Source organism: Pongo abelii, chromosome 18 (genome assembly GCF_028885655.2).
Source record: "Pongo abelii isolate AG06213 chromosome 18, NHGRI_mPonAbe1-v2.0_pri, whole genome shotgun sequence".
In the NCBI taxonomy this organism is placed as follows: Eukaryota; Metazoa; Chordata; class Mammalia; order Primates; family Hominidae; genus Pongo; species Pongo abelii.
This window is the reverse complement of record NC_072003.2, coordinates 76,662,417-76,950,774: the sequence shown is the minus strand read 5'-3', so window position 1 is coordinate 76,950,774 and position 288,358 is coordinate 76,662,417. Positions and strand designations below refer to the sequence as shown.

Sequence of the window (288,358 nt, the reverse complement as noted above, 5' to 3'; positions counted from 1 at the left end):
TGAACACGTGCTGGGATAAACGTGATTCCTGTCTTGCTAACCTGAGTGGCCCTGCAGCAGGAGCCAGGCCTGGTGCATCCCTGCATTCCACACTGTTGCCTGCCTGACCTGTGCAAAGTCTGTGACAAGAACTCTCACCCTCCAATGGGGCTGAATGCGTTTGACTCAAGTAGGAATTATTACAGACAGAAATCATCACATAATTACAAACAAGAACTCTAATTGCGATCATCTGACCACTTTTTGACATCTATCTTTCCGTTCATTCATAGATGTGTTGCCCAGTCAGATAAAATGAAACAAAGACAAAGGAGGCTGCTGGTGTTCTCACCAGAGCCGGGAAGACAGGCTCTTGCTCTAGGCGTGTTTATAAATTTAAAAATATTTCAGATGCTTTTGTGATGCTGCTTATTCTGGTTCAGTGCTCAGGGGGAATGTGTGAGGGGGGATGGCCTTCCGTCTCATGGGACTGCAGGATTACGGGGGCACTTCACTCTGCCAGAGGGGAAACACGGCTGCACTGCGGAAAGGACTCGATTCAAACATTAACCGAAAACAGCAACAACAGAGTGTTTTTTGAGTATGGTCTAGTGGTTCTTCGTGCTGTATTAAGTACATTCCATCCATGAATAGCTAATGCTGACACTATTCTAAAAAGCAGATAATTTTGGTTCTACTTGACTAATGAATAGCAAATTATGAAAGGATAGTGGCTGGAGAGGCCACGGAGGATGCTCAAGAGGGATCACAAGACTCAAGGTGACAAAGCTGGGGTTGGAACTTGCATTTCTATGCTGCTCAAGCCACCACTTTTTCCAGCACTCTTTAGAGACCTCAAAAGCTGCCTTTCTATGTATATAGGCATTGATGCATTTATCTCTCATTGATCATTTTTACTATTAAATAAACACTTTTTTATATTATAAATACTTTTTTTATTAAATATATTTCATATCCAGCATTATTTAGTGCAGGATTCCTCAAAATGTGGTCCATGAGACAACTACATCGAAACTCCATGAGGAGCTTGTCAAAAATGTCAATTCCTAGACTTCAGATCTTCTGAAACAACTCTGGGGGTGGGGCCAGAGCTTTAAAAACAAGCTCTGTGGTTGATGCAAATTCTTACTGAACTTTGAGAACTTCTGCTCTAGGGAAGTATGCAGGACTTGGAATCAGAGGGCTTGTCTAGTGTCAGTTCTGGGATGTTCTAGCTGGTTAATCTTCAGCAAATCAAAGCCTCAGCTGTAAAATGGGTAGCTTCCCACTTCACATGGTTGCTGTTAGGATAATAAGAGAAAATATAGCGAGGAGCCTGCTATCCCTGAGAAATCGAGCATCTCACAATTCTAAACATATAGGAGAAAGAAGTGCATGTCAGAGTGTCATGAGGCTGGGAATGGTGGCTGAAATGGAAGGATTGCTTGAGCCCTGGAGCTTAAGAGCAGCCCGGGCAACATAGTGAGACTCATCTCTACACAAAATAAAAAAAAAAAAATAGCTAGGCAGACCCGTCTGTACACAAAACAAAAAAATTAGCTATGCATGGCAGTGCACGCCTGTAGTCCTAGCTACCTGGGAGGCTGAGGTGGGAGGATTGCTTGAACCCAGGACATTGAGGCTGCAGTGAGCCATAATCACGACACTGCACTGCAGCCTGGGCAACAGAGTGAGACCTTGTCTGATAAAGAATATCATAATACTGTCATGTTGCACTTTTCTCATCAGATGACAGCAAGCTTTTGATGTGACTTTATACAACCACACATAGTACCATGGAATTGAAATATATCGTCGAGGCTTTTGTGCTAAGAAAAACAAAATTGAGATGAAAATGGAAAAGCTAGGAGGAGTGGTGATGGTTAACAGCATAGGTTCTAAATCAGGGTTTCTTGGCCTCTGTACTATTGATATTTAGAGTCCAGTAATTCTGTGTTGTGTTGGGGGCTGTCCTGAGTATGACAGGTTGTGTAGCAGCATCGCTGGCCTCCATCCACTAGATGCTAGGAACACCTCCTTCCCAGTTGTGACAACCAAAAATGTGTCTAGGCATTGCCAAATGTTCCCCGGTGGAAGAATTGGTCCTGGTTAAGAACTGCTGTTCTTAAGGAAGATGAATGGGTTCAGTTCCTGGCTCTACCATTGATTGTCAGTGTGAACTTGGAAAACGTGTTTAACCCCCAAAGCCTCGGTTTTCTTAGCTATAAAATGGAAAAGGATGATATTCTAAGTCCCTACCCTGCTGAGTTGTCATTAGGATTACGTGAGAAAGCACACCTCAAAAGTGTTGCAAAATTCTTGGCTCTATGCTGTGCGTGTGTGTGTGTGTGTGTGCATGTGCGCTTGCTCATAGGAGCAAGTGTGTGCGTGTCTGTATGTGTGTGTGGTTTAATAAATCTTAAAGCTTTGTCAGACTTTAAAGCTTTGAAAAACCCACTCCTCCTTTTCTTCCTTTTTGCAGAAACGGTTATTCAAAATGTGACAGTTCTTCAGGTCAGAAGTGAACTGACAATGTTATTATTAAGATGTGGACACTGAAATTGAGCTGAATCAGATATATTTTACCCTAGAACCAGCTAACTGTTGACACCTGATGTTCTACAGAACACAGCTACAGAAATTTAAATGAATTAAATTAAATCAGACTCTGAAAGAAAATCAGAGTTTCAGCTCCCAAAGCATCTCTTACGGGGTGCTCGTGAAACTCTGTCTATGGCAGCTTTAGTGACCCACCTGCGCAGACACCACTCGGGTCTCGGCTTTTCTTCAGGCTACAGTGAAAATAATTCATTTCTTCTCAACGTGAACTTGCTGGTTGGACCCATAGTCAGGGTTGAGACTGAGGAGGTGTTTGGTTTAGCTCTCCCCTGGTCTGGCTGCTTGAACACAATCTGTAGATGGCTGGTCTTTCAAGAGCATGGGAGGTTTTTAACATTTGGGACAAATTAACCAGTTTGACAAAAGCAAAACAGTTCCCCTCTTAAGATGAAGTGTTCCTTAAGTGCCTATACGATTTCCAGCCCAGCCTGGATGTGTCTACTCCCCTGTCTGCTCTGAAGGGGCACTGGAACCCAATGTGTGAGCAGAATAATGAGACACGGTGGTTCTCCTGTGGGCCGGGCTCTGCAGAGCTGAGTGACGAGTCCATGATAACAATCTCAGTGGAGTCTGAACTTGGCCTGAACCCGGCGCTTTCCGCCTTCCTCACCCTTACTTGGGATGACTTTGGTGTCCCCTTCTCCAGTCTCCACACTACCAAGCATTTGAATACTTTCTCTTTTATTATTTCTCCTTCAACAATAACCATAATATGTGACTTGATAGTTTCCTGGCATAGGCCCAGTTTTCATGAATACTAATCAGTCACCCAAATCCTTTCTTTCAGAATCTCTCTTCTGTGTTCAGGGAATGTTGCATCTTGCCTGCAGTGGGAATGAACGTTATAAGAAATCAGGTTGATGAATGCCTGCTTCCCTCAAACTGGAGTGCCTTCCCATAGCGGCAGGACCATCTGCCAGTCACCTACCCTTTGATTAAATACTTCCAAACATGGGAAGCTCACTACTTTATAAGGTGATGTGTTCTATTCCCTTGGGGGACAGCATCAACTGCTGTTCTCTGCTGTGGCAGCCCAGTGGTATCCTTTCTAACAGGTATCAGCATCCGCAACTATTTATTTGTTCATTCGTTGATGATCTGGGCTCCCCCTTCCTGCAATAGTTGTAAGCTCCATGAAGACAGAGAACTTCTTGATCTGCTGTGCATTTGGATCTGCTGTTGTTCTCCTTGAATATGAGCTGAACCAAAAGATGAATAAGTGAATGAAATAGTTTACTTTCTGAGCCAGATCTCCTGGTGGGCAGAATTTATGTCTATTTTACCCCCAGCATTTAGCGTGGGGGCTAAGACAGAGTTAATACTATGATGTGGTAGAAAGAACACAGAGATTTGAGGTCAGACCTGTGTTTAAAAATCCTACCTATTCCACTTGCAAGGGCCTTAGGTAATTAGTATTTCTATGTTGTAACTGCTTCAATCTGTAAAATAAATGTAACTATAGCACAGCACCCAATTCACATGTTGTGAAGATTAAGATTTTTTTAAAGTACTTAGCAGTGCCTGGCACATAGTAGGTGATCAACAAATATGATTTCAATTGCATTGAGAAGGCCAGATGATTCTTACTAGCGTGGCCAGAAAAGACAAGGGGTAGGAGTATGGTTCATCTGTCTGTCTCCTCCAAGCCTGCCTCTGTGTCTTTCCAGAGGTGAGCAAAATGAAATGACCTGTTAATTTGTTCTTGGAAGCCACTTTAGTGTATCAGGTGTCTCCAGAAGAGCATCCACAATGAGGTGGCATCAATACAGGAGACCCTTTGCTTTGGTCAATGGCCCCCATGTAGTTTGTAGTATAATTGATTTCAAATGTGCATTTATTTTTCTTTCCCTCCAACTTGTGGCTGCTTGGATTTTTAAACTTTTTATTCCCCCAAATGTGCCTGGATGTTGGATATCATACAAATGCAACCTCTCTCTCCCATCTCTCCCTCCCTTCCTCCCGCCCTCTCCCTCTCTACCTCCCGCCCTCTGCCTCTCAGATTTGTCTGTCACTATCCTAAATTAGGAACAAATCAAAATCAGTTTAAATCTCCCAACTTAATAAACACCAGATCCCCCAAATGTCAGAGAGTCTAGTCTTTTGCAAAGTCTTTAACTTGTGGCTCATACTTGAGACTAAGGAAAAAAGTGGTAAATGACATGAAATAAAGAGGGGGGTGTTATAGAAGCAGATGGGTTACTCACTAGGCCAAGAATGTTAGGACAAGTGGTCTGGGGCCAATCTCTACCACACGGCTGGACCATGTACAAGCCTTCTGGTCTCTGAGGACTCTGCCAGGGGTCTTGAGTTCTGATTAGGACAGCCTAGACTTCTGCGTTATCATGAGTGGTTAGCTGTGCAGCAACAGGAATAGTCTTCACTAAGATGTTTCCAAGTCATAACAGAATGTCAGCTTTTCAGGCCCCAAGAAAACCATCTATGTCTTCATTTTGCAAAACTACTTAGCAATTTTGACCATGATTTGTATCATATCCAAATGATACTTCTTTTTTTTTTGTACTTGGTTTTATTCATGGAAAGACCTTTTAAAGTATGAGGGTTAGGAGAAAGGATATTGGATTGGGAGTTGATTCTAGGTCTGGATTATCCATAAACTTATTATGGGTCTTAAATCACTTAGTGCTTCTGAACCTTCCTTTCTTCATCTGTGATCTGAGGAAGGCCTCAGGTGAGTTGCTTAAAATTGTGGTCTGTGCAACATTGGGAGGTTTCTAAATATGGGGGCTCTTTACCCTCCAGCTGCACCCCACCCAGATCTACTTCACCATGATCAGATGGTGAACAGATATCCACATCTAACCCCTGGCACCTGCTGAATATGAGACTTTATGTGGCAAAGGAGACTTTGCAAATGCAGCTAAGAATTTTGACAAGGGGAGATAAGTCTGGGTTATCCAGGTGCTTTTGGTGTAATTGTTCCTTATAATAGTGAGGGAGAGAGTCAGGGTAAGAGAAGGAGACATGATTGAGGAAGCAGGGTGAACGATTTGAAGGTAGGAAAAAGGGTCATGAACCCAGGAATACAAGTGGCCGTCTAGATGCTGGGAAAGGCAAGAAAACGAATTCTTCTCTAGAGACTCCAGAAGGAACGCAGACCTGCTGACACCTTGATTTTAGGACTTCTGACCTCCAAATAATACATTTGTGTTGTTGTCAGCCACTAAGTTTGTAGTATTTGTTACCATAGGAAGCAAGTATACCCGCCTGTATTTGATTTACAGATTGAGTTTGTTTGTTGTTGTTGTTTTTTAAGTAAGATTTCATCTGAGGAAGGATTTCAGTGATAGAAAATGTTTGAGAACAGATCCCTAAGTTCATTTCAGTTTGAAATGACTGTGATCGGCCAGGCACAGTGGCTCATGCCTATAATCCCAGCACTTTGGGAGCTGAGGCGGATGGATCACCTGAGGTCAGGAGTTTGAGACCAGTCTGGCCAACAAGGTGAAACCCTGTCTCTACTAAAAATACAAAAAAATTAGCCAGGCATGGTGGTGGGTCCTGTAATCTCAGCTACTTGGGTGGCTGAGGCAGGAGAATCACTTGAACCCGAGAGGCGGAGGTTGCAGTGAGCTGAGATTGCGCCACTGCACTCCAGCCTGGGCGACAAGAGTGAGACTCCGTCTCAACAACAAAAAAAGGAAATGACTGTGATCTTCTTAATATCAAAAGACAGCTCTGGGGATAAAGAATGTGAATGCTTGCAGCCTTCGTGGGGAATGGCACGACATTCTCCAATAGTCAAACCTGCTTTGTCACATCCTCCTCCATCACATCTAGTAAGCTCTCCATGAGACTGCAAGCTCCAGGGGAGCAGGGCCACTCTTTTTTGTTCACCATAGGCTCGTCCTATTGTAGATGCTCAGTAACTATTCTTGGAATAAGGATAAATAAATGAGTAAAGGGCCACTGGCCCTGGTAAAAATGAAAATGGTACGGCTACTGTGGAAGACGGTTTGGCAGATTCTAACAAAACTACACATTGTCTCACCATGCACTCCAGCTATCCATCTCCTTGGTATTTACCTAATTGAGTTGAAAACTTACATCCACACAACCAACGTTTGTAATAGCTTTATTCGTAATTGTCCAAACTTGGAAGCAACCAAGAAGTCCTTCGGTAGATGAATGGATACATAAACTTTGGTACATCCAGACAATGGAATAATATTCAGCACTAAAAGAAAATCAGCTAATGAGCCATGAAAATATAAGTGAAAACCTTAAATACGTACACTAAGTGAAACAAACCAACTGGAAAAGGCCATATACTGTATGATTTCAACTATTCTGAAAAAACCAAAACCATGGAGATTGTAAAAATATTGCCGGGTGCGGTGGCTCACACCTGTAATCCCAGCACTTTGGAAGGCCAAGGTGGGTGTATCACGAGGTCAAGAGATCGAAACCATCTTGGCCAACATGGTGAAACTGTGTCTCTACTAAAAATACAAAAATTAGCCAGGCATGGTGGCATGTGCCTCTAGTCCCAGCTACTTGGGAGGCTGAGGTAGGAGAGTCGCTTGAACCCAGGAGGCGGAGGTTGCAGTTAGCCGCGATTGCACCACTGCACTCCAGCCTGGTGACAGAGCAAGACTCCATTAAAATAAATAAATAAATAAATAAATAAATAAATAAATAAAATCAGCGGTTACCGGGAGTTAGGGAGAAGGGACGACTAGGTGGAGCACAGAGGATTTTTAGGGCAGTAAAACTCTTCTGTATGATACTACAGTAGCGAATACATGGTATTGTCCATTTGTCCAAACACATACACTACAACACCAAGAGGGAAACCTGATGTAAACTGTGGGCTTTGGGTGATCATGATGTGTCAGTGCAGACTCACCAATTGTAACTGATGTATCACTGTGGTAGGGGATGTTGATAGTGAGGAAGGTTGTGTGTGTGGGAAGGTATATGGGAAATCTCTACTTCCTGTTCCATTTTGCTGTGAATCTGAAAGTGCTTTTAAAAAACGAAGTCTATAAAAATTTTTAAAGACCACTGGTCTATCTGCAATTTTTCTATGTAGGCTATGCTTTGCAAAGACTACCCTAAAAGGAAATTCTCTTCCCAATTCTCTTGCCTCTCTGAGCAACTCAACTCCTCCTCCCCTCCCCCAACTCCTCCTTCCTCCTTTTTTTTTGTATTTTTAGTAAAGATGGGGTTTTGCCATGTTGCCCAGGCTGGTCTCGAACTCCTGATTTCAAGCAATCCACCTACCTCGGCCTCCCAAAGTGCCGGGATTACAGGCATGAGCCACTGAGGCCGGCCAACTCCTTCTTCTTATGAAGATTTTTCTGTCTTTCTCTCTTCTACCACCTCGCCTGTGCTGTGTGCTATATCCATCATCCCCAATACCCCCTGAGCTAACCTCAACCCTGGCACTAATCCCTGCTGCCCTGTCATTGTCAACACTTATTCATGTGACCTATTGGGCTGTGAGTCCCTGGGGGGCTACGCATGGCCTTCATTTCTGCATTCCTAAGGTTTAGCATGGTTCCTCTCTCACACACACCCTCGGCAGGGCTCAGCACATATTTATTGGCCAAATGATTGAGGTTTAAAGACCTGCAAGTATTTTGCAGTGTCTGGTCCAGCTTTGCCAAAACTTTCCTCTCTTTCTCTCCCAAATGTCCAATTCTCTTCTATAATTATTTTCCTCACATTTCTTTCGTTATTCCAGTTGTATCTGTGTCAGATTGTCTTCTCTTCCAGTACTGAGGTGAAAAGTACTGATTTCTGTTCTAAGTCTCCAACTTTCAAGAGTCTTGAAAACATTAATATGGGTATTTCAAAAAGTATGTATGGTAAATGTGTTAGGCTTGGTATTTAAATTAATATTCACAACTTTCCTCACTAGCACTGGGCTTTCTCAATTTCCTTTTTATTTTTATGAATTGCATTTGCAACTGTAAGATTATCAAATTCTTCTTGAATATGGTATAAATACATGAATATATAATAAAGACATGCCAGTTCCCTCTTTGTAATGAGTGACTGGGGGCAAACTGTGAGAATGTAATGCCGTAGAATAGTTCAAGAAGTTGGCAGAGTCTGACAAAGGGGGAAACCCCACTTGTAAAGAGTCAGTGGGATATAAGATATAACTCTCTAAATGAGCAGGTGGGCCTGTCCCTGAGGGTAGGGGGCAGGGCTTCTTATCTCATAGCACCTCTTTCTTTTTTAAAAAAAATAATTTCAACTTTCATTTTCAATTCAGAGGCGGTACATGTGCAGGTTTGTTACATGGATATGTTGCATGTTGCTGAGGTTTGGGGTACAAATGATCCTATTACCCACATAGTGAACATAATACCCAGTAGTTCATTTTTCAGGCCTTTTCTCCCTCCCTCTCTCCCTCCCTCCATCCATCCCTCCATCCCTCCATCCCTCACTCTTTCTCTTTCCCCTTTCTTTTATTCCCAGTAGCTATTGTTCCCATCTTTATGTCCATGTGTACCCAATGTTTAGCTCCCACTTATAAGTGAGAACATGTAATATTTGACTTTCTGTTTCTGTGTTAATTAGCTTAGGACAATGGCCTCGAGCTGCATCCATGTTGCTGCAAAGGACATGATTTTGTTCATTTTTTATGGCTGCATAGTATTCCATGGTGTATGCATACATACCACGTTTTCTTTATTCAGTCCACTGTTGAACAGCACCTGGGTTGATTTCATGTCTTTACTGCGTGAATTGATAGCACCTCTTTCATCCTTTCCCAGATGCTTAACTTTGCAGCAAAGGCAGATATTCGATCATCTCCACTCTTTTCCCCTAGTTGATACGCAAATATCCTTTGAAGGTATGGCAGGAAATGATGACCGGTCGTAATACCTTAATGTGACACTTCATTCATTACTTCTCCTCCAGAAGATGAAGTCAAATGTATAGAGAGGATAAGTAAGGGTCTTGGAGAGAAGAATTGGGGAAAGAGTCTAGAAGGGATAGAAAAGATCAGAGGAGAATTTGAGGAAGCAAAGATTAAGAAACATTGATTTCCATTAATAATATTTCATTCTAAGGTTCCAGGATGCTATTGACAAATTAAAACCTCCTGTTCCTGTTGTTCAGAGGTATCACAGAATCTGAAATGTAGACTGCAATGAGGAATGAGTCTGGCACATGCAAAATGGCTGGGATGGCCCTTCTCACATTGTGGTTTCCATACCACAATGGTGAGGAACTATGGAAGGAATTGAGATGTGAAACTTGGAGCACCCCCAGAGGGTGGGGACACAAGTACTCTGGGTCCAGACAGTTCATTTCTGACACTTAGGGGAGAGAGCAGATGTGCAGGGTGTGACCCCAGAAAACAGAACTGGTCCAGTGGGAGTTGGTTAGAGGAAAGTGGATTCCAGGTCCTCATAAGGAATGAATTTTTGCTATGGGAGGATGATGGGTGCCCATTACTGGGTGTGTCCAGGCAGAGGCACAGGAAATGGCTATCTGAGTGGAAGTTAGAGTAGAGACCCTCTGACAGCCCTTCTAATTATAGGACCTCACGAAGGTGGCTCTGGGCAGGGTCCTGAGGACAGAACTCAAATTCATTTCCAGAAACTGTACTTCTCTGGGTCATGACAAAGCCTTAGCAAATATTAACTTGAACATATTTCTAGGCTAGGTAAAGCTTAATTTCAATTCTGGCTCCTCCAATGATCATGCAAGCATCTTTGAGGAACTGAGGCCCAGGAAGGTTAAACAACTTTCCTGTGTAAAACAGGGGAAAGACTATTGTCAGGTTAAATAAGACAAAATGTATACCATGCTTGGCATATAGTAGACCCCCAAGCAATGTCGGTTTTCTCATGTGCATGACCTCAGAACACCAGTTGTCTGCATTGAGCATTTGTGTGACTGTCTCCTTAGTGAATCTTACTTGGATCACAAACTAGAAAGGGCTTCATCCTTTTAATAAGGTTTCCTGGGCTGCAGGATTGGAGGTGGAAACGAGTGAGTGAGTTGTCATCTCAACCCAGCACAACAGCCTCAAGCAAGTAGCTCTTCGTTGCCTGCTGTTCTTTATTCACATGACAGTGCTCATGTAAGGTTGTTTGTCCCCCAAATATCTTCGCATTATCTTAATGTGGTTCTGCAAATTACTAATTGCTATTACTCTAAAATATCAAGAAATCAGAAGGAACCTCTAGATAATGTTCTATTCTGGTGAGATTTATCTATCTTAACTCTATTTACCAGGTTAGAAAAATAGACTTAAACATTTAAAATCTATTTTCAACAGAACAAAGGGCTGAGAAAATTTTTTCTGGTAAATATACTTGAATCCTTTTTCAGTTGAAAACTTTCATATCTACCTGTCTAGCTTTATATCTGTGTGCCTTTCTGTCTGTCTCTCTCTCTTGCCTTATTCCAGAAGTAACAAAAATTGACCATTTCTATTGCTTTTAGAAGTATGCTTTCTGTCCGGACTCAAGGGCATAGCACAGAAGCAGCTTTAAAATATCTTTAACCAAAGGTTAAGACAAATTTGTTGTCATATTTCCATCTAATTTCTTATAAAGATTGAATACTAATATTTTGGTTGGTTGGATTTTTTTTAATTACATAAAATTACACTGGACTTGAAAGCCCTTTAATAAAATGTTTCTTCCACTAGATATATAAATGCTTTTAAAGTCTGAATATGCAAATATTAAAAATGAATATCATCTTTTATTTTCTAACTATTCCATCCAGGAAAATTTGAGGAGGTCCTTAACTTTGCTTCCTCCCCTGTCGTCAAATATTACTTTCCATGCTACAGCACTTGAAGATTTTTACCTTCTGTTTAGCAGTTTAAATTCAACTAACTATCTTAATATTTAGAGATTTGTAAGTAAATTATTTAAAAGAAACTGGGAAAAGGAAGCAGTGATCACTAACCATCACACGGAGTCAGTCATGTTTAATTAATTGTGCCTTTCTTCTTTCAAAGTAGGGCTGAGAGAGAGAGAGAGAGAGAGAAATGCTGAGGCCATAGTTATCTCTGGGTTTTAAAAGGCATATGATAGTCATTGAGAAAATCAGAAAAATATGCCTTGATTATCATACATTGAGCCAAGGAGTTGATATCCAAAATGGGCCACAAGTAACTGGAGGTGTCTGATCAACAGGGAGAACACAAAAACACTCACTTTGAGCAATGTAAGAGGGATTAGAGCATCTGACGGGATATTGGACCAGGTAGACCTGTCATCTTTCCTCCATTCCTAAGATCCTGTGAAAATAATCCAGGTACCAGAATTCTCAGATAGGACCAAAAAAAAAGAAAAAAAAAAAGGTGGTTGACCCTCACAACAACAACAGTTCTTCAGTCTTTTAGAATTTTATTAGCTTAATTCTGGCCAGTTATTTTTTATAGCTTTCATGAATCTAATTCAAAACACGTTGAGAAGCCAAATCTTTGCTGGGCTTGAGAATGTAACTAATAAAAAGGCAAATACACCAAGGTTGCCAAACACTGCAAAAGAGAAGTATATGACACCAGCTCTAATGTGAGAAATTGTAGAGCCTTATTTTTGTTCTCCTTTTGATAGGAAACATAAGGGTTTTTTCATGCTCTTGGAAAAGGGCCCTTGCAATGCTTAGTAATGACTTTAAAAATATCATTATTATCAAATGAGAAGAAACTTCATGTCGTGGCAATGAACTAGGTATAATCCAAGCACTGCCTTTTTTCTCTGGGGACCTCCATGCAAGGCGATGTCTCTCACATTTAATGTCCTTTGGCAGCCAGCGAAACCTCAAATGCTGTTGAAAGACCCAAACCTCACATCACGGTCCCCAAGTGATGCTGAGATCGTGCAGGTGGTCACAGAAGAGCAGTCATGAGGGCCACTGTGGGCAGACCTCTTTCAAAGCGATGGAGTAAGAAACGTCCTCTTCACCTTCATTGTTCAGTGTCTCCTTAGAAAAAATCTGCCTCAGTCAATGTACACATGGACAAGTAAGCCAGTGTCCCCTTCCTGGAAGAAGTTAGCAGATGTCTGACAGAGAATCCACCTCTCCACTCTGTTTGCAAAGTGATAGCTTTGCCAAGTGAGCAATGGTTCCTCTAGTTTACCCACGTAAGTGAGATGCATTAAGCATATTCACAATAGAATTTTATGTTAAAAAATATAGTTTTGCGGATTTGAATGCCCTTCACGTAGCTGATATACAATAAATACATGTTGGATCCTGTTTCCTTGTTGAACTTTCTGGTATTTTGGGAATGATCCTGGGCCATCTGGAGAACTGCAAATAACTTTCTACTCTAGGCAAATCTCCTCACCCTGGCCTCTTGAGTCATCACCTCTCCAGATCATCCTTTAACCTCTTGTACCTGCCTTCCTCCTTCTACAGATAGGGCTTTCTCTATGTGCCTCTCCTTCTACCTGGAATCCTCCTCTTTTTCTCTTCACCTGGTCAACTCCTTGCATCCTTCAGATCTAAGCTCAACCATCAATTGTGCAGGAGTCTCTCCTCTCCTCCCTATTAAATCCATACACTGCGCTCCAGGAACACCATGTTCCTCTCCCCCCCCCTTTTTTTTTTTGAGACGGAGTCTCGCTCTGTCGCCCAGGCTGGAGTGCAGTGGTGAGATCTCTGCTCACTGCAAGCTCCACCTCCCAGGTTCTCACTGTTCTCCTGCCTCAGCCTCCTGAGTAGCTGGGACCACAGGCGCCTGCCACCACGCCCGGCTAATTTTTTGTATTTTTAGTAGAGACGGGGTTTCACCATGTTAGCCAGGAGAGTCTCGATCTCCTGACCTCGTGATCCACCCGTCTCGGCCTCCCAAAGTGCTGGGATTACAGTTGTGAGCCACCGCGCCCAGCCATTCCTCTCCTTTTTAAGCACTTAGTGTTGTTCTAATTTTCCATTCATCCGGGTGATTACTGGTTAATGGGTGTAACTTCAACCACATAGTAATTGACATGAGAGCTTGTGTCTCCTTGCATAGCTTATTTCCAACTTCTCTTGCAGTGTTCAGCATATCCTGAAGCTCAGTGAAAACTTGCCAAATGAGTGAATGAATGGGGTAATGAATGAATTTGCTCTAGTCCAGCTCTGCCACTGTCATTAAAGGGTTGATGCACACTTCTCTGGGCTCCAGTTTTATTCATAAAAAGGGGATAAGAATACCTACACTGTCTACCTTATAGGATTTTTATTAGAATTATATAAAATAGTACACAACATTTGGCATATTATAGGAACTCAGATATTGGCTGACATAAGTGCATGAATTTGAAAACATTTGGCAACATCTCACATTTGTGACATACCTTATATTTTATATTTTTTCTTGATGCAAAACACATCTCATCCTCAATCATCCTATTTTTCCCACTACAATTTCATTGCTCAATATTTTTCTCTCAAAGCCTCCATGTCTATTAGGCCTGGCCTTATAGTAATAATAATATCTTACATTTATATATGTCTTTAAAGTATATAAATTGTTTGGCAGCCCTATTTAACATCTCCATCAACTGTAGGATGCATTTAAAACATGTAGCATATTCATACAATAGAATATTATACAACCATGAGAACAACTGATTAAAGCTACTCACAACAATTTGGATGAATCTGAGAAACGGGAGTGAAGGAAGGGGACACAAATTATATTGCGTGATCCCTTTTCTGTAAAGAAAGAAGTGCAACTAATTTTCAGTAGTCACCTCAGGATAGTGGTTGCCTTTGCTGGAGCGAGGGATTGGAAGGGGACACAGGGAGCTTCAGGGTCATGTTTTGCTTTTTGATGTTGTTGCTGGTTACATGTGTAAATTCAGTACAGGGAAACTCACCAAGCCATGCACTTGTTAAAGGCACACTCTCTACATGTATATTTTACGTCCATGAAAACTTTGTAAATTGCTTTTCTGTACATGACTTTATGTAATTTCTACTTCAACCCTGGGAGATTTGACAAGGCAAGTATTTTTTATTTCATTTTAGAGAAGAAGAAAATGATACTTGGAGAGTAGATGCTTTCACAAAGCTTACATTTGTAGCACATGTTATCACTGCGATTGAAACCCAGGTGTTCTTAGTCTAGAACTCTTTCTCCCAGACTATCTTATCCTCAGTAGGTAACGAAATACCATTTAAGTGTGCACATCTCTCAGAGGCCCATAAGGAGTGGAGTGAATGATGAAAAACTTAGGTGACTGCTGAGGGTCTAATCTTGGCTCGCGAAAGCTTACTGATACCCCAAAGCCCACCATGTTGATAGCCATCTGCTTGGTTGTCCCACATTTCTAGCTGAGATAGAATAAAGAGATTTATCATGGAGGGCTCTCCTCCTTGTACCATCTCCCACATTGGCTGCCAATTGCTGTTTAGGGAGATGCAAATGTATCCCAAAGGCTGAGGCAATGACAATGAGGACATATGCAGAATAAGATACAATTGAGCAGATGTTAAGCAGCTGGAATCCTCCTTAGCATATCCAGTCAGGTCCCAGATGAACTGATTCTCCATTTGTGTTCTTTGGTTCAGCACCCCATGTGCTAATCTTTGCAATGGGACGGCAGAGCAGAGCCCTGGCTCACACCTCATCACAGAGGCCTTAATGAAGGAGAAGAGATTTAGCAAGGCTCTTTAAAGACACAAGGGGCTTGGTGGTTGACAGGAAGAAAGAGGTTCCAGATGTAAATACGCTACAGGAGTGGCCTGAGTTCACGGGAAAGCTGATGATTCCATGGATTCACAGGCACATAAAGGAACAAAGAGTGATATGAGAAGTTTGTTTCTGAAGATGGAAAATGTATGAAGATAGAAAATGAGATTATATTTTAAGGTGCAGAGCTTGAGCCTATCAACTGCAGGCTGGATCTCGAGTCCTCCTAACTTCCAGACCAGTGCTTTCTGTTCTAATCACCTGCTGTGTGACCACAAGCAAGTGATTCCATCTCTCTGACCACAAATCTGGTGGTTGTATACTTGAGCTTGTGGTCATGCCTCTGGTGGAGTTTGACAATGCAGCCTAGCAACCAAAGCCTATTTGTGGATAAGGAACAGAAAAACAAGTTAGAGAGATCATAAAAATATGTTCCATTGTAGAAAAAAAATAAAGAACATTCAACACTTTCCTTAACAAAAACAATGGATATGTACCTCAAAATATTTGACAGATTACGTCTAAATAGAATCCTTATTAAAGATAAATGTGTGGCATTCTTTTAAGTCCCTCTTTTTAGGAATTGAAATGATTTTTATTTCTTTTTGTGTTGCTTCATTTTCTTACTATTTTCTAAAGTTGCATTGTGTCATGGGACTTGACTTGGACCCATGTTTTTTGTGTGTTGGCTTTGCTGAAGAGGAATATTTCTTGTTTTTTTGAAAATTGAGGTTTTCTGAAATCTGGTTTTATTTCTCAATAAAAACACAAAAATTCATATTTTGATTTTATTTTCTTATGTATCTGCTGGTTCTTCATGGGTGTTAATAAAAAGTACCCTATGTAATAAAGAAAAATGCACTATGCCCCTTGCAGAGATTCACTAATCAGAGTTTGTATTCCTTTCACGCAAATATTCCAACATGCCACGTTTTCAACATATTTAGAGCAGCCCAGCACACATTTGTAGACATTCATCTTATATTTCGAGTAGGATGCCTTCGCTCTCGCCCTTAAGTCTTGCATAGCTCCAAGCTTATGTTTTTACCTCTGGATGGCTTCAATCAGCATGATAGACATGAAGGCACCGGCTGTTGAAAGTGGGTTCTCCTCTGCTGGACTACTGCTTACTTTGGCTTTATCTCTCCCGTGCAATCTCATATTTTATTAAGTGCATAATTTTCTATCAGCTTCAGACACCAGAGTCACCAACTGAGAAAAAAGCTGGGAGGCCAGTCTTTGACAGTGGTAAATTTCATTGTGCTTTAAAAAACCCCAACCAACACACACCATATGCTGCCATCGGAAGGAAGACTTATTTCATGGTTTAGACTTTATGGCCTTAGATTTCAGCATGACATGAGTGATGTGGAAGGGAAGTACATTTGGATGATAAGATGAGGATAATTTGTACTGGGAAATTATTCACAATTGTGATAAATAATCCCTGGCACACAATAACAGAAAATCTCAACCCTTGAACTGAATTATATATGTTTGTGTCTCATAAACAAGGTAGAAAATACATTTTTTCAACTGCTGTGTTTGCAAAGTCCTCTCACTTCCAAGTACCCTCGTTAATAATCATAAAGCAGCACATTTCCAAGCTCAGAATCACATTAATCTCTCCACACGTGACCCGATCGTGCACTTTGGGGAGAATGGATGGGATGCAGTTGCCTTTGTGTGTACTATGTGTTTTTTGTCATTTTCCTGGTGGCTGGCTTGGAAATGCAGTCTGGGAGAATGATGGAGAAACCAGGAAGATAAAAAATGAATGTTGCAAGAAAATTGGACTTTTTGTGGTTAATCACTAAAACAATGATGGAATGAAAAGATAAGGGTGTTTTTCCCCCCCTTCCCTTCCTACATATCAGAGAAGGTGAGAAGGGAATGATGTTTCTGTTCTTACTCACAAACCTTACCATCATATCTGGAAAAGTTAGTGGGGAGACATAACAGGACTTTTTTTTTTTTTTGAAAGCCTTTGCTTATAAATGCTATAGAGTTGGCTTTTCTAAGAAGGGGAGGTTATCCAAGGGTTGGCAGACAGGGGAATGCCTAAATGCAAGAAAGAATGTGAAGGTTCTTCAAGAAGCAGAGGGGGGTAGAAGTGGGAAAGAGAATGGTGGAGTGAAGCAGAGGAAAGATAAGATGAACAGGCAAAGTAGGCTTGTGCCTCCCATCAGGGCTGCCCCTGGAAGAGAATGGACCTTGGATGGTACATGGAGACTGTTACATCAGTGGAGGTTGGATACTACGTTTGGAGCCTTGATTGCTTTTAGGCTTCAGGTCAGTAGAGAAGTCTGCTGAGAGGAGTCTTTCTGTTGGGTCCTGCTGTGCTGTACTGCTTATAGATGAGGAGTGCCCAACAGGAGCATGGGTGACCTAGCAGATGCAGCAGCAGTGATACTGGAAACCATCACAATGGATCACGAGCAGGCTCCAAACATGTCTTCTTAGCACCTCCTATACCCTGTCCCTCTTCCACCAGGGCAGCTCTGCTTCTTTCTGCTTATTATTTGAAGGTGCTGTATAAGACTTTAAAGAAGGGATCCTTTAAATAAATACCAACATTTGGAAGGCATTGATTGAGTTCAACCTCTGTATTTATCGGAGATAAAAAATGAGTCCTAAAAAGGTTATTTCCCCTCCATACAGTAGGTGAAGGGAATACAAAGCCACTGAAGTATCCTCAGAATAACACAAAGGGGTGGGAAGAGAGGCATGGGAGGGACAGGTGATGCTGTTTTGACCCCGTACAGGTTATCATGGGGACCAAATGAGATCAAGTGTCCAAAATCACTTAGTACACAATCAAGCTTTGTTACTTCTGCTGCTTACCTGAGTAAAATCATCCATATGTATTTATTAATCACTTACAACAATGTTATATAATCTGTTTTGCGTGACAACAAAAATGGTTGTGATGAAATTCACATTTCAGGACACTTATGATGGAATGCTTTCAAGTTAAATTCTACAATCTGACATAAAAAGAAATACTGTCTGGAGCTCAGTGCAAAAAGGAAGATAGTTTGGTTTTATAGAAAGAGTTCACCTGTGCTATAGAGGGCAAGCAAAGTATCAGGTAACCACGGGAGGAGAGGAGGGTTTGAGTCAAGTGCTGAAAATTTGCTAAGGTTTGGCTAGAATCTGGAATCTTTGAACTAGAAGAAGGTCTGGGGACCTCTAGTCCAACTTGTATGCAACTGTAGGACATTCCTGGGTGTGATCATATGGGAATTCTCTGCTTGAGCCTTTTAGGGAACCTAGGTGATGATATTGCTGGGTACCATGCTAGGTTCTTCCCTTTTATAAAAGGCAACCTTATGAAGCAATGATTATCTCCATTTCATAGGAGGACAAAGGTCAGGGATGTTCAGTGACCTGTTGGGTTTGGCTAAGCTGTAAGGTTAAGTTTTGCAAGAAGAGCTGAGAAGTTAGGAGTTGATACTTTGGAATCAGACAGGGCTGCATTTAAATCCTGGTTTTGCTACTACATAGTTAGACAATTTACATAGCCCCTCTGAGCTTCAGTTTCCTGGTGTGTAAAATGGGTATGATCATCATAAATCCTGCACAGAGTTATGAGAATTAGAGTTAGTAGACAATGTTGTAAAGCACTTAGAAAAGTATGTGGCATGTTAAGGGCTTGACAAATAATGTGTTTCCGCTCTCATGGACAGAAAAGAAAGAAACATAGACTGGAGGCTACCGATTCATATGTGGCTTTGAGGAGGGAAGTGCCATTATAAGAAACAAGATTTGGTTTTAAATGCTAAGTCTGAATGTCAAAGCTTGACTCTTGCCCACAGTAATGAGCTTGCATTTGTCTGTATGTTTTGCTCAAGGTTTCTCAAGTCCAGCACTATGGATATTTGGGGCTGGATAAATTCTTTCTTAGAGGGGTTTGCAGGGGTGGAGGCTGTCCTGTGCATTATAGTATATTTAGCAACATCCTTGGCCTCTGCCCATTAGATGCCGGCAGTACATACCCCAACCCCCATGACAATCAATACCGTCTCCAGACATTGTCGAGTGTTCCCAGGGAACAGAACTGACCCTGGCTGAGAACCATTTGTCTATCCATTGCCTCTGTTCCTTCTACTGCAGCAGTCCATGTAGCTCCCCTGTGAGCATTTTGGCCCAGACTCTCCTAGCAGCTCACAGCTGGAAAGTCCTTGCACAGCTTCCCCAGGAATATACAATAACTCAACCCAAGACTGTCTTTTTTCCCTTAATTCCCATGATTGCACAGTGTTGCTTTTCAGTTTTCAACTCTGGGAATTTATCTTTTCTCACTCGCCAAAGCCACAGCTGAGAGCAAGCAGCAGAAACTGATTAACACTGTCTGTCCAGGCTGAAGCTATTGAACAATTACAAGGTATATATGTCCCGAGTACAGTCTGAACTTACTATATGACCCCAGTTAAAGACAACATGGTTTGTATTTTTTACTATACGAATTTCGTAGGGACTATTTTTCTTCATTTTGTTTTCTTTTTCAGCTATTAGAAAAACTAACATTCTTTGTCTTCATGTCCTCTTGTTCTTCTTTTTGTGTCATTTAAAATAATCACTGGGAATTTCAGTGAGGGGTTAGGGAGGTTTTTAAAGAGCCCACCTGGTTTAGACATGTCTGTGTGGATGTTGAGCACAGTCTGGTTCTCAGGGGCATGAGGCATACCCTTTAAGATCAGGTTCCTGGTCTTGGTGGGAAGAAGAAAACCTGGATGGATATACATTTGGGGAAGAGCTGGGGGGCCTTAATATTAGTTAAGCACCAAACTAAGCCTCTCACTCTGTTGTCTTACTCATCCCTCACAGGGTATTATGTGAAATGGAAATGATAGTAATTTATACTATAGAGAAAGTGAATAAGGCTCAGATAGAGAGATTCACTGACCCTATATTACACAATTTATAATCCCAGCTGGGATTCAACCGCATGCTCTCTGATGCCAAAGCCTGTACTCTTTGCAACAATCAACAGGACCTCTACAGAGATGAAGGCTGATGTATTAGGATTTTATCCAGCCTGTTCTCACCCTTCCTTTCCTTTCCTTGATCCCTAATAGCATGCAAATTCTGAAATCTATGGTATATTCCTCTGTATACTCCCGCAAGAGGACCAAGTAGAGATTTTGGCTAAATCACAGGAAGTTTGCAAATGACCAGGTAGGCAGGTCAAACCTTGCCTCATCTTGACTGACTTGCTGTCCTGCAGCTTCCAGATTTACTGATAATGGGTGGCCAGGAGAGGTGCAGAGGCTGGACAGATAGAAAATCAAGGATTTGAATACTTGCAATGTGAATCCAGGTCTACATGACCCTTGGGGAATTATCTTAGTTTGCTCATCTTTGAAATGGGAAAGATGATCCTACTTTGTAAGTTGGGAGAGCACCCAGGAGAAAGCTCCATAAATGGCTGTCTCCTTCTGCTCCACCTCCTTATTATGATGAGGCGTCTTTACAGGTTTCTCCACCCACCTCTTCACACCTGCAGCCTGAACCTCAGCCCTGAAGGCCAGGGATGATGTATTTCTTCCTCACTGCATCAATACTATTTGAAGTCCCATCAATGACTCTAGATGCTTCCAAAAAGTAGGCTCTTTTTCCATGACTCGCTGCCCTCTCAACCTCTGTCCCCTTCCAAGTTTGGGGCACCCTGTCTCTCCCAAGATCAGCAACTACTTCTCCAAGCTTTCCCCCTCCCTCTGCTTCCTGTTTGTAGCAGCCTCGTGTACTCTATTAGGTGAGCTCCTACAAACACCACATTGTCTCCCCTTTCTTGAGACTTGGGGCAGTCAAAAGAGATACTGACCATTGCTTCTTTTTTCTTTTTATTCACATTTGAATGAACAAACAAACCTGTTTGTTTTATGACAGTGACCACAGACAACAGAGAAGAAATCATGTCTCCTGATGCAAACATGATATGGTCAGATACGGCTTGACCAAGAAATGTTTCCAACTTATTTTTATTTAATAGAACAGACATTTCAAAATGTAGCATATTCTCTTTTTCAGGCACTGTTCTAAGCACCTGATGCATTTTAACTCATGTCATCTTCATAAGAAAGCCAAAGAAGTAAGCTCTTTGATTGTCTCCATTTTACAGGTGAGGAAATAGGTGTGAGAGGTGAAATACCTTGCCTGAGGAAACAGCTCTAACTGGAACTGACTCCTAAGTCTATGATTTTAACCTCTATGCATATGTAAGCCTTGTGAAGATAGTTCTATGAAAAGTCCATAACAACATACAACCCGTTAATTTAGTACCAGATGTAAAATGTGATTTAACTGCCTTATTGAAAAGAATAAACTTGCATGAAATTGAGACCTGACTGTTCTATTTCTAGGAAATTGTCCTTCTTGATGTGTTTGAGCCAGGTCTGAGAACAATTAGAACTTGCAGACTCCCACTGAAGTCCCATTTAGCTCCGTGTGTCTGGGGGAGGAAACCAAGGCAGCTCATAGCAATAACTTCATTGAGTTGTTACCCTTTTGATACCTTTCTATTCATGAGGCTTGCAATGGAAGGAGAGAACTCTGTTTCCCTGCCTTCCTCATTCCCTCACCTCCCCAAAAACACACACCCACCACCACTGCCATGTCCTTTATTTCTCTACTCTTTTTTTTTTTTTAATGGAGTCTAGCTCTTGTCGCCCAGGCTAGAGTGCAGTGGCACAATCTCGGCTTACTGCAACCTCTGCCTCCCAGGTTCAAGCTTCTCCTGCCTCAGCCTCCTGAGTAGCTGGGTTTACAGGCGCCCGCCAACACACCTGGCTAATTTTTGTACTTTTAGTAGAGAAGGGGTTTCACCATGTTGACCAGGCTGGTCTCGAACTCCTGATCTCAGGTGATCCACCCGCCTCGGCCTCCCAAAGTGCTGGGATTACAGGCATGAGCCACCGCGCCTGGTCTATTTCTCTACTCTTTCTCCTTTACTCTGCCTGGATGGACACGGCCGAACAGATTCATGAGTTTTGTCTGTGGATTTCATTAGTTGGTCATTTACTAAACTCTCAAATCTCCCAAATAAAATTTATTAGAATTAAATGATTAAACATAAAACAAAATTATAAAACATTTATTTATTCTTATTTTAGAAATGATACTGTTTCCCCCCCAAAACTCATTTAAGTGTTTGGGGGAAAAAAGAATTCAAAGAGAGAACAAAAATTAACCATAGTCCAACCAATCAGAAACATTCACTGCTAACAGTTGGGAGTGAAGTGTTCTCCCAATCCCTAGAATTTCTCTCTCTCTCCCCCACAACTCGCTCTCTCTCTCTCTCTCTCCGTGTGGATTGTACAATTTTAATCAGTATCCTATTGTGTATGCTGGTTTGAATCCTGATTTTTTTCATCCAACTTTTTATCAATAGCTATTTCTCATTTCACGAAATAGTCTGTTAAAACATCGTCTTGGATGGCCTACCCGATGAACCATAATGTTTAAACGATTGCTTTACTTATTAGATGTCTAGATTGTTTCCCATGTTTACACCAAAATAATAAACATTTTTCTACATATGTCTCCGTCTGAGTTTTTTCCCCTTTCTTTGTCTGTGTAAATATTTTTGTTACAAAAAGATTTAAGTTTAACTTTCTTAGGATAGATAGATTTGAGAAAAGCAAGGGACATGAGTTTTTTTTGAAAGATTTTATGCATGTTATAAAATTTTTTTTTCTGGATAATTTCTATCAGTTTGCATTCTTATGAAAAGAGAATGACAGTATCTGTTCCAGTCTTCTTTTGCCCAAACTGACCATTTCAACTTTTAAAAGCTTAGTTTATTTGACAAGTAAAAAAGAAAATCTCATTTCAATTTTTATTTTCTAAAAAATTGGAGATTTTGAGGCTCTTGTTATCAATTTTGATGAGTACATTTTCTAGTTTACCTATAGTTGTATTCATTAATTTCAACATGTTTTCAGGTAGGAAAATTGACCAATGATCCTTCATAATGAATTTTAAAATACCTATGCCAAAGAGCATCTTGGTGAAATTTAGAAACAGTCTGTTTGTCACCTTTTTGAAAATGCTCTAAGTTAGATATTGTAACTTCTGTGTTGATACTGTCACATGTCTGAGGAAATGGATATATCTCCCTTCCTTGTGCCTGTTTGTCTTTTCAGTTTATTTTCTTGAAGACTTCCTTAACCTTATTGTAGACTCTTATGGGGATAGACAGTCATACTTTTTAATTTCCCAAGGCATTTTTTGTTCTCTGTTGGTTTTTTGGTGCATTTTAAACCTATTTTTATTTTTATCTTTTAACTTTTAAATTCAGGGATACAAGTGCAGGTCCGTTACATACAAAAATTTCATGACAAAGACACCGAAAGCAATTAAAACAAAAGCAAAAATTGACAAATGGGGTCGAATTAAAGTAAAGAGCACCTGCACAGCTGATGAAACTACCAATAGATTAAATAGACAACATGCAGAATGGGAGAACATTTTTGCAAACCGCATCTGACAAAGGTCTAATATCTAGCATCTATTAGGATCTTAAACAAATTTTATGCATGTTTTATTAATATTCTAGTTTTAAATCTCACAGAAACCTTAACAAGAATTTGCTTTTAAAATTCCCTTTTGTTCTCTGCATTATCTGTTTTCCCCAGGGTCATTTCTTTTTCTATTTTATTTATCTTCTCTAATTTTTGAGAATATGGAACACTTTTCTCAACTATCTAATGATTAAAATTTAATATCAATTTAAAGTTCTGGGTATCAGGGTGAGGTGATCATTCAGTGAGTAGCCATCACACTGGGGAGTGCTAGATACTATAAAGTGAACAAAAATAAGGTTTTCTGTAGGGAAGGATGACATCTGTACATAGAATTTAAATTAAGGTCTCTTTCCATCACCCATCCCTCCATTTTCAAACTATTTATTCCTCCAGCTCTTAATGATACTTGGTATTTACAGGTCCCAAGACTGCACAAGGTTCTGTTAGGCTAAAGCTTTCCTCTTAGGCAGGTGCCCCATTGACATATCTGAGCTATAGCTTCTTTCACCCTGCACAGCAGATGTCCCTGGTCCCTAGACTCAGACCCATTCAGCCTCATCACTGATGTTGGTTGTTGACAGTTTGTGTAGTTTTGGACTCAGTTCACACTGATGGTGACTCACCTTTAGCATGAGTAATGGGACTTGCATTTTTTTTTTCCCAGAGTTTCTCATTGTTTGCAGATGCAACAGGTGCTACTGATTAAGGGCAAGAAGCTTTTGAATTCATGAGAATTAATGTCACCACAGACAGACTCAACCAAATGGGGGATGAGAGTAAATGGATTGATACTTCTCTTGGCCAATCCTTGGGTAGGCAATTTATTCTATGCCATTCTAAAAAAGATCTGGGTAAGATCGAGTTTCAAGTGTCCTTAGTGGTGACCTTGATGACTTTCATGACACTGTTAATATGGGCTTTCTTCTTCCCCCAACTTTTCCTGGGTGCTCACTCCTGCTCCCTGGGACTTCAACTGCCTCAATCCTTGTCCCAAACCTTACTGTCAGGGGAAACCTCAATAATTACTGTTCTATCCTCTCTTTTCTTTGTTTCCATATGTTTTCCCAAGGACTCCTCTCCCGTTCTCTTCTTTTTGTGGAAACATTTAGGAACAATGTTTACTATGATTTTGTTGTAAACTCAGCAAGGAGAGTTTTGAATATAAATGTTATTAAATCTATTAATATTTTCTTTCTACATTTAAAAATTGCTTTTGAGTTTAGAACATATGTCACTGTTCACCTATTACAGATACAGGATTTATGTCCGTTTCTGTAGGGGAAACAAATATATAGAATTCACTTTGTTTGACTCAGAAAATGTTGTTTGAATTAATCAATATACTCTCAATGTCTTTCAGCCAAAGACTGTTGGAAACATAGCTGTATCAACAAAGTTGGGTTTACTAACTTGCTGTGATGAGGGTGAATGCACATCATACAAAACTGTGGGTTTTCTCAGAAGTTGCTTGAAAAGACTTATAGGCTTGTGTTGGGTTATTTGGGGGAGGCTTCAAGGAAGTGGTCTTTACCCTGGATTGGATGCTCTCAGGATGGAAGGTAATTCTGCGATTGGTTTTTATTTTATTTTATTTTTTAATTTTTTCATCCATAGTAAGGTTTTATTCAGTGATTTTTTTCGTTTTTTTAAAAAATTTAAGTTCTAGGATACATGTGCACAATGTGCAGGTTAGTTCAATTCCCACCTATGAGTGAGAACATGCACTGTTTGGTTTTCTGCCTTTGTGATAGTTTGCTGTGAATGATGGTTTCCAACTTCATCCAGGTCCCTGCAAAGGACATGAACTCATCCATTTTTTATGGCTGCATAGTATTCCATGGTGTATATGTGCCACATTTTCTTAATCCAGTCTATCATTGATGGACATTTGGTTGGTTCCAAGTCTTTGCTATTGTGATTAGTGCCGCAATAAACATACGTGTGCACGTGTCTTTATAGCAGCATGATTTATAATCCTTTGGGTATATACCCAGTAATGGGACTGCTGGGTCAAATGGTATTTCTAGTTCTAGATTCTTGAGGAATCGCCACACTGTCTTCCACAATGGTTGAATTAATTTACACTCCCACCGACAGTGTAAAAGCATTTCTATTACTCCACATCCTCTCCAATATCTGTTGTTTCCTGACTTTTTAATGATCAGCATTCTAACTGGCGTGAGATGGTATCTCATTGTGGTTTTGATTTGCATTTCTCTCATGATCAGTGATGATGAGCATTTTTTCATGTATCTGTTGGCTGCATAAATGTCTTTTTTGAGAAGTGTCTGTTCATATCCTTTGCCCACTTTTTGATGGGGTTTTTTTTCTTGTAAATTTAAGTTCCTTGTAGATTCTGGATATTAGGCCTTTGTCAGATGGGTAGATTGCAAAAATTGTCTCCCATTCTGTAGGTTACCTGTTCACTCTGATGGTAGTTTGTTTTGCCATGCAGAAGCTATTTAGTTTAATTAGATCCTATTTGTCAATTTTGGCTTTTGTTGCCATTGCTTTTGTGTTTTAGACATGAAGTCCTTGCCCATGCCTATGTCCTGAATGGTATTGCCTAGGTTTTCTTCTAGGGTTTTTATGGCTTTAGGTCTAACATTTAAGTCTGTAATCCATTTTGAATTAATTTTTGTATAAGGTGTAAGGAAGGGATCCAGTTTCAGCCTTCTACATATAGCTAGCCAGTTTTCCCAACACCATTTATTAAATAGGGAATCTTTTCCCCATTTCTTGTTTTTGTCAGGTTTGTCAAAGATCAGGTGGTTGTAGATGTGCGGTGTTATTTCTGAGGCCTCTGTTCTATTCCATTGATCTATATGTCTGTTTTAGTACCAGTACCATGCTGTTTTGGTTACTGTAGCCTTGTAGTACAGTGTGAAGTCAGGTAGCATGATGCCTCCAGCTTTTTTCTTTTTGTTTAGGATTGTCTTGGCAACGCAGGCTCTTTTTTGGTTCCATATGATCTTTAAAGTAGTTTTTTCCAATTCTGTGAAGAAAGTCATTGGTGTCTTGATGCGGATGGCATTGAATCTATAAATTACCTTGGGTGGTATGGCCATTTTCACGATATTGATTCTTCCTATCCATGAGAATGGAATGTTCTTCCATTTGCTTGTGTCCTCCTTTATTTCACTAAGCAGTGGTTTGTACTTCTCCTTGAAGAGGTCCTTCACATCCCTTGTAAGTTGGATTCCTAGGTATTTATTCTCTTTGAAGCAGTTGTGAATGGGAGTTAACTCATGATTTGGCTGTTTGTCTATTATTGATGTATAGGAATGCTTGTGATTTTTGCACATTGATTTTGTATCCTGAGACTTTGCTGAAGTTGTGGATCAGCTTAAGGAGATTTTGGGCTGAGATGATGGGGTTTTCTAAATATACAATCATGTCGTCTGCAAACAGGGACAATTTGACTTCCTCTTTTCCTAATTGAATATCCTTTATTTCTTTCCCTTGCCTGATTGCCCCAGCCAGAACTTCCAACACTATGTTGAATAGGAGTGGTGAGAGAGGGCATCCCTGTCTTGTGCCAGTTTTCAAAGGGAATGCTTCCAGTGTTTGCCCATTCATTATGATATTGGCTGTGGGTTTGTCATAAATAGCTCTTATTATTTTGAGATATGTTCCATCAATACCTAGCTTGTTGAAAGTTTTAGCATGACAGGCTGTTGAATTTTGTTGAAGGCCTTTTCTGCATCTATTGAGATAATCATGTGGGTTTTGTCGTTGGTTCTGTTTATGTGATGGATTACATTTATTGATTTGCGTATGTTGAACCAGCCTTGCTGGGGATGAAGCCAACTTGATCATGGTGGATAAGCTTTTTGATGTGCTGCTGGATTCGGTTTGCCAGTATTTTATTGAGGATTTTCGCATTGATGTTCATCAGGGATATTGGTCTAAAATTCTCTTTTTTTGTTGTGTCTCTGCCAGGCTTTGGTATCAGGATAATGCTGGCCTCATAAAATGAGTTAGGGAGGATTCCCTCTTTTTCTGTTGATTGGAATAGTTTCAGGAGGAATGGTACCATTTCCTCTTTGTACCTCTGGTAGAATTCAGCTGTGAATCCATCTGGTCCTGGACTTTTTTTGGTTGGTAGGCTATTAATTATTGCCTCAATTTCAGAGCCTGTTATTTGTCTATTCAGAGATTCAACTTCTTCCTGGTTTAGTCTTGGGTGGGTGTATGTGTCCAGGAATTTATCCATTTCTTCTAGATTTTCTAGTTTATTTGCATAGAGGTGTTTATAGTATTCTCTGATGGTAGTTTGTATTTCTGTGGGATCAGTGATGATAGCCCCTGTATCTTTTTTTATTGCATCTGTTTGATTCTTCTCTCTTTTCTTCTTTATTAGTCTTGCTCGTGGTCTATCGATTTTGTTTAACTTTTCAAAAAACTAGCTCCTGGATTCACTGATTTTTTTGAAGGGTTTTTTGTGTCTCTATCTCCTTCAGTTCTGCTCTGAACTTAGTTATTTCTTGCCTTCTGCTAGCTTTTGAATGTGTTTGCTCTTGCTTCTCTAGTTCTTTTAATTGTGATATTAGGGTGCTGATTTTAGATCTTTCTCGCTTTCTCTTGTGGGCATTTAGTGCTATAAATTTCCCTCTACACACTGCTTTAAATGTGTCCCAGAGATTCTGGTATGTTGTGTCTTTGTTCTCATTGATTTCAAAGAACATCTTTATTTCTGCCTTCATTTCGTTATTTACCCAGTAGTCATTCAGGAGCAGATTGTTCAGTTTCCATGTAGTTGTGCGGTTTTGAATGAGTTTCTTAATTCTGAGTTCTAGTTTGATTGCCTTGTGATCTGAGAGACAGTTTGTTGTGATTTCTGTTCTTTTACATTTACTGAGGAGTGCTTTACTTCCAATTATGTGGTCAATTTTAGAATAAGTGTGATGTGGTGCTGAGAAGAATGTATATTCTGTTGATGTGGGGTGGAGAGTTCTGTAGATGTGTGTTAGGTCCGCTTGGTGCAGAGCTGCGTTCAAGTTCTGGATATCCTTGTTAACCTTCTGTCTCGTTGATCGGTCTAATATTGACAGTGGGGTGTTAAAGTCTCCCATCATTATTGTGGGGGACTCTAAGTCTCTTTGTAGGTCTCTAAGGACTTGCTTTATGAATCTGAGTGCTCCTGTAGTGGTTGCATATATATTTAGGATAGTTAGCTCTTCTTGTTGAATTGATCCCTTTACCATTATGTAATGGCCTTCTTTGTCTCTTTTGATCTTTCATGGTTTAAAGTCTGTTTTATCAGAGACTAGGATTGCAACCCCTCCTAATTTTTGGTTTTCCATTTGCTTGGTAGATCTTCCTCCATCCCTTTATTTTCAGCCTATGTGTGTCTCTGCACGTGAGATGGGTTTCCTGAATACAGTACACTGATGGGTCTTGACTCTTTATCCAATTTGCCAATCTGTGTATTTTAATTGGTACATTTAGCCCATTTACACTTAAGATTAATATTGTTATGTGTGAATTTGATCCTGTCATTATGACGTTAGCTGGTTATTTTGCCCGTTAATTGATGCATTTTCTTCCTAGCATTGATAGTCGTTACAATTTGGCATGTTTTTGCAGTGGCTGGTACCAGTTGTTCCTTTCCATGTTTAGTGCTTCCTTCAGGAGCTCTTATAAGGCAGGCCTGGTGGTGACAAAATTTCTCAGCATTTGCTTGTCTGTAAAGGATTTTATTTCTCCTTCAATTATGAAGCTTAGTTTGGCTGGATATGAAATTCTGGGTTGAAAATTCTTTTCTTTAAGAATGTTGAATATTAGCACCTACTCTCTTCTGGCTCATAGGGTTTCTGCTGAGAGATCTGCTGTTAGCCTGATGGGCTTCCCTTTGTGGGTAACCTGACCTTTCTCTCTGGCTGCCCTTAACATGTTTTCTTTCATTTCAACCTTGGTGAATCTGACAATTATGTTTCTTGAGGTTGCTCTTCTCGAGGAGTATCTTTGTGGTGTTCTCTGTGTTTCCTGAATTCCAGTGTTGGCCTGCCTTACTAGGCTGGGGAAGTTCTCCTGGATAATATCCTGCAAAGTGTTTTCCAACTTGGTTCCATTCTCCCCGTCACTTTCAGGTACACCAATCAAACGTAGATTTGGTCTTTTCACATAGTCCCATATTTCTTGGAGGCTTTGATTATTTCTGTTTACTCTTTTTTCTCTAAACTTGTTGTCTTGCTTTATTTCATTCATTTGATCTTCAGTCACTGATACCCTTTCTTCCACTTGATCAAATCGGCTATTGAAGCTTGTGCATTCATCACGAAGTTCTCGTGCCATGGTTTTCAGCTCCATCAGGTCATTTAAGGACTTCTGTATACTCTTTATTCTAGTTAGCCATTCGTCTAATCTTTTTTCAAGGTTTTTAGCTTCCTTGCGATGGCTTAGAACATGCTCCTTTAGCTCAGAGAAATTTGTTATTACTGACCTTCCGAAGCCTACTTCTGTCAACTCATCAAAGTCATTCTCCATCCAGCTTTGTTCCACTGCTGGCAAGGAGCTACAATCCTTTGGAAGAGAAGAGGTGCTCTAGTTTTTAGAGTTTTCAGCTTTTCTGCTCTAGTTTCTCCCCATCTTTATGGTTTTATCTACCTTTGGTCTTTGATGTTGGTGACCTACAAATGGGATTTTGGTGTGGATGTCCTTTTTGTTGACGTTGATGCTATTCCTTTCTGTTTGTTAGTTTTCCTTCTAACAGTCAGGTCCCTCAGCTGCAGGTCTGTTGGAGTTTTCTGGAGGTCCACTCCGGACCCTGTTTGGGTATCACCAGCAGAGGCTGCAGAACAGCAAATATTGCAAAACAGCCAATATTGCTGCCTGATCCTTCCTCTGGAAGCTTTGTCCCAGAGGGGCACCTGGCTGTATGAGGTGCCTGTCGGCCCCTACTGGGAGGTGTCTGCCAGTTAGGCTACACGGGGGTCAGGGAACCACTTGAGGAGGCAGTCTCTCTATTCTCAGAGCTCAAATGCCATGCTGGGAGAACCACTGCTCTCTTCAGAGCTGTCAGACAGGGACATTTAAGTCTGCAGAAGTTTCTGCTGCCTTTTGTTCAGTTATGCCCTGCTTACAGAGGTGGAGTCTATAGAGGTAGTAGGCCTTGCTGAGCTGTGATGGGCTCTGCCCAGTTCAAGCTTCCTGGCCGCTTTGTTTACCTACTTAAGCCTCAGCAGTGGTGGACACCCTTCCCCCCCACCAGTTGCAGCCTTGCAGGTCCATCTCAGACTGCTGCACTAGCAGTAAGCAAGGCTCCGTGGGCGTGGGACCTGCTGAGCCAGGTACAGGGAAAGATCTCCTAGTCTGCTGGTTGCTAAGACCTTGGGAAAAGTGCAGTATTGGGGTAGAAGTATCCCATTTTTCCAGGTACAGTCTGTCAGGACTTCCCTTGGTAGGAAAGGGAAATCCCCTGACCCCTTGTGCTTCCTGAGCGAGGTGACACCTCACCCTGCTTCGGCTCACCCTGCATGGGCTACACCCGCTGTCCAACCAGTCCCGATGGGATGAACCAGGTACTTCAGTTGGAAATGCAGAAATCGCCCATCTTCTGTGTCAATCATGCTGGGAGCTGCAGACCAAAGCTATTCCTACTTGGCCATCTTGGAATGACTGGTTATTTTATTAATTCCTATCTAGAAGGCAAGTAGAACAAAGCGTAGCATAATAATAACTTGTATTAGTCAGGAAAGGATGTTGTTTGGTCTTTTAAATTAATTATTATTATTATTGGAGAATATACTTTTATCTTTCTCAGGCATGAGTGTGGACTGGTCTTATCTTCGTCTTGCTCTTTCATTATCATTTTCTCATGATGGTCTTTCTTAATGTTAGTGTTCTGTGAAATCATTTTACAGGAAAGCATCACAACCTAGCTACGCATACTGGGTACTTCTTACCAATGCCAAGGCTTGGCTAATAGAGCCAGACCAGTCCCTGGCTGTCAACACCTCTTTCTCTTTCTCAGCCTTAATGAAAGCTCTTCACAAACTGTGATGTGATGTAATTTCCATGCAGTTTTGCTGGGGCAGTAGTTTATCGTTGATGTTAATGGGCTTTAGAGTCTATTACATTTGGGCTTTGACCCCAGCTTTGCCACTTGTTAAATGTCTTATTCACTACATTATATTCTCTCAGGCTATTCTAGCCCGTGTAAATGGTGATCATTGTCTTTATAGAAGCCTTATGTATAATAGTAATATTGCTATAATAGAATATTGCTATAATAGAATACGTAATTCCTGTAATAGGATACATAAAGTATCTGGAAGATCCTTTAATCCCTAAAAAGTAAAAACACAATATGTGTTCTCTTTCCATCCTTTTCTTTCTCAGTTTTGTTAAGAACATTCTCCTCAAAGACCATTGTCCATAAAGACCCTACCAGCACCTGAAGGACTATGAATACACCTCACCCACCCATCCAGAAACTCGAGTGAATGTGCTCTCCTGTCCCTACCACCACCAGCCCCATTCATCTTCCCCTCTGTCTTGCTCTTATGGCTGGTTTTCACTCTGACACATAGTTGGAAGGCTGAGATCTTTTTTTTCCCTTAACTCAGATTTGTACTACATATGAAATGTTTTGGATCATATTTTTTTTCTTTTTCTTTACAAAGCTGGTAATAATTCATCCTGTACTTGCAACAATGGAAAAATTGATAGAAATTTTAGAAGCTGCAAAAAAAAAAAAAAAAAAACCCAAATAGAGTCTACAGCGTTCTCTCAAAATAATGAAATTGTGACAATAATGTGTTATATTTAACTTTAAGCAGCGATTTCTTGGGCATGATTCTGGCTAATTAAAAAAATACAGAAGGGTTTAGAAAAATGGGTGGGATCCTACAGTTGTAGGATGGAATTTAAGAACACAGTTCACATATAGACCAAAGCTGCTTTGATACTTGCTTTAGTTTGGGCTCCCATTGAAGCAGACACTGAGCAGGAATTTAAGTAGAAGAAATTTACTAGGGAGAGGAAAGAAATACCAGTGGAGGTGTGGGCAGGTGAGATAGAAAAAGGAAGGCAGCTAATAACAGACATGTTTTCAAGGCAGTAACTCCTGTGACCACTGGATGTTAGTCTTGCTTGGGAACTGAGGCCAATGTAGAACAAACACCTCCATGTGTCTCTCCTATGAATGAGGAAGTCAGGGTATTTATTCATTAACTCTCGCCAGTCATTGGCTGGGGGATGTTCCCAATGGGATTTGTTTCCTTGTACTTCTGACTTCCCACACTTACAGGTGGGCAGGTATATTGGGCTTCAGCAGCTGAAGAAGGTCCTGAGGCAGACCAGGCATGGTGGCTTGCGCCTGTAATCCTAACACTTTGGGAGGCTGAGGCAGGTGGATCAGTGGATATCAAGAGCTCAAGACCAGCCTGGCCAACATGGTGAAACCCCTTCTCTACTAAAAATACAAAAATTAGCCAGGCACGGTGGTGCACACCTGTAATCCCAGCTACTCAGGAGGCTGAGGCAGGAGAATTGCTTGAACCCAGGAAGGCAGAGGTTGCAGTGAGCCAAGATTGTGCCACTGCACTACAGCCTGGGGGACAGAGCTGGGCTCCATCTCAAAACAAACAAACAAACAAACAAACAAACAAAAAAGGAATCCTAAGACAGAACCGATTGAGCACTTTAGCGATGAGAATATATGACTGGGCACTCATAGCTACAATCCTGATCACAATTTAAATTTGAAGTTACATATGTACCCTGGTCTGAATATTTGCATGCCCCCAAAATTCGTGTGTTGCAATCTAATCACCAATGTGATAGTAATAGAAGGCAGGGCCTTTTGGGAGATAATTAGGTCATGAGGGCAGAACTATTATGAATGAGATTAGCTTTCTTATAAAATAGGCCCAAGGGAGCTTGTTTGCATCTTCTACCATGGGAGGACACAGCAAGAAGTTAGTGGTCTGCAGCCCAGGAGAGGGCCTTCACTAGAGCTCATCCAATGCTGGCACTCTGATCTTGGGCTTTCAGCCTCTAGGACTGTATAAAATAAGTTTCTGTCACTTATAGGCCACCTGGTCTATGGTATTATAGTAGCCCAAGCTGACTAAGACAATGTGACTTAACAGACTTGCCCTTATTTTTAATGGCAAACGACTTTCGGAAGTATAGTTTCAGACAGCAGCATAGATTAGTGAGAAAGACATTAAGATACGAACTCAGGCAGGCTTGTTTCCAGTTTCTCATGGTGACTGTCTTGCTTGACTTCTTTGGGCCCTGGTTCCCTTCCGCAGTCATAAGCAATGATCAAATGAGGTTACCAAACCCAGCATGGGGTAAGATGTTTCGTAGGCACTCAGGAAATTGAAATTCACTTTTCATTTTCTTCTCTATACAGAAAGTTTATTTGGCCCCACTTGCTTTCAGAAATTAGTCGAGAGGAAACCAAAGGAAAAAATAGAGTTTGAAGAAATGACTTTTACGTACGTTGGTTGTATTGTATCGTTGCTACTTCCATCAGCAGTGCAGAGAAGAAGTCTAGGTGTCTGGAGCTGACACACAATGTACCATTGTCTCTCACTGCCACTGGTTCTAACTGCCATGGAATAGAAGCCAGTGATTGTGTGGGACTTCCTTTGTTCATTAGTATCTTCTAATTATTGAAATAAAATATATGCTTTTCTACTACTGAAATCTGTTCTAATCAGGTGCCCTCAAAGGTAACTTCACACCCATCAAAGCTAGAGAAACTGTTAGCTCTGTTTGGCCTTTGCAAATGTTTCTCTCTCTCTCTTTTTTTTTTCTTTTTTTGAAACGGAGTCTCACTTTGTCACCCAGGTGCTGGATTGCAGTGGCACAATCTCTGCTCACTGCAACCTCTGCCTCCTGGGTTCAAGTGATTCTTCAGCCTCAGCCTCCCGAGTAGCTGGAATTACAGGTGCATGCCACCACGCCTAGCTAATTTTTGTGTATTTACTAGAGACGGGGTTTTGCCACGTTGGCCAGGCTGGTCTCAAACTCCTGGTCTCAAGTGATCTGCCTGCCTCGGCCTCCCAAAGTGGTGGGATTACAGGCATGAGCTGCCACACCTGGCCTGCAAATGTTTCTTAATGGACGTTCGTCTTCTTTGTTTCTATGTCACTTGAGAGATCATGAACTCTTAGCCAAAGATACCCTCTATTACTACTACTATTATTGCTACCAATACTAATAAATACTGTGAGAATGACTATGACGATATTGCCTATTACTACTTTACTGTTACTACTATTAATATTGCTGCTACAAAACAGCTACTACTACTATTATATTATTACTACTTAATGCTACTGCTATTATTGTTGCTGCTGTTGTCACTAGCACTACTACTGCTGATGCTACTGCTGATAGTTTTGCTACCAATTCCAGTTGCTATAATGTTGTCAGTACAGTGCCTGCCTGGGAGATCTCATAAATAGCATATGCAATTGTTTCTGTGCTTAGCATATTTATCTTCGTGACAATGCCACGAAGCATGCACTGTTTTTGCTCCATTTTACAGGTAAAATCCTAAGGCTGAGAGATGTAAACTATCTTGTCTACTGCCAAGAGTTACAATCATAATTTGATTTTAGATCTGCTGGACACCCATGCCTAGCTCCTACCTACTACCCTCTATGGTTCTTTTTGAACACTCCCTCCCATATTTCATTTTTTTGCAGAAGGTCAGGCTGCATGAGTGTAACACAGGAGGACTGAGTATACTAAGATGGATGCTGGTGATGTGATTCCATAAAATTTTAAAGTCAGTTAACAAAGCAACATGGGAATAAGTAGAGCACACACCTTAAAAGTGTGATGTGGGCCATGCACGGTGGCTCATGACTGTAATGCTAGCACTTTGGGAGGCCAAGGCAGGTGGATCACAAAGTCAGGAGATCGAGACCATCCTGGCCAACATGGGGAAACCCTATCTCTACTAAAAATACAAAAATTAGTTGGGCATGGTGGCACACGCCTGTAGTCCCAGCTACTTGGGAGGCTGAGGCAGGAGAATCGCTTGAACCCGGGAGGCAGAGGTTCCAGTGAGCTGAGATTGCACCACTGCACTCCAGTCTGGCGACAGAGTGAGACTTGTCTCAAAAAAAAGAAAAAAAAAGAGTCACAATCATAATTTGATTTTAGATCTACTTGACACCCATGCTTAGCTCCTACCTACTACTGTCTGTGGTTCTTTTTGAACACTCCCTCCCATATTTCATTTCTTTGCAGATGGTCAGGCTGCATGAGTGTAACACAGGAGGACTGAGTATACTAAGACGGATGCTAGTGATGTGATTCCATAAAATTTTATACTCAGTTAACAAAGCAACATGGGAATAAGGAGACCACACAGCTTAAAAGCATGATGTGGGTCATGTGCAGTGGCTCACACCTGTAATCCCAGCACTTTGGGAGGCCGAGGCAGACAGATCACAGGGTCAGGAGATTGAGACCATCTTGGCCAACATGGTGAAACCCTGTCTCTACTAAAAATACAAAAATTATCTGGGTGTGGTGGCACCACCTGTAGTCCCAGCTACTTGGGAGGCTGAGGCAGGAGAATTTCTTGAACCCAGGAGGCGGAGGTTGCAGTGAGCTGAGATTGTACCACTGCACTCCAGTTGGCGACAGAGCAAGACTCCATCTCAAATAAACAAAAAAAACATGATAAAGCATGATGTATGCATAACACTGTATTTCCTTGGACAAATCTCCTAACCTCTCTGAACCTCAGGTTTCCAGATCTATCATGTTAAAATAACAGTAATACCTCATTTCCAGAGTTGTTCTGAGGACTGGGAGGATGGTCTCTTTGTGAAAGCCTTTTGTAAATTGTAAGCATTTTCAATCATAAGTTATTATTACTCTAACCAATTTGGAGGCCGTGTGATGACTAGACAAAGAAGACAAGTAAAGCTAATAAATAAAAGCAATTAAGCAGTAATTTAAAACCAATTATTTTATTTTTGCCACTTTGTTTATTGTTCCAAGGCCAATTGTCACATGAAAAATATTTAGGGAAACTGTCATTTGACATTCCTGGTGGTCATGTGTAGAGTGAGGATGACTAAATGAGGCAGAAAAAGTGCTGCATCTTTGTTTCCAATTCCTGACTTCTCTCATTCCACATTTCACTGGGGTGAGGTTGTCTGGTCTCATCCAATACTCTATTCTACTGGTTTCTTCCTACTCTGGGGAAGGGAATAAGGCTCAGGGTTGGGCTTTGACTCTTTCCTTTCCCCAACCTCCTTGTATTGAAGACTTTTAATGCTTAAGAAAGATCAGGAAGGGTAAGAGTCAAAGCTCCTGGTATTTCTCATGCTTTTCATAACTAATCATGATTCATTGAATGAATAAATAAATAGGTCTTGGGTTTTTCCTTTAAGAAGGGACTTAATTACCTCTTTGTTCCACTATTAAACAACCTTATATTACCTGGTTAAGTGCATATATAGCATCTAAAGAGTGTATAATATAGTCATTTATTTTAAGTTCATTTGTTTTTGTTGTTGTTATTTGAGACGGGGTCTCACTCTGTTGCCCAGGCTAAAGTGCAGTGGTGCAATCTTGGTTCACTGCTATCTCCGCCTCCCAGATTCAAGCGATTCTCATGCCTCAGACTCCCAAGTAGCTGGGATTACAGACGCCCGCCACCACACTGAGTTAATTTATTTTTGTATTTTTAGTAGAGACATGTTTTCTCCATGTTTGCCAAACTGGTCTTGAACTCCTGGCCTCATGTGTTCTGCCTGCCTCAGCCTCCCAAAGTGCTGGAATTACAAGCCTGAGCCACAGTGCCTGGCCTTATTTCAAGTTCAGATCCTATCCTCTATTACAGAATCTTTGTTGTGACGGGTGAAAGAATGGCTCCTGCACTGTCTTCAATTGTCCCAACCCCACCCTTCAATGGAAATGCATCACATGACATGGATTTCAGCGCTGACCGTCTTCTCCCGATAGTCAGTAGACAAACTATTCCAAAACATCCTAACTACTCTCTTCCTTTTACTTCATGGCTACTTGGGCCAGTCCTCCACTTTGCTCCTCTTCTCAGAGTCCCACTTCTGGATGAGTTATCTATCATTCTGCTCCACTTCGGATACGGCTCAGTTGGGGTGGGAAGTAAGACCTATGGTCATCTTCATCAAGTGCGGGATCCAACTGGAATGCCAAGACTAATTCTTGCTGAGCACACCTGCTTTTCCTTTTTGAGTGAAAGGAATAATTTGTTTGTTTCTATCTTAGTTATTTGTATTACTTTCTTCACTATTCCTTGAACCTAGATTTTGTCTTTTTTTTTGGTCTTTTTTCTTTTTCTTTTTTTCTTGATATAGGGTCATGCTCTGTCACCAAGACTGGGTTGCAGTGGTGCCCTCACAGCTCACTACAGCCTTGACTTCCCAGGCTCAAGCCTGGAAAGACAGCTTCCTCAGTCTCCTGAGTAGCTGGGACTACAGGCATGCACCACCATATCCAGCTAATTTTTGTATTTTTTGTAGAGATGGAATCTTGAAATGTTGTCCAGGCTGGTTTTGAACTCCTGGCCTCAAGCAATCCTTTCATCTTGGCCTCTCAAAATGCTGGGATTACATGTTTGAGCCACCATGCCTGGCCCTAGATTGTATCTAATGAAAAATGCATGTTGAAGTTCGAAGAAGTTTAGTTACTAGAACATAGTATTTGAAAATTATTTGCTCAATGAAGAAATAACAGTGTAGATGAAATCTTAGCAGTGAAGGTTCAGAACTTCAGCAATTTCCATAAAGAGGAAGCTTTTCATCCGTGTTTCCATCCCTGATAATGACTTTATCAACCCAAGTCATCTTAGTAATGTTTGAGTAATTTTGTATTTTGCTGAATTCAAATCATGATTGAGTAAAATGAAGAAGCAATTCCAACTTTCTTAACATAGTATAGCTGGCCGCATTATTCTTAGAACAGATGTATTTCTGTTAGACATGATAATGTGTGGCTATGGGTCATATTTGGAGATTTAAATTTGTTTTCTGATTCCTGTCTACAGAAAGTGAACCACCAATAAATGGAGTTTGGCCACCACAAAAATGTTCTTTATGGAGTTCAGAGGCAGAACCTCATCCAGGAGTGAATTGACAATGATCTCATCTGACAGATGGACTTAGGCGTGTGTTATATCCAGCCCTGAGATCCTTTTAATACGTTTTTTTCTGCGTCATAGAAAGGTAGGCCCTGATCTTTCACCATCCCATTGTGTTCTACGTATATCCAGTCAAGCAGATATTTAATCATCGAACTAGAATTTTACGTTAAATTGTTGCGGCTCTGGCTTTTTTTAAAAGAAGCTGAAATGCAACATGCCTCAGTGTAATTAGGTAAAATCAGATGTACTAAAGAATGTTTTCACTTCCATGTATGCGTACAAACAATTTGTAGCTTAATTTACAAATATATCAACTTCTTAGCTAAGACATAATTATGTTCTTGGATCTTCTGATAAAAAAGTTAAATCTTTACAGAGAAAGCTAAAAAGATACATGAGCACCTTTAGAATAATGATTAATAAACAAGACGTTTGATAAAATGTTGCTTAAAGGCACTAAAATCACTCCCTTATTCCTGAAGTTTCAGATCTGGGAGATTCCAATTTTGAAAAGAAGTATATAAACTTGGCATCTGAGGGGATGTGTATATGAAAGACCCACAAAAACGTCTATTGAGTTCTTTCTTCCTCATCAGAATTAAGTTCACAGATGAACAAGCTAAGCTTTGTGTGGGGTCCTGAGATAACCTTCATCATGATTTTACAACTAACAGGCAAAACTGGTCATGCACTTGTGCAATTTTCCCAAGTTTGTTTATGTAAATTCAGCCACACATTCAAATGCTGTCCTCTGTTCCATCACCTTGGTTCTCTTAGCTTCTGCTTCCTGCAAACTAAATAGCCAAGTGTCTTCATGTGTGCAGCTGCTATGTGATGCTTAGCCTTTCATTCTCAACATTTTACTCACCCAGCTCCCTCATCCCTGAATAATATCCCTACCCCTTTGTTGAGCTATAAATCACAGATGGGATAGTTAAAAGAACACAAAATGTAACACAAGACACTTCTTTCCCCTGGCTACCAATTTGTCTTGCACTTTAGTGGGAGGCACTGGGATGGGAAATGCTCTAAGATATTGCTGAGGTTTGGGGAGTTGCTACAGGATGCTGAAGGGCCTGCCTGCCAAGAAATGGACCAGAGAAATAAGTGCAATTTTATGACTTGGCTCTGCTGAGAATTTAAAGTGGGGGGCCATTCTGAAAGTTCTGCATATTTCAGCAGGTACGAATTTGGCTTCCAGTTATGATGAAAATTATGAGATGCTTGGGGTTTTAGCAACCTTCTAGCCAAGGCATGGCTTTCTTAAATGGTGATTTTCCCAGCTCTGGCTAAATATGACCAATAATGAGAACTCATTATGTCTCAAAACATTCTGAATGAGAATAGTGTAGGCTAGTCTTTGCTAGTAATGATTATAGTAATAATAGAATAATAACTAACATTTATCGAGTGGGTTTTTAAAACATCTGTCAGACCAATTCCCTAAGCATTTTGCTTTGTGTAAATTATTTGTACACTGAGAAAGGCACTAATAGTATTTCCACTTTACAGAGAAGGAAATAGAAGCTCACTGAAATCAATGTACTTACCCAAGGTCACACGTTTAGATTTCTGAGCCTAGTTTCTTAACTATATTCCCCTGCATGAGCCAAACTTCCCCCTATATATTCTCCCATGTGAGCCAGACTTCCCCATCTTGTCATGCTCTCACACCAGTCCTGTATCTCTGCTCTAGAGCTACATGGAGCAAACCTATCCATCTCTTTTCCTACTTGCATCCTGATATGGTCTGGATGTTTGTGTTTGTGTTTCCTCAAAATTCATAGGTTGAAGTCCCAATCCCCAAGGTGATGGTCTTAGGTGTTGGGTCCTTTTGGGAGATAATTAGGTCATAAGGGTAGTGCCCTTATAAAAGAGGCTCCAGAGGGTTGCCCCATTCCCTTCCACCATGTGAGGACACAGCAAGAAGGCACTGTCTGTGAAACAGGAAACAGGCCCTAACTAGACACTAAATCTGCTGGCACCTTGATCTTGGACTTCCCAGACTCCAGAGCAGTGGGAAATTAATTTCTGTGTTTATAAGTTACTTTATAGTATTTTGTTATAGCAGCCTGAACACGGTAAGACACATTTATTCTGAAACATTTATAGAACAGGCCTATGCTCTAACCCCTTTACACAGAGTGTCTGTCTAGTTTAACAAATTTGGCTATCCTGTGAAATAGGTATTGATACTTTCATGCTGCAGAAAAATAACTTACACTACTTTCTGTAATCCCATTCCTGGTCAAAGTGACCAGTGGCTCTTTTGACCCAAACTTCACTTAATCTAAGGGATGGACTATTCTTGGTGTATTAGTAAATATTCATTCTTAGCTGGGTACGGTGGCTCATGACTGTAATCCCAGCACATCACTTTGGGAGGCAAAAGCAGGCGAATCACTTGAGATCAGGAGTTCAAGAGCAGCCTGGCCAACATGGCAAAACCCCATCTCTACTAAAAATACAAAAATTAGCTGGGCATGGTGGCTCGTCTGTAATCCCAGCTATTTGGGAGGCTAAGGCACAGTAATCGCTTGAACCTGGAGGCAATGGTTGTAGTGAGCTGAGATCACACCACTGCCCTTCAGCCAGGGTGACAGAGGAGGCTGTCTCAAAAAAAAAAAATTTCTCATATCCCCATTTCTTAAACATTGTATTTATTGTCTGGACAACATATGAAAAGACCTTGGCTAATCATTTCAGAGTTGATTGATTAATTTTTTTCATGCACTTTGTATCTTATGCATTTGGCACTTAATATGCAAAGATATCCTTTTGCCAAGAACCAGATATGGAAGACATAGGTAACACCCGATTCCTTTCTACACCGTGGTGTATAATATCCTGATGTGTCAAATCAATGTATTTCGAAGAATGCAAATCAGGTTGTCCAGAGGTATCTTGGATGAGGGGGAAAAAATGAAAATACCGGAGTCTGTTTTCTACCTCTGTCTCCTCTTCATCACTCCTAGAAGTTCATTTTGAGCTTTGCTGCTAAATCGCTCACATTCTGCCAGTTCTCCTCTCTGGCAATGAAGTATGTGTACAAGTTTCAGGTCAGTGTTGAGAGGTAGTAAGTCATTTTTTCCTACTGCTTTTCTTGGATTTCCCCAGCATGCCAAATGAGAGGAATTTCCCCAGAATGCATAATTTATAGTTCTCTCATAGATGATGGATTTACAGTTTCGTGGTGAAAATGGAACACTCATCCCAGTTACCATTTGTTTGGCGGTTGCACTTTGGAAGAAAGATGTGTATGTAAAATCATCGTAAGCTTATATTTAGCCTACTTTGAGTTTCAGGGATTACAAACTGTTTATATAACAATTATAATATTGAATTAATAAGCTTCTAATATTTTAAATATTTTGATAACTCCTTTACTATGTTAAAAAGAAACTATTCGAGCATGGAGAGTCTATTGCTTCTCTTTTCATAGGACATAATAATAAAAAAATTTCTGAGAATATATTTTGATCTTAAAGTTTAAAAACCTTATGTAGACATTTCAGATTTTCTCCTTCGATGTTTCTTGTCATTAATTGAGTTATGTTCATTTTTCTGTACTCTTCATGAGATCAGGGGAGCAATCTAAATATTCCCTAGTATATCATGAATCCTACACATAGTGGGTAATTTATCATCTGATAGTCAAAGATATTAAGAATAAGTGCATCCTGAATTAAAAAGTTAGCTGTAAACTGAATCTGAATTTCTATATGTTGGCATTTATTTTTCTATTTATTCCCTACATAAAATGAGGAATACCTCTTAGCAAAACATTAGGACATCCTTTCCCACCCCAACACCCAGACCTGATAGGCATAGCATCCCATAAGGCTGGAAGTGGCTCATCCTGGATAGTGCTAAATTATCTTGTGTCAATGGGAAAAGCAATCTATACTCCTTCCTTTCTCCTGTCATCCTAAGGGCAGTTATTCTACGCTAGGGTTTCTCAACCTCAGCGCTGTTGACATTATGGGCCAGATCATCCTTTCTTGCAGGGACTGTCCTGTGATTGTAGGATGTTCAGTGGTATCCCTCGCCTCTACCCACTAGATGCCAATAGCACCCCACTCCCCAGTTGTGACAATCAAAATGTCCCCAGACATTGAAAAATGCCCCCACAGGTCCAAAATCACCCTTGGTTGAGAACGACTAGTCTAAGCTCTTGTTTTTCTCCACCATTTTGAGTTAGCAGGAACTTGTTAGGGTTGCTGGTAAGTTGGACTTCTGTGGTTAGGGTCTGTGTGTCAATGATCTTTCTTGTGCAATTGCTGATCAGAGAAGGCAGTGTGCTATAGTGGAAACAGTACTGTCTTTGGAGTAGGTGTCATCATATTTTAATTACAAAGTCTTCAGCAGCTTTCTTGACCTTTCTGAGACTATATTTCCTTTTCTGTAACCTAGAGATAATAACTACTGCCCTCTGATATGTTTTACTTACAGTCTACTGTAAATATGAAATAAAATAATGCAAGTGAAAGGATTTTGCACACTCTAAGAGGTTGTACAAAGGATTCCTTGTTGAGCAATATAATGTTAGATTGTTTAAGCAAATTAGATGATGACAATACACTCATTACTTTCCACAATGTCTCATCTATTCTGGCAAGGTCATGTAGAAATTGTTCTCATGCCCAAAGTATCCTATAGCTTTGCTGTAACTTAGAAACAAACATGTAGATGTGCATGCATATGACTTGGTTAACACATAACTTTGATGACTATTTTGAAAATTGGGGAAAAAAAGTATTGGCAAAGCCTGAATTTGATGACTCTAGTGATACCTGAAGAGGTCCACGTAAGGAGTCTGCACCCAGATGAGCTCCCACAATTAGAACGTGCACCAGCAATGTGACACAAAAGTTCTGGTAAGCTCTTTGTGGACCTCCATTAGGTCATTTATAGATAAAGTCATTAATGACTTGATTTGGGTTATTTTTTATTACAATGGCCAGCTTTTGAAAAGCTATAGAAGAGATATTACTTCCATTTTCTAAGTTAGGGAACAGATGCTTGGAGAAGCCAAATGTCATGCAACATGGATTTAGCAGGAACAATTGGGACTTGATACCAAGACTTCTTTTTCCATTGTTGGTCTCTACCCCTGTCCTTTAAAAGAGTTAAAGGGAAATAGCCTTGATTTTTTTCGTTCCTAGAGTCATTTAAAATTGATGGATAACTTACTAAGAAGGAAAGGCTAGCAGTGTGAATCGACGGTTATTATTTCACATGCCTTTATTGGTTCTGTTTCTTGAAATGCCCTTCTTTCTCATATAAACGTACTAAATTCCTACTCATTCTTCTAAGCCAGTCTTGAACATCACCTAACATAGGTCATTTCTATCTCTCTTGGCCTCTGACTGCTTGTGCTAATTCCTCTCTCTGACACCTCATGCTGTATTGTAAATTTGAGGGCATTAGGCTCTCTAAAAGGCACTTGGCACAGAGTAAAGAGTCAACAAATAGAAGCATGGAAGGATTCATGAATATAGAGAAGGAGTGCAATAAATTTTATTCAATTAATTTGATTAAAGTAAATGGGTTGAAGCTAATTGATGGGTGGATACACCAACTAACTTTGATAGAATTTAAGTAGCTGGCTCAGAAAAGCCTTGTAATTTTCATGTTCGTGTGCCTTTAAGAGAACTAGTCAGCTCAACCCAAAGCAACAAGGATGCTAATTAACTCTGATCAGAGAATTTATTTTCAGTACTTTCTAGAGGGATAGAGAATTGTAATGTTTGTAGTGAACAAATTACTTATCTCTTTGAGGCATTCCCACTTGGCCAAGAGCTCTTTGATCATGGGGACATAAACACATAGGCGATCATGTATTAGTTTTACATATGAAAGCCTTGGGTTCCTTTAATCCTTATGGGACAGCAAGATTTATCAGTGGAAAACAGATCTGAACTCTCCTGACCTCACCTTGACACAGAAATCCTTAATTCGGGTATAACGACAGGCTGGAAAGAGCAAATGCTTTTAACTAACGTCAACACACTCTGGCACTCTTTGTAATTAATCAGGGCAGAAAATTTGCAGACAAGAGAGTACCATAGGCTGCTGCAAGTCATATTCCTGTCTAATCAGCAATAGCACGCACTTTTTCTTCACTCCACTTGGCGTTTCAAAAGGACCATCATTTGAAAATGACAACTGCTATTGTTGGGAATCATTGGAAACTTGGTCAGCCTTTGAAGACCCAGTGTTTATTGTTGCAGGCAAGGAATGGTAATGTGCTTTGGTTTCAACTAGTTATCCCAAATAATTCCCCCCTAGAAACCACTAAATCCAGCCCTCTTACTGTGACAAAGCCTGTGTCTATTAAATCTATGTATTATTTTATAACAAGGGAGTGTAAAAGCATGAAAAAAATGATGGTTGAGAATATAAATAAATACAAGCGTAACATTTGGAGTGCAAAAGTGAATTATTTTATTAGTGCAGTGCATAAAGGAGGTGACTTCACATTCCCAGCACGTGAGATGACAGTCCCCACTGTAGAGAGAAGCAGTCAGGCTACTGCCAGAATCGTATCTAGGTACTTTTATATTTTTATATTAAAGTATGAGATGGTAAACACATTAAAAATGACTTTCTTCACAGAATTGGAAAAAACTACTTTAAAGTTCATATGGAACCAAAAAAGAGCCCGCATCGCCAAGTCAATCCTAAGCCAAAAGAACAAAGCTGGAGGCATCATACTACCTGACTTCAAACTATACTACAAGGCTACAGTAACCAAAACAGCATGGTACTGGTACCAAAACAGAGATATAGATCAATGGAACAGAACAGAGCCATCAGAAATAACGCCACATATCTACAACTATCTGATCTTTGACAAACCTGAGAAAAACAAGAAATGGGGAAAGGATTCCCTATTTAATAAATGGTGCTGGGAAAACTGACTAGCCATATGTAGAAAGCTGAAACTGGATCCCTTCCTTACACCTTATACAAAAATCAATTCAAGATGGATTAAAGACTTAAACGTTAGACCTAAAACCATAAAAACCCTAGAAGAAAACCTAGGCATTACCATTCAGGACATAGGCATGGGCAAGGACTTCATGTCTAAAACACCAAAAGCAATGGCAACAAAAGCCAAAATTGACAAATGGGATCTAATTAAACTCAAGAGCTTCTGCACAGCAAAAGAAACTACCATCAGAGTGAACAGGCAACCTACAAAATGGGAGAAAATTTTCACAACCTACTCATCTGACAAAGGGCTAATATCCAGAATCTACAATGAACTCCAACAAATTTACAAGAAAAAAACAAACAACCCCATCAAAAAGTGGACGAAGGACATGAACAGACACTTCTCAAAAGAAGACATTTATGCAGCCAAAAAACACATGAAAAAATGCTCACCATCACTGGCCATCAGAGAAATGCAAATCAAAACCACAATGAGATACCATCTCACACCAGTTAGAATGGCAATCATTAAAAAGTCAGGAAACAACAGGTGCTGGAGAGGATGTGGAGAAATAGGAACACTTTTACACTGTTGGTGGGACTGTAAACTAGTTCAACCCTTGTGGAAGTCAGTGTGGCGATTCCTCAGGGATCTAGAACTAGAAATTCCATTCGACCCAGCCATCCCATTACTGGGTATATACCCAAAGGACTATAAATCATGCTGCTATAAAGACACATGCACACGTATGTTTACTGCAGCATTATTCACAATAGCAAAGACTTGGAACCAACCCAAATGTCCAACAATGATAGACTGGATTAAGAAAATGTGGCACATATACAGCATGGAATACTATGCAGCCATAAAAAATGATGAGTTCATGTCCTTTGTAGGGACATGGATGAAATTGGAAATCATCATTCTCAGTAAACTATCGCAAGAACAAAAAACCAAACACCGCATATTCTCACTCATAGGTGGGAATTGAACAATGAGAACACATGGACACAGGAAGGGGAACATCACACTCCGGGGACTGTTGTGGGGTGGGGGGGAGGGGGGAGGGATAGCATTGGGAGATATACCTAATGCTAGATGACGAGTTAGTGGGTGCAGCGCACCAGCATGGCACATGTATACATATGTAACTAACCTGCACATTGCGCACACATACCATAAAACCTAAAGTATAATAATAATAAAAAAAAATGACAAAGTGATTACCATTTTAATATGAATTGGAACCTTTGAGGATGATCCTCATAGTTTTAATTGAAACTTTTATTTTTAAATCTCTTTCATTACACAAAACGGAAAACGTGATGAGGCATAGTAGAAAGATTCAAACTGAAAGGAGCCCAGATGTTGGCGTGGAGAAAGTTACTCAACCACTCTGAGCCTCAGGCTCTTCATTTGTTAAATGAAGACCCAAGTGCCTGCTCTGTAGGTTTATTTGAGGATTAAATGAAATTGTGACCATAAAGAGTTAGAATATAGTAAGTACTTAATCAATGATAGTGACTTTAGGTTTTTTATAGCTATGAGATGCTCACTTTTATAAGCTTCTAGGTCAGACATAGCGACTACGAGAATAAAAAGGAGTGCATAGGCTGGAAATATTAGGAAATGGGTATTGTGAAATTAAATGTCTTCTAAAACATTTCTGTAGAAAGTGATGATATATAAAATACATAACAATTAGTATGACATGGGTACCAGTCAGCATGGATAAAAGCCATACCCCTGGGTTTGGGAATGGGGGCCAGCTGTGCCAACCTTTAACCCTTGGTTGCTGGATCATGTGGCAATGTTATTTGGTACATCTAGGGCAGCTAGAGGCCCTATAGGCTGGGGGAAAGTCCTTGGAAGAAATGGCTGTTGATTAAGACATTTGGCTTCCATCACATATGGAAGTATTTAAATAGTTAAATAGGAGGATAGCCGTACTAATGCTTCTTAGCCTTGTCTGTAGAGAAACTGGTCATGAAAATACTACTACCTGGGTGCTTCAGGATCACATGATATATGCTGTGTACACACAGCTCCATACAGTAGGGCTTATGAAGGGCAGGGCCAGAGCTCCATTCACCTGGGGACATCTACATAGGACTCTCTGCTCCGAATGAGGCCAGCCTCAGGTTCAGATCTGGCTCTGCCTTACTGTTAAGTAAAGCTAGACCTTTCCCGGGTGTATGCTTCCTTTATCTGTATGGGATCTTTACAAATCCAGAAACCCAAATGGTTCAGTCTTGTGGCAGCATCACCTTCAGGAATCACAGTTTATCACCCACAGGTATTACTGGCATTGACTGAAAGACATTGAAGAGAACTCAAATATGCAGTCCACATTTATATTTAGTTCTCCTGCTTCTTTTTCCAGTCACTTTCCTCCTATATTTTAGCATCTTTCTTTGAGCAGAGGTTTGATGGTGTCTGTGTGTGCACTGTGTGTGTGTTTGCCCACACAGGAATGCAAGTGCTATAGGGAAGAACCCACCTCAACCCTCAGCATACTCAACATTTAAAAAAATTTTTTTATCTCTTTCCTTTGAGCACTTTATTATTCAACTCAAATTAACCTTCAATGAGCAAGAAAAAGAATACTAGACTGACAATCAAAAATGTTTTGGCTAGTTGGATGGAAAAGAAAGACTAGGCACCTATATGAAAAAATGTTTATTACATATAAAATAAATGATTTGGGTTTAGTGACCACTTAGATATCTTTCAGACCTAACCCTAAGTCAGCATATCATCCAGATTCTTAAAAATATAATTGAATAAAATAAATGGAGAGATATAATATGTTTGTGGATTCAAAAATTAAATATTGAGAATCTCCCCAATTTGGCTCTCCCCAAATTGATCTCTAGATTCACTACAATTGCAATCAAAATCCCCGCAGGAATTTTTTCTTTAAGTCCCAGGATACATGTGCAGGATGTGCTGCAGGTTTGTTACATAGGTAAACATGTCCCATGGTGGCTTGCTGCACCTATCAACACATCACCTTGGTATTGAGCCCAGCATGCTTTAGCTATTTTTCCTGATGCTCTACCTCCCCCTGCTCTCCCTCCACCCTGCAGGTCCCAGTGTTTGTTGTACCCCTCCCTATGTCCACGTGTTCTCATTGTTCAGCTCCCACTTATAAGTGAGAACATGCGGTGTTTGGTTTTCTGTTCCTGCATTAGTTTGCTGAGGATGATGGCTTCCAGCTCCATCCACGTCCCTGCAAAGGACATGATCTTGTTCCTTTTTATGGTTGCATAGTAATCCACGGAGTAAATGTACCACATTTTCTTTACCCGATCTATCGTTGATGGGCATTTGGGTATATTCCATGTCTTTGCTATTGTGAATAGTGTTGCAATGAACATGTGCGTGCATGTATCTTTATAACAGAATGATTTATATTCCTTTGGGTATGTACCCAGTAATGGGATTGCTGAGTCAAATGGTATTTCTGGTTCCAGGTCTTTGAGGAAGCTCCACACTCTCTTCCACAATGGTTGAACTAACTTACATTCCCACCAACATATAAAAGTATTCCTAGTTCTCAGCAACCTCACCTGCATCTGTTGTTTCTTGACTTTTTTAAAATTTTTTTATTTTACTTTAAGTTCTAGGGTACATGTGCACAATGTGTAGGTTTGTTACATCTATATACGTGTGCCATGTTGGTGCGCTGCACCCATTAACTCATCATTTACATCAGGTATATCTCCTAATGCCATCCCTCCCCCTTCCCCCCACCCCACAACAGGCCCCTGTGTGTGATGTTCCCCTTCCTGTGTCCAAGTGTTCTCATTGTTCAATTCCCACCTATGAGTGAAAGCATGCGGTGTTTGGTTTTTCGTCCTTGCGATAGTTTGCTGAGAATGATGGTTTCCAACTTCATCCATGTCCCTACAAAGGGCATGAACTCATCCTTTTTTATGGCTGCATAGTATTCCATGCTGTATATGTACCACATTTTCTGAATCCAGTCTATCATTGATGGACACTTGGGTTGGTTCCAAGTCTTTGTTATTGTGAATAGTGCCGCAGTAAACATACATGTGCATGTGTCTTTATAGCAGCATGATTTATAATCCTTTGGGTATATACCCAGTAATGGGATGGCTGGGTCAAATGGTATTTCTAGTTCTAGATCCTTGAGGAATCACCACACTGTCTTCCACAATGGTTGAACTAGTTTACAGTCCCACCAACAGTGTAAAAGTGTTCCTGTTTCTCCACATCCTCTCCAGCACCTGTTGTTTCCTGGCTGTTTAATGATCGGCATTCTAACTGGTGTGAGATGGTATCTCATTGTGGTTTTGATTTTGCATTTCTCTGATGGCCAGTGATGATGAGAATTTTTTCATGTGTCTGTTGGCTGCATGAATGTCTTCTTTTGACAATGTCTGTTCATATCCTTTGCCCACTTTTTGATGGGGTTGTTTGTTTTTTTCTTGTAAATTTGTTTGAGTTAATTTTAGATTCTGGATATTAGCCCTTTGTCAGATGAGTAGATTGCAGAAATTTTCTCCAATTTTGTAGGTTGCCTGTTCACTCTGGTGGTAGTTTCTTTTGCTGTGCAGAAGCTCTTGAGTTTAATTAGATCCCATTTGTCAATTTTGGCTTTTGTTGCCATTGCTTTGTTTCTTGACTTTTTAATAATCAATCACCATTCTGACTGGCGTGAGATGGTATCTCATTTTGGTTTTGATTCCCAGCAGGAATTCCTTTGGAGAAATTGACAAGTCAACTTTATAATTTTATGGTACAGAAATATAAAATAACCATAATAGTCAAAGCAATTTCAGAAAAGAACAAAGTTGGATGATACGCATTACATAATTTTAAGAACTACTAAAAATCTATGGTGATCAAGACAATGTGGTATTAACATAAGCATAGACATATATAGATTAATTAAATAGAATGCTGAATCCAGAAATAGACCCACACAAAGGAACTAGGGTAATTCAACGGAGAAAAGATATTCTTTTCAAAAATATAATGAAAAGTACACCATTTGTTATATATCAAAATGAAATTTAAAAAACTTTGATCCTGACCTCATAGCATATACGAAAATTAATTAGAATTGTAAACTTAAAGGTAAAACCTCAAGCTAGAAGATAGAACATAGAAAATCTCTGTGACCTGGGTGTAAGCTAAGATTTATTACATATGGGATAACAATCAGAAACCATAAAATCTTTTAAAAGATTAATTGAACTTTATCAGAATTTAAAATGTTTTCTTTTTAAAAGGCACCATTTAGATAATAAAATGCATTAAGCCACAGACTTGGAAAACATAATGTGTATATCTGTCAAAGAACTAAAGACTAGAATATTTAGAAACTCTTACAACTCAATGAGAAGATGAATAACCTAATTTTAAAAAAGGGCAAAATATATGAACTAACACTTCAGAAAAGAAGATACGTGAATGGTTAATAAGCATATGAAAAGATGCTCAACATTACTGGTCATCAGGAAAATGTAAAATAAACCAAAATGAGACGTGACAACCCTCCCACTGAATGTGTGATATTAAAAAGACTGACAACAAGAAGTGTTGGCAAAGATGTGAAGCCACTGGAATACTCATGCATTGCTGAAGGGAGTATAAAATGCCACAACCAGTTTTGAAAACCGTTTGGCAGTTTCTTGAAAAGTTAATCATGCACTTAAACAACCCAGCAGTTCTACTAGATCCTTACCCAAGAGAAATAAAAGCAAATGTTCACACAAAGACTTGTACCTTAATGCTCATAGTAGCTTTATTTGTAATGGCCCCAAAGTGGAAACAATTAATCAACAGAAGAATGAATAAGTTCATACAATGGAATACTATTCAGAGAAAAAACAGGAATGAAATACTGAGAAATGTTACAACAGGAACAGAGCTCAAAAACATTGTGCTAAGTGGAAGAAGCCTGATGAAAATAGCTACATATTGTACAATTTCATTTATGTGAAGTGTACAGAAAAAGACAAATTTATAGAAAAATTTATGTGAAATCAAATTAGTTGATGGCCTGAAGCTGGAAGTTAAGAGGTGACATAAAAAGGGAATGAGGGAAGATTTCAGAGTGACAAAAATGTTCTGTATCATGATTATAGTGATGCTGACCTACGTGAATAGCTCATCAAACTCTGCTTTATTTATTCTATTTTATTTTATTTTTTTTGGAGCAGGGTCTCCCTTTGTCGGCCAGGCTGGAGTTCAGTGGCACGATGATGGCTCACTGCAGTCTCCACCTCCCGGGCTCAAGAGATCCTCCCACTTCAGCCTCTTGAGTAGCTGGGACCACAGGTGCACACCATAACACCCAGCTAATTTTCTGTAGAGAGGAGGTCTCACTATATTGCCTAGGCTTGTCTCAAACTCCTGGGTTCAAGTGATCCTCCTGCCTTGGCCTTCCAAAGTGCTGGGATAACAGGTGTGAGCTGCCTCCCCCAGCCTCTGCTTTTTATTATATGTAATTATATCTCATAAAATCGATCTAAACATTTGAAAAAATAGTGAATGTAGAACACAAAAAACACTGTATGCTGTTAAATGAACCAATGTGTATGCTACTTAGCAAGTGCCTGTAATATAATGGGCTCTCATTCCTTTTTTGTGACATATATCTATATCTATATCATATATATGTATATGTAGATATATATTTCAGGTCCTTAAATACTTTCCCATCCAAATAATGGGCTCTCAACAGTTTTGTTCTTCCCTTCTTATTTTTGTGTTCCTCTTTCCTTTCCTCCTCCCTCTTCTCTGTCTCTTTTCCTTTCTTCTTCCATTCTGTCTATAATATTTTCTTCTTGACAATTCTATATTATTTTCTGCTTGACAACTAAATGCTGCTAATCTTTGCTAAGGTGTTAACGGCCAACAATGTGTCAATGTGTGGTTGCTCTCAGGGGTCTCTTGATGAAGGACTCTTGAGAGAGTCTTTCTGTGGGCTTTGTGAGGGATCGGTCCCTAGGGATAGAATTTTTGTCTATACAGTAGACTTTGAAAGAAAGCTGGTATTAATTAGTCCAGTGTATTATTGGCTGGGGAAACGCTGTAACCATTTATTTAGTAGAAAAACAAACATAAATCTTCAGATAGTCACTGTGTATTAATCAGACAAGTGGAATTTCAAGCTTTATTTCTCATGTTTAGTCTCTATTGCTACACAAGGCAGGGTAGCATTTGTGGAAAGAGTGTCACCGTTTAAGTCCCGCACACCTCAGTTTGAATAATAATACCACTTGTTAGCTATGTGACAGAGAGCTCCTAACCTTAAATTCTTAATACAGTCTGATGTTTGGAAATAAGGCACTGAAGAGAGATATGGGCTAGACTAAAGGAAGTTCCCACTCTGAGATAAACAGAGAGGTTTTCAACCACCTAGGTAAAACTAGAAACTATTGTTTGGGACTCTAATTAATCAGGGAACATGTGCTCTTCTAATGAAATAGTATCTGGAATCTGCTTTTATTTTTATTTCTTATTTAACTCTTTAGTAGTCATAGGAATGCAAACACAATCAAAAGTGAATTATAGGTTAGGTAATTTTCTGGTTAGTTGGCTTGGGCTTTGGTTAATTGAACCTATGGCTGGACGGAAAATTCAAAATATACATTAAAACTTCTCAAACATTGCATTCGTAAAGCATCACCTTGTTCTCTTAAAGGCATCTTAACATATACTATTTTGTTTATCACAAAGGCCCAGTGAGGAAGGTGTCTAATGATACCATCCAACTGTGTTTTAAGGGCAAAGGAATAAAAGCCTAGGTATGTGAAGTGGTTGTTCAAGATTCTTAGCTGGTTAGTGAAAAAGGATAGCCCAGAATTCTCATCTTCAATATGGTGCTTTATTACGGAATAATACTATTCATCCCTGCCAAAGTGTGCCTTTTAGTATCATCCCTCATTTTAGTCTTCGTAGTCATGATCTGTAGCCCTTTCATTGGTGGTGTGTTTTACAAACCTAAGTCATGTAATAAATGTCAGATCCTTTTAGCTTCCAAATGCAGAAATATCTTTGTGGAGGGTGTATATCAGAACTTCATGGAGGCAGCCTGATTTATTGAAAACCATTTGGGGTTTGAGAATAGACAGCCCTGGGCCAACAGACATGTCTGTTATGATGCTCTTTATTTGGATTATTTTTTGCATGGTTTTTATCACCACCAAGTCTCAGTGTCCTTATTATTCATAATGAGTTCCTATGAGAAATGAAATGACATATGCGCAGCTCCTGGTCTGTAATAATCACCAACAAATGATGATTCACCTTTTCCTCTTCCTTTCCTATTCCATTTTGGCCAGCCTTCATGTTACAAGGAAAGCAATAGCCAATAGAAGGTGTGATGAAGTCAGCAGAGGACTCAGAAGGAAAACAGAGACCTACTCCTGCCTTCTCTTCTGGTATTTTGCAACAGATCTTTGCAGTTTCTGATGGCTAATTTTTGACCACTGTTGATAGTTTTGAGGAATTTTTTACACTCAAAAATGTCTTTTAATTTTCAAAGCAGAGGCTGAGGTAAAATTAGGCCACCGGTTTATTTTCAGTTCTTGGTCGAAACACAGGCTTTGTTCATCCTTGTTTTGTCTGCAGAAACTCTTGCTCTTCTGTTCCCATAAACATCTACATTTAGCTATTGAATTTTTTCCAGGGAAGGCCTATCAAAATTCTTAAAGGGTCAGGGATGTAAGTGTTAGTTATCTCATGTGCTAGAAGGAGCTTTGGAGATTATATAGGATAATCCTTTCATTCCACAGATGAAGAAACTGCCGCTTGAGAAGGGGAAATGTCTTGTCCAAGTTTACCCAGGGAAAATCCTAGGGTAACCTTTCAGTTCCCCTGAAGCTTCTCCTATAGTCATAGTCATTTTGACACATTAATGAGGAATGAAAATCCCAGAAGTGATCTTGTTGACATAATTGCACAAGCCTTCTAAGTAACTTTGTCAAAATGGGAACTTCTCCATAAGAAACAAAACTAATTAGTAGAAGTTGTTTAGAGGTAGGAAGTTTACTTACTTCAGAGAGTGATTTCTATGCACAGTTAATTTGCTTAGGAAGCTCTTTGTTTGTAGAGGAATGTCCATGGATGGTCTCCCAGGGGTCTATGACCCCCTGAAATTCAAAACTTCCTGTGAGTTTTCAAATGAGAGGGCTGGGTACATGTTAGAGCTCCCAGAGTCAGCCAAACATAACTTCCCCTTAAAGAGTGTCCTACATAATAACAAAGGAATGATTCCTTGACTATCTTTTTTTTTTTAATTGGAGAAACTTCTAGACTTTTCTTTTAATTAGACTGGCTTACACCCACTTTATTGTGTGTGGTCATTGGTAGAGACTGGGAACACACAGTGGAAACTCGAACAATCTGTCTTTTCCTCTGAAGCTTGATCAGTCAGGATCCCAGAAAAGGACTAAGCTCAGAAAGGTATTGAAAACCAAATGCTGCATGTTGTCACTCATAAGTGGGAGTCAAACGATGAGAACACGTGGACACGGGGAGGGAGACAACGCACACTGGGGCCTGTCAGGGAGGTGGGGAGGAAGAGCATCAGGGCAAATAGCTAATGCATGCAGGGCTTAAAACCTAGATGACAGATTGATGGGTGCAGCAAACCACCATGGCATCTGTATACCTATGCAACAAACCTGCACGTCCTGCGTATGTATCCGGGAACTTAAAATAAAATTTAAAAAAAAAAAAAAAAGGTGAACTCAGGGAATACCATTGAATTTCCAGTTTTTCTTTGTGGATTTAAGTGCAAAGTGTAGGTCAAATACTTTGGCCTTAGAACTTGAGGGGGAAGGCTGATGTTGCATCTTAATATAAATACTTGAGTATTAGCATATGATATCTGAGTATTTCTTAATTCCTGCATTAAATCAAATCAGTATAAAATTACTCAATTTGACAGCTACTTCTCATCTGTCAGTATGGTTATGGATCAGGAGGCACAGAACAACTCAAATACTTCTCAAGGGAAAAGAGGTTACCATTTATTGATATGCATAGCTTGGCCTAACTAGGGAGAAGGCAGAGAAATGCTGTGTAAATTAGCAGCTTCTTTAGCCCTTCTTTAAGGATCTGAGTTTATTTAGCTTTCCTAATATTCAAATTCATTTCTTGGAAGAGAAGAGAGGATTCTAGTAGAACCTTCTGACCTCCCTGTTATCACAGCACCTTTGTCCCTAACAGCCAGTGACATGTCAGTTCCAAGCCCTCCGCCTCCCTGATACCACTCCAGGGCTGCACGACAAAATCATTCCTACCCCTGCTTCTCTTCTTTGTTAAGGGAGTGTTTCAAGGGCATTGTTATATTACAAATGATTTGTTATCTTTGTGGTAACTTAAAAACTTTATACTTGAGTAATATATACCTTGCGTGTGTGTGTGTGTCTATGTGTGTGTGTGTCTGTGTGCTTCTGTGTGTGTATGGGTGTGTGTCTGATGTGTTTCTGTGTGAGTCTGTGAGTGTGTGTTTGTGTGTGTGTCTGTGTGTGTGTGTGTGTGTATGTTTGTCGTATGGGCTTGACTTCCAGGTGTGTTATTATCTCCTTCCCTAGGACAACCTTTTTCCCAGCTTGCCCTCTACATGGTTAATAAAGAATCCACAGGTATTTTGGACACCTGATATTTTTATCCATGGTGATTGGAGCTGTGAATAATAGGGATAGACACAACATTTTTTATGCTACTGTAGGGAATACAATTTCACTTCCTGTCTCCCACTGTTTGCCAAATACCCACTATGAACAAAGCACCAAGGGTTGGAGGAAAAATTCCACAAGTCCTCCCTTCAACCCAGCGGCCATTCTATATACACGTTTTATAATAGAACGGCCAGACTGGATCATTTTGGTTTCTCAAGTCTGAAATGTAATGAACATTTCTTACTTGAAATGTTTAAAATGTGAGGGAAAGGGCAGCCTGCCTGCCTGCTGGTCATGATGAGAAACTGTAATGTGCAGGAGGTACCGTGGAGGAGCTGTCCTGCTCGGGAAGTGATGGCCTCTGAGGGCATGCCAAGATCAGCAGAGATCTGGCCTCATAAATCCAGGCTTTGAGTCATCCTAGTAGCATTGCTCCTGCCTCCCAGACTGCATGCCCATTTTCCAACCCTGCTCAGCCTGTCAGGAGCCCTGGCCTCTGCTGTGTTGGCTGAGCTGGGTGTCTGTTTTCATGCAGGCTTCTGGAAAGAACCTGGTGGCATGTGGCTTGTTATGAGTCCTCTATAAAATGCTGCTCACTTGTTAATTTCTCTTCTTTAGGTCCTTGGCCAAAGGATGTGCCAACACAGGGATCAATGCTACCATGAGAACGTTTCCACTTGCCAAAGTGTGAAATGTCAACTCTACAGCTGCAATCTTCACAAAGAAACAGAGCCCTTTATATCCCAACAAAGCACTGGAGAGTAATTCTAGGGGTAGATGTGCAAAGTAGGTCATAGGAGAGAGTTGGAACATCCAAGCCCCTTGCCGCAAGGGATGAGCTCTGAGCACTGCGACAGGCACCCCTTGGCTGGCTGGCCCTGGCTGACCTCCCCTCTCGTCTCTCATTCCTCCTCTCCTTACCGTCACAGCTTTGTCCTCTTTGAACTACTCCTACTATGTTCTTTCTCAGTGCTAGGATTTCATGCCTGTGTTACCACCGTCTGGAACATCTTGTCTTCTGGATACTCTTGGCTACCTCCATGTTGTTCTTTGTGATTCTCTTTGCATCTTTTCTGCTAGCAAGCCTGCCTACCTGCCCGCCTGTCTGTCCTTCCATCCTTCTTTCCTCCCTCCCTCCCTCTCTCTCACTCTCTCTGTCTTCTTCTTTCCTTCTTTTCTTCCTCACCTTCCCTCCCTTCCCCTTCCCTCCCCTCCCCTCCCCTTCCCTTCCCTTTCTTTCCAGACAGGGTCTCGCTCTGTCGCGCAGGCTGGAGTGCAGTAGTGCATAATCTCGGCTCACTGCAACCTCCACCTCCCAACTTCAAGTGACTCTCCTGCCCTAGTCTCCCAAATAGCTGGAATTACAGGTGTGTGCCACCATGCCTGGCTAATTTTTGTATTTTTAGTAGAGATGGTGTTTCACCATGTTGGTCAGGCTGGTCTCGAACTCCTGACTTCAAGTTATCCACCCACCTTGGCCTCCCAAAGTGCTGGAATTGCAGGCATGAGCCACTGCGCCCCCAGCTCTGGCAAGCTTTTTAGAATCTTCCAGATGGGGATAAATATTCCTCCTCTGTGCTTTCATAGCCCTTTGGTTTTACCCCTTTATAAAATGTATTCATAACTCTTAGGGCAATTGATTATTTTTCCTTGTAAACCAAATGAAAGAGAATCTGTTTTCAGAAAGAACTTGTTGGATACATGCAGAAGAAAGATAAGAGTCTAGAAAATATCTTGGGATGTTGAGTCAGAGTTTGAACCCTGCTTTCTAGCTGTGTGATCTTTGGGACATTACTTAATGTCTCTAAATCTGCTTTCTCATTTTTAAAATGACGACAGTGCCACCTTATTTGTAGGACTGCTGTAAAGTTTAAAAGGAGATAATGGGCAAAACATACCTGATAGATGTTATTCATAAATATTGAAGACCTATTTACATGGAAGGGGAAGCAGCAACTTTAAAGAGAGTAACTTGCTCTTGACAGAGATAAAGAAAACACAGTCGTCAAATGTGGACATTATGAAAGCTAATCAAAGGTGTCACAAAAATAAGTTCCACTTTTTGAGCACCTACTGAAGGCCTGCAAATGATGAGCTTTATATACATCGTCTCATTAATTCTCACAGTTTTCTTGCAAAATAGAAATTGCCATCTTCATTCTATACTTAAGGAAACAGTCTCATGAAGAGTGTGCAACTGTCCCAAGGCTACAAAAGTTGCAGACTAAGACTTTGAGTTTATGTTTGTTTAGCTTATTGTGTCACAACTGGGTGGTTTTTTTTTACCACCCCTCTCCAAGGGAACTGTAGAAATAACTGCAGACACTTTTCATTGTTACAAACTGGGTGATGGGGTGCTATTAGTATGTGGATTGAGGCCAGTGGTGCCACTAAACATGCTACTATGTACAGGGCATTCCTACGGGAAGGAAATAGCCAGCCCCAAATTTTGATAATGCTGAGGTGAACAAACCTGGTCTAGTATTTTTGCTTCAAAGTTTCCCTTTTTCACCTTAAAGATAAAGTATTCCATTAATGTGGTTTTGATGATATGGACTCATGTAAGAGGCTAGTGGCATTTCAGAAAAGCCTTGTGCCAGCATACTCAAATAACTCAATTCCCTATACAAAGTGATAGAAATGGCCACATAGACATTTATGCCCTGAACAACCCACTTAGAACTTTGACCTGCCCGTGGTTCAATAACTTCACAACCACAAATCTTAGAAATGGGAGGAATATGGAGGGTTGGGAGCAGAAAGAATGCAGAGGTCACACCCAAGATGAGTTCTCACACTGCTGTAAATAACTACCTTAGACGGAGTAATTTATGACGAATAGAGGTTTAATTGACTCACAGTTCTACAGGAAGCATGACTGGGAGGCCTCAGGAAACTTACAATCATTGCAGAAGAGGAAGGGGAAGCAAGCAGCTTCTTCACATGGCGGCAGGAGAGAGAGAGCGCACTAGGAGGAAGTGCCACGCACTTTTAAACTATCAGATCTTGTGAAAACTCAATACTATGAGAGCAGCAAGGGGGAAATCAGCCCCTATGATCCAATCACCTCCCACCAGGTCCCTCTTCCAATTTGACATAAGATTTGGGTGGGGACACAAATCCAAACCATATTACAACCCTTGCTCCACTTAGGAGCTGGTTGTCTTTGGGAAATGGAGCTGATCTCCCAAGATATATTTTTTTACATCTATAAAATGGGAATATTAAAGACTGCCTCAAAGAAATGAGTCAGGATTATGTGAAACCATGTAATATGATATTTTATTGAAGGATGTGGCACCTCCTGGGTATTCAATGTTATCCTCCAAAGAAACCTCTTGGAATGTGGTTGTTTGTTTCATCCTCTGCATGTAAGTAGCAGAAACTTTTCTTTTTTTAACCCAAGGGGTTGACTGCGGAGCCTGTGCTATTTTGCCTCCCCTTTCTACCTTCCCAGCATTCACTTCTGGCTGATAGAATTGTTACCTCTCAAGTTCGTAATGCCAACCTTTCCACCCCTACTACTCCTCAACAGAATGGTGGCAAATGGTGCTTCACACGGGTAGTAAACCTCAGGTTATTTTCCCACTTACACCTGTCACCACCCTTCTTCCTGCTCCTGAGTAGAAATGTTACTGCTCACAATGAAACAGCAGGAGACTCCCTGAGCGAGAAAGGACACTAAGGGCATTTGGTCCCTTCCAAGGCTCTGGTTTTGCCTATTAGGTATTCCATTGAATTCGCTCTGTTTTCACATATTAGGTATTCAGTTAAGCAAAATCCCACTTTTTAATACCTCTCACATGCCAAAGCCTTTGCTAAGCGCGTTATATGGCTTAGGTTATCATGGCGCTCAATAAGACTTCAACAAATATTTGTTAGCAGTCTTACGAATGCAATAGTCTTATGAAAGAAGAATCACACATTCTTATGACACAGAGTCTCAGAGAAGCCAAGCAACATGCTGAGAGTCACACAGGAACTGTGGGGAAGACCAGCCATAGGACGCCAGTTGTCTGATTTCAAAGCCCACTGTGTGTGTGTGTGTGTGTGTGTGTGTGTGTGAGACAGGTTCTCCGTGCAGTGGTGCGATCTTGGCTCACTGCAGCCTCTGCCTCCCGGTTTCAAGCAAGTTCCCTGCCTCAGTCTCCCGAGTAGCTGGGATTACAGGCATGCGCCACCATGCCTGGCTTAATTTTGTAGTTTTTGGTAGAGATGGGATTTCACCATGTTGGCCAGGCTGGTCTGGAGCTCCTGACCTCAAGTGATCTGCCTGTCTTGGTCTCCCAAAGTGATGGGATTACAGGCGTTAGCCACCGCACCTGGTCCAAAGCCCACATTCTTAACCAAGACAAAATACTAACATACAATAAAAGAAATGTCCTGCCTGCACCAGGACCTGTTGATGTTAAGGGTCGTTCTAGAGTGCTGGCTGTATGCACATCCCAATTTTTTTGATTTATGCAAAATATCTCCATCCACATATGCGACAGGTATTTATTGAACTTCTACTATGTTCCAGGTGATGTGTTGGTCCATACAAGAGTAAAATAAACAGACTAAAACTCCTGCTCACATACAGTTTACATGCCAGTGAGATGGGAGGTGATGATCCTTAGACAAATAAACAAATTATAATAGATGAATATTGAGTGTTACCAAGGAGATGAATGGGCTACCCAGGTAGAGATTAAAGCTGTTTAGGGGAAGGCATCACAGAGGAGACAATATTTTTAAAATGACCCTGAAGAACAAGAAGTCAGCTGTGCAAAAGTCATGGGAAGTATGTCCCAGGCTGCAGGAGCAACATGTGCAAAAGCCCTAAGGCCAGAAAGGCCTGGTATGCCTGAAGTGTAGAGGGCAAAAGAGAGAGTACAGATACGTGAAGATGGCATTATTCTGATTTTTTTTCTTTTTGAGTCAGAGTCTTGCTCTGTTATTCAGACTGGAGTGCAGTGGCACGATCTTGACTCACTGCAACCTCTGCCTTCCAGGTTCACGTGATTCTCCTGCCTCAGCCTCCCAAGTAGCTGGAATTACAAGTGCCCACCACCACATCCACCTAATTTTTGTATATATATATTTTTTTCAGTAGAAACGAGGTTTCACCATGTTGGTCAGACTGGTCTCAAATTCCTGACCTCTGACCTGAAGTGATCTGCTCACCTCGGCCTCCCCAAGTGCTGGGATTATAGGTGTAAGCCACCATGCCTGGCCTCTGTTTTTTTTCCATCATAATAGATGAAAGACAACTACATGAAAGAAATAGATAAACTTGGACACTTTATTAATAATAACTGTTGTGGTTCGAGTAGTACTCAAACCCTAACCCCTGGCACTTGTGAAAGTGAACTTATTTGGAAATAGGGTCTTTGCAGATGTAGTTGAGGTATAAGTTAAGATGAGCTCAAACTGGAGTAGGGTGGGCCCTGAATCCAATATGACTTAACGTCCTGATATAAAGAGAGGAAATACATCTTATCTGATAGACACACATGGAGAAGAGAATGCCACATGAAGACAGGGATATAGGGGGAAGACAGCCATGTGATGCAGGAGGCGGAGACTGGAATTATGCAGCTGCAAGATTTCCTTTGGTGTTCCTTGCTAAGAGATGCTAGGAGAGAGAGGATGGTTCTGCCAGCACCTTAGACTTTAGACTTTTAGCCTTTAGAAATGTGAGGGAATATATTTCTGTGTTTAAAGCCACCCAGTTTGTTGTAGTTGTTAGGGAAGTCCTAGAAAAGTAATACAGTCACTCATTAGTTATAACATGTCTCTCAATTGATCACAATCTATCCGCCCTCCCAGAAGTGGTCCATAGGGATTCCTCCCTGAAATGGACTTTGTCAGAGGGCAAGATACCTTGGAAATTGACAGTCCCAGTGTCCTAGCAGCTACATAAGAATGGACAGGCTCATATTTACAGCCTGGCCTCCATCCTGACTGCAGCACGAACTGAGGAACTGGTTATATCTCTTGGCTGAGCAAAAGGCATTCTCACTTCCTAAACTTACGGGCGTCTTGTCTTCCTTCATTCCAAAAGAATGAGGGACCTGGGTCACTCCCAGGTCCTCATAGCTCCTGTAATTGCAAAAAAGAAAAAAAATGGGGTTATGCAGACTGCACTCTCTCTGTGGGGAGGTTTGGATTACCCCAACATGGACTTCAGATGATTAGAGAAAAAAATAAAGTTTCATTTGCCCCAGAGTGGTTCTTTGCTTGAACAAGTGTTCCTCATTAACCAAACAAGGGTGTTTTTTTTTTTTATTTTTTATTTTCACCCTGAGTGGCAATTACCTTTTCTTACTAGCACAAAGTTCTCTATCTAAAAAAAAGTTTTAAATAATCGAAAGGAAATATATTCCAAGGAGAGTGATGAATTTCTGAGTGGCAGGAGGAAGATGGAATCTCGCGGGGATGGTGATGATGAGCAAGGATTTGGATAGATGTGTGCCCCAGCTCTGTAACCTGGATGAGCTAGTTCCCTTTCTGAGAGCAATAATTCCTTATTTGTAGAGTTATTGTTGATATGCAATGAAATAATACATAAGGCTCTCAGAAGTGTGTCATTCTTAAGTCAGATGTTATTACTCTAGCTCAGTGCCCTCATTGTATAGACACATGGCGGCCCAGGGAATGATGGTATTGATTCAGGACCAGGACCTGGTGAGAATGACTTGATACCTATCCAAGACATTTCCTAGGTTTCATTGCCTAAGGATGTGCACGGTGCCTGAGAGCTCTCTTGTGTGCCACAGGAGGGCATGTAGACTTTGTTCTAGGGCCAGAAGATACATAGGAATATGTTCATTTGGATCTCTCTGCCCATTTCCAGCTTATCCAGGAAGCTTCCTCTGGTGGGGTCTGAGATTTTACCCTACTTGCCAGCTAACAAGTGAGTCTCCCAAGCTTTTATGGATGTTAGCAGAAGATGTGAGACTCCTGGGTCAGTGACAAAGGGCTTTATTAATCCCAGTGCAGCAAGTAGCCTGCACTTCACATTTGTGTCAGCTGTCCTCACCTGTCTCCTACAGGACAACGCATAGCTGTAGGGAGAGTCACAGATGAGGAACCCCAGGCTGGGAGAATCTGAATCTTTACTATGGGACAGCAATCATGCCCGCCTATGGCTCCAGAGGGAGATAATATTTCTACCTTCCAAGCCTGTTTGTTATATAGCCTTAAAATCTATGGTGGAAAAAATATAGAGTTTGGAACTGGGTGTAGCTGGGTTTGCTGACACTAAACCTTTGGTCTGCTTCTGATTCATTATGAAACCATGGGCAAGTGACTTACTATCTCTGCACCTCAATTTTTTAATCTGCGAAATGGAGGTAAGAATGCCTATCTCAGAGGATGAAGATAAGTTTGGCATGTTACAGATACTTAAAAAGAATAACACCTACATTTTCTAATCTGCTTTGGCATGTGATTGTGTTCTTGCCATGGTTCCATCAGAAGAGGAGCATAAACATTTTGAGTGCCTTTGTCTCTTTATAGAAGGTACCAGGATAGAGGCCAGCAGAGGATGAGTGACATATTTTGATCAAAGTTGCACAAATAGAAGCTTGCTTTCCCCAAGCTTCCCTCTGAGCTTCTTGAGAAGGAAGAGTTGTATCTCAGCCCAGTGGGTGGCTTATGAACAGGCCAACTTCTCCTTGACCTGAAGTCAAGGAGACTTCAAATTTTTTGACTTTTAGATAGAGCTCATATCTTATGACCCGTGCATATTCCTTGTGTTTTCCATTCTGGCTTCTATTAATGTAATGCAAGATGCCTTCCACACTCCACTCTGCTTCTCCCTGGATGACTTCCTGCATCACCTTTGCCTCCCCAAGACCTAGTCTCAGATTTTCTTCCTTGGCTGCTGCCTTTACTGTTTAGGCAAACGATGATCACCATCAGTATCTCCTCTACCTTCCTTCTCAGCAAGTCTATGTCTTCCTCTACGCCAAATGAGCATTTGGGGGCATGGAGTCCAACTTCTTCCTCTATGTGTGGCTCACGGAAGTTGGGTAGCTGAATTCCTCCCAGTGGCCTCACTTCTGCTTTGCTAATTTTTATTGTTTTGGACTTCTCAGGCAGGGAAAACAAACAAAGTCCTTGGCTCCTGGAGGGATCCATAGTCCAGAAGGGTTAGAGGGCTGCTAAAGACCAGGGCTCTGATTCTACCCACATTCCAATGAGGAGTGGACCTGCCCCTGGAGTATAACATCTCTTTCCCCAGATTCCTGATTGCCCTGCTGGCTGGTGGCTGCATGTGGAAAGAATGAGGCAGCTCCTCATGCCAAAATCTCTTTTTCTGAGATGTAGCTGTTCTGTACTGTAAGATCCCTTTTTATGATGATTTTCAAATACTGGTAGTGATGGAGAAAGAAAAAATCTGTTCATTAAAACAAAATTAGGCTGGGCACAGCGGCTCATGCCTGTAATCCTGGCACTTTGGGAGGCCGAAGCAGGCAGATCACCTAACGTCAGGAGTTCAAGACCAGCCTGGCTGGCATGGTGAAACTCCATCTCTACTAAAAATACAAAACTCAGCTGGATGTGGTGGTATGTGCCTGAAATTTGAGCTACTCGGGAGGCTGAGGCAGGATAATCACTTGAACCCTGGTGGCAGAGGTTGCAGTGAGCCGAGATTGTGCCACTGCACTCAGCCTGAAGTCACAGGGCGAGACTCTGTCTCAAAAAAAAAAAAATAATCATCATCATCATCACTTATCTTGTCTGTTCACCCAATCCATTCCTCTATCTATCAATCTATCATCTATCTCTATATTGGATATTGTATTTCAGATGACCTAAATCTTACATATTAAAACTGCAGCATTGAGGATGAAAGTCTGTATATACTGGTTGTGTTCTTTCTTGTTGAGGAAAGTCTGCCTAGTCCAAAGGTTTATGGGAATTAATTAGTTTGTGACTTACAGAAAATCCTGGTCTCTTCTGCCTCACAAGTAATATCTGTTCTATGGCTTTCTGATCAGCACTGGCAACTATTCATTGACCATTTAGGATGTCAATATTAGAATAATATTAGAAGTCTTATTCCGAAACTTTAATTAATTGGAAGGTTTTTCCCCCTCTCCTTCAAGAAGAAGGTCTACTTTTGTTTAAGGAAAGCATACAAAATAGTTTTAAGGCCAGGATATTTCCCCATTCTCTTGTCAATGAAAGCAGGGGATGTTACGATAGATTTCACATTACCAGGTTTTCTCACAAGAGGAGGAAATGCCAAGAAACATAAGCAGGCACTGGGAAGCAGAGAGCCTCAGCAACAAGTGGGAGGACCCACTGCAGAAGAGGGAGCAGGAAAAACAGAGGGCACAGCAGCAGTCCTGAAGGATGTCAGGCCTTTATTGGAACAGTACTGGGTGCTGGTTGCAGGGTCACAGGATAAGCCTGAAATCTCGTTTTCTAAGCAGGGTCTTTGAGTAGACTCAGATCATTAAGTATTGAACTGAAGGCTCCTGAAATCCCCTTTACAGTGGCTCTGAAGTGATCATAGATCCTGGGGTGGGCTCACATGGACTCCATTACACAGACAGAAAGAGCATGAGGGTTAGAGACCTATAGGGGTCTAACCTGAGGCTCTGCAAAGTTGTGAAATAATTATTTACATGTGCTCATTCTTCTTATATTGAATAACACAAGAAACAGATTTTTTAGCCACAAATTCAGAAACAAAATGAGTCATTGGTAACTTGTTGAAACATTATTTCTTGAAAATTATATGAGATGTTGAATGGTATTTATTTAGGCATTGATTTAATCCTGTATGATGAACAGATACAACCCTATTTGCTGAATGAAGAAAGGAAGGAATAAATAAGACACAACTCTAGGAGAATTTGTCACAATTATTGATCTGGTTTTATCTTCAGTCCAACTAGCCTTAATCATTTGGGTAATTTTCTAATAAGAGAGAGGTGATACCTTCCTTCCTCTCTAGTCATTTAGGGTTCTTGAGTCAACTTCCTATTCATCTTTCATTCTTCCCTCAACCTTTTTCATTGAAACATATCCTCAAAAAAGGTGCAATTGTTGGTCACTGTATTTTTGTGTGATTATTAGCTCTTGATTCTGGAGCCTCAGCTGCACTTATTTTATTTCTTGTTGGGGAACAAGAGGCTTTATTCCCAAAGATTGAAGGTCAGGAGACGGGATGGGGTAGGAGAACTGAGGGTGACCTCCAACCAATAGTCAGCTAGGAACTGAGGCCTCTTCCTTGTTCCCCTGAAATGTACATCTTTCTCTCTGCCTTCAGATACTTTGAGACTAAATTTTCTCATTTGCAAAATGTGTTAGCAATCTCAACCTCAGTTGGCTTTAGAGAGTAAAATGGAAAAAAAAAATGTCTGTACAGAAAGCACCTAGTATAGTTTTTGGCACATGATAAATGCTCAAAGTGGTAGTTATTGTTATCACTATTTTCATTATCAACATCAATATTAGGGGCTAGGTTAAAATGGCAGAAATAATTGTAGAGTGAGACCTCCTAAAACACGTTAAAGTTTATTTTAAAGCCTGAGAAAAGACATGTCTTCACTACATTGAAATACATTAGAGATTGCACATAAGATATTATCAGAGGGTAAGTTTGTGCTTTAAAGATCACAGAGAACGTTGGCAGTCAAGCAATTCTTTTGAGAACAGAGACATGAAGCAAGAAAGCATCAATTGACCTGGGGGTCCTAGAAATAAGAAAGCAATCCTGACCAGACAGAAAAATTCACGCTTTGGAACCCCACCTTCTAAGTGTGAAGACAATGTTTTCCTCCATGACTTTCATGTTGGATCTTAAGTTCTTTTGAAGACAGATGTATCCAATTCAGACTGGGGTTCAAAGACCATGCTAGAGTCAGGGGTTGTTCAGGTTTCTAATTTCTGGGTGGGCATGTTGGAACTTCTCATGAACTATAGGATGGCCAGGTATTGAAAACATTCCTGCTGAGAGTCAGGCAGCCAGAAGTTCAGTGGGCGTTTACACAAGCTGAAAAAAAAGATCAAGGTGAGTGACGAACAGCTTAAGAGTGTTATACTGTTTTTGCTTATGCATTCTTCACAGTGTTACTGAGAAACTCCTGAGTGACAGCCTTGCTCTGTAGGGACAGTGATGAAGAAATATTCTGCCGCCAAGGAGCTCACCGTTTAGTAAAAGAGTCACATTCACAATTGCAATACATGTTGCACTTGCTATTCAAGTTCTGTATCTAGGGTTGTGGAAGCAAAATGTGTGTAGCCACTTAAATTTCTAGAGATTTGGGCAAGTCTCTATAAAAGGGGTTTGATTTGATCCTTGTAAGAATGTGGAAGAGTTCAATAGGCAAGAAGAGCGACTTTTAGCAGAGGAAACAACACATGGAAGGGAAAACGCATGGACAAACACAACATAGAGTCCCCACCCAACTTTTTTTCTTTGGGATGGGATCATGTGGTGAGAAGTGTGGGGGCTGAAGAGATACCAGTTGTGAATGGCTTTTGTGCTAGACTGAGGAGTGTGACTTCAACTTATGGGCAAATTAGTATATTTCTCCCAGCCCACTGAGAGTTTGTAGTTTACTACGTCTGCACCCTGCCCTTGCCTCTCCCATAGTAAATTGTTATAGGGTGAACTGAGTGCTGGTTACTTATTTATCTCTTCTACTAAATAGAGAATTCCTTGAGATTCCATATTTTGGAAATTTTCTCTTACTTGTTTCAGGGTCCCAGGCAGTGCCTAACATATAGTAGGAGCTTAGTAAATAAGTGTTCAATCGGTATTCAGGTGGTCTCTGAGAAGAGGTGACATATAAACAGAAGGAGCCATTTGTAGGTGGAGCTGAGAGAAGAACTTTCTGGGTAGTGACAGGAGCAGACACAATGGCCATAAGACTCAGTAGACATGGTGTGCTCACAGAAGACAGAAAAGGCTTAGGGAGGGGGTAATACTTGAGGAGGCTGCACAGCAGTTCAGAGATGCTGGACTTGAATGCCTTGCTTGGACCAGTGTCGACCTCTAGTTTTTCCTCCACTTCACATGAGTCCCCAACAGCCTACAGTAATTATGGCAGGTGGACTGACAGGTGGCCCCCATGATCCCACCTTCTGGTACTCACACTCTTTTGCAATCCTCTCCCACTGAAAGCGTGAACAGAACTGGAGATCTCCTTCCATCCAAAAGAATATGGTAAAGATGATGAGATGTCACTTCCAAGATTGGGTTATAAAATATACACCATGGAATACTATGCAACCATAAAAAAGAATGAGTTCATGTTCTTTGCAGGGACATGGATGAAGCTGGAAACCATCATTCTCAGCAAACTAACCCAGGAACAGAAAACCAAACACTGTATGTTCTCAATAATAAGTGAGAGTTGAACAATGAGAATATATGGGCACAGGGAGGGGAACGTCACACACCAGGGCCTGTCAGGGGATGGGGGGCAAGGGGAGGGATAGCATTAGGAGAAATACCTAATGCAGATATAGATGATGGGTTGATGGGTGCAGCAAAACACCATGGCACATGTATAACTATATAACAAACCTGCGCATTCTGCACAAGTTTCCCAGAACTTAAAGTATAATTTAAAAAAAAAATGAGTAATAAAAAAAGATGGTGACTTCTGTCTTGAAATTCTTCTCTTTCTTGGACTCTTCTTGTTTTCATGCTCTGATGAAGCAAGCTGCAATACTGTGAGTTGTCTTAATGGAGAGGTCACCTAGCAAGGAACTGAGGGCCATCTCTGGTCAACAGCTGGCTAAGAACTGAGACTCTCAGTCCAGTAATCCTCCAGGGACTGAATTCTGAAAAACAACCACATGGCTTGGACACCAGTGCTTCTCCAGTCAAACTTTCAGATGAGAACCCAACCATGGCACCTTGATTGCAGCCTTGTGAGAGATCCTATACACAAGGGCCCAGCCAAGCTATGCTGGATTCCTGATCCACAGAAACTGTGAGATAATAGGCCAGGCACAGTGGCTCATGCCTATAATCCCAGCACTTTGAGAGGCTGAGGCAGGTGAATCACTTGAGGTCAGGAGTTCCAGGCCACCCTGGCCAACATGGTGAAACCCTGTCTCCACTAAAAATACAAAAATTAGCTGGGTATGTTGGTGGGTAGTCCCAGCTACTTGGGAGGCTGAGGTGGGAGAATCGCTTGAACCCAGGAGATAGAGGTGGCAGTGAGCCGAGATCATGCCATTGCACTCCAGCCTGGGCATCAGAGAGAGACTCTGTCTCAAAAATAAATAAATAAACAAACAAATTGTGAGATAATTAATATACGTTGTTTTGAGTCACTAAGTTTGTGGCAACTGGTTATGCAGCAACAGATACCTAATACAGTGATGTTCTAAGGTCCAGTGAGGCAAAAAAAAAAAAAAAAAAAAAAAAAAAAAAAAAAAAAAAAAAAAGTATGTATGGTGGGAGAGAAACCCCAGTGTGGCCCAGTCATTGGCCAACTGCTTCCAGAGCTTTGAGCCTGATAGTTTTGGGCATGGCCCTGCTAAGACCTTGGCACAAACTCATCATCAACAACTCTGGCTTTGTGGAACATGGGAAAGAAGCTTCTCCTAAAAACAGTCAATGAATTCAAATTATTTGCTCCAGCCCTCACAATCCTTAATAGGAACATTCTGTGGAATCTTCTGGGATCACGATGACATGGAAGAATCTACTTACATTTCAGCAAATATTACAATGAACAACAACTATCCACACAGGCCTAGAGCGTCAAAGCAAGGGCTGAGCAGGTCAGAGAGAAGAGGAGGTTTAAAAGGAATACCATAGAGCTCACTCAGAAAATCTCTTTTCTACTGAATGTTTTTTGGGTCTACAAGAGTCTAAAGATAAATGATGCAATTAGCAGTGGTCTTTTTCTTTTTCTGTTCTGTTCTATCTCTAAAGTTCAGCTGAATGGATCACCAAGGACTCAACATGCATTATTATTAAGTGCTGAACTTTAAAGAAAACCAAAAACACAGTGAATGCCAAATCTTTCTTATTTCTTCCTTAATGCACTTCTGAACTTGCTAAAAGTATTGGGACTTTTTTCCTCCAAATTATGTTTAGTTCATATGTTAACACTTTAGTCAAGGTTTATTTAGAGTTATAGAGTTTGAATTTTGCCCCAAATGAAGCATTTGGATCTGAAGGTGTGCTTTACGAGTACTGCAAATGCTGAAAAGATTTCTGCCAACCTACACATGCTTAGTTTTATAAGTTGTATATATTAGGGCTCTGGGTAAAATTACATATGTAAAGCACTAAAAGAGATTCAGTGAAAAAATGATAAACTTTAAAGCATCCTGAAAACCACTAATATTGAGCATCTGCAAAAAAAGTTGACCATCTAAACTATAATAAATTATGCTCATTTTTATATCTAAATTATACTTATTAATATAATTTACTGGACACGTATACCAGGCACCTTGATGAGTTTATTTCAAACATCAATGTTTCATTCATTCAATACAAATATATTCTTAACCCCTAGCAGATAATAAAATGAGCTCTCAAAAAAGTAACCATGTCATCTTGATCCTTGCTCTTAAGGATCTAGTGATAAGGCATAGAAGATATAGTAAAAATCATTAATGTGATAAGAGTCACAGTTTGATCCAGTTTTCCTGGTACTCCCTGTTACCTGGAATAACTCAATGCACTCCTTTTCACTCTCAAAAACATCCCAGTTTGGAAAATAATATTGTGTGGTCCACCCTAGCTGGGGCAGATAAGTTTCAAAAGTCCTATACATGTGACAAGGATTATCTTTTGGTAAAACTGATCACATTTCATGCTTCTACTTAATGTAAACAAAAGTTGATCATCAAAATTTGTCATTTAACTTACATATTGATAGTTTAGGTTCATTCTGGGGATTTACTCTACCATAAATTATTGGCAACTGTCTAATTCTCTTGACCACTATGTAAAATTAGTCTTGTTTTACCAAGGTCAAGGGAAAATAATGTTTAGTTGAGTCACTTTTTCCAGCTCTGACAGTTTCCCAGTTGCCATGGATAATATTCATCCATTAGAAAGCATAAATATCTGCTTTCCTATATGGATATGATGACTATTGTGAATATCTAGGGAGGCAGCCTACCACCCACACTGCACTTTCTTTTACTTTTTGTTCCTCCAAGGAATAATTGTGAATCAGAGAATAACTCTATGGAAATCGGAGCTGAAATAGCCTATAAATCACACCTGTCATCGTATCCCCAAACTGTGCTTGATTTATGGTACAACCTAATGCCTCACTGCCATGGCCACACCATTCTCGTGATATGAAATCACACAACACATACCATCAGGGAATACTTAAAGACCGTACAAAGGGAGAAATAAAAACAAAACAGGATCAACACTGGAGAACACCGAGACATGTATCAGATGCAAACACATAACTGGAAAATATTGGAGATGATGGAAATAAATGTTCACACTGTGGAGAGGCAGAGAGACAATCATTTGGACAGCACTGGATTATCTAAGCTAATGCAGAAGGAGGGTGGAGGGCATGCAAATACTGGAATAATTGAATCTTATCTCCAGATACAAAGATGCTTCCACGGCCTCATCCTCCAGGACTCGGAGTTGGTTATTTCCAAACAGAAGAATGGTCAAGGTTAGCTCTTATCAAGGCTGGGTGAAAGTTCCTCAGTCACATTGGTAGCAAATAGGATAGGGGAAAGGAGAAAGAAAACAAGCATGGCAAGGGAAAGGAAAACAAGGAGAAGTGGGGCCGACTAATGGTTGTTTTCTATCCTTATTTAAGCTAGACACTGGAGATCTGGGAAGAAAATTGGGGAACTGCCTCATAGACACGTCCACCCAGATTAAATTTGCAGAGCTCAGATTCAACTTCCAGAACCCATTGGCATTACCTTGGGAATGTGCTTCCTCTGATGAGTCAATATTTAAGCTTGTTCTCTGTGGAATGTCCTTTATTTAAAAATCTCCAAGTCTCATGTATTCCAGAAATCTATCTGGGGTTATTTTCTCAAATATTTCAACAAAGAGAGACAGTCAATGATGAAGTCACGAGAGAAGCTAATGTGAAACCTAATTGTCCTTCTTTGGGGCTGCCATGAATGTTCTCTCCCTCCAGGCCATGACCAGAATGAGCTCAAAACTGTCAAAGCAGTGCAGAAATGGGAAAAGACAGAGAAAGGCAGGGATCTGGGTTGTGCTTGCCTTGCCAGGACAGCCCCATGTCTTCCAGCAGCCTGTCCTTTCCAATTGTAAATGATTGCACTGGTGATGGTTATTAGAAGATGATTCCACAATTGTGGATCCTCTCCCTTCACATGTTCTGCCACTTAATGTGTTTCATTTTGTCTAGTTACTTGTCATCACTTTGGGAATTAAGCACAGTCTCTGGGTCAGACAGATGTTTATTGGATGGATGAAAAAATGGATAGAAGAATTCCTCAGGAAGATCTCAGGGCTGTCCCAAATTTGTGCTCACTTCACCACCAACTTGCTGTGTGACATAAATCAACTTACTTGCTCTCTCTGGTTTCCTCATATGTCAAAATGAAAATGGCTTTCAGTTGGTAATCAAATCCTTTCCTGCTCAAATATCCTGAGCTCCCAGAATCCTGCTAGGTGGCTGTGTGGCAGGTGGCTTTCAAGCAAAGATTCATCACTTTTGTAGGGTTTTGACACCCTACAATAAGCCCAGGTGACACCATTGTACTAGCTGGGACTCAGGTAAGAGGCCTGCTCTTTATTGCCTGATTCACTGGGATGAGAAAAAAAAAAACAAAAAACACTAAACTCTTAAAAATTCTTCTTTCTAGAATTCCCACATATTCTTATGTGAAGGCAGTTTAACAGTATGGTCAAGACGGTATATACTTTTTTTCTTTTTTTCCTGTTTTCATTTTTATTGTTATGCTTTCTTTTTCATTTCTATTTTTTTCTTTTATTATTATTATTATTATTATACTTTACGTTTTATGGTACATGTGCGCAATGTGCAGGTAAGTTACATATGTATACATGTGCCATGCTGGTGCGCTGCACCCACTAACTCGTCATCTAGCATTAGGTATATCTCCCAATGCTATCCCTCCCCCCTCCCCCCACCCCACAACAGTCCCCGGAGTGTGATGTTCCCCTTCCTGTGTCCATGTGTTCTCATTGTTCAATTCCCACCTATGAGTGAGAATATGCGGTGTTTGGTTTTTTGTTCTTGCGATAGTTTACTGAGAATGATGATTTCCAATTCCATCCATGTCCCTACAAAGGACATGAACTCATCATTTTTTATGGCTGCATAGTATTCCATGATGTATATGTGCCACATTTTCTTAATCCAGTCTATCATTGTTGGACATTTGGGTTGGTTCCAAGTCTTTGCTATTGTGAATAATGCTGCAATAAACATACGTGTGCATGTGTCTTTATAGCAGCATGATTTATAGTCCTTTGGGTATATACCCAGTAATGGGATGGCTGGGTCGAATGGAATTTCTAGTTCTAGATCCCTGAGGAATCGCCACACTGACTTCCACAAGGGTTGAACTAGTTTACAGTCCCACCAACAGTGTAAAAGTGTTCCTATTTCTCCTCATCCTCTCCAGCACCTGTTATTTCCTGACTTTTTAATGATTGCCATTCTAACTGGTGTGAGATGGTATCTCATTGTGGTTTTGATTTGCATTTCTCTGATGGCCAGTGATGATGAGCATTTTTTCATGTGTTTTTTGGCTGCATAAATGTCTTCTTTTGAGAAGTGTCTGTTCATGACCTTCACCCACTTTTTGATGGGGTTGTTTGTCTTTTTCTTGTAAATTTGTTGGAGTTCATTGTAGATTCTGGATATCAGCCCTTTGTCAGATGAGTAGGTTGCGAAAATTTTCTCCCATTTTGTAGGTTGCCTGTTCACTCTGATGGTAGTTTCCTTTGCTGTGCAGAAGCTCTTGAGTTTAATTAGATCCCATTTGTCAATTTTGGCTTTTGTTGCCATTGCTTTTGGTGTTTTAGACATGAAGTCCTTGCCCATGCCTATGTCCTGAATGGTAATGCCTAGGTTTTCTTCTAGGGTTTTTATGGTTTTAGGTCTAACATTTAAGTCTTTAATCCATCTTGAATTGATTTTTGTATAAGGTGTAAGGAAGGGATCCAGTTTCAGCTTTCTACATATGGCTAGCCAGTTTTCCCAGCACCATTTATTAAATAGAGAATCCTTTCCCCATTGCTTGTTTTTCTCAGGTTTGTCAAAGATCAGATAGTTGTGGATATGTGGCATTATTTCTGAGGGCTCTGTTCTGTTCCATTGATCTATATCTCTGTTTTGGTACCAGTACCATGCTGTTTTGGTTACTGTAGCCTTGTAGTATAATTTGAAGTCAGGTAGTGTGATGCCTCCAGCTTTGTTCTTTTGGCTTAGGATTGACTTGGCGATGCGGGCTCTTTTTTGGTTCCATATGAACTTTAAAGTAGTTTTTTCCAATTTTGTGAAGAAAGTCATTGGTAGCTTGATGGGGATGGCATTGAATCTGTAAATTACCTTGGGAAGGATGGCCATTTTCACGATATTGATTCTTCCTACCCATGAGCATGGAATGTTCTTCCATTTGTTTGTATCCTCTTTTATTTCCTTGAGCAGTGGTTTGTAGTTCTCCTTGAAGAGGTCCTTCACATCCCTTGTAAGTTGGATTCCTAGGTATTTTATTCTCTTTGAAGCAATTGTGAATGGGAGTTCACTCATGATTTGGCTCTCTGTTTGTCTGTTATTGATGTATAAGAATGCTTGTGATTTTTGTACATTGATTTTGTATCCTGAGACTTTGCTGAAGTTGCTTATCAGCTTAAGGAGATTTTGGGCTGAGACAATGGGGTTTTCTAGATATACAATCATGTCATCTGCAAACAGGGACAATTTGACTTCCTCTTTTCCTAATTGAATACCCTTGATTTCCTTCTCCTGCCTAATTGCCCTGGCCAGAACTTCCAACACTATATTGAATAGGAGTGGTGAGAGAGGGCATCCCTGTCTTGTGCCAGTTTTCAAAGGGAATGCTTCCAGTTTTGCCCATTCAGTATGATATTGGCTGTGGGTTTGTCATAGATAGCTCTTATTATTTTGAGATACGTCCCATCAATACCTAATTTATTGAGAGTTTTTAGCATGAAGGGTTGTTGAATTTTGTCAAAGGCCTTTTCTGCATCTATTGAGATAACCATGTGGTTTTTGTCTTTGGTTCTGTTTATATGCTGGATTACATTTATTGATTTGCGTATATTGAACCAGCCTTGCATCCCAGGGATGAAGCCCACTTGATCATGGTGGATAAGCTTTTTGATGTGCTGCTGGATTCTGTTTGCCAGTATTTTATTGAGGATTTTTGCATCAATGTTCATCAAGGATATTGGTCTAAAATTCTCTTTTTTGGTTGTGTCTCTGCCAGGCTTTGGTATCAGGATGATGCTGGCCTCATAAAATGAGTTAGGGAGGATTCCCTCTTTTTCTATCGATTGGAATAGTTTCAGAAGGAATGGTACCAGCTCCTCCTTGTACCTCTGGTAGAATTCGGCTGTGAACCCATCTGGTCCTGGACTTTTTTTGGTTGGTAAGCTATTGATTATTGCCACAATTTCAGCTCCTGTTATTGGTCTATTCAGAGATTCAACTTCTTCCTGGTTTAGTCTTGGGAGGGTGTATGTGTTGAGGAATTTATCCATTTCTTCTAGATTTTCTAGTTTATTTGCGTAGAGGTGTTTGTAATATTCTCTGATGGTAGTTTGTATTTCTGTGGGATTGGTGGTGATATCCCCTTTATCATTTTTTATTGCATCGATTTGATTCTTCTCTCTTTTTTTCTTTATTAACCTTGCTAGCAGTCTATCAATTTTGTTGATCCTTTCAAAAAACCAGCTCCTGGATTCATTTATTTTTTGAAGGGTTTTTTGTGTCTCTATTTCCTTCAGTTCTGCTCTGATTTTAGTTATTTCTTGCCTTCTGCTAGCTTTTGAATGTGTTTGCTCTTGCTTTTCTAGTTCTTTTAATTGTGATGTTAGGGTGTCAATTTTGGATCTTTCCTGCTTTCTCTTGTGGGCATTTAGTGCTATAAATTTCCCTCTACACACTGCTTTGAATGCATCCCAGAGATTCTGGTATGTTGTGTCTTGGTTCTCATTGGTTTCAAAGAATATCTTTATTTCTGCCTTCATTTCGTTATGTACCCAGTAGTCATTCAGGAGCAGGTTGTTCAGTTTCCACGTAGTTGAGCGGTTTTGAGTGAGATTCTTAATCTTGAGTTCTAGCTTGATTGCACTGTGATCTGAGAGATATTTTGTTACAATTTCTGTTCTTTTACATTTATTGAGGAGAGCTTTACTTCCAAGTATGTGGTCAATTTTGGAATAGGTGTGGTGTGGTGCTGAAAAAAACGTATATTCTGTTGATTTGGGGTGGAGAGTTCTGTAGATGTCTGTTAGGTCCGCTTGGTGCAGAGCTGAGTTCAATTCCTGGGTATCCTTGTTGACTTTCTGTCTCGTTGATCTGTCTAATGTTGACAGTGGGGTGTTAAAGTCTCCCATTATTAATGTGTGGGAGTCTAAGTCTCTTTGTAGGTCACTCAGGACTTGCTTTATGAATCTGGGTGCTCCTGTATTGGGTGCATATATATTTAGGATAGTTAGCTCTTCTCGTTGAGTTAATCCCTTTACCATTATGTAATGGCCTTCTTTGTCTCTTTTGATCTTTGTTGGTTTAAAGTCTGTTTTATCAGAGACTAGGATTGCAACCCCTCCCTTTTTTTGTTTTCCATTTGCTTGGTAGATCTTCCTCCATCCTTTTATTTTGAGCCTATGTGTGTCTCTGCACGTGAGATGGGTTTCCTGAATACAGCACACTGATGGGTCTTGAGTCTTTATCCAATTTGCCAGTCTGTGTCTTTTAATTGGAGCATTTAGTCCATTTACATTTAAAGTTAATATTGTTATGTGTGAATTTGATTCTGTCATTATGATGTTAGCTGGTTATTTTGCTCATTAGTTGATGCAGTTTCTTCCTAGTCTCGATGGTCTTTACATTTTGGCATGATTTTGCAGTGGCTGGTACCGGTTGTACCTTTCCATGTTTAGCGCTTCCTTCAGGAGCTCTTTTAGGGCAGGCCTGGTGGTGACAAAATCTCTCAGCATTTGCTTGTCTGTAAAGTATTTTATTTCTCCTTCACTTATGAAGCTTAGTTTGGCTGGATATGAAATTCTGGGTTGAAAATTCTTTTCTTTAAGAATGTTGAATATTGGCCCCCACTCTCTTCTGGCTTGTAGGGTTTCTGCCGAGAGATCTGCTGTTAGTCTGATGGGCTTCCCTTTGATGGTAACCCGCCCTTTCTCTCTGGCTGCCCTTAACATTTTTTCCTTCATTTCAACTTTGGTGAATCTGACAATTATGTGTCTTGGAGTTGCTCTTCTCGAGGAGTATCTTTGTGGCGTTCTCTGTATTTCCTGAATCTGAATGTTGGCCTGCCTTGCTAGATTGGGGAAGTTCTCCTGGATAATATCCTGCAGAGTGTTTTCCAACTTGTTTCCATTCTCCCCGTCACTTTCAGGTATACCAATCAGACGTAGATTTGGTCTTTTCACATAGTCCCACATTTCTTGGAGGCTTTGCTCGTTTCTTTTTATTCTTTTTTCTCTAAACCCTTCTCACTTCATTTCATTCATTTCATCTTCCAGGGCTGATACCCTTTCTTCCATTTGATCGCATCGGCTCCTGAGGCTTCTGCATTCTTCACGTAGTTCTCGAGCCTTGGTTTTCAGCTCCATCAGCTCCTTTAAGCACTTCTCTGTATTGGTTATTCTAGTTATACATTCTTCTAAATTTTTTTCAAAGTTTTCAACTTCTTTGCCTTCGGTTTGAATATCCTCCTGTAGCTCGGAGTAATTTGATCGTCTGAAGCCTTCTTCTCTCAGCTCATCAAAGTCATTCTCCGTCCAGCTTTGTTCCGTTGCTGGTGAGGAACTGCGTTCCTTTGGAGGAGGAGAGGTACTCTGCTTTTTAGAGTTTCCAGTTTTTCTGCTCTGTTTTTTCCCCATCTTTGTGGTTTTATCTACTTTTGGTCTTTGATGATGGTGCTGTACAGATGGGTTTTTGGTGTGGATGTCCTTTCTGTTAGTTTTCCTTCTAACAGACAGGACCCTCAGCTGCAGGTCTGTTGGAGTACCTGGCCGGCCGTGTGAGGTGTCAGTCTGCCCCTGCTGGGGGGTGCCTCCCAGTTAGGCTGCTCGGGGGTCAGGCGTCAGGGACCCACTTGAGGAGGCAGTCTGCCCGTTCTCAGATCTCCAGCTGCGTGCTGGGAGAACCACTGCTCTCCTCAAAGCTGTCAGACAGGGACATTTAAGTCTGCAGAGGTTACTGCTGTCTTTTTGTTTGTCTGTGCCCTGCCCCCAGAGGTGGAGCCTACAGAGGCAGGCAGGCCTCCTTGAGCTGTGGTGGGCTCCACCCAGTTCAAGCTTCCCGGCTGCTTTGTTTACGGAAGGGAGTCTGGGCAATGGCGGGCGCCCCTCCCCCAGCCTTGCTGCCGACTTGCTGTTTGATCTCAGACTGCTGTGCTAGCAATCAGCGAGACTCCGTGGGCGTAGGACCCTCTGAGCCAGGTGCAGGCTATACTCTCCTGGGGCACTGTTTCCTAAGCCCGTCGGAAAAGCACAGTATTCGGGTGGGAGTGGCCCGATTTTCCAGGTGCCGTCTGTCAGCCCTGGAAAGGGAACTCCCTGACCCCTTGTGCTTCCCGAGTGAGGCAATGCCTCGCCCCTGCTTCGGCTGGCGCACGGTGCACTCACCCACTGACCTGCGCCCACTGTCTGGCACTCCCTAGTGAGATGAACACGGTACCTCAGATGGAAATGCAGAAATCACCCGTCTTCTGCGTCGCTCACGCTGGGAGCTGTAGACCGGAGCTGTTCCTATTCGGCCATCTTGGCTCCTCCCCCCCTCATTTCTGAGACGGTATATAGTTTTGTCATTCCAACAGGTGCCACAATCTGAGAGAGATCAGTGGGAAAGCCAAAATTAGCAGACCTGAAGCATAGAGGCAAGGCAGAGAATGCAGGTTGTGAGAGTCATAGACTCCCAGTATTGGAAAAGACCTGAGGTTCACTAAGGTCAATAGCCTCACCCTGGATTGGAGACATCTTTCCTCAGTAGATATTCAACACTGGTTTGATTCTCCTCCGTGATGTTCAGCTCACTCTACGCTAAGGCAACCCATAATATTGTTAGAACCCTGAGAAAGAACACTGGTCAAATCCTCCTCCAACTCTATTAAACTCAGAGCCTGCCTTGTTTGAGAGCAAAAACAGTTGTGATGCTAGATATTTATAGGTTCCAGCATTTAGGAGTATGGGTTCTATAGTCAGATTGTGTGTGCTCCAATCCTGAATCAACCACGTGTTAACTATGTGACTTTGTGCAAGATACTGAACCTCTCCCAGTACCACTTTTCTCACTGCAAAATGGAGGTAATTATAGTACTCAACTTGTAGCATAGTGATGAGTTTTAAATAAGATCATGCACATAAAATGCTTAGCACAATGATCTGCAAAAACTAATAACATTTATTAAACACTACGTCTAGAACTTATCAACTGCCATTCACAAGATCCTCATTTTCCTGTCTTTAGCAGAGAGATAATTAGAACAGAAACCAAACCATGTCCTTGTGGCCACCAAACCATGTCCTTGCAGCCACAAATATATGAATATCAGGAAACGGGGCTGAGGTTAGAATGAGTAATGATTTCAAATCTCAAGTCTGCCACTTCCACTAGCTGGGTGGCCTTGTGCAAATCACTCTGGACATCAGTTTACCTGTCTGTAAAAGAGAAGCTGGCTCACTCCCTTGAATCTTCCAAATGTATAAAACTGTTTAAAACACATTAAATCTAAGCAGTAGTATAATTTTAAAACCTTGTAAAGTGCATACATGAATTTCCCCTGCGAAAATCTGATATATACCTTCTTATTCTACCTTTCCCCCCAATACTCATATACAACAAGTTCAAATCACTGCCCTAAAAGGTCTCTAAGGTTCCTTTCCTAGCCTGAGTATTAGCCCATTATGCTTATGAAAAACGACCAACAGAAGTAATTACTCAAAAATTAGCATGGACATTTGTTCATCTGTCAAAAATAACAAGAAAATTGCGTTGAGAGGAACAGAGGTATAATATTTCATAAGCTCTTCCAGTGGTATATATAAAAATTAAATGAAAGTCAACATGCAGAGGGACAAATGCATGGTAGATCAGATTAATATTCATTATCTTAAAATGTTTGTGTACACACTGAACTATGGGGTATTCATATGACTTACCCCACAAAGAATTGAAAAATCATTAAACCTATAATAATTCTATTTGTCCGTAGAGTCTGCACTCATTTTCCCTTCTTTTCCACCTATTCATCAATGGCTCTTTTTATCAAGTTCTATTTCTTACCACTGGCCGTCTCAGACTAGAAGTACAAAAGAAGTTGGCAAATATTTGAACAAGAGGCTTCCTGGACTGGATGACTTCTTACCTCCAGTCCCCCTAAGGCTGCATCTCTGCCCCACATTTCCTTGGCTCCCACCCTGAAAGGCAGCAAAAGGAAACAAGAGCTGTCGGCCTGGGCCAAGCTATGTCTTTCTGAGATGCAGCTGAATAATCAATTACTGGGTAAGTGTATCTGAATTTCCCTGGCTGCCTTCCATACGTCTTCAAAACATCAAAGTCTACAGGAGCGGAGCAAGGCTGCACAGCCCTCCTCCTGGGTTCCCTCACCATGCTGCCTCTCAGCCTGAGCCTCTAGTGGCAGTTCCTACCCTTGCCAGCTTCACCTGGCTTCGGCCATTTTTCCCTGCAAGGTGTCTGGAAAGAAACCATTGTTCCTTTCAAAAGGGAACTCCTTGCAAAGAGAGAAAGTGCAGACAACAACAGTTGGCAACTTTGTGGCTTGTGACGAGGACCAGGAGCTGTGAGGTAGCTGCTGTAGACAATTTAAATTTTCATTTTGATATATTAAATGGCTATATTCAAATAAAGCAAGTAGATGCAAACCGTGAGGGCCTTCTCTGAGAAAACAGCACCCTGAATGTTCTTAAGTTTCCATGTACCCAGAATCTACACAGTTAGGAAAGATTATCTGTCCTCCTTGTTGTTTGCAGAGTTTACCATAAGAAAAGTCAGAATATCAAGTGATTCAACAGAGGCACCTTGCCAACCATGAGAGCAAGCTGGGGAACAGTTTAAGAAACAGAAAAATTCTTGTCTGTGAAGATGTCCAGTTCTTTTGAGTGTTGGTGTGGATATTTATGTCACTAGGGAAAATGATGGCACAATCAGAACGTCTGATATGAAAGTGGTTGGCAGGCAGTTCAGACAGCAGGTTGTGAGGGTTCACTTTCAAAACCAATACTGTTGGCCGGGCGCGGGGGCTCACGCCTGTAATCCCAGCACTTTGGGAGGCTGAGGCGGGCGGATCACAAGGTCAGGAGATTGAGACCACCCTGGCTAACATGGCGAAACTCCGTCTCTACTAAAAATACAAAGAAAAAAAAAAAAAAAAAAAAATTAGCTGGGTGTGGTGGCAGGTGCCTGTAGTCTCAGCTACTTGGGAGGATGAGGCAGGAGAATGGCGTGAACCCGGGAGGCAGAGCTTGCAGTGAGCTGAGATCAAGTGCCACTGCACTCTAGCCTGGGTGACATCTCAAACAACAACAACAACAACAAAATCAATACTGTTTATATAACAGGTTGCACACCCAGGCCAAAAGAAGCCCTATGAAGACTGAATTTTCTAAGAGATGTGGATATGCATTTTATTTGCTTAGCTGAAGCTGAGGACTCAGACAGATCCATATTGAGCAAGTGGGTTAACACTTCTCAAAATCCTCAACCTATTGAGGAGGGACCCAGACTTGAGTATTCTCTTCTGTAACATGGGAGCTATAATTCTACATTTCACAGATGTCTGTGGTGGAGGCAATGCAAAGTGAGATAATTACTACCTGCTAGATGGTAGAGTTTTATTTGTTTATACTGGGCTCCAAGACAAAGTGATAAAGTCCACTGAGTAGCAATATGTATTTAGAACAATCTTCCAGGGGAGACTTTACCTTGAGAATGTATGATGACAGCTAATAGGTATGGAGTTTCTTCTGTGGGGAGAAAATACTCTAAAATTAGAGTGTGGAAATAGTGGTGTATCCTGTAAATCTACTAAAAACATCAAATTATACATTCAAATAGGCAAATTGTATGCTTTGTGAATTGCACATCAATAAAGCTGTTTAAAAAAGAATGGATAGAAGCAGTATAAAACTAACAGAGAATTAAAAAACAAAACAGAAACAAACAAACAAAAGTCTTAGTGTGGAGATACACCAGACTGAATTGTTCTCTTTTCTTCAGGAGCTCAAAGTCTTGTGGGCAGCCACACATTTGCTAACTGGTCCAATAAACAGAGAGTTTTGGATAGAGAATAAATAGGAGTAGGGCAGTTTGACAGATAACTGATAATCACTCCACAAAATACTTGCTCATTTTTCCTTAAGCAGTAATCTTCCCTGAGGTTAGCAACTATACTTAGAGGTGTGCTTGCAGCCAGGTTTGGCCCTGGGACTCAGTTCTGGCCAATGGCATGTGAGCGGACAAAATATGTATATTTTTTAAGCCATGTCCTTTAGAGGAAGCACTTTCCTTTTCTCCCCTTGCCATGCATGGGGAAGCCAGCTTCAACCTTGTGAATGGGGTTAACACCGTGTGGATAGGTTCTGTAGAAGGAATATTTCTGTCCTCCCTAAATGCATATATTGGAACCTAATCACCAATGTGATGGTGTTTGAATATGGGGCCTTTAGAAAGTGGTTAGGTCATGAAGGTCAAACCCTGGTGGATGGGACTAATCAGGACACAGCCAAAAGATGGTCGCCTATCAACCAGGACGCAGGTCCTCATCAGATGCAGAATTTGCTAGCACCCTGGTCTTAGACTTGCAGCCCCCAAAACTGACAGCAATAACCTGTTATAAGCTACCCCATTTATGGTACTTTGGTATAGCTGCCCCAACAAAGACAATGGGAGTGAATCAAAACAGAAGAAACAGAAGGAGCTTCAGCAAAGCTTAGTTACTGCTTTAGACTGCCTGGCTGCTTATGGACCATTTCATGAGGAAGAAATATATTTCTATTCTGAGTGAGCCTCTGAATTTTGGGTACCTTTGTTATACCTGTTTAGTCAAGAAGCAAGAAGTTGCATTAAAGAAATGAGTTAGGAGAGGTGTCACGAAGGAGAGATTTAAGGAAACCTACAGGATGAAGGTGTTAGCATACAGAGTGAGAGAAGAGTGATTCCGGGCAGGAGGGTGACATTTACAAATGCCCTGTGGTGGGAAAGAGCTGATAACCTAGGGAACTTTTAGAAGGCCAATATAGCTAAGATGTAGCTAACCAATGGGCTGGTATAGGTTGAGTTAAGAAAGGCAGGCTTCTTATTACCCTTCAAATAGGATCCAATTTCAGTTTTATAAAGATCACTCTGGCTGGTGCCTAGATAACTATGAGGGTCGGGGTGATGATGAAGGGGACGTGTGGAAAGAGCAAGACAAATGACGAGACTGTTGAAACAGGGTAAGAGATGGTGCCAGCCAGGACAAGCATGGCTTTGAAGGTGGAGTGGAGTGGGCAGATTTGAGTAGGTTTGGGAAGTAAACCTGTTGATGAACTGGATGTGGGGAGAAAGTAAGGAGAGTAAAGAAATCAGAATGACTTTTGAGTTTCCAGCCTAGGCAAATGAGCAAAGGGTGGAACTATGAACTGAGGTGAAAGAGAGAGAGAGAGAGAGATGGTTTGCATGTTTCCCCTCTAAAATTCAGGTGCTGGCTGGCGGCGGTGGCTCACACCTGTAATCCCAGCACTTTAGGAGGCCGAGGCGGGTGGATCACCTGAGGTCAGGAGTTGGAGAGCAGCCTGGCCAACATAGTGAAACTCTGTCTTTACTAAAAATACAAAAATTAGCCAGGTATGTTGGGCACATGCATGTAATCTCAGCTACTTGGGAGGCTGAGGCACAAGAATTGCTTGAATCTGGGAGGTGGAAGTTGCAGTGAGCTGAGATTGTGCCACTGCACTCCTTCCTGGGTGACAGAGCGAGACTCCATCTCAAAAGAAAAAAAAAAAAATTCAAGTGCTGAATCTTGCAGGCTAATGTAATGGTGTTAAAAGGTGGGGCCTTGGCTGGGCGAGGTGGTTCACGCCTGTAATCCCAGCACTTTGGGAGGCCGAGGCAGGTGGGTCACGAGGTCAGGAGATCGAGACCATCCTGGCTAACATGGTGAAACCCCGTCTCTACTAAAAATACAAAAAATTAGCCAGGCGTGGTGGCGGGTGCCTATAGTCCCAGCTATTCGGGAGGCTGAGGCAGGAGAATGGCATGAACCCGGGAGGCGGAGCTTGCCGTGAGCTGAGATTGTGTCACTGCACCCCAGCCTGGGCGACAGAGCCAGACTCCGTCTCAAAAAAAAAAAAAGGGGGGGGGCCTTTAAGAGGTTATTAGGCCATGAGGACTCCTCCCTTGAGAATGGGATTAAGGACCTTAGGATCTTGTAAAAGAGGCTTCATTCACATAGTGTTCAGCTGTCTTGCCCCTCCACCTTCACCATGTGAGGACATGGCCTTCCTTTCCTCCAGAGGATACATCATAAAAGTGCCATCTTGGAAGTGGAGAGCAGCCCTCACCAGACACCAAACTGGCAGGTGCCTTATCTTGGACTTCCCAGCCTGCAAAACTGTGAGAAATAAATTTCTGTCCTTTGTAAATTGCCTAGTCTCAGGTATGTTGTTATAACAGCACAAATAGACCAGTAGTTTCTGGTGAGGGGAAAAATCAGAAATTATGTTTTTATTTGCTGAGTATGACTTAATAGCTCTCATCTTGGAAGGTAGGTTTAATTTCCAATTGACTGACATGTCATGTGATCTATAAAAGCCTCACTGGTCGCAATCTCTGCTGAGACTTTGCTTTTTTCCAATTTGCCCAGCTAAATCATTTAACTGTTATGCCTAGAAAAGATTTTTATTTCTTATGCACTTTTTAAAGTCATTATTTCCACTGGCTTTTTTTTTTGTAGATTCCATTGGCATTTTTACATAGGCAATTATGTTATCTGCAAATTAAAACATTGTACTTCTCCTTTTCTAAACTAAATGCCTTTTATTTCTGTTTTGTTTAGTTTCATTTTGCCTCTGATTTCACTGGTCAGGACCTCCAGTAAAATGCTAATACAAATGGTGGAAAGCAGAATCTTGTTCTGTCTCTAATCCTAAGAGAAAGCTATCTGGTCTTTCACCATTAAATCTAGTGTTAACTCTAAGTTTTTTCATATATGCACTTTATCAAGTTGAAAAAGTTATCTTTTATTTCTAGTTATCTTCTATTTCTAATTTTTGAGAGTTTTTATTTTCAGAAAATGGATATTTTATTTTTAAAAATGCTTTTCCTGTATCCGTTGAGATGATCATACGGTTTTCCTCTTTTAGTTTTAGTATGGTGAATTATACTAATGGGTTTTCATCCTTGGATTGCATTTTTTGGATAAGCCCCACTTGATGTATCATCCTTTACATATATTGTTAGACACAGTAGTTCGAAATAAGATGCTAACAAATTAAACCCATATATATGAAGAATGTTGGTCTGTAATTTTATTTTCTTGTACTGTCTTTGTCTGTTTTTTGATATAAAGGTAACACTGGCCTCAGCTGGGAAGTATTTCCTCTTCTTCAATTTACTGAAACAATTTGTGTAGGATTATTATTCCTTATTCCTTAAATGTTTGATAGAATTCACCAGAGAAGTTATGAATTATGGGGATGGAGCCTTATTTTTTGCAAAAATTTAAGAATTAGGTTTCTTTGAGATACGTGGCTATTCAGGTTGTCTGTATCTTCTTGAGTGAGATTTGATAGGTTGTATCTTTCAAACCTGTCAATTTTATTAAAAGTTGTCAAATTTATAGTCATAAAGTAGTTCATATTTTCCCCTTATTATGCTCTTAAGATCTGCAGATTCTGTAGTAACATTACCCCTCTCATTCCTGATATTATGGGGGGGTGTGTGTGTGTGTGTGTGTAAGATTGTGTTTCTTAGGGCCAGTCTAACTTGATCTCAAAAAACCAGCTTTTGATTTCATTTATTTTCTCCACTTTTTATTCTATTTCATTATTTTTTACTTTGATCTTCATTATGTCCTTTATGCTAGTTACCTTTCTTTTTTTTTAACTGCACTTCTTTTTTCTAGTTTCTTATGATGGAAGCTGAGTAATTGATTTGAGACTTTTTTTTATTTTGTCATGTAGGTACTTAGCACTACAAAATTTTTCCTAAGTGCTGCTTTAGCAGCATCCCACAAAATTTTAAATGTTGATTTTCATATTCATTCAGTTCAAAATACTTTCTAATTTCTGTTTCAACTTCCTTGTTGACTAATGGGTTATTTAAAAGTGTGTTATTTAGTTTTCAAATATTTTGAGATTTTTCCAGATATCTTCCTGTTATTGATTATAATTTATTGTGATCAAATAATATACTTAATTTCTAATTTAATTCCATTGTGAGCAACGAATATATTTTGTTTTTATTTATTTTGATTCAACTGCAGGAAAGGAATATAATTTGTAGGACCTAAGTATTTTAAATATGTTGAGATTTGTTTTATTACCCACAATATAGCCTATGTTGATAACGTTTTGTGTATTCTTGAAAGGAATCTGTGTTCTGAGTTTGGCCGTGGAGAGTCTATACATACCAATCAGAATAAATTTGTTAATAGTATTGTCAAGTCTTTCATAGTCTGATATTCTTTTTGTTTTATAAATTATTGAAAGTGATATTGAAATATCCCACAATAATTTTTGATTTGTCCATTTTCCCTTACAGTTGTATCTGTTTTTGTTTCGTGTATTCTGATACTTTGTTATTTGGTGCACAAACATTTAGAATTGTGTCCTCTTGATGGATTTATCCTTTTATTATGTAACAACCTTTTTTCCTCTTAATAATTTTCCATGTCCTACATCTACTTTGATATTAATATAGCCATTCCAGCTTTCTTTTGGCTAGTATTAGCATGATATATATTTTACCTGTCTACATTTAATGTGTTTTCCTGCAGGCAGCATATAGTTAATCTTGTGTTTTGATTCAGTCTGAAAATTTCTGCCAGTTAATTGAGACATTTAGACAATTTACACTTATATGATTATTGATATTGTTGGGTTTAAAGTTTTTCATCTTGGCATTTTTCTCTTCGATCTATTATTTGTTTCTTTTATCCTCTTTTTTTTTTTTTTTTTTTTGAGACAGAGTCTTGCTCTGTTGCCCAGGCTGGAGTGCAGTGGCACAATCTTGGCTCATTGCAACCTCTGCCTCTCAGGCTCAAGCGATTCTCCCACCTCAGCCTCCCAAGTAGCTGGGACTACAGGCACTCACCACTACGCCCAGCTAATTTTTGTATTTTTAGTAAAGATGGAGTTTCACCATTTTGGCCAGGCTGGTCTCGAACTCCTGACCTCAAGTGATCTGCCCGCCTCAGTCTCCCAAAGTGCTGGGATTACAGGCGTGAGCCACTGTGCCCGGACAGTTTAAATAATTTAAAAATTTGATACATGTGCTCATTAAGCCATGATTTCTGGTGCTCTCCATTTCATCTGATATCATTTTCTTTCTTCCTGAAGGATTTACTTTAACATTTATTGGTTTTGTGTGTGCTGGTGATTAATATTTTCAGCTTTTGTATTTCTGAAGATGTATTTATTTAACTTTGACTTTTTGAAAGACAGTTTACTGAGTATGTTTTAGGTTGCTAGCTTTTAATTTTTATTTCAGTTTTTAAAAGATGTTGTTCCACTTTTTTTTACTTGCATTGTTTCTGATAAGAAATCTTCCTTCACCCTTATTTTAGTTTTCCTGGACATAACTTGTCTTTTACCCCTCTGGCTGCTTTTAAAATTTTCTCTTTATCACTGATTTTAAGCAATGTTTTTTGTGAGTTTGATACTTTTGAGCCGATTTTGATTGTGAGGTAGCTTTCTATAGTTTTCCTTGTGTCTCTTGTACCAGGGAGACATAGGGTTTCTTGGGTCTGTAAGTATACAACAACTTTCATTAAATTTTTCAAAACAATTGACCACAATTTCTTCAAATACTGTTTGTGCCTTTACCCATCCTCTCCTTCACAGAATCCAGTTACTGCCTCAAGTTGTCCTTTAGTTCACTGAGGCTTTTTTTCTCTCTCTCTGAGTTTTATTTTGATTAGTTTTTATTGCCATAGTTCCAAGTTTATACATGTTTTCTTCTACGATGTCTAATCTGGAAATAATCTCCTCCAATGTATTTTTCATTTTAGACATTATAGTTTTAATTTCTAGATGTTGAATGTGAATCTTTTTAAAAAAATATCTTTTGTCTTTTTGAGTCAAAGTATCTTGTCAAAACTTATGAATATTTGGAGTACAGTTATAACTACCATTTTGATGTCACTGCCTGCTAATTCTAATATCCATGACTGTTTTGGGTCACTTTCAATGTATTAATTATTCTCAACTTGGGTTGTGTTTTCTGGTTTCATTACATGCCTAGTCATGTGTGTATGCTAGTCATTGTGAATTCACCTTATCGTATAATGGATATTTTTGTATTCCTGTAACTATTCTTGAGATTTTTCTGTGATGCAGTGGAGTTGCTTGGAAACAATTTGATCATTTTTTGGTCTTCGTATTTATTATTTGTTTCCTAGGCAGGTCTGGAGCAGTGTTCAGTCTAGGGTTTATTATTCCCTACTGCGGAGGCAAGAGCTTCCTGAGGGCTCTACCCAATTACCTAAGAAGTATGGGTTATAGCTGGGGTAAAAGACATTATTTCTGGTCCTGTGTGAGTGCCAGACAATCTTCCCTTTAATATTTTGGATGATTCTTTCCTTTATTTGGAATCGTTTCTTAAGATGCCTGTGCTGATTAGTACTCTGTTGAATATTCAAGCAGGACCATCTCATGATCTTTGGAGTTTTCTCTAAGTGCAGCTCTTTCCTTTCCAAGATTCTGCCCAGCATACTCTAGTCACCTTGGTTTCCCTGGTTACTCAGCTCAACTCTTCAACTCAGAGTCTTCCAGGCTTCATATGAGATCCCCTTTCGTACACCACAGACTGATGAAGCCCTTTCAAAGATGTAAGCAGTGGCCATTGCAGTCCTATCACCATCATCTTTTCCTCATCTTTCAGGGATCACTCTTTTGTAGTTTGATGCACAGAGTTCTGAAAACCATTTTTCTATGTATTTTTTCTCCTTTTGTTTGTTGGTTTGTTTCAGGTGTTTCGAGGGTTAACCAGGGTAAGCCTTGTTAATTTATCTTATCTGGAAGCAGAAGGTACCCTTCCCAGTGTTTCATTTAATCTTATTGAAAGTTAACCTTATCCCATTTTACAGGAGAGGAAGGTGAGGCTCAGATAGGCAACATGACTTTTAAGCTCAAATAGCTTATAAGAGTTACATCCCAGAATTCATCTTAAGTTTGTCTCTTGGAAATAGCTGACTATATGATTTCCTCTTCTCTGCATTTCCTTCACTTAAACTACTCTGGAGGACAGGGAATGGAAAGGGATTAGGGTTGAAAATAAGACCGCAAACTACTCTCTGGAGGCCAGTTCCCTGTTCCTTTGGGATGTGAAAATTCAATAAGGGTGGGTATTTGAGCCTATGGTCCAGACACAAGAACCACACCAGTAAGAGTCATTGTTTTCTTTCCTCACAACAATCTTACTATGTCAAATTGAAAGCATTTTTGAAGATCTTCTGCTTCAGTGGATCTCAAAGTCAAAAGCAAAACAAATAGCAAACCAAGTCTTCACTGGGGAGGATATCAAAGTCTTGGGTTATAAAGCACAATACAATTGAGAAAATGCAGAAGAGTGTGAAAAGTAATATGTTCCATTTTCTTCTTGAGATTCCAGCATGTTCCTTTATCAAGAACAACTTATATCTTGATGTAAACCCTTCAACATAGGGAAATTCATTCTCTGAGAGGGTACAACTATTCTCGTTTTTTTGAACACCCCTCTTTCTTCTGTGGATATATTCCATTCAGTGTTGGTCTACTGAGAGATGGTTGGGTATGTAATGTAGACCCAGGCAATCATAACCACATTTCTCCAATCATGTCAATTAGTCTAGCTTTTACTTCCAAGTCCCAAGCTGGGTCATTCTAATTCTTTTCTAGGACTTTGCTCATGTAGAGCTGATGAAAAGGAGGCTTTATCTTTTGGGAAACAGAATTGGAAGACATGATCAGGGATATCTTGGAACATGTAAAAGAAACTTGAGTGCAATAGATGAGAATAAGACAAGACCCAATAGAAACAAAGCCATGAATTAGAGAAGGCTAAGGATGAGGATAATGCATCAGAAAACAAGAGGTCAACAGAGTTTAGTCATTTACAGTCTCTGTATCCAATAGTGCCTGAAGCTGGTACCTGAGGTCAACAGAGTTTAATCATTTACAATCTCTGTATCCAATAGTACCTGAAGCTGGTACCTGAGGTCAGCAGAGTTTAGTCATTTATGATCTCTGTATCCAACAGTACCTGAAGCTGGTACCTGGACTTCCCAACTGCATGTTCTAATAAATTGCATTGTATGTCTAATGGTGTGAGTAGGGTTCGTGCCACATAGAACCAAAAGAGTCCCGATAAATACAGAAAGGAACTAATTTACCTGCTATTAAGACCTTCAGTTGGTAGGTGAGCTGGAATGAGAATTCTACTCATTCTATTTTAAATACAGCAGGAGGCAAGGGAGAGAATTTAGGACCCTGTTTTTTTCACCTTGGAGGGAGCAGTCTCCACCATGCACAAAGGCTGCTAGCAATTTTTTATTATTGTTGGCACATGCATATGAAAACCATAAAAACTTAGTGCCAGGCACATTCTAAAGGTATTACATGATCCTTCCACAACCTGTGAGGAGGATCTCATTATAATCTCCCTTTAGAAGATAAGGGAATGGAGGCTTGAAGAGGTGAAGTCACATGCCTGAATCCTCAGAACTGGTTAGTGTTGGAGCCAGGATTCTCAAATGAGGGCAGTCTGACCTCCCAGAAATGCTCTTGACCACTTTGCTGTTCTTGTCCTGTGCTTAAATGTCAAGTCCCTTCTGCTTGAGCACCAGATGTGCCCAGGAAGTGATTTTCAACTAGTTGCTGATAGCACAGTATGGTTTTTCATTCTATACAGGCACTTTCATTTAGAGTTCTCATTGAAGAATAAAAGAGCAGGTGGAAGCCACATTTCAGGACAGAGCAAGAGAGAGAGAGAGGAACACAATTTCCCCTGTCCTTTTGTAAATCTGTCTTCCCAGTTTTCATCCGTATGATTTGTTTGTTCCATTTGGGATTGTCTGTCAAGACTGCTGAGGGTAAATTCTGGTGCTTAAGGGAATACCCTTAACATAAGTTTCAAAAAGATTCACTGTCCCAGCTCAGGTATCATTATAGCAGAATTCTCTTGATAAATCTGTGAATCTGTTTTGCTTGCATATGAAACAAACAAATAGGCTTTTCCTTTATTCATATCAAAGCACTTGATTTTATATAATTCCCAGATGTCCTGATTACAAAATGAAAAAAAGAAAAGCCCTGTGAGGAAAAATTTGGGCTAATGCCTTCTTTGTAGGTTTCGGTCTTTGAATGGATCCACCATTCATGACTCAGTAGTATTATGCATGACACTGTAAATGGACAGATGACTTATTGCGTACAGGAGTCTAGGAAATAATTTTCCTATGCCAATATTTTAGTAAAAAGAAATTTTTGTTAAAAAATAAGTAGACCTCTAACTGTAAAGGAGACCAAATCTAATAAACAAAATGACACCGACATCTCTGGCATTTATTAAATGGCTTTTGGCTTTTATCAGCAGTAGGGTTTAGCAAAGTTCTGCTGGGATGGCTGAAGAGAGCTCAGTAGGGGCTGCATGTTTAGACAGGGTGGGGCTGGGAAGCAGTCACAGAAGGCCCACCCTGGGACTGGGCTGTGGGAACAATAAACACAGAGTAGTCTCCTATGTCATAGGAAGGAAGAGACCATCATTGGACTCTTTGGAAGAACGGAACTGCAGGGTCTCCAGGGGCTTTGAGGCTGGTGTCATCTCATCCCTGAGGTCATCATCACACATGTCTTTCTCACACACCAGATGGTCTTGGCCTCGAAGTTGGCAAGCTGAGGCCCCTCTTGTCCCAGTTGGCCAATACCTACAGGCTAGATTTGGCAGGATGAAACCACATTTGGAACAGGAGAAGAGAGGAATATTGCCCCAACCTTCTTAGACAGCTTCACTCAGCAGATGGGGAACAGGGAGCCATGGGTCCTTGTATTGGGTCTGCCACTTCCTTGTCCTTTGAATTTGGGCAAATTCCATTACCTCTTTGAGCCCCAACAGTCTCATCTAAAAAGTGAGCAGCTACAGCTTGAAGGAATCTTAGAGATTATCTAATTAAAGCAGCTGTAACTCTAAACATGAAGGAAATAGCTAAGGGGCCATTATTCTATTTCCTGTAGAATTTTCAAGAAATTCAAAATTTCCCATGTTTGTTTGTTCTTTACCCTCAGGCTGGAAGTAAAGGGGCAAAACGTAGATTATAGATATAGACGGAACCCCTGATGGATTGGAATCTTCCAGGTGATATCCAAAAGACCATGTGTATTAATATTTCCATAATATTTCTCCTTAAGCCAACTCACTTTTTTCCGAAATAGGAATACATAAAAAGGAATCTTTATATCATTTGCCACAATAAGAATTTTAAAACATTCTATTATTTTCACTGTTTTTTTTTTCATTACCTTCTAATTGGACACTGTCGCCTTCCAAAGGCTCTAGCCTGAAGCCTGTTCTCTCCTCAATGCTTGCTAATCTCCCTTTTTACCAGAGAAGAATTAAAGACACACTGGGGCTGAGCCAAGAGAAAACTTCCCCTTGATGTAATTAGCAAATAAGAAAGTGAGTCCCTTTTCAATTACATTCAGTCCCTGAGATTTCATTGTTATTTTGTTCATGCACTTATGAAAATCACCTCCAGTACTGCCAGTGGAAACTGGTTCATATTTTTTGCTATAGAGAATGGGAAATGGAGACCCTCCGATGCCTAGCCAGAGGTCTAGTTTAACAGTTTTATCCTTGATAGGCTGAAATCCGTCTTGGCCATTTGAGAAATTTCCTTGCAAGAGGCAGAACCCTGTACTTTTATCACTGCTTGTTTTGGTGCAAGTTTTATACATGCCCTACATAAAAATAAAGATTCTCTAATAATTCTGGCACTACCTAATTCTTTCTGGAAAGTGACAGAACAGAAGCCTCAGGAACTAGTACCAAGCACTGTACAAACCGTTTCTCTACCATTTGGAACGTCCAAGCTTCTTGTAAACTGGTGAGGTTTATGTTCACACATACATGGCTACGGAAATCAGGCACTTTCTAACCATAAAAAACATCCCTGAGCAATTCCACGTAAATGTAGAACCAGACAAAACAAAAACCACTAGGGACCTAGGGACAGAAATAAAATTAAAGGCAGATGGGCTTGGTAGAAAATCTCTGTTGTTCTTTTTTACAAGTAAATTTTTAAATTGAGTGTGCCAATGGGCATTTAAGAAGGAGGATACTGTTAAATGTGTGGATATGACAGGAAATGCTGTTGATAATTGACGAACTGAGTATATACAGTAACTCAGGGTCCTGGGTCCTCAGAAAGGGATCACATTTCTTTATTCTGTGCCTGTTCTCATATTCAAGGCATCCAGCAGATCACAGAGCTTAGGCTCTATGGTGGGGCCCGGGGTGGGGTCCTGGTTTATAGGGGCCCTTTAGCCCTCATTATCACACGCCTTGCTTCATTTACTTTATCAGAAAGAAAATGGTGGTGGTGGTGATGGTGGTGAGAATGGCTTAATTAACCACCCGAAATCATGAGAGACTTTACTCATCACCTCCTTTAACCCTTACTATGATCAAATTATTCAGGTCAAATGATTCTACCTTTACAACAAAGACTCTGAGGCTCAAAGAGATTAAGACGCCTACAGTTGCAGAGAAAGAGCCCCCTGGGATCTGAAGAGGAGGAGGCTCTATAGTCAGAACCAGGCTCACTCCATCAGGCTTTCTGAAATCTTCAGTCCCTGTAGCCTTCAGAATGATTCTGCCTCCCCCATCCCTCTAAACGCCCTTCATCCTGTGCAACATGAAATATCCAACTGGAGCATTTCAGGATAGAAATGATATGTCTCAAAGACATGTATATCTTACATAGACATACAAACACACACAGCCATACTCTCTAAGACTACATATGTTTGGAGGGAAAGAGTTTAACAGAGTTTCTTAATGGAAACTTGAATAAATTGTATGAGGCATTTTTCTCCCCACAGTAACTCAAAGAAATACATGCTGCTTTGAGGATTTTGAGCTTAAAAACCTACTTGGCTGGGAACGTCTATTGAAGATGGAAAAAATAATGCCCACTCTAATTTGACAATTTAGCTAGGGAGTTTGATGTTCTATATGAAGTTAAATTTCTGTAATTTGTCGTGATGCCCTAGAAGAATTAGGATCCTCTGGCTACATTTACAACTTGCATTCCTTAACACATTTGTTTGTTTGTTTGTTGAGATGAAGTCTCACTCTGTCACCCAGGCCAGAGTGCAGTGGCACAATCTTGGCTCACTGCAGCCTCTGCCTCCCAGGCTCAAGTAATCCTCCCACGTCAGCCTCCCAAGTAGCTGGGACCACAGGTGTGTGACACCACACCTGGCTAATTTTTTGTATTTTTAGCAGAGAGGAGGTCTCCCCATGTTGCCCAGGCTGGTCTCAAACTCATGAGCTCAAGTGATCCATCTGCTTCAGCTTCCTGAAGTGCTGGGATTACAGGAGTGAGCCATCGTGCCAGGCTTTAATATGTTTTTATTGGGAATCTACAGTGTGCCACATACTAGGGACAGTGTGCCACATGCTAGGGACACCAATTCGAAGGAGTATTATCGAAAAAGCCTAAGCTGTGATGGTCACAAGCCTTTGATAGGGAGCGTAACCTAGCCCATGCTTGAGAGAAGGCTTCCCAGAAGACATAATTTTAAAGCTTGCTTCCAGGGAAGAACATAGATAGCATCAAAAGTTCCCAACCTGGGCTGGGTGTGGTAGTTCACGCCTGTAATCCTAGTATTTTAGGAGGGCGAGGTGGGCAGATCACTTGAGATCAGGAGTTCGAGACCAGCCTGGACAACATGGTGGAAACCCATCTCTGCCAAAAACTACAAAAACTTAGCCCTGTGTGGTGGTACGTGCCTGTAGTCCCAGCTACTTGGGAGTCTGAGGTGGGAGAATCACTTAACTCGGGACGCAGAGGTTGCAGTGAGTCGAGATCATGCCATTGCACTCCAGCCTGGGTGACAGAGTGAGACCCCATCTCAAAAAAAAAATAAAATAAATAAATAATAAAAAAAGAAAAGAAAAAAGTTCTCAGCCTGAAGGAATTTTCATTTTCACAACAGGTTTCCTCAGGGATATACATGATTTTCCTTACTAGGGAGACAATGGATTTTTCTCCCTTACTAGGGAGACAACATTTGGAGCAATGAATTTTCTATACTTTACTCTCTTTGTATCTCCTGGTCCTGGCAGATACTAAGTGATAAATGCACTGTTAGATTTATATAATGATTGAGTTTTTGAAACTTTTTTAAAAGTCACGTATTCATTCAACACAAATGTTATACAAAAATCATATTGATGTACCTCCAAAGCATATTAGGAATACAATCCAAGTTGGGAAAAAAAAAGCCGCTTAAATATAACATCAGTTATTTCAACTATTGGTAATAGAAATCTGATCTGGGAGAAGATAAAGGACTGGTATTGTAAATCATTCATTTATTTTAATTTTTAAAACCTTTTTGAGGCAGATTATATATAAGATAAAATTTGCCATTTTAGCCATCTTTAAGTGTACAATTCAGTGGTATTAATTACATTCAGAATATTTTACCATCACCACCACTATCGATTCCCAAGCTTTTTTATTACCCCAAATGGAAACTCTGTAACCATCAAGCAATAACTCTATTCCCCTGCCCCCAGCCCCTCTAAATATATTTTCTGTCTCTATGAAGTTGCCTATTGTAGAAGTTTCATATTAGTGGGATCTTAAATATTGTACTATGAGTTGGCTTATTTCATTTAGCATGATTTTTTTTTCTTTGAGATGGAGCCTCGCTCTGTTGCCCAGGCTGGAGTGCAGTGGCGTGATCTCGGCTCACCACAGCCTCCACTTCCTGGGTTCAAGCAATTCTCCTGTCTCAGCCTCCCGAGTAGCTGGGACTACTGCGTACACCACCATGCCTGGCTAATTTTTGTATTTTTAGTAGAGACGGGGTTTCACTATGTTGGCCAGGCTGGTCTCGAACTCCTGACCACGTGATACGCCCTCCTCAGCCTCCCAAAGTCCTGGGATTACAGGCATGAGCCAACATGCCTGGTCTAGCATGATATTTTCAAAGTTCATTTATGTTGTAGCACGAATCGGAACTTCTTTCCTTTTTATGACTGAATAATATGCCATTCTGTGGATATACTACATTTTGTTTATCCATTCATCTGTTCATAGACAAGTGGTTTTCACCTTTGGCTACCACGAGTAAAGTTACAATGAAAGTTGGTGTAGAAGCATATTTTAGTCTCTATTTCCAACTCTCTTGGGTATATACCTACAAGTGGAATTGCTAGGTCATGTGGTAGTTATGTTTATCTTTTTGAGGAGCATCCAAACTATTTTCCACATACAAAGGTTCTGCCTTCTCCATGTCTATTTTGTACAGCTGTCCTAGTGGGTATGAAATGGCATCGTACTATCATTTTGATTTGCATTTTCCTTATGATGGGTGGTGGTGAGTACCTTTCCATGTGCCTGTTGGCCATTTGTATATCTTATTGGGAGAAATGTTTATTCAAATCCTTTGCCCATTTTAAAAAATTGGGTTGTTTGTCCTTTTGTTGTTGAGTTGTAGTTATTTGTACATTTTGGATATTGAACCCTTACAGATATATGATTTGAAATATTGTCTTTGATCCTGTAAGTTGTCTCTTGACTTTATCGATATTGTCCTTTGGTGGACAAATGTTTTTAGTATTCATGAAGTACAATTTATCTATTTTTTTGTTGTTGCTGTTGCTTGTGTTTTTGGTGTCATACCTAAGAATCCATTGACAAATCCCATTCGTTTAACTTTGCTTTTAACAAACACATAATGACTGTTTATCCTATGCCTGAAAATGTGCCAGGCATTACAGATAAATAGGCCAGGCACGGTGGCTCACGCCTGTAATCCCGACACTTTAGGAGGCCGAGACAGTGGATCACTTGAGGTCAGGAGTTCGAGAACAGCCTGGTCAACATGGTGTAACCCCATCTGTACTAAAAATACAAAAGAAAACAATTATCTGGGTGTGGTGGTACATGCCTGTAATCCCAGATGCTTGGGCAGCTGAGGCACGAGAATCACTTGAACCAGGGAGGTGGAGGTTGCAGTGAACCGAGATCACGCCACTGCACTCCAGCCTGAGGGACAGAGCAAGACTCTGTCTCAAAAAAAAAAAAGGTAAGACAGAAAAATCTCCTATCTCTCATGAAGTTTACATTCCTCTTGTTATAGGAGACAAATAATAACAATAACAATAATATTAATAAATGGGATAACATTAGATAGTGACAAGTTCTATGATGAAAATAAAATAAACACAAAATTAAATCATCATAATACAATATCAGAATATAATGGGATGGAGAGCAATAGGGAAATGGGGAAGAGAATGTACCTAAATTTGTTAGGGAAGCCCTATCTGAGGTGTTGCTAGATTAACTGACACTTGAATGGTGAGAAGGGGCCAGTTATTTAAAGATTTGGTGGTGAACACTTTTACACTGTTGGTGGGACTGTAAACTAGTTCAACCATTGTGGAAGTCAGTGTGGCAATTCCTCAGGGATCTAGAACTAGAAATACCATTTGACCCAGCAATCCCATTACTGGGTATATACCCAAAGGATTATAAATCATGCTGCTATAAAGACACATGCACACGTATGTTTATTGTGGCACTATTCACAATAACAAAGACTTGGAACCAACCCAAATGTCCAACAATGATAGACTGGATTAAGAAAATGTGGCACATATACACCATGGAATACTATGCAGCCATAAAAAATGATGAGTTCATGTCCTTTGTAGGGACATGGATGAAGCTGGAAACCATCATTCTCAGCAAACTACCACAAGGACAAAAAACCAAACACCGCATGTTCTCACTCATAAGTGGGAATTGAACAATGAGAACACATGGACACAGGAAGGGGATCATCCCACACCGGGGCCTGTTGTGGGGTGGGGGGAGGTGGGAGGGATAGCATTGGGAGATATACCTAATGTTAAATGACGAGTTAATGGGTGCAGCACACCAACATGGCATATGTATACATATGTAACAAACCTGCACGTTGTGCACATGTACCCTAAAACTTAAAGTATAAAAAAAAAAAAGATTTGGGAGAATATTCACTATCATTGCATGAGAAACCACACACTTAAATCCAACCCACTTGATCATAGTGGCAGAGCCAAGCTTTGTAGCCATGCCTCCCAACTTTCTTTTGAAACGAATTGTAGTATGCATTTCAAGATTAATCAGCAAAGTTGAATGACTTAATACTTTAACAGTTGTGGGAGAAAAGGTAAAGGGAGAAAAAAAGGATGTGATTTATATTTCCTTATGTATCAAATTTGTGGGATCCTTGGTAGCCATGAGGGACTAATCAAATGACATATTAACTTGACCAGTATTTTGATAAGCTGTCCTGGAATGTAGGCTCCTAGATTTACTGAAGATCAATAAACAAATTTTCTCACAGGGTAAGGCGGCAGACAACCCTGATCAGCTATCCTAGAAAGGAATGCAACGCATACATTCCATTCTCCAGACCCAGGACTAGCTACAGTGGGATTTCTCTGTGGCAGAGGAAAAACAAGAAGATACAAATGTCTGGTCTTTTGTGGACTTGCTGATAAATATTGGAATGACAGATTGTCTTTTGCAGTCCCTAGTGTTGGATGGCAAACCACGCTGGTGGCTCAGTGTACAAAGCACATTCCACACTTGCAGGATGATGACGGGAAGTCAAGCCCAGTTTCCAGAGATTTTCTGGACCCCAGACCAAACTCTACTACTTGGGAAAGCACCACCCAAAAGCAAACACACCCCAAACACACTGCATTCTCCCACAGCACAATTCCCAGAGTTGCATTGCTCAGCACAATCTCAGCTTTTAAAAAACAAAGACTAAGAGAAGACCCTTCTCTAGGGAGAAGAGTTTATTTCTGATTCCCCAGGAATTAGCCTTATTTGGCACTATTTTATAACTTGAGAGACAGAAAAAAAAAGTCTTTTTTGGGGCTTTGATAAATCTTAATCACCATAAATTCCACCACCTCTTCCTGCCCCAAACAGGGAGTTTTAAACCCCAAATTCATTTCTCCAATCTCTAAAAGCCATAACATTTCATTCCACTTGGGACATTTTCCACATTCTGCCTCTATTTCTGTGGGGCTTTTCTGTTTTATTTTTTCAAGATTTCCTTTATTATCCCTCAGCAATGACACCTCTCTCAATATAACAGCAATGTCTTATTCTTCTTTGCTTTTCCATAGCACCTTCCTACTTAGCACAAATGAGTTCTCAACAGTTTTTTTCTATGGCAGACAAATTTGGTGAATTTTGAAAGTCATCTCATATTTTACCTGTGCTTTTACAAGCCTTGTAGTGGCCATTGTTGGTTTATGCATAGCTGTGATAATGTTAGCATTACAACCAACTCTCTGATAAAAATACCAGTTAGATATTTTAGAAAAAAAATGATGTAAGGTTGTCACATCCCAAAATCTAATTGTATGATTTCATAAGGAGATGAATAAAACTAAATAGAATAATTTTCTTTATAATTTATCATAGAGACAATTGATGTAACAAATTTATATACTCCCTAATATCTAAAAGCCACAAACATAGCACTGGGTGGAACAAATACAAAAAGGAAAGGTCTCCATTAAAACAGAGTGCTTAGAAAATTAACAGTTCAAGCAATATCTATGCATGAGTGGTAGCACTATGAATTATTGTAAATGGCTATGGCAATAGACATTAAGAATAAAAATGCAGGGATGACATGTCTTTAGTGAAAAACAAAAAAAAGGAATAACACTCATTCATTTTGATCCAATTCTTTCTCTCAGGTGAATTAATATTAAGAAAATAATTCAAGGCCAGGAATGGTGCCTCACACCCATAAGCCCAGAACTTTGAGAGGCCAACACAGGAGGATCATTTTGAGCCCAGGAGTTTGAGACCATCCTGGGCAAGACAGTGAGACTCCAGTGCTATAAATAAATGAATAAATAAAACAGATAAGGCAATTCTTTACTAATATAGATAGGATTTAAAAATATTTATATAAAAATTAAAAAATTATGTACTTTTTTGGCTTTCAGTGTTTTAAGATTTATATTATAGCTCAGGCAGCTGCTATACCAAACTGGGCTTCAGTCTTATCACTAGAATGTGTAACAGCAAAAACAAAGGCATATTTCGTTACTAGTTTAAAAATACAAATAAATATGATTGCAAATAGGTAAAATATGAATACATATAAACAAAAGCCAATATCTTTTAGATTTTGTGCTAAGGTGACTGTATTCAGGAAGCTTGTTAAAATAAGATTTAAAAAACAGTTTTCTAAACCATTTTCGTAGTTTAAAATATGACAAATAAACTGGAAATGACATAAGGAAGATGCGTGAATAAGAGCTAAGGCTTGTTTGGTAAAATAATAAAGTTCTGCTTGTACGATGTTCATTTTTCTTCCTCCTCTGATCTGAATTGAAGCTTCATGACTCTATTTTCTAACAGCTAAGAGAAGATCAAACATATTCTTGAAAAGTGGAAACTGTTATCCTCTGAAGGAAAGAAGATCATGATCACGTGCATAAAAGCAGATACTTTCCTTCAGGGATTGTAAAAACAATTCTAAGGTCTAGAGATTCATTAGCGTAATTTTCTGTAACTGTTGAATTTTATTAGAGAATAGGAAGGATTCCACTAGCTTAGCAACACTCAGATGCTCTAAACTGGAGGATATCCATGTTAATCACTTCTGGAAACCAAGGAAGTAACTTCATCTTTTTGAGAAAAGTAATATTTTCTAAAGAGCCTAGCATCTGGCTGGGCATGGTGGCTCACGTCTGTAATCCCAGAACTTTGGGAGGCTGAGGTGGGTGGATCACGAGGTCAAGAAATCAAGACCATCCTGGCATGGCGGCATGCACCTGTAGTCCCAGTTACTTGGGAGGCTGAAGCAGGAGAATCTCTTGAACCCATGAGGCGGAGGTTGCAGTGAGCTGAGATTTCGCCACTGCACTCCAGCCTGGCAACAGAGCAATACTCTTGTCTCCAAAAAAAAAAAAAACCTAGTGTCAATGGTAATATTGTAATATTGTGAGCACATATAATATATAAATGAGTATTGAGACTAATGCAGTTTGTGATTTTGTGCCAAAATAACTCCACATCCTATGTTGATGGTTTTATTAGAAGGCTGATGGTATCAGGGCTGAATGTATATTGGTTTCAGAGAAGCATTTTATAAAGTCTCCCTGACAGCCACGTATAGAATTATGACATGGGAACTACATGGTAGGACCGCCGGACACAATCATCAATGATGGAGGAACTCCATCCAGCCAGGGTTGATTAATGACTTCTTGTCAACTTGGTGGGAGGTCTGCAGCAATGTGACATGGGAGCACTCCTGGGCCCTGTCCTGTTGGTCCTTTTTTAGATCAGTTCCTTGGGTTGAAAGTGTGCTTATCACATTTTCAGCTGCCACTAAGTGGGGGAGGGATTGCTAATAGCATAGATGACAGAACCAAAACACAGTATCAACAGGTAGGAACAATGGACTAAGAGCTAGAAAACAGAATTCAATAGGGAGAAATGATAGTCTTTTTGGGCTAATAGTAAAATCAGTAAGTTCAATATGGGAGACGTCAGATTTGGTTAGGAAGCAGGGAAGAGGGATTTGATTTTTTCACCTATTTTTAGGCTATATTTTTCTTTGGAATAATGAAGACATTTAAATAGAAAATCACCGTTTATGTCATGAGATCTGCAGTCCAACTTTTCTTTACCTTCTTTTGCATTAGAGTCATCTGGAGGACTGTGTCTATGTGAGAGTCTCATGTTTCAAGAGGTTCATAAAAACACTAGAGAGAAATCAGAAAGATAAACAAAAGAGTGAAAGAAGAGAAAACAAACACATCCTAGATACTTATTCTGTGCCTGGCACTATCCTGCACTGGGAACTTCATATTTGTTCTCATAAGTCCTATGGCATGGATACTGTATTCCTCAATTTGTAGATTCAAATAGATAGAGACTTGGAATTTAAGGAACTTGCTCAAAGATTAATGGCTAGCAAAGAGCCAAAGTGAGGTTTTGAGTCTAGAACTGTAGGTTGCTCAAGCCCAGAGTCTACTTTCTCTTTTAGAGAAACCATCCAAATTTAGCATTGCATTCATATCTTTCAAACGTTATCACATTATTCTACAGAGGAGGCAACACGTACCTAAGTGGCTCTCCAGATACAAGAACCAAGGTCTTTGGTGCAAATTCATAGGGCAACCAATTTCTGCTTAATTTAAGGAAGAGGTTGTAATGAGTGGAATTATTCAGCAGTGCAAAGATTTGTTCACATTACATCTTGAATTTTCTTTTACTAGAGCTGTTTAAACAGGATAGAAGATCATCTGTCATGGATATGTGGAAAAGATTTTTTACTCTCTCTTATTGACAGAGAGGTTGAACTCAAAGACCTGCGCCATCCCTTATAACACTCATGATGTTGAGTCTGTAATCCAAGGCCACAAGAAACTCAACTGTATTCAGAAAGAACCAGTTTGCCAACTTCTCTGCTTTAGTACTGTTAAGCTTCTGCTGTTCCAGCCCATGTAGCATCCCAGGTTGCTGGAATTTGGTTTGCAGCTTCATAACTTGGTAACCTGTGACTACAGCTCAGTTAACTGAACCCCCTAGCATGAGTTTTCACATGTCCAAAATGGGGATGATAATAATGTCTTCAAATATTGTGCAAACATTAAATGAAACATTGATTTAAAAATACTAAGCATAATCCCAAGACCATAGCAAAATTACAATAACTGTTAATTATTGATAGTAATAGTGTTAGGACTATAGTTATGATAAACAGAGTGACTACAGAAGTTTGCTAGGGGTTTACATCTTCATTTTCTTTGTCTTCTCTCTCTCTCTCGCTCTCTTTTTTTAATGCTTCAAGGATTTCAGGCTATTTAATGAGGCAGTTTGGACCTTGAGTGGACCAGGATTTCTGGGGTGCTGCCTTTCCTATGACTCTCCTGCACAACTGACCTTAGAATCGAGACAGCCCTGGAAGAGCCCCCATGGTTCCGGGGAGAGAAGGAACACAGGCATGGAAATCCACTTAGTTTCACTTAGTTCAGCAAACAAATCAAGAACCATGAACCCCTTCTTTTTGTCTTCTTGCCATTTCTATTCTTATATGTCTTGTTAATCTTCGATATTTACACATGTGGCATGTTCCTTTTCACATATCATTCAAATAGTTTGGAAGTGTGTAAAATATAAAATAGGAGTCCTTCATCACCCCATATACTCAGTCCCCTCCTCAAGATGCACCTTCACAAATCCTCAATACCTTAAAGGACAGTGTGGTTGAGAATTTGATATGTATCCTTGCAGATGTATTTTTTTCTTCTGTCCAACCACAAAGAGTACCCACTTCACTGTTTCACTTATAGCCTCAACAATCATGTGAAAGGTTATCACTTTCCTTATGATGAATATAAAGATCATAAAGGTAGAGTGAGTGGCATACTGCCGCTATAGGCTGTATGTAGCAGTCAGGGTTGAAACTCTGACCTTGCTGTCTAAATCAGTGGATTCTTACCTCAACACCAGGCTGCCTTGGGGTTGTGAAAACTAGCCTTCTGAATGATGACATTAAAAAATCATTAAAAAAGAATATATGAAATCAAAATTGAATTCATTAGTATTGGCCACTGAAGCTTCCACATTTAAGAGAAAACTAATCTTATAAAACTCTGTGAAAAAATATATAATCAAACCTTTCACCATCCAAAAATGTGTCATAATTATTTTCTTTAAAATGGAAGACAAAGCAATAACACTATTGAATTTTTAAGAGCCAATTTAGACATTTTGGTATCTTATGTTTGGAATGAAGAATGATTTGATAAATTCTCAGCTTCTAGCTAGTTTAGTCTTTTCCTACCACCAACTCGTGGGAGGAGTTCAATACACTGCAATTCAGAGAGAAGAAAATGTTTGTCTTTCTTCAAAATACTTCCTTTTTTAGGAGTTGTTTATTTAATAATCAGAATAAGACATTTTTTGCAGGCTTGGCAAGTGGCTACCAGTTTTGAGTTCATTCTGATTTGATTAATTGGACCACAGAGAAGACACGGGAGTAGAACTGACTAGATGTTTCCATTTTTTCAAAACTAAACATTTGGGTGCTGCTGCATTTTTTGCATGTGTACATGAGACCACAGTGTTATATGCTTTTAAATCCACTGTTGAATTTAGAACATTTCATGTTTTATTTTGTGACGCCTTTCCTTCCTGATGAGTAACCGTTTGATTTTAAATTCAGAGCTCATTGTACATGAAATGTGCAGACCTAGGGTGACATGTCTATGACAGGTCCTCAGTGTGGCTAACCGGCTCTCCCATCTGTCACAGGATGACATGTGGTCAGGTTATACAGACCAGAGTTGCCCAGGCAACCGAGTCATGCCCTATGGGGATTCCTTGGGAAGCTGAAAAAAGAAGTTGGAGATGAGAGGTCTGGAGCCACCACGTCTCCTAGCCATTGTTTGCTTTCTTTTGTCTTTTCCCCTGCATTCCCCATGGTCATTCTCACCAGAGTCTCCAATGTGGGGAATACAATCCATTTCTGGCACTCCAGAAGGTTCTTGGGGGCACACAGAATTTTTAAAAACGGTAATAGTTTGACGCTTTCGACTGTTCTTATAGTCACATTAGATAAAATCATTTTAAAGTTTGTAAAGTGAATCATAAATACAAGTAATGTAAGTTACATAAATAGAAGTAAATAGTTCAGGTGGTATTTGGCAAAACAAGCAAAACTGAGGTCGGCACACAAGCCATTGGACTCAGTTTCCAAAATTTCTGCTATTCTAGTTTTTTTTTCTTTTTTGAAAATTCCCATTGTTTTTCTTATTTCTTAACAACAACAATAGTAATGATACCTAATGTGAAAAGCTTCTTAAGCTGATAAGCAACTTCAGCAAAGTCTCAGAATTCAAAATCAATGTGAAGAAATCACAAGCATTCCTATACAGCAACAACAGACAAGCAGAGAGCCAAATCATGAATGAACTCCCATTCACAATTGCAACAAAGAGAACAAAATACCTACGAATACAGCTAACAAGGGAGGTGAAGGACCTCTTCAAAGAGTACTGCAAACCACTGCTCAAGGAAATCAGAGAGGACACAAACAGATGGAAAAAGAATCCATGCTCATGGATAGAAAGAATCGATATCATGAAAATGGCCATACTGCCCAAAGCAATGTATAGATTCAATGCTATTCCTATTTTCTTTCAAATTCACAAAATATGTATATATCTAACTATATGATCTTCCATTACTATTTTTTTTTTAACAAGGGGGAAGAGTTATTTGTTGGCTAGAGGGAGAGACTTATAAAACTGCCCCCCAGTTCATATTAAGAGAGCTTAGTCTGGAGTCACATAAGCCTTTTTGTAAATCTCAGTTTCATCATTCACTAGTCTACTGGCGTTGGGTTAGTGGCCTTGGATTATCTGATCTTTTTGTACCTCAGTTTCTTTCTCCATAAAATGAGGAGAGCAACAGTACCTTCCCTGTAGAATTACTGTAAGGATTAAATGGCTACTGCATAAAAAAGGCTTAGCATGGTTCCCAGCACACAATGTAAGCACCCGATAAATTCTAGTTATTGTTTGTTCTTCTCATTATCATCATGTTTCTAAGATGCTATTAGTCACACAATACATTCTTTTTCACAGTGGTTAACATGTGAAGAGAAGCATATTTCAGAATGATGGTGCATGATATCTCTATACTGAGATTTTGGAGCCATTATAAATACTGTCAGATTGCATTATTCGTTAGTATTATCCTTTTTAATTTATGTGATTCCAGGCAATATCCTTGGTTCCGTGACTTCCTCCAAAGTAGAGCCAACTCATGACTGTTGACTGGGGACACCTTGGCATTAATCTTCAAGTCATTGTTTAAGAGATGACATTTATGACATGCCATTCCCATGTTCTCATAGGGTTAAGCAAAGAGAAAGTGAAATTCCTTGAATTAATCCTAAGAAAATATTTATTTCTATCCAAAGATGCAATAGTGTCATCAATTGTTCTTTATGTTTGTTTTCTAGTAACAACCCTGTTTTTTAAAATAGTTACATTTCGGCCATTAAATGGATAGGCACTCAATAAAATACAATGACAATAGCTCTCAGGTCACTGTCATTACTATTTCTTTTTTAATCCCTGCAGATGTCTGATGCTAATTAAAATGTTAGTATAAAGAGAAGGCTGGTTAGGCTGATGGACCCAAGTGTCTGGCAATGAGAGGTCCCTCTTACTTTTGCTGGGTTCACATAAACCAGAATGTATGAGTTCAAGGTTACTTCCAACCTCCTAGAAACCCCTCATTTCCTCCTAGAAACCCCTCATTTGTCCAGTCATGCTGGTGTCTCTTACAACTTCTGATATTTTTTGCCTTTTTAACTGTATTGTAAAAGTGCATAGGGAGATGATAGCTCTGAGAGATGAGGTCTCTCAAAGTAATATATGGACTTTTAAAAATGGTAAGTGTAGGCAGGGTGAAAAAGATCAGTGGAGAAATTGCAAAATCCATCCTGAGATGTGTAACACAGGTAATACAGGGTTGCTTTTACTTCCCTAGAGAAAAGGAACACAACACAGATTGTCTAATCTGTCTTTAAAAAAAAAAATCATGCCTTAATGTTTCCCATTTCTTCAATGAGATAGAGGCTTAAAATTCATGCCCCAGATTACTGCATGAAATGCATAACTCAGACATACACCCTCTACTCCACCCTGACTCCATTACTCTTAATACAAATGGGATTTCAGAAAAAATAATTATATAAGAAAGGAGATAGATATCATTTATTCAACCAATGATTTATTCATTCCTGACTCTCATAAATAACATTAAGAGCCTGCCCTGTGCCATCCACAGAGTGATAATTGCTAAGTTCACTGAGCATTTGCTATGTGTCAAATATTACATTATTTAATACGCATGGTACATACATGAGATATGAACCACCTTCTTTCCATTTTACAGACAGGGAACTGAGGCTTTGAGGAATAAGAAACTTGTTGAGATGGCAGAGCCAGACCTTGAATCCAATACAGTCTACTTCACTCTTATTTTTTCATCCTTTTCCGTCCTTCTCTTCTTTCTTCTTCATGTTATTATAAAAAAATTTTATTGCGCTCCTGCTACACATGAATCACAGGTACTGGAGTCCCTCCAGGCTGATCCTGAGACCTGTTGTCTTCTCACTTTAGACTTTCTTTGTAAGCTTCAACCCTGAGACTTAGCTGTGTGAGTCATGCCACATTTTGATATCTTCAGCCCAAACCTTTTCTCTGAGATCCTATTCTAATCTTACATCTTTAAATCTCAAGGGCCGCTAAAACTCAACATTTTAAAAACTTAACTCTGTGTGTCTCACCACCCACCCTGTCCCAAACCTGACGCTTTTCAGAGATGTTACCTCATTGAATAGTTTCCCCATTCCTCCAGGCATGCAAGCCAGAAATGAGACCCATCCTTGTCACCATTGTCACTCTCACCTGGGACCTGTGATAGACTCTTCCCGAGACCTTGTAATTCCTTCGATGTCTTGAATCTCCCCCTCCACTATGCTGGTCTCCCCTATCTCATCTCTGGCCTGAACAACTGCAGTGCCCTCCCAACAGTCCTCTTCCAATCCGTTCTCCATGCATCAACCAGAATGGGATTTTTCCAAATGCCATTTGCTCCCATTGCCCCTCCCCCATCTTCAAACTCTCCAGTGGTGGCCAGGCACGGTGGCTCACACCTGTAATCCCAGCACTTTGGGAGGCTGAGGCAGGCGGATCATGAGGTCAGGAGTTTGAGACCAGCCTGACCAATGTGGTGAAACCCCGTCTCTACTAAAAATACAAAAATTAGCTGGGCGTGGTGGTGCACACCTGTAATCCCAGCTACTCAGGAGGCTGAGGCAAGAGAATTGCTTGAACCCAGGAGGGGGAGGTTGCAGTGAGCCAAGATCCCACCACTGCACTTCAGCCTAGGCAACAGAGTGAGACTCTGTCTAAAAAAAAAAAAAAACTTCAGTGGTTGCCTATGGATCTTACAATAAAGATCAACAATTCTTAACATGACTCCAAGTATCTTTTAATCATCCTGTCTCATAATTCTATGCCCTTTGATTCCTGTACTTTGGCCACCCCAATCTTGTCAGTTGAGTGAGACATTTTCACCCAGATGCAAGGTCTTAGCATGTGCTGTTCTCTTTGGCTGAAAAAGCCACCTCCATTCCAAATTTTACCAATGTAATTTCTATGCTTCCATTATATCTCAACTTAAGTATAAATTCCACACTTAAGTTTTCCTTAATCTTGCATACTGGATCAGGTCTTTTGGTATTGTTATTTAGGAACTTTATTTTAGACTGGGCGCGGTGGCTCATGCCTGTAATCCCAGCACTTTGGGAGGCCAAGGCAGGTGGATCACTTGAGGTTAGGAGTTCAAGACCAGCCTGGCCAACATGGTGAAACCTTGTCTCCACTAAAAATACAAAAATTAGCTGTGCAAGATGGCGCACGCCTGTAATCCCAGCTACTCAGGAGGCTGAGGCATGAAAATCGTTTGAATCTAGGAGGCAGAAGTTGCAGTGAGCCAAGATCGTGCCACTGCATTCTATCTTGGGCAACAGAGTGAGACTCTGTCTTAAAAAGGGAAAAAAAAAATAAAGAAACTTTATTTTATTCAAAGCACCTTAAATAATTAGTACTTATGTACTTATTTGTGTGTTTATTTAATATCAGTTCTCTTGACTAAAAGGTAAGCTCATGAGAACAAGAACCATGTCTCTTTTTATTTGCCGTTACATCCTCCTATGCCTAACATAGATCCTAGTACATAGTAGTAGTTCAATAAGTATTTAGGCAAATACATTGTGATAAGGCATGTGTCTTAGTCTGTTTGTGTTGCTATAAAGGAATACCCAAGTCTGGGTACTTTATAACAGGGGCCCCTAACCCCCAGGCCATGGATCAGTACCTGTCTGTGATCTGTTAGGAATTGGGCCGCACAGCAGGAGGTGAGCAGTGGGTGAGTGAAGCTTCATCTGTATTTACAGTCGCTCCCCATCACTCTCATTACCACCTGAGCTCTGCCTCCTGTCAGATCAGCAGTGGTATTAGATTCTCATAGGAACGCAAACTATGTTGTGAACTGTGCATGTAAGGGAAATAGGTTGTACACTCCTTAAAAGAATCTAATGCCTGATTGGTCACTGTCTCCTATCATCCCCAGATGGAAGAGTCTACTTGCAGGAAAAGAAGCTCAGGGCTCCCATTGATTCTACATTATGGTGAATTGTATAATTATTTCATTATATGTTACAATGTAATAGTAATAGAAATAAAGTGTACAACAAATGTAATGCCCTTGAATCATTCCAAAACCCTCAACCCCCCCTAATCTGTAGAAAAATTGTCTTTCATGAAACTGGTCCCTAGTGTCAAAAAGGTTGGGAACTGCTGCTTTATAAAGAAAAGAAGTTCATTTGGCTCATGATTCCACAGGCTGTACAAACAGCATGGCACCAGCATCTGCTTCTGGTGAGAGCCTCAGGCTGTTTCCACTCATGGTGGAAGGGGAAGGGGGACTGGTATGTGCAGAGATCTCATGAAGAGAGAGGAGACAAAGATGAGTGATGGGATAGTCTTTCTAATAATCAGCTCTTGCAGGAACTAAGAGAGTAAGAACTCACTCATTAGCATGAGAAGGGCACCAAGACATTCATGAGGGATCCACCCCCATGACCAACACACCTCCCAATAAGCCCCATCTCCAATACTGGGGATCAATTTTCAACATGAGATTTGGGGGACAAACATCCAAACTGTAGCAGCATGATAGGATTATTCTATAACTAAGCAAACTTTTGTGTTCTACTTATTTGTGAACAACAAGAAGCACCACCTTTGTCTCTAGAGCAGGGATTCTCAAACTTTAGTGGTGATCAGAACCCCCTGCTGAACTTGTTAAAACAGAGCACTGGGTCCTACCCCCAGAGTTCCTGATTCAGAAGGTGTGGACTGAATGTATCAAAACTCTGCATGTTTAATGGGTTTCCTGGTGATGCTGATGCTGCTGGTCTGGGAACCACACTTTGAGAACGACTGTACTAGTCCATATGGAGTTTCGAAGGTCAGTTCCTACATCTCTGTGTTTCAACATTTTTGAGAAATCACCACTTCGTCATCACCACACTAGTCACAGCCTTGGATGCTCCAGGAAATGGACAGGTCTGCCCTTTCCTTGGTAGTTTCTAGGCCTAGGAGAAGCTTCAGTATTTCAACAATTGTGCCTGGCACTGCTCAGGAATCCAGTTTCCAGCAGCAATTTGCTGAACAGTAATTCTCCTGATTTTCAACAGGGACAAGTGCCTGCAACTGAAAATAAAATGGGGAGGGAGAATGAGGAGGCTTAGGTTTCAAACGTCTTTCACTGAGGAATTAATTTTAAAGAGACACATAACAATAAAACATGAACTGAGTCCAGACACCATCATTCAGGGCAAGCTTTACCCTCTGAAACTGGCACTGTGCCAGCATGGAGCCAGGTGCCTCTCTTGGATCTGAGTCAAGTGCCCTGTGGCCACCTATGAAGCACTCAGGTAGGAGCCTGAAAGCCCCTCACCTCCAGCTGCCCACTCGATCACTATTTCAGGTCCTGCCAGAGGACTCCCAGCTGGCTGGCCAGGGTCCAGCAGCTCAGGCTGGCTCCTTCCATCATCTGTGCTGCTGTAAGGAGGACAGGCAGGACCATCAGGACACGAGAAGGCTATTGGACTGCCTTGTTTGCTTGGAGCTCACCTCAGAGAGGTATTGTTTACACATGATTACAGTGTTTATAGCTTATTATCTCAGGACTAGTGGCTGCAGAAAGAAACACGAGGGCCAGACAATCAACACTGAGATCCAGGTTTTAATATCAAACAAAACAAAATAATAGGACATTTTTGGCGGGGAGGTGGGGTGGAATGGAAGAAGATCAACTGTACAGAGACAGGCATTTATAACATGTCCTGAAAGCTGATGAGCTCACTGGTTTTAAGCTAATTCTACAAAGTGGGCCTCAGGTGCAACTCGGAGGGCAGGCAGGTGATGTGCTGTTTGCCCAAAGGGCATGTGTTTGAGTACATGCATGTCTAGTTGAATTGAAAGCAGAGGATTTGTGCTTGTTTTATCCAACATTTAAAAGTGCCTGGTGTGGTGGCCATGAAGATGTGCCTCAGAAACATTCAACTACGGGGTGGGTAATTGACCAAGGGCACAGGCCACACTTCTAGTGGGTGGCCCTTAGCCAGTGAGCAGTGAGTGTGTGTAGCAGAGTTACTAAGGCAGACCCATTTCTTTATTTTATTTTATTTTTTTGAAATGGAGTCTCACTCTGTTGCCCAGGCTGGAGTGCACTGGTCCAATCTCGGCTCACTGCAACTTCTGCCTCCTGGGTTCAAGTGATTCTCCTGCCTCAGCCTCCCGAGTAGCAGGGATTACATGTGCCTGCCACCATGCTCGGCTAATTTTTTGTATTTTTAGTAGAGACAGGGTTTTACCACATTGGCCAGGCTGGTCTCAAATTTCTGACCTCAAGTGATCCGCCCACCTCCGCCTCCCAAAGTGCCAGGGATTACAGGCATGAGCCACTACACCCAGCCAGGCAGACACATTTCTAGGCGACACGGGACTCCTCTAATGGCTGACTGTGGCTTGAGTCCTTTTCTGTGGCTTCCAGAACCTTCCTTCTACTGCACAGATGTCTAAGTTGAGTTAGAAGTCTAAGTGTAAGTTGAATCTAAGTCTATGGTTCAATGTACCCATTGTTTCCCTCTCTCATTCACTTGGGGTCATGCCCACCCACATTATGATCTGACGAGTTTCCCAGCCTTTCCAGCTTCTTCCCCACTTCTTCTTGTAGACATTTCCCCTAAGATCCTTGCATGTTTAATCCTGGTAATATGAGAGGGCACAGAACATTCTTTACTTGTGTGAAGATATAGAAACATTTACTGAAAAGAGGTGGATAGAGATTCTAAGAAATTCTTTTGTCAGTTGGTCCAGGGTCTCATCAACATCATTTACCAGGATTCTTGCTCTGTTTTCTTCCATTCATCAAGTTTGCCTCTGTCCGACGTACACATGCTCACTCTCCTGCAGAGGGTCTTCAAGAAAGTTTCATCATCCCTGGGGAATAATTTAGCTTCCAAATCCCCTGCCATCATGGCTGCTTTTTAAAATTCCTTATCACTCACCTCAAGTGACAATCTGGCATCTCTAAATCAGCTACAGTGTTGGGGTCATTAAATACACCAAACAAGATAGCATAAATAATCTTTTTAACAGCCCTCTGACACAGATAGTATGATTCCCAATTGCTTTTAAGCTGGCAGGCAATTGTGTGTAGTGGTTATGAATCAAGGAAACATAAATCAAATGTTGTGTTACCTTGGGAAAGTTACCCAATCATTCTGAGCTTTCTCTCTACCATTTGTTGAAAAAGGAAGAGTGAGGGGAGAAGTAGACAGTAACATTAGAGAGTGATTGTGAAGATTATATAAATTAATATTGTATATGTGGAGTTAATGTAGGAGGCTACATCCTTTAATGCTTACTGGGTATTTACTATAATTATCACAAAAATAATTACAGTAAGAAAACATGGGTGGGCATGGTGGCTCATGCCTGTAATCCCAGCACTTTGGGAGGCCAAGGCAGGCCAGTCACTTGAGGCCAGAGTTTGAGACCAGCATGGCCAACATGATGAAACCCTGTCTCCACCAAAAATACAAAAATCAGCTGGGTGTTATGATGCATGCCTGTAATCCCAGCTACTTGGGTGGCTGAGGCACAAGAATTGCTTGCACCCAGGAGATGGAGGTTGCAGTGAGCTGAGATCACACTACTGCATTCCAGCCTGGGCAACAGAGCAAGAGTTGAACATTCTCAAATGTCTTGGAGAGGGGGGAAAAAAAAACAGGCACAAGGTATTTCCATCCCTTAGCACAAGATGTGACACACATATAGTACTTAATATTTGCGAAAGGAATAACCTTAAGTATTAAAGTTTCTCAATCTTGGCATAATTGACACTTTGGACCAAATAACTTTTTCTTGTGGGGGTTCTGTCCTGTGAAGTGCAGAAGGTTGAGCAGCATCCTTGATCTCTGCACACGATATCCCAACAACAACCCCCAGCCTAGTTGTGATCATCAATAACGTCTCCAGACATTGCCATATGTTCCCTGGGTGGAGAATGTCCCCAGTAAAGAACCACCATTAAAGATAGTGTGTACATAGCTCCTGGATCTCAGAGTCTCGAAGTCCAGCAGAGAAGTCATTCTACTTTATTTTAATTTTTGGTTTAATTTTCTATGTCCTATGACAGAGTTCGAAGAGCCCTATGGATGTTCAAAGAGCACAGGGAAGGTTTATAAATCCATACTGGAGAAGTTAGGAATGGTTTGGAAGGCTTCCCATGAAGAAATCTGAGCTCAGGCTGATGCCAAATTGAGTGCTTCTCAAATTATGACCTATAGAATTGACCTTTCATTGGTTATATTTATAAATAGACCCACTGGGTCAATCTGAACCCATTTTGAGAAGACTGGGCTTGGTTTCACTCCAGCTCCATGGTGGAGAGAATGCATTCCAGCTTTCACATTTTAGAAATTGACAACAACAGCAATTTTTTGTGTTAAGCTGAAGCTGATGATTAACGTTTCTGCCTTCTCAGGGAAATGACACCCTTCATAGCCATGAAGTAATTCGTCTCTTCTCAGCTGCTGTTCACTTGGGGGAACTGGGCAAGCAGAATGGGGGGCTGAGATGCCCTCTGTCAGTTATTCTGTTCTACTGAGGAATGAGGCAAGGAATTAACAATCTTTGATTTCTTCAGAGCACATTAATGAGTTATTTGATATGCTCAGATAGGTCTGGAACTGATTGGGATGGAGGCTAAATAGTTCTGCACATAAAATAGGGAAAAGGGAGAGGAAGGGGAGTCTCTCGGGAATACAGAGACTCAAGAAACATGGTGGGTGGTCAGTTGACTTGTAAGAAACGGGATATCTAATACTCATTTTAAGTTGGTTTCCACCTGTGTGATGTAAACCTCATTCTATGATGGGGATGGTTGCCCAACATCATGAATGCACTTAATGTCACTGAATTCTACACTTTCAAATGGCTAAGATGGTCAATTTTATGTGACGTGTATTTTACCACAATAAAATAAAACCAGTGTGAGTTTTCAAAATTTAACAACTGCCAAATACATGTGTGCATGCACACACATACGTGCATGCCTTCCTTGAGTGGTTTGGGACAAACTAAAGGAGCTACCTTCTATGTCTGGGTTGATGTAGGACAGAGGAAAGAACAGTGGAACGTTAGGGTGGGTCAACATGAGGAAGCAGATCCCTAGGAAGTCACTCAAGTCCTGGCAAGGATGCTAGACTGCCTACACTATATGGGATGTAGGGATCACATTGATGGTGTTCACATTTCAAGGGACAGGGTGAACTCAGCTGTCATCTGGCTTATATAGAAGGATTTAAAAAAAAAAAAAGATTCAGCTGAGATGGGATAATGGTCTAAACCTTGGAGGTTCAGGCCGCAGTGAGCCAAGACTGCATCACCACACTCCAGCCTGGGCAACTGGAGTGAGACCCTGTCTTAAAAAACAAACAAACAAAAAAACAAACGAAACATGAGATTCAAGGAGACTGCATTCTGTGCTATAGCCTGGAGTTTATCAACAATCATTTACATATTTATATTACCCGTCTCAGAGGGCTGTTGTAAGGGTCAAAGGAGTTAGCTATTCCAATTTAATACATACCAACTGATATTACTCCATGCTACCTTTTCACACACTATTAATGGTTTATTTTACATTGTGTTACATCCCTTTGATGGTTGTTGGCTTTGATTTTTGCTCTCTAAGGTTTTTTTTCCTTCGTAAATTTTCTCCTCCCCCTGGCATGTCTTGATTTCTGCTTCCTTTAACTCCTTTTCCCTAGAATTTAAGCATATACATGCCATTTTGGGTCAGGCTTGTGGCTGGCAATGGCCATAGCCCATGTGAACTGTGAAGGTACTTTTTTTCATGTAATTCTGACTATTAGGGATGACTTCCAAACCCATTTCCGCTGAGGTATTTTCTGGTCAAGCCTTCAGGGATGGCTATACAGACATCTGTTGGCAGACTCCTGGAGTACAAGGGGCTTCTCTTCCTACATTAGAACACCTAGAAACCTGAAATGACTGCTGGCATGACTGGGGGTGGTTCACACCCACTGGTCCAATGCCCCAGGCTACCCAATAAAGAACGGGGAGAGGAACCTAGCATGTGTTTCTAGAATACAACAGACTCAGATCTAGTTTCGTATTCTACCATTGCCTCTTATCCAAATTATGTCAGCTGGTAATTACTTCTTTGCACATTAGACAGTCTTGCTTTCATTTTCCAGATTAGAAAACTACTTTGATGCTTATTTTCCTTAAATGGTAATGTAAAATTTGGCCCCATTCCAGGGAAGCAATCAATTAATGACAGTACGTTTAATCGTTATCACTACTCTTCATTTCTAAACCAAACTAGGGTCTCTCTCCCCTACAATGAAATTTTCTGAGATATAGTCATGCCTTATCTTGCTTCTATTTTCCTGGTTCTACATTATCAATGAAACTTAAGATACCCTTCATATGTAAAGCTGAATTCTAAACTGTAGTGCTTGTGAAAAGATAGGGCCTTCCAAATGTAACATTTAGCAGGTGGAATCACCAGGTTTGTGAGTGATAGCATGCATAAAATTTTAATTAGAATAAAAAGCATTTAGGCAACAGGTATTTATCGGGCACCTAACATTTGCAAGGTATAAGACAAATCATACCTGGACTCCAAAACCATGCTCTTTTGACTTCACTGTTCTGTGTCTAGAGATGGATGAGGAATAAAGATGAAAAAAGAATCTGACAGACTTAGCTCATCATCCTGGCTCTGCCTCCTTGCTCTGTGACCTCAGCAAGTGATCTCACCTATCAATGAGCCCCAGTTTCCTTATCTATTAAAGTGGATGAGTAATAACCCCCTTACGGTGTTGGTGGAGGATTGGAGGATTGAAGGTTTGGGGACCCTATGGAACATGAGTCCCCATTTCCCTTCCCCATTATATGGTGCAGATGTTGCTACTGCTTATCATAGCTTAGTAGCCCCATGACAAAGGGACATCCAAATTTTTGCTAAGTGCATTACGTTACACTCCTTTAATGGATTATGTCCCAGCCATTAATGATAATTGTTCAAGGAATCTTAATATCTGCAACATATTCCATATATAGTACTAGTCAAGGTAGAACACAAAAGTATACACAATGCATTCTCAACTACGTAAAACAGTGTTTACAGAAGGAAGATATACCACATCATGTTCACTCTGGTTATTTCTGAGGGGTGGATGAATGGCTGCGGAGTTACTTTTTTTTTTTTTAAGAGACAGAGGCTGGGTGCGGTGGCTCATTCCTATAATCCCAGCACATTAGGAGGCTGAGGCGGGCAGATCACCTGAGGTCGGGGGTTCGAGACCAGCCTGATCAACATGGAGAAATCCTGTCTCTACTAAAAATACAAAATTAGCTGAACATGGTGGTGCATGCCTGTAATCCTAGCTACTCAGGAGACTGAGGCAGGAGAATTGCTTGAACCCGAGAGGTGGAGGTTGCACTGAGCCAAGATTGCACCATTGCACTCTAGCCTGGGCAACAAGAGTGAAACTCCATCTCAATTTAAAAAAAGAGACAGGGTCTCACTATGCTGCCCAGGCTGGTCTCAAACTCCTGGGCTCAAGGGATCCTCCTGCCTTGGCCTCCCACAGTGGTAGGATTACAGGCATGAGCCACAGCACCTGAGCCATTCTTATTCTCTCATTATACTTTTCTATGTTTTTCAATGTTTTCAAGAAGAGCTTGTATTGATTTTGTCATAAAAAGCAAATATTTATACTATTTTAAGTGAAGAAATATCTAAAATCCTTCCATATTAAGCCTACTAGTCGATTCTATAGTGTATGTGACAATTTATTTGTTTTTTAGGGGTAGAGTAGGGGAAAGTTGCTTTTGTTTCCTCTTTATTCTGTTTTTGTCTTCTTTATGTGCTTTTAAACAAAATAAACATTTCATAATTAAAGCAGTATGCTCAAAACTGTGTGTTTGTGAGAGATCTTTCATTTACTATACAGTTAACTCACTGGGCAAAGCAATATTTAGGCAATTCTGAAGTGTTTCTTTATGTTAGAGAGGGTAAGGGGGAGGGAGGCATTTCAATTGTAATGATTTTCCTCTATGTCATTTAGCAATTTTCCAGGGCTATTTCATTATGGCCGTGCTGGGCCATTTGAGGTACCTGCTCTCTAATCAGCCCTGGCTGACTTCCAGTCAGCCTGGGCGGAAACTCACTAGGCACAGGGTTTAATTGGGGCCACCCACCATGGAAGCGCTTCTCCCCTTTGTCCAGAGAGATGGAAGCTCTTAATGTAGTACACATAAAAACATCCAATACTGCAGAGCAGGCACAAGCAGGCTCTGATATCCCAAGGCTGCTGTTATGTCCTAGTTCAATGTTAGCTTTTCAGACTTTTCCAAAGGGCTCCTCTCCTCTCGGGGACAATGTAAAATGCGAGACACTCCATCCAGTCACAGGGGACGGTGGGACTCTGCAGAAAGAGAGCAATATAAAGTACTAGGTTGCTCTCTGGACACAACCCTTATGTTTGCAACCTCTCTAAATAGATCCCAGACTGCTTTAAAAATAAGACACATGTCCCTCCCCACTCCATCTCTTCTACTATCCTCCTGGCACCTTGGATTCCTTAAATTAATTCCTTGTAAAAGCCAGTTGAGTTCCAATAATTAGTTTTAAATGATCTGCCTCTTGAAATTGTGCCTTGCAGTCTTGTGGAAACACCAGTCTCACGTGTGGTGGGGGCCAAGTCACTATGCAGCTCTTGGAAAGAAATTGCCTGTGTAATAGGGTGCAGCCTCACACAGCACTCTCAGCGGGATGGTGACTGCGTAACTGGGTAGACAGGGTGTCCAGAGGCCAGATCGTGGTGGGTGTTTTGGGTGATGCAGAAAGTCAAGGGAGCTGCAACCTGTTTGTGTGCTTATAATAGGAAATGTTTAATTTGGATGTGAATGCAGCATCTGCAAGCCTCCTATTAGCTGTGCTTCGTGGGATCCCATAGCCAGCATCCTAGGAGTAAACAGTGTACTTGCTCTGCTCCACCCCCACCACATCGGGCGGAGGGATAAAGGAGACAGAGAGAATGGTAACAAGGCTACTACTTAACAAATGCTTAATGTGGCATTTCACCTGATGATCATGATCCCTACATCCATGTGAGACAGCACTATTATTTTCGCCATCACATAGACAGGGAAACTGAAGGTTACTGAGGGCAGGGGACTCTCTGAGTGCATCCTTTTAGTGTCAAGTTTCTGTGTGACTCTACAACAGCATTTCTCAGACATTAATGTGTGCACACACTCACCTGGGGGTCTGGCTCCAATGCAGGAAGCAGTAGGTCACCTGCGACTTTGCATATCTAATGTGCTCCCAGGTGACGCTGCTGTTGCTGGTCTGGGGACTACACGCTGATCACAGAGAGGCTAGATGATGGTTGGTTCTCATTTGGCTGGCTCTTATATTCACCTGGAGCCAGAAGGCTTTAAAAAGAATTCCAATGTGCATTCAGACCCATTAACTCAGTATCTCCGGGGGCAGGACTTGCTCAATGAGCACCAAGGTTGAGAAGATCTGCTAAAGTGGGGAACTGTATGGCTAAATAGGTGAGGGTAAGTCTCAAGGCACTTAGACTTATTTGAACAACAACAATAATGTACAGTTTAGTTTAAAAGGGAAGGAGAAAAAGAAACCACTGTGTATTGGAGAGTGAGAGACAGAATGAAAATGAGGAAAAAACTGGGGAATGGGGGAAGGAATAAAAACAAATAAAATCTCTGGACATAGCTGACAGGCAGGTATGGAACCTACTTGGTCATGGAAGTTCTCCCTTATGGGGTGCAGGAATAGTAGTAAGATTCCATAGTTGGGGTTGGCTTAGGGGGTGGTTCAAAGTGCTTGTTTCAACAGCCTGGATTGTTTTCCTTCTGCGCAATGAGGTTTCAATTTAACATATTATCAAGCATGTATGTGCTGGCCCTTAGTATTAGAAACAAAGATGACAATGACATCTCCCTGCTCTAAACAGCTGACACAGCAGCATTAGTTGGGTTGGCGGTCATGGCCTCTATTGTACTGTCTCATTTTTATGACAGAGACCACGGGGGAATGGTGGGTTATTATGGGGACACTTGGAGGTGTGCTTAATCCAGCCTAGCTCAGCCAGGGCAGTCAGGGTAGTCTGCCTGGATGAGACACTTCCTTTTTTGAGTCTTTAAGGGTGGCAGATGCTAATGGCCAGAAATAAGGTAATTGCAACGAGTATGAAGAGGAACAGAGTCATTGAGAAAGCAAGATTAGGTGACTCCTTACACCCCCCATATCCTAGGATGACTCCTAAGCTTCCCGGTTTGGGATTCTGGGCATATGGAGAATAGCCGATGACCTGTGCTTGGTGCCTTATCAAGTTTAAGGTGCCTCCGAATGCATTTAGTTAAAAATACCCTGTAAGTGGTAGGAAATAACTGTCTAGAACTTGGGACAGAAATTCGGGCTGAAATAATAGACCTGGGACTCATCAGCAGATCAGATGGGCCCTGATTGCTCAGGAAAAGAGGAGATTACCTTGTAAGAAAAAATGAAGGATAAGAACCAAAGTCTGAAGCCCAATATTTAAGAGACAAAAAGGTCAAAAAAAATTTATCGGTAAAAATTAAAAAAAAGAGGGGTGGGGGGAACTCAGAAAAACAGGACAAAGTAATGACCTGGAAGCTATGGAGGTAAGAGGGTTTCAAAAAAGAGGCAGTGGTCATTAGTTTCAAACGCTACAACGATTTAAAGATTAGCATGGGTTCTCTTTCTCTAGCATTTTTAATGGTTCTCTCTGAGTGAAAGGAGAAAGGTCTACATCTCTATTTCTATTCATTTATTCATAAACTTTATTGCACTTTTATTTACAAGAACATGTGACTGGGGACAGAAGCCAGATTGCAGGTTGTTGAGAATGAAGGTTAATTGATGAAGGATATAATGTACTTATCTTCACCTTCACAGCCAAGCCTTGTGAAAGAGCCCCCGAAGACAGTGTGAGTTCATGGAAAGGATGCTCAGTAAATGGAAGAAAAAAGCAGAATTGGTAGCTTAGAAATTGTAATGCAGTTCATAGAAGTAGGTGGAATGAATCTTTGCTCCTACTTAGTTCCCCAATCTAAGATGAGAAAAGGCCTGGCTGGGTGCAGTAGCTCATGCCTGTAATCCTAGCACTTTGGGAGGCTGAGACGGGCATATTGCCTGAGCTCAGAAGTTCGAGACCAGCCTAGGCAACATGGTGAAACCTGGTATCTACTAAAATACAAAAAATCAGCTGGGCATGGTGGCGGGTGCCTGTAATCCCAGCTACTCAGGAGGCTGAGGCACGAGAATTGCTTGAACCTGGGAGGCAGAGGTTGCAGTGAGCTGAGATGGTGCCACTGCACTCCAACCTGGGTGACAAAGTGAAACTCTGTCTCAAAAAAAAAAAAAAAAAGAAAAGGGCTAAGGAGATTGCAACCCATGCTGGGCATGATGAATGGCTGTATCCTGCCTTGAGGTGAGCTAAAATGAAATCCAGTAGGTCTTAGCCTTCTTCATTCTGTCCCCACAAGACTTTATTAGCCCAGAGGGCTGCTCTTTTCCTAATTTTCATAGCTTCCAACTTTTGGTCACGTTTTTTGTGCCTATGCAAAAGGGAACATCATTTTCTAATGCTCACCCAGTCACTGTTTCTGGGAATTGCAATTCTGAAATCAAATGGGCAATATCAGGGCTCAGACTGAAGTATTCACCTCTACACAAGAGTTCACAGCCTTAGGAAGGGATTGGCTACAGGAATAAGAATCAAAGGAAAGTTAAGAAAGAGGAAGAACACTACCATTCATTGAGCAGTAGTGGTTGAGGATTTGCATTAGACACTTTACGTATGTTGCCTTATTCAATCCTCATGAAAATAAATAGATGTGAGGTAGGGATTGCTTCCCTTTGTTAGAGATGGGCATGCTAAGACTTCATGTTTAACATCACATAGTAAAAGTACTAAGACAACTTTCATTGAAAGAAATAGAAATGCAACACAGACTAATATAAAGGGGGAAATAGGGTTGGAGAAAGATTTCTTGGCTTACCTGGTGGTGATTTCAAGGATCAAAGAAGAGACAGAAATATTGGCCTCAGACTGGAACTTGTGTATTTTCCTATTTCTTTTCTACTTTTATCTGTATTTTCTTTTTGCAGCTTAGGAGGACAGCCAACAACTCCAGGTTTAAATCCCTTTATTCTTTCTGCTATATTTTGCTTCCTCCATGAATAAGAAATGAGTCAAAAGCATCCCAAAAGCTTTAAGTCCTATTGACTAGGAGGTGTTGCTGGCATTCAAGTGCAAGTACTATGGATCATAATTATTGGTTTGTGATAATATTTAGTTACATCAGAAATCCTGACCCACTTAATGGAAATACTTACAGGGATGCCCAAGAATGTATATTTCTAACCATGTTCTGGGTGTTCGTGATTAGCAGTAGTTCCCAATCCTTGCTATTCCAGGACAAAGGCTTAGTGGGGCCAAGATGGTGTTAGAGATGAGAGTTTGAGAATCGTTGGGGCAGACATCTGAGCTTGTTCATGATGGGCTCACGATAGTGGAAAAGAAGGAGAAAATACTCCATGTAAACAAAAGTTATTTGCCCTTCTTAGGCAGCCTGATATTTTCCAGAGCTTTTACAAAGAATATATTCCACTCTTCACTGTGCAGAGAGGTCAGAACTTGGCCTCCAGTTCGCTTGTGGAAATTAGTAGTCTAGTTCTAATTCTACCTCTTCAGCCTCTGGCAAGCATGCTACTTTTAATAGTAGGGCTTGGGAAAGGACTAAAAATAGACAAAGGAAAGCAAGCCCATGCAGCCAGAGTACGAAGAAACAGAGAAAATGAGATGAACAGAGAGAACCTTATCATATAGATAAGTCAGACAAGCACAGGTTTTAAAGGGAAGAAATGGATACCAACGTCCTCAGAAAGTTAAGTAGAAGAATAAATAGCAGGTGAAGGAGAACATTTGGTAATTGCTAAATTGTGTGTGATGAGGGATCTATTTACAAAACTAAACTAAGGGGTTTGCTTCCTGTATTGTTGCTAATAAGTAAATAAAAGTTTGTTGCCTGTCACTTGTTTGAATTACATTCTTTGTGTGGCAAAATAAACTCTTTATCTTTCTGGATGGTTATCTCTAGAGGGATAACAGTTAGGACCTGCTGCTCTCTTTCACCTCCTCTCTCTCCTTCTCTCCATTGTTTCTGAGGTCTGGGTTGCTAACTGGACTGCATTTCTGAGACACTGACCAGAAAGTAGCCCTTAGGTCTTAGGCCTTCAAGGAGGTAAATCCATTTCCATCTCTCTCTTTTCCTTTTGGCTACTGTGTTGAAGTAAGTTAAGCCTTGTGTTCTATTTTACCCTCTTCTAGGTTTAGATGTGTGACTATGGGCATCTATCTCTTTGGACATCAAAATGTTTCTACAGGAAAGTACCGGACACCTGTTCAGTAAAACCCAGCCCACTGTTTGATGCAGCTTTGAGCAGCTAGAGGAGGAAGAGTTTCCCTCTACTCGCTGATGGAAAAGGAGAGGAGTAAATAAGGAGTCAGTCAGTCATAGCACAGAAAGTCAACTGCACCGAAAGAGGCAGTAAATGTTTCTTACTTACCATGGAAGGGATGTTTGCATCTTCATGAATCCAGGGACAAAGGAAAGTGAGTAAGCAACGTGGTTTGCCATTTATTTTTTGATCTGTCTAGGAGAAGGCAAGTATCTTAATGTTATTCGGCAAAAAAAAAAAAAAAGAAAAAGAAAAAAACGCTTATGTCAGTAGAAAAAGAAAATCAATGCCTAGAACTGTACCATTGATTTTAAAGGAAGAGAAAGGAGGAATATTTTTCGTGGTTAAGAGTGAAACAGTGTGATCTCTCTATCTCAAATTTCCCCCTCATTCCTCCCTCCCTCCCTCCCTCTGCTTCTCTTACAAACATTTATGAATGTCTGTTACATGGCATATTCTGGGCTACGTCTGACAGATTACAACACATCAGTGATGAGCTCTGCCCCCCATATCCCCACTGGTTTATTACAAACTTCAGATAGCCATTGTAGTGTCCTAGATTTATCATTTTAAAATCAGGTAAGACTGACATTCCCAAGTAACTTAAAAGCTACTTTTCAGTTTACAACTCCAAGACTGGAGCATGGGCTCATGATTCTCTGTCACCATCTAGAGACAATTTATACATATTGCAGGGCCAGTTCCTAGAAAACTACGTATAAAATCATCCCAGAAGTTATGGCTTTGCAAGTATTTATCAGCCCTAAAAAAGAGACTAGACATCTACAAATGAATGGAACTGCAAGTTTTTATCTTCTAGGTCTATAACTATGCAAGAAATGAGTCTCAGTTTCTGTGCCCAATCATGGAGGACTTGAATCTGTGGAGAGCAAAGATTGACTGGGGTATGGAAGAAGAGCTGTAAAATCAGTTAAGGATAAACCACTAACATTTAGTTCAAGAGGAGGCCTCTAGTCTCTAAAAAAAAATGGGCACTCAACAAAAAATGTCACAGAATAGGACTGGGAATCTGTACTATTTATCCAGGTTCTCACCTAGGGGAATTTTACCGACCAGGAAACATTTGGAAATCTCACAACATTTTGTTGCACTTTGGGGGCTGCTACTGGCATTTAATGAAGTAGACGCCAGAGATGCTGCTAAACATCCTATGTTTATAATGCATAGGATGATAGCCCCTACCACAAATGATTATCCAGCCCAAATCTCAGTACTGCTGAGGTTGAGAAACTCCACAATTGAGCATAGAGCATAGTTAAGGGTTGTTCTCCCAGACTTCAGCTCTGACCATGGTGAGTAACCTATATTATTAGCCCTCAAAGAGGAGGACCAGAAAAATATGGACAATTTCATGCAAATGTATCTTAATGGAGAGACACAAATCAGGGCCATGGTTATTTTTAGCTGAGTGTGGACAAGCCCTTCACCCTCCAGTTTCCGTCAGTGTTCACCTGATGATGCCGCTGACAGTGCTGTCAATCCCAGTCTCCTATTTTATTCAGTCCGTTGCTTGGTGACGTGACCTCCAGCAGTGTTTTACTGCATGTCTTTGATGTCCGGTTTCCTCTTGTGTCCAGTTCTTCACAGAATCATATAAAGCACTTAAGTCACCTGTGTCTGAATCACCCACAAGCGCTTACTACAAATGCACGCTTGGGCCCTACACCAAATCCATGGAGTCGGAATCACAGTGCTTCATGGCCTGGAAATCTGCATTTTTAAGCTAGCATTACAGGTGATTTTGACGTACATTCAAGTTTGAAACAGGATGTATGAAATAACAGAAATACACCATCACTTCTTAAAGTCCATTATAATGTGCTTCGAAAAATATATTCACTTACCCCTCAGGCTATCCTTTTGATGTAGCATGTTGAGTCCTATTTTACAGATTATAAAACAGGGGCCACAGGGCTTAAACAGATTAAGTAGGGAAACCCTAGTGATTTGTTTAGCCCTGATGTTCTGTGAGGCCTAGCTTCATGTTCCTTAGGCAGACCCATCACCTTCTCTGCCGCTACAGCCTGGGTTTACCTCTTCCCGGCTGCATTCCATAAAACCGACTATGTGTATTGAGCTATCACTTCATCGAGGCTTGACATGGACCTCATGTTAACTACTTCAGTACCCACAGGACTGAGCAGAGTAATACATCTACCTGCACTTCCACTACCACTACCCTCGTCCAAGCAAGACACTGTCATTGTGCCCCTTCATGCCAGCAACAGCTGCCTGGTTTATTTCTCTCTGGCCCTGCCTCAGCGCATCCAATCCCCACACTCGCTCAAAAAACGATTCACATTTTTTTATTATTGGACATGATGTTGCCTCCTACACCTACACAAACCCACATTCATTTAAATCTAATGGTTTCCAACATGCTTCGCCCCAGCTTACAAGGTCCAGCTGACCCAGCAACTGCTGTGTTTGCTTCTTCCTCTGGCCTGTAACACTTTTCACGTGGCAATCACTTAACTACCTTGAGACCCTCACTTATGCTGTGCCCCCTGTCCTAACATGCAAGATCCTACTCCCCTCTTCCCTTATAAAACCGATCCACTCTCTCTGGCCTTATTTTAAGTGTCAGCTCCTAACAGATGCCTTGCACGCATATGTGTGTGTGTGTGTGTGTATATATGTGTGTACATATATATACACACATATACACACATCTTATTCCCCCCATCTAAATTAGATTCTGCTGCCATCTAATTTAGGAGACTATTCGTTTCCTTTTTAGTATTTGTGTTCATTTTGCTTCTATTACTGTTGTTGAGCTATCCAATCAGATTCGTTTCCACTGGCCCGTGAGAATGTATTTTGTTCACCTCTGCAAACAGGGATCAAAGGATCAAATAAATGTCTTGAGTAAATGAACAGGCACACAGCAAATTGGATGCATATTCCTGGTGATGGCGTGCGCTGTTATAACTGATTTCTGTGGGTGTGGGTATCTGGGGCCAAGATTCAATCTCGAAGAGTGGGAAGCACGGTCACGTTGAGAAGAGAGAGAGAGAGAGAGAGATCCGGGAGAAGAGGGAGGCCCCCCGCGTGCCATGAGTTTTTACGTGCTGCAGACAGTGACAGGCTCATTGTTCTGGTCCTCCGGGCTGCCTCAGATTTGCTGACTCTGGGAAGCTAGGTTATCTTGTGCGCATCTGAGCCTCCTTTTCTTCATCTTTATCAAGGAATTAACAATTTCCACCTGAAAAAGGTAGGGCCTGAGGCAAATGCGATACAGCAGGGGATAGCTCCCAGCACTTAGGAAGTGTTGAGGACGCTATCTCGATTCTTTCCCAGAAGAGTTGAAAATAAGAAGTCTGCACAGGCAGCGAAAAAGTCGCGCCACTCACCTGAGCCTTTCCTCTTCTGAACTCATCTCCCAGTGCGCTTAAATTACGTTTTCCAAGCCTGACCCTGGGCGCTCCCCTCCTTCTCACGGCGTTCTGTCCCTCCCTCTCCATCGCTCCCACCCAGCCTCCCCGCCCCCTTCGCCCCCTCCCTCGGAGCCGGAGCCGGGAATCCCACGCCCTTGCACCAGCCTGGGGGCTCGGACGAACCCGGGAGCCGCTGGTCGCCAATCACCGCGCGGTGGAGAGGCGGGCGCTCGGCTCCGGCGCGCTGGGGGAGCCAGCTGGCGCTGCCTTCTCCGTAGCCTCAGACGCTCACACCGACACAGACAGACGCACAGAAGGGCAGGCAGACACCGACAGAGTCTCCCAGCCGTTTGCGCTCCAGTCCCGGCCCAGGGAGCCCCCCGCACCCTCTGGGGTGCCGCAAACTGCAGCTCAGCAGGCCTGCGCCGGGAGAAGGGAGGGCGCGCAGACGGCCGGAGGAGGGGCGGTCCCAGCGCGCCCCTACTGCGATGTGAACGGCGGCAGCTCTCACCTGGAGCCGCACCTGGGGCGCCGAGCTCCGGGACTGCGGAAAGAATGTGCGCCGCTCGTGCGCTCCGCCTGCCGCGTCTGGCCACCAGCAGCCGCCGCGTCCGCACCTGACCATGGAGTGCGCCCTCCTGCTCGCGTGTGCCCTCCCGGCTGCGGGTTCGGGCCCGCCGAGGGGCCCGGCGGGACTGGGGCGCGTGGCCAAGGCAGGTGCCGCCGAGCGGAGCTCCGAGAGCGGGTGGCAGGGGGCGCCCGACGCCAGCCCCGCCGCGCCCCTCACGCGCGATGTCACCTTTTCTCTTGCAGGCGCTTCAGCTGTGCTGCCTCTGCTGTGCGTCGGTCGCCGCGGCCTTAGCCAGTGACAGCAGCAGCGGCGCCAGCGGATTAAATGATGGTTCGTATTTGCCCCCCACTCCCAAGAAGGGGCTTTCGCAGCACTTTGTCCCTTCCTTCCCCCAAAGAGAGAAAAGATGGAAAAGCGCACCCCCTAACCTGGCAGGTGTGCGCTGTCTTGGAAATGGTTCCTATTTGGAGAGGGGGGAAGGTTGGCAAGGAATGAACTTATCAAAAGAATCAGTGCCCCGAGCTGCAAGTCACATGAAAGCAAATACTATCCCTCCTTCACAGGTGGCTTGTTAAGAAGAACAAGAAAAAAAAAAATCTTAACTGTAGTGAGAAATTCGAAGGGAAGTGGACATTAACTAAGGAATTACTTATTTCCTCCCTCTCCTAACTCTTGATGGGGGAAGCTAATTCTTAGTGGGAGATGAAAGAATGTGAGCCTCTTTCCTCTCTCCATCTTTCCTCATTTTTCTCTCGACTTCTGTTCCTTTTCTATATCTTCTTTTTTCTTTCATTTCTGCTTCCCTTGTTTTACGGATGCCTAAGGCTGCTTTTAGAGAGAGGAAAGCAGGTGACTTGAGGTCTCTGAGTCTTTTATCTTTTCTGACGTTCCCCAGCCACCAACTTCCAGAAAATCCCTCACTTCTGTCATTTATTAACTTCCCCGTGGAGCCCAGAGGGAAATCCTTGTTTTGATTGTTTCCCATCAGCTACAGGAGAACAGCTGATTCCTGACGCAAGGTGTCTAGCAAAACCTTACAGTTCAACCTGGATTCTTTAGAATTCTGTAATTTTTGCAAGGTTATCTCCTTTTCTTGTCAGGGTAATGGGGAGTGGGGCAGGATGGAGTCATGGAGAAGGGATTCACTTTTTGTCCAAACAGGCTGCAGTTTCTAAAACCACCCCTCATTCTTATATCAGGATCAGATGGCTGGAGGCCACGTCCGACCCAGCCACCACCTTGTAAGGACCTCACCCTTACTCAGCTCCTGAAGTGATCAATCAGAGATCACTCTTTACAGGGGACACTGACTGCCCTTCTTCCATCAAAGACTGAATGTAACCAACAGCCTGTTATTCTCTGCTTGGAAACAAGCTGGTAGCAGGTGTCTGGGGCCGCTTGATGGCTGGTTCCATAGAAGGCTGGCTGGATAACGTTCCTACAGAGCCTTCCAAGTAAGAGCAGGCAGAGTTTCAGATGATTTGGGACAAGATGATTTGGTGAGAAACAAACTTCCTGCATATGTCAGGAATCTTTTTCATAGTTAAGTTTGACAGAAGGAGAAGGTAGACTTTCTCTAAGAACTTGCACATAATCAAGAGCCACATCCCTTTAAAGCAATATATCAGATTTTTAAGAGAAGAAAAATATTGTATATCTGGCTCAGATTTTGAAGGTTAAGAGAAGGGAAAAACTTTTCCCCCCATTATTGTAAAATATGTGTGTCAGTTATACAGCATTTTTAGTTAAAGGAGGGATTCAACAAGAAAAATGGGAGTGGGAGGACATAATATAAAAATGAAAGCTGCCCAAGGAATAAGTCACAGATGGTTCATAAACAGAAGAAAATTATTGTCTATTGGGGAGAATTCTTTTTTAATGTGAGCCTAATTAGGCCATCACTCATTGATCTTTGCTAGCTACAGGGGCTCCACTATTCCTTAGGTTTTTTTTTGTTTTTTTTTTTTTCATTGGAGGAGGGGGAAAGTTGTTGACTGTTTAGGGAAAAGAGAAATTTCTCTTCCTTTTCCTCCTCAAGTAACTGGGGACCCAAGTGACTCAAACATACCTCGTCATTATTCAACAGCTTTCTAAAGACTTTCCAAAGTAGTTTCCCATTCTGTGCCTCGAAAGTGGAAATGCAGGCTGTTTTTTAATGCGCAGAGGGCATATTCCAAATCATTTTTGTGGGATGATGCTTTTCAGCTTCAATGTTTGGTGAAAGAAAACAGTGTGCTGGCTTTGCTTTTCAAATAGCAAATTGTATTTTAGTTCCTCTTTGGAACATTCAGCAATTAGTGCTGCTCTAGGGAGCAGTGGTGAAGGTATTTTTAAACATGCCTTTCCAGGTGTCCCCTGATCTGCCACTCCTCCACCAACATGCCTGAGCAATTTTATACATCAGACTATATAGGAGGGTTCTGACAATTTTGAGGCATTTTTGTGCATGACTGTATTTTATGCTTACAATTAAATGGGATCATCCCTGTGAAAGCTCACAGTAAAATGCTAAGGGTGATACAAGTGCCAGAGTTTTCTTATCACACATAAATAATATTGGAAATATGAAAATGCTGTTGTTTGCCAATGATCTGAAATATCTGAAGCTACCCCACACTGTGAGTTAGGACTTGAAATGCAAACTCTGCCTCTGCCAAAATGCTCCCGATTCAGTTTAAGCACACAGAAATTAACCTCCTTGAAGAAATTTCCCGATTTTGTAGTTTTATGCTTATTAACTTTATCTTCCAAAAAATTAAATTTTATATATATGAATGGTTCTGTGGCCAATATTATAAAAGGCCCAGACCATTAAACATCAAAAGAGTGTTCTAAATCTCTCTCTAGACAATGAGAGATGATAAATTTTTCCATAGACATCCATGAAATTCATCAAAATCGTGCTTGGCTTTCGGGCACCTGTAGAAATGACTGTGGCAGAGTTCGTTGTAGAGACAGGTCTTCTGCTTCCTGTGCTCCTCTGAATTATATTTGATCTAGGTGCAAGGCAACAGGAACAAAGATATCTTTGAGCTTTGTGTTGTTCTTTGCCAGCTTGCTGGAAAGAGACCATTTGGAATTGTGGGCTCTGGGTGCTGACAGCTGAACTTTTCCCACTGCAGATTACGTCTTTGTCACGCCAGTAGAAGTAGACTCAGCCGGGTCATATATTTCACACGACATTTTGCACAACGGCAGGAAAAAGCGATCGGCGCAGAATGCCAGAAACTCCCTGCACTACCGATTTTCAGCATTTGGACAGGAACTGCACTTAGAACTTAAGCCCTCGGCGATTTTGAGCAGTCACTTTATTGTCCAGGTACTTGGAAAAGATGGTGCTTCAGAGACTCAGAAACCCGAGGTGCAGCAATGCTTCTACCAGGGATTTATCAGAAATGACAGCTCCTCCTCTGTCGCTGTGTCTACGTGTGCTGGCTTGGTAAGTACACCCCAGTCTGAGTTGAGCTCCCTCTTTCGTGTTTTGTGTAACTTGAATGAACAGATGTCTGCAATGTAAGTGCTCTTCCAGCCAACTCCACACATTCACACTGTCAGCCTTGATACTTCTAATATTCTCAATTGAATTAATCTAATCTGCTCCCAGAAAAAGAAAATATAATAGAACTTTAATTACCATTTAGAACAATCTTTTGATGTTTAATGGCCTGGGACTTTTCATTCTCCATGTTTGAGATGATCTCCAAGGAAATTAACTTGATGGATGCCATTCGCTTTGTAATGTCCCGGGAGACCAGGCATTCTATAAATCTAACAAGCTGCATGCATCTACATGGCTTTGAAATGGGAAAACTGTATTTCAATGTGAAATTGCATTCAGCAGCCCTGGTAAGGTCAACCTTCACTTTGCTGAAGGGAGGCCTTTTGTCTTCTTTGAACTAATCTGTTGCTGGTGTCGTGCTCACGTAAGACATCCTTTTAGAATGTGGTGTGCTGTGTTCCTGGGCTGGCAGGATTAAATGTGGCATCCAGGGAAGCAGAACCTTTTAAAAGCATTTGGGATCAGTGTTATTTGCTCCCTATGTAATCCTCATCTGCTGAGCACCAGGCCAAGAATATCAGTGTAAATGATACTCTTCTCAGGACTCAATCAAATATACGAGGCGCTAAATGTTGTTCTGGGTTGATTTCATTCTGTGTTGTGATTGAGAAGTGTCTTGAATTGACAGAAGAGTTTGTGTGTGTTGAGACACATGGCGATTATGCTCTGGCATGGCCAGAAGAAGGAAAACGTGAGAAAGCCCAAGTGAGGATGTAGTGAGTAATGTACATGGTACATCATGGCACAAAACAAGAGAGGTGGCTTGGGTGTGGGTGAATGTGGACTCCCATGTTCTTTGTTAGTTGAAACTTTCAGTTACTTTTTAATTTTTTTCCCCCTATTATGGCCTGAAATTCGGCTAAAACCTTTCATTACAACCACAATCATGGTATTCTTTCTTTGGTCTATTGAAAATGATGAACATGGCTCACCATTGACCTATATATTATAACATGGTTACATGCCTCTGTGTGTGCACACATGACTATATCTTGGTTTTTTGTTTGTTTGTTTGTTTTGTTGTGGCACATCTCCTGCTCTTTACTTAGCATCCCCTCTGTATTTCTCTTTCTTCTGTCTATTCCAGTATCCTAAAGGAGGAGTTTACACAACCCACCGTAGTGGCTTAAACTATCCCATTCCACATACCAGTAGTTAAAAGCAGTCTGCCCAGGTTCTAATTGTCAAACCAGTATTTACTCATAAGACCTTAGACAAATTGTTTAACTCTTTGTTAAGTAGAGTTAACTATGCCTTAGTTTCTTTATTTCTAAGATGGGAATAACAAGAGTTTACATCACAGGGAAGTGGGGATTCAATGACTTCTTATGTGGAAAGTGCTATAGCAGTTCCTGGCAGGGAATAATTGCTCCATAGCTGTTCTGTTTTCAGCAAAACTTAGCCTCCTCATGTTTAGCACTCTCAGGACTTCACTCTGTGAGTGATGGAGAATCTGATCAATTGTCTCAAATTAATAATCTCATAGTAATAGATTAATATTATCAAAATTTCACATGAGTAGAATCAAAATTTTTCTGTATGAAGATTTCACAATGTTTTTATCCATTTTTTTTAAACTTTTAGGTTCAGGGGTACAAGTGAAGGTTTGTCATGTAGGTGAACTCATGTCACAAGGGTTTGTTATACAGATTATTTCATCACCCAGATATTAAGCCCAGTACCCAATGGTTATCTTTTCTGTTCCTCTCTCTTCTCCCACCCTCCACCCCCAAGTAGACCCCAGTGTCTGTTGTTCCCTTCTTTGTGTTCATGAGTTCTCATCATTTAGCTCCCAATTATAAGTAAGAATGTGGGATTTGAATTTCTGTTCCTGCGTTAGTTTGCCAATGATAATAGCCTTCCTCTCCATCCATGTTCTTGCAAAAGACCTGATCTCGTTTATTTTTATGGCTGCATAGCATTCCATGGTGTATATGTACCACATTTTCTTCATCCAATCTGTCATTGATGGGCATTTAGGTTGATTCTATGTCTTTGCTATTGTGAATAGTGCTGCAATAAACATTCACATGCATGTGTCTTTATGGTAGAATGGTTTATGTTCCTCTCATACCTAGTAATGAGATTGCTGGGTTGAATGGTAATTCTGCTTTTAGCTCTTTGAAAAATTGCCATACTGCTTTCCACAGTGGTTGAACTAATTTACACCCCCACCAGCAGTTTGGGGCTGTTATGACTGAACATTCTTGTATATGCATTTTGATGAACTTATGGACACATTCTGTTGCACACATGCCTAAGAATAAAGTTGTTGAGTCATAGAGTGTGTATAAATTGAGTTATTCCTTATCTGAAATGTTTGGGACCAGAAGTGTTGTGGATTTTCAATTTGGGGAGGATTTTGGAATATTTGCAGAATATATTCTGGTTGAGTATCTCTAAGGCAAAAATCTGAAATGCTCCAATAAGTATTTTCTTTAAGTGTCTTATCAGTACTCAAAAGTTTCAGATTTTAGAGCATTTCAGGATTTCCAGTTTTTGGATTAGGGCTACTCAACCTGTATATGTTCAGTTTTAATGAGTACTGACAAGCAGCTTTTCAAAGTGGTTGTACTAATTTAAACTCTCATCCCCAGTGTATGAGAGTTCCAGTTGCTCCAAATCCTCCTGAAGACTTGATATTGCCTATTTTTCCATTTTAGCTGTTCTGATTGATAGATGTGAAGTAGTACCACATTATGGGTGTAGTTTGCATTGTTCTGATGGTTAATGAAATTGAAGGCACTTTTTTGTTTCCATTTTCTTATAGACATTGCTCAGCTTCTTTGGTTAATCAGGGGTTCATAACTCCTCTAAAGTTAATTAGCAGCTATAGTAATGGATTCAGAATTGTAGATGATTCAAGAGTTCAGAAAAGGAACAAGCCTTTAACAGGCTTGTTGGAGAGACTCATCAAGTTAACATGCCAGGAGAGACAGCCACTCTTCTTCTATTAATACAGAAACCGAGAAGAGATGAACGAGACTGGGAGATGAAACTTCTTCACCTGAAGTTTATGTATCTGTGTTTCTCTGAGTGGGGCCAGACCACTGGCCTTAGGATCCTTTTGGATGTGGTAGCAGTTTTCTAGTGTGCATGCATTATATATTAGGAAAGCAATGTCACCTTTAAATGATTTGACAAAGTACTAATAGGAATCTCCCATTATCTTGACTGCTAGAGAAATCCCCAAAGAAAGTGAAAAATGGTAGAACGGTTATAATAGTGAATACATACGTACATACATACATATAAGCAGACATGCATGCATACATACTCCAGCTAAAATTTTTCTAGCAGAGAATTTGCCTTAATCATTCAGAATTAACCTGTTTGAAATATTTGTAATAATTTCTTAAAATGCACCCATCTCTCCTGCCAACTCACAGGTCTCACTTTATTCCAGAATTGAGGTAGTTGTTACTTACTTGGAATAATTCATGAAACAGGGGTTGCACACTTCCCTGAGTAAATACTGCCTACTGTTATGTTTAGAGATGATTGTTTTAAAATTTTGAATGCTTTTATAGGGTAACCTAGAAAAGGTCACCCCTGTCTTCTATACCACGTGGCCTTATAATCTGTGAAGGTACTAGGATTTGCAGCCTTTGTCCCAGAATCTCAGAGGTACAGATTAACCTAATCTAATGGTGATCTGACATGTCTGTCATTTCTACTATATCCAGCCTCCCTCTGACTAGCACAGGGATGAGAAAGTCATTACATCCAGCAAGCCATGACATTGGTGGAGACTCTTCATCTTGCTGTTGAACCACAATCTTAAAATTTTTACATGTATTTCTTAATTTTGTCTTCCAACAGAACAAACTTGCATGTTTCTTCCTATGTACTAAGAGATCTAAGAAATTTTACTGCTCAAAAATAGTCTAAGTGATCCTTTTTGTCAGGACAGTGATTATCAGAATGTGATCAACTATGATTAGCTTCACTTGAAGGGCTGGAAATGTGAATTCCTTTGTCTACAACAGAAGCTCAGGGAGGCTGGACACAGGAAGGTATATTTTTAATTCTCCAGATGATTCTGATGCATACGAATATCTGAGAACCACTTAGTGAAAATGCTTGTATTTTTAGAACTTGTTAGAAAGACACATTGGCTCATCATTTTTTATTGTTCTTATGTTTTTAGAGACAGGGTCTTACTCTGTCATCTGGGCTTAAGTACAGTGGTATAATCATGGCTCACTGGAGCCTCAACTTCCCAGGCTTAAGCAACACTCCCAACTCAGCCCCCCAAGTAGCTGGGACTACAGGCACATACCACCACACCAGGCCAATTTTTGTAGAGGCGAGGTTTTGCCATGTTCCCCAGGCTGGCCTCAAATTTCTGGGCTCAAGCAATCTTCCTGCCTCAGCCTCCCAAAGTGCTGGGATTACCAGGCTTGAGCCACCACACCCCACCCTATCCTTTTTTCATTCGACAACTATTAGCCTCTAGTGTGCAGGCACTGTTGAGAGCATGGTAGATGAAGCTTACCAACAAGATGGATGTTAGATCCGGGTCGTAGAGCTTACAATCTAGGGAAGAGAATGGAGCAATACTTTTAGACCTGGAAACTGCTATTTTTATTGTGAACCAAGCTGTGACTCAACCCTGAAACAAGGAGTTTACAGAGTATGGTTTTAGAAAAGTGGGGAGCTGGTCAAGTTATTGCCAAAATGCAACCTCTCTGAGCTGTACAATGCATATTAGCATATTGACAAGTCAGAAATGTCTTATATTAAAGACACCTGTTTAACTCTGTTTATACCTAGAGTTTCCCTAACTTCTTTAGCCAATGAAAATTTTTTTTTTCCAAGGAGCATCTCTTCACAGTTTGGTGGTGACATGAAAAACATCAACACAATGGTTCCCAAAAGAGATACTATAATATTATGTATTAATTTTTAACTGTTAAGAGATGCTCCAGGAATAAGTGCTTTATGGTCATACAAGTTAGGGAAAATTTAGAGGTTTAAAGGAAGCTAAAAAAAATCTTTAACATATTTCATACCTTTTAATACGCTAATATGCATTGTGAAGTGCCAAGAGGTAGGATTTCCATACTAATTTGACCACTTCTCCCCACCAACTCCCCGTTTTTTTTGTTTGTTTGTTTGTTTATTTTTTTGATATGGAGTCTCGCTCTGTTGCCCAGGCTGGAGCGCAGGATCTCGGCTCACTGCAACCTCTGTCTCCCAGATTCAAGCGATTCTCCTGCCTCACCCTCCCAAGCAGCTGGGATTACAGGCATCCACCACCATGCCTGGCTAATTTTTTTGGTATTTTTAGTAGAGATGGGGTTTCACCATGTTGGCCAGGCTGGTCTTGAACTCCTCACCTCAGGTGATCTGCCCGCCTCAGCCTCCCAAAGTGCCAGAATTACAGGTGTGAGCCACCGTGCCCGGCCCACTCCTCCTCTTTTTGAACCACACTTCCATCAACATCTTGTACCAGGGTTCTGCGGTTCACCCTAAAAGAGCAGTTCCTAAGTCTGAGATTATTTGTACTTTACTTGTACCTGACATGTGTTCCGGTTGGGGAAATGCACCCCTTGCTTAAGAAATTCTAAACCAAGCTCCATTCTTCATGTGAAGATTGATTGAAAAGACATGCAAAAACTGTCAGTCATATTGCATTTCTGCCCAGCTTTGTAATACATGGGTGAGTTTACCATTGATGAATAACTTCAGTGAAGGCCCAGCTGGCAAGAGTAGTGGACTGCTTTGCTGTTTCTCTTGGATCTTCTGCCCGGTGTCTGTTTACCATCCAGCCTTAGCACTGCATCTGATGCTCTGAGTGGAGTATGTACCGTGATCAAGGCTGCCATGAGAACCCCCTCCAGCCTCAATTCCTGATGCATCATCCAATTTTGTCACTCGGTTTCCCCTCGTTTCTCTTTTCTTTGTCCCCAACAATTAAACCGTAAGTGGCGTTTCTCCCCCATGGCTGGCTGCCCTAATGTCCCCATTGTATCTTTTTTTTAGTGGTGGCCTTTTTTAGACTACAACTGCAGTGACCCATTCTCCAGACAGCCTGGGTTCTTGCAGAACTTTGGAAGCAATTGGATTTCAATAGGCGGTAGGGACGCTTTGATCTCCCCCTTTCAAAAGTATTTTATGACTCAGAAAGCTCAGTCATTGAGTTGTCTGTTGCTGGTCACTGCCTGCCAAACAGTCTTTACAAAGCTGATTTCCATTCATAAAAGGGCTGAAGTTGAATGACCTTCATCCATGGCGGGCAGAAAGAAACTAGGCTCAGCTGCTTTGGAGGGCCTTGTTAGCTAGTAGGGGTTTGTTGAATTACATATACCCCCTTGGAGCTTTTCGGTCACTTGAGAGGATCACGTGAAGTTATCCCCAGGATTAGCCTGGGTTGTATTTACGTGTTTTGTGAGACAGGCTAACTGAAATCAGTGATGTTTTCTTAGGCTATTACTCAATTCATCAAGAAAGGTTAAAAAGCTTTTTTTGTTGTTTTGTTTTGACTTCTCTTCAGACATGATTTGTGAAGAGAATTATTTGCTCATAACAAACTTGTAGCAAAATGCCAGATCAAACTCCTTTTTAAAAAGAATAGCCAAGGTTCTTGCCAGAGAGCAGGACCTCAAGGTGACTAAGGTCAGTTTGAGGGGGTCTCACATGGGAGGCTGAAAGGCCAGTCCTTCCTGCCTGTGCTGCCTGACTTTTTTTTTTTTTGAGACGGAGTTTCGCTCTTGTTGCCCAGGCTGGAGTGCAATGGCGTGATCTTGGCTCACTGCAACCTCTGCCTCACAGGTTCAAGCAATTCTCCTGCTTCAGCCTGCTGAGTAGCTGGGATTACAGGCATGCACCGCCATGTCTGGCTAATTTTGTATTTTTTGTAGGAACGGGGTTTCTCCATGTTGGTCAGGCTGGTCTTGGAGTCCTGACCTTAGGTGATCCACCTGCCTTGGCCTCCCAAAGTGCTGGGATTACAGGCATGAGCCACCATGCCTGGCCTGCCTGCCTTTTTGGGTATGACCACTAAGGCTTCAGGCTCCCCAAGTCCTGTGTTGTTAAGTATTGGGCTTCCTTCATGTCTCTGGGCCTTGGTTTTCTCATCTGTAAAGTGGGAACGGTACCTCTTTTTCTCTCATAAGATTGTGAAGATTTATGAGTGCTTAGCTTGGTATTCGGTGGAAGCTCCATGCTTGATTAGTCTTGACTTTGAACTAGGAGAAGGTCTGGGAAGGAAATGGCCATTGGAGTCACCCATAACACACACATATTCTCTCTCTCTCTCTACCGGCTACCACCCCTGTCTTGCCTTAAGGCCTTTTAAAGTTCAACCCTGTCAGAACAGGAAATGAACACTTTGATACTGGCAATTCTCCTTGCGGGAATGTTTGGAGATCTTGTAGGAGGGGAAAGTAACCACTACTTTATAAACTGAAGACATAAAATGAGAGAAAAAGAATCAAAGAGGAGTATCAACGGATAGATAATGATTTGCATCAATTCATGTATGATGAAGCAGCGTAGTGTAATGTCTTTGGGCTGAGACTCTGAAGTTCCATCTCTTGTCTTTGCTAGCTACATAACACAGGGAAAACTCTTTATCCTGGCTATGCTTTCTTTCTTCATTGATAAGTTGAGAATAATGATGGTACTTCTCTCATGGGGGCTATGGATGCTTAATTGAAAGAAAAATATTCTATGTGCATAGTTAGAATGATATTATTACTATATCATTATCAAAACCAATATCATTACCTGGCACATAGTGATAATATCAGTTGTGATAATGATATAGTACTAATTATCATTATTGCAGACCTTCCTCTGCAAAGGAGTTTTCAAAATTGACTGCTGACAGTTCTTACAACCCACAGGCAGAAAAGAGTTTCAGCCTAGATAAAAACATAACAGTTAATATTTATTAACTACTCTGGCTATTAACACTGGAGCCATTGAGAAGAGATTCAGCTAAAACACACAGGGAGGCCTTTAGAATATTTAACTGCGAGCTGGCATGATAAGTAGTTAACGTCTGTGGTGTAGGATTTTTTTTTAGTAAGGCACTTCATAAGGACCTGGGAACTTGAAAAGAAAAATATGTATAGGTCCCACCTCTGAAAATTCGGTAGATCCTGGGTAGAGCCTAGGAATTCAAGTTTAATAAAGGAAAGAAAAGCTTCACGTATGGGGGACTCAGTCATTGTCCTCAAGGTGTCTGAACAGGACCTTCAGTGGAAACGAGACTGCCTGAACCTCTCTGGGAGAGTTGTTTTTGCTTTGTGGAATGCATCACACCATATAAGTGTGACTGTCAATGCACAGCCTAGCATTATCTGGTAGGTATTCTAAGGAGGGAAGTGGGGTGGCTAGTGTGAATCAAAATGTAGAGATTGTTCTTGTTTATATAAGACTTTCAGTAGTAAGTAGAAAACTCCATCTCAGGCTATGTTAAGCATAAAAAATATGCATTTTTTTGGCTCTGGAATAATCTTCCTAATTCATCCTTTCCTTCCTCTATCCCTCCCTCCTTTCTTTCTTCTTTCCTTTCTTCCCTTCTCCCTCCTTTTTTCTCTCCTTTCTTCTTTTCCTTCCTCCCTACCTCCTTCCTTTCTTTCTCCCTCCCTTCCTTCCTCTTTTTTTTTCACCCTCCTCTCTTCTTCCCTCGCTCTCCATCTCCCTGCATCTCTTCCTTCCTCCCTTGTACTAGGATTGGCTAGCTTTCAGCAAGGCTAGATCCAAGGTATCCAATGATGTCACCACTGTTCTCTTTCTGTTGGCTCTTCTTGCTTCTGCTTGGCTTCCTTCTGCATGTGTGGCCACCTGAGATGAAGATTTCAACACTTCCTTGGGTACCTGGCATCTCCTGTGACTTATTCAGCAATATACTCCACAGGTGGACCCTATATAATACCTGAGAAGAAGTATGTGGGGCTGAGAGCTTTATATGGCCTCTCACCTATCTGCAAGCCTCAGAGGACCACATTAAATTTGTCTCTGTATCCAAACAAGACTAAACCATATTTTTATTTATGGATTGGTCTGTGAATTAATGCACAGAAGCAGGTCTGGAATGATGCATAGCAGACTGAGGGCTGCACAGTTTTTGGCTGGACACTCTTCATGAAACCAGAGCTTATTATTTCTGGAAGTTGTGTGTGTGGTTAAAACATACATAAATTGCATTAGCCAAACATCTTGTTTGGTGGGGGAAGAGGGATTACTTAAAAACAATGTATATTTTGGAGGGTTTTTTTATTACTATGCATAGATCTATTTTATTCTTTTAATTACTGCATATTTATTTTCTTCTGATTAATGTTTATTTCCAGGATTTTTTTGTGATGCTGCTGAAAATAACATGGAGATATATGACACTTCTTGGTTGCATGCAATTGTATATTTTATGAGGAGGGTAGGGAGAGAGAGACCTACTTTGTGAAAAGCTGACATGTCAAATACATATGGGACATCAGCTGTAGCCAGATATGGCTTGCCAACATTGACATTAACCACTCAGTTTCACCATCATCAATACCTTGCTTGTATAACATGCAAAGTTACTGAGAACTCATTTCATCCTTGTTTTCCATAAGCCTAGGGCAGTGGCTTAGAAAGTTCTCTCCAGAAGACCCTAAATGTGGGTGAAATTGCGTGGTTTCCCACCATGAGCAATAAACAGTTTAAGAGAAAGTGGTACTGATAAATATCTGAAGTCTAAATATAAACAGGCCTAATGATAGCACTAAGGCTTTCGTGACCAAAAGCATTTGCTTGGACTTTGTACACGTCTCTGTGAACAAACCCAGGAGTTCCTCTTCAGTCACATCAAGTTTTTCCCATGAAAGCCCGTTCCCACGGTTTTCTATCCAATTACAGAGCAAAATACACTCAAATACCATAATGCAAGTCTGGTGAGAGTGTTCTGTCTGGACAGCAAGCTCACCTCTCCTGAAGGGATGCTTTTGATGTACCTAAGGATTTCATTTTCAGCTGAATTCCTTTGATTGCTTTTTCATGCTGCTGAGCTTGGGAATATTTTATCTGCCCCTTATTACCACTACAAGTCAAAGGGGCATGCTTTCTAATATAAATTATATAGTGCACATCACTAATTTACTACAAGTCAGCTATGTGCACACCCTTATTTGAGAGACGGCACTTGAAAGGGATTGAGATAAGCTGGTAAAAGGAGATTATCTTTCTGCTGATTTACCGAGTTCTGCTACAACAGAGTACTTTTTAGTGTCTGTGGGTTCACCCTGTGATTTTACAATTCCTCGTCTCCTTTTTCTATTTAACTTTGCCTCTTCTAGGAGGTAAATGAAGTGTTACTCAAAATTAATTTTCTGTGGGTAAATACTGCATGCAGTCTTTTTTTCCCCCTGCCTTAATTATTGAGTCTATGTCTGTTTTATGCTGTGAAGAGACGTAATGGGAAAAAAATATTACCGCAATGCACTTTCACTGTTTAAATATGCTAATGAATATCTCTACATCTTGTCACAGGGTTTTCCTTTTGTCACTGTTTTCCAGTAAAATGCATTGAAGTAGGATGAATTCCATCCTTGTAAAAAGTTTCTTTTGTGTGTGAAGCAACTAATGTCTGTTTAGTATTACATATTTAACCTTGGTGTGTGTGACTAGCACATAAGTCTAGAACAGTGATTCTTAGTGCACGGAGCTTTAAAAAACACAGACGCTTATGCTCAGGTCTCACCCCAGAACAATTAGAGCAGAATGTCTGAGGATGGGGCCCAAACGTCTGTGTTATTTTAAAGACTCCCCAGGGTAGTCCTAACACACAGTTGAGTTTGAGAAACCCTGGGCTAGGTAAATGTTATGGGCTTTAGAGATGCAATCATCTTAGACATGGTGGTGTCACAGTTTAACATGGCACGATGGTATGTTCAAATGCTAGTTATGTGATCTTGGAGAAATGACTTTTTGAAGACATATTATTTTGAAATAATTAGACTTACTAGTTGCAACATGTATGCAGAGAGTTCCCACGTACCCTTCACCCACCTTTGGGAAATTATCAAATTGTCTGAGAATCTAGTTTTCTCGTCTGTAAAGTGGAGATGGAAAAAAAAAAGGCTTCTAAGGGGTGTTGTGAGAATTGAGATAATGTGTCTAAAATGTAGGAGGTCGACGTCTTTTTTTTTTTTTTAAATCTGCGACAGAGTCTCACACTATTGCTCGGGCTAGAGTGCAGTGGCGTGATGCGGCTTACTGCAACCTCCGCCTCCTGGGTTCAAGCAATTCTCCTCCTCGGCCTCCCGAGTAGCTGGGATTACAGGCGCTGCCACCATACCCAGCTAATTTTTTGTGTTTTTAGTAGAGACGGGGTTTCACTATGTTGGCCAGGCTGGTCTCGAACTCCTGACCTCATGATTCACCTGCCTGCCGAAGTGCTGGGATTACAGGCATGAGTCACCGTGCCTGGTGAGGTCAGCTTCTAAGACAGCCCCCAGAATTGCTGGCTCCCAGTGTACCGACACTTTCTCCAAGTATTCAGTCAATTTCTGGGAAGGAGTTTTTGCAGATGTAACCATGACTGCAGATTGGTTAACTTTAAGATAGGAATATTTTCCACGTAGGTCTGACCTAATTACATGATCCCTTTAAATTTGATTGGGTCTAGAGGTCAAAGAGAGGAGAAGTCAGAGAGAGGTTCATAGCTAGAGGGGTTTAGCATATGAGAAATTCTCCATTGTGGACTTTGGAGATGGAAGAGGCCATGTCACAAGGAACATGGGGCTCTAGGGGTGAGAAGGGGGTGTCAGAGAGCTGAGTGACCTCTAGCTGACAGCAGGGAAAGGGGGCTTCAGTCCTACAACCAGAGGGAAGTGAATTCTCCCAACAGCCTGAGTGAGCTTAGCAGTGGATTCTTTCTTGGAGCCTCCAAAAAGGAATGTAGCCTGGGTGACATCCTGAAGACCCTAAGCAGAGAACACAGTCACACCATACCCACACTTCAGACTTGCACAACTGTGAGTTAATAATTGATTTTTTTTTTCCCCTGAGATGGAGTCTAGCTCTGTCACCCAGGCTGGAGTACAGTGGCATGATCTTGGCTCACTGCAGTCTCCGCCTCTTGGGTTCAAGCAATTCTCCTGTCTCAGCCTCCTGAGTAGCTGGGATTACACGCTCCTGCCACCGCGCCCAGCTAATTTTTGTATTTTTAGTAGAGACGGGGTTTCACCATGTTGGCCAGGCTGATCTTGAACTCCTGACCTCGTGATTCACCTGCCTGGACCTCCCAAAGTGCTGGGATTACAGGCGTGAGCTGCCGCACTCAGCGAATAATTGGATGTTTTTAAGCTGCTGAATTTGTGGTAATTTGTTAGGCAGCAATAGAAAACAAATACAGAAAATATGTATAGTGCCCATTCTTTGGCAGGTGTTCACCAAATAGTCCCTTCCTTTTTCAGATTCATGGCCATCTTAAATTATCCTGTCAATGACTTGTAAGACAGTAAGCCTAAGGAGAAGAAGCAAGTTTTCTTAGATATTCATTATTTAAAATTGCTTAGGAAATTTTTATGTTTAGCACAGGGTTTCTCAGTCGGGCATTTGTGATGTGTTAGGATGGATAATTCTTTCTTGGGGGAAGCTGTCTGGAGACATATTGGTTTGTTAGGATGGATAATTCTTTTTTGTGCAGGGCATGTCTGTGCATTGTAGGAGGTTTAGCAGCATTCCAGGCCTCTCTACCCTTTAGATTCCAGTAGCAACCCCCAGTTATGTCAGCCAAAAGTGTCTCCAGACATAGCCTAGTATCTTTCCTGGGGGCACAGTTCTCCCCAGCTGAGAACTACTCACAGAGCACAGTCACAAACTCTATTCTTTACCACAGTGCATTTATATGAGTTTATTTTTTTTTTCAGAGTAACCTGCTGTTTATTTCATGTCATTATGAATAATGATTTCAGGTAATCTATGTTTGAGGAACTTAGCTGCTGAGACTACGTATGAATGGTGTGTGCGGGCTAGGAGTCAATTGGATGGCAGCAGAAAACCCATCTGGGAATGTTTTAATAGATGTGTATTTGCTTTTGAATTTCACAGCATGACAACCCAGACTCCTGAAAATGACTGGATCTCTAAAGAAGCAGAGATATATTTATAATAAAATTCACCCTTGCATTTTTATGAGGAAAGGGGCCTAACCACATGGATGTAGATTTGAAATGTGGATTCTGTTTCTGGGCTTTTGCAGTTGACCTAAGACCAAAGTTAAACGTCCTCTATATTCTCTTGACCTGTAAGAATAGGAGCGATGAGCTGTTCTGAAAATGAAATAAGGGATGTTTCCTGTGTTTTGCAAATGTGTGCCCTTGCCTGAGAACCTTGGAAAGGTGTATTAGGTTTTTCTATCTATTGTATGTAGTTGGGCCACTTACACTTTAGTTCTTTTAAAAATAGTTGCCATACTTGAAGAGGCAAAGAGCTCTTTTGCAATTGGATTGTAAGACATGGAACCTAATTCTCCCATCTGCATAGACTCACTAGCTGACCTAATCATTTAACCTCTCCCTGCCATCCCTTCGTTGAATAGACCCATCAGCTAACAGTGAGTAGTACACTGGCATTTATATAATTAGCAGCATGTTCTAAATTTCTCAATATCTTTATAAATATATAAGGTAAGCAAAGTCAAAGTCACTTTGGGCTTGTGTCTCTAGCTGCCAGTAACTAACAACTTGACATTTCTTTTTTCTTTTCCCTCTATGCCTTCTTCCATTCTCCCATCCATCCACCCACACACCCACTCACCCACCCACCTATCCACCCACCCATCTATCCTCCCATTCACATTTCTAAAACATTTTCCTCAGCCTACTATATGTCTTCACATTATGACAGACTTTAAGAATACCAAAATGATAGTTTGATTCCTAAATTCTTGGACATTTCAATGTGAGGGTGAGCAGTAATGATGTCATAAGGATGCTGCAACAAAATTAATATTATAGTTAAGGTATGTGTAAAGGACCCTGGGAACACAAATAAGTGATGAGACTAATTTTTAAAGGGCAAGCAATGTAAGCAACTGCCTCTGCCCTTCACGATATATAAATACCGAGTAATCTTGTGCTCAAGGCCATGTAAACTTCATTGCTCACAGGTCAGTTAAAAACGTGCCCAATTCTGACCACTTCTTACCACTGCTGCCGTCACTGTTCTAAATCATTCTCATCTCTCACCTGGATTCCTGTAGCAGCTTCTTCTCTAATAACTCTTTCATCTCTTCTGTCCCTTTAGTCTATTCTCATAGTGGCAAGATCACTTCATTTTCCTCTTCTCCACCAGCTAATGGCTTTACATTGAGCATAGTATATATGTATCAGTCTGTTCTCATGCTGCTAATAGACATACCTGAGACTGGGTAATTTATAAAGGAAAGAGATTTAATGGATTCACAGTTCCACATGCCTGGGGAGGTTTCACAATCATGGCTGAAGGCAAAGGAGAAGCAAAATCACATCTTACATGGCGGCAGGCAAGAGAGCTTGTTCAGGGGAATGCCCATTTATAAAACCATCAGATATCCTGAGTCTTATTCACTACCATGAGAACAGTATGGGGAAAACCACCCGCATAATTCAGTTATCTCCACCTGGCCCTGCCCTTGACATGTGGAGATTATTACAATTCAAGGTGACATTTGGGTGGAGACACAGCCCAACCATTTCAGTATATAATCCAGATTTTTAGCATGGCCTACAAAGCCCCTTGGACCTAACTTCCTATCTCTTCCATTATTGTGCACGCCACTGAGCTCTTCCACTTGGCTCTACTGCCTCTCAACATACCCAGATGTCCTACCTCAGTGACTGCACTTGGAATGCTCTTCCCCCAAGTATCCATCTGATTCTTTCTTCACTCAGTTCTCTATGCAAATACTGTCATTCCAGAATGGTCTTCCCTGACACTTCCATCACTCCTCAACCCCCTTCTCTGCTGTAATTTTCTTTATATTATTTATTGCCCAGTGCTTGATTCACTTGTTTATCACCTGGCATATTCTGCCTGCCCCCTTGAATATCAGCTTCATGAGGGCTGAGGCTTTATCTCTGCTGTTCACTGCTGTATTTCCAGTGGCTGGAATCATCCTTGGCAAGTAATAGGCACTCAAAATAAACATTTGTTACATGAATGTATATAATTATCCTGGCAATTTAGAAATAGATAAATTATTTCTATGTCTGAAATGCATCATACATTGGATATTTCTCATTTTTTCATCCATTGGGAAAAACATCAATGGCGTGTCTTTTATGTGGGGATTCAAAAATGACAGTGGCCACCTCTGATTTTTTTTTTTTTTTTTTTTTTTGCCTGCCCAGCATTCATTACTCCAGTCATCTGATAACGTTGAAGCTTTCCTTAAGGATCTACCTTCCCCAAGTCCATGCAGACTGTGGGGAGGTGACCATGTTTTACATACTGACTAGTCAGAACATCAGATATCCTTGACTCACAGTAGTTGGTTCAGAAATAAACACGCAACAAGATCAGTGCCAATAAAAATAAAATTCTGGGACACCTGGGGTTAGCAAAGAGGATGGAAGATAATCCCAGGTTTGCTGGCAACCATCTTGCCCCCTGAGACTAGGGTCATCATAGTCGTGATATGCAGCTATGCCTGAAATTAAAGTACTATGGGTCTCTTATGCATAAATCCCTCTCCACTTTTCTGTTAATCTAGTTTAACTTTCATTCCTGTCATTTTGAAATGAAAGTCCAAACTATGATAGAAATAAATGAGTTATAGACACTTTCTGCAAAGAGCTCCTAGTCTCATAGAGGAAACAGGCAAGCATAGTGCAATAAGCACATTGAGCATTTACTGGCTGACAGGTAGATGCAATGGGCAATTTGCCTACACACTTCATGAATCAACATTTATTGGGTGTAATGCCCACAGCACAGAGTATTATGGCATCTAGCATTGTCAATATTTGTTCCTCACAGTGCATCTTGGATACATTATTGGTCTTGTTGATTCACTACTTTCTATGTCAGTTGTCTTGTTATTACTCACCTCTCTGTGTCTGCCAACAATAACTGCAGATGCTTTTAAAGTAGTAAATACAAGTGAGCACATTATGTGCCTGTTAGTGAGCAGTTGGAGGGAGACAGAGGCTTCATGGTTGGCTTAGAGGATGACTTCACACTCTATAACCATTTTTAATTGATTTCTTTTAGTTGTTTGGATGATGACATGTGGGGTAATGATGTAAACCAAGAATTCTTATTGATGGATTACCATTGCTCAACCTTCATATGCAGTTCATTTGTGTCTTTGAAGATGTTTATTTGAATGAATCTAATTTTAGTGTGCAGTAGATTTTTATTTTTAAATAATGACAACAGAAGTTTGTTTTATTCCCCCGTGAAATCTCCTATTTCTTTTTTGTGATGTATGGAACTCTACCACTCTTTGCTTCAGGCTAGTGCTGTGCAGTAGAAATATAATGCAAGTCAACCTATATAATTTTAAATTTTCTAGTAGCCATAGGAAAAAATAAAGGAAAAAGAAATAGGGAAAATTTATGTTGGTATTATAGTTTAATTCAATACCTTAAAACTGGTATTTCAAAATATCTGCAAAAATTAATGAAATACTTTCATTTTTCACATGAGCCTTCAGAGTCCAGTGTGCATTTTATACTTAATGTACTTTCAGTTCAGACCAGCCACATTTCAAGTGTCCAGTAAGGGCTACTGTCTTGGGCAGTACAGGTATAGCCATCTTGTACCCTGAAGTTCCCTAACAGATACAGTGAAAGCAAACCGGTTGAATAATAGTCCCTTTGTATTGACTGGTTTGCTAAAATTGTTTGTCTTTCAAACAGTAGTTTCAGAGAATATGCAGTTTTCAGCTGAATACTCTGATGTGGACAGGTTTGGAGGCACTCGGCCATTATATACTTACTTTGGTTCTGTTTCTCTGCAGAATTCTGGCTAATGTGCACCCATTATATGGGTCATATAGTTTCTATGCAGAAATTTCTATGTCATTATATTTCTATGTAGTTGTGTAGAAAACTGTACAATTCTGGTGGCAAAAACTGAATTTAAAATAAAGAGATTGAATTAAATGTTTCTTTTGAAGATAAGTGAAATAGGTCATGTTCTGAAAATTTTCAGAATGTACATGTTGATTTTCTTCTAATTATGTTTGGTTAAAACTTGCTAGTTTAATTAACTTTTGCTTTTTTTTCAAATGGAAACCTCTTTATTAAGTGTCAGCCTTATGGCTTGTTTTTGTAATAACTTTCTTAGTTATACTAAATAGCTATACTAAGTAACATATTTAAGTATACTAAATAACATATTTAAGTATACTAAATAACATATGTAGAAAGCAAAGCAATTATAGTTTTAAAAATATCCATGGTCAGGAAATTAAAACCCAATGTCCCACTATTATAAATTTCTCTCCCTAATAGAGGGGTTGAGTGACAAAAATAATTCGGAGCAGTGGGCATTCAAAAATAAATTGTATCTGACTTGAGGTCACATTTAGTGTACCAGAAATTTTAGTTAACTTGTATTTCTACTCAAATGGATTTGAACAAATTTTCCTTGCTGGTGGCAATGCTAGCACTGAAGCAGATAATTTCCACAGAAAGGCAGGAGAAATCACCCCAGGAGTAAGGTTTTTCTATGCTCTACCCCAGAGGTGGTTTCTTCCATAGCTGGAGAGTTAGAGCCTGTCTTTAGTTTTAATGTTTTATTCCCTTGCTAAGTCCTGGTTTCCTTAGGCCCAAAAAGTAGGGGAGAGTTTTCTCAGGAATACTTGAAATTTGGAGCAGGTGGCCTTTATTCTACAGAAAGAATTCTCAGTTTAGGGAAATAGCAGTGGGTGCTCTTCAGGTGTGACTCCTTTCTCTGTCTATTCTTGTTGCTAGGATGAACATGAATGGGTGCATATTAGGCAGAATTCTGCATAGAAACAGAACCAACAAGTTTTTTCATACATATAAATGTATATGTGTGTGTGAGTGTGTAAAGAAATGCATTATAAGGGCCAGGCATGGTGTCTCATGCTTGCAATCACAGAGCTTTCAAAGACGGAGGCGGGAGCATTGCTTGAAACCAGGAGTTCAAGACCAGCCTGGGCAACATAGTGAGACCCTGTGATATGGTTTGGCTGTATCCCCACCCAAATCTCATCTTGGACTGTAGATCCCATAATTCCTATGTGTTGTGGGAGGGACCTGGTGGGAGATAATTGAATCATGGGGGCATTTTCCCCCATACTGTTCTTGTGGTAGTGAATAAGTCTCATGTGGTCTGATGGTTTCATAGGGGTTTCCCCTTTCCATTGGTTCTCATTCTCTCTTGCCTGCCGCCATGTAAGACGTGCATTTCACCTTCCACCATGATTGTGAGACCTTCTCAGCCATGTGGAACTGTGAGCCCCTTAAACTTCTTTTCTTTTATAAATTACCCTGTGTTGGGTATGTGTTTATTAGCAAAATGAAAACAGACTAATACACCCCATCTCCATAAAACATGAAAGAAATAAATTAGTTGGGTATGGTGGCGTACTTCTGTAGTCCTAGCTACTTGGTAGGCTGAGGCAGGAGGATCACTTGAGCCCATGAATTGCAGGCTGCAGTGAGTATGACAGTGCCACCGTACTCTAGCCTGTGTTACAGTGAGACCCTGTCTCAAAAAAAGAAATTTATTATACTATTATAATATTATTTGACTCATGCATTATAAAGACTGAGAAGTCCCAAGACTCGCTGAGAAGATGGAGACCCAGGAAAGCCAATGGTATGAGTTACAGTCTGAGTTAGAAGGCAGCAGAAGATGCATATCCCACCTCAGAGACAGAGGGATTCTTCCTTACTCAGTCTTTTTGTTCTATTTAGGCCTTCAGTGGATGAATGAGACCCACCTGGTGGATGAATGAGACCCACTGGGGAGGGCCATCTGCTTTTTACTCAGTCTACTGATTCAAATGTCGGTTTCACCCGGAAACACCCCCACAGACACACACAGAATGATGCTTAAATCTTTGGGCACTGGCTGGGCTTGGTGGCTCCCGCCTGTAATCCTAGTACTTTTGGGAAGCTAAGGCGGGTGAATCACGAGGTCAGGAGTTCAAGACCAGCCTGGCCAACATGGTGAAACCCCATCTCTACTAAAAATACAAAAAAATTAGCTGGGCTTGGTGGTGGGCACCTATAATCCCAGCTACTCAGGAGGCTGAGACAGGAGAATCGCTTGAACCTGAGAGGCAGAGGTTGCAGTGAGCCAAGATTGCACCACTGCACTCCAGCCCAGGTGACAGTGTGAGACTCTGTCTCAAAAAAAAAAAAAAAAAAAAAAAATCTAGATACTTTGTGGCCCATCAAGTTGACAAATAAAATTAACCGTCACAAGGCCTTTTCACCATTCATTGGTAAAGTTGACTTTGCACCTCTTCATAACACACTCCAATTGTGTTTTTACATTTAGTCATGTGTGTATTTGAATAATGTCTGTCTCCTGTACTAGATGGCTAGTGTCATGAGTGTATGAACTCCAAAATAATGATCTATTATTAAATATTTTTAAAGTCCAAGTCCATCTACTGACTCACGAAATATGTCTCAAGTGTCAAGCAGGTCCAACCAGAGAGTGTCCAGAGAGCAATATGGCCCTAGTGGTCCTGCAAAAAGGCGTTGGCATGAGACTGACTCCAGCATGCTCTTTCATACAGAATGCCAGGAAAGGTCTTGCTGATGAATTGACAGAGACCAGGGGATATATGTCAGGGAGCCAGCCGTGTGGCTATGATCAGGAAGAGCACCCCAGCAGGATGGCTGTGAGTGTGAATGCCCTGCGGTTAGGAGGAATGACTGGTATACTCCAGGAACCCAAATACTCAATAAGCATCAAGCATCACAATAAATCATTGCTGCCATACTACTCTGTTCCACTCATCACCTAAAACAGGTAGTCAGTTGATACTCATGTTTCATTGGCACTTGCGGGAAAATGAGGGTTACAGTTGGAATGAATGAGCCAATGGAAAAGATGTAATGGCCTTCCAAAACTAGTGAATAAACAGGGAATATCTGAAAGTCCAGAATATTGTATTTTTTGCCACACTGTGAAGTTTGATGATAAAAAGGAAGGTTTTAGAATGATTTGTTGCGCTAAATGCATTTCTGTTGCCATATTGGCTGGGTGCTAAAAGGGGTTCCCAACTACCTGTACTCACTCCTGGGTTTGGGCTAGCTCATTTCTGAAAAGGGACATCCAGTGTTATTAGTTTCTTCTTTCTAATACTCAATTTTATTGTTCTTATACCATCAGTTTCTCAGCAGGGATTACAACAAGCAAGGGAGGTCGCTGGCTACCTGCTAAGATGGTAGGGGAGTCAAGAGACTTGGTTTTAGTCCCAAGACTCAACAAATACTGTGTTCTTGTGCAAATTATTTCCCCTTTCTAGGCTTCAGTTTACTCATTTGAAGATAGGATTAGGGATGCATTTCTCAAACTGCCATCGTGGACCTCCATAGGCCTTATTTGGAGTACTTGATAAAAATTCAGATTCCTAGGCCCCATTCCAGATCTACTGAATCCATATTTTCAGTAAGCACGCTAGAGGATCCTCATGCTCACCAAATTTTGAGAATCAGTGAAATTTTTTAAAAAAGGTTAGGCCTAGTCATACATTTAAACATTTTTGATTCTTTGTAGGAATTTTTTTTCAAATTTTGGGTTGCAGCCAATTCATGGGTCATAAATCAATTCAGTTGGTTATGACCAACATTAATAAGAAAGAAAATATCATAAAGTAACATAAAATAGAAGAGACTACATCTGATTGTATAATATCTAGGAAGAATGGGTATTTCATGAAACTTTGTAGTGTGTTTGTGCACTGAGCCATGTTATAAAATGTGTGTGGGTGTGTGTGCTAATTCCTAGCCATGGCTTTTAGTCAATAGTATAAGAGACACTATTATAAAGCATCAAAATTTAGTAGATCTATACAGTCATATATGTAATTGTCCCCCAAGTAAATAGTATCGGGTGAGTCAGTTTGATCCCACCCAGACAAATACTGAGAATTCTACTGCGGTAATATTAGCAGGAGGTATGGAATCACTGAATAAGTATTTTCTAGCACTATAGGTCTTAAAGATTATAAACATCTCTATACATTGGTGCCATTTTTTTTCTTTACTCCAAAAGCACAAGAAAGATTTCTATTAAGCATTTGAACCAAAATGGAGCATTCTTCCTCCCATGTTAGTAAATCCTTGCCTTTGATAGCTTAGCTTTTAGCTGAGCTCAGATTCAAGACAAGGCTTGTTTGATGAAGCAGACCCGTCAGAGTGGTTCACCATAAATGCCATAAACCTGTTGATTTAAGGGTTTCAGTGTATACTGTAGGTCATCAAGCCCCAAACAGAGCACATGGTTTTTGATCTCAGGATTCAGTTCTCCATTGTAAATCTGTCAGCCTTGGCTGTTGAGTCAGCTACTGCGAGCAGAATGTCTGTGATACTATTTATCCTGTCATATCAACTTAGGAGAACAGTTTTTTGTTATTCTCTGTGGAATAAGCCAGTCCCCAGTTAAATGCTACTTTTGACACTAATGCAGTTTCTTATCTCTATTTTCTTCGGTGTCTGTTTCGGAGGACAAGGCTTCAGGCAATGTAGCTTTAGTCTAAAGATTTTGACTAAAATGTGGCCACTCAGTTTACAAGGTGCTTCTGCAATCCTGCATACTGCTTTCTCTCCTTTGAAGAATATTTCAGTTTCTGCTTTAAAAATAATTAATGGAAATAGCATATATGTCTAGAAAGGTACACAAATAATGAGTATGTAGCCCTCCCATTATCCTCAGAGGATACGTTCCAGTACCTCCGGTGGATGCCTGAAACTGCAGATGGTACTGCACCCAGTATTAAACTATTTTAATACAGTAGGAGATTATCAATAATAATAAAATAGAACAAGTGTAAAATATACTGTATTAAAAGTTATGTGACTATGGTCTTTCTCTCAATGTATCTTATAATTACTCATCTATTTTAAGACTGTGGTTGACTTTGAGTAACTGAAACCATGGAAAATGAAATATGGTTAAGGAGGAACTATTGTATACAGCTCAACTGATTTTCAGAAAGTGGCCACACTCCTCTAACCACCAACCAGATGAAAATATATCATGTCACCATCATTGCAAAAGCCTTCACTCATACCTCCTCTCAGTTCCAAATTGTCTCACTCCACAAACATAATTGCTACCATGACTTCTGTCACTGAAGGTTAGTTTTGCCTTTTTTTGAACTTTGTATACATGCACTCAATAGAGTGCTCTAATTCTCTAATTTGTCGAGTTTCTTTTGCTCAATAGTATGTTCATAATATCCATCCATATTGTTATATGTAGCCGTAGTTTATTCTCATTTCTTCAAAGTATCTCACCTCATGAATAAACCACTATTTATCTATTTTTTTGTTGACAGACATTTGGGTTGTTTCTGGTTTGGGGATATTACAAATAATGCTGTTGTGACTATTCTTTTTGCAGGTCTTATGGTTCAGATGTACTCATTTCTGTCGGCTATATTTGTCTAGAAATGGAATTTCTGGGTCATCTAGCATGTGCGAATTCAGCTTCGGTAGAAAATGTCAGTTTTCTGAAGTGGTTCTACCAATTTACATTCCCACAAACTGTCCATACAAGTTCCACATGTTTCTCATCTTTGCCAGTACTTGGTATTTTTGTGTTTTTAAATTTTAATCTAGAGTATGCTTAGTATAACATATCATGAATCTGTGTCTCTCTGATGACTAAAGAAGTTGAGCAAATTTTTCACATTTACTGGACATTTAGATATCCTCTTTTGTCAAATATCTCCCTAAGTTTTTTGCCATTTTTCTATTAGATTTTCTGGATATGGCATCTCTTTGGATAAGTGTATTTTCTTGTACATGCTGGTATGCCTTTTTATCCCTTTAATGGCTTTTTAAAAATGAATCACTTTTTAAATTTTAATTTCTCACAATTTATCAGTCTCTGGCTTCCTGTATTAAAACACTTTCTTACATCCAAGATCATGAAAATATTTTCCAATGTAAAATTCTATAAGTTATATTTATTTGCCTTTACATTTAGTTTATAATCTGCTTGGAATTTTACATTTAGTTTATAATCTGCATCAGTTTTTGGATGATAGGGAATGCAGGTCTAGCTACCATTTTCTCCCAATTGGATATTCAGCTGATACAGCATTTTATTGGAAAGACACTACAAGCACACTACATTGCTATCTGATACTTGTCATAGGTGATTGTGTATGTGTTGGTTTGTTTCTGAGTTCTGTGTTTTATTTCACTTTTTAAAAAAGTCTTTATTCTAATACCACACCTTATTAATTATGGTAGCTTTGTAACATGTCTTACATGTATTTAGGAGTATAAGTCCCTCATCTTTGTACTTTTGGATTGTCCTGACTATATTGTGTTCTTTGCATTTTAGCATTAGTTTGCCAATTTCTACCAAAATTCTGCTGGGATATTTATTTGGACTGCATTGAATGTACAGGCTAATATTTATGTTATTGCTTTTCCATCTATGAACATGGTATATCTAATTTGGTTAAGTCTTAAATTCTTTTCAGTGATGTTTTGTAGTTTTCATTATAGAGATCTTGCTCATTCTTAGATTGTTATTCGTGCCTGTTTGATATTTTTATGCTATTTAAAATGGAATAATTGTGTTTATTTTCTAATTTTCTGCCACAGATATAGGTAGAAATAAAGTTGATTTTTGTATATAGACTCTGATTAAGAACTCTCTCACTTATCAGTTGTAGAAGTTTACTTATAAATTCTTTTTTCTTCAATTTTTATTTAGATTCAGGAGGTATATATGTGTAGGTTTGTTACGTGAGTGTTTTGCATGATGTTGAGGTCTGGGGTATGAATAATCCTGTCACCCAGGTAGTGAGCAGAGTATCCAATAGGTAGTTTTTCAGCCCTTTCTCTTCTCCCTCCCTCTCCCTTCTAGTAATCCCCAGTGTCTAATTTTCCTACTTTATATCCATATATACCCAATGTTTAGCTCCCCCTTGTGAGAACATGCAGTATTTGGTTTTCTGTTTCTGTGTTAATTTGCTTAGGATAATGGTGTCCAGTTGCATTCATGTTGCTGCAAAAAAAAAATATTCTTTTTTATGGCTGTGTGTATATGTACAACATTTTATTTGTCCAGTTCACTATTGATGGGCTTTTAGGTTGATTCTGCCTCTTTGCTCTTGTGTATAGTGCTGTGATGAACATATGAGTGCATGTGTCTTTTTGGTAAAATGATTTATTTTCCTTTGGGTATATACCTGGTAATGCTATAAATTCTTTTCAGTTTTTTAAATATACAATCATGTTTCCTATGAATAATGACAGTTCTCCCCTTCCCCCAATCTTCATGGATTTATTTGTTTATTTATTTATTGTTTATTGTAGTGTCAAGGACCTCAAGTGTGGTGATAATTACAAGTGATGAAAGCAAGCATCTTTGTTTCAATCGTGATCTTGGAGGGCAAGATTTTATTTCACTGTTATGCATGATGTTAACTGTGGGTTTCTTTGGAGATACCCTCTATCAGATTGATGATAACACCTTTTATTTGTAATTCTCTAATAATTTATACCTATACATTATATTTTCAGCATCTATTTTGACCATATGATTTTTCTCTTTTTTTCCTCAGTAAATGGATTGGTTTTCCAAATGTTAAGCCAGCTTTGGCTTTCTGGTATAAAACTTACTTGGTTATGATGTAGTGTCACTTTTAGTCATTGCTAGATTTCACTTGTAAATTTTTAAGATTTCACATCTGTATGTTTGTGAGAAAATTTGGTCTATAATTTTACTGCTATCCCCTTGTCAGGTTTGGGTATCAAAGTTAGACTACCTTCATAAAGTGAATTGAAAAATGTGGATTTTTTTCTACTGCTTGCTTTGGGTTTAATATTTCTTTCATTTTCTTATATAGATTATTAGATCATCACTTTTTCATCTTCAACCCCTGATGTATTTGGAAGTAGGATCTGTGAGAGCGTAGTAAAGGTTAAATGAGGTCATAAAGAAGGGGCTCTAATCTAATAGGACTAGTGTGTCTTTATAAGAAGAGGGAGAGATACCAGAGATCTCCTTCTCCACCATGTGAGGACACAGTGAAAAGGTGGCCATCTGTAACCTAGGAAGTCAGCCCTCATCAGGAACCAAAGTGGCCAGAACTTCGATATTAGACTTTTTAGCCTCCAAAACTGTAAGAAAATAACTTTCTGTTGTATAAGCCACATGGTGTATGGTATTTTGTTAGGAAAGCCCTGGCAGACAATACAAGAGGTTAATCACTCAAGATCTCCCATCTATTAAGGCAGAGGAATAACTTTTGTAGGCTTAACACTGCTTTCTTACTCAGGAAAAGTTGAACTTAAGAACACACAGGAAGGGATCATTTCCTAAGGTTTATTTCTTCAACATCAAATTGAGTTGAAACTTTACTACAGGCCATCTGCTCATTCAAAGCATTACAATAAATCTGTCCTATTGATGATCAAAATGAGAGCTGCACTGGATGCAGGATTGGACATTGCAAGCTGTTCTCCCAAGTGGGATGGAAAGGTCCTCGAGGTATTGAAAAGGATTCCGCTGTTTCAGTTTGATTTTCATTCAGGATTGAACAATTTTGAATGCAATTGACCATAAGCTGCTTGTCTGGACATGAATTTGGATCTACTTAGCTGTCAACATGCCTCTGAGGAGTCCAGATTTTCTCTCCCAGTCCCAGCACAGGGGTGGCCAAGTGCTGCTTCAAGACAAATGCTCCCTTTGTCTGGATTTTAATGTCACCTTTAGTCAGAGCTGATCTGCCCAAAATCACTCTGAATTTTTTCCTCACCAGTGGCTAAGGTAATTAACAGCAGTACTAAAAACATTTCCCCCACCACGGGGGCTCTGGCCTTGTTCATTAAGACACTATTCAAACATCCTTTTCAACAAAAATTCTTCTCTGATACTCCCAGACTGTGTTAAGGATTCATGCTTTGAGCTCTTGGGGCTTATCTTTGTCATCATGTTGCACTGCAGTGACCAGTTTACTTGGCCGTCTTCCTACTAGATAAGGAACTTCTTGAGGATAGAGAGTGATTATTCTCATCTTTGCAGCTTCAGAGCCTAGCATAGAATCAGTCACCTTAGACGCAAAGGATCACAGAGTGGACTGTGTGAGAAACACATTAGAAAATAAGATGGACAGAATGACGTGGATTGGGTTTAGGGAAGTTATATCCTTTCATTACACAAACAGAACAAACAAAACAGTCCAACACTGTTAACTACTCCATCTGCTATGTATTTGAGAGTCAAATTATGTTTGGTCTTATTTCCAATGTTGATTCTTAGACGACATTTAGCCCCACAGAGTTTGTAGTAAATTTTCTATGATTTCCTTTCTTCTTTCTTGTAATTTTATTATGGCCATTGGTTCTGCAGACTTATAGAGAAGAACTTATAGAGAAATCCTAGGTCTGTATGATTATATAGTACAGTGGAATTGAGGTTTGCACTCAAAATCTGTTTCCCCCCGAAATCTAATTTTTTGTGACCCCGTAAAGTTATCCTCCAAATCTATTTGCTTGTTGCCCTGAGAAGTTCCACCTTCCCTTTGGTCATAGGCATCTATTGGCTTGTGAAGTTTGATAATTGTTTTAGCAGAAATGCAGAAGTCAGTTCCAGCTCTTGATTTATTCATTCACATTTTTTTGCTCCTCTACCTCCTCCTCTTCCTCCTGCCAGGAGACACAGTTGTCTTTAAAGGGCAAGACTTTTTGTTTCACAAGGATTACCATCTGAAGAATTTTCATATTATACTCTGCAGAAAGCGGAGGAAGGGAGGAAGGGAGGACGGTAGGGAGGGAGGGAGGAAGGGTGGGTTGCTTCCAGTGTAAAACTCCGATTGTCATTCAGATCTCTGCTCCAAGGCCACACTCTTAGGAAAGCCTTACTTCCCAGCCAACCCTCTTCTCCACCTAGATTCACTCAAGTCCCTTTGTTTTATACTTTCATGGCATCGTGTCCCTTCCTTTCAAGTTACTTATTTGAAATTGTGTGATTCCTTGGTTATTTGTCTCTCACTAGACTGTAGGTGCTGTGAGGAGGGCTGTGTCTGATTTTTCCCAGCATCTCTGATGTATATGAATATTCAACATATCTATTTTGAATGAATGAATGACTCAGTCTCCCCTAACAGATAGTAAACTGGCTGAGACAGACAGGTCATTTAGGTGTTGTTCAGAGGGCCTGACTGAGGCATCAACAGGCTGTATTCCGGGCAGAGGGACAGAGATATTCAGAGGGCAGGGAACTATTACTATTGACTTTTAACCACATTGGTCCCTAAACCTTCTCTCCTCCCATTCTCTCATTTTCTATCTTTTCATGTCATATGATAGTGGGATGTGTAGTGAGTTAGAAGCACAGGCTCTGGGGATAGATAATCTTGAGTTCAAATACTGGCTCTGCCACTTGATAAAATTGTTGTGACATTGAGAAAGTTGCTTAACTCTTCATACTGCCTACCTCCAAATTTCATTATGTGGATTAAATGAGATGACTTAAAGGATGCTCAATAAGTGCTGGTCATTATTATTAACAATTAGCCTAAGGATAAAAAAATTCTTTCTGGACTCACATTTATGACTCCATCTATTAATGGTACTAACACTTTCTTAATAATAAATTCTTTTCTTTCGCACTTATCTATATGACCCTGGGTAAGTCATTTGACCTCTTTGTGCATCAGTTGCCTTAACTACGAAGTTGACATCGACATCATTATCTGTCACGTCGTTATAGTGAGTATGAAATTGCATTAACACAAGTACAAAGGTTTAAACAGTACTTGGCACATAATAAGCAGTTAACATAGCGGCTACTGTTTGTTGTAATTTATGGTAATGATGAAACATTGTTAATAACGTATCACCATGTGATTGCTGCCCGGCAGTTGCTCCATGTGTATTTGAGAGAGGTTGTGTTTCAGTTACATTTGGGGCATTTCCCATGAGGAAGCTGGACACAAAGGTAAAAAATTCAGGGCATTCAACCATGGCTGGAGTTCTTGGTCTTGAGCCAGGTACCTTTTAAAAAGGCAGAGAGTTAGAATAATTTTGTAAAGATGAGAACTGGAAGTCAAAACTTTGCTTTTTGGAGACCAACAGTGCTCATCCAGCCTTCACTTTGTTTTGTGAAATTGTGTTTTCTATTGTTAGTCTTTAATTATTCAAGTTGATCAAATGAGGGAAGGGAAGGCCCATAAACAAATCTTCTACCTAGTTATTTTTAAAAGTTATTTACATTCTACCTAAATTTGGGACTGAAATTTGCTCTCAGAGTTGAAATCCGCATTAGTGTTCTCGGCCACTGCTTACAAGTAGATTCAGTTCTTTCCTTCTCAACCTCAAATGCTCCAGGCCACACCCAGGGATTTGCAGGAGCCTGGAAAAGCCCCCTCTATGTTAGGACCTAACACACATAGAAGGGTGTTCCAGGACTATCGGGATAATAGACATTGCTGGCCCCTAGGCCTGCTTCCAGAAGAGGACAGGAGTGCTCAGAGGTGGAGGGACTGGACATCTGCCAGTGGAATATTCCTTTCACTGGGCAGGAGGAAGCAAGTGATGGGTCATATTTTGTGCTGCAGCAGGAAACTTAGGAAATTGAGTATCTCATTGTATGACTAAAGTTCTTTGTATACCTGTGTGTTTGCAGCTGTTCTAGAAGGAGACCGAGTGTATTAGTCAGCGTTCTGTAGAAAAACAGAACCAATAGGACATATAATTAGGTAGGCAGGTAGCTAGGTAGCTAGGGAATTTATTATAGGGATTGGCTCATGCCATTATGGAAGCTGAAAATTTCCACAGTATGCTGTCTGCAAACTAGAGAACCAGAAAAGATAGTGATGTGATTTGACCTGAGTCCGAACACCTGAAATCCAAGAGAGCCAAAGGTGTAACTCTCACTCCAAGGCTGACAGCCTGAGAATGTGGGGGCTGCTGATGTAAGTCCTAAACTACAGAAGTCCAAGAACCTGGAGTGTGGATGTCCTAGGGCAGAAGAAGATGGATATCCTTGCTCAAGAAAAGAGAGAGAGAGAGCAAGTTCATCCTTCCTCTTCATTTTCGTTCTATCTAGACCCTCAAGAAATTAGATGATGCCTCTCTGTGTCAGTGAGGGTGAATCCTCTTTAGTCTACTGATTCCCATGCTTTCTCTTCCTTAAATGTCCTCATAGACACACCCAGAAATAACATTTACCAGCTATCTGAGAATCCCTTAGCCCAGTCAATTTGATACATAAAGTTCATCATCACACAGAACTTGTCAATTCTAGTGTAGAGATGGAGAGCATAGTACAGTGACTGAGGCTCTGCAGCCAGAATTCCAAACCTGGCTTCACTATTTGGTGGCTGTGGGATTTGGACAAATTATTTAAGTGTTCTGTGCCTCCCTTTCTACATCTCTAAAATGGAATCAGTAATATCATCCACTTCAAAGGAATGATGAATTAATTTCAGTAAAGGTCTGAAAATGGCATCTAGTACACAGTAAACATATTTGCTATTATCTTGGATTATTATGGCTTGATTTATGTTACAATTTGGTTTCTTTCTTTCTTTTGTTGTTGTTGTTGTTGTTGTTGTTGTTGTTGTTGTTTTGAGATGGAGTTTAGCTGTTTTGCCCAGGCTGGAGTGAAGTGGCGTGATCTCGGCTCACTGCAACCTCTGCCCCTGGGTTCAAGCGATTCTCCTGCCTCAGACTCCTGAGTAACTGGGATTATAGGCACCCGCCACCACGCCTGGCTAATTTTGTATTTTTTAGTAGAGACATGGTTTCTCCATGTTGGCCAGGCTGGTCTCAAACTCCTGACCTCAGGTGATCCACTCACCTCAGCCTCCCAAAGTGCTAGAATTACAGGCATGAGCCACCATGCCTGGCAATTTGGTTTCTTTCAAAGCAGAGCCTGAGATAAGAATTTGGGTGCAGGTAGTTTATTTGGGAGATGATTCCAGGAAGCAGAAGTGAGCAGACAGAGAGAATGAGATAAGGAAGGAACAATAACAGTATAGGAATGCTTTCTAGAGGATTCTTCTGAGGGCACTGTGAGTTAAATTCTGCCAGAATCTCTTAAGAACCACAGAGAGGCCAGGCGCGGTGGCTCACTCCTGTAATCCCAGCACTTTGGGAGGCCAAGGCGGGCGGATCATGAGGTCAGGAGATCGAGACCACGGTGAAACCCTGTGTCTACTAAAAATACAAAAAATTAGCTGGGCGCGGTGGCGGGCGCCTATAGTCCCAGCTACTTAGGAGGCTGAGGCAGGAGAATGGCGTGAACCCGGGAGGCGGAGCTTGCAGTGAGCTGAGATTGCGCCACTGCACTCTAGTCTGGGCAACAGAACGAGACTCCGTCTCAAAAAAAAAAAAAACAAAAACAAAAACAAACACACACACACACACACACACACACACACACACATACACACAGAGAATTCCCCCTGAAATAGGATGTTCACTGGGTTCTACCCTCCAGGGGGTTGTCCCAGGGGTCTTAACTCACTCCATCCCCAAAGGATGGCTGGAGGCTAAGTAGACTCTGGAATAGAAGAAACCCATGGGGAACAGGTGTGAAGATATGCAATGCTGGCTCTAGGTTGGATGTGGTCTGCTGGAGGCAAGGCTGAGCTTACCCTGAACTGTCTACTGCAGCTGGGGCTGAGATGAGAGGAGCCTATAGGGAATGGGTGGAAGACCTTGGAGGTCTTCTATGAGACCCCAAATTGGGGGGTAGATTTTCAAGTATGAAGGGTCAGAGATTCCATTTTAAATTGTATTAGCTTATTTGCGATATCTGGCTATGGGGCGCTGATTAACCAGTGCCACCATAGATTTCTTGATCCTTGAAAGTCTTTTTGCTTATTTTAAAGAAAGCCATACCTGGCAAGATGTTCATATAAGCCACTCTCTTCCTAAAGATAGACTCATATAGGATTCCAGATTGTACAGACAAAGCTATCTGTAATTAGTTTATACTAGAGACTATTACTTAGGGACATTACAGTTATAGTTGTAAATACCATCATTATTAGTAGGAGTGGTAGTACCAGCAGCAGTAGTGGTAATCAAGTCATGGTTGCATCCTGAATATAAGTCATGGTTGCATCCTGAATTAGTAGCTATTGACATGTTTTGAGTGCTTAGTGTAACCCAGGCATTTTACTACTTTGTGCTCAGCAGCATATTACTTGCAGCCCCAGACAACTCTATGAAGTGTATAGTGTTTTCTTCTCCATTTCTTGATTGAAACAGCAAAAGGACAGTGTGATTAAGCAACTTTCTAGAACCCTAATACTAGCAAGTAGTAGTAGAGTCTCTTAATGAAAAGAAACAAAAGACATCACTTAGTTTTATCTTCTTCTAGGGTAGGGGAACAACAACATAAAAACTTCAGTCAGAACTCCTCTAGCTTCTCTGAGGCTTTCTTTCAAGAGATAAATGCTTCATTCACCTGAATTTAAGTGAAAAAGAAGTATCTAATTCTAACTCTGGGGGATTCAGGTGCTAAGTGATGTCAGAAGGACTTGGTGTCTCTCCATCTCTTGGGCCTACTTTCCTTCTTGTCTGCTTCATCCTCAGCATCCCCCACTGCCCGAAGTAGTACCTAGCCTTACTACCTATCAGTTAACAGTTTCAGACCAAAGACAGCAATGTGCACAGTGCTGGTGCCTCGGCTGGGATTGAGATAGCCTCATCTCTAAGCCTGAGTAAAGTGGCAGCCCCCAAAGCTGGTGGTGGGTCTAGCTGCTACCTGAATCAGATGGAATGAAAGTGGGGTGGGAAGCATTTCCCACAAAGACATGTTCCTCTTGGCCCACAAGAAAAGATGCCAGTCAGGTCAGGATGCTGATGGCCACTTTACAGGTTAATGTCAGCTCTATTTCTACATATATAAGTAAATTATTTTTTGTATATTCAATATCTCCCTGCAGCAGGTACCCTATGACAGTTTTTCTCATCTCACCCAAACGTCTAGGTACATATTTTCAATCTTCTCTCTCTGTAGGTCTTAAACTGATACTTCTTAACACATTTTCATCTGTTTTCTACCTACAACAGTAGCTCTCAACCATGGGGGATTTTGTACCCCAGGGGGTATTCAGCAATGGCTGGAGTTATTTTAGGTTATCATATTTCGGGGCGGGTACTAATGTCATCAAGTGGGTAGAGGCCAGGGATGCTGCTAAACTTCCTATAATGAATGCACTGACAGCCCCCAACCCCCAACAGCAAAGACTTACCTGACCCAAAATGTCAACAGTGCAGAGATTGAGAAACCATGATCTAGACCAATGCCTTAAAATGGTTGTTACCTAAGTTATCACAGCCTCCTTGTTGCAAAGCTGGTGGGTTGCTCTCAGGCTTTAGGTTATCTGACTTTTCTGAAGTGTCTGGCAACTTTGATCACTGCCTTCTGGAAGTGCTCCGTTTCTCTGTCATGTGTGATTGTTATACCACTCCCTGGCGTTCCTGCTCTTCTCTCTCTCTTTTTCTCTCTCTATTTATTTATTTATTTTGTTGTTGTTGTTGTTGTTTTGAGACAGAGTGTCTCTCTGTTGCCCAGGCTGCAGTGCAGTGGTGTGATCTTGGCTCACTGCAACCTCTGCCTCTCAGGTTCAAGTGATTCTTCTGCCTCAGGCTCCCAAGCAGCTGGGATTACAGGCACGCGTCACCACACCCGGCTAATTTTTGTATTTTTAGTAGAGACAATATTTCACCATGTTGGCCAGGATGGTCTTGAACTCCTAACCTCAGGTGATCCGCCTGCCTCAGCCTCCCAAAGTGCTGGGATTATAGTGAACCACCATGCCTGGCCCTTCCTCTTCTTTAGATTACTTCTTCCTGATTTCTTACCCTTATCATCCTTTATATTGGGTGTCCCAAACTCAAATCCTAAAGTCGGGAGGATACACAAGTAGGTAAAGCAATTTTGCTGTACATAGGACAACACAGAGGACCCTGTGGCAGATAGGGACAGGAGGCTACATCTCAGTAGGGAAGGTGCTTACTGTCTTCAGTTTTTCAGGATCAAGGTCTAAGTGTTGCCTGCTTTGAGTTTTCCAGACAAGCCAACATCTGGATATGATGTGAAATCTTCTGATGTTTAATGTGGGCAACTTACTCAACATTTTTTGTAAGCTCTGCGTGGGCAAAACAAAGCACATGTCTGTTACCAGTTTGTAATCATCCTAAATATCAACATTTTCTCTTTTTTTGTATAAATCCTGTTTTCTTCTCATGCTCTGTATAGTGGGCAGTTTTACTCAGTTCTTGGAATAGATTAACAGCACTCTGTTAGTGACTCCAAATTCTATGAGACCTACATATCTATCTAGTTAAGAAGAACCCATTAAACTTGTCAAAAAGATGAGCATTCCCTTTAGAATGGAGTTATTTCTTTCTTTGAATATAACATCTGCTGAATGATAATGAAAATATTTGCAGTGGAAAAGTTATATTAATTATAGCATTTTAACATTATAGCCATGGCCTGTGGGAAGTCTAACATCCTTTTATATTTGTACTTGGGAAACTTGGAAAAATGAGGACTCTGCCCTTCTTTTGTATGCAGTGTATTTCACTTATGTAGGAATAAATACACAAAGTTTCTCCTTTCTACACAGTTGATATTTCTTGTTTCCCATGTCTAACTTAGATTCTAAACCTATTTTTTTCTTTACATGTAGAAATAATTATGTTAGATTTCGGACAGTATGGGTCTCCTAAAAAGCAATCCAGGCTGGCCATGGTGGCTCACGCCTAAAATTCCAGTATTTTGGGATGCTGAGGCAGGTGGATCACCTTAGGTCAGGAGTTCAAGACCAGCCTGGCCAACATGGTGAAACCCTATCTGTACTAAAAATACAAAAAATTAGCCAGGCGTGGTGGTGGGTGCCTGTAATCCCAGCTACTCAGGAGGCTGAGGCAAGAGAATTGCTTGAATCCAGGGGACAGAAGTTGCAGTGAGCCAAGATTGTGCCACTGCACTGCAGCCTAGGAGACAGAGTGAGACTGTGTCTCAAAAAATTTAAAAAAAAGGCAATGAAGACTGGCACTTGTTTAATGAACAAAGCTGGAATAGCCTTTAATGTGCGGCTCTCTGACAACAGTAATGTTTTTGGAATTCACCTGGTCTCTGTGTTTTACAAAACAATCTCCATATCTTACATGCCTTCTTGGAATTTGGATTTCCCCTGTCTCCTGGAATTTTGAACTTCCTCTCTGCAGGTTTTCTCTTGACCAGCTGTCTTACCTTTAACATTTGTTTTTCGATTAAGATATCTACCTTCAAATATTTCCTGTAGTTTTGGTCTAAAATGATTTTTCAGCCTTGTGTTTCTAATAACAACTTCCTTCAAAAATTATACTACTCATGTGAAACTGGTTCATAACCCATATGGTATCTGGAAATAGTTATTTTTAAATGAATTTATGCTGAAGTGCAGTCATATTTTTTGTAGAAGGGCTGTGATCTGTTTGAAATTTACAGCAGTTTGAAGCCATATTGATAAATTTCTTTCTGCTGATATTTCAAATTTCCCTTTATGGCAAACACAGTAAGTTGATTCACCTTTTGACTTCCCTTGCTGTCAAGTGGCAATAGTTTTATTTACCCAACTGGAATGTCTAGAGATTAAAAATTCTCTGATTCTAGGTAAAACTTGGGTGGAGTATGATAGGCAGTTATTAATTATGATTTAGTAACAGAGCTTGGTCATCAATGGCTAGTGAAAATTCTGGCTTTCCCAAAAGAGTTGTGTGGCCTTGGCATGTTGCTAAACTTCTTTTGAGGCTCGATTTTGTCATCTACAAAATATTAATGGTCTTGTCCCTACCCTAGGGTGCTGTTAGGAATACTAAATGACATTGACTAGCTGGGTACTCTGCCTGACTCATAGTGGTAAATGCTTCAAAAACATTAGAAAATATCATGACTATCATTGAAGCTTGGAGTAGCAGTGGTAGTAATAATATCATATCCAACTCATATCCATCACATTTCTCTAGACCTAAAAATTCCAAAAGGCTTTTCCAATTCAAATTTCTCCAGGGTCTTATTGCCAATGTCTATTTCCATCCTTTCATTATTATTCTTTTTTTAAAATTCTTAGTGTCAGGGCAGGTGCTAGAGATAAAATGATTGACTTTTTAAAAGGTGTGATCTTTGCCCTTCTGGAATGTATAGCTTAAAACACTGTCAAGGTGAGTGTTTCCATTAAAGAATCATGGAGCTATGTTATTAAAACTGGGGCAAGTGCTTCAAAAGAAAGGAGCATAGTGCTATGAAGTTATGCTTTATGGAGAGTGAAAGCAGCCCTGAGGGAAAAGGTGATTCAGTTGAGAGATGATAGGAAGATACCTTAACTAGGCAGAGAGGAAACCTCACCAGCAGCGCCAGTGGAGGGAATGACTTGTGCAGATGCTCTGAAGGAGGAAGAAGTATGGCTGACTTGGGGAACCAATGAGGCTACCATGATGGAGCCACACTGAGTAGAAAGCCAAGTAACAGAGTCCTTGAGAGGCTGCACAGGTATTCAGAGGCCAGTCCCAAGGACCTTATTGGTTTTCCAGAGAACTTTGGCCTCCTCTACAAATGCTCCCTACCCACCTTCCAACCCCATCTCAGGTCACATTTACTAACTGCTAATTGATTCGGAAAGACCGAAGAAGAGTTTCCAGTTTCCCCAAATGAAAATTTCACCCGTCTTCCTCAGGTCTCCTCTGGTACGGCGGCTTGCTGTATCCTTCCTCAGACCTCCTTGGACCAGAAATAAAGTTGTTGTGAAGCTCTGCTGTTGAGGGAAGATCATCCATAGTCCCACTAGCCACAGGCAAATGCAGCTTCGTGTGCCTAGGGTTTTCTGCATGTTGAGAGCCTAGATAGAAATGGTGGAAGGAACATGGACTTGTAACTTACAAGCAGATGGTCATGTTGTCTTGCAGTTATGCTGTGCACTCAAGTGTGAGGATGGCCGAGTTGGCTCACCCATGGAGCTTATAAAAACACGGATGCTAAAGGACCATCCCAAGCCTGATGAATTAATGATGGCAATCCTACATTAATGTTTATCAGTTATAGTTTATTATCAGGTTCTAGAATTCCAAAAATCTAAGAATTGCCTGCTTTTTATGCTAAATACTTTCTTGAAATTTTCCTGGTAAGTCAAATTTTGGGTGAGAACACTATTTTATTCTTATTCAAAAAGTAATTTCAAATGCGCTTACCTTAAGTGTTTATCTTAATCGGTAATAGATTTCAACCCTCCTCTTTCTGTTTATTAAGGTATTTTTACATACTGATCACTTCCTTTTCACACAAATTTCTAATGCTTTAGTTTTATTTGCTTTCCCTGAAAACTTTCTTCTCCATTAACACTAATAACTAACATTTTTCTGTGTACCAGGTACTAGACAAATAACTAATCCTCATGCCAGCCCCCAAGCAAAGCTATTGTCTTTTTCATCTTTAAATAAGATCCCTGAAGCTCAGAGAGGTTATGTAACTGAAAAATGTCACCTAGCTAGTAACCAGAATTTAAAACTAGGTCTTATTTCTTACCTGTTCTGTGACCACCAGCTGTCTCCAGACACAAAGCAATGAATAGTCTATAAACAAGCACACTTAAATGGACTAGACTGTATTTAAAAATCCTTTGGAAATGGGATCATTATCCTCCGCACTTCCACCCCACCAAATGGCTGCTAAGGATGTGTTTTAATGTGCAGTGATATCAAGTTTAATGGATTCCAGGGGATCAGTCTTTATAATGAAATTGATGGTCTTGAAAAACAAAATCATCATCAATCATGTAACACCCTGTTAACTTGAATCAAGTATCTCAGCAGCAATAATCCCATTAGACCACATGTATGGTTCATAGCCAGGACCAGCCAAATATGGTGTACACCGTGGCTAAGTAAATCCTACTGGATGGATATGTTCCTCATGCTTGGCTTCTATTTGTCAAAGGACAGTTGAAGAAAGAATGGACCTACAGCAAGAGTCAACAATAGAGGCCTTTGGACTGTAATGGGCCCAGCCTACAAAGGTGTTTTGTTTGGATGGTGTCTTAGTCCACTTGGGCTGCTATAACAGGGTAACTTATAAACAGCAGAAATGTATTTCTCACAGTTCTGGAAGCTGGACGTCTGAGGGCAGGATGCTAGCACAGTCCATTTCTGGTGAGGGCCCTTTTCCGGGTTATAGATTGCCACCTTCTTGCTGTGTCTTCACATGGTGGAAGAAGCAAGACAGCTCTCTGGGACCTGTTTTATAAGGGCACTCATCTTTCCATCTGCCTTTTGGATCTAATCACTTCCCAAGAGATCCTACCTCCTAAGACCATCATCTTGGTGACTGGGTTTCAACATGTGAATGTTGGAGTGATACAAACATTCAGATCATAGCAGCTAGTCTATATGTCAGCTCAGGGTTTAGAACCCTGTCCATTCGTTCATGTGTAGCAGTGTAAGCAGCCTAGCCCCTGCTGGCTCAAACCTGCCTGCTTCCTCTTTTGGATGAATGCAAACCCTCAGGCAGCCTTTCATTTTGAGACCCCTGTATTAGGGCTATGGCGTAATAATGACTGCCCTGAACTTAGAGTTGTACCTAGGAGGGCTGCACATTGGGTTTTAGGCAGAGCGTGGCCCCTCCATGACCTTGAACAAGTCATGTTCTGCTCTGGACACCCATTTTCACCTCCATGGTGACCAGATGATCCCTGGGTACTCTTTCATTTTTAGAGTGCTTTAAATACGATTCATTAAAATGCAGCTGACTTTCAGTGAAATCATGACCAGCGCATTACCCCTTTGATGGTACCCATCGACTGCTGATTCTGGGTCCTTTTTTTCCTTTATTGCCTTCATTTTTCTGCTTTTTCAGATACCACGAGCTCTCCATACTGTCTAAAAGTTCCCTCTGCCAGACCACTCATCAAGTCAGCATAGAAAAGGATTTAATAGATGTCATTTACGCCTTCTCATTTATTGCCTGATTAAACTGAAGAGTAAATGAAAGACATTACTGTAGTGTCAGAAAGATGTATAATTTTAGCACTTGATATTTTTGCACAGAGATCTGCCATCTAGGATGTAAATTCCATCAGGACAGAGGCACTCATTTATTCAACCGATATTTACAATGTCTACTCTATGCTAGGAATGGGGCTCGGCACTGGGAGTACAGCAGTGCCTGTATCCCTGGTGCCTGCACTCTAGTGTAGAAATGGACCATAGGCAAAGGCATTTAGAATCTATCGAATCTGTTGGGGGTAAAGTGTAATGAAGGAAAGTGAAGCAGGGGGCAGGCATGGGAAGTGATGGGGTGGAGATTTCATACAGGGTGTTCAGGGAGGTTTTCTCTGAGGCAGACACGTGTAGGAGGAAATGAGGGTGTGAACCCAGTGGGAAATGTTTAGGGCAGAATAAGCAGGACTTTAAAATGCTCCACACTGGAGCCCCATACTGGGCATATTCCAAGATTAGCCATCAGGCCAGTGTAGCTGGGACTCAGTTAACAAGGGATGGGCACTAGGAAATGAAGTCAAAGAAGAAGGGGTGAGTTCAGGTCATGCAAATCACAAAATTAATGTGACACCACTACCTAGGCCATGATGAGAGCTTCAGCGTTTACTCCGAGCTCAACAGGAGCCAGCCAAGGGTTTGGAGCAGAGGAGTGGATGGTACCATGTGATTCTGTCTTCTGTCCCAGAGCATTATCAGGTGTTCCTGGCACATCTGTGTGGTCAGCAATTGATTACATGATTGTCTTGGTGTTGTTCAGTTTTTCTGCACAATGACTGGGCATCTTCAATGTGGAGAGACTGTTTTTCTGATACTAAAGTTTCTGGGAACATAGGTAATCAATGAAATACATTTTTTCAATGGCAGTATCTATTACATTTCTTAAAGTTAGAGCACCTCTGTCTATTTCACCAAACCACCTTCTTTCCATGATGTGGATGGATCCCTTTGTGAGGCTCTTTAGAAACTTAGAAAGTGAAATATCTGTATCAGTTGATCTAAAATGAATTCCTGGGTCCCCTTGCCTGACCCCTGCATTAAGAAAACAATACCTTTTCTTTCTGTTTAACTTGAAATCAAGTAGAGTTGTAGTTTTCGTTGTCATTTTCAGATATTGTCATTCTATTTCTAACCCCAGCAGATTATAGGTTATTTACAAATTTCTTTGCAACTATTAAAAGGGAGATGAATTGAATCTCATTAGGGTGACTCCTCCACCTCTTCCTGGCCATTGGTACTCTGTTAGGAATACTCAAACAATTACTTGTTATTTGACATTGACAGGTTCCAGCTCATTTGTCCCAAGCCTTTTTTTTTTTTTTTTGAGACTGAGTCTTGCGCTGTTACCCAGGCTGGAGTGCAGAGGTGTGATCTCGGCTTAGTGCAACTTCCACCTCCCGGGTTCAAGCGATTCTTCTGCTTCAGCCTCCCGAGTAACTGGGACTACAGGCGTGCACCTAATTTTTGTATTTTTAGTAGAGACAAGGTTTCACCATGTTGGCCAGTTTGGTCTCGAACTCCTGACCTCAGGTGATCTGCCCGCCTTGGCCTCCCAAAGTGCTGGGATTACAGGCGTGAGCCACCATGCCTGGCCTGTCTTTTAGTCTTATATAAAAGAAAGGACTTATAAAGGTTTGGTTTCTAATCTGGCACATTTCTCTTCCAAAGTATTTGTGTGTTTAACTTATGCCTGTAGGTAGATAGACACTCCTGATTTCAGAAGTGGCTTGATGTCTTTTAGATGAGAAGGAAAAACAAAATGTAAATGTTGAAAGGAGTCATACACAATTGAGATTGGATAGAGTCAATGGAAGGATGGTGGCATGAGAAATGGCAGCATCACTGACATATTTGGCAATAGTTTGCAATGCTGTTCCATAGAACTTTCCAGGCTGTTTAGTATGGTAGCTGCCAACCACGTGGCTACTGAGCACTTGAAATATGCCTAGTATGACTGAGGCACTGAATTTTTCATTTTATTTCATTGTAATGGATCAAATTTAAATAACCACATATGGGTAGTGACTACTGTACTGAACAGTGCAGACCCAATGGGGTAAAGGGAGTGTCTAAAGGAAGCCATCAGGGCTGGGTGATTCTTCTTCTTTTTTTTTTGGTTGAGATGGAGTCTTGCTCTGTCACCCAGGCTGGAGTGCAGTGGTGCGATCTCCACTCACTGCAACCTCCGTCTCCTGGTTTCAAGCAATTCTCCTGCCTCAGCCTTCTGAGTAGCTGGGATTACAGGCATATGCCACCACACCCGGCTAATTTGTGTATTTTTAGTAGAGACGGTGTTTCACCATTTCGGTCAGGCTGGTCTCAAACTCCTGACCTCGTGATGCGCCCGCCTCGGCCTCCGAAAGTACTGGGATTACAGGCGTGAGCCACTGCACCTGGCAAGGACGGGGTGATTCTTTACAGGTGATAAAAAATGAGACCAATGGCTCTTGTCTGATCTACACAGTTACCTACAAAAAAGATCTAAGTACCCTCCTTAAATTTTCTTCTCCACATATTAGCAGTAATTGAACCCTGATAAATCTACATTTCTTTTTTTTTAATTTGTTTACTTTATCTTTACCATCATTGCTTGGTTTCCGTTGCCGTTATCTCTTGCAGAAACCCAGGCAATAGCTTCTGATTGATTTCCTGTTCTCGGTTTTTGTCTTTGTTTTAATCCACAGCCACTCTTTTCTTTAAAATCCCTGAGGAGTCTGCATTTTTCTTAGGGTAAAGCTCAAAGTCCTTAGCATTAATGAGCATAGTAGATTTTGTAGATTTTATTCCAAGCTGTAGAACTCTAGCTATTTCAGTGTTGGCTGAACATCAGTTTTCTAATATTTTTATTTTGAATCACATGTGGGTACACGTTATCTTTTTAATATTTAGGGCTTCTAAAAACAATCTACCACTTTTTACTGCTAACAGCCAATGCATACCAGTGCACAGATCTATTCTATGCTTGAAAAATCAAATAGCTGCAAGCAACTGAGCCCCTGTCTCTATTTCACCTCTGCTCCCTCACCTGGAGTTCCTTCCCCCATTCTCTCTTTGTTCACTTGACTAACGTTAGCCTCTTTAAGGAAGGCATAGATTCCCCTCTTCTAAGAGACCTTTCAAAGAATTTATCAGGTGCCTTGAGTGGTCTTCCAAGTAGGCAGAAAATGGCTGTCTTGTGATGTCCGTGCAGCTGTAGGTCTTCCTGGTAAGAAACTGACTACCCTGAGGGCTTCGTCCAGCCCTGCTCCATTCCTTGTTCTCAGGGCCTACTTCAGTGCCTGGCCCATTATAAATACAAATGTTTGTTGAATGAATTAACCTGACAGACACACACTGTCATAAAAGGAGTTTTCCATAACACCATGCCACTCCCACAAAACAAAACAGTAACAAACAAAACCAACCCTCTCACTTAAGCTATAATCTTAGATGCATTTTGTGGAATTAGATCATGTAAAGATTGGACTACTCTTTGTTTTTTGAGATAGGGTCTCGCTCTGTCGCCTGGGCTGGAGTGCAGTGGCACCATCAAGGCTCACTGAAGACTTGACCTTCCAGGCTCAAGTGATACTCCTGCCTCAGCCTCCCTCTTGACTAGCTGAGACCACAGGTGTGTGCAACCATGCCTTGCTAATTTTTTGTATGTTTGGTAGAGATGGGGTTTCGCTATGGTGCCCAGGCTGCTCTCAAACTCCTGAGCTGAAACTATCCACCTACCTTGGCCTCCCAAAGTGCTGGGACTACACGTGTGAGCCACTGTGCCCAGCCTACTCTTGTTTTTATTTGTTACTTAATCACATCACTGATTCTCCACCTAATGACTTCTTCATTCAGTTGACTGCTGCCAGCTTCATTAGAAGTTGCTACCTTGACACAAAAGTACCATTTGGACATTAGTCATTAAATCGACAAACACTTATTCAGAATCTGTTCGGCATGAGATACTACTCCTGGTACCAGGAATCTGGGGATTAAAAAACTGGACCAGAATATACAAGGGTCCTCCTTTCTGCTTCCCTGAACATTGCTGAGGTGAAGAAAACAAAAAGTCAATCAAGAAATCCAGTATTTTCAGACAGTGAAGCAGCAAATGAAATGGGCCCACTAGGCACTCACTGTGTGGCAGGCATTATTCTAAGTGATTTATATACATTAATGCCTTCAGTGCTCAGAGCAAGCCTGTATCCTTCATTTATCCTCATTTTCTGTTCAATAAACTGAGGCACAAAAATCAGTAACTCATCCAAGTTCACACGCCTTACAAGCAGTAGAGTCAGAATTTGAACCCACACGTTTGGTTCCAGTCTGTGGTGTGATCACGATATTCTCTGATATTATGACTTAAAGAGAAGTGTTTTTGATGAGATGGTCATAGAAGAGCTTTCTGGCTGGGCACAGTGGCTCGTACCTGTAATCCCAGCACTTTGGGAGGCTGAGGCGGGCGGATCACTTGAGGTCATGAGTTCAGGCCTAGTCTGGCCAACATGGTGAAACCCCGTCTCTAATAAAAATACAAAAATTAGCTGGGCACAGTGGCAGGCACCTATAATCTCGGCGACTCAGGAGGCTGAGGCAGGAGAATCACTTGAACCCAGGAGGCGGAGGTTGCAGTGAGCTGAGATGGTGCCACTGCACTCCAGCCTGGGCAACAGAGTGAGACTGCATCTCAAAAGAAGAAAAGCTTTCTGAGTAGGTGAATCTAGCCTTGCAGAGCACGTAGTGCCTACAGCTTCTACCAGAGAAAGACAGAAACAGGTTTAGCAGGTTTAAAGAACAGTGGAAAGCTCTGCCATCCTAGGAAGCAGTAAAGGATGGGGGTTGGGAGTAAGTGTAGTGGTGAGAGAGCACCACAGAGAATACAGGAGCAGGCACCATCTTTCTCATTCCAGCTTCATGGATGAGTCTGCAGCGCCCAAATGGGGGCAGCAGTCATCAGTTAAATAAATAAACTCCTGGATAGAAAAGGTTGCTTTACTCACAGTCTTGTTGATGGACAAATGTAAGATATTGACTGCCATCTCAGTTCACGTGTTATCTTAGCTGTGGTTGGACGATCAAAACTTCTTAAAATTTTTTTGGCAGAAGTTAAAAAACTCAACATCTAGCTGCTGATTTTCTTAATATGATCATGGCAAGCCACTGATACCCAGCTTGTAATCGCCTCATTACAAGAAAGACATGGCCGTGGAAGCAGTTTGCATTCAAATGCTTTACATTAAAATAAAAAGTAAGGGATATGGAGTAATTTGCAGTGAAGGAGGCATGAATGGCCAGAGTTAGGATAGAGCTTCCTCTGTGTGTGTACTCTTGAGTAGTGCATTTTGAGATTGTTTCCAAGAAGCTGGCTATCTGCTTTTATTGGGAATCTGGAAGCCTAGACATATTTGGTTTATGAAATATAATTTATCCCATGACAGCGATGACCTGAGCCATCTTTAATTTGAAAAACATTGTAAAGTGATCCATGACCCATGACTATCCGACATGAGATGGAAATGAGCCAGAGTTTGGCAAGAAAGCCACTTTTCTTCCTGCCACACTGTGCTTGTATCAGGAAGAGAATATGCATGACGGTTGGGTGAGCCAAGAAAATCGATGACAGCGGGAGGAAAAACTTGGAAATCACTGCACACATTCCATTAATCTCTCAGTTACATGTTAGCGAGTTAACCGCATGTGCATTTGCCTAACACATCTTATCTATGTCCCTCTGCATCTGAATCTGGATGGGGGATATTAGTACGCAAACAGCCCTCTGCTATCATCCCCAGCATCTGTTTGGAGTGACATTTTGGATGCTACAGAAGGCAAGCATAGTTCACCCAACAGAAGTGTTTACCCATTTGCGGGCTTCTGTAGTTTGTTTCTGCAGGACAGCACCAAGAATTTGCAGACTCACAGATTTCACAAAGTTAAATAAACTATGCTTCTATTCCAATTTTCCTCATGTTTTCTCATATTTGCATGTAATAAGTTACATGCAAATGTAATTATTGAGGAAAAAATATCTTTGGGTATATATGGATTTCTTAGCTTTGTGACAGGTGATCTGACAGCTATAAAAGAAGGAAAAAGAAAGGCCCTAGCTAGCAAGATATGACTTTTGCATAAGAAATGCATCACGTATAAGGTTGAATTAGGGCAGGGGTCACAAAGTCAAATGTTCATGGGCACTAGGCTAGTAATATAATGAGGGTTGCAGAAGGGGTAGGGCTTTGATGAACTGGAGAGCTTATGCCACATCTTTATGGGGAGGCCACTCTCTAGCTGCTGCCCAGCAGTTGTACACACAAAATGGAATTTCTGGCTTCTCTTGAAAAATTGGATGAAATGACAATATTGGGCTCAAATTCCTTTAGGGAAAAGTTAGCACAGAGAGGAACAAACAAAACCTGTCAAAGTCCAGGTTGGGCCTGCAGGTATAGGTTTGTAGTCTATTTTAGAAAATTGGTTTTAAAACCCTAGAAATTCGGATCTTAAAGTCCAAGTTGGGTGCAGGTATTTCCATCTTTAAGCCTGGTGTTCAGCCAGGTTGATGATGAGCTCTGAGCCCCTTAACTGGGCTCTGACAATATGCAGCAGCATCAAAACACTTTTACTGCTGAGTGTACACTAGGCTGTCAAGGGAGCTTGCTGTCTTGTGCAGAAATTGTACTTTGTATCACGGCAAGTTCCATACATCCCAAGTGAAAAAGGAATAGAATTTCAGATGTGGAATAACCCCTAAGTTACCAAGTCCAATCACTTCATTAAATAGATAGGAAAACTAAATGCTAGCCAGACATGTTCTGCTACTAATCAGCTTTGAGACTTTGGACAGTTCTTTGTTCTCCCCAGATCCCATTTCCTTCCTCTGTAAAATCAGGGGGATGGACTGCACAATTGCTAACATCTCTTAATCCTATGATTATTTTTCTTTGTTTTACCTCAAGGCAGGGGGTGAGGAGGGGCAGGAAAAGATAAATAACTGAGAAAAATTGGGACCAGCTGTTTCCAACATGGTGGTCATGTCTGGCTCTTCCACCCCACCCCTGGGAGAGCTTGGGAAGTCCTGTCAATCATCCAGCTCCACTGTGCACCTGCCCAATGGGTTGATGCCACGTAGCGTACTTAATCACATTCTTAACAGCTGATTCCTAGACTTCCAGCTCCAGCTGTCTGTTTAACAAATAAATGCTGTCAGTTCCAAGGGAGGCAGGGCAGGGTTGGGTGGAGAGCTTGACATAACCCATTACCACCACAGAAACAAGTAAAAACATGTGTCTTTCTGATAGTGTGCATCAGCAGCCAGCAGCCTTGGGAAGGGAGAGCATCACTTATTCCAAAAACTGGAATCCTTGTCTTGCAAATGTGATAGATGCTATTTATGCAGCACCAGCTTAGTTACAGAATACAAGTCAACTATTCCTTCTCAGAAAGTCACTATTTTCAGCAAACATGCATTGAGAATCAAGTATAAATTCCTTACTATCCAAACTTAGAAACCAAATACATTTGGATAATGATAATTTAAATAGCAAAGGAGTTAGACTTTCGATGTCAAGGGATAGTAAACTTATATCAAAATATTTATCTATGGCCAGGCGTGGTGGCTCATGCCTGTAATCCCAACACTTTGGGAGGCTGAGGTGAGTGGATCACTTAAGGTCAGGAGTTTGAGACCAGCCTGGTCAACATGGTGAAACCCCGTCTCTACTGAAAATCCAAAAATTAGACAGGCATGGTGGTGCACGCCTGTAATCCCAGCTACTCGGGAGGCTGAGGCAGGAGAATGGCTTGAACCTGGGAAGTGGAGATTGCAGTGAGCTGAGATCATTCCACTGCACTCCAGCTTGGGCAACAGAACAAGACACTGTCTCAGGAAAAACAAACAAACAAACAAAAACACCTTATCTGAATTGATTTGGTATGGAGAGGTTAGATTTAAATATTTTAATAACTATATCTGAAATGTTGAGATTTTAAAAAAAGAAATCTGAAGCAGAAATGGTATCAGAAGAAGAGCTGATGAACTGGGTGTTAGATAGTGTAGCTTACTATATACGTTTCTCTTCTTGTCTAAATTTTTGTCATATTTCACAGTAATGCCAGGTAGAATATAAAGTGTTAAATTAGTACAATCTTCACTGCTATAGGCAGTAGAAATGCCCCATAAGTTGGGTGTTAGCCAGGGTTTTCTATAACGTACATTGGTTTTTATGGCTTTTCCATTCAAAACCTTCAGACATTCCCCACTGTACAGACGTTCAAACACTATCCTCAGAGGTGGTCTGCCCTAACTTTGTACTCTTAGAGAATTTTGCATATTCCCCTATTCAGTCAGTATGATTTGAGTGTCATGCCAGTACCATCTGAGTTCTAAAGGCACAAAATCAAATACAACATCAACTCTGCTTTGCCAGGGATTTATATTACAGGGAAAGAGAGAGAAACTAGAGAAATAATTGTTTTCTTGATATGTGCTGTGAATGGTATGGAAGCCTACGAGGGGGCTATGTAAATCAGAATGATGAATTGGGAAAAGGATATAATATATCTGATTAATTGGATGTGTTTAGCTCCAGAAGTAGAGGAGTTTCTTAAATGTAGACATTGAAGTCTTGCTTGTTTTTATATCTCCCTTAGCACCATACATGTTGCTTTATTTTTAGTTGATTAATACCAAAAATATTTACAAAGCTCCTACCAGCTGCCAAACAATGGACATAGGGAAGTCGGCAGAACAGACACGAAGTCCCAGCCTTTAAGGAGCTGATAGGAGGGATGAACAATAAACACAGAAGAAAACAGCTGCGTGTGGCACTGTCATGTCATGATAAGGGCTGTTATGGGCAAAAAAAGGCTGACTGAGAAAATGACAAGGTTGGCTTTGTTTCGTTTGATAGGATGCTTTGAACAGGTGGCCTTTGAAGCATCCTATTGAAACAAAGCCAACCTTGTTTTCTCGGTCAGCTTTTTGGGCCAGGCACGGTGGCTCACGTTATAATCCCAGCACTTTGGGAGGTCAAGGTGGGTGGATCACGATGTCAGGAGTTCAAGACCAGCCTGACCAAGATGGTGAAACCCCGTCTCTACTAAAATCACAAAAATTAGCCAGGCGTGGTGGTGGGTGCCTGTAATCCCAGCTACTTGGGAGGCTGAGGAAGATAATTGCTTGAACCTAGGAGGTAGAGGTTGCAGTGAGCTGAGATTGCGCCACTGCAATCCAGCCTGGGTGACAGAGGGAGACTCTGTCTCCAACAACAACAATAACAACAACGAAAGAGGTCGCCTTTGGACAAAAACCTACATGAAGTGAGATATCTAGGGGAAGAGCATTCTAGGCACAGGAAACAGCAAATGAAAAAATACTGAGATGGAAACTTGGCTTTTTTATAGAACAGCAATGGACCGAATGTAGCTGGAATTCAGTTAAAAGAAAAAATAAGAGGTAGAAGATGCTAGAGAAGCTACTAGATGCTGCATTTGGATTGGACTGGGCTGCAAAGTGGCTTGAAATCCATATCTCTTGGTCAAGAATTCATCTTGTAGTGATAGAGCATGATGGTGAATGACCTGTTAAAAGCGATGCTTTGGAAAAAAAAAACTTTGGAGCAAGGGAGAAGAGAGATTGTCAACAGGGAGAGCAGATAGGAGACCACTGCTTAGTCTAGGCTTGGGGCAATACATGACCAGACTGGAATGAGAACACAGGAAGGACAGAGAGAGGAGCTCAAGAGATTAGTTGTTCGTTGCAATTTGTCAGTATTCTTAACTGCATAATGCCGCATTCCATAGGATGTCAGTTTGGAGCAAAGAAGGATTGGAGGAGGGGAACACAAAATTGGATCACGAAATTCACATTAAAACACACAACTTACATGGATATGAGGTAGGATCTTCTCCTCCCAGACATTCAAGCCCCTGCTTCCCAAGGATGCTGACGTGTGAAGAGGAGTGTTATTAGCAGACACAGCAGCAAAGCCTGGAATGATCCAGGGGGAAGGTTGGCTGCATGTTCCCATGTGAACTTCATGGAAAGTCTGGTTTCCATTAAATCGAGACATGCTAGCTGTTGTCTTGGTCATTCACAGTTCACCAACAGCCTTTGTGGCAGTCATGTGTTTTCCAAATGATACCCTTAAGCTTCCTTTGAAATGATCACATTCATAAGCATGGAGCAAAGAGGATTATGAGGCACAAGGGTGTCAAGCAGCTTTCCTTCATCTTCCCTAGATTGAGAAAGTCTTCATGACCAAACCACTTGTAAAGGTCATGCAGCTTCGGTATCTGTCCTTTTAACTGGTAGTTAGGGGCCAGGTGTGGTGGCTCACGCCTGTAATCCTAATCCCAGCACTTTGGGAGGCCAAGGCGGGCGGATCACGAGGTCAGGAGATCGAGACCATCCCATCCTGGCTAACATGGTGAAACCCCGTCTCTACTAAAAATACAAAAAATTAGCCAGGAGTGGTGGCGGGCACCTGTAGTCCCAGCTACTCAGGAGGCTGAGGCAGGAGAATGGCGTGAACCAGGGCAGCGGAGCTTGCAGTGAGCGGAGATTGCGCCACTGCACTCCAGCCTGGGTGACAGAGCAAGACAATGTCTCAGAAAAAAAAAAAAAAAAAAAAGATTAAGAGATCACCTTTAAAAAAAAACACACAAAACAAAAACTGGTTGTTAGTGTGTATTTGGCTATCTCAGGGGCTGGGAAGATATGATATCTTTTATTATTGTGGATATGTCTCTCCCAAGTATATGTGGAGTATCTCCGGCATTCAGGATGTGGCGTGGCTGTTGCAAGGCAGAGTAGTCCAGTTCTGCCCTGAAAGTATGTAGAATATACCCCATAAGAGAGAGAATAAGAGTATTGCAGGGTGAAATCTGAACTAGATTGGTGATGACCAGTAAGGACACATTCCAGAGAACAATTGAGCCAGGTATGTCTGGATCCATGGGGGAAGCTTTCTCAGTGTCTCCGCTGAACACAGGACTTTCTTTTTTCATATCTTTTGGTGTGAAAATTGAGAGGACTCTGATTTATTTGTTTATTATTTATTTTTTTGAGACGGAGTCTCGCTCTGTCACCCAGGGTGGACTGCAGTGGCATAATCTCGGCTCACTGCAACCTCCGCCTCCCGGGTTCAAGTGATTCCCCTGCCTCAGCCTCCTGAGTAGCTGGGATTACAGGCGCGCACCACTACAGCTGGCTAATTTTTGTATTTTTAGTAGAGACGAGGTTTCACCAGGTTGGTCAGGCTGGTCTCGAACTTCTGACTTCGTGATCCACCCACCGCGGCCTCCCAAAGTGCTGGGATTACAGGCGTGAGCCATCCCACCCAGCCAACTCTCTGATTTTAATGCCACTTAACCTCAGCCCTCACTTCTGAGAATGACCTGAGTTTACTTGCATCTCTTTGTTTTTCTGGTCCTTTTGAAGCGGGGAAAGGAACAGCAGGTAGTTGGCAGGAGGCTAGGACCTACTGCCATTATGCCAGCCCAAAACTGCTTTGTTCTTAAAGAGTCATACCTTCAGAGTCCAGCATTTCAGCTGTCCCCCAACCCCCACCCTCTCAGGAATCTTTCCTGAATCTGAACAGACTGTGTGTTTTTTAAGACTGTGGGCAGGCCATGGAATCAGACAGCCCCCTGATATAGAAGGGTTAATAAAGTACCCATCAAATACAGCTGCAAGGCCAGGTGTGGTGACTCACGCCTGTAATCCCAGCTCTTTTGGAGGCCAAGGCAGGCGGATTACCTCAGCTCAGGAGTTCGAGACCAGCCTGACTAACATGGTGAAACCGCGTCTCTACTAAAAATACAAAAATTCAGCAGGCATGATGGCAGCACTTGTAATCCCAGCTACTCCGGGAGCTGAGGCAGGGAGGATTGCTTGAACCCAGGAAGTGGAGGTTGCAGTGAGCTGAGATCGTGTCACTGTACTCTAGCGTGGGTGACAGAGCAAGACCCTGTCTCAATAAATAAAATATAAAATTAAAACAACAAAAAACAAATAGAGCTGCAGTGAGAGTCAGTTGAAATTCTGCAGATAAAATGCTATGTGCAGTGTCTGGTGCATAGGAAACACTGACCCCGAGATGGGTATGTTAAAGGAAGGCAGGGGGAGGGACAGCATTAGGAGATATACCTAATGTTAAATGACGAGTTAGTGGGTGTAGCACACCAACATGGCACATGTATACATATGCAACTAACCTGCACGTTGTGCACATGTACCCTAAAACTTAAAGTATAATAAAAAAAAAAAGGCAGGGAGAATAAGAAGGAAAAGGGACTTACCAACATCTGTTGATTATTATTAAACCACTGAGATTAATTTATAAATGCTGAAACGTAGGTTATGGCTGCTTATAAACTATATGCATTTTAACATTTTTACCTTTAATTTTTTAATTAATATTAAAATGTATGCAATAGATGTTAAGAATGTCAACCATTTGGTATTAGTACATAGAGCTTAAAAAGAGTTTCTTAGAGGTACATACTCTATTGAGAATGGGCACAGGCATAACTTGGACAGAATCTGCTTATACTTTCCAAACCAATACGGAGTTTTGAATACAGCCATGATGCTGTATTCTGGTCTCATGAGATATGAGCTGTTGAAGTCATTAAGTGTTTATTTCAGTAGAAATTATAATTAGCTAAATCAATTTTCATCAATATGTTATTTAATATCTACTAAGAGCTGCTAGTATGACATTTACATCCGTACAGACGGTTATAGTTGAAGGGCTTTGAAGACAGAGACTGAATCTGTTAATCTTTGTGTCAGGAGCATAAACCACTGCATATAGTCAAAGTCATTTTAGTTAACGTTGTTCTGGAGCCCCAATGGGTTAGTGAGTAAAGTGAAAGGATAATTCATTTTTGAGCCTGTTGGTGTATTTGAAGTAGCTGAACATCCCAGGTGAGGGAAGAGAAGAAAGCCAAGCATTTCTGAGGACCTCGGCAGCAAGATTTTTGGAACCTTTTTTCTAGTCTATCATTATCAGCATGACTCAGAAAGTCAGAGACTGAGAGTGCATGGACACTACCTGCCAAGCTTGGAGATCAGGATTACTTTCACAAATCAGCTTTGCCCAGTGATGCAGCTGCATGAACCACGGGTGGAGAGGACTCAGTGAGCATCTGTGGAGTGACCTTGAAGTGCTCAGGTGTTCACTGGAAGGGGTGGGCCTTTACCTGTCTCATCTTAAACAGATAGGGCCAGACACGGTGGCTCACACCTTTAATGCCAGCACTTTGAGAGGCCGAGGTGGATGGATTACTTGAGGTCAGGAGTTTGAGACCACCCTGGCCAATATGGTAAAACCCCGTCTCTACCAAAAAATACAAAATATTAGCCAGGTGTGGTGGCACGCACCTGTAGTTCCAGCTACTCAGGAGGCTGAGGTGGGAGAATCGCTTGAACCTGGGAGGAGGTGGAGGTTGCAGTGAGCCGAAATAGCTCCACTGTACTCCAGCCTAGGTGACAGAGTGAGACTTTGTCTCAAAAAGTAATAAAAATAAACAGATGGCCAGCATATAAGGTGACAACTCTAGTCCATAGTCACAGTCTATTCTGCCACATTCTCCATAAAGTCTACTTTGCTTTGTTCTCTCAGCAATAACCATTCATTTACTCTTTAAGGCCTGTAACAAGCATTCTTCTCCCCATGATGCTAGCCAAACCAAAAAGAGATTGTTGCTGCTTTTCAGTGGAGCAGGAGGAGAAGAGTTTGAGCCTTCAGAATGGACGAAGGCTGGAGTTAAACATTTGAATTGGTAAAACTTATGGTGGTGAAGTTAATAGGCCCAAGAAGGGGCCTCATGAGAGAGGCAGCCTCATACTTTCCTTGCCATTGGTCACTTTTCTTTCCCATCCCCACCAAAACACACCAACCGGTCAAAACTAAAACCTAGAGTCCTTGGGTTGATCATCTCTCCAAGGTAGAAAAATTTATGGTTTCTCTTCTGTCTTTAAATATCTTCAGTTACTTTTGCAAGAATTTCATCAATATGTGTCTTTTCAGGTCTTCGAACCTTGCGTAGTTCTTTCATTGTTTTTCTCAATAAACTGAAAGAATATTTATGCTGCTTCCCAGAATTTCAAGTCCAATTGAAGGGGAAAGTTATAATATAAACACACTGTTAGAAAAAGGCCAGACTTCTCCTTGTTCCCTCAAATAGTCAAATGTAATAATTATAATGATAATAAATATGTATTGAGTGTTATCTATGTGCCGAGCACTATTTTTAGCACTTTTATTTATTTTTGTTCTATTTTTATTTTTTTGAGACACAGTTTCACTCTGTCACCCAGGCTGGAGTGCAGTGGTGTGATCTGGGCTCACTGCAACCTCCGTCACCTGGGTTCAAGTGATTCTCCTGCCTCAACTTCCCAAGTAGCTGGGATTACAGGCACGCACCACCTTGCTTGGGTAATTTTTGTATTTTTAGTAGAGTCAAGGTTTCGCCATTTTGGCTAGGCTAGTCTTGAACTCCTGACATCCAAGTGATCTGCCTGCCTCAGCCTCCCAACGTGGTGGGATTAAAGGTGTGAGCCAGCGCGCCCAGCCTGTTTTTAGCACTTTAAAAGTATTAAGTCATTTAATCCTCTAAAAATTATCTAAGTAAAGGGCTTTTTTTTTTCTCTTTTTTTTTGAGACAAGGCCTCACTCTATCACCCAAGCTGGACAGCAGTGGTGCAATCATAGCTCACTGCAGCCTCAACCTCTTAGGCTAATGCTATTATCCTACCTCAACCTCCTGAGTAGCTGGGACTATAGCGCATGCCACCACACACACCTGGCTAATATTTTATTTTAGTAGAGATGGATCTTGCGATGTTTCCCATGCTAATAAACCCCTGGGCTCGAGTGATCCTCCTGCCTTAGACTCACAAAGTGCTGGGATTGCAGGCATGTGCTATAACACCTGGCCCATTGCTGCTAAATAAAATCCTAAACATCCTTATACCAATGGTTTTCCTCAAAGAGTTTCTCAGCATTTTCTTTACTTAGTCTTTAATTTTTCTGGTGTTTCTTTCCCTCCTTCCTCACCCCAACCCCTGGACCATGAATTTCTATTTCATATTGATTATACTTTAAGTCTTTCTCTTATTCTGAACTGAGATTTCTCATTTGGGGGTATTCTCATACATGTTGGGCAACAAATCAATGACTTACTCTTTAGTGTTCTTGTTTAGATTTAAAAAAATTTTTAAAGAATGTGACATCTTGACTGAGGTAAGAGCATTTTTTAGTTGTTGCAGATAGATTCAAAATTAAAAAGTGAAAAATAACTTGATTATTGATGACCACAAATAGTCTTTGCTAGTATTTTTCCAGGCAGCCTACTGGGGCTACTTTGTTCTATCTGTCAATTAGCCTTTACTAAAAATAAAAACAGAATAATGATACTGCCCATGGGGCTGTTTTTATTATTTTTTCAAATATTTCTTTAAGATATGCTTATATCATTCTATTTGAAGTTCTGGCTCTATTGTTACAAACATTATTTGTTCATTAGGTCTTTTAAATTTTGATTAATAGGTATAAATACTGGGATACAGATCACGTAAGACATGGTCCCTGCCTTCAGGAAGCTTATTTATAGCTTCCTAATTTTCCTTGATCTTTAAAGCTCTTCACACTGAACTATTAAAAATTAATTGTGCACTCATCCTAACACTAAATTTATCAGTTACATCTGGAGGCTGCAGTCTCCCTTTTTCTGTTAAATCTAAAGCCTGTGATGGAATTGAAATATGACCAATGAGGAGTATATTTTAAAGGAAACTTTAGGGAAAATGCATAAAGTGTGATTTATACCTGGCATGAGTCCTTTAAGAATTATTTTGGCCCTTGAGGCCGGATGAGGTGGCTCATGCCTGTAATCCCAGACCTTCGGGAGGCTGAGGCAGGTGGATCACTTGAAGTCAGGAGTTCAAGACCAGCCTGGCCAATGTGATGAAACCTCATCTCTACTAAAAATACAAACCCTAGCCGAGAGTGGTGGTGGGCGCTTGTAATCCCAGCTACTCAGGAGGCTGAGGCAGAAGAATTGCTTGAACCTGGGAGACGGAGGTTGCAGTGAGCTGAGATTGCCCCACTGCACTCCAGCCTGGGTGTTGCAGGGAGACCCTGTCTCAAAAAAAAAAAAAAAAAGATTTAGGCCCTTGAAATCTAAAATAGAAAACACCTGTTCACAAATAAAACATACTTATTTTTATCTTATTTTAAAGAATAAAACATTATTTAAATAGAATATTGACTCTGGGTCAGAATCAATTTAATTTTTAAGCTTTAGCAGCTAAGTCACATAACGGAATTTCTGTATCTTCTGGAAAAGACAAAACACAATGCAGGAAGAAGCAATGTGAGTTGACTCTGCAGCACACAGAGTCCAGTAGGGGGCGCAATCCAGTCCTTTCCCTCGGCTTGACTCTTGTCTCTTGAGGGAAAGGGGTTCCCTGGGTGGAGAGTTGGGGGCAGCTCTTCCACCACCATCAGCCTTCGGCAGCCACATCTAAGTGGACTTGGGGCCTGATATGGTTTGGCTCTGTGTCCCCACCCAAATCTCATGTGGATTTGTAATTCCTGGTGTTGGAGGAAGGGTGGGAGGTGATTGGGTCTTAGGGGTGGATTTCCCCCTTGCTGTTCTCATGATGGTGAGTTTGCATGAGATCTGGTTGTTTAAAAGTGTGTAGCACGTACCCCTTCACTCTCTCTTCCTCCTGCTCCAGCCATGTAAGATGTGTCTGTGGCCGGGTGCAGTGGCTCATGCCTGTAATCCCAGCACTTTGGGAGTCTGAGGCGGGTGGATCACCTGAGATCGGGAGTTCAAGACCAGCCTGATCAACATGGAGAAACCCCGTCTCCACTAAAAATACAAAATTAGCCGGGCGTGGTGGTGCATGACTGTAATCCCAGCTACTCAGGAGATTGAGGCAGGAGAATCGCTTGAACCCGGAGGTGGCAGTTCCAGTGAGCCGAGATCGTGCCATTGCACTCCAAACTGGGCAACAAGAGGGAAACTCCGTCTCCAAAAAACAAACAAACAAACAAACAAAAAAAACAAAAAAAAAAACCGTAAAACCCTTTGCCTTCTGCCGTGATTGGAAGTTTTGAAAGTTTCCTGAGGCTTCCAGCCATGCTTCTTGTACAGCCTGTGAAAACATGAGCCAATTATACCTCTTTTCTTTATAAATACCCAATTCTCAGGTAGTTCTTTATAGCAGTGCGAGAACGGATGAATCTAGGCCTTTCCTGTCCTCTATTGTAGGAGGAGTCTAAGGGCGTCCCTAGTCCATCCCCTTCTTAGCAGGCCACTGGGTCTCTGCTTTCCTCCTGTTCTCCCCACCCCTTCCGCTCCTTAGCTCTGAGATGTGAGTCTCTCAGTTCCATCTAGACTTCCCCATCATGGACCAGGAGAGGACTTCCGGTCTCACAAGAAACGCCTCTCCTCAGAAAAGTGTTCAGTTACCTCCCTCTCTAAAATTAGCTTCCCCGCTCCTCTCACCTCTTCTATTATTTTCTCTCATAGAACTTTGCTCTTTTTCTTCATATTTATTTTTTTGAAAGGGACTCTTGCTCTGTCACCCAGGCTGGAGTGCGGTGGTGCGATTTTTTGTATTTTTAGTAAAGATGGGTTTTCCTGCCTGTAATTCCAGCACTTTGGGAGGCTGAGGTGGGCGGATCCCCTGAGGTCGGGAGTTCGGGATCAGCCTGACCAACGTGGTGAAACCCCGTCTTTTTCTTCACACTTTATACAGAGGAATAATATTTCATTCCCATTTGTGATATTTGCTGGTTTAGTCCCTGGTTCCCCCATTGAATTGGAAGCCACGGGAGACCACAGATCTGTCTCATTCACTGTTACTCAGCCAGAAGTTTGCTTGTGTTCGATATCTCAAAATGCTTCACACACTCCACAAATAAACAGATGGTTTCTTTTGGGTGTATTGGGTTTATATTTTTAAGCAATAAAATGTATTTATTTGGTTAGATTCCAAGGTTTTTTATCAAACTAAAGCAGAAAAATAATACTTTTCTTTTTTAATATCTAGCACTGTAAAATTCTTGTTTTGTTATAAAGAATTCTTCTAGATTTTTATCCGTGTCACCCTGAATAGGAAGATGACAGGCTATGTGAGACAAAGTGTTTGTCTCAATATAGGATGCCCATCGTTATTATTTTTTAAATTGCTTTCTCGGTGTGGAAGTTTTCTCTGTGCATTTGAGTTGTCTGCAGTTTGCATGTAACAGGGAGAAAATAGAAAGCTTCCAAACCAGTTAGTCCAGTTAAAGCACTTAAGTGGCTTAAGCCTTTGATATTAGTTGAGCTAAGTAAGGAAGTTAGTAAAGGCTGGAGGGCTTTCAGGGATAATTCACTTTTTTTTCCTTCTAGTCTGTGAGGGACTTTAAATGGTGTTTTTTGTCTGCATGCAGTTTGAAAGAGGTGAGGGCTTGGGGAGGGTCCTGCTAAGAGAATGAGGGACCTGAATTCTGCCTGTGCTTCCTGTTGGGTTTTCCTCCAAGGGAGTTGTGAGGTTAGATTAAGATATTGCACTGAATGCTTATGGCGTCATGTCTGAAATATAGATGAGTTCATGTGCATTATAGTCTTCAAATTGTTACTTCCTATGTCTGGTTTCCTTCTCTGATATTGGCATGCCTTCAGCATCACCTCCACTCTGATAAAAGTCTGGGGATGAAGAAACAATTTTTTTTTTTTTTTTTTTTTTTTTGAGATGGAGTCTCACTCTGTTGCCCAGGTTGGAATGTAGTGGTGCAATCTCAGTGCACTGCAAACTGCTCCTCCTGGGGTCAAGCGATTCTCCTGCCTCAGCCTCCTGAGTAGCTGGGATTACAGGCACCTGCCACCACGCCAGGCTAATTTTCATATTTTTAGTAGAGATGAGGTTTCACCATGTTGGCTAGGCTGGTCTGTAACTCCTGACCTCACGTGATCTGCCCTCCTTGGCCTCCCGAAGTGCTGGGATTACAGGTGTAAGCCACCACGCCCTGCCTAGAGAAACAAATATTTACTAGCTGATAACAAGTGGCATGCATCAGGGATACTCAGGTGGCCCCTGCTGTCACAGAGTGTACAATAAGACTGCCTATGAGGGATGGTGGGGAGAGGGTTGCATTTTGTTTGTTTCCTTATCGAAGATAGACATAAAGCCAGTAAACTGTGACCTGAGATTACTTGGAAGTGAGAGAGGATAATTTTCTTTATGTTATTTTTTTATTTCCATAGGTTTTTGGGGGACAGATGGTGTTTGGTTACGTAAGTAAGTTCTTTAGTGGTGATTTGTGAGATTTTGGTGCACCCGTCACCACCTGAGCAGTATACACTGCACCCAATTTGTACACTTTTATCTCTCATCTCCAGTCCTACTCTTTATCCCAAGTCCTCATAATCCATTATATCATTCTTATGCCTTTGCATGAGAGAGGATAACTTTCTTTTCTTTTTTTCTTTTTTGAGGTGGGGTCTTGCTCTGCCACCCAGGCTGGAGTGCGGTGGTGTGATCTCAGCTCACTGCAACCTCCGCCTCCTGTGTTCAAGCGATTGTCCTGCCTCAGCCTCCCGAGTAGCTGGGACTATATGCCTGGCTAGTTTTTGTATTTTTAGTAGAGATGGGGTTTCACTGTGTTAGCCAGGATGGTCTCAATCTCCTGACCTCAGCCTCCCAAAGTGCTGGGATTACAGGCATGAACCACCGCACCCGGCTGAGAGGATGATTTTCAATAGGGTCATGAGTATGGCTTGTCTGAGAAGATGGTGTTTAAATTGAGACATCAGCAACGAGCACCAGAAAGCCAAGTGAATTGACAGGAGAAGACTGTAGGAGAAAGAAAAAAAAATGTGTGAAAATGCCATCGTATCGAAGAACTTACTAGGTTCAAAAAGTGAAAGGAGCGTCCTGTTTAGAATGGTGTGAGAAGAGGAAGAGAGGACAGAAAGCTGGCAGGTTCTGCAGGGAGTTGATGATGCAGAGATTAGTGGGCCAGGAATTTGTGATTAATACCAGAGTGAATGGAAGAAGTTGATTAGTGCTGGACGAGGACTCTGGCTGATGTGGGGAAACCCTATTGGATAGGACAGGTGGGATTTGGGACGTTAATAGAAAGTGTCCAAATAAGAGATGTGAGCATCTACCAGCATGATGTGTGCTAGATCTGGAAGGGTGGGCTTCTCTGAGGTATATCCTGAAGATATGATGGCTGGAATTTCTAGGATTGTGAGATTTTACTTATCTTGCCTATTGATTCTCTTGTCCCATAATCTTCATAAGGCCACGGATGTGAACCATTTCATTTACTTGTGTACCACTCTTGTTTATGGCAATGCCTAGAACAGGACCAGGACTCAGGTGCCCAGCATGTGCTTGTGAATGAAGACTCTATCTTTGAGTTCAGGCTCTACACATCATGTCGATGCCACAGCTCCTGAGATGACTATCCCATGTTACCACAAATTACAAGATTTCATGATTTTAATGGATGGATAGTATTCCATTGTGTATATACACCACATTTTCTTTATTTGTTTGTTGACAGACCCTTAGATTGATTCTGTGTCTTGGCTATTGTGACTAGTGCTGCAATAAACATTGGAGTGCAGATATCTCTTCAACATACTGAGTTCATTTCCTTTGAATAAATACCCAGTAGTGGGATTGCTGGATCATATGGTAGAACTACATTTAATTTTTAAAGGAACCTTCATACCATTTTCCATAATGGCTATACTAATTTACATTCCTGCCCACAATGTGTAACGGTTCCCATTTCTCCACATCCATACTAGCATTTATTGTCATTGTGATAATAGTCATTCTAATTGGGGTGAGGTAATATCTCACATGGTTTTGATTTGCATTTCCCTGAAAATTAGTGATGTTGAGCATTTTTTTCATATACCCCTGTTGGCCATGTGTATGTCTTTTGAGAAGTATTTATTTAAGATTTTTGGCCATCTTAAAAATCAGATTATTATTGTTATTTTTTGCTGATGAGTTGTTTGAGTTCCTTATGTATTCTGGATATTAACCCTTATCGGATACATAGTTCACAAATATTTTCTCCAATTCTGTGGGTTGTCTCTTCAGTCTATTGATTGTTTCCTTTGTTGTACAGAGGCTTTTTAGTTTGATAAAATTCCATTTCTCTGTTTTCGCTTTTGTTGCCTGTGCTTTTGAGTTTTTCTCCAAAAAATCCTTGTCCAGACCTGTGTCATGAAATATTTTCCCTATGTTTTCTTCTAGTAGTTTCAGATATCTTACTTAAGTCTTGAATCCACTTTGAGTTGATGTCGACATATGGTGAGATGTAAGAGTCAAATTTCATTCTTCTGTATATGAACATCCAGTTTTTCCAGCATTATTTGTTGAGGAGACTGTCCTTTCCCCACTGTGTGTTTTTAGTGCATTTGTTAAAAATCAATTGGCTATAGATGAGTAGATTTATTTCAGGGTTCTCTTCTGTTCTGTTGTTCTGTGTGTCTATTTTATTCCTATGCCATATTTTTTTGGTTACTGTAGCTTTCTAGTATATTTTGAAGTTGAGTAATGTGATGTTTCCAGCTGTGTTCTTTTTTGCTCAAGATTGCATTTGCTCTTCAGGGTCTTTTTGTGGTTCCATATGAATATTAGGATTGTGTTTTTTTATTTTTTTCTTTCTTTTTTTTTATTGAGTCAGGGTCTTGCTCTATCACCCAGGCTGGAGTGCAGTAGAATGATTTTGGCTCACTGCAGCCTCCACTTTTCAGACTCAGGCAATCCTCCCACCTAACCCTTCCAAGAAGCTGGTACAAGAAGGCATGTACCACCACACCTGGCTAATATTTATAGTTTTTGTAGAGACAGGGTTTCACCATGTTGCCCAGGCTGATCTCAAATCCCAAAGTGCTGGGATTATAGGCATAAGCCACTGCATCCAGCCTTGTATAAACATTTTAAAAATATTCTTTCAATCCATGAACACAGAATATCTTCTTATTTATTTGCATCCTCTTCAATTTCTTTCATCAATGTTTTATAGTTTTCACTGTAGAGATCTTCCTCTCCTTGGTTAAATTTATACCAAATATATATATTTGGTAGCTATTGTAAATGGTATTGTTTTCTTGATTTTTTTTTTTTTTTTTTTGAGACAGAGTTTTGCTCTTACTTCCCAGGCTGAACTAGCAATGGCACGATCTCTGCTCACAGTAACCTCCGCCTCCTGAGTTCAAGCGATTCTCCTGCCTCAGCCTCCTGAGTAGTTGGGACTACAGATTCCCACCACCATGCCCGGCTAATTTTTGTATTTTTAGTAGAGACAGGGTTTCACCATGTTGGCCAGGCTGGTGTCAAACTCCTGACCTCAAGTGATCCACCCACCTCAGCCTCCCAAAGTGCTGGGATTACAGGTGTGAGCCACTGCACTTGGCCACTTTCTTGATTTCTTTTTCAGATAGCTCACTGTTGGTATATAGAAATGCTACTGATGTTTTGTGTTGATTTTTGCATCCTACAACTGTACTGTGTTCCTCTATTCTAATAGGTTTTTGATGGTTTCTTTAGAGTTTTCTATTTATAAGATCATGTTATCTGAAAACAGGGACAATTTGGCTTCTTCCTTTCTAAATTGAATGCCCTTTATTTCTTTCTCTTGCCTCATTGTTCTACCCAGGACTTCCAATACTATGTAGGATAGAACCGGTGAAAGTGGGCATCTTTGTCTTGTTCTGGATCTTAGAGGAAAGGCTTTCTTTCAACTTTTCCCCTTTCTGTAGGATGTTAGCTGGGAGTTTGTCATTATGGCCTTTATTTTGTTGAGATGCACTTCTTCTATACCTAATTTGTTGAGAGTTTTTATCATGAAGAGATGTTAAATTTTATCGAATGCTTTTTTTGCATCTTTTAAAATTATGTTTTTTGTTGTTGATTCTGTTAATGTGATATATCATGTTTGTTGATTAATGTATGTTAAACTATTGCAACACTGAGATGAATCCCACTCGATCATGGTGAATGATCTGTTTAATGTGCTGTTGAATTTGGTTTGCTAGTATTTTGTTGAGGATTCCCACATCTATGTTCATCAGGTATACTGACCTGTAGATTTCTTTTTTGTTCTTGTCTGATTTGGGTATCAGGGTGATGCAGGCCATGTAGAATGAGTTTGGAAAACTACCCCATCTTCAACTTGTTTTCAATAGTTTGCAAAGGATTCTTATTAGTTCTTCCTTAAATTTGGTAGAAATCATCAGGGAAGCCATTGGGCCCTGGGCTTTTCTTTGATGGGAGACTTTTTATTACAGATTCAATCTCCTTAACTCATTATTGGTTTGTTCAGATTTTCTGTTTCTTCATGATTCAGTTTTGGTGGGCTGTATTTGTCCAGGATTTCTCTATTCTTTCTAAGTTTTCAAATTAATTGGCGTTAACCACCTACATCCAAAATTAGATCCCAAAAATAACCCAACTTAATATTGCACATCAAGGAATTTGAAAAATAACAAACTAAACCCAAAATTAATTAAAGAAAAGAAATAATAAAGATCCAAGCAGTAATAAATGAAATATAGACTGAAAAAAGAATGTAAAAGGTTCATGAAACAAAAAGTTGGTTTTTTGAAAAGATAAAATTGACAAACCTTTAGCTTAGACTAAGAAAAAAAGATTAAAATAAAATCAGAAATGAAAAATGTGACATAACTGATACCGCAGAAATAAAAAGGATCCCATAAACATGTGAGGATATCAATAAAGCGCAGACTTTGATCCAGCAGGTTTGGGGTGAGGCCCACAATTCTGAATCCCACAGGTTCCTGCGTGAGGCTGAAGCTACTGGTCTGCAGACCACACTTTCCCCAGCAGGTTCTTGGGTATCAGGGAACTCTGATATCTAGAGAAGATAGAGTACAGCATTTCCTGAAAGAAAGACAAGAGTGCATCTTGGCTGCAAAATCAGGTACGAAGATGTACATACTGTGCCATCCACTTGGAAAGTGAGATTGTGATTGAATGGGCTTCCCAGGGTCTCCCCTTTCTTCTTGATTTGGTAAATATGTCTCTTCATTATAGCACCACTCATCAGATTCTCTAGACCCCCACTTAGAGATCACATCACTCATACCTTTCTCTGCCATCCTTGCTAATTTTTTTTAAAAAAATTGATTTAGCAACTGTGAATCAAGATGGGCTGGAATTGGTGGCTCACACCTGTAATCTGCGCATTTTAGGAAGCTGAGGTTGGAGGATCACTTGAAGCCAGGAGTTTGAGACCAGCCTGGGCAACGTAGACCCCATTTCTGAGCACAGTGGTGTGTACCTGTAGTCCCAGCTATTCAGGAGGCTGAGGCAGGAAAACTGCTTGAGCCCAGTAGGTCAAGGTTACAGTGAGCTACGATAGTGCTATTGTACTCCAACCTAAGGGACAGAATGAAACCTAATCTCAAAAAAAAAAAAAAAAAGAGAAAAATCAAGTATGAACCACTTGAGAATGAGTGGGGGTGTTTTTATATTCATCACTCTATACAGTGGTGAGCCTGGCATCTGCCAGATTATAAATGCAGATGCAGCAGGATGTCCATGGCTCAGCCCTTCAGGCACAATCATCAGGACTGGCAGTCCAATGGTTGTGAGTCCTGCCTCTGAAAGTAGAGAACTCTGAGTGCCCATGCTAGCTTTCCTACTTATTATCTTAGCTTCAGTTTTCTCCTTTGTAAATGGGGGTGATAATAATAGCAACTTGTTGGGCCAGGTGCGATGACTCATGCCTATAGTCCCAGCACTTTGGGAGGCCAAGAGTTCAAAACCAGCCTGGGCCACATAGACCCCATTTCTATAAAAAGTATAAAAATTATCTGGCCATGGTAGCACGTGCCTGTAGTCTCAGCTACTCGGGAGGCTGAACTGGGAGGATCACTTGAGCCTGGGAGGTCAAGGCTGCAGTGGGCCATGTTTGCGCCACTGCTCTCCAGCTTCAGTTTTAAAGTGAGACCCTGTCTCAATAATAATAGCAACTTGTTGTAATGGTGCAGATAAAAATGAGGCAATATGTGTGAAGCTTTTAGCTCCTGTGCCCACATACAGGAATTAGTCAGGAAGCAGTTGTTGAAAACCAACCCTTGCACAGGGATGCATGGAATCATGACTGTTTGTTTTGTGTTTGGCTTTTTAGTCAGGTTTAATCAGGACACGAAAAAATGAATTCCTCATCTCGCCGTTACCTCAACTCCTGGCCCAGGAACACAACTACAGCTCCCCTGCGGGTCACCATCCTCACGTACTATACAAAAGGACAGCAGAGGAGAAGGTCCAGGGGTACCGTGGCTACCCCGGCTCCGGCCGGAATTATCCTGGTTACTCCCCAAGTCACATTCCCCATGCGTCTCAGAGTCAAGAGACAGAGTATCACCATCGAAGGTCGCAAAAGCAGCATTTTTGTGGACGACGCAAGAAATGTATGTAAGGAAACTTTTTCTTGTTCTGTTCTTAGGTGGGCCTCGACGGGTTTTCCTGAGTGCTGTTGGGTGTACAAGCTTTGCAAGTCAAAATGGGGCTACCCTGAGCATCTGTCTTGGCGTAGGACCAGTAATTATCTCTCTCAGGCAAATGCTGGATGATCAATTATTCTAGGTTAAACTAGGAAAGGTTTAGATATGGTTTCTTTTTTACTCTTTTAGTATCTCCTACTTTCATGCCATAGGTCCCAGTCTTGATTTCTGTGCTTCCGAGAAAAGTACCTAGATTTTCAATGACAAAAGAAATCAGAGGTAAATGTCTAGGTGTGGTTGGATGTCTCCTTTGAGGACACAAAGGAGAGACTTCCAGAAACAAGAACATTAGCATGTGAGGGAGGTAGCTATGAAACACAGGTATCCTTGAGCATGGTTTCTGACTTAGGTACAACCTTCGGCCGTTTCCAGACCAGCGATGTCCAATAGAAATGTAACACAAGTCTTAAATACAATTTTACATTTTCTAATAGCCACAAGTTTTAAAAGTTAAAAAAAGGGTAAATGAATTTTAATAACATTTTATTTAACCCAACATATGCAAAATATTATTTCAACTTGTAATCAGGATAACAAATTATTAGTGAGAGATTTACATTATTTTTTCCTATTAAGTTTTGGAAATCCAGCATTTATTTTAAACTTTATAGCACTTAAACCAGTCAATTCAGATGATAAATTTTTATTGGAAATACTTAATCTGCATTTAACTTGCATAAAATTAAGGTCAAAAAAGTAGATTTACATACTCAAGTTGTTTGGGACATACTTAAAACATTTAAAACATTTTCTTTTCGCTTGTTTTTTTTTGTTTTTGTTTTTGTTTTGTTTTGTTTTGTTTTGTTTGAGACAGTTTCACTCTTTTGCCCAGGCTGGAGTGAAGTGGCGCAATCTCGGCTCACTGCAACCTCTACCCCCCAGGTTCAAGCAATTCTCCTGCCTCAGACTCCCCACTAGCTGGAATTATAGGCTCACGCCACCACGCCCAGCTAATTTTTGTATTTTTAGTAGAGATGGGGTTTCCCCGTGTTGGCCAGGCTGGTCTCAGACTCCTGACCTCAGGTGATCCACCCGCCTCAGCCTCCCAATTGTTAGCATTAAAGGCATGAGCCACTGCGCCCAGCCAAAAGATATTCAATACCTGAATCAAGTATTGCCTTTTAAACTTTTAAATTCTTCTGTGGCTCAGTAGCTGCTCATGGAAATTGTGTGCCAAGTTGGATAGCACAGCCAGAAGAAGGTTATGCTCATGGAGAAGAGGAACTGGTATCACTAAGATGTTAATCAGGAGGAATAATGAAAGAGTTTCTACCATTTTAACTGGTTTTTGAGTTTTTGGTATTATTGAAATATCCTCATTAAGGGGCATCCCTTTAGCATATATAATGATTTAGCCTGTATTAATGATAGTAATGATGTTTATAGTGGTAAGACAAGTTTGATATGAGACATCAAAGCAAATCTTTACAGCAACCTTATAAACAAGTGTCACCTGTTTTCATAGATAAGGAAACTGAGGTGCAAGGTCACTGTGCTCATAAGTGGCCAACCTGAGTTTTTAAATCTAACTCTAAATAATTTTATCTTGTAATTTTACTCTGTAGAGAGCTAGTTTCACTATTACGGCTGGACCGGTGTTATAGTACTAAAATATTTCTGTACTAGTTGGTACACGGTTACTTCCCTGAGCTTTCCGGATGCCGTTTTTCTTCCCAGGAATGCTCATAGTTGTTGCTCTCCATTAACTAAAGGCGTCATGTCTGGCCCAGCAGGCACTTCTGGGTCTCTGCTCCATGGCTATGGCCAGCATCCATTCTGTTAACTTGGTACCCACACTTTACCGGTTATGAAAAGTGTTTAATACGGTTTTTAATATCACCCCCAACTATGCTGTTTCCCCAATAACTAAGTCAATATCACATCAAAGAGTTCTTATTGAGCACTTCTTATGTGCTATGTTAAAGTCTGTGTTGATGAAATGAGAGTTTAAGACATGGCCAGTATTTTAGAACTGTTTACATTTTATTTAGAAGATAATGTATAAAGTGGTATATTTAATGAATTCATAAATAATAAATTTAGATCCCAAGGATGAACACTATTTCTGCAGTTTTTGAGTAGTAAAATGAGCATTTTCTACTTTCAAAGTTTCTCCCCACAAATTGATTTTTGTTGATCCATTCTACTAACTAGAATTATAGCTTGCTTTTTGTTTTTGTTGTTGTTTTTTGAGATGAAATCTCAGTCTGTCACCCAGAGACTGTATCTCAAAGGTGAATGTGTAGGTGTGGTTGGGTGTTTCTTTTGAGGACATAAAAGAGACTTCCTCATGGAGTGCAGTGACATGATCTTGGCTTACTGCGACCTCTGCCTCCTGGGTTCAAGTGATCCTCCTGCCTCAGCCTCCCAAGTAGCTAGGATTACAAGCATGCACCACCATGCCTGGCTAATTTTTGTAATTTTAGTAAAGATGGGGTTTCACCATGTTGGCCAGGCTGGTCTCAAACTCCTGACCTCAAGCGATCCACCCACCTTTGCGTCTCAAATTGCTGGGATTGCGGGCGTGAGCCACCATGCCTGGCCTAGAGCTCTTTTCTTTTCTCTTTTCTTTCCTTTCCTTTCCTTTCCTTTTCTTTTCTTTTCTTTCCTTTCCTTTTCTTTTTTCTTTTCTTTTCTTTCTTTTTAGAGCATTTTTGAGTTACTGAATTCATCTATTATTCATTTATTTCTATCCACCTACCCATTTATCCATTCACCATCCATCCATCCACTCATCCATCCACACATCCATCCATCCATCCACCCATCTATCCTGTCCAATCCATCCATCTACCCATCTGTGCATCCAAACATTTATTGAGTACGTCCTTCTTGACCACATACTAGATGCAAGGCACCTGGGCAGGCACTGACAGCATCACTTGTTAGTGGATTGGGTGGAGTGTTGATTACATAGTTTCTCTTCTTCCCTTGTTTCAGTTTCTCTCTCAACTGTCTTATCCAGATATTCTCTAATACTCCTTCCAAATGCTCTTCTGTTCATCATAGATGCTCCCAAGCCTCCCACAGAGGACACCTATCTAAGGTTTGATGAATATGGGAGCTCTGGGCGACCCAGGAGATCAGCTGGAAAATCACAAAAGGGCCTAAATGTGGAAACCCTTGTGGTGGCAGACAAGAAAATGGTGGAAAAGCATGGCAAGGGAAATGTCACCACGTACATTCTCACAGTCATGAACATGGTAAGGGGGGGGTGTGTCACAAACCTTCTGGCTCTCCAAAGAAGATGAAAGTCATAGAATTCTCTTGCATGGATTGAATAGCAGATGTATTAGGTTGGTGCAAATGTAATTGCAGTTTCTGCCATGACTTTTAATAGCTACATTTGTGGTTTTATTTTTTTAAGTTGAGTTTTGAGGAAATTGTCTTTATGTGTACATATATTTGGTAAAATTGAAGCCTACGTACTTCAATCAATATGTCTGATTGATTCCCCCTAAGGTTTTGAAAATTTTGAGATTTTGTTTGATTTCCATTGTTCCAACAGGTTTCTGGCCTATTTAAAGATGGAACTATTGGAAGTGACATAAATGTGGTTGTGGTGAGCCTAATTCTTCTGGAACAAGAACCTGTAAGTGGCAAACTTCATTTATGTCTTCATTCAGTGTGCCATTCAGAATACATTTCTTGAACACCTACTGTGTTCACTAATCCATGTACCAGTCATTAGCTGCTCAAATTTAAAACTAGGCTGACTCTCCTCAAAGTACAATTTTAAAAGGTTGTGTAATCACACAATTAAACTAAAGCACCAGAAAAATATTTATATTTATATGCATTTATATTATATATGCATATATATACATAAATAATGGTACATAACTATTAAATAATATACAAATAGATAATATAAACAAAAACATGAAATATAAATATGTTACATAAAATAAATGGTATGTAGGCTTCACAGAGAAGGTGAATTTGGTCATAGATTTAAGGATTAGCTAGATTTTGCAAGTTTGATATGCTGAGTAATTGCTGGTAGATGCAGAAGGATATTTCAAAAATATACTGAAAATAAGACATCAGAAAATTATTGTAGTAAACCTACTGTATCCCCAGTACCATCTTAGGTAATACAGGGAATAAACAAGGGATATTTAGCTGCCCTTGGATTGATCACAGTGAGATGCAAGACACAAACATGGGGCAAATTATGAAAACCAGAACATGTAATAAAGTGTTAAATTACATGGTACTCACTGCTTTGTAGTGTTTTGATGTTTAAACTCTGTTTCTCTGAGATAGCGAGTACCATTCAAATAGCTATTTTTTAAGTCCCCTGAGGCTTTTCCTCTTCTTCTGTAATGCCAATAAAAAACATAAAAAGCAAGGAGACACAGACAAGACAAAAATTGATCTAATTGCCCAGGTGTGGAGAGCTACAGAAGTTAACAGCTTGTCAAATGGCTTTTGGAATTTTAGAAAGATAGAAAGGACGTGTGCTGGTTAGGAGACACTTTTGTCTTTAGCCTACTAATAGGTTGCCCAAGGACATTGAAGCCAGCCACATCCTAATTAACTGATAATTAAAGATCTTGTCTAAACACCTTCAACTTGGCCAAGTCAACAGCTTTGACTAAGCAAACATTTGACAAATGATTATTTTAAGGGTAGGTCCTCTCTTATCCTTTGGAATCCTATCATCGTTTGTTTATTCATTCAGTGAATTTTCATTATATTGATTGATTGATTGATTGTAACCTATCATGTGCCAGACGCTTTGCGGGGAATTTTGACATCTATGGAAATAATGATGAGGTTTATGGAAAAGCCATTGAATTTCATCACCATTAATTTATTACCATGTTTTAAAAGTTGTAACGGTTTTATAAAGGTAGTACTAGGTGAGATGAACAAAGGTGTTCTAACTGATGCCAGGTTATTTTTTGTAGAACTATAGTCAATCATAAATCACACTACAGAAACTTTGTAGTTGCTTTAAATATTGTGAGCATTTACCTAAAATAGAGATTTTCCTGTCTCCTACCTTAGCTCAAGTGTTTACTGATCTTTCTCCCTAGAAATATGTTTCTGTGCTTGCCTGTACAAATGGAATGATTCAACATTCTCATCTCTGTGACAAATTCACACTTTGATTTGTGTGGGTTTCCCATAGGGAGGATTATTGATCAACCATCATGCAGACCAGTCTCTGAATAGTTTTTGTCAATGGCAGTCTGCCCTCATTGGAAAGAATGGCAAGAGACATGATCATGCCATCTTACTCACGGGATTTGATATTTGTTCTTGGAAGAATGAACCATGTGACACTCTAGGTATGGTATGAACAGATCCTTCACACACACCTGTTAGCTGAAAACACAGTATGCAAACTTTCTATGGATGATGGATAGCCCTTACGTTCCTTAATAAAGAGACATAATATTTAAATTGTGGAGTAACCTCACGTACCCTCTGGTGACTATTGTTCTTTTTAAGTGAACTTAGAATGTGGGGAGCCCACTTACTTTATTCATTTTGTATTTTTTTTTTTTATTTGAGATGGAGTTTCACTCTTGTTGCCCAGGCTGGAGTGTAATGGCACAATCTCGGTTCACTGCAACCTCCGCCTCCTGGGTTCAAGCAATTGTCCTGCCTCAGCCTCCCAAGTAGCTGGGATTACAGGCACCCACCACCATGCCTGGCTAATTTTTGTATTTTTAGTAGAGACAGGGTTCCACCATGTTGGCCAGGCTGGTCTTGAACTCCTGACCTCAGGTGATCTGCCTGCCTCGGTCTTCCAAGGTCCTGGGATTACAGGCATGAGCCACCTCGCCTGGCTTGTATTTTTCTTTATTGATCCTACTGATGATCACTGAGGTGTGAGACACATTATTTAACTAGAAACTTGTAGGTTATTTCATAAGCATCATGACCACAGAATCAGGTAGCTGAAGAGGATTTTACTGGGCTCCATGGTACCTAACTGTGCCACTAGGTAGCAGTGCCTTTTTTAGAAAGTTACTTGACTTTGAAGTACTCAGTTCTTCCATACTTGTACAAGGCAGAGATAGCAAGAATTGCATCTTTTATATCTATACTATATTCTAGTATATTCCATTGCACATAATAGGAATTCAACATTGTTTAAAAGTTGATGGATGGCTGTCTAAATCAGGAGTCAGCAAACTTTCTCTGTGAAGGGCCAGATAGTCAATATATTAAGCTATGCAGGCCACAGGTTTCTGTGGCAACTAGTCATTTCAGCTGTATTGTTGCAAAAGCAGCCACAAATAATATGTAAATAAATGAATGCAGATGTGTTTTAATAAAACTTTATTTACAAAAACAGAACACAGGGGCCATAGTTTGCTGATAAAACTAATAGTCCAGATGAATGGTAAAATTCTGTGGAGCTGAGAAAAGCTTATGTGATGTACTCCTCTCATATTTTTCCTCAAAGTACTTTAAAATCCCTTATGATAGATTAGAGATAATAGTATGTTGGACTTCCTAAGAAATTTTATGTATTTTTTTATTTTTTGAGATGATGTCTTGTTCTTGTCACTCAGGCTGGAGTGCAGTGGCGCAATCTCGGATCACTGCAACCTCTGCCTCCCACGTTCAAGTGATTCTCCTGCATCAGCCTCCAGAGTAGCTGGGTTTACAGGCGCCCGCCACCACACCTGGCTAATTTTTGTATTTTTAGTAGAGATGGGTTTCACCATGTTGGCCAGCCTGGTCTCGAACTCCTGACCTCAAAAGATCCACCCGCCTCAGCCTCCCAGAGTGCTGGGATTACAGGCATGAGCCACTGTGCCAGGGCAGAAATTTTATTTTTTATGTTTCTCAAATTCTCTGCAGTTTCTCTGTTATGTCCTATAAATAAGTTTATTTTAACAATTAGCCATTAATCGCAGTCTTCAAAAACACAACTATTTTGGGAATTGTTCCATAGAAAGGGTTTTTATAATGAAAGATGGTATATATCCATTCATATTCTGAATTTGGAACGTGCAAAGTGACATGTGATAATCCAGTGCATTGTTGATGTTTTCAAGAGAGATTCTGAGAAGCAGACAGTGTTATCTGTTATCCAGAGATCAAAATGTACTAAAAGGCTTGGAAAAAACAAAACACCAGAAACCCCACCAATTGTGGAAAAGGTCACTTACTTTAAGCAGTGTGTCCTAATGCAAAGGGCATGGGCTTTGACTTCCCCTATGTCTGTGGTTGATTCCGGAGTCTAGAATTTATGACTCTCAGATCTTGAACAAGTTAATTCACCTCTCTGACCTTTGGTTTGCTAAGCTATAAATACATACACACACAGATATATGATAGACATATAGCACAGTGTGTGAATTTGGCAACCATTTATTTAGTGACGATGATGATGGCAGTAATGATAATGATGCCACCCCTTATTTGTGCCTTTGTATTAGATTTCCCAGCTGATCTCACTTCCATCTTGACAATGGAGTGGGTACAATCAGTTCACAAGCATGCATTCAATATTAGATGGGTACATAGATTTGTTCTACTGATTATTAGGACCCAAAACTGGAAAGAAAGATGTTCTCACACACCGCATTGTATTTCAGGATAGACTTAATGGCTGGCTGGGATGCTTTTATAACGGCTCTTAGAGGGAGGTAACTTTGGGAACAGAAGCACTTACTACATTATAAAGAACCAGAGAAAAATGAATTTAATCTGCACACATTGCTTAGGCATTTTCATGTTTTCTGCTCTAGTAAAAGACCAGGATGTGTGTTTTTCCTTGGAAAATACACCCTGAGCTGTGACGTTAATGCCACTGTTCAGTGAGCATTTTGCATTGGTTTTGCTATCATTCTATCTGTTGCTCTGACCCGAATGATAAACTCAGACAAGGCATATAAATATTCTGTGACTTTCTAAACTAAATGTAAAATGGGAATTACAGTACTCATACTGACCTTACAGGGCTCTTATGAGGATCAATTGATAACAATATGTAACTAAAGCAAGAAAATAGGAAATGCTGCATTTATACATTATCATTACACAGGACAAAGAACTATAGATCCTTAATATTTTTTTTTTCAAAAACACTGAATGAATTGATTAAACTAAAACTGTGTAGAACATTTTGAGGACATAAATCATCATGTATCTGTGTGTGCAACCTTTGGATTCACATTTGAAACTGCTCTTTCAATAGGGTTTGCCCCCATCAGTGGAATGTGCTCTAAGTACCGAAGTTGTACCATCAATGAGGACACAGGACTTGGCCTTGCCTTCACCATCGCTCATGAGTCGGGGCACAAGTAAGTGGCTCTTTGACCCACTACTTTATATGAAAACTAGTTGGCTGATTCATTGGCGTTCCTCTAACGGTTGTTGTTGACTTAGGCAGAACAAAGAGGATCAGTCTTGTGTAAAGCTTAGAATAGTTTCTGACTATACAAATGGCTCAATAAAGGCTAGTTGTTGTTGATTTCATTCTTTTTCAACAGCAGCATTTTATAGCCACACAGTACTCCTTCGTGTGCACAGACTGCAAGTTATTTAACTGAGTCTCTAGGCTGCTAGGCATTTGTTTATTTTTGTTCATGTTTTGCAGCAATGAAGACACTTCTAGCTGATTCTTTATGCACAGGAAGTAATCATGGAGAAAAATAAATTCCCAGAGTATAATGGCACGCTGCTTTTTAAAAAAAACTTTTGCTGCATGTACTGAATATTCTTTTAGTTGGCAACATTGCATGTACTTAATATTCTTTGAACTGGTGTTACTAAATCTTCCTTTTATGGTGGCGACAACGCTATAGAGAATTTTCAAACATTTGAGCAATAGCAGCTGCATTGGAGCGAGTATAATACTTTACAAAATAATTATTTCAATGTGTAGTACTCTTCAGATACACCAGTTTAGGAATGTTTGTGTGTGTGTGTACTTGTGTGTATATTTTATTCAACATACAGGAAATAACTCATATATTTTCAAAGCATCTAGTTAATTTTTGACTTAAAAGCAAACATCATTCGGTAACCATAGTTGATATTTTTATATGTTGGTGCTGGTATCTTTTTTCTTTTTTTGAGACACAGTCTCGGTCTGTCGCCCTGGCTGGGGTGCAGTGGCGCGATCTCGGCTCGCTGCAACCTCTGCCTCCCGGGTTCAAGTGATTCTCCTGCCTCTGCCTCCTGAGTAGCTGGGATTACCAGTGCCCACTACCATGCCTGGCTACTTTTTATTGCTTTAGTAGAGATGAGGTTTCACCATGTTGGCCAGGCTGACTACAGGTGATCTGCCCACCTCAGTCTCCCAAAGTGCTGAGATTACAGGTGTGAGCCACCATGCCCAGACAGTGCCAGTATCTTCTATGAGCTACATTTATTATCTTTAGGAAATTTAAATCTTGATCATTGTTGTTATTGTTATCCAACAAATTTCCAACATTATTATACACACACACACATTTAGACACACATGCACACTTTCTTAGATATGAATAAGCCAATTTTTAAAATTGTAAATGGAGAAGCAAAAATGCTCATTAAGAACAATGCTTCTCATACTAAGCAGGAAACAAAATATGTGTGCATATCACATGTATGTCTAAGTTTGTTTTACCAGCATGAAGTCCAACCGAACAGGTCTCACTTTTCAAAATACTGGTCATTGAAAAATTTCATAATCTTTGCATATGTGTTAAAATTATCCAAAATCAAAATCCAACATTTTAGATAAGGAAAAGCAGAACATATTCTTCAGGTAGGATTTGGGAGAGAAGTCAGAGGTTGGGGCAAGGACAGATGGTAAAATAAAATACATACCTAAGTTCTAAATAACATGGACTTAAGTTTTGAAACAGACAATTCCTGAGATATTTATATGGCATTTGGCACGTGCTAAAGAAAATATGTTATCATCTTCTAAAATGCTATTAAATTTAAGAATGTTAAGTTCAAAATTAAATTCCAACTTGATTTTCTTACGCACATAAAATTCCACTGAAGTTCTAAGTAAGTTCTTTTCCTCTAGCGTAATGGCTTCAATCTCTCCTACCCCATCTCTGTTTCTGGGATTCTTGCTCTTTCTTCTCGTCCTTTATTTATAGGTTTCTTTCTGTTTTTTACTTTCACAAATATATTTAGAAAGGGTGTCTCCCAAACAAATCCCCTTAACGTCTTGGTTAGGTGAGAAGAAGAATTAAATTGGGAAAAGCTGAGGATAAGAAAATGCTTTCACTGAGTATACATTGAGGTTAGTCAATACCTATTTTTGAGTGGTCACATCTGAATACCTAAGGAAGTCACTGATAGGATCATAGCATACAGCTGCCCTGCTACTATTTTCCTGACAAAGTGGAAAGAATGCTGGAAAAATGGCCATATGATAGACATGGGTCACAAAAAAGTCATATCTTTTATCGTAACATATTTATTTGGTATAGACTACTTTCAAAGGCTAACTCTATAAATGAAATTATATCAGAATAACATTTATTTACATAGGAATCATATCTGCCTTATAAATGTATGGTCTAAGAAACAAGTTTCATTCTTTTAAATAATGAGATTAAGAACAATTTAAATTAATGATGAAATTCATATTTATATCCTTCCGTCCTCTGCATCCCTAAAAAAAAAAAAAAAAAAAATCAGAAAAGACTTTGCGCTGAATTTTTTAGAGAAGATCAAAGACTCTTATTTCTCCATCTTCTACCACTTTAACGTCGCCTGAAGTAAGCTTTGTCTTTATGGTATGTATCCTATGTGGGTATGCACATTAATGTCACATTTATTCTTCCTGTCAGGAAATTTGAGAATTCTTTAGGTATAATGTGCATGATTTCTAGGGAGTAGACCACCTAAAGTTTTTCTTCTATAATTACTAGATGCTTCTGTGATGAAACAAATTAAAGTTTTCTCATATAATACATCTGAAAGATAACAGTAATGGTCAAGATTTAATAGCCTTCAATAAAGGGGTTCAAGCATGTTAAAAAATGTTTATTATAAGAGAGTTTAATTACAATTAGAGTTTGTGATTTCAGCTAATAAATTGATCATAGTTGGAGAGAAGTTTTTATACCATGCTAGCCTTATATATGAACACTTCATAAACAACTTATAATCACCATCTCTCTGTTCCTACTTCCTACTCACTCTGAACTTCTTTACCATAGTTCCATGGTTGGTGACAAGAAAAGAATTTTACTGTTTGAAACTAAATAATTTGGCTGTTCCGTCACTTTGGCTTAGCTTATACCTAAATTTTAACTTGACCAAAATTTTCCAGCCCATAAAACATGTAGCAGCTAGACCATTCTTTGATTCTGTGGTCAGGAAATAGTATAACAAAGCCCTCAGCATTTTTTAAATTTTCTGCATGAATTTTATAACAGTCTATAGTAATTTGTCTTTCTCTTTTCCAGTTTTAATAACTCTGTCTCTTACTTGGTTTTGTTGAGGATCAATACATCTTTTTTCTTCCTCAGATTATCCTTCAGAAAAATGGGTTCACAAAGCAGGATTTTGTTTTCTTCATTCTGTTTCAGCTTTGGCATGATTCATGACGGAGAAGGGAATCCCTGCAGAAAGGCTGAAGGCAATATCATGTCTCCCACACTGACCGGAAACAATGGAGTGTTTTCATGGTCTTCCTGCAGCCGCCAGTATCTCAAGAAATTCCTCAGGTATGACAGGTTAAATCCAGGGGTGCTCCTACGTTTGGAGTGATGACAGAATTGTGCTCCATAGACCTGAAAACAAATACTCAGTGGAAATACCTTTTGATCTCTCAATAAACAAAAAGACAAATGATGATGATAATGATGATGATGATGATGATGATGATGATGACATTATTGTTGAAAAAAATAGATTGAAGCCTAATATTGTGCTAAATGTTCTCCACACATTTCCTCTTTCAGTCCTCACAGCAATACTATTATCCTCAATCTAGAGTTGAGAAATCAAGTCTTAGAGAGGTTAATTGTGTTGCTTAAGGTACTATCGCTGGTAAGTTGCAGACAGAAGACTCACACTTAGATCTTTTCTGACTCTAGGATCTGTACTCAACCGTCTGTCCCCTGTGACTTCCAGAGGCTGCTAGGCATATTATCTTTTTACTGTGACTAATTATTTCAGTCTTATCAATCAGTGTGTCATAGAGTATTTAAAAAATGCTCAAATGGTATGAGTGTGTGTTTGTGTTTTAATGAATAGAGCATTTTCTTGTTTGACTATTGTGTTTGAAATGGCCAGGAGCTAGCTTTACGTCCAAATGATAGCCAGAGAAGATGGTAGCTATACAACATGCTTTTAATAACACAGAACCCTTAAGTTGCATCAGTAAAAGTAGGATTTAGGAAAGTTGTACTATTTAATTCATATTAAACAATTAACCCAAAATTGAAATACACACACATACACACACAAACACACACACACACACACACACACCCCTACCTTTTTAATTATATTGACCCACAAGGACACTTAGATGCTAATCTATATTGACCCACAAGGACACTTAGATGCTAATCCCATATCTCTTTGACCAGATGTTAGTGAAATTTCTTTGGGAATTGACATTTTTGATACTTTATTTTTAAGCTGTACCACTGTATATTATTTGCAAATGTTTAAAGAAATAGTAAGATATAGACACAAAGCATATTAAACGTGAAGATATCTAACCACATATGCCCAAAGGGTGGTAAAAAATAAACAGACTTTTTGTTAGTAAACTTTGCCATGAAGATTTTCCTATTAGTTTTAAATTCATGGTTTGGTGACTAAAATTATTTTTTCCAACCCATGTAACAATGCAATTAATAAGTATTAAAGTCAAGATCAACTTAACATAGGTTGAATTTCCATTAGTATGTAGTTAAATGCTTTTGTAGTTAAATGTTATAACAATGATAACAGCAGCAGCTAACTTTGCTTACTATGCTTTATGAAGCGTGTTATATTTTCTCATTTGAACTGTGTAACAACCTTTATGAGAGTCATTGTCACTCATGAGCTGTATAAGAGCTACATAACTTGGTCTTGGTTGCATGGTTGATTAGGACCCCCATCTGTCTCACTACAAAATTACACTTAACCACCATGCTAATTAACCTCTCAGTGGTACCATATTTTAATTATTTAAGTAAGTGGAGATAAGGTGCTAAGAATACCCATGCCATCAGGACTGATTTTTGCTCTCAACAGGTGCCAGTCAAACATATCTGAAGGAAATTTTTCTGCCTCATACCCCAGTTCATTATTCCTCTTGATTCTTTAGGAATGTTATTTATTTTTGTCTGTAAGGCTTATTGTGAGTTAAAGTACATCTTTGACCTCTGCTCCATTATCTGTTTAAAAAAAGAAAATACTTGATTTAAAACTCCATGAAGACAGGTACTGTGTCTGTCTGGTTTATTTTGTACCTTTAGTGCTTTGTCTAAGGTTTGCCACAGAGTAGGAACTCAGTACAAATTGTCAAATATTGTTGAATAAGATTGTTGATGGGAGTTTTCAAATGTATTAACCTTTCCTGTCTCCTGTCAAATCCCAAGCCAAATCACTTGGATGGCTAGAATTTTCAGCATCCTGTAAAACCCTTCCTGGCTGTGTACATTCCATCCTCTTAGACAGACTCACTCTTTGGCATAAACATAGATTTGAACTTTAAAACATATACCTGTTTCTCGAACCATGTTATATTTTTCTTTGCATGAGTGCATTCAGAAGTGTGTTGTCATAAATGGGAAGATCACGGATCAACAGAGTAATTAATAAGCATGTATTGTCATTACAGCACACCTCAGGCGGGGTGTCTAGTGGATGAGCCCAAGCAAGGAGGACAGTATAAATATCCGGACAAACTACCAGGACAGATTTATGATGCTGACACACAATGTAAATGGCAATTTGGAGCAAAAGCCAAGTTATGCAGCCTTGGTTTTGTGAAGGTATGTTTGCTTGTGATTTCAAACTTACATTAAGACTCTGCAATGTGTCTGTGTCCCTAACAGAAGTGTAAACATTTGGTTTGCCAAGGCCAAGGGTTAGGGTCTGGGTTATCTCTACCATGTCAGTTGTTTGGCATGATAATTAAGTGGCAATTTTACTGTCAGTGAATTATCCAGGCCTATCCACATAGACCATGCCTGGTTTAAATACTGCTTGGTAGAAAATTCTTTCTCTTTAAATGAAAACTTTATCCCTACTAGTAAACCTGGGAACAATAGTTTGTACCTACTGCTAATCACTGCTCGCTAATCACTGCTTTTGTTCTCTATATGATCCTATTCCCTGTTAATTTAATATGTTTCAAATCATCACCATCCCAAAATACATTATATGCCTTTTATAATATAGGAAAGGTATTAGCAGCTAGCTTTTTTAATCTTGTCTATAAATTCAAGGTATATCTTGAGTAATATTAATAAGACTTTTGTGTCAAGTCTTTTCTTCAAAGAATTATAAATTATAAAAAAGATAATTGGGAAAGTACGAAAGTCCAGGTTATAGAAATGAGAGACACCTTGTTCCACTTGGTCAAGAATGACATTTTACTGACAGTATTACAATCTCAACTTTACTAAAAAGTAAATTTTTTTTTTTTTTTTTTTGAGACAGGGTCTCACTGTGTCACCCAGGCTGGAGGGCAGTGGCGCGATCTTGGCCCACTGCAAGCTCCACCTCCCGGGTTCACGCCATTCTCCTGCCTCAGCCTCCCGAGTAGCTGGGACTACAGGTGCCTGCCACCGTGCCCAGCTAATTTTTTGTATTTTTTTTTTTTAGTAGAAAAAGGATTTCACCGTGGTCTTGATCTCCTGACCTCGTGAACTCCTGCCTCGGCCTCACAAAGTGCTGGAATTACAGGCATAAACCACCACGCCCGGCCCATACTAAAAAGTAGAATCATTTTTAAGTTGGTTTATTCCCAATATCCAAAGAGAAATATGGAAGTTCTAGGTAACTGAAAAATGCATGGAAATTATGGAGGTTTATAGCTCCTCTTTCCCCCTCTACTCCTGTTCCTCTTCTTCCTCCTCTTTCTCTCCCTATTCCTCCTTCTCTGCCACCACCACCACCATCACCATCACTAGCACCATTTACTATCATCTCCAGTAGTTCCTAAGTGAGCCTGTGCCCCACGTAAGGCATTCTACTTAAAGTTTTATTTTACTTTACCTCAATCTTCTCAAAAACCCTTCAAGTAAGAATTATTACCGCTTTTGACCTGGAGCTCAGAAAATATTTTCAACTTGCCCAAAGCCACAGACTTTTAAATGGTGGAATTTAACAAAACGAGTCACACACATTGACATGAAATTTCCTCTTCTTCACTGGTGACTGGTACCTAAACTTCAGTCATTAAGGTTCAGTCATTAATAACTACCTTCTTTAGTTGTGTTATCTCTATATTATTTCCTAAACTTCGGTCATTAATATTCAGTCATTAATAACTACCTTCTTTAGTTGTGTTATCTCTATATTATTATTCACTTATTGCTTTTCTAGAAACCAATTCACATTCAAAATATAACTCCAGTCCTAAGAAATAATATTCATCAAATCATAGGTTTGATATGGGATTACATTTTTTTTCTAGTACAGTTTCCATGCATACCTATTAAAAAATTTTCCAGATGTCATTCACTTTTTTTGGTGTATCCTTCATGACACATGGACCTTACTTTCAGAAATGCTGGTGAACCATATGTAAAAACTAACAAATTGGCTGGGTGTAGTGGCTTATACCTGTAATCCCAAGATTTGGGGAGGCCAAGGTGGGAGGATCACTTGAGGCCAGCAGTTTGAGAACAACCTGGGCAACAAAGTTAGACCCCCTGTTTACCAAAAATAAAAAAGTTAGCTGGGCTAGTGGCATGTACCTGTAGTTCCAACTACTAGGGAGGCTGAGGCAGGGGGATCACTTAAGCCCAGGAGTTTGAGGCTGAAGTGAAGGATGATAGCACTACTCTACTCCAGTCCGGGTAACAGACTGAGACCCTATCGCTAAGAAAAAAAAATTAACAGACTGTTCTATTTGCCTGTTAAGTTGATGGTTTTGGCAGAAGTAAGTAGCCATTCACTTTGTCAAAAAAGTTTACCTCTTGTTCACTTCATTCTAAAGGATTCGTTATCTTATTTATTAATCACAAATTTATTACATACTATGCAGCAAAAGCACAGTTGGTAATAAGTATGATTTTCTTTAGAAATACAAAGGAGCTTCCTAAAATTACTATCATTCCTTCAGAATCATGTATTTGTGGGGTACCTGGTCTGTGTCAGGCAGTGTGCAGGGCTTAAACAACCTTCTTAAATTATAGATTGCTTTATGGGACCTTACTATATTTTTAAAAGACAGCTTCTCATTCTGATGGTCTTTCATGGGAAGCAGAGCAAAGAGAAATGAAAATTCCAAAGTAAAAGATGGAGTCAAACAAGGACAGGGAAGGTGAGAAAGACTTGCTTAAGAGAGAAATGATTTAAGATGGTGATGAGGTTAATGGAGAAGGTAGGGGTGGTTTGATAGATTCTGAAGCTTGTTTTCCCCACAGCTTAGCTTTTGGTATTGTTTTTAAACCTACTTATAACTTGAACCCATGGCCACACCTCTGAGGATCATAAATATTGTCAGGCTGTAGTCAGGAGGGATTTCCAAAACAACAAAATCTCTTATTCATCCTGTCTAGTAGAAACAGTTTAGACACGCTCTGGCAACGCAGGAAAGAGGTGAAGTTTGTCTTCAGGGCTTTTATTGTCCCATTATTACTTTCTAATCTTTTCTCCTCACGTTATTTTTTTTTTCCTCCATGCCTCCTAGAAAGCATTGCATAGTGAAAGGGTTGCATAGTGATTAGAAGAACAACAACAACAAAAAGGAACTAATTCTCAAAGTGTCCTCTCAGACCAGCAGGTGCAGTGTATCGGCAAGACCTGAAACTTGTGAGAAATGTCTCATCCCAGGCCTAAGGAATGAGAAATTTTGGGGCTAGGACCCAGAAACCCATATTCTAACGAAAGCTCTAGATGACCCTGATGCTCAGTCAAGATTGAGGATCGCTGAGTTAGACAGTCTTCAATTTTGAACGTTCACACATACACATTGGCACACACAAATCTCTGGATTTGGCAGTCAGAAAGACCTAGCTTTAAAATTTTGTTCTGAGATTTCCTACAAGCTTGGGGAAATGACTCAACCTCCCTTAGCCTTAGAGTTCACCTTTGAAAGGTGAAGATTATAATACTTCCTCCAAGGCTCATTGGTGAGGATTCATCTCTTGGTACAGTCGCATCACTTGATAAACAATACGGTTTCTTCTAACTCTCTTCCTTATGTCTTCAGCGTCATTGCCACCATCACATTTGACTCTTCTTCCCCAGTGGCTGCCGTGGTAAAGGCTCTGGGGCTGGCTCTTTTGGATCACTCATCCCCATCTTCCCCTCCTCTCCCAGCCACGAGTTTTCTGTGTCTTCAGCATGCCAGACTTGATCTCTGTTCTCATCCAAAGTGTTCAAGAAAATGAGTTAAGAATCTTTCTAATGGTTCTGTGTTATCTGGAAAGAATCAAAGCAGGATTCCCTCTGTAACAAGTGGAGAGAGCGCCCGTTTGATTATTCTGCACTTTAGAAATGCTTACTGACTCCATGAGTGAGCTGATGCTGTTTGTCAGAGGGTCCCAAGCACTGTCACAGACTGATCAAGCCTTCTGTGCTGGTTATTTTACTAAGCTAGAAGTGAGCAGCTGAACAAATGCATCCTCTTTAGCTGACCCTGTACCTCAGGAGCCAGCACAGTTACTGTCACATAGCAGGAGCTCAGTTTTAATGTTTATTTATAGACTCACTGAGAGTTTGAAGCTGAGTAGAAATTGTGGGGAAGATATTTAAGTTCTTGTGAATGTTCTCAGGCGCATCATTCTAGAGAGCATTGTATTGGAAGGATAGCAGGATCGATGTATATTTCTTCTGTCAATCAAGAAAAATGACGAGACAAGTCTCAAGCATTTTAGGAGATTTATCTGCCAAAGTTAAGGATGCACCCGGGAGACAGGTCTATACCTTTCTCTGAAGATGATTTTGAGGGCTCCAACTTTAAAGGGGAAAGGGCGGGAAATTGAGAAGTACACGACTTTCATGTAAGAGTAGGGTAGGGAACAATAGTTATTCATGCCTTTGTCTGGCTCAGTGAACCTGCATTTTTTTTTTTTTTTAACATAAGATGACATGAACAAATGGGGCAGAGGAAAAATGCAGTGAAACTGCATTTTACCTAAGATAAATATAGACACAGTGGGGCAGGGGAACAATCAGATATGCATTTGTGTCTGGTGGGCTGGGGTGACTGCGCCTGTAAAGATAAGCTATCAGTTTCCATTGCCGTGGTGAAATTTTAACAGCTCACTACGAATCTCCTTGTGGGCAAAATATGGGGGAGGCGTGTAGTTTTTCGTCTTGTAGCCATCTTATTTAGGAACCAAAAGGGGGAGACAGGTTTGTGTGACCCATTTCCCAGCTTGACTTTTCTCTTTGGCTTAATGAGTTTGGGGTTCCAACATTTAACTTTTAACTTCCTTTCACACTTCTTTAAGAATTTGACATCAGGATTAATGAATGGAGAATAACTAGAAACTTCCTAGCATGGAATCATACTATTTGATACTATTATACTATTACTTTGTAATATACCAAGTTTACTGCATCACGTTTGAACTTCTATTAACTTTCCCCCATGCACTTACGCTCCAGTGATGTTGATGTTCTTGTGTGTTTTCCAAATATTTCCTTTTCCATGTCTACAAGCCTTTGTATATGTTTCTTATTCTAGTATGCTGTGTGGCCACCCGGTGACACTTAATCATTTTTTTTATTGTTGCTAAAGATTCAGTACAAGTGTTACCTCCTTATTTCCTCAGGGAGATTTAAACATTTCTTTCTCTGGGCTCCACTTCCAGCTTATGTGTCACTTTTATGAACTTATGATACATTTTAACCATGTATACACATCTCTTGCCTCAGTTGATAGAAAGTATCTTCTGCCTCAGTTGATAGAGAGTATCTGCCATGCCTAGCATGTGCTGGATGTCATATCAGATACTCAGTGTTATTTATTGGGCTTACAGTGGTAACCAAAGCTCACATGTTTTAGCACTCCCATTTCCATAAAGTGGAAGATGTCCCCTCTGCCTCTTCTCTCATCCCTCCTCAAAGAAGCAGGAGTGACTTATCTGATCGACCAGTTTAACACTATATCTGAGCAGGCATGCCACGGTACCATCTCAGCATCTTCTCTCTTGTGCTGCCTGTCGGCAGGATGCAGACTTCTCTTCTGCCACCCCGGAGGTTGCCTGCCTCGGATGGGAGACTTGTGTTTGCCTCCTCTACCTGCAAGTGTGAAGGGATGGTTGGTCTAATGCAGTGGAGATAGTGTTGGAAGACCTATTTGGCCACAGATCTCAGCCACATTCCCCAATTCATGATTGTCGGTAATAAGGTTATTATCTAGATTTCCGTTTCTTGGACTCCAATATCTTATTTATCTAGTGGTGGAAGAGACAGGAACATTATTTATTGTCCCCCCCTCAATCCAGCAGAAAGGAAATTGAAGTTAAATAATCTGAGCAAGATTAGGCAGAAAGTGCTAGTACACAGGAAAACAAAAGGCCCAGGTTTTAGAGTCAAAATTGTAGCAATATCTATATGTGAATGAACTCATAGAAAATTGAGGGTAAGATACTCTTTCCATCCTGTAATAATAACTAATATTTATTCAGTGCTTATTATGTATCAAATAGTACTTTAAGCACATGATACATATTAATACTTCCATATCTTTGGGGCATGTGCTATTATTAACATTTTCTAGATAGAAATCTAAAGTACATAAAAATAAATGTTTTACTAAGCTTTATATGAGCAAATGGCAGAACTAAAATTGGATCTGGGTAGCACATTCTATTAACCATTATACTATACTGCCTGTCATATTATCTACCTAGAAAAAATATAAAACGGTACCAGTGCCAACCCCCTTACCAAAAAAGGAGGGGAGGAGCAAAATACTAAATTAATATATCACAGAAGGAGACACACACATAGTCAATAAATGCATGAAATGGTACTCAATATCAATTGTCCTCAGGAATATATAAAATAATATATCACAGAAGGAGACGTACACATAGTCAATAAATGCATGAAATGGTACTCAATATCAGTTGCTCTCAGGAATATATAAAATAAATTAATATATCACAGAAGGAGACATACACATAGTCAATAAATGCATGAAATGGTACTCAATATCAATTGCTCTCAGGAATATATAAAATAAATTACAATGGGGCACCACTGCACACTGACTGGAATGGAGAATATTAAAAAGACTGACAACACCAAATGATACCAAAGACCAGAAGCAACTGGAACTCTGCATATTGCCGATGAGCGCGTCAAGTGGTATAATCATTTTGGAAATGGTTTGACAGAGTTGTTTCAATGTAGAAAGTTAAACCTACCTTTACCCTTTGACCCAGCAAATGTACTCCAGGGTATTTACCTGAAATAAATAAACGCCTGTGTTCATAAAAAGGCTTGTCCAAGAATATTCTCAGCTACTATTTGATTCATAGAAGGCAAAGACTGGATACAACTTAAATGTCCTGCAAAAGGTGAATGTACAAGCAGATTAGATTTTGCTGTATTCATATAATGGAACTCCATTCATCAATAAAAAAGAATGAACTATTGATACACACAAAAACATGGATGACTGAAAAACATGCTGAACAAAAGAGTACATTTTGTATGGTTCCATTTATATGAAATTTAAGAGAATAGGCAACACTCACCTATTGGTGACCGAAATCAGAATAGTGGTTGCCCTAAGAAGGGAATTGACTGCAAAAGGGGACGGGGGAGCTTTCTGGAATGATGGAAATATTCTGCCTTGAGTGTGTTGGTGTTTATAGTGGTGTATGTATCTGCCAAAACTCATGGAACAGTACACTTAAAATGAATGCATATTATTGTATAAATCATACCTCTGTAAAGTTGATTTTTTAAATGGCATCGGGGCAATTCTTGGTGACTCCTACCTGTTAATTGTCATTTGTTATTTTTAAATTATTGCTTAGCTTAAAAACTTGGGCAATAAACTCAGACATACATGGGCTTAAATCCAGGCCAACTAGAGACTTCACTGCTAAAAGAAGTTGGAAGAAGTTTCTTAACTTCTCTGAGTCTCAGTTTTCTCATGAGCATGTTGAGGAGATAGTCATACTTTCGTCATATGGCCACAGTGATGATACAATGAAATAATTTATGCAAAACTCATTATCCAGCTTTTTTTTAGCATACGCTGTTTGCCAGGTTCTTTCATGTTATTATTTTTTTAATTCTTGAAAACTCTTAAAAATTCCAGAGTCTTTATTACAAATGAAGACCATTTTAAAATATAAAGTCTGTCATTTTTATTCATATATTGATTTACTAAAAAAAAAATTTACTGAAGCCTACTTTGTACCAGGCACTGTTTTAGGTGCTTGGGATACATCAGAGAGAAAACACAGTTCTGTACTCTTGTGGCTAGTGGGAGAGAAAACAAAACACAATAAACGTTATAAATAAGTAAATGATGTTGTAAATGAAGCCACAAGTGCTAAATAAGTTTGGAATAAGATAAGGAAAATTGGGAGACTGACTGGTTGGTGGCTGAATAAATTTTTTAATAGTGAGGTCACAGGAGGTGAAATTTAGGCAAAGACTTGAAGGAGATAAGAGAGAGAGAGATGCAGATAGTTGAAGAAGTGGAACAGCCAGTGTAAAGACCCACTTTGGGAGCAAGATTTGAGTGTTTGCAGAGCATCAGGGAGCCAGTGTGGCTAAATCAGAGTGAGCAAGACGTAAACTGGTAGGATACAGTGTCAGGGAGATACAGGGGGCTTGATTGCATATGACTTCATGGATGACAGTTAGGACTTTGGATTTTTCTCGTGATGAACTGACAAGACATAACAGGGTTTTGAGCAGAAAAGTGCCATGAGCTGACCGACACTGAGTTGATTTGGAAGGCTCTCCCTAACTGAGTGCCATCCAGCAGAACTTTCTATAATGATGCAAATACTCTGTTATCCAATATGGTAGGCACTAACTACATATGAACCTGAAATGTGACCAGTGTGCCTGAGGAAGTGAATTCTTAATTTGATTTTAAGTAATGTAAATTCAGGTTTAACAAGCCACATGTAGAAAGTAACTATCATATTGGACAATACAGCTCTAGTCACTGTGTTGAGAATAAACTGGGCGAGGGTGCGGGTAAAGTAGACCTTCGAGGCTTGTGAGGAGGACCTGGCAGTGAGCTGCATGTCGGGTGGCTTGGAACAGGGTGGTAGAAATGGAAGGTGGCCATAATTGTTCAGATTCTGGAAATATTTTGAAGGCAAAGCCAAATGATTTCATGATCTAGTGGGAGATTTCTTGATAGAATGTGAAAGAAACAGAAGAGTCAAAGATGACTCTAGGATTTTTTACCAGAACCATTGGGAATATAGAGGTGTCATAGAGTGAGATGGGGACAGTGAAACATGGGACAGGTTTGGAGGAGCCGATGAAGAACTTTTATTTTGGATGTGTTCAGTTTGTAATGCTTCATAAAATTTGGTTTGCAAAAGCCATTAACATTTTCAGCATGTCAGGTTTTACTTGAAGGGGTATCCAGCCTATAGAATACAACTGGAAGACACAGCAAGTGACAGGACAGAATAATGGATAGCATTGGGACTCTTTCCTTTAAAATGTTGCTTAGTTCCAAAAAATTATATGCAGGCAACATGAGACCTTGGAGTCTCTGTGGTTATTTCTTTTTTCCCTTAAATTATGACTTAAGTCCAGGGAATTATAGATAAGAGAAAATTATTTGAATATGCTGGTAAAAAGAGCGGGGGAGGTACAAGCAAAAAAACTGCAAACTCTGATTTGCATTTCCTTTGAAAGGGAGCCTTCTCAAGGGGCTTTCATGGTCGTCAGAGTATGTAGCTGGCTATAATTACCCTTGACTTCTGCACGCCACCGCAGAAGAAATAACATGTTCATGCAGCCTGTCTTATTTCACTCTGGAATCCCTGTGTTTTTTTGTTTTGCTTTGTTTTCCTGGTTCTCTCCAGCTGCCCCTTCTCTTGGTTCTGTGGCTTGGCATTGGCTACGACAGCTAGCCCTCCTTTTCTTTGGTCTGCCCCAGGGCCATTTTGGTGGCTGCCACATAGGCACTGGGTGTGGGTTATGGCTTTTTCCTGGCTGTAAGAAGAAAAACAATTTAGTTCTGAAAGCCTTTCTAAGTGTAGGTTTAATCGTTTCAGTGCTATCTCTCATGCCTCCCGTTTCACATAGGCAGCTCTCTTACCCACATTGATTGATTTCCCTCAAACCGAGGGTGACTCAATACGACAACACGTAGCGATGATGACCCTGATTCATTTTGCTGGGAGGCTGCCTCATGCTTTCTGCTAATGTCAGTGGCAGGTTCATGGGAAGATGTATATATTCTAGCTTAGGAGCTGTTTTGAGATTTGGGAATGGTACACGTGCCCACATCTGGGGCAGCTAGTGGTGTTGGTGTTTCTAAGTAGTGTCGTCGATATTCTTCCATTCTCCTTTTAGGGGAAGAATTTTATGGTCTACAAGACCAAAATTACTATATATATATATATATATGTATATCTGGTTTCCCTGTGTTTTCTCAGTTCCATGGAAAGCTGTTTTTTTTTTTTTTTTTGAGTGTTTGTGAAATATTTCTAAGCATATTCTTGCCATATTTTCTAACTGTAAAATCTACATGAAATGGAGTGTTTGGGGCATTAGGTACCTGGTTCATTGAATTTTCAGGATTACAACAAGTAACGACAAAAATTATTTTTCTCCTCTCTGGTTGTTTATATTTTCTCCAAAATGTACATCTTCACGTTTTTAATCTTAGGAAATAGAATGTGGCCACCAAAATGGAGTCACTTTGACTTTTCACAATGTTTCACAACATTCCATTGGTGCTATAATTCTAAATATCGACTTTAACTGTTAGAACGGAAAGTAATCTGGTTCCATTTCTTTATAGACTAGAAAACTGAGGCCTGGAGAATTTGAGAGCCTTCCAATATCCATCAGTGGCAAATCCAGGCCCAGTGTAGTGGTTAAGTTACTAGACTCAGAAATCAGGCCAGCTTGAGGCCTGCCTTTGTTCCTGGCCAGCTGTGTGATTTTAAAACTTCAACAGCATCAGAAGCTTGCTCAGTTTTTTCAGCTAAATGAGTTTAGATGAAGAATTAGTTCAGTTTCCACCACTAAAATGGTAGTAAAAGTATTAGTTCCCTATCTAAATAAATTTCCACAAACTTAGTGTGACTTAAGGCAACACACATTTATTATCTTATAGTTCTGGAAGTAGATATTTGAAAGGGCTAAAATCAGGCCAGGCAAGGTGGCTCATGTGAGCAATCCCAGCACTTTGGGAGGCCGAGGTGGGCAGATCACCTGAGGTTGGGAGTTCGAGACCAGCCTGGCCAACGTGGTGAAACCCTATCTCTACTAAAAATACAAAAACTGGCCGGACATGGTGGTGCATGCTTGTAATCCCAGTTACTCAGGAGGCTGAGGCAGGGATAATTGCTTGAACCCAGGAAGCGGGGGTTGCAGTGAGCCGAGATGATGCCATTGTACTCCAGCCTGGGTGACAAGAGTGAAACTCACTCTCAAAAAAAAAAAAAAAAAAAGAAAGTAAGGTCTAAAATCAGTGTGTTAGCAGGGTTTTGAAGGCCTTAGGAGAGAAGTCATTTTCATGCGTTTTTCAGCTTCTGGAAGCTGCCTGCATTCCTTGGCTTATGGCCCCTCCTTCATCTTCAAAGCCAGCAACATTCTCCTAGGTCTTTCTCAAGCTGTCATCTCTCTTGGTTCTCTTCTAAGTGCCTCTTTCTCATATAAGGACCCTTGTGACTATGTTAGGCCCACCTGGAAAATTTAGGACAGTCTCTGCCTCTCCATTTCAATTGATGACGAACTCAATTGCATGTGTAACTTTAATTCTCCTTTGCTACACGACTTCACATATTCACAGGATCCCAGGATTAGGATGCGAACATCTTTGGGGGCCATTATTCTGTGTACCACAGTCTAGCATGAGAATGAAATTATTTCATAGGCCTGGTTTGAGAGTTAAATTGTCTACATATTTGAAAATTGCAATAGAGATGAAGAAGGTGGCCAGGCCTGGTGGCTCATGCCTGTAATCCCAGCAGTTTGGGAGATTGAGGTGGGAGGATCACTTTAGGTTAGGAGTTTGAGATCAGCCTGGGCAACAAGGCAAGAATCTGTCTCTACAGTCAGTCAATGAATAAACTATAAACAGCACTCATAGAAAATGCTTCAGTTAAGCACATACAGGACCTTGAAAAAGCAACTGTAGAACATTTTTTAAAAAGATGAAAAAGGTAGTAATGATGATAGGCAATATTTTGGAGAACTGCCTGTGCCAGGTGAAGCCATCACTTTACATGTAGTTCCTCATTTATCCTTGAGAATAAGTCTATAGAGTCAAGTGCTCATTTGATCACTATTGTACAGGTGGGAAAACTGCATCTGAAAGGGATTCCATAACATGTCCATAGGGCATGAAACCAGGCATTTCAGGATGAGGATTTGAATCCGACTTGCTTTATTCCAATCTTGATGTATTCTGCTATGACGGTTATTATTATCACTATCATGAGAAACCAGATCTATGACTTCCAAGCCAAGTGTTCTCTAAATTAACTGTTGCTACCTACCAGCTGTTACGAAACACACATGAATATCTGGATACTATAGAAAGCCCCCACTTATATAGTTGCTAAAACATATTAACTTTGGTGTTACCAACTTCACTGGCCTCTACTTTCTGAATAACTGCTCTGATTTCAGCTACCCCAAAATATAATATTGTATACAACATCTTTGAATATTTTTGTTTTTATTGTATGTCACCCTTAACAGCCCCCCACTTTTTTTTTATTTCAGGACATTTGCAAATCACTTTGGTGCCACCGAGTAGGTCACAGGTGTGAGACCAAGTTTATGCCCGCAGCGGAAGGGACCGTTTGTGGCTTGAGTATGGTAAACTGCATACTTGTTAGTTTTTAGCTCCAGAAATTTGATAAGGCATAGAATTCAAACTGTTTGTATTGTGACCTTAGGATGGAATGCTTTGATAGTTTATATTCTCTGACTTCTCTTTATATTAACCAACATTATGTAGCAGCAGTTACAAAGCTTAATGCTAATATAACCCAGATAGCTCAATTGTTTAAGAAGATTTTTTTTTCTTTTTTCTTTGTCTTCCTGTTTTAGATGGTGGCTTGGCTCAAAATATCTCTATTTCAATGAGCTTACAGGTTTCATTGCGTACCATTTTTCTTTTAAACTTGTGGTATTTAAAAAGTCTCAGGGATCAGATATCTTGTTAGTCAAGACATGACTGTCCCTCCAGACCAAGGCTTCGGCTACTCAGCTCAACTCACAGGACCTGTCATTGAGCTTCTGACATGCCCTATAGATTCCCATCATGTACGGTGACTTTCCTATTGAAGGGTAAGAGACGCCTCCACCTAGTGTGTACCTAAGGTCCTTTTGCTGGTGAGCATCTTCTACCAAGAGAACCACCTCCATTTTAAAAGATTATGGGAAATCTCAATATTTTGAATGAAAAACTCTCATATATTTCTATTTTTCTTCCTCTTTCTCAATAGAGTCTGGAGGGAGGGCAGGTTGCATTTGGGCTACTAGTAAATGATCCAGATTTGGGAAGTTCATTTGAAAGACCAATCAAAGAGGAGCTATGAATGACAAGAGATAATGAGATGTTACAGGTTTGCAGATCTTAATTATTGACTCTGTCTCAAGGCAGTATAAACCTATACAGAAAAAAAATGGTCATTGGTCCTTTAAAGTTATTTCAAGGCTTGGTGTGATAGCTCACATCTGTAATCCCAACACTTTGGGAGGCTGAGCAGGGAGGATTGCTTGAAGCCAGGAGTTCAAGAACAGGTAACATAGCGAGACCCTATCTCTACAAAAAATTAAACAGGCTTGGTGGTGCATGCCTGTAGTCCCAGCAATTTGGGAGGTTGAGGGAGGAGAATCACTTCAACCCAGGAGTTTGAGGCTGCAGTGTGCTGTGATTACGCCACTGCACTCCTTCCTGGGCCACAGAGCTAGGCCCTGTCTCTAAAAAAGAAAAAGTTATTTCATTCCACAATAATTTATTGACTACTAGATCTGGGGAACAGGAGACTGGGGACGTAGAGATAAATAAACCACAGTTGTATTTCTTTGAAAATTTACAGTCCAGGTGGGATACAGTGGCTCATGCCTGTAATCCCATCACTTTGAGAGGCCAAGGTGGGTGGATCACTCGAGGTCAGGAGTTCAAGACTAGCCTGGCCAACGTGGTAAAACCTTGTGTCTACTAAAAATACAAAAATTTGCTGGGCGTGGTGGCGCACACCTGAAATCCCAGCTACTTAGGAGGCTGAGGCATGAGAATCACTTGCATCCTGGAGGCAGAGGTTGCAGGAAGTGGAGATCGTGCCACTGAATTTCCAGCCTGGGTGACAGAGCGAGACTCTCTCAAAAATAAATTAAAATAATAAAAATTTACAGTCTAGCAGGGGAAACACATACAGAAGCAAGTAAGTAATTCTCTCTTTAAACACACCTTCTCTAAGCAGTAGTTGCTATCAGGGTCCAGATGAAATGAGAGCCGAATCTTGCTTGAGATTAGGTATGCACTTAGAATAAACCACAGCAAGTGTGTGCATCAAGATGGTTGTTGGGTTGTGGGTTAAAGTTCTTCAGCTGGATGATGAAAAGGACTTTTCAGAGAGAGGCCAACATCAGAGGCAAAGGCACAGATTTCTGATATTTGTTAGGATGTTTATTCACTATCTCTTAAAAGGATATGTAATTTTTAACTCTTTAAAGAAAATGAACATTTTAAAAATTGAGGAGTTATGTGCAATTTTTAATCCGATAGTGGTCTTAGGGAATCCCAATGAGGACTGTTCTTGAAAATGTTAATAGAAGTGTTGGGGCCACGATGATACAAAACAATGAATTAGTGGCATAATTTAAAATATAAATAGTGCTCAAGTCCTTTTTGCTTTTGAGGCACCACAACTTAGAACTTGTGACTTAAGGATTAGTGTTTTCTTTTTTAATTGAAAAAGCAACAGCGTTACCTATAAGGGATACACAGGAAAATATTTATATAATGAATGAGAAAAATAAGTGATACATCACCTAGGTCTAAAGATTTATTACATAAGCACATCAGGTATCTAAGTTCCAAGGGGAGTAAAACATACTTGTGTTAGGCTTCAGTAAACAGAACACGAGATAAATAAAGTCAGAAGTGGGAAAACAAATGTCTTGATATCACTGCCACACAATGTTATTTTAAAACACCAGGCTATAGTTATATACTGGTGAAAAGCCCTTAAGTGTAATGTCACCCTCAACAGAAAGCATCTTAATAAGTTCCATCCGTTATCACTCCAGTGTAATTATTATTACATTCAGATACGGGTTCCTCAGATTCCTCCTTCACCAGGGGATATAACTGGCTGCTTGTTAGACTGTAAATTTCATGAGGGCCAGTGCCCTGGTTTTACTCTTGTTTCATCTGGAGTGTCTGACACACAGTAGCAGGTACTCAATGTTTCATTTGTTTCTCTGTAACTGGAACCCAACTCTGTCCTTCCTCTTTCTTCTCCAGTCCCTTGTCCTTCAGCGATATTTGTACTATGAATACTCAGCCAACATGCGGCAGTATGAAAGCCACTTACTTTTTTTTTTTTTTTTTTGGAGAGGGAGTCTCGCTCTGTCACCCAGGCTGGAGTGCAGTGGCACGATCTTGGCTCACTGCAGGCTCCACCTCCCGGGTTCACGCCATTCTGCCTCAGCCTCCTGAGTAGCTGGGACTACAGGCGCCCGCCACCACGCCCGGCTAATTTTTTCTATTTTTTAGTAGAGACAGGGTTTCACCGTGTTAGCCAGGATGGTCTCGGTCTCCTGACCTCGTGATCCGCCCGCCTTGGCCTCCCAAAGTGCTGGGATTACAGGCCTGAGCCACCGCGCCCGGCCAAGCCACTTACTTTTATCTAGAGATGTGTGCATGGAAAGAAAGGTTTGTGCATGCGGTCTATAAAAAGATAATGGCCCAAGTCAAGGCCATTCAACTGGAAATTAGATGTAGTGCCAGAAATATGTATGCTGGGCCTGGAGGTGGTGGCTCATGCCTGTAATCTCAGCACTTTGGGAGGCCTTGGCGGGCAAATCACTTGAGGCCAGGAGTTCGAGACTACACTGGTCAACATGGTGAAATTCTATCTCTACTAAAAATACAAAAAATTACCTGGGCATGCTGGTGCACGCCTGTAATCCCAGCTACTCAGGAAGCTGAGGCACAAGAATTACTTAAACCTGGGAGGTGGAGGCTGCAGTGTGCCAAGATCGTGCCACTGCACTCCAGCCTGGGTGACAGAGTGATAACCTGTCTAAAAACAACAACAACAACAAAGAAAAATATGTATGTATGAAAAGATGGAGCCGGGCGTGGTGGCTCACGCCTATAATCCCAGCACTTTCGGAGGCCAAGGTGGGTGGATCACCTGATGTCAGGAGTTCAAGACCAGCCTGGCCAACGTGGTGAAACCCTGTCTCTACTAAAAATACAAAAATGAGCTGGGCGTAGTGGCAGGCGCCTATAATCCCAGCTACTTGGAAGGCTGAGGCAGGAGAATCGCTTGATCCCAGGAGGTGGAGGTTGCAGTGAGCTGAGATTGCGCCACTGCACTCCAGCGTGGGCAACAAGAGTGAAACCTCGTCTCAAAAAAAAAAAAAAAAAAAAGAAAAGAAAAGATGGATAAAATTACAGGTGTATGTTTTCTAAATTTGCATTTTCTATGTAGAATTTTATCTAAACATGTGAATGTGTGCAGGTCTGTGTGTACATTCCTTTATATTCCTGATTTCTACACTGATTAAAAGGCCAAACAGAGACAATCTGATAGCAGCCTAACCTAATACTAGAATGAATACTGAAGTAATAGAACATCAAATTAATTGAATGACTGGAAGAGATCTAAAAAACACATTTTCCAAAAAGAAATTAGATTAGAATTAAGGTACATTGGTCAGTAATTTGCCTCCAAGATGAGAAGTAGAAGTGTCCTTCTTAGGAGTTCTGGCTACTGAGTTAAATCTAATCTCTTATACTTGCATAGTTATTTGAATAGATCCGTTTGGGTAGTTTGTGTCACTCTGAGCAAGTTAGCTAGTATTTCTTTGCTAAATTTCTCCTACTGAGGAAAACGGCTTTTAACTCAGTGCTTTGCAAGGATTAGATGAGATACTGCATGTGAAGCTCTCTGCACCATTTTTGGCACATAGAAGCAGCTTGATAACCTGTGGCTGCTGCTGCTGTTACTGTTATTGGCTATTGTAATTTTGTCTCAGCCACTGAACTCAGTCCAGTAGAGTCCTCGTGATTCCCGGTGGAAAAGATGCATGCTTATGGTAGACAAAATCCTCAAATGACCGATTGCCTTCCCCAAAAACTTCTCAATAGTGTTATACGATTTCATGCAAACTCTGAAATGGCAATTAATCCAGGGAAAAGAAAAATTAAAAACAGAAGAATTAATCAGCACATGGCAAGAATTTGAAGAAAGGAAGCAATATCTTAACATAGACAAAATGCACTAGCAACCAAGCCACACAATAAACAGTCATGAAGCCAAATGTATCACAGGGGATAAGTGAAGATTTGAAAGTCAAACAACCTTCCCATAATTCTGTAACCGATCCCCCAATTCCTCAGCAAAACCTGGCATGGTCCAAACCCCAACCCTTTGGATCTAATTGCAGAGGCTTTTAGAAAAGAGCAGTTATGCTAAGTCATGCAGAACTTGCTCATAATCAAAGCACTGCAGGGGTCAGGCATGGGGGGGTAGGCAACAACAACAAAAAATAAAACAAAAACAAAAGAAACACTACCAGAGGCTAATGCATCCCCTAGGGAGAGATGACCAGCAAAGCCGGGAATTTGTTACAAAGGAGAACTAAAATGGAAAGGTTAATACAGAAAAAAGCTCTCCGTCTAGCTTGTACAGATCATGGGCAAATGAAAGACCCTGGGCTAATTCATCAAAGACACTGAAAGAGCTCAAAGTCATCAGAGCATCTGAAGTGGGCACCTTTTATGTAGACAAAAGGAAAAAGGATGCTATCTGAAGAGAACAATTTGTACAGACTGAGTTGTTCAGCTTCCTAAGAAATGCTCTATAGTGACGGGTTTGGAATAAACAAAAATATAATATATGTGTAATTGTATCTATTTTATGATAAGATAATCATTCAGAATGATAAATCGTGTTAATATCTTAACTGTTACTTCTTGAATGAGTGATCCCAGTTGTTCTTTCAGAATGATAAATCGTGTTAATATCTTAACTGTTTCTTCCTGAATGAGTGATCCCAATTGTTCTTTAAGTAGTGTTGTCTCTAAGTGGCAAGGCAGGCTTCGTTGTAACTTTATACTGATTCCCTTGGCTGTTAGGTGGAATCTTATCTGAACATGTCACCTCCACAGCTCACAAAGCCTATCATACTCAGCCTTTTGGTGAGCAATGCCACTTCTCTGTAGATGTCAGCCTTTCAAAATGTATGTGGTCAATGCAGTGTAGTTGAGTGTTTTTAGAGCACAGCAAAGGAATTTATCAAGGTATCAGGCATTTTCCTTTTCTCCCAACAGACCTGTTTTTCCTGTTACTGTGCAGGTGTTGGCAACTCCCTGCGCTTTCCCAGGTGGTCTCTGACAGGAACCATCTTGCACGTTCTTTTCACAGTGGTGTCGGCAAGGTCAGTGCGTAAAGTTTGGGGAGCTCGGGCCCCGGCCCATCCACGGCCAGTGGTCTGCCTGGTCGAAGTGGTCAGAATGTTCCCGGACATGTGGTGGAGGAGTCAAGTACCAGGAGAGACACTGCAATAACCCCAAGTAAGCCTCCAGCAGAAAGTTAGTCTTTGCAAGGCCTTAACCTTCAGCCTGTAACACACTGGTTTTTCTTGTTCATACTTTAAGAACTTTATTTTTTTATTTTTAATTATTATGGCTACATAATGGTTATACATATTTATGGGGTACATGTGATATGTTGATACAAGGTGAAATGATCAAATCAGCATAATGAGGTATCCATCACTTCAAGCCTTTATTGTTTCTTTATTAAAAAACATTCCAATATCATTTCTTTATTAGGCCCATTCCACTGTTTTAATTATTTTAAGATATACAATGAATTATTGTTAACTATAGTCACCCTATTTGTGCTACTAAATACTAGATCTTATTCATTCTAACTATATTTTTGTACCCATTAACCACGCTGATATTACCGTTCTCCCTGCCCACTACCCTTCCCAGCTCTGTCAATCCACTCTCTAGCTCTAGCTCTGTGAGTTCCATTTTTTTTTTTTTTTAGCTCTCACATGGGAGAAGATACAATATTTGTCTTTCTCCATTTGGCTTATTTCACTTAATATAATATCCTCCAGTTCCATTCATGTTGTAGCAAATAACAAGATTTCATTTTTATAATGGCCGAATAGTATTAAATAGGATTCATAGTATTAAGGAGGATTAATACTATCATAATAGGCTGAATACCATTAATTCAAATAATACTATTATACTATATTATATATAATTACTATTAATATATAGTATTATGTAATACTATATACTATAGTATATAGTATATACATAGTATATATAATACTATATATTTACTATATATAATACTATATATATAATGTATATACTATATATACTATATATAGTATATATAGTATATATACTGTATATACTATATATATACTGTATATACTATATATACTGTATATATACTATATATACTATATATATACTATATATACTATATATACTATATATACTATATATACTATATATACTATATATATACTATATATACTATATATACACTATATATATACTATATATACTATATATACACTATATATAGTATATATATATTATGTATATACTATATATAGTGTATATATAGTACATATAGTATATATAGTATATATACTACATATATAGTATGTATATAGTATATAATATATAGTATATAGTATTATATATAGTATATGGTATATAGTATTATAATACCATTAATTCAAATAATACTATTATACTATATTATATATAATTACTATTAATATATAGTATTATATATACTATATATACTATTATAATACTATATACCATATACTATATATAATACTATATACTATAGTATATATAGTATATATAATACTATATACTATAGTATATATTGTATATATAATACTATATACTATAGTATATGTTGTATATATAATACTATATACTATAGTATATGTAGTATATATAATACTATATACTATAGTATATGTAGTATATATAATACTATATACTATAGTATATGTAGTATATATAATACTATATACTATAGTATATGTAGTATATATAATACTATATACTATAGTATATGTAGTATATATAATACTATATACTATATATAATATATAATGTAGTATTATATAATATGTATAATAGTATAATATATGTAGTATTATTTATACTGTATATTATATATAGCATATATACTATATATTACATGTAATACATAACACTATATATTATATATAGCATATATGACACTATATATTATATATAGCGTATATGACACTATTGTATATAGCATATATGACACTATATATTACAGTATTTATATTTAGTATATACGACACTATATATTATACTATTAATATATAGTATCTATATTATACTATGTAGCAGCATTAGTAGGATGAATGGATAAAGAAAACATGGCACACTATTCAATTATGTATATGTGCCATATTTTCTTTACTTATTCATCCACTGAAGGACTCTTAGGTTACTTCCATATCTTGGTTATTGTGAATAATGCTGCAGTGAACATGGGAATACCGATATCTCTGTACACTGATTTCCTTTCTTTGGGGTATTCCTTCCTTTTGGGATTTTTTTGGGATTGCTTTTAGTTTTTTGAGGAACCACCATGCTAATTTACATTCCCACCAACAGAATACACTGTTTTATTTTTTTCTGGTATTTCTTTTTTTATTATTATTTTACTTTAAGTTCTTGGATACATGTGCAAAATGTGCAGGTTTGTTACATAGGTATATATGTGCCATGGTGGTTTGCTGCACCTATCAACCCATCATCTAGGCTTTAAGCCCCACATGCATTAGGTATTTGTCGTAAAGCTCTCCCTCCCCTTGCTCCCCACCCCCCGACAGGCCCTGATGTCGTTTTAAAGTGCCATTTTCTTCCCTCCGGTGAGTAACAGTCAACCAGAGTTTTCCTGTTTGCATATAAAGTCCTTGTGCACCGAGCGAAGGTATGGTGGGCAGAAACCAAAACACAGCAGAGGAGTCATTCTCTATGGGACTGTGATGATCCAGTAAGACTCTGAGCTACTCTGTTCATCTACACTAGGTTCTACAGTCATATAATTAAATACTTGTGATATTGTAGAGTAGAAAAGTTTGGCTGGCAAACCTTGTGAGTGTCTCTCAAACTGGTGAACTGCAGAAAGTATGCTGATTTTTGCCTTGCAGGAATGTACATCAACACGTGTTGACAGATCTGCCTGACTTTTCAAGAGAAACCAGAAATACGGAAAAATGCTGCGTGTGAAATTTCCCAATTTTAAAAATATTGACAGCAAATTCAATTTTCTTTAAAGACAGAAAAACGCACTGTGACAACTAGTCAAATCAGCTGTGGATTGAAATTGGCCTGTGGTCACCTGTGGGCACTGTTTTGTCTGGTCATACTGGAGTCTGAACTGCAGTTTGTGCTCTGTGCACATGAAGGTGGTTTTATGTTACTTTTATATGCTCTAACTCCCACATGAAACATGTGTGAGATGTAGATTTTCCAGTTGGCAGAATGATGTAGACAGAGCCCAGGTTTTGGCGATAGATAGAATCTAAACCCTGTGTCTGCCACTTCTTAACTCTGTGGCTTTGTAAAAGTCATTTGACTTGGGTTTACGTATAAAAAAATGTAGAAGATAACCTTGGAAGGTTGGAGGAGGATTAGAAATTGCATCTGTAGGATGCTTGACAGACTGGGGAACATTCAGTGGGCATTCACCAAAAGGTTCTGGGATCTGTGTGGTTTTCATCATCCTCATCCCAAGCTCACCAGGAGGACAGGGTCACAGAGGGTCAGCCCACCGAAGCAGGGTGGAGAGGCAGAGCCTTTACTGATGAAACTGACTTTTGAAGAATGTGATGGAGTGAGAAGAATGTGATGGAACCTTGGAAAACAGATTTAATTTACAACACAATTTAAGTCGGTAGCATAGTGCAGAGGATGAGAACATAGACTCTGAAGTTTGACAGACCGTTTCTGCATCCTGACCCTAATACTTCTGATCTATGACCACAGACAACTTAGTCTTCCTGCTCCAGATTCCTCACTTATAAAAACGGGATAACGATAATACCTATGTCAACTGAGTTAACGTTTGTAAAGTGCTTTAGAAGAGGGTCTGACATGTCGTTAGCATTGCGTAACTATTTGGTAAATTGAGAAGTAACGACACTAGAGCAAAAGGAAGTTTTTAAAAAGATGAATGGTACTTCATTTGAGTCAGCAGTCTGAGTTAGATAAAAAGTCTATTTTTTCCCCAAAATATAAAGCAGAGTTTGGAGACACTTTGACCATCACGTGTTAGGTGCTACTTGGAATATCGCAGGCTAAAATAGGTCTTTTCAATTTCAGCGCTATTGACATGGGCTGGAAAATTCTTTGTTGTGGAGGTTTGTCCTGTACATGGTAAGATGTTTAGCAGCATCCCTGCCCTTGACCTGCTAGTACCAGTAGGATCTACTCTTCTTCCCTCCACCCACCAAACTGTGACAACCAAAAATGTCTCCAGACATTGCCAAATGTCCTACATGGGACAAAATAATCTCTGATTGGGACTCACAGATGTAATCAGGCCCAGTGACTGAATGTAATGATAAGGACAAAATAATCTCTGATTGGGACTCACAGATGTAATCAGGCCCAGTGACTGAATGTAATGATAAGGACAAAATAATCTCTGATTGGGACTCACAGATGTAATCAGGCCCAGTGACTGAATGTAATGATAAGGAGGCTGGCGATGCGTTTGCAACTTATACCAGGTTATTGTTTTAATAACAATATTAAAACAATTAATGATGTTGTTTTAGTATCTCCTGGTTTAAGCAGGAGGGTAGTTTTTAGCCTCCTGATACTTTGGACGCAGCCATGTCTTAAGTTGATTTGTTAAAATCATATTACTTTACATTTTTGAAGTATAGTTCATGGATCTGGTTTTCATACATTACAACATTTTACAATCTCGATATTTTCCCAAGAAAGACATAGATTACCTAATTCAATAGCTCTGCTGGTAAAGTGCATGAATGACGCCCCTGAGATTTAAATTAAAACCTCTCTCATGTCTGTAGGATTGAGAGCTCTCATTATAATAGGGCATTGTTCATGGAAACAACATATTGTAATTTAGAGATGCCTAATAGAATAATTAATCACTAAAGTATTTTCATTCAGTGGAGTTTTATCATTTAAAACAAGATGAAAAATAAATCAGGATACTGTTTACTTTAACTCTGCATGAAGCCAAAAATAAAACAAGTAGATGATAGGCTCTCCCAAGACAACTGAATTAATTGTTCTCTCTCTGTTCTTGTTTCACTCTGTTGCAGTAATGCTGTTTTTTCTCCTTGTTTCAAGTTATGGATTTCTTTCTTGCTTCAGTTTAAGCATTTGGTTCTATTCACATCACTCAGCGTAGCCATTTTCATTGTCTCATCTGAGAAGCAGTGTGAGGTTTCTGTTTCATATAAAGGTGTTTTTCCCAGAACAGATTTTATTTCTTAAAAAATGAATGATTCTTGGCTGATTCATAGATTTACCAATTTTTTTTTGTTGACGGTTATCTGGCTCTGGAATGGCCAATGCCAGGCAGACAGGGACATCCTTTGTCCCATGTAAGTGGTAAATAGTTTTAACTAATGGAAGCCCTGTTTTTCATTGAGCCCTCCTATGCCTCAGGGACCTTCCCAGTGTCCTCCTTTAGGCATTTGTTCTCAATCAGATTAGAACTGACACATAAGTTGAAACCTGCTGCCTAATCCAGTTATTTCACAGATCAGTAACCAGGGGAGGCAGAGGGCCCCATTCACGGTAGCAACTCTTGCTCAAGTCCCCATGCTGGTAAAGGCAGAGTCAGATTAAGATCCCATAGTCTTAATCCTTTGACATTTTTCATTTTTTTCTGGTTCCTTGTTTACTAAACTATCACCCCATAAGGGATCCTAGTGAAATTCCTATAAACTCTGCAAGAAAATTATTAGTGATGTGCTAAGGTGTTCTAGAACTTTTCTAAAACATGAGTGTATTTGAGAAAGAATTGTCTGCTAACTCTCACGCCACTTAGCGCATGGAGGAAAATCATGGCCTCAGAAGAATAATTGAATCTAATTGGTGGTGTATTTTCCAACTAGTAATTTGAGGCTCAGCTGGTTATCAGAATCACCAGGTGTGTTTTTAAAAATACTGATTTCTGAATCTTCCATATCTCATATTCTTATTGAGAAAGTGTGTGGAGGTCCCCAGGAGTCTGTGTATGTGTATAGTTTAACAGAGCTCTCCAAGTGATTCTAATACTCACCCAAGCAACACCATTGTAACTATTTGTAGTCAGGACTTGATAAATGATGCAGAAGCAAATGATGGTATGCTCTTTATAGTTGTCTAATATAAGGACAAAATCATGTGCCTAGGTTTTTGTTTTCTATTTCTATATTTCTTTTTAATATTAAAGAACTTCTTACACCAAGACATATTATGATAGAATTTTCTGTAAAGTTAGGCTAACACTCATGTTCAAAGCTGCAGAAAAATATTGCCTATATTTTTATGGAAATGGCCAAATGCTTGCTAGCAATTACTTTTGATCACTTTGACCATATCCCATAATTAAAAATGAAATGTATTAGTATATAAAAATCAGATCACATAATACTCAGCACAGGGTAGGTACTCAATACAAAAGCATAAGGCATTTAAAAATAGTTATAATTTATTTATTCTGACTCTGCCCTAGATACTGCCCTACATTCTTTACAAAAGTTAGATCAGTTAATTGTCACAACTGTTCCTGTTTTGCAAATGAGAAGGTTACATAAAATCACCTAAAATTAAGCTGGTAGGAAGCAGAGAATACTGTATTTAAATCAGAGTCTGGCCAGGTTTGGTGGATCATGCTTGTAATTCCAGCACTTGGGGAAGCCAATGCAGAAGAATTGCTTGAGGCCAGGAGTTTGAGACCAGCCTGGGCAACACAGACCCTCATCTCTATAAAAAATTTTAAAGTTTGCCAGGCATGGTGGCACATGCCTGTAGTCCTAACTACTCAGGAGGCTGAGGCAGGAGGATAACTTGAGTTCAGGAATTTGAGGCTGCAGTGAGCCATGATGGTGCCACTTCACTCCAGCCTAGGTGATAGAGCAAGACTCCATCTCAAAATTTAAAAAAAAAAAAGAGAATCTGCCTCATTGTAAAAGGTCAGCTCCCTAAACATTGCACCTTACTGTCTATTCTTCTTTCTTTCCATGCCCGGCCCCATGGCCTAAGAACTCAGTTAAATGCAGGCATAGTTAAGTACAAAAAATATCCTGGACTGAGTCCACAGGCCTGAGCTTGAGCTCATCTCTGTTTCTTTCTAGCTGTGTGACCCTCATTCAACAAGTTTTGTAAGCTCTTGTCAGCTGGTTCTCACTTCATCTATGAAAGGAGGACAATGGCTGTATGAATTTGGTGGTCTTTTCCAAGTTACAAGTTCTGTAAGTCGATAAAGTAACACCTTGCAGTCCTCTTTCACTTCATTAACTACATAGAGCCCAAATGAGGTTTATTCGTTAAATCACAGAAAGTCTTAAACTGAGAAATTAGTTTTACATATGCCTTGTAAAGATGACTGGAATATTGAGGCTATGATATAGCACTTTAAGATTTTTCTAAGTGCTTTTCAGATAATCATTTAAGAAGTCTTCAGGAATTTGATTTATCACAATGGCTGCTGCATGTTTAAGTAGTTGCTCCAGAGTGTTTTGAAATAGCATAAAAATCTCATTCTGGCAGCGTGACATTTCCCGTTTCTGTTGAATCCATTTTAGCATGCAGTTATAGGAGGATGGGATAAATTAATTATGCTGAAGCAATTCCAGGGCTGTTTTAGAGCATACTTGTGCTTCCTAAAGAGACAAGGAATTTTAATCACATAAATGTATTAACCTGGAGCCGCCTTTCATGTTATACAAGATGATCCATAGTTGAGTTTTGGCCTTCAGAGAAAACCTCAAAATGGGAGGAGTCACAAGAAGCCACATCTTTGTACACGGAGTAAGCTGGATACGATGTTATGGGTAATTTTCAATGTGGTGGTGCTTTTTTTCCCTTTATTTTGCTCTCTCGTTTTTGCATATTAGAATCTGCCTACCAAGATCTTAAAGAGCTTACCTTTACATCGTAATTATTTATGTTCTAATGGAATTCCCTACTCTGGAAATCCATTTCCCATTGTGCTTGGCAGGAAAGGAGTAGGCCACCTGCAAAGCTGAAAAGTGACTATGCTGATGAAAACAAGAGAATGTTTTCCCTCTGGGTTCAGAATCAATCAGAAGAAACACAAAACAGTCATATTATACTCAAAATGTCTCAGTGACTGACAGCTGGATTGGGGAGAGCAGCAAATGGTGCTTTCTGTTCCTTCTCCCCAATGTGCTGTCATTCTATGTAATAGCAGGTGCATGGCAAAGTGTGGGAAGATAATGAGAGTATTAGGAAATGGGAGAAAGCTGGAGAGGTAGCTTGGGTCCATGTTTGAACAGCTTTTGATGCCAAAAGATAGGGTATGTGCATGTAGCACACAAGCACACATATACAGTAAAAAAACATTTAGGTGTATTTACAGATTTCCTTAACACAGGAGCTAATATGATGAGGGTCAAGAATATCCCTTCAGTTAGAATAACAGTCTCCAGTTTTATCCAGGTTGCTGTGAATGCCATTATTTCATTACTTTTTTATGGCTGGGTAGTAGTCCATGGTCTGTATACACCACATTTCTTGACTCGTTGATTGATGTGCATTTGGTCTGGTTCCATATTTTTGCAATTGCAAATTGTGCTGCCATAAACTCAGGAATGGAAAACCAAACATTGTATGTTCTCACTCACATGTAGGAGCTAAGCTATGAGGACACAAAGGCATAAGAATGATACATTGGACTTTGGGGACTCAAGGGAAAGGGTAGGGGGTGGCAAGGGATAAAAGACTACACGTTGGGTACAGGGTACACTGATCGGGTGAGGGGTGTACTATAATCTCAGAAATGACTACTAAAGAACTTATTTATGTAACCAAACAACCTATTGAAATAAAAAAAATTAAAAAATTGTTCTACCTTAAAGACACATGCACGTGTATGTTCATTGTAGCACTATTCATGATAGCAAAGGCATGGAATCAACCTGAATGCCCATCAACAGTAGACTGGATAAAGAAATGTGATACATATACACCATGGAATACTATGCAGCCATAAAAAAGAGTGAGATCATGTCCTTTGCTGTCAGATGGATAGAGCTGGAGGTCATTCTCATAAGCCAACTAAGGCAGGAACAGAAAACCAAATATCACATATTCTTCCTTATAAGTGGGAGCTAAACATTGAGAACATATGGACACAAAGATTGAGGGTGGAGGGTTGGAGGAGGGAGAGGATTGAAAAACTACGTGTCAGATATTATGCTTATTACCTGGGTGATGAAATAGTCTATATACCAAACCCATGCGAGACGCAATTTAACTGTATAACAAACCTTTACATGTACCCCTGAACCTAGAATAAAAGTTTAAAAAATTTTTTTAAATTTAAAAACAAAAGAATATCCTTTCATCCTGGGTGCAGTGGTTCACACCTGTATTCCCCACACTTTGGGAGCCTGAGTGGGGTGGATCACTTGAGCTGAGGAGTTTGAGACTGGCCTGGGCAACATGGCAAAACCACATCTCAGCAAAAAGTACACAAATTAGCCAGGTGTAGTGGTGCATGCCTCTAGTCCCAGCTACTTGGGAGGCTGAGGTAGGAGGCTAACCTGAGCCAGAGAGGTGGAGGCAGCAGTGAGCCGAGATCATGCCACTGCATTCCAGACTGGGCAACAGTGTGAGACCCTATCTCAAAAATAATAAAAGAAAAAGTAAAAATTCTTTCATCAGTGTTTAAGGAAATGGACAGAATGTAAACATTGGATTGGTGATGGCAAATGAATTTGATTTAGCATGCCAATTTTAATGAGTAAACAGTGGTAATGAAAAGAACTAGAAAAAAATCCCCTGATTGATTAGTTATGTCTAGCCTAGATTCAAGAAGGAAGGTGTTAAGTTGTATGCTATGTACTTCCATTCTTGTAATAGACTGTATGCATTTGCATACACTGTGGCAATGCTCATCTTAATTACCCCTCTTCATATTATTGCATGTGACTAATAATGAGCCCTTTGATTGCTAACATTAAAATTCATTAATTTCATTTTCAGGCCTCAGTATGGTGGCAAATTCTGTCCAGGTTCTAGCCGTATTTATCAGCTGTGCAACATTAACCCTTGCAATGAAAATAGCTTGGATTTTCGGGCTCAACAGTGCGCAGAATATAACAGCAAACCTTTCCGTGGATGGTTCTACCAGTGGAAACCCTATACAAAAGTGGAAGGTAATTTGGTCTCTGTGACATTCAAATAAGTCTCTATGTGGATAATAATGGGATTGACCAATACAGAAGAAATTGCTGCTTGTATCAAAGAGTTTGAATGTTTACCTTTCACTCCCCAAACCCATCCTGGCTCAGTGTTTCATTCCATGGGTTTTGTTTATTTTTCCACTGTTTTTTTTTTTTTTTTCCCCATAAGATACCTCTTGTCTCCTACATCTGTAAACCCAAGGTTTCATATGTTTGGAATGTACTTATGTTTCTCAACTTACCTTTGACGTTTTGGCAATTAAGTCTCCCAGGGATCTTAATTGAAATTGGTATGAACTGTCCAGACCAAAAACTCGTGAAACCATATATACCCCATAGAGGCACCATACACAGTAACTGACATGTCAGTTGATTACAAGCATGGGAAGGCCTGTTTGTAGAGTGTGTGCAAGCATGCACACACACACAGAATCATAAATAAAAATTATACTAGGTTCTTGGTACTTACTATACTTAAAGTTATGGCTTGTATTTTACTTTTTAAGTTAATATGTCTTTATTTTGACTGAATAATAAAACGTTACAGCAGAAGAGTTTAATGTAGTTGCTCTTACCTATGTAGAATAAGCTGTCATCATTCTAGTTGTTTCATTACTTCCATCCATTAGATTTATCAAAACTTATTCATGCTGTCTTGAAACAGGATTATATGTGAATCCCAACTGCCCATGTGTAGAATGGAAAGAGACTAAGTTTAATGACAATTCATGGGCTGTTCTGTGCAAAAGCTCAACATGAACCTATATTAATCAGTGATCATAAAAGAAGCTAATATAATTGCAGGCATCATTATAACAAGTAGAGCCTCCAAATCAAAAGAGAGGATTGTGCAGCTTTGCTCAGTATCAGCCCAGCCATTTCAGGAGCACTGATGTGGTTTTGGGTCATGACTGTTTGTCCAGAAAGCATAGGTAGAGACAGTTGTGACAATTCCAAAGCTGTGTCTTAGGAGGAAGTAATGAGGGATCTATAGAGGTTTACTGTACATGAGAAACGACTTACATTCAAAACTTCAAAGAGCTATTGAATAGGAAGGATGTTCGATTTATTTCAAATTGCTTTAGATAACAGAATTAATTCGAGGGCTGAGAACATTCTAGCCATATTATCTCCTCCGAGAGACCTTCCTTGACAGCCTGTCAACATATTCTTCCTTCGTGTTGTTTTCTGAACCCTTTACCCCGTTTTATTCTTCATAGCTCTTCTCAGTGCATGGATGTATTTTTATGTAGTCATTTATTTGTTGTCTTCCTCCCCACAAGAATTTAGGTTCCACAAGGACTAAGCCTTTGTCTACCTTGAGCTTGCTTATATCTCTAGCATCCAAGAACAGCACTTGGTATATATTTATGTAATGGTTATAACTTTTGAAATAAATAAGTAAATAAATATTAACTGTCCAAAATGAAAATATACTCCCTCTATAAGTAACAAGCTCCCCGTCACTAGAGGCATTCTACCAGGAGCTGAGTGATTTCGTAGGAAGCGTGCTGCACAGCAGGTCCCAGAGGATGCTGCAGTTGCTTCCAATTCCAAACTTGGAAGATTTCCTTTCTCTTGGTTGTATACTCTTGAGATCCCATGCTTCCTATCTGTGGTTCTTTCTCCATGACTCTGTTGTCCCTCCTTTTACTTCCTTTTCTATTCTTTGCTTTTACTTTGGCTTCATGGATATTCCTTGGCCTTTATCACATTACATCTTTCATTCAAGTATAGTGTTTATGAAATTGGTCCTGTTATCACCCTTAAAGAAATTCTGTGTTGAAGATATAAGGAGAAAGTTAAACAGATAAATTTTGCAATTTAGAAAATGCTTGCTGATTTCAAAGTTCTTTCACTAATTTTATTGCAGTTTCCACTGAGTAGGGGGCATGCAATTTCATTCATGCATGCAACAGATGTTTACTGAGCTCTTTTTGTGTAGGAGACACTTTGCTAGATGCATAGGAGAATGCATTGAATCAAACATAGATTCCCAGCCTTAGGATCTTACCGCTCAGTGGAGGGAGACAGAAACGTTAAGGCCTTCTAGTCTCTCCTTGTCTCCTTTTGCTACTTATATCAGGGGAGACTGACCATGACTTGAAGGTCGTGTGACATTCCTGCAATTTAGAAGAACAAGGGAAGACTTTTTCATAAATGTGGACAATCTCTGTGCTACAGGAGTGAGGTTTTTTCCCTTCTTTCCTCTGTGTTTCTAATGGACTCATAAACTCACCCAGGAATCTGTGCTTTAAAAAAAAAAAAAAAAAAAAGAACTTTCTAAAACTTGTTAATTCCTGGAAATGATAGAGAAAAGAAAGGGCACATATGTCATTCAACTCCCTAATCTCATCTGCAAAAATTAGGCATTAAATAAAGCTGCTATTAAAAAAATTATAGATGGGAGAGAAACTTTTAACCCACCCACACATCTGCATATTTGGACTGTGATAATTTAACTCCTTTCACGTTTGAGTTTTGAGTTTGTCTTTTATTGAGAGGTTTTATGAAGCACAACTATTTGCGAACTGTTTACACGTTTGTAAAACTGTTGTTAGGGATATCGCTCAATATCGCCCACATAGGTCTCTTGTGAGAAACGTCATCTGGAATTCCTGGCCAAGAAGAGCTCTTTCTATTTGAGAAATTGGCATAGGAACTCCTTTCTGATAACAAGAGCTCTATAAATATAATTTTTTTAAATTTTTGCCTTTGATATCAGAAACGTCTCAGGGACTTAAGGGCCAATAGAAGTTACCTTTTTGTAGCCTTCAGGACAAGTTTATTTGCTTTCTCTTCATTTTTATGACATGTTTTTTATCTCTATATGTTTTACAAACATAACTAACCATATGCCTTTTCTCCCTGGTGCCTAAAACCTTTTCTCTTAACAGACTGAGTAAATGTCTAAAGTAATCCATGCTCTAAATCAGGGTCATCCAACTATGGCCTGCTGGCCAAATCTGGTGTGTATTTGTTTCATCAGATTTTATTAGAACACAGCCACACTACTTCATTTCTACATTGTCAGTGGCTGACCATCAGGCCTTTGAAACCTGAAGGGTTTACTATCCAGGGAGGCTGGATAGTAACTCATCGATCATGTGTATGGTGACTATCCCTAAGGATGAGAAAAATAAAATTGTTATGTATTACTGTTAAATTAGTTTTATATGGATTATTAAATGGGACTCATGCTTTGAAAGCTACATCATGTGGGCTTATATGTGCATACACACACATTTTCCATTTTCATCATGATAGCTTTCTAAGTAAATTTAATTCATCCTTTTGGCAATTGTATCATTTTTCCTTAGTTTCCTCTTGACCATTTCCTATCTTGATCTTTTGCTTCTAGAGGAAGATCGATGCAAACTGTACTGCAAGGCTGAGAACTTTGAATTTTTTTTTGCAATGTCCAGCAAAGTGAAAGATGGAACTCCCTGCTCCCCAAACAAAAATGATGTTTGTATTGACGGGGTTTGTGAAGTAAGAGAACGTTTCTGCTTTGGAATGCATGAGCATGCTTGTGTTTCATCATATCATATATGTACCATGAAGAGTGGTGTGAGAGATTGTGTGTCTGGAGAAGAGCAGGTGGCATAGAGGGAAAGGGCAAAGTGTTTCACCGGATTTGAGCACTATATCTTTTTTTTTTTTTTTTTTTTTGAGATGAAATTTCACTCTGTTGCCCAGGCTGGAGTGCAATGGTGCGACCTCGGCTCACTGCAACCTCTGCCTCCTGGGTTCAAGTGATTCTCCTGCCTCAGCCTCCCGAGTAGCTGGGATTACAGGTGCATGCCACCATGCCTGGCTAATTTTGTATTTTTAGTAGAGACGGGTTTTCACCATGTTGGCCAGGCTGGTCTTGAACTCCTGACTTCAGGTGATCTGCCCGCTTCAGCCTCCCAAAGTGCTGGGATTACAGGCGTGAGCCACCATGCCTGGCCGAGCACCATATCTGCATTCCTCTTTTACTTGTTGCATGAGCCTTGTCCAATTATTTTAGTTTATTTTTTACTCTACTTGCACATATATAGAATGGAGATGATGCTATATCCTACTTTGCATAGGAGCTGTAAAAATGAAATAAGAATGTAAATAATAAACTTTTATTGCATGTGTACTAAGTACCTTTACTACATGATTAGAACCTCACAAATGTATTTTGAAATAATACTATTTGTCCCCAGTTATTTTTCCTTTCACTTTGAGTGCTCATTTTCTCTTCCATTTTAATTTTAGTTTGAGCCCTTTGATCTTCTAAGGGTGTGTGTTTGTACACATGCATGCATGTATATTGTCCAGCATTTTCATATTTGAGTCACACAGCTGGCCTGAATAATCTCAGCTGGTACTAGTAGCAATGGTGACTTTTTATTCCAGTTTCATCCATGAAGAGTCTAAGCTTTAGATGAGTTATACAACCTGCCCAATCATCTAATAATGTCAGGGGAGGGATTTGAACCCCAAGTGAGTCCAACTTGAGGCTGTGATCTTTAAGCATAAGCTGTACTGCTTCCCTAATGTTCTATAAATACAGAGAACAATATAGCTCTCAATTATTCCCAGCCTCTGGCTTCTCTGATCTTTGATTTTCTCACGTTTTTTGTTTTTGTCACAGCTAGTGGGATGCGATCATGAACTAGGCTCTAAAGCAGTTTCAGATGCATGTGGCGTTTGCAAAGGTGATAATTCAACTTGCAAGTTTTATAAAGGCCTGTACCTCAACCAGCATAAAGCAAATGGTGAGAGATGCTGCTCTTTGTTATTGCTAATGAGATACAACTTTTGCTACTGAACAAGTTTGAGTCACGCCAAATGTGGTTGAGCCTTTTACTAGTTCACTGGACACACTAGTGATGGTGGCATTTGTCACTTGTGCAAGACTAAGGGAAGATAGTTGTGAGGAATTTCGTCAATACATTACCTTGTAGAAACAAGCTAAATAAATGCCTTTCTGCTTCGCGTTTTTAGTATGCCGACCAGGCCCCATGTACGTCCAAGTGCATTTGTTCAGCAAAGAAACATTGTGAAACTTACGTGATCTCTACTCACAGCACTAAATGAATATTTAAAGCAGTTATCTGAATATCTTGGGTGAAATTAAACTTTTGATCCCTGTTTTCTGAATTTCATCATTGAAGATACATGGCTCTAAGTTTCTTCCAGAAAGATTTTTTTTTTTTTTTGAGACAAATTCTCGCTCTGTCACCCAGGCTGGAGTGCAGTAGTGTGATCTCAGCTCACTGCAACCTCTGCGTCCCAGGTTCAAGCAATTCTCCTACCTCACCCTCTTGAGTAGCTGGGATTACAGGCACCTGCCACCATGTCCAGCTAATTTTTGTATTTTTAGTAAAGATGGGGTTTCACCACACTGGCCAGGCTGGTCTCAAACTCCTGACCTCGGGTGATCCGCCCACTTTGGTCTTAGGAAGATTTTTTTAAAGTCTTCTTGAATTTGGTGGCCTTTTTTGGTCTGGGAAGGAGAAGAGTGTATTTCTTGTCCACAGAAAACATACTTGGAAGGCTTTGGGAAGCCACATACATTTTCTGTAGTCTAGTGTTCTTACTATTTGGACAATGAAATCATTGATCATGTTTACTTCATAGAGTAAGAATGAATTTAGTTAATGATTCAAAAACCTCACTCTATAAAACTGAACACTACATGTCGGGCCATTTCTAGTCGCCTTTCTCCAATGCACAGGGTAGAATTCAGACATGTTCTCTTCTTTCCATTTAGAATATTATCCGGTGGTCATCATTCCAGCTGGCGCCCGAAGCATCGAAATCCAGGAGCTGCACGTTTCCTCCAGTTACCTCGCAGTTCGAAGCCTCAGTCAAAAGTATTACCTCACTGGGGGCTGGAGCATCGACTGGCCCGGGGAGTTCCCCTTCGCTGGGACCATGTTTGAATACCAGCGCTCCTTCAACCTCCCGGAACGTCTGTACGCGCCAGGGCCCACAAATGAGACGCTGGTCTTTGAAGTAAGCCCCTTCTGTGTATTCAGTTCTCAGTGCTTCTTGCTACATTTATATTGATGACTGCAATTTGAGCCAGCTTGAAGAACTCCAATCCTTCTAGTTCAAAGGTGTTTCTTGGCTGGGCACGGTGGCTCATGCCTGTAATCCCAGCACTTTGGGAGGCTGAGGTGGGCGGATCAGCTGAGGTCAGGAGTTCAAGACCAGCCTGGGCAACATAGCAAAAACCCGTCTCTATTAAAAATACAAAAATTAGCCAGGTGTGGTGGCACGCGCCTGTAATCCCAGCTATATTAGTGGGGGCTGAGGCAGGAGAATTGCTTGAACCTAGGAGGCAGAAATTGCAGTGAGCCAAGATGCGCCACTGCACTCCAGCCTGGGCAACAGAGCAAGACTGTTTCAAAACAACAACAACAACAAAAACAGGTGTTTCCTAATAGGCTAAATTTCAAAGTGTAAAGGGGAGAAGACAGTGATCCATTTGGGGGAAGAGGACAGGAACCCAAAGGGCCTCCAAGAGAATGGGTTGATTTTCATATTTAGAGGTCAACCTTTCACCAATATGCTTGGGTTTCAAGAATGCCAAAGAATGTAGCAAGAATACTTTTTATATTATTCTGGTTTGTCTATGTCTGCCATTTGGATGCTCCATTGTAGCTATTCATTACATAGGTCAACTGGCCTAGGAGAAGGGATTAATAGTAGAGAAAATGCTTGCCTGGGTGTCAGCAGAGTTTTGTCATACTAAACTACCATGATTTTGTAGGTTGTAGCTTCCCTAGATAAGAAAAGGAAAAAAAAGGGTAATAAAAATGATAATTAAAAGAAGCAACATATCTGGAAATGACTCTTCAAGGCTGTTATCATAGAAACATTTTCTTTAGTCCTCATCATGTCTCTGAGTGCTTTTTCTCCGTTTGTAAAATGGGGCTGACTGTTGGCTCCTACAGGCAAGTGATTTGCTTCCGTTTGTACAGAAGTGATACTGAGCACTTGCATATCCAGCTACTCTTATGAGTCATTTTAAGTTTCAGTTTCTTACCTGTGAAACTAAGGTAGAAAATGGACTTCACTAACCAGAAAAATAAGGAATCAAGTGTGAAAAAAGATTAAAAGACTTGCCTATCTCATACAGCTAGGGAAAAAACAGAGCTGAACTGGAGTCAAAGTCTTTTCCACCCAGGAGTATGAGATCTATGTAACACTCAGATTACTGTTCTCTTCTCAAATAAACACAAGATCAATCTAACTGTTATTATTTTCATTATTATCATGATTGTAATAGAGTAGGTTCAGGCATTCTGTGATCAGTTTCATGCATTCATTTCTTAAATGCCCACAACCACCTTAGGAAGGTACGTATTGTTACTTAATCCCCATTGTACAGATGAGAAAACTGAGACTTAAAGAGACTGTGTTACATATAAGTGGTAGGACTGAGGTTTGAACATAAGTCTTCCTGGCTGACTTGCCCACACCATTATCTTAATATATCACCAATACTGGCAAGGCTCAGCTACTTGTCATTATACGGTTTTTCTCAATGTGAAATGGTTGCCTCTGTGGGAGGTACAAAGCCTACTAGAGGTTGGGAATAGATAGTTTGCTATTTGGAAACATCTCTCATCCAGATTTGAGTGCATAAAACATTGAGAACATATCCATGTATTTTGACCAACACTGACATAGATCTGTGGCAATTAGAGGGTTGATCTGAAAACTGACTATTAGGAAGATTGTGTTCATAAACTTGTCTGATGATTTTTACTTAAAATAATTTATTTTCCTCTATCTTATATATGTTAATTCACATAAGACTATTGGTACTTACTGTGTTCTTGGTGCTGAGGAAAGGAACATAGTGCTTGTTTTCTGGGCTGACAGCATGCTGTGTCCTCAATCATCTCAGGGTATTTTGGTCAGATTAATGATGAATAAGGCAATTTTTCAGAGGCAGCTACTTCTTCTGTCTAAACTGAAGCACTCAATTTGTCATCTTTCTCAGTTCCAGGCACAGTGGGACTGGATAATTCTTTGAACAAATACCATGTTACCATGATAATATTAATGACCTTCTGCAGCTCGCAGTGGTTCATGGGGAAAGCAATAGAAATGAATTTCTCTTACCCAGTGTGTGGGAGTTTGTATTCTGTGTGTTGAGTTATGGTGGGTGAAATTAGATGACATCTTGAAGTTTCTCTCATGGATTCTTAGATTTGCTAGAACTTCAGAAAGCAGAATAGTGAAAATGTCCACACATTAAGAAATCACCCGAGGCAGGTGGATCACTTGAGGCCAGGAGTTCGAGACCAGCCAGGCCAACATGGCGGAACCCCATCTCTACTAAAAATACAAACATTAGCTGTGTGTGGTGGCGCATGCCTGTAATCCCAGCTAGTTGGGAGGCTGAGGCAGGAGAATCACTTGAACCTGGGAGGCACAGTTTGCAGTGAGCCGAGATTGCATCACTGCACTCCAGCCTGGGCAACAGAGTGAGTGAGACTCCGTCTCAAACAAAAGAAATCACTGTATTCCTCTGTGTCACTTGCACTGAACTGCTCTTGTGTTTCACATTGACAGTAAACTGGGTATATAGTAGTGGATAAACAGAAAAGAAAATCCTCCTGCTATAATGAAACTTAGAGCATTGGAGGGTACAGTACAGCATTACACAAATGAATATATAAATGAAGGCAGATGTATAGATTGTGGTAGGTTCTTTGAGAGAAAATAAAGTATGAGGAAAAAAAAATAGACTTTTTGAATTAGAGAGTCAGTGAGGAATTATCTGAGAATTACCATGTGAGGTGAAACTTGAAGGATGAGAAGACCCAACCAGGTAAAGAGTAGAGGAAATTCAGGCAGAGGAAGCAACAATTTAAAACCCCACGTGGGCTGGGTATGGTGGCTCACCCCTGTAATCCCAGCACTTTGGGATGCTGAGGTAGGCGGATTGCTTGAGGCCAGGAGTATGAGACCAGACTGGCCTACATGGTGAAACCCTGTTTCTACTAAAACAAAAATTAGCCAGGTGTGGTGGTGCACGCCCGTAGTCCCAGCTACTTGGGAGGATGAGGCAGGAGAATCATTTGAGCTTGGGAGGCAGAGGCTGCAATAAGCCGAGATCGCACCACTGCACTCCAGCCTGGGTGGCAGAGCGAGACTGTCTCCGAATAAATAAATAAAACCTGATGTGGAGAATCAACTTAATATTTTAGAAGAACTTAAAAATAGGAGAATCTAGCTATAGTGTAGTGAGAAAAGAAAGTATTGAGGTGTGAGTTGGGTATAGTCGGGGGGTGGCCCACAGATAATATAAACCATGGTAAGGAGTTTAGATTTCATCCCAGTAACAACATCAGGATGTCAAGGAAGAGGGTGGTTTACACCATCCTGGCCAACATGGTGAAACCTTGTCTCTACTAAAAAATACAAAAATTAGCTGGGCATGGTGGCGCATGCCTATAATCCCAGCTACTCAAGAGGCTGAGGCAGAAGAACCGCTTGAACCCAGGAGGCAGAGGTTGCAGTGAGCCAAGATCGCACTACTGCACTCCAGCCTGACATCAGAGCGACACTCCGTCTCAAAAAAAAAAAAAAAAAAAAATTCGACCAGGCTGCTATGTAAATAAGTGATTGGAGAGGTAAGAAGTAAACTGGGGAAAAGGAAAATGGTTCTAGAATTCCAGGTGAGGAGTGATAGATGCTGAAACAGATGGTGACTGTGAAGGTGGCAGGAAGTTGATCTGTTTGCAGTGTATTATGGTAGAGAATTGGAAGCTAGAAAAGTTACTAGAGATGTATAAGAAATGAACTCTGAGGGAGAAAGATGTGAGAGAGTCTCAGGTTTCTTCCCTCAGCATTTGGAGGATGGTTTTACCACTATCACTGTCTTGAGGATGACTGGAAACCGGTGTAGGGATGGGGAAAAATTCCATTTTAACCACCATATATTTGCAATGTATCTTAGATATTCAAGAGTAGCTGTCAAGTAGGCAGTTGAGTATGTGTTTAAAATGCATGAAAAAAGCCTTGGAATGAATATGCAAATCAGTTCCTAAAAATACCTAAAGTAGTATAGTAGTATATCATTTGTTGACTGAGCAGGGCACTTGGATCTAAGTTTTCTTTGATAAGCTGCCTCTTGGGAGTAGCCAAATAATTGCAATATCCACAATGTGCCTTGTGAAGAGATGTTGAGCCTTGGTTGACACCACCGATAAAGAGGAGCATGCACCTGTCATGGAGAGGCGTGCTTGTACTGGAAACAGGATCTTCACAGATGTCATGGGATTTGTATGGAGATGCAAATCTGTCATCACGCTGGCATCTTGTTATGTATTTTTGCCCTGCACCTGCACACCCACAGACGTAAGAGTGGAGATGCCCTCATTCATGGCAACAGGGATGGCATCCTAGCTGTTCTTCCTGCTGTTGCTCCAATTGTATATGTTTCTATCCAGATTTTAAGGTATTTAAAATCTGTCTGAATCTTATACACAAGAGCTATGCAAATTCAGTTTACAACAGGCTTTGCTACTTTATTCTGTTGATGACATTTGAGACCCCCTGTGGAGGCAATCAGAGAAACCCACTAAGTGCCAGTTTCATAGTTTTAAGACCGTGCAATCTATTATTCAGATTTCAGAAGCATAGCATTTTCCATAATGTCAAAGGACTATTGGTAGATGATAGAGAAATATTTTTTTTAGGCCATGGTGATAGAAAATGAAGGATTAGTCTCCAAGAGTAGTGATTAAGTAGCAGTAGCCTTAAATATTTACTAAGGACGAAGAGTAGCAGACAATTAAAAATAAAACACATAACCTTAAGTTCTAAGATGTTCTACACACAGAATGGCTGAGAGTACAGACTCTTAACTAGCTATATAACTTGGGCAAGTTTTTTAATCTCTGTGTCACTTAATGTCTGTACTTGTAAAATGGGCAAATGATACCAGCTAATTATTAGGGCCATTATAAGGATAACTGAAGATAAGTTCAGTGGCTACAAAATACTTAGCCCATAATGTTAATTACTATTGCCATTATTTTGCCTTCTGAGCATATCACATATATTTTATATATATATATATATATATATATATGAAACCTGAGACCATATTTAGCAAACTGGTGATCACAAGTCAAGTTCAGCCCTAGGCCCGCACTATCTATCTATCAATCATATGTATATATGTACATATATACATACACACACACACACACACACACACTTTTTTTTTTTTTGAGACAGAGTTTTGCTCTTGTTGCCCAGGCTGGAGTGCAATGGCACAATCTTGGCTCACTGCAACCTCCGCTTACTGGGTCCAAGCAATTCTTCTGCCTCAGCCTCCCAAGTAGCTGGGATTACAGGCGTGCACCACCATGCCCAGCTAATTTTGTATGTATTTTTTAGCAGAGATGGGGTTTTGCCATGTTGGTCAGGCTGGTCTGGAACTCCTGACCTCAAGTAATCCACCTGCCTCGGCCTCCCAAAGTGCTGGGATTACTGGTGTGCACTGTGCCCAGCCATGTATAATATTAAAATGGACAAAATATATTAATGCTTTAATATCAGTTGACTTATACATATGAATTTTTAAAACTCTTAAGAAAACCTCTAGTCCCAGGAGATACTTGAGTTTGCAACCTCGATCGTGAGTTAACTCCCATCATCTTCCTCACTGTAGATACCTAGTCCCATCAGTCCATCTGTTTGGTGGACATCCCTCAAAGATCTCATACCACCTATTCGAGAGAAGCTGTCATTAAGAAATGTTCTTCCAACCCTCTCAGCATTTTTATTGGAGAGGAAGATACTAGCATTTCCCAATCAAAATAGACTATGGCCAGGATAGTTTGGAGCTCAACAGTGAATCCAGCCTCTGATATTATACTTTAATTAAACCTAAGGCATAGGAGTTGAACTCTCTTATTAAAGATTTCTGGATTGTTTTAAGTCATTTTTTAGATATGTTGTGTTACCTATTTCTTTTCTACTAAGCATCTGAGCAGCAGACTTCTTTTTCTTTTGAGGGGCTTTTTCAGCTTGAAGGTATCAGTTTTAGAGAGCAGGACTTCATTAATTTTTGCCAAGAGGCCTTCGATCCACCTCACAGGAAATGTACACAAACCAAGTTCTGTGGCCAAAAGTGAACCTGAGTAGGGAAACAGGGGTACATGCATCTGACAGCCTCAGCCGTGTGCAATCAGAACAAAGTGCAAATCACTCTTGATGAGAAATATGATTTTTACCGCTTCATGACAAGCAACCATTTTTTTCTGTTGTTTGTCTCTCCAGTTTTGTTCATAAACACAGAACCATTCCAGCAGGCTTCCACAATTCTGTTTGTAATTTAAGCTTTTTTTTTTTTAACCTTGAGTCATTTATTTATTTATTTATTTATTTATTTTATTTTTATTATACTTTAAGTTCTAGGGTACATGTGCACAATGTACAGGTTTGTTACATACATATACATATGCCATGTTGGTGTGCTGTACCCATTAACTCGTCATTTACGTTAGGTATATCTCCTAATGCTATCCTTCCCCGCTCCCCTCACCGCACAACAGGCCCAGTGTGTGCTGTTCCCCTTCCTGTGTCCAAGTGTTCTCATTGTTCAATTCCCACCTATGAGTGTGAACATGCAGTGTTTGGTTTTTTGTCCTTGTGATAGTTTGCTGAGAATGATGGTTTCCAGCTTCATCCATGTCCCTACAAAGGATATGAACTCATCATTTTTTATGGCTGCATAGTATTCCATGGTGTATATGTGCCACGTTTTCTTAATCCAGTCTATCATTGTTGGACATTTGGGTTGGTTCCAAGTCTTTGCTATTGTGAATAGTGCCGCAATAGACATACGTGTGCATGTGTCTTTATAGCAGCATGATTTATAATCCTTTGGGTATATACCCAGTAATGGGATTGCTGGGTCAAGTGGTATTTCTAGTTCAAGATCCCTGAGGAATCACCACACTGTCTTCCACAATGGTTGAACTAGTTTACAGTCCCACCAACAGTGTAAAAGTGTTCCTATTTCTCCACATCCTCTCCAGCACCTGTTGTTTCCTGACTTTTTAATGATTGCCATTCTAACTGGTGTGAGATGGTATCTCATTGTGGTTTTGATTTGCATTTCTCTGATGGCCAGTGATGATGAGCATTTTTTCATATTTGGCTGCATATTTGTGCTTTATTTAATCTATGCACAGCTCTATATGTCATTCATCAACATGATTTAGCCCTGACAAAAACTAAACTTTAAGATTTTTCACCAGGTGTAAGATTTTTCCTGATAGTTAGAAGTTATTTTTGAGACGGCCGGGTGTGGTGGCTCACGCCTGCAATCCCAGCACTTTGGGAGGCCAAGGCTGGTAGATCACCTGAGGTCAGGAGTTCGAGACCAGCCCGGCCAACATGGTGAAACCCTGTCTCTATTAAAAATACAAAAATTAGCTGGGCATGGTGGCGGGCACCTATAATCCTAGGTACTGGAAAGGCTGAGGCAGGGAGAATTGCTTGAACCCAGGAGGCAGAAGTTGCAGTGAGCCAAGACTGTGCCATTGCACTCTAGCCTGGGCAACGAGAACAAAACTCTGTCTCAAAAAAAAAAAACACAAAAAAGAAAAGTTTTTTTTAAGGAATGGAAGGTTGACCTCCATTGGTGATAGAGTTCTCTCATATTGATCCGGTTCATCAATCTATCTCTTTGTAAATAATACAGACAGCACCTTGAATGACAACAACAACAAAAATAAGATGTAAGGACAAATGTTGAGTAGATCTAAATAAAACCATAAAAACGAAGTCTTCCCCAGGTTCAATTGGATATGTATAATATATTTTAAAAATAATTATTTACTACTACAGAAAATAATAAGAACTACAGCAATATCTCCAGTAATACAAAATTGTAGTTTCACCACTGTGGAATAAGGTCATATTTGCCTGCCTATTGTTTTCCAAAATCTTTCTTTATGCACTCATTCTACCAATAGATTCAAGAAAAACTTAATGTCCAAGGAATTTGACCTATCTGAAAACAATCTAAATGGAAACTTGTATGATTAATTGGACGTGCCTTGCTTGTATTTTTAAAGGAGTTATGGTTTCATTCAAAAGTTGCAAATATATTCGAAGCAAAAAAAAAAAAAAAACAACCTCCTGTAATCTAGTATTTTGTCTATGATATCTTTTCAAATAATTTGGGTTAATGCCTTTGGTATTTAAATTACACTTTATTGTTCTCTAGAGAACATCGTCAAATTGCTGGTCAGTTTTTAGCACATGCTCGTATCTCTCTAAAATGGATGGAACACATATATTCTAAAAACATAAAATTATAATAAGCAATAAATTATATTTTCCCAAAAGTGGACTGTATATTGACATACAAGTGATCCATGGCTGTATTCTTTAAAGGAAGTTAAATAAAGTTCATAGGCCTTTCCATACAACAGCTATGAATTGAGCCAAAATGAATACTTTTGGAGCTAAACATATATTTACTCCTACAAAAATGTTTAATCTATTTTATAATCTTGTGAAACACTAAAGTCACTGTGGGAACCTACTAAAATGAAAAATGCTGTTCCATCCACAGAAAGAATGAATCTGTTTATGAAAGCACCGTCTCTTTTGGCCACCTAAAATTATTGTATATTCACTAAGTCCTTATGATGATGTAAAATTCCGCAGAAGTGTATGTTTCCCAAAACATGAGGATGGCAATGTGAGATTAATGTTCCTCTTTTTTTCCATTTCATATGTATGACATCATATTCTCCCCATATCTTAGCTAAATTTCATTTTCATCTGCCTTCATGTGTATCGATGTAGGTAATTACCATCAAAACAATTTTCTTCTGTTCACTTCCTCTCATAGTCTGGTTTAAAAAACATTCAGTGTCCAGCCCTGTGTTAGATATTGGAGATGCACAATCAGGCCAGGTGCAAAAATTCCAGCACTTTGGGAGGCTGAGGCAGGTGGATTGCTTGAGCATGGGAGTTTGAGACCAGCCTAGGAAACATGACAAAACCCCTGTCTCCATGAGAATACAAAAATTAGCTGGGAGTTGTGGTGCCTGCTGCTAGTCCCAGCTATTCCAGAGGCTGAGGAGGGAGGATCCCTTGAACCCTGGAGGCTGAGACTGCAGTAAGCTGTGATTGTGCCACTGTACTCCAGCCTGGGCAACAGAGACCCTGTCTCCAGAGAAAAAGAAAAAAAGGTTAAGACATAAATCTTGTCACCAAAACTTTACAGCCTTGTCTTTAAATAATGTAAAAAACAAGCGTTGGTATGTGGATTCCATTCTTTTGGGAAGCAACATGGGTTAGACAAGGAGCACTGCATAAATAGCTGGGATATAGGTTGCTCTGCTACAAACTGTGTGACTTTTGAAAAATCACTGAAATGATCAGCGTCCCAGTTTCCTTATTTCAGAAATGATTTCCCCAGGCTGAACTAACGTCTTCCACATTAGTGTCCTACAGCATTGTCCTGAAGTACTTTTACAGCACCCCCAAACCCTGTGTTATCAGCCAATGACTTAGTTATACTTGTAACTTCCACAGTTGGCACAGTATCTGGAACATTGTGGGATGTTTAAGAAAATGTATTGAGTGAACAACATCCAATGATAAAATTCATTCATTGCAATCTTCTTTCAAATTGAAAAATTTTACATGGAAGCAAAACATAAAATGAGAGCTTCTTTCACTGAAGCCAGGAGTGAAGGGACCAGAACCCAGCCTGTCCTTACCCCATTTCAGCACTGAAATCCTCTGAAGATCCCAAGGCTTCTGTAATACACATTTTAAAAACCACTGTATTTGATCATCTCTTGAGACTGGTCTTGACAACCATATGGTTTAAAGTTAAGTACAGCAAATAGCATTTAAAGTAATGAAATTTGATCTCCTGAAATGCATTTGAGGAATTAATGTGCTTCCTAAAACACTTGCTTTCCTGAAGTGAGTAACTTACACCTAGGAAGTCACTGACCAGTTAGTTCACAGTGGACTTACCTCAATCTAGATGAACAGCAATTTACCCTTTCAGGGTGTTGAGTTTGCCAATCATTCCACTTATTTCTTGGTATTTTCTAGTACAAGGCACGATAATGCAATCCTGGAAATAATTGACTGCTATCAGTTAACCCCAGGAAGTAAGTGCATGGTTTGATGCCAAATAAAAGTGTCTTCTGCTTCTGGTTATTTTTATATGTCAAAACTTTACAGAATGTCTTCATGGAAAGCTCAGAATTTAAGCTAAATAGAAAACAGACTGTCACTTTTATCACTAAGTCACATGCCAGTCCAATTTTAAAATGCAGTCTGTATTACAGACATCCATTCTCCTTGGGTCCTTGGTTCTAGATGGTTTCAACATGTGCAACAGGTGGATGTCAATTTATACAGTGCTGGCCCCATTGATTTCCTTGGTGTCAAAGGGATATACCTCAGGGTAATCAAGGATTTGTATGATTGTCTTAGGTCTTAAATTTCTTAGGCATTATTCAAATCAATCAAGTTTTTGATCTTGAAATATGTACACATATATGCATATAAGTGACTTGGAGAAAAGGAGATAATTTTCTTGACCATGTGTTATATTTCTGTATTTCCCAGAAAAAAAGAAAACTAGCCAGGTACATGCACACATTAGCATAAAAATAAATATTGATTTAGTGATCACATAGTTTCTGAGATCACTATGGATATAGTTAATATAAAACTAAATAATTTCCATGTATTTCAACTTATTTTTGCAACATAAGTGTGGCATAAAGACTAAGGAATCTCTCACTGAACTAGTGTACTTGTTAGTCATCCAGAAGATTTAAAAGTTAGCTTTTATTTTAATTGAGTTTAGGATATTATGTATCAGTGACCGCATTATGCTTATTTTATTGGGTTTGGGAATACTGAGAAAAACTAAATCTATTTTAATTCTCCACCCCTGAATATCTAAATTAAGTGTGTGTGTAAGAAATTAAATTTTCAAGTGATGGAATTGTGAAAACTGAAGATCAGAGTGAAACTTTACACAAGGCTTTGTTGACAGACAGTTTGTCTGAAGTAGACACATATATATGCTGGGCTTTTGGAGTATGCCTGAAAACAATGTTTTTCCATCTTGAGATTTAGGTGTAGGTAATTTAAGGTCACTGACTTTGTCCTTTGTTTAAGCAATATGGAAAAGGCCTGTTTCATATACAGTTTTAGGAGACCTTGGCAATAAGGATTAAAATGTACACAAGTTTTTTTTTTTTTCATGATTAGCTAAGGTGTCCACTTAGAGATGACACATTCTCTAGAAGTGACTAGAGATGAGGTATCTTACTAGCTCATACTCCTCCTTTCTCTCCTCTTCCTTTTCCCCCATTTCAATCTTTCTCTGTCTCTTTGTCTGTATCTCTCTCACACACATACACACACACAACAATGAATGAGTCACATTCTCTATCAAGCTGTCATGCAGTTGGAGTGGAGGTGAGGAAATTCATCATGAGTGTTTCATTATAAAGTAACTTCATCCCTGTCTGATAAACAAAGTGATTCAGTATGACATGATAATACAGGTTGATATTGTATGGCTGAAATATGACCACCTGTGTTTTTACAGCATTCCTTTTTTAAAAAGTTTTAAAAAATAGAAAAGCTCTCGTTTACGTTAGGAATTTTTTTTCTCTATGTTTAGCAGAAGAAGAGGGTGTTTAACTCTTTGAAAGCCCATTCCTGGTGTAATAAGGGAGAATTCTGAAGCTGAAAACTACAGCAGCCTTTCTCATGACAGTAAGTGAGAAATAGGTTAACCACAGGCTAGTTTCAAGGCAGGAAGAGACATCTAAAGAAAATTACTATAATAAACAACTTCCTGCACTCTTTGGCCAAAGGAGATGACAGGGTGGTGGGGACCAGGTGGACAGGCACATTGATCAATGAGATGACAGTGTGAGCACCATTGACGAAGTATTACCTTGTCATCCAGCTCCTTTGTGACCCTGCCTGCTGAATTCTCCCCAAGGTAAAGGGGCTGAAATGAGTAAGGAAGTGCCTCAAGATACAATCAGTGTAAGGGAAGGGAGATTAGCCAAGTAGCATGGACTGAGTGAAGACACAAGAAACAAAAGAAGCAGAGAAGTAATGGAGAATTAATTCAGAACAGATGATAGAAAAGTCAGGCTCGAGAGGACGATTCAGAGGTACTTTTGCGATGGCACGTCATTTGTCTAGAGATTGCCATTTGCTATTTGAAGTGGGGGCCTCCAGTTAATTCATGGCAAATACTTTTGTGACGGGTTAGAGAACACTATTTATTTCTCCTTACTACACTCTGAGGAATGTTGATGAGTTGAATTAGAACTGTAGTCAGGGTTCAATGTGTCAGCCCACACCTTTGAAGCTGCCTAACAGATGCGTTTCCAAATCCCTGATCAGGGTCTTTGTATTACTGTCTCTTGTCAAATTCAATCACTCACACATAATAGCAATGATGATACCTGGTCATGTTCTTCCAGCTTTGAAGCGAATAAGAAGTCAAAGAAAACTGGCTGAATTCTAACATCACAAAAGTTTCCAAATATCACAGCTTACAAAAACATGAATCCACACCACAAAACCATTCCTTCCTTGAGACACAGGAGTGTAAGGTGCAATTTGGGCTTTATCAAGAAAAGGCCAACCAATAAAGTCTATTATATTTCAGTTGTTAAAACAATGGTTATAAATAAATCCAGGGGAAAATGGATTGAGGAGATCAAGTATTCTTTAATTAGATGCCAGTAAGTTCAAGAAATAAAATTCTTAGGTTCAAACCCAGTGGCACAAAGTAAATGTCACAGCGCCCTAGGGAGGCCCAGTGTTGTCTTTCCAACAGTTAACACAGTTTTTAAAATTTTGAATTAGAATCCTGGGCTTGGTGTTTCAAAGCTTGAGAGGCAATGTTGTGAGAGTGAAGATGTGAGGTTTTAGGGTTAAACAAGACCAGAGACTTGAGTCCCATTGCTGTGACTTATTAGCTATGTGACTTTGAGTATTGGTTTATTAGTCTACACTATTGGAACTAATAGTGCCTTCTTCTTAACGTCATTATCAATTTTAAATGAGATAATGCATGTACAATGCTTTGCCTGGCACATAATAAGCACTCAATAGGCATTGTTAGTTTTAAAGCAATCAAATACATTATTGAGGACAGGAATTGAGCTTCCTAACATGCATTAAATAAAAAGCTAGTCTTTAAAATTTATCCATAACCTGTATGGTAAAATGAGGACAACTTCTTGAAGAAGAAGAAAAAAAGAGGCCTTAAATAATGAAACAAATACAAAGCTGACTGAAGGAATTTTAAAAAGTTTTAACATTAAAAATTAAAAGTGGGGGCTAAAGAGAATCATTTACCCATGATGATTCAAGGTATCCTTTGTTTTAATTTTACGTGCCCTAAACAGAAACTGCATCCCCTTCCTTCAGAGAGTGGTTGGTAGATTCCAGCCCCTGTCTGTGGTTTTCCAACTTAAGAAGCTGTAAATTTTATAACTCTGCACCCTGCGGTTAGAGCTGCTGAGTGTTGTGTCTGAAGTCAGGTGGTTTGTGTGTTAAAGGTAGACATTAAACAGCTCTATGGAGGACCTGGAAGCATTTAAGGAGGTTGCTTGCCAGCTGTAAATTAGAGACTCCATGCCAGTTGGCTGGAAAATTCTCTGGACTAAGTCCAGTTAAGTAGACTGAATCACTGGCGGTCTTTCCAAATTTGTGCATTTAACAGCTTGGCTATACACTCCAACATGCGGCACGGGGTTGTAAGCAATGGCATTATTGTGATGTGGTGCCATTACGGAAGGGATGCGGTGCTCCTGTGCCCTAAGGGTGTTTGTGTTCTCCAGGAATGCTGAGAAAAGCAATGGACTACTCTTGACATGGTCACTGAAAATGTTTTAAAATGTGAACAATGGGAATGATCATTTTCAAGTTACATATTGCCCAAGATGTGTTCCCTGGCATTCATAGAGGAAGTTAGCATCTTAGGTGGTTCTATGTACACCTCTCCAAGGTTGTCCTGCTTCCCCACATCAGTGGGAGAGGCTCTCTGTGGTTTGGTTGATGGTGATGGACACACTAAAGCACGTGCTGAGATATAATCAAGGCCACCAAATTGGGGGCTATATTCTCCAACCAGGAAATGAGAGAGAAGTCATTGTTAGATTGCAGGGTCATTTAGAATTTGAAAAATTTTAAATTGTGTCTTAAAACTGATCCAGGTGAGAAAACCTGGATTTAGCTGGGCAGGGCTAGCTTCATGGGCATGGGACCTGCCCAGCTGCAGAGGACCCTGTGCTTGGAAGGACCCTGTGGTTTAATGCTTCACTGTCACTGTCTTGAAATTCTTAATTTTTTCAAACAATGACTGTTGAATTTTCATTTTGCACTGGGCTTTATAAATTAGCAGTTTTTGAGGGTGGATTTGATTTAAGAAAATTCTGATTTTTTTTAAGAACAGGGTGAAAGAGAAACTTTCCCACAGAGATTCTATGAGCCAAGTGGACAATAATCTCCAAAGGTTTAAGTATTTGCAGGCATCAAACAGTAAGCGATAAGAGGATTTCTAGGATACTCTCAGTCACAGTTCTTCTCAACACAGGATAAAGATGGGGGCAAGGAGCATCTCACTTATTGAGAAGCAAATAATATAGTACAATTGGCACATACTTATCTTTTATATATTTGGTCTTGGTACTTATTTGTTTAAGTTTTTACTTCCTTTACTAGGCCTTTATGAGCTGATGTTAAGTAAATTCTTACATCAGCTTTCTGCTGGTTTATACAAATATTGTCTTTCAGTCTACATGATAACACATTGAACTCTGCATGTGAATTTATAGCTACACAGACATTAAAGGCAAGCCTTGAGTCATTTGATTTTTGTAAAGTTAAGAGGCCTTCATTTATGTATTCATTGAATGCATTAATATGTTAAGGAAATAAACTATAAACAATATGCTCTATATGCTACCGGCCATAAAACTGTAATAGTAACACACATACACAGGCATACAACTAGCTACTGTGTATTTTATGAGTTAATTTAAAGCTGCACATTCCTAAGAACATGTATAGTAAATTGTGTAAGTTATTTCTCTTTTGGCCAGATACATGAGTTTCTTATTACCATGATATTATGAAATGGATTTGTTCCCTTACTGCTGTTTAATATTCTGATCATTGCTGGTCTTACCTTTAGTTCAAGGATTTTACTTTGCTGAGGATCCTCATTTTCAAGTTTAGGAAAAGGGATGTGGGAAACAGTGTAAAAGTTTGTCTTTTTCAGAGGGGGAATAGAAATCTTCAAAGAAAACAGAAGGGTTTGATTGTTTTTGTTTTTGAGACGGTGTCTCAGTCTATGGCCCAGGCTGGAGTGCAGTGGTGCGACTATAGCTCACTGCAGCTTCCAACTCCTGAGCTCAAGCAGTCCCCTGCCTCAGCCTCCCAAGTAGCTGGGACTATAGGCACACACTACACCACCTAGCTAGTTTTTTTAAATTTTATTTTAGAAATGGGGACTTGCTGTGTTGCCCAGGCTGATCTTGAACTCCTGAGCTCAAAAGATCCTCCTGCCTCAGCTTCCCAAAGTGCCTGGCCAGAAACTCAAATTGTGTTGCTTTGTGGCTTCTTTGCTGTAATCATAACCAAGATTTGTTATTAATAAGTGATAGCTACAAAGCTTCTTTAGATGATAATGTGATTTCCTCCCCCACCTCAGATTTACTAAAACATTTGAATTCCTTTTATAGGATCTGTAGCACTTGATTTTTTGAGATGGAGTGTCACTCTGTTGCCCAGGCTGGAGGGCAGTTGCGCGATCTCGGCTCACTGCAAGCTCTGCCTCCTGAGTTCACGCCGTTCTCCTGCCTCAGCCTCCTGAGTAGGTGGGACTACAGGTGCCCACCACCAGGCCTGGCCTATTTTTTTATATTTTTAGTAGAGACGGGGTTTCACCGTGTTAGGATGGTCTCCATCTCCTAACCTCGTGATCCACCCACCTCAGCCTCCCAAAGTACTGGGATTACAGGCGTGATCCACCACGCCCGGCCCTAGCACTTGATTTTTAACCCAAGTAACTGTGACTGTGTTTTTTTAATATGTGAATCTGTCTCATCTTCTCCACTGAGGGATATCACTTCTCCTCCTCCCGAAAGTCATTTTTTTAATTGTCTTGACCGTAGAGGTCACAAGAGACATGATGGTGGCTTAGATCAGGGCAGGAGCAACAACGTATGAGGTGGTAAGATATGAGAGAGGGTAAATGTTAAAGTAACACTATTTGTGATATATTAAATATGAGTGTCAGAAAAAGAGAAGTCTAAAATGGCTCCAAGTTTTTATTTTGGCCTAAACAACTGGAAGGGTATTCCCTATGAGCAGCCTATCAGGGAGAGGCAGAAAAAAGTTAGACATTGATACACTTTTAAGCATTCAAGTAGAGATGTCGAGTAGACAATCTAGTATGGAAGATGAGCGTCAGAGGCTGGGTTTCATCCGTAGCTGTGAATCCAATATGGTAGCCATTAGTCACACATGGTTATTTAAATTTAAATTAAAAGGCTTTTTACTTCGACCACACGAGTGCATTTCAAGCGCTTAGTAGCCATATGTGGGGCAACTATGGTGGTCACATCCTGGTGGAGATGAGGGGAGATGGAATCAGTATGTAGTAAAGAACTTGGACTTGGAGCCATCCCTTAAAAGGGCATCCTACCAACTAGCTATGAAAAAAAAAAAAAGCATTTGCTGAGAAATCTGTTACCCAAGAAATATTTTCAGGCTGCAAGCAAATGTCTAGTTGTGCACATTTCCATCCTTCAAAAATTCCATTACACATTTTCCTTGTTTGTACCTTAAAAACAGAAATACAAGGGCAACCATCTGAAAGTGGAGGGTAAAAGCCAAGTCCTGACTTTTTAGAAAGAGTTAGCAGCTCAGATGGTCAAGATCGGTTGGGGCTGAGCCCTCTGTGCTGGAGCTCAAAAAGTAAGGGCACCTTCCCAGATCCAGGCTCCAGGAACTCAGGGAGAGGACTGGCCCTGGGATACTCACTCAGGGCATCCTGAGTGACAGCAGGGGAGGAGGAGGAGGAGGATACGGATACAGACGCAGAGAAACATTTGACAATGGGAGATTGTGTGAGTTCCCTTCTTGTTGGTTGCATTGATAATTTTTTATGGTTGGCTTGAGTGAAAGTCTGGGGAAGCTTGACGTGTAGTTGTTTTTGCTTAATACTGGTGACACTTTTATCATCACAGTCTTTTTCTTAAACACGTTTTTTTCTTAAACACATCCTGCTGTTCATAGCAACATTTAAAAATGTTTTGCAATGAAACCATAGGCCATGTATGGCTTAGCCTCTAGAATCTGTCTAAAAGGTGAAAGGGGAATATATTTCAAATGTCTGTTGAAAATTTGTCAAACTACTTTTTTAATCAGCAGAATGTAAGTCCTAGAAGCTCAAAAGGCAAGAACTAATGTTCTATTTTCTTGGCGTTTTTAATGGGGATCTGTTCTCCTATGGCAGAAAATATTAGGATCTAGTTTGAATGGGAGGAATGGGGTAGTACTAGAAAGTGGAGATGAGTAAGTTAATTTCTTTCTGCATAGCACTTACACTTAAGCTTGCCTTTACCATGTGCATATGTGTGTGATGAGACCCTTTGTACTGCAATACCATTCTGCCTTGTGGGCCTTAGCGCACCATAACTCTTATGCATTGCACTCACATTGTATTGCCACACAAGTAAATACGGTACAGTGTGTAATTTTCTCTGGTACAAGGTCTCTGCAATTTTGTTGCATAAGAAAAAAAGCAAAATAAGTGCTACATTTGAAATACTGCTTTAACTGAATATGAAATTGAACTATTAACCAGCATCAGGATCATCTTCTGAATGTAAAACTGCTCTCACAATTCTAGTTTGACCATGAATAAAACTGTAAAGTTTCTGTGTTTACTTAATATCAGATGAAAATATTAAACACTGCAGGAAAGCATACTATTTATTCAAAAACACTATGAAAATAAGGAAAGCATAGTATTTATTAAACATGTGTGAAATGTTGTGTTAAGTTGAACACAGGACTCCAAGAACAGCTGTATGACTTAGCTGAGAAAGTTAAAAAAAAAAAAAAAAAAAGCAAAGACTAGAAAGATCTTCAAAACTAAAAGATTCCTAAGACTGATTTTGAGATTTTTTTTATTGGCAACTGATAATAATTGGGCATTTGTTCATGTAATGGTACTACCTATTGTGTTTTGTATTGATTTTGTTTTGGATGGGGGAACACAGATCCATCTATTAACATTTGATTGTTTCTGGGAGGCATCAAGATTTGTTTTGTTGCACTACAAACTGATGTGTACACCATGGAATCTTAAGATCTTAAGAGTCAGTCATAATACTCCTGGAGACATTTAAGCCAGTAGCAAAAGAGAAGTCATTTTGTACCATCCTAAAGAGTGATCTGGTGAAATGAAGGGCCTTGAACAGCTGCCACCCACCAAACTCTAATGGAGGTGGGATCCCACCAGACGGAGATAGAGCCAGCGGTTCCTATTTTTAACTGGCAATCAGCTTTGCCTCTTGGGCATGAATGCCCAGTTCTAGTGGTAAAGAATTTTCCACAAGATTCATGGAGTGGGAAAGAACCAGCTATTTATATTCATGCTTTGAGCTTGGAAAAGAAAAAAGAAGAAAGAGGAGTAGTTAAGAGGGCATTAAGAAGGCAGACAGATATGTTTCCTACATCAAAAACAAGGTGATACATTGCATTGTGTAGGCACATTTTGGTTGGTGGCTTTATTTAAGCTCAGTCCCTAGTCATTTGTGTGATCTTGCACAAGTTCTCTTTCTCTCCAGTTTTTTTTTTTTTTCAGTGAAAATATAGGCAGCTACATTGTAGAGTTGTTAGAAGAATGTTTTATGATGCATTAAGAATGGCTGCAGAGTGCTTGGCACTTGGGAAGTGCCCAATATGTGATTGCTCTTATTTTAGTAGTCAGACTTTATGGGATCAGATTTATCCTAAGTTGTTGCCTTTTTGGAGGTTAAGTCTATTCTAATGCATATATTCCAATTGCTGATTCTGAACATGTTTCTTTTCTTCTTACCTGCTCATCCTAGCCCACAGTTAACAAATTCTCTTTGGGAAAATTTTCTATGGAAATTATATTAGAAACACATTTGGATTCTGAAGCTGATGATAGCAACTCTAAGTGGGGTATTCTGTGGGTTTTGGAGTGTTTCCCTTGTTTCGGCTTCCACTAGCACCCAGGAGAGAGCTTGCAAATTGTGACCTAAGATAGATCATAAAAATATATATACGTAGATTCAGTGTTAACTATTTTCTGTAGGGCACGACTATGTGTGTTCACCATGCTAGGTTTTTAAGTTAGGGTTTAGACCCAACAATATAACCTTTCTTCATTATGATACATATACGTGTGTGAGTGTGTGTATGTATGTGTTTGTGTATACATTATGGGCTTATGGCAAATGTCAATCATGTTTTGCTCTTTAGCATCTACCTAAATCACAGTTTTGATAACATGAAGGTACACATTTTAAAGTGTCCTGGGAAAACTTTAAGTCAACATAAAACGTACTTGGGAACAATGAAGTATACCAATGTTAAGGTCAAAATGTCATGTAAATATCTTTAAAATGTTCAGTAAGATTTCTGGAATTCCAGGGTCTGACCTGTATCTTGATCTCTGATTTTTATCTTACACTGTCCAGATTCTGATGCAAGGCAAAAATCCAGGGATAGCTTGGAAGTATGCACTTCCCAAGGTCGTGAATGGAACTCCACCAGCCACAAAAAGACCTGCTTATGCCTGGAGTATCGTGCAGTCAGAGTGCTCCGTCTCCTGCGGTGGAGGTAGATGATTTTCTCATTCTGTCTTCCAAGTCTGTCTCTCTTAAAACAGGTTTTTTCACTCCAGGCATCTTTAACACAATATGGTTTAAATAAGCCACCCAAGAACTGTCTTTTATAAGAACCATCACCGTAAAAGCAAATATTATGGCATTAGTTAAGGGTTTTCCTATGTGGTAAGGAATCAAGTCTCACAAAGCTCAAATCAACCACAACCAAGGCTCAAAAGTTACACATATAAAACTTATGGGAAAAACATATAAAATATATTCAATTATTTACAAATAGAAGCATATTTATATTACATATATGTTTTTTAATTTTCAGCTTATAGTTTAGTTTCTGCCAATCTTGACTTTTCTGTCATTATAAACCTTCCATTTGGAAGTTATAAAAGCTAGGGTCAAGGGAAGTGAGGACACATACGTGGCAAAACTTAAGATGTCTGTCTGAAACATGGATATCCCCCCTCAGGGGTAAGGTCAGCAAAGGCTCTCTCACTAGAGGAATGGATTAAATCTGAGACAACCCTTGCAAGGAAGGAACAACAGCAACCGTCTACTCGGTGAGTAGAAGGAAGGCATTTTATTTAGATGTGAACAATGTCACATATTTGGGGGTTAAACAATTGTCACACTTGCCCATTTCAGAGGAAGAACAAGTACCCAAAAATAAGTTCCTGAAACCAAAGCATGAATGTTGGTCTCTCATTTCCTATTATTCAGAGCACCTGGTGACAGTGAGACTTCCTACTGGTTCCATCCCACTAAGCATAATAAGGCTTAGAATTGGAGACAGAGCAAAGATACAGAAAATGAAGAAATTCTTATATCTGAAAGGCCTATCTGTAGGTCCATGCTAATTAACAAAATACAAAAAAATACTTTTTTAGCATACATATATAAAATAACTAAAAGGTAATACATTTTCCAGTAATACACATTTTAAAGGCAATGAGCTATTAAGAAGAAAGGTAATCCCCATAATTTGTAAATAGGCAATAGCCAATGTTAATATTTTGATCTATATCATTTTTTTTCCTACACACATGTAAGCAAACATGTGTTTGACAGACTCACATACCATGAGTATCATTTTGTATCCCTCTGTACTGAAATCATGTTATAGATATCTCTTCACACTGTTTCATTTAGTCACAGATTATGAGGTTTTTCTCATATCCAATGTTTCTTGAGGACATTTCCAATAGCTTTCTGGTATTCCAGGGAGAGCACAGTGACTTGGGAAGGAGAGAAGTTTGATTTGCTTTCCATTTACAGAAACTAAATCCAGCCAAGAGGAGGATGCAGAGGAAGCCAGTTGTTAAATTCTTGTCTTGCCCTGCCTTAGCAACCCCTTCGCATGACTCACAGACCCTGGTGTGTCCTGTGTCCAAGAGAAAAAGAATTCAGATGAATAAGTCCTATTAAAGTCAATGGTTAACTTCAAGGAATGTTGATTTTTTGTTTTTGTTCTTCTTTCTTTTTTTGAGATAAGGTCTCACTCTGTCACTCAGGCTAGAATGCAGTGGCACAATTATGGCTCACTGCTGCCTCGACCTCTGGGGCTCAAGCGATCCTCCTACCTCACCCTCCCAAGTAGCTTGGACTGTAGGTGCCTGCCACTATGCCTGGCCCGTTTTTTTCTTTTTTGTAGAGATAGGGTTTCGCCATGTTGCCCAGGCTGGTCTCAAACTCCTGGCCTCAAGCAATCCGCCTTCTTTGACCTCCCAAAGTGCTGGGATTATCAGTGTGAGCCACCGTGCCCGGCGTTGATGTGGTTTTCATGAGTGCCTCCTCAAAGCAAACCTGCTTCAGCCCCAGGAGCTGGACTAACTGCTAATCATTATAGCAGGAGTGACTTATTCTTTCTCAGATCATATTTGAAGACAAAGTTCCAATGTAAATAAAAAACACAATTCAAAGGGGAGGCAGCATCTCTATTTGGGGAACTAAAAAATACAATTATTCACACATTTTTTAAAAAATGTATGCCCCTGATAAGAAGTCCTGAAATTAATGTCGAAAGCAAGGCAGTGGGATGCCACTAAGGAAGCAAAATCAGAGGCCGGGTGCGGTGGCTCACAACTATAATCCCAGCACTTTGGGAGGCTGAGGCCGGTGAATCACTGAGGTCAGGAGTTCAAGACCAGCCTGACTAACATGGCCGTCTCTACTAAAAATACAAAAATTAGCTGGGTGTGGTGTCACACACCTGTAATCCCAGCTATCTGGGAGGCTGAGGCAGGAGAATCGCTTGAACCCGGGAGGCAGAGTTTGCAGTGAGCCAAGATCACGCCACTGCACTCCAGCCTGGGCGACAGAACGAGACTCCATCACAAAAAAAAAAAAAAAAAAAAGCAAACGCAGAGCCCTGGCTGATAGGTTTTAAAACATATTTAGTGGGTTCTACTCTTTGCTTTTATGTGTCCCATGCTCTTAGGAAGTATGAGATATTTCATGTTAAGGCAAAATCTTAGGGTTTCCACATGTAACACACTAATGGTTTTTCTTTGAAGAACATTCATCTGATAATAAAGTTTGCCTGGGATGTTTCCCTTTATAGTCATTCTGTTTTCAAAAGGTTGTATTTATCACTTCATGGATCTAGTATCCACATCAGTCTTGAAAACCAATAATCTACATGTTACAATTATTAAAATATAAAATATATTATTTTGGGGGGGGAATGGAATTCAAATTAGTTGCAGATTTCATCAAAAGGAGGTGCTTCCATAAAATATTTGGATTCCATATCTGAAATAAAATATCACAATGCTGGTAAATCAGAAGCTAAACTTAGAAAACCAAATTGAAATAATAATCTGTAATTTTCACTTTGTCACTTCTGATGTTTTACCAGGTTACATAAATGTAAAGGCCATTTGCTTGCGAGGTCAAAATACTCAAGTCAATTCCTCATTCTGCAGTGCAAGAACCAAGCCAGTAACTGAACCCAAAATCTGCAACGCTTTCTCCTGCCCGGCTTAGTAAGTCATTTGGAAATGTCTTTTTGTTTACTTTTGTACTTGTATGCCTTCATTGTTGTTATGAGATGATGAAAGCCCACTGTCAATACTGCTAATGGAAAGGTAGACGCAATACTTTAAAAAGTAATAGAAGATGATGAGCTAGGCGTGGTGGCACGTGTGTGGTCCCAGCTACCTGGGAGGCTGAAGAGGGAAGATCAGTTGAACCCAGGAGTTCCAGGCTCCAGTGAGCCATGATTGTGCCACTTACATATTAGCCTGGGTGAAAGAGTGAGATCTTGTCTCTAAAAACAATGTTTTTTTCAAAAGATGGTTGAAGTTTAAATTTGAGTTGAAAAATACAAATTTACTTTTGGTACTCACTTGACTTTGGCTTGCTAGTCAGGAATAAATTTACTGGCTATTTAAAAGCAAGCTTTCTTGGGATATGAAGGCATCTTTTTTTTTGGAGGGGAGGAGCAGCAAGGAGTCTCACTCTGTTGCCCAGGCTAGAGTACAGTGGCCTCATGATAGCTCACTGCCACCTCTGCCTACTGGATTCAAGCAATTATTGTGCCTCAACCACCTTAGTAGCTGGGATTACAGGTGCACGTCACCACACCTGGCTAATTTTTGTATTTTTAGTAGAGACAGGGTTTTGCCATGTTGGCCAGGCTGGTCTCGAACTACTGGCCTCAAGTGATCTGCCTGTTTTCAGCATCCCAAAGTTCTGGCATTACAGGCGTGAGGTGCTTTTTTCTTTTAACCTTTGCATAGGGATTCCTCTTCTCTGAATGGAATCAGACAGATATTTAAATAACACAGAATCCTAAATTAGTTCAATTTGTGTGTGGTTGTGTGCCTAACTTTTATGTAAATGGTCCAAGAATTTAAAAATCATAATATTATGCAGGCCATGAAACCCCAAATGCAAAATTACCCAGTAGCAAGACACAAATATAAAGAATGGGGTATAGGGCAAGTGGTTTGTTCTTGGATTGACTTTAGCCACACTATTGTTTGAAGACTAATTTTAAGTAATCTTCCCAGTTAAAGGGAGTCTCTTTTATGTGATTTATCTTCTGCCAAATATATTTATATAAAATGGGTGGAGTTTCTTCTAAAGCAATGTTGCATTCACCAATGTTTTACATCATCTTAATAAGTAGTGTTTGGTTTGTGGTGATGCAATCATATTACACAATCTTTATATATAAAGGTGTGTGTGTGTTTATTTCATATATATATATATATATATATATCCATACACACACACTTTTTTTTTCTTATAAATAATAGTGCATTTGTCATAATCTGAGGATGAGGCAGGAGAATCACTTCAGCCCGGGAGGCGGAGGTTGCAGTGAGCTGAGATCGCGCCATTGTACTCCAGCCTGGGCAACAAGAGCAGGACTCCATCTCAAAAACAAAAAACCATTCAAATATATACCAAGTCTCAGACAGGTGTTAAAAGAAAAAACTGGTCTGGCAAATTTTAAAGAAAATGAAGGTGGGTATTTAACCCATCAGTAAATTCAGGTGTAATCAGAAAAGTAAAAAGAGGATAAAGATATCCTCTGTGAGACCTTCTCTAAACGTACCCCTCTCTCCTGCACAAACCTCCCTCTCTTTCTCTCTCATTGATGACTCTTCCATGAGCCTCCTCATTGTATTTTATGTTGACTTCCATTGCAGCACTTATCAGAAAGTACTGTCTTTATTTGTTCACATATCCACCTCTTTATTGTGTTATAGGCCCCTTAATGGAAAGAAGGCTGCCGCCTTAATTTTTCTAATCCTAATGCTTAGGAGATTCCCTGACACATAGTTAAAATCCCAACAAATTTGGCTCAATGAATTGTGCAGATTTTAAAGTGACATGATTTCTTCTCATGCAGAGGCAGGAGTATATCTGTAGAACTGTGGGATGATTAAAAGTGATTCTTTATATCTCAGTCACATTAGTATAAGCCTCTGGATCCATCAAAGAACAAGTAGAATAACTTATCTTATTGGTTCTGACATTGATCCATGGCTTCCATAGGTGGTTTACCTTTCACAATAACTGCTTTGGAAGTTATGGTACAAAGTTTGGCTTCATTGGAAATATTTGTTTTGCACTGAAAGCTGGATGCCAGGTGAATGGAGTACGTGCAGCAAGTCCTGTGCCGGAGGCCAGCAGAGCCGAAAGATCCAGTGTGTGCAAAAGAAGCCCTTCCAAAAGGAGGAAGCAGTGTTGCATTCTCTCTGTCCAGTGAGCACACCCACTCAGGTCCAAGCCTGCAACAGCCACGCCTGCCCTCCAGAATGGAGCCTTGGACCCTGGTCTCAGGTAACAGGAGAAAACTCAGGAGTTACTATTCTCGGTCCCCACGAAGGCAAAAGTACAGGTGTCTTTGCTCTCCAAGGGGCTCTTGGCAGTTTACATCTTCATGGAAATTACACTGAGTTCATGTACCTGGGAATCTGCATTTTAACTAACGTTCCTTAGGGAATCTTAGGAAATCTGAAGTTTTGGCACCCCTTTCCCAGAGCTTAGAATCCTCCTGAGAGGACCAGAAATTGGAGTGTGGGGGCCATTTAGGCCAGACTCGTGAGCACAGCTAGAAAGGATTCCAGTGTAAGAAGACTGGCATAGAGACCTGGCTACTGAATTCTCCAAAGCAAATGGGAAATGCAAATACAAAGAATGAAGCATAGAAGAGATATTTAACTCTTGCTTCAATGGGAAAGAGGTAAAGTTAGAAGAATACAGAGGAAAGTAGGGCATAAAATTTGCTATGGTCACAAATTCCCAGTGAAAGCCATAAAATTTTAAAGTTAGAAGGGACAGAGAGCTACCTGTCATTCACAGCTCAGAATTCCCTCTAAAGCACAGGTTCTCAACCGTGGGTAAGTTTGCCTACCAGGGGACATTTTGATGTCACAACTTGGGGAGATGAGTGCTTCTGGCATCTAGTGGGTAGAGGTGAATGTCCTACACAGCCCAGGCCAGCTCCTCACCACAAAGAATTATCTGATCCAAAATGTTAATGGTGCTGAAGGGAAGAAGCCCTTCCCTACAGCCTCCCTTGCGGATGATAGGTCAACCGCTGCTCGATCACGGCTGGCAAACAAATTATGGGGAAGAATGAAAAAACGGTGAGAGTTTTACCACCTGAACTATGAAGCCAGGCAGCAGCCACTGATGACAGTTCTGCTGTGTTTTCCTTTAGGGTATGTTACATGCTGGAGGGTGCTGCTTTCTGATTAATTTCAGCAATATACAGGCTTTTTTTTTTTAATGTTAGGAATTATCTGTTAGCACAGGGGTCCCAACCCCCAGGCCATGAACAAGTACCTGTTTGTGGTCTGTAAGGAACTAGGCCGCCCAGCAGATGAGCAGCGGGCCAGCATCACAGCCTGAACTCCGCCTCTTGTCAAATCAGTGGCAGCATTAGATTCTCAGAGGAGCTTGAACCCTATTGAGAACTGCACAAGTGAGGGATCTAGGATGCGTGTTCCTCATGAGAATCTAATGCCTGATGATCTGAGGTGGAACAGTTTTATCCCAAAAGCACCGCCCTGCCTGTCCATGGAAATACAGTGTTCTGCAAAAGCTGTCCCTGATGCCAAAGAAATTGGAGACCGCTATGTTAGGGAATTAGGGTTCAGGAGGGAGAGAGAATATTTTTGAGCTTGTTTAGGGGTTCTTTCATATGAGAGAATATATTCCTTTATAGCAGAGGGTAAATCTAAGTAGTACATGGTGTTGAGTCTAGTCTCTTTCTTTGCAGTTAGCAATATAATTTACAAAAAGAATTCAAATAATTGTTTTAGCCAAATATATATGGTGGGTATGGATAAAGGGAAGTGGGAATGGGGGTGGTAAAGTAGATCTCATAAAAAGAGCTTTAGTTCATGGAGTTTATCCCACCTTTCACAGGAATATATATTTAGTGTTTTGTTTTGTTTTTTTAATGTGGCTACTGAAACCTAATGGGAATGCAAATAGAACTTTTTTTTTTCTCAAGTGTTCCAAGACCTGTGGACGAGGGGTAAGGAAGCGTGAACTCCTGTGCAAGGGCTCTGCCACAGAAACCCTCCCCGAGAGCCAGTGTACCAGCCTCCCCAGACCTGAGCTGCAGGAGGGCTGTGTGCTTAGACGATGCCCCAAGAACAACCGGCTACAGTGGGTCGCTTCTTCGTGGAGCGAGGTATGGTTTAGAAGTCACTGCTGGGTCAGATCGAGACCATCCTAGCTAACACGGTGAAACCCTGTCTCTACTAAAAATACAGAAAATTAGCTGAGCAAGGTGGCAGGCGCCTGTAGTCCCATCTACTGGGGAGGCTGAGGCAGGAGAATGGCGTGAACCCAGGAGGCGGAGCTTGCAGTGAGCCGAGATTGCCCCACTGCCCTCCAGCCTGGGTGACAGAGCAAGACTCTGTCTCCAAAAAAAAAAAAAAAGTCACTGCTGGAGGTTTCTTGAGATGCTCAGCTGACCTGCTAGCATCTAGGCTCACAAAACTCCTTTGTGTTACACACATTGATACCAAATGCCTGCTAATTGCCAGTTCTTCTCTCCTGATTTCTTTACGAAACATTGCTAAAGCACCCCCACGTTGATCAAGCCTATGTCTGGGCAGTAGGGGCGCAAGACTTCATAAAGCACACACAGAGAACCATGGCTAAGTTATGCCAAGTGCCTTGATAGAAGTCTGTAATTTTGTGGGAGAGCTCAAGGTTCACCGGAGCCGGACTGCGGGAAGAACCCTTGTCAGAAGAGACTTTCTAGGGAGCATGGCCTGAAAGATGAGCAGGAATCAAAGCAAAAGGGGATTTGGGGCAAGGTTGTCCCAGACAGAGGCTGCAGCCTTTACACAGGAGTGATGACTGCACATTTAGTAAAGAAGGAACATGGGATGGGGTGGAAAGATCGTGAGGGCCTTGGGTGACACACTAGAAATATATCTCTCAAATACTGGGGAGTAAATTTTTTATTTTTGAGAAAGGGTCTTGCTCTGTTGCCCTAGAGTGCAGTGGCACAATCTCAGCTCACTGCAGCCTCCACCTCGCTAGCTCAGGTAATCTGCTACCTCGGACTAGAGGCAGGCACCACTACACCTAGCTAATTTTTGTAGAGATGTGGTTTCACCATGTTGCTGAGGCTGGTCTTGAACTCCTGGGCTCAAGTGATCCACCTGCCCCAGACTTCCAAACTGCTGTGATTACAGGCCTGAGCCACTGCACCCAGCCTAAAAGGATATTTTTCCTAAAAGGATATTTTTGACCCTTATCATGTTACCTCCTGTGTGTGAGAGGTTGGGTAAATTTAAAGGGCAATTATTTGCTGTACAGTGGTTTTTCCCATTAAGCTCTGAATCCTTTTCTCTGACCCTTACCCTCCTCAGCTCGGATTCCTAACTCCTCAGGCCTTAGGTAGACCTGGACCTATAAGTGTGTAACCCTAAACCTGGAAATCCTTTTGCCCATCTTGCCTTTCTCCTGGACTCCACACCCGTGTGGCATCTCAAGGTCCCTTTTTTGTTTTATAAGGCTAATGATCTGTGTGATTTGGGGAAAGTCACTTCCGTTTTCTGAACTTTGGTTTCCTTACCTATAGCATGAGATACTTAGCTGCTGTATCAAGATCCTTGAGTGAGTGTGGTTGACCTTGTGTAATCCCATCCCTCCTGTTTCATGTGGATGGTGCAACCTTATGTCAAACTGCCTCTGTTCAGAAGATGTGATCCTGGCAGTCTTCACTTTTACACATCCTGTCTTGGTTCCTAGTGTTCTGCAACCTGTGGTTTGGGTGTGAGGAAGAGGGAGATGAAGTGCAGCGAGAAGGGCTTCCAGGGAAAGCTGATCACTTTCCCAGAGCGAAGATGCCGTAATATTAAGAAACCAAACCTGGACTTGGAAGAGACCTGCAACCGACGGGCTTGCCCAGCCCATCCAGTGTACAACGTGGGAGCTGGATGGTATTCATCGCCATGGCAGCAGGTGGGTACAGGCCAAATGAGGAGGTGTCTATTCAAGTGAGATGTCGAAAAATGAGGCATTCCATCTGTTAATGGTTGTCCAAGTAGAAACAGTTAATGGCTCCAGTTCTGAAGGCAGAATGGCTTTTGTTCTTTGGCCATCTCTGCTCATGTGGCCCTGGGCAGGTAACAATCTGTAAACCTCAGTTTTCACATCTAGAAAATTATTATTATCTGGCAGAGTTGATTTGTTGTTGTTCATCAGAAAATGTGTGTAAAACACTTAGCACTAGGCCAGTTAGACGCTCCTAATGTTGGTCCTTGCTGTTGCTACTGAAACTACCACTCTAGTCTTTCTGTTTAGAAATGCTGCTCACAGCCTTTACTCATTTGGTTCTTACATCATGTTTCTGAACAATGTAATAGCTAATATTTGTCGAGCTATTACTATGCACGGTGCTAAGTACTCCTATTCGGGGTAGTATGGTCCCTAAAGCTCAGAATGTCAGGCAATTCAGCCAAGGATACTTAGCTTTTAAACTTATCAGATGCTAGAGGCACCCTTCTTTTCAGAAAACTTGGGTGAAACTTTAGCTAGGATTGGTGTGTGATGCGGTCCTTCCAGCATTCCATCCAACAGATGTTGTTGCACAGCTGTTCAGAGGACTCAGGTGCTACCCACCTCACCATTAATCACAGAGTCCGGGTAGAGGTATAAATATGTACATACGTTATCTATTCGGGAGGATCTGGAAACCAACACATGGATGAGAGGAAAGGAAATTAGCCTGATTGTCTCTGGCCAGGCATTATGCTAGGTGTTACACATATTGCTGGGGATTTCTTTTAAAAATTGACTCTAATAAGTTTACAGACAGTTGCTACCCGGCCAAATCTGCTCCCCCAATACCTGCCTGTTTTTATAAAGTTTAAATGGAAAGTAGTCATGTTCATTTGCTTAATATATTGACCACAGCTGCTTTAGTGCTACAAAGGCAGTGAGGAGTACTTGCAACAGAGGCCATATGCCTATACAGCCTGAAATATTTACTATCTTGCCCTTTACAGGAAAAGTTTACAAACTCCTAGTTTAGATAATTTGATAACAAGACTTGCCCTCAAATTTTAATTGAGATAGAAACTACAGTCAATTATAATGCATATGTACATTAATGTGTATGTACATTTTTCTTAAATGGAGTAACTTTTTAAAATAAGAAAAATTTGTTTAAAGGGCTACATTTTTCCCTGGTTTTCCTTTTGTTATGAAGTATCTTTGTAACTTTTTCATATGGCTGTCTGGAAGAAAGGCAGTTGGTAACTTTTTCATATGGCTGTCTGGAAGAAAGGCAGTTGAGTTGTCTACTTTTGAAAATTTTTAATTGCGTACTGAAATCCACGACTTCTAAGAAGCACCAACTCTATCATGCCAACTCAGAATGTGGCTGGGCACCGAGGACCTAATTCCAGAGCTGTCTCTGACCATTTCTTTTTCTATCCCAGTTTTGAACTATGTCCTCCACTATTGCAGCTGCACAGATTGTCTGGAATTCTTTAAATCCTGTGATTAACTCCCTCGATGTGCCTGTATTTGTTTCTGCATTCTTAGAGCAGCTTCTGTATTTCTGGAGCTTCTCTTCTTTATGAGTGAGTCACTTAACTGGGAGACACACACTCTTGGGCTAGATAGATAGCATTTGCCTAAAACCCTTCTAATCAGATCAAAGGGATCACACTTGTTAGGATAGATGCTGTGGACTGTAAGCACATGTGCCTGGCTCCAGCCAATCTGTTTCATCAGCAGGCATCTTGGTAATGTCATGAAGCATGGGAATTCCTTCTGTTTGATGTCACTGACCTCAGCAGAGTGTTTCTGACTCCTTCCTCTTCTCTCTCCTGCAGTGCACAGTCACCTGTGGGGGAGGGGTCCAGACCCGGTCAGTCCACTGTGTTCAGCAAGGCCGGCCTTCCTCAAGTTGTCTGCTCCATCAGAAACCTCCGGTGCTACGAGCCTGTAATACAAACTTCTGTCCAGCTCCTGAAAAGAGAGGTAAAAGGCACCATGCTGCAGTCAACTTTACTAGTGTTGAGATAATTTTTTCAAAGCCTACTTTGTTGGTGGTGCAGCCTGTGACATTGTACAACTCTAGGGTGAGCCATTCGCCTGAGGTCTATGTGACAGTGCTCCCTGGAGTTGTATAAGGCACCACTCTGGGGGAAGTTCCTGTCCAAATTATCTTTTTCAGACAGTCTCACTCTGTCATGCAGGTGAGTACACAGCTCACTGTAACCTCCGCCTCCCGGGTTCAAGTGATTCTCCTGCCTCAGCCTCCTGAGTTGCTGGGATTATAGGTGTGAACCACCACATCTGGCTAATTTTTGAATTTTTAGTAGAGATAGGGTTTCACCATGTTGGCCAGGCTGATCTCGAACTCCTGGCCTCAAGTTCTGGGTTTACAGTCACAAGCCACATGCCCAGCCTATCCTAGTGATCTTGTTTGCATGGGTCTGAAGGGAATATTTAATTGCCACAATAATGCTTTTTAACTATTATTAATTTGAAAGTGGGAACATAAAGGTGAACAAGAATAGCCCTCAAGGAGCTCATACTTTAATGGAGGAGACAACTACAATCTGTATATAAAGATGTTCATATTTGTTGAATATATAAAAAATTCAGAAATCAAAAGTAATAGTCATCAGTGAATATGTATTGCCCTAGGACTATACCTAAATGTTTTCTTAAAGTTAGTTCAAGGGAAGTGCAGTGAGTACTGACAGGAAAATGGAAAGTCTGAGTAAACTGTACCATTCTTCACTATTTAAAGTAATCTGACAAAGATAGATAGCATTTGCCTAAAACCCTTCTAATCAGATCAAAGGGATCACACTTGTTAGCCTAATCTGCTTGCCTCATGCTAAAGAATCTTGCACAAGAACAACAACAAAAAGCTCTGTAGCAGTTACTCAGAGCCGGATCATCCTAGTCCATGCTGGCATACTACATACGGAAGAAACGAACAAGCAGTCAAGTTCTTCCAGACTCTGTCCTCCTTTCTTCACTATCAGTGATTTCTCATTTCCACCCTTAATTGCCAAAGATTCAGCCTAGAAGGCCACCAGCACCCCCAACGACAATGCCCAATTATGAAATTGCCCAACAGTATCTCCTGGACAGGATGGGGAGAGTCAACATGCACGTATGGCCCAGGGAGGCCATTTGTCTTATTTTTTGCTCACCTAGCACCTAATACCACACTGGGTACACAATAGGTACTCAATAAGTCTTACATGAATAAATGCATGGGTGTATGGCTACATGAAAGATCGTGTGAAAAGTGCTGTGAGGTCCTCGATCTTGTTCAAAGCCAAGTCACCAAGCACCTTACACTCTCCTAGGGATGAAAGAATAGAGCTGGGTCCTCTTCTTAAAAGAAAGCTACAACAACAAGTAAGTGGTGGAATATTCACAGTGTTACAGTGATGGTCAGTTCTACCTGTGGTGCTGGAATGAGGGGAGTCATCGGGTGCATATGAGAAATGGCTTATTAAAAGAGGAGCTTGGCTGAGTGCAGTGGCTCACACCTGTAATCCCAACACTTTGGGAGGCTGAGGCGGGTGGATCACCTGAGGTCAGGAGTTTGAGACCAGCCTGGTTAACATGGTGAAACCCCGTCTCTACTAAAAATACAAAAATTAGCCTGTAGGCCTAGCTCCTGGGGAGGCAGGAGGATCTCTTGAACCCAGGAAGTGAAGGTTGCAGTGACCCAAGATTGCACCACTGTACTCCAGCCTGGGCTTTTTTTGAGACCCTGTCTCAAAAAGAGGAGCTTCTCTCTGTGCCTCTTGGCTGAGTCAGGTCCCTTTTGGAAGAATAAAGGATACAAGCCCACGTGTTTGTTCTGACCCAAAAATGTGGCCTTCAGTTTACTAAGTTGAGGATTTTCTCCCATTCCCATCACAAGTATAGGGATGATGACATGCTTGGCAGGGTGACTACTATGAATGTCGTTTGAGTGTACTTTCTGGCTGTGAGTTTTCAGGAAACATTAGTGAGCAGTAAGGAGGCGCATGGTGACACAAGAAGATTCCATTCTTTGCCTCTTCTCTGAGTCCCCCACTGTGGACCAGGTACTCTGCTAGGCACTGTGAGAGTTTCCTCCCCTTATAGTCACTTAAACTAGACCCTAGAGAAGACCATTCTGCCCATGGTGGCATCATCCTGTCATCCAGTATCACCAAACAGCTTTGTTGTCCCCCAGGTCCCTGCCCATACTGAGTGCCAGTCTAGGGGCAGTCATTGTATACCATCATCAGTGTGTGATGCCTTATCTGGGTTATCTTGGTTGGATCTCCACCTTGGGGAAACCATCCTTATGGTTGCACTGTACATATTATATGTAAAATTCTCTTCAGGAAAGAGAGAAGGCCCTACAGCAGTCATACCACCCAGAGACTTGTGTCACACTGCATTGAAACTGGTTGTTTACATGTCTGGAAGCTGCCTGGGCTGCAGACTAGTCATATTAAGTTAAGGATGAGCAGGCACTCAATACTAATAAGCTGCTCCTCATGGAATCCCACATCTTCAGATGGGGGCAGGCAGCATTGTATGGTGGAAAGAGCAAGGACCCTATAATCATAAAAATAGAGTTGAATCCACACTAACTTGACACTTAGTAGCTATGGAGCTTTGGGCAAGTTTTGAACTTTCTGAGCATTCATAAAACCGAGAAATAATGCTTACTTTGAAAGACTGTTTTGAGTATTAAAGAAGGTAATTCAATTTTTCACACATTTCTTTAGTGCTTACTATGAACCAGAAACTGTTCTGGGGTCTGATTAGAAAATAAACAGGCACGGATCCCACCTTCTGACAAGCTTGCTTCTAAATGGCAACAGACAACAAATCAACCAATTAACACACAGTGTCAGAAAGTAAAGTAGCAGGGGTGAGGAGATAGGAAAACAACTTCAGATTATAATCATGAGGCAAGACCACTTGATGATTTAGCACTTAAACAGAGACCTCAAGGAAGGTGAGCCACATATGGATCTAGGAGGAGAGTGTTCCTGGCAGAGAGACCCCAAAGTCCCCGAGGCAGGAATATACTAATCTAATTGAGGAATGGCACGATGCTTGGAGTACAAGAAACAAGGTGAAGAGTGGTTAAGCAATACACGAAAAGTGGTACTGGAGGCCTTGTCAGTCAGTGTAAGGATTTCAGATTTAACTCTGAGTACGATGGAAGCCAATGGAGAACTTTGAGCAGAAGAGCAACAGGATCTAGCTTACTGGCAGTTAAGGTGAAAGGAGTACAGGTTGTCTAGAGTAGAACAAGGACTTGTCAACTCTGCCAGGAAGCGGATGGAGGAGGTTCCACTAGAGCAGTGGCAGTACTGAAGACATTGGATGCTGGGTGCATTTTAAAGATTGAGCCAAGGGTATCTGCTGATTGCATGGAGAATGTGAAGCAAAGAAATGATTCCAAGGTCATCTTCAATAGTGTAAATGAGGTACCTGACTCACAGTAGATGCTCAAACAACCAGCTGTTAGTAATTATTATAATCAAAAAAAGCACTTATACTGACAGAATAGTAATACATCTCACTTCTGCTGCCTGACTTACATGAAGGGGGTGTGTAAAAAGGAATTTTAGGCAGAAGAATCAAGGCTTGAAGAAGGAACTCTAAGCATTTCTGAATTATGTGTAGTGTAGACTCTAAATATTTTTAAAGTCAAAACTGTGCCTTAAAAATACAATAAAATGGGCTGGGGGTGTGACTCACACCTGTAATCCCAGCACTTTGGGAGGCTGAGGCAGACGGATCACCTGAGGTCAGGAGTTCGAGACCAGCGTGGCCAACATGGTGAAACCCCCATCGCTACTAAAAACACAAAAATTAACTGGGCGTGGTGGTGGGTGCCTGTAATCGCAGCTACCCAGGAGGCTTAGGCAGGAGAAACATTTGAACACATGAGGCGGAGGATGTAGTGAGCCGAGATTACACCATTGCACTCCAGCCTGGGCAACAAGAGCAAAATTCTGTCTCAAACAAAACAGTGAAATGACTGGGCCCTTGCTCCTACAACATGCGCTTATGTTTACATACCCCATTCACATGCATTTTCTATCTCCTGAGGACCATCTGAGTAAAAATTCCTGAGGTACAGTAAAATAATCACATCTATCCTGTTCATTGAACAACTAAAGAAATTAGAAAGGACTGGTGTTGACTTAAATTCATTTACTTGCAAACTGGTTGAGATGGACTTAAACCTACACAGAACATTGGAGACCCAGGTTTTTCAGTTAATCTCAACCCATTTGCAGGCAAATTAGGTGGCTTGACTCCCAATATATCAGGCTTCTTGCTCCTGAAATTATAGTTCGTGGACCAGCAGCACAGCCTCCCTTAATGCTCCCCTCTGACAGCCCTTCTGAATCAGAACCAGTGGTACAACAAAATCCTTAGGGGATTCCTAAAGCACCATTTTAGGGTATTTCCCTGAACACTCAATTCCATGGTAGCTCTCAGGCTACATAGGGAGGATCAGACATTGATCTTGGATTAGATGTGACATTTTTTAAAAACAAATCATTTAATTTTGCTAATGGTCACAGTCTTTTCTTGGCATCTAAATCCTGCCCCTACCTCACCCCCCTACCAAAGTCCCAATGTTTAATGGGAAAAACCACATAGAGGCACAAGGGAGGGGGGCCCAAGACCTTTGATCTGTAGGCCCTCACCTTAAGAAACAGGTGCTATGTTAATATTAATAAATCATAATATGCAAATCACCAAAGGCTGGGCCCGGTGGCTCACAGCTGTAATCCCAGTACTTTGGGAGGCCGAGGCAGGCAGGCAGATCACTTGAGCTCAAGAATTCGAGACCAGCCTGGCCAGCATGGTGGAAAACCCCGTCTCTACTAAAAATACAAAAATTAGCCGGGCTTAGTGGCACATGCCTATAGTCCCAGCTACTTGGGAGAATTAGGCAGGAGAATCGCTTGAACCTCGGGGACAGAGGTTGCACTGAGCTGAGATCACACCACTGCACTCCAGCCTAGGTGACAGAGTGAGACTCCATCTCAAAAAAAAAAGAAAAAGGATAGACACCCTAGCCAACATGCTAAATGTATTTTCTTATTTTAGAGGATCCATCCTGTGTAGATTTCTTCAACTGGTGTCACCTAGTTCCTCAGCATGGTGTCTGCAACCACAAGTTTTACGGAAAACAATGCTGCAAGTCATGCACAAGGAAGATCTGATCTTGGTGTCCTCCCCAACACCGTAGGGCCAGGGGCTTACCTTTCAACCTCTGGAGAGACCAGCTGCCTTTGAGACCAGGAGCTGAGCACCAAGAACCATTTGTGAGTGCGGCTGTGATGAAGGAGCCTGCTCTGAGGAACAGACAGGTTGCCAGTAGGCTCCTATTTCAATTCCCTGAAGCACGTGGTACTCTGAAGCACTTGAAAATGGGAAGCGATGACAAATCTGACTTTAAAAAAAATCTTTGATTTGCACTGTTACATACAAGAAGTGGTGAATCACACTGAGATATGTTGATTTGGGGAGAGACCCCCTTTTGAACTTCAAAGGGTTCAAAGGCAAAGACATCTGTTTTAAAAAGGTCCTTTTTGACTTCAGGTCAAAGACTGAGACTCAGAACTTTCAAATCTGGATGGAATACCTTGCCTAACTGTTGCGTGGAGTTCACAGTTTGACTAACCCTGTGAACACCCAAGCCAGGAGTTCTATGAGAAGCCAAATGGTGCTCGCAATTGTGCTTGCTGCTGGACTGGCAAGCTTCATGTTATGTTTATTTGGTGTGTGTGTGTCTTTGTTATTTTGTGTAAACTATATTCTGCTTATAGAGAGTCTCTGAGACTAAAATTGACAACTTGAAAAGTATTCCAAGGAATATTATGAAAATAGGGCAACATGGACTATTTAAGATCTCCACGTAATTGAAATTCATGCAAGGAAACAACTCATAGAAAAGATAAATATGGATGCTTTTCACATGTTACCAACCTCATAACTTTTGGTGCTTGCTGAATCAGTCCATGAAAAGCTACAGCCCGCTCTTTGGGAATGAGACTTGGCAACATACCCATTTCTGGTATTTAAAAAATATCTAGGAGGAGCTAAATGGCGAAACAGCAGTGTTGTGAGGGAGAAGGGACCATCATTTATAATGCTCTGTACATACTACCAGAGCTGCTTGGAAAATTAAAGACCACTTGTGGCTTTTTCCTACCAACTGATATGTTTAAATTTGCCCTAGGATTTAGCTAACAGCAAAAGAAAAAAAAAAAAAAAAAAAGAGAGACAGAGAAAGGAGGAAACAGTGGTAATAAAAAAATCTATCTGTCTTCTTGCTATGTTAATATTAATAAATCATAATATGACAAGACCCTCACTGAATAAGAGTATTTTCAGTCATCAGAAGCCAGCTGTTGGTAGGCATTAATGAGTTTAAAATTGTTCTCAATTGAAAAAAATCACACTATTTTGCCAAAACCAAAGTAATTGTAATACTGTGTCCTCCTGTAATTTTTTGAGAAGTGGTTATAAAGGGCATATTTACATAAATTCTACTTTATTCCTCAACTTCTTTGATGAATGTAACCCAATTTTACTTCTTTAAAAAGTCTCAATTCAAGCTGGATTAGCCAGCTCAGCATAATCAACTAGACAGTGGTTTGTTAAATTTAGCAGCATACTTTGTTCCCATTCTAATTAAAATCATGAGTTCTTGAATCCCAGAGAAATAATGCTTAGGAACTTCTCTCAATCTGCTTGGCTTGGCCTAGAGGAGTGGCCATTTTATCAACAGGAAAAAAAAAAAATTTCTCTACTACAACCCCATTGCCTTCTGAAAAACAGCAAGTTATTTCTTTATATAATTATCATTTTATTATTTTATGGAAAATTAATTTATTAATAGCCTATTATGTGTTCTCACTTGCTTCTCTAAGTAATATTTTGAGAAAAAATGTTGAATAAAACCATGGGTTATAGAGAAAAGTCAAAATATATGTGTAATATTTAATTATTTTATAAGTTTTATAATAAAGTATTCCATTTCTTTATCTTTGACACTTGTTAAGTTCTTGAATAAGTTAGTGAAAAGTCAGTAATTTCAAAGGTAATTTAACTGTATAAATGTCAGTCAGGACTCTTAGAGAATGGTTGGGTGCAGTGGTTCACCTTGGTAATCCCAGCACTTGGGGAGGCCAAGGCAGATGGATCACCTGAGTCCAGGAGTTCGAGACCAGCCTGGCCAACATGGCAAAACCCTGTCTCTATTGAAAATACAAAAAAAGTAGCCAGCTGTTGTGGCGCATGGCTGTAGTCCCAGCTACTTGGGAGGCTGAGGCTGCAGTGAGAGGAGATTGGGCCATACCACTCCCCGCTGGGTGACAGACAGAGACTCTGTCTCAACAACAACAAATCTTAGAGAGTAACTTCATTGAGAAGAGGAAAGATAAGCTATTCAACAACTAGTGATTTTTCTTGTTTGCCTTTGAAGAAATCAAAGTATCAAATACTAGGATGAAACAGATGACGCATTTACCCTCTTGAGGACACACTATTTTGTTACCCTGTAATTGTCATGAAAACATTTATTTGTGGAAATCATCTAAGATAAAGCTACCATAAATGTATTTTTACGTTTGAAAGTCATTTTAGTAAAATATTTTTGTAAAAATAAAGATGGGGAAGGGAAGGATTGGCAGGAAAAGAAGAAAAAAATACAAAGTAATTGTTCTTGGCTTTTTGAAATTTTGAATCATTAAACCAGTGGAGAATAAGAACTGGGCGAAGTTATGTCCAATTGCTCTGAAAAGACTATTTTTCCCTGCATCTGTGATTACATATGTGTCTACATATGTTCATATGCATATCTTTATAGTTAAGAGAATTTTTATATAAATTATTGCTATTTAGCAAACAAAAAATTATGATTAAGAATGGAAAATGGAATAGATGCAGATAAAATAGATGACAGAAACAAAGATATTTTGTTCTCTTTTTGAGACAGAGTTTCACTCTTGTTGCCCAGGCTGGAGTGCAATGATATGATCTCAACTCACTGCAACCTCCGCCTCCCGGGTTCAAGCGATTCTCCTGCCTCAGCCTCCTGAGTAGCTGGGATTACAGGTGCCCACCACCACACCCAGAAAAAAAAAATTGTCTTTATACCTTTTGGTAATAAGCAACCACATATTAGTGTTTAATGGGAATCAGGTATTGTACTAAACTATTTATATATGTTATCTCATTTAATCCTAACAATAGCTCACTTAGGAAGATACTATTATTCTTTGTTGGCAGGTGACAACTCGGATTCAGAGACACTACATATTTAGCCCTAGTACACAGTCACTGAGTGATGGGGTCAGGACTCAAACCCAAATCCACTGGGGTTCTCGTCACTGTGCTGCGTTACCCTGGGATAGAGAAAGAAAAAGAAGGGTATGCAGGCCTTAGAACTCTACTTTTTGCCCCCTGAGATGCATGTGAATGGAGTTTGACAATAAGTGATTTAACAATGATAAATTATGGGCAGAGCTGGGAATTTCAGATGGGGAACTGGGGTTGAGAAGTAATAAATCCTTAGCTAGTCTTTTCAACAAAGTATCCTTAAAGACTCGTTGCATATCTAAGTCTTTATCCGTAATAATTGCTTTGCTCTGGGATGATAGTATTTCCTGGGCAATCACACCAGAGTATCTGGAGCCTGCAACTCCAAGTCCATTAAGATGGAGGGAAAGCGTGAGCAAGAATTCTCTTGGCATGGGTTCTATATGCTAATGGTAGAAAGACGATACCACATCAGAAAAAAAAAAAATTGTCTTTATACATTTTGGTAATGAGCAACCACATATTAGTGTTTAATGGGAATCAGATATTGTACTAAACTATTTATATATGTTATCTCATTTAATCCTCACAATAGCCCAGTACACCACAATACATCAGCATGTATTATGTAAGACATGGTTTATGAAAATTTATAGCACAGAACCCATTATTGCTAAGTGTGATGTGGAAAAGGTCATTTAATTATGTGCTATATGGTTTTATCTTTGAAAATGTAAAAATATGCATAAGGATTCCATGCTTTGTCTGTTTTACCTTATCTTTCCCCTAAGATCTTAATTCCTTGAATACCTTTGTGGTCTCCACTGGTGCTGAGGGTTAACACCTAAGATGGTTTTCATCAGTCACCCCTGGATCTGGGTGACTGACACTTTCTTCCTCCTGAGAGGACCACAGACTCCTGAGAGGTGATTCTCAAGCTGTTGTCACTCAATTGCTATCATCATGAGTTTTCCCCATAAGCATGTATCACCTCTACCAACTTTTAAATCTATTTAAGTAAAAATATGATTTGCTGTAAAACATATTTCGGCCAGGCATGGTGGCTCATGCCTATAATCCCGCATTCTGGGAGGCTGAGGCAGGCCGATCACCTGAGGTCAGGAGTTCAAGATCAGCCTGGCCAACATGGTTAAACCCTGTCTCTACTAAAAATACGAAAATCAGCTGGGCTTGGTGGTGGCACCTGTAGTCCCAGATGCTCAGGAGGCTGAGGCAGGAGAATCACTTGAACCCAGGAGGCGGAGGTTGCAGTGAGCCGAGATCGCATCATTGCACTCCAGCCCGGGGGATAGAGTGAGACTCCATCTGGAAACCATCATTCTCAGCAAACTAACACAAGAACAGAAAACCAAACACTGCATGTTCTCACTCATAAGTGGGAGTTGCACAATGAGAACACATGGACACAGGGAGAGGAGCATCACACACCAGGGCCTGTTAGGGGGCGGGGGGTGGCTAGGGGAGGGATAACATTAGGAGAAATACCTAATGTAGGTGATGGGTAGATGGGTGCAGCAAACAACCATGGCATGTGTATGTAACAAAACTGCATGATTTGCACGTGTACCCGAGAGCTTAAAGTATAATTAAAAAAAAAAAAAGTAAAAAAAAATTATTTTCTCTAAAAAAAAGAAATTATTTTAAAATCAACTGTTTTTTAACTCCTTTAAACATAGAATCGATAGAACATGGCATAAAGGGTAGCCGCAAAAGCCAAATATTTACATTTGTTAATTTTAATTACAAAATAAAATAGTCACTACAATTGGTTTACAAAACTCATCTGAAAATAAAAGAATTCCTCAATGACACTAAGTGACCTGTTCATAGTTTCTCAAGAATAGTCAGTTTAATATCACTAAGTTTAGAATAAATATGGGATTTTATGTAAGATTATCTTGAATCCCAATTCACAATTGCACAGAGAAAAAGCAAATTATGTCCATTTAATTGTGCCTTTGCTGATAGAGCTCGACATTGAGGATCATGATGTAAGTGACGTTTGTTCAACGAATTTTTGTAGAAAAGGCTTCAAAAGCAATATCTACCGTGTGTTTCTCTGAATGTGCCCAGCTATTTGTTAATTTCCACAATGGCATAGTGCCTTACTCATCTACAACCACCATATTGTTTTGAACGTCATGAAGAGATACTTGCAGAGTGTCCTAAGTGTTTCCTTATACTATTTTTTTTTTCTTAAGTCAGAATCTTGCTCTGTCATTCAGGCTGGGGTGCAGTGGGACAATCTCGGTTCACTGCAACCTCTACCTCCCAGGCTTAAGAGATTCTCCTGCCTCAGCCTCCCAAGTAGCTGGGACAACAGGCTTATGCCACCATGCCCAGCTAATTTTCTATTTTTAGTAGAGACAGGGTTTTGCCATGTTGGCCAGGCTAGTCTCAAACTCCTGGCCTCAAGCTATCTGCCTGCCTTGGTCTCTCAAAGTGGTGGTATTACAGGCATGAACCACTGTGCTCGGCTTCCTCAAACTTTGTTTAATGAGGGACACAGTCGAGTTTATAATCAGGTCATTCAATAACAAAAAGAAGTCATTTTTATAATTGTTGGTGGGTTTAATGAACAAATTAGGTTTAAAAATTGTTCCCAACATTCTAATTGGGATTAAAAAGAGACACCAATATCTAGGAAAAGGAGAACCTGCATGTCTCTTCTTCCCACCCCTGTTTCATTCAACCCCTGTTCTTCTCTTCTTCACACAGCCTTGGCCTCCCCATTTAGGCCATCTCTGCCCCATACAGGTTAGGAGATTGCTTGACATTGTCTCGTGTTGCACTGCAATGCCCATGCCACACGCTGGAAAATGCTATTCTAGATCAAACCACGTGGTCTTCCTCAACCCTCCATTCTGATGGCAAATAGACTTTTTAAAACTGGTGTGCAGTACAAGGAGTGGTCCATTAACAGTCACAGCACTTGCGGAGATGATCTCTGAAGATGAACCAGAGCCATGAGGCTGTTCCTCATGGAGACGAGGCCCAGGCCCACTTCCCCCTTTGCCTCTTCCTATCCCTTCTTTCATGTGGCTGGACTACAGGAAGGAGCGGGCAGCACCCACTTGGCAGAAGGCCTAGCTCTACTGTTCTTCAGTGTGTCCCTCAGTTCCTACAGACTCTCCATATCCTAGCAGCTGAGAGTCTCCTCTTCCTAGAAAGTGGGTCTTCTCTCCCCTGTCCCCATGCCTTTTGAGAGCCATGCTGGCTGCAGAGTAAGATTCAGGACAATGGTTTCTAAGTAACTAGCTGCATCACTATCACCTAAAGTTATTTTATACAAAAGCTTTCCAGGTCCCTTTCAAGAAATAGAATTCATTAAGCCTGAGGATGGGGCCTGGGAATTTATATTTTAAAAGGCATTCAAGTTTTTCTCAAGAATAGCTAGGTTTGGAACCACTGGTCTGAGGCCAAAAAATAAAATAGGAAGTGCTTGGATGTGTTTTCTTAGACAAGTGCCTGTGGTTGCATGCCATCCCATGCAGCTGTGCAGTGGTTGGGCCAAATTTAGCTAATAATCAAGTGACCCTTTGCCTGTCTCATCTTCTGCATGTACATTTCACCAGCAAACTATTAGTTGGTCAAGATAAGAATTCACAGGCAGAGACCCCACGTGCTGGTGATCTTAGTTTATTCTCATTCTCAGGCAAGCCAGGAGCACCTGCACTCACTCAGGTTTGGAGGATGGGGAGCAGAAACATTGAAAACAATTGACCATTTTTCTCAGTCAAGCACCCACATGCAAGAGCTAGATTACTGTGCTTTAAAAAAAAATACTTTTTTTTAAAAAAGAGTGTATAATAGAAAAGCTGAAGAAATACCCATTGGAATATGCCTTTCGCAAGCTACTCCCAAGGCTTCATGTGTGAGTGTTTACATAGAAATGCACAGTCAAGGCGGAATGACAGCTGCTATCCTATTTCCTGCTTGGTCATTAGGTGCCAAGAGGTGAATTAATCATTTTTTAATGGATGGTGCCAACTGTCAACATCCTTATAAATTGCGAGAAATGCATTGGTTGCCTTGACTAAATGAAATGGTAACTTCAGCTTTTGTACAACAGAAAAACAAAAAACAAACAAACAAACAAAAAAAACCCAAAAAAAGTTATATAGGGAAGAGCCACTAGAATGATGTTTTTGGCCCAGCTCAAGAAGTTGGGTTCATTGTTTGTGCTTTACTTGGCCTCTGGTTTCTGTTTAATGGCTAGTTTTATTAATTCACAGTCTTTGTATTTTTTAAGATTGATTCCCGATATTTAAATATTAACATGTTGTTTATTTATATATCCACATAGTCTGAAACCAATAAAGAAATAATTGTTATTGTTTTCAGCAAATTTCTTTCTTTGTTATGATGCCCATATTGTGAGGGCTTTTATTACTCACAGCTAGGCCTGCTAAGATAGACATTTCACATTTTCTTAGACGTTATATTTGTTTTAGTGCTAAAAGTCCCTCTGACATGCAGAGTCACCCTTTCATAGTTTGGTCTGCCTTAACTAATATTTTTTTCTTGCATTTTTGCTAACTAAAATGCATTTATTCTTTTGACGAGTATGTATTGAGTGTCAACTGCAATGTGAGCTCCAAGCATGGAAAAATATCTTGTTCCTGACCCAAATGGACTTTACTTAAAAATACAGAAAGCAATATTACAAGGTCATATAGTCCTAATATTAAAAACAAAAACAAAAAGAACCTCACTTTTACGTTGATCCGGTTAGCATTTGAAAATGCTTGTTTCAGTCTGTAATTGTGAATATCATATATGCACAGCAGGATCATGCAAAAGTGTTTTTAACCTCCTCCAAAATAATAGTATCACAAAATTATGGCATTAAGCAGAGAGGAGTCCACTTGAAAATTGATAGAAATGAAGAACTGGAAGAGAATTTAGAGCTCATTTATCTCCCCCATTTCACAGATATAGAAACTGACACCCAAATATCTTAGAGCCTCTCCTAAAATTACTCAGTGATTTAAAAGTTAGGTCAATTAAGGGACAATTTTTAGGTAAGCATACTTTTTGCTGTATTATAAAAATATTTATTGATTTTTGCCTGACAGGTAGACATTTTTGTTGAGCTTAAGGACAAGTTTGATGAGTCGTGAGTTTAAAATAAAAACCTAGTAAGAAACACTTCTTAATTCATATATGTGATATTATCTGAAGTTCCCTTTCCCCCCCAAAAAAATGCTCTGCTACCATAAAAAAACACAAGAATATTGTCATCCTCCCTCTGTGTAGGGAAAAGGTGACATTATGAAATTATCCATTTTTAAAACTATCTGACCCATTCCCTTTCCAAAAGTGAAATATCTTCAGGGAACTGAACTATTGCTTACTTTGCTTTGAACCACGAATTAAGAATAAAGTCGAACATTGCGAACTTTATACTAAAACCACTAGACACTCAATGGGTGAATTTTATGGTATGTAAGTTATATCTCAATAAAACTGTTTAAATAAAAAGAATATGCTTGCAATGAGGACTATCTATGCTCACACCTATTGTTGTTGTGATGTCAATGACAGGGTCCTTGCAGGAGCAAGCCTGTTTCTGCTGGACAAGAGTTCAAGATTCTGAACTCAGGTTGCAGAAAACAGTTACGGTGATGGGGCTCTGCCGTTGGCATTACACATGATTCGTTCAACCTACTTTGAAGAGTTTGGCAGGAGCAGCAACATCTGTATTTGCAGTCATCTCCATCCCAAGAGGGAAAAATATCTATGATAAGGCTAGGGTTGGAGAGGGCAGAAGGTAGGAAAAACTAATTTGGTATTATCCCCTTATTTCTATCCTACTGGTTAATAGGAAAAAATATCTAGAGGAAAGAATTGTGGACACACTGTTCTTTAATGTCTTGTGGATTTTATGAAATATTTTTTTAATCTGCCTTAAGAATCATCTGATGAAGTTTTAATGTTTTGCTTATTTTCAGAAAATTTTCTTAGGACTTATCTGTTAAACCAAGAATAACAATGTATT

The 288,358-nt window shown here is 40.3% G+C and overlaps 1 protein-coding gene across 2 annotated transcripts; it reads left to right on the top strand.

The window, feature by feature from the left end:
• Nucleotides 1-127,566: 127,566 nt before the first annotated feature.
• Nucleotides 127,567-281,067, top strand: ADAMTS18 (ADAM metallopeptidase with thrombospondin type 1 motif 18). Of its 2 annotated transcripts, XM_009250966.4 has the most exons (23): nt 127,567-128,006; nt 128,107-128,194; nt 130,987-131,303; nt 194,746-195,028; nt 198,131-198,324; nt 198,630-198,713; nt 200,262-200,421; nt 203,292-203,397; nt 206,638-206,775; nt 208,893-209,046; nt 221,138-221,233; nt 227,026-227,174; nt 236,901-237,073; nt 240,462-240,592; nt 241,728-241,851; nt 242,850-243,094; nt 262,888-263,029; nt 265,889-266,015; nt 268,122-268,326; nt 270,008-270,190; nt 271,768-271,980; nt 273,861-274,008; nt 279,118-280,848. In XM_009250966.4, exons 1-23 carry the CDS (start codon nt 127,917-127,919, stop codon nt 279,231-279,233), a joined length of 3,666 nt encoding a protein of 1,221 aa, XP_009249241.1. In that variant the 5' UTR covers nt 127,567-127,916; the 3' UTR covers nt 279,234-280,848. The 2 variants fall into 2 exon arrangements, with proteins under 2 accessions (XP_009249241.1, XP_063573431.1); XM_063717361.1 differs by lacking the exons at nt 127,567-128,006; nt 128,107-128,194; nt 130,987-131,303 and having other exon boundaries at nt 194,746-195,032; nt 279,118-281,067.
• Nucleotides 281,068-288,358: the final 7,291 nt, after the last annotated feature.

Bases quoted from the DNA above. Each gene is read 5' to 3' on its own strand.
- ADAMTS18 (XM_009250966.4), top strand. From the start codon at position 127,917: ATGGAGTGCGCCCTCCTGCTCGCGTGTGCCCTCCCGGCTGCGGGTTCG. The intron at 243,095-262,887 runs GTAAGCCCCTTC...TACACTGTCCAG, and splicing joins ATGAGACGCTGGTCTTTGAA to ATTCTGATGCAAGGCAAAAA. The intron at 271,981-273,860 runs GTGGGTACAGGC...TCTCTCCTGCAG, and splicing joins ATTCATCGCCATGGCAGCAG to TGCACAGTCACCTGTGGGGG.